The sequence below is a fragment of the Pseudophryne corroboree genome, chromosome 1 (assembly GCF_028390025.1).
Source record: "Pseudophryne corroboree isolate aPseCor3 chromosome 1, aPseCor3.hap2, whole genome shotgun sequence".
Lineage (NCBI taxonomy): Eukaryota > Metazoa > Chordata > Amphibia > Anura > Myobatrachidae > Pseudophryne > Pseudophryne corroboree.
This window is the reverse complement of record NC_086444.1, coordinates 748,300,057-748,588,414: the sequence shown is the minus strand read 5'-3', so window position 1 is coordinate 748,588,414 and position 288,358 is coordinate 748,300,057. Positions and strand designations below refer to the sequence as shown.

Below are 288,358 nucleotides of genomic sequence, written 5' to 3'. Positions count from 1 at the left end.
GACATGTTGCAACAGGGACCCTGTCTGATCCAAGACTTACCGCGGCTGCGTTGGACGGCATGGCGGTTGAACGCCGGATCCTAGCGGAAAAGGGCATTCCGGATGCAGTTATTCCTACGCTGATAAAGGCTAGGAAAGACGTGACAGCAAGACTTTTTCACTGTATATGGCGAAAATAGGTTGCTTGGTGTGTGGCCGGGAAGGCCCTACAGAGGAATTCCAGGGGGGTCGATTCCTGCACTTCCTACAGTCAGGAGTGACTATGGGCCTAAAATTAGGATCCATAAAGGCCAAGATTTCGGCCCTATCCCTTTTTCTCTCAAAAAGAACTGGCTTCACTGCCTGAAGTTCGGACGTTGTTACAGGGGTGCTGCATATTCAGCCCCTTTTGTGCCTCCAGTGGCACCTTGGGATCTTAACGTGTGTTGGATTTCTAAAATCCCACTGGTTTGAGCCACTTAAGACCGTGGAGCTAAAATATCTCACGTGGAAAGTGGTCATGCTTTTGGCCTTAGCTTGGACTAGGCGTGTGTCAGAATTGGCGGCTTTGTCATGTAAAAGCCCATATCTGATCTTCCATATGGAAAGGGCAGAATGGAGGACTCGTCCCCAATTTCTCCCTAAGGTGGTATCATCGTTTCATTTGAACCAACCTATTGTGGTGCCTGCGGCTACTAGGGACTTGGAGGATTCCAAGTTGCTGGACGTAGTCCGGGCCCAGAAACTTTATGTTTCCAGGACAGCTAGAGTCAGAAAAACTGACTCGCTATTTATCCTGCATGCACCCAACAAGCTGGGTGCTCCTGCTTCAAAGCAGACTATTGCTCGCTGGATCTGTAGCACGATTCAGCTTGCACATTCTGCGGCTGGACTGCCGCATCCTAAATCAGTAAAAGCCCATTCCACGAGGAAGGTGGGCTCTTCTTGGGCGGCTGCCCGAGGGGTCTCGGCTTTACAACTTTGCCGAGCTGCTACTTGGTCGGGTTCAAACACTTTTGCAAAATTCTACAAGTTTGATACCCTGGCTGAGGAGGACCTTGAGTTTGCTCATTCGGTGCTGCAGAGTCATCCGCACTCTCCCGCCCGTTTGGGAGCTTTGGTATAATCCCCATGGTCCTTACGGAGTACCCAGCATCCACTAGGACGTCAGAGAAAATAAGAATTTACTCACCGGTAATTCTATTTCTCGTAGTCCGTAGTGGATGCTGGGAGCCCGTCCCAAGTGCGGACTCTCTGCAATACATGTATATAGTTATTGCTTAACTAAAGGGTTATTGTATGAGCCATCTGTTGAGAGAGGCTCAGTTATTGTTCATACTGTTAACTGGGTATAGTTATCACGAGTTGTACGGTGTGATTGGTGTGGCTGGTATGAGTCTTACCCTGGATTCCAAATCCTTTCCTAGTAATGTCAGCTCTTCCGGGCACAGTTTCCCTAACTGAGGTCTGGAGGAGGGGCATAGAGGGAGGAGCCAGTGCACACCAGATATAGTACCTAATCTTTCTTTTAAGAGTGCCCAGTCTCCTGCGGAGCCCGTCTATACCCCATGGTCCTTACGGAGTACCCAGCATCCACTACGGACTACGAGAAATAGAATTACCGGTGAGTAAATTCTTATTTTTTTCGCTGTGCGCGCCGTTGCCCGGCGACGTCCAAAGAACCGCTGTCTCCCTGCTGGACTTTGTTAAAACTCTTGATATATTTGAATGTTTCTATCATGTCCCCCTGTCCCTTCTCTGCTCCAAACTATACATATAAAGAGCTTATAGTCTTTCCTGGTAAGTTTTGTGATGATGTATGCCATGAACCATTTTAGTTGCCCTTCTTTGTACAGTCTCCAATGTATTAATATCCTTCTAGAGATATGGCCTCCAGAACTGAACACAGTATTCTAGATGAGGCCATACCAATGACCTATACAGTGGCAGGGCTGTTTCTAGCCAATTTGGCTCCCAGTGCGAGATTTAGAGTAGAGATGCCCCCTCCCCCTCGACATTAAAAAATTTACCCCCCCCCCCATAGATATAAAAAACCCACAAATTTGCGCACTTCTGGTGAGGGGTCGTGGCCTCGCTAAAATGGGCGTGGGCTAGCTAAAATGGGCGTGGTCTCGTAGGAAAAGATTACCTTGCACCGCAGTTTTTGACCCTGCACCAACAGACCTCGGCCACCGCAGGGAAAATAAAATAAAAAATTCCACCATATTAAGCCAACAGTAATGCCCCTTGCACCATATTATGCCACACACCGCAATGCTGTAATACATTATGCCCTAATGTTAGGGGGGTGTAATGCTAGTTGCCAGGGGTGTGTAATAATGCCAGGGGTCAGGGGTGTGTACAGGCTTACAGCCCGCCAGCTGCTCTACTTCTCCACTGGCTCCCTGTCATAGTTCTCAGCTCAGGGGGCGGAGTTTCGCGAAATTACGCATTGCGTCGTGACGTAAATGCGTCATTCTGTGAAACACCAGCCCCCGAGCGAAGTCAGGGACATTGAAAAGTGCCGCGGGGGAGCTCCGCGCAGTCGCACGGCTCATCCACCGCTAGAAACGGCACTGCACAGTGGCATTATTACTTCTTTCTTTCTGCTTTTGATCCCTATGCAACAAAGCATCTGACTAGCCTTCCTCATTGCTTTGTTACATTGTTTACCTGTCTTTGAGTCACCTGAAATAGTGACTCCTAGATCCCTTTCATACTCAGTAGTTTCCAGTGCAGTGTCATTAATTCTTTATTTATTCTTTTGGGTTTCTGAGTGTAACCCTGATTTAGGGTTTAAACAACACTTATACTGAGGTAGTTATAATATGGTGATTAAAATGGAGTATAAGCATATATATTATTCATATAAAAGTTAATGGATGTTGTAATACTGTATGCATGTTTTGAGGCAAATAATACAGTTCACATATATGTAATTGTATGTACATTGATGTAAATGTAGTGGTGAATACAATTAAGGCTTATTTTATATTTTCACAGTGTATCTAAAGGGTTAATGTCCTTGTGCTCCTAACTGTCAATCACCTAGTGGTGTGATTGCCAGTGGGTGGGGCATCACCTCAGAGTGGGTCATGTGACTACTAGAGAGGGGTGGATAGGTGCGGTGAGTGTAGCTGGGGGAGAGACTGCATATCCCTTGGTGAGAGGACATAGTTTTTTGCTGCTCCGGCTGTCGCTCGCATTAGAGCTGAGTGGTATACATTGCGGCGGCCGGAGGGGGCTTAGTGTGTGTAGCCAGAACAGGGCTTCCTTACTGTAAAGGTGGTGACAGCAGCATTGAGACTCAGCGCTGTTCATAGAACCCGGCATCAGCGCTAGTCAACTCACCCAGCAGTATTGGAAGGGCGCACCTATGACAGGGAGACAGAGAGGGTTCCTTCCTACCTATTACCGGCACAGACTCTGACAGCCACAACAAAGAAGCCAGGACCAGCAGCAGAGGCTCCATTCTGTGTGGCTGTAAGTGTAAGGGAGGAGTCGGGGGAGCATCCTGCTGCAGCATCACTAGATCGTAGAAGTGTGAGTGCATAATCCAGCCATTTATATTACCCCTACACTAAGCACAGCAAGCCATAGGTGACTATGGTACATAGTCAATTTCATATTGGGACTAAGGACTCCAGGGCTAGGCCGCAATAATGGCTATTAAGCAGGAGGATAGTAATGGGTCACAGTAGTCAGAGTGACCTATAATGACAGTTCCATGTATGGCTTAATCATAGTGCTAAGGAGAAGGTAGAAAGCACTGGGTATATATATGTAACAGGAGGAGTGGAGTGAAACTTGAACTGTTTAACGCTTCATAAATAGTTTTAAAGCTCCTCCATATATCAGCATCACATCAGTCAAAGGAGAGCCAGAGACATTGTTCCGCAGCGCTAAATAGAAAGTAACACCCTAAAGCTGCCACCTAATGTTTGTATTTATGCCCCTGAATTAGCAGAATTAGAGTCAAGGACATTAAAGGTAGCCATACTACAGTGACATTGGATGGATGTTAAAGCCTCTTAGCCACAAAGGATTAGAATATCATCCCGATTCAAGGACTAGCTTGTGGCACTTTAATACAACTGTGTTATATGTATATTCGTGAACCCGTAAGAAGGACTGACACGTAAGAGACTATTAGTTTTAAAGTTAAAGGATTTGAGCTCGCTGTGACTACGATAAGAGAAACCATCTCTTGCAGATATATTTAATATAGACTCATCCTAAGAGACAACAATAATTTGAGGCATACAGGAATCGAAAAGCTATATATGCTCTGAAATATAGTAAACATCAGCTACATCAAATGGACACAAGGACGCAGCATAACAAAGGTTTATCATACCAGCTTCTTAGGAGTTTAGTTTAATACTGGACAACTACGGTAACATTTTTACTGAGGAAAAGATACAGATCCCTTGGTAATCAACTGTTGATGTTACTATCTATGAGCTAAACAGATACTTTCTGTTATCTGCCAAGGAGGAACTATAAGTAACCTTATAGGAGAAAGTAATCGCTACCATAAGTAGACTGAGCCAAACATCTTTCTCTTTAACTGAAGGGAGAACTGATAGTTGATACTAAAACATAGTGTCAGACATTCTGTATTAACTGCTGTTATTTTTAGGAAGTTTATGGGCCCTTATAGTGCACTATCATATTAAGAGTACCTGGGTCACTCTAACACCTAAGGGTGTCTTGAAAAGAAAAAGGATTTGTTGTATTGCATGCAGGTACTGTGTATAGGCCTAATTGACAGGGGGTTAGCATGGATTAATGACTTAAAGGGGAATGTGTAATTGATGAAATGTTAATGTATACTTAATTCATTTGGTACTGGTCATTAAAGTGTTATACTTGCCATGTGTGTCTAGTCCGTCTGGAAGTTGATCTGAAGATCCTGGAAGAAAGAGACAGGTATATTAGATAATATATCTATGATATAAGGGAATCATCAAGCAAGCCTTAACAGTAGTTAAATACTACACATAGCTTGAGTGGAGGCACAACCAGTGGCGTGCGGTGAGGTCAGAGGCTGGTGAGGCACCACAGCCATAATGTCCGCCGAATCCTGCCGATGACCGCTACCGCCGCCGAGCCAATGCCCACTACTGCCACTTAGCCGATGCCTGCTGCCACCGCCAATGGCTTACAAACTAGCCCACCATCAACTGACCCAGCCCTCCGCCACTAATTTGCACCTCAGTCCGATGCCCGCTGCCTGCCTGCTCATCATACTTGTGATATATTGTACATTTTTATAGAAAAAAATAAAAATTAGTGTTTGGGAAGGGAGTGGGAGGAGGACATGAATGCAATTTTGTTGTCCAGGGCTTCCATTAACTTAATGGAGAAGGATCTGAATGGGTTAAAAAATGTAAAAAAAAAAATGCGTGAGGTCCCCCTTCCTAAGTATAACCAGCCTTGGGCTCTTTGAGCCGGTCCTGGTTGTTTAAATACTGGGAAAAAATTGGACAGGGGTTCCCCATATTTAGACAACCAGCACCGGGCTCTTAGACCAGTCCTGGTTCCAAAAATACGGGGGACAAAAGATGTAGGGGTCCCCCGTATTTTTAAAACCAGCACCGGACTCCACTAGCCAGGGACATAATGCCACAGCCGGGGGACACATTTATGTAAGTCCCTGCGGCCGTGGCATTACCCCCCCAACTAGTCACCCCTGGCCGGGGTTCCCTGGAGGAGTGGGGACCCCTTAAATCAAGAGGTCCCCCCCCTCCAGGCACCCAAGGGCCAGGGGTGAAGCCCGAGGCTGTCCCCAGCACCCCTGGGCGGTGGGTGCCGGGCTGATAGCCATAAGTGTGTATAAAAAAGAATATTGTTTTTTGTTGTGGAACTACAAGGCCCAGCAAGCCTCCCCCGCTTGCTGGTACTTGGAGAACCTCAAGTGCCAGCATGCGGGGAAATAACGGGCCCGCTGGTACCTGTAGTTCTACAACAAAAAAAATACCCAAATAAAAACACAACACACACCGTGAAAGTAAAAATTTATTAAAACACACTTACCCACTCACACATACTTACCTACATCCCACGCCGGTCACGTCCACTTGTCCAGTAGAATCCAATAGGTGGTTCCTGTAAAAATGAGAGAGAGATCACTTACCTACATCCCACGCCGGTCACGTCCACTTGTCCAGTAGAATCCAAAAGGGGTACCTGTAAAAATGAAAATTATACTTACAAACAAAGTAATCCACAGGAGGAGAGAGAGAGAGAAATTAATGAATATTATGCCCTCGCTGACGCGGGAAGACGTTAGCACAGACAGGGGAGAGTGCTGCTGCTAACTGGGATGATGGCGCAGGCTCCCCCAATAGTTGTGAGCCTAGTAGCTGTACCCCTAGTAGCTTTGCCCCCTGTAGCAGTGCCCCCAGTAGCAGTGCCCCGAGTAGTTGTGACCCCTGTAGTTGTGCCCCCAGTCGCTGTGCCCCTTGTAGCTGTGCCCCTTGTGGCTGTGCCCCCCTGTTGCTGTGCCCCTTGTACTTGTGCCCCTTATAGCTGTGCCCCTTGTTGTTGTGCCCCTGTTGCTGTGCCCCTTGTTGTTGTGCCCCCAGTTGCTGTGCCCCTTGTTGATGTGCCCCCCAGTTGCTGTGCCCCTGTTGCTGTGCCCCTTGTTGTTGCGCCCCCCAGTTGCTGTGCCCCTTGTTGTTGCGCCCCCCAGTTGCTGTGCCCCTGTTGCTGTGCCCCTTGTTGTTGTGCCCCCCAGTTGCTGTGCCCCTTGTTGTTGCGCCCCTTGTTGTTGCGCCCCCCAGTTGCTGTGCCCTTTGCTGTGCCCCTTATAGTTGTGCCCCCAGTCACTGTGCCCCCAGTAGTTGTGACCCCAGTCGCTGTGCCCCTTGTAGCTTTGACCCTAGCTGTGCCCGAAGTAGTTGTGCCCCCTGTCGCTGTGCCCCCAGTCGCTTTGCCCCCAGTAGCTGTGACCCCTGTAATTGTGCCCCCAGTTGCTGTGCCCCTTGTAGTTGAGCCCCCCAATTGCTGTGCCCCTTGTAGTTGTGCCCCCCAGTTGCTGTGCCCCTTGTACTTGTGCCCCTTATAGCGGTGCCCCTTGTTGTTGTGCCCCCCAGTTGCTGTGCCCCTGTTGCTGTGCCCCTTGTTGTTGTGCCCCCCAGTTGCTGTGCCCCTGTTGCTGTGCTCCTTGTTGTTGTGCCCCCCAGTTGCTGTGCCCCTGTTGCTGTGCCCCTTGTTGATGCGCCCCCCAGTTGCTGTGCCCCTGTTGCTGTGCCCCTTGTTGTTGTGCCCCCAGTTGCTGTGCCCCCCAGTTGCTGTGTCCCTCTTGCTGTGCCCCTTGTTGTTGTGCCCCCCAGTTGCTGTGCCCCTGTTGCAGTGCCCCCCAGTTGCTGTGCCCCTTGTTGTTGTGCCCCCCAGTTGCTGTGCCCCTCTTGCTGTGCCCCAACACAAACACATAAAAAAAAACCACACACACACATACTTACCGCTCCTGCAGCGCTGTCCTCCGTCCGTCCGCCGCCGGCTCGTCTCTTCTGTACTATGGGAGAGACGTCATGACTCACGACGTCTCTCCCATAGTAGCGGCGCTGGCTGCAGCGGGTGCCCACACAGCCCACGGCGCCTGCTGCAGCCGGGAAGGGGGTGATTGGACAGCGGATCCAGCACTGGATCCGCTGGGCCAATCACATCTGGACACTGACAGGGGCGTGTATTCATCGCACGCCCCTGTCATTGCGGCACCAGTATAGGTGCCGCTTGTCCATTCATTTTCAATGGGCTTTTACAGCCCATTGCTGCGCCCCGCCCCCTGCCCGCCCCCCGCTGCCCGGAGTTTTAATGTTAGCAGCGGGAGGCACCTCTCCCGCTGCCTCCCACCCTCACAAGCAGCCACAGGGGGGGGGGGGGGGATTATTAAAATAAAGAAAAAAGATATTGATAACAGACTCTGTTATAAATATCTTCTTTTTATTATTTTAATCATTATGACAGGGGAGGCACTGCCTCCCCTGACTGCACGTCCCTGGGCACAACTATTAGGTAACCATCCCTTTATAGAATACATAGACAGCTCTCGTTCAAGGTATTGAGGGTAGGGTTACATGAGACCAAAGTGCATGATTTTGCATTGTAACACACACACACAGATGCATGAAGTGGGATCAGGGGTGGAACTCTGGGAGGCAGTGGAGTCGGCTGCCGCCGGGCTCCTGACCTCAAGGGGGCACATCTCCTCCACTGTCTCCCGCTGCCTGACCGCTCACTGCACTGCTGCTGCTGTCTGTGTGGTGAGGAGAGCGCAGCGTGCGCCTCCCCTGCCCCTCACTCTCCGGCGGCGGCGTGACGCTTCAATTCAGCGCCGGTCCATGAGCCAATCAGAGCTCACGGACCGGCAGCTAAGGCTGCCGGTCCGCGAGCTTTGATTGGCTCACGGACCGGCACCAAATTGAAGAGAGACACAGCCGCCGGAGAGTGAGGGGCAGGAGAGGCGCACGCTGCGCTCTCCTCCCCTCAAAGACAGCAGCAGCGCGGTGAGTAGCACGGGGCTAAGGGGGTCGTCATGTATATCTGGCACTGGGGACATTGCTGGCACTGTGGGGACATGTATACCTGGCACTTGGGGGCATATCTGGCACTGTGGGGACACTGGCATTGGAGGCATAGCTAGCATTGTGGGGGCATATATATCTGGCACTGGGGGGCATATCTGGTACTGTGGGGACACTGGCATTGGGGGCATAGCTGGCACTGTGGGGACATATATATCTGGCACTCGGGGGACATGTATATCTGGCACTGGGGACATTGCTGGCACTGTGGGGACATGTATACCTGGCACTGGGGTCACAGCTGGCACTGGGGAGAAATGTATATCTGGCACTGGGGGGCATATCTGGCACTGTGGGGACACTGGCATTGGGGGCATAGCTGGCACTGTGGGTCATATATGAATCTGGCACTGTGGGGACATATGTGTATGTGGCACTGTGGGGACATATGTTTCTGGCAGTGTGGAGGCACCCATTTTTTGACATTTTTATATGTATGTAGCACTGTACTGGGGCATTATATGTATTTGGCACTGTACAACATGACTAAAAACGGAGTTATGACACAAGGTCATACTCCTACAAACGTCATAACGAAAGGTGTGCACGCAAAATGGGATGTGGCTTTGTGAAAACTAGGCCACGCCCCTTTTTCCCACGCGCGCCTTCGACGCGCGCATGATACTGGCTCTTGCCCTTGACTACAGATCTTTTCTGGCTCTTTGCCTCTGACTGGTTGGCCACCCCTGTCCTAGTATATACAGAGAGCTGGCTGTGGCTACAGCTAGGGGGAGCTCCAGAACGCAGCTCCTGCCAGGCCCTTCCAGATGAGCTGGCCAAGTGATGCTCTCTGTTCTTCCGTTGGGCTGATAGCAGCAGGTAGGCACTGGCAGCACTTGCCTCAAGCTGCACTGTGGGGGTGTGTGTAGTTGGAAAGGGGAGGGGTGCTGGAGGGGTCTTTAATAAATGTTGGCAGCACTGTGTTTTATGTGTGCATGTTTAAGTGAGGTGTGTGTGTGTGTGTGTGTGTGTGTGTGTGTGTGTGTGTGTGTGTGTGTGTGTAACTGAAGGAAGCATGTGTTTGTTTTTGTGTGTGTGAGTGTGTGTTTTTAAGTGAAAGAGGCGTGTGTGCGTGTAAGCAGGGCCGGTGCAAGGTTTCCTGGCACCCTAGGCAAAACTTCTGCCCCTTCCCCCTACCCACCCTTCAGATGAAAGGCATGCTGCTCCCCCCCCCCTCTCCCCTACTCTGTTAAATGTCTGCTGTTCTATCCCCCCCCCCCCCAAATATGTGTGCATGCTGCTGCTCATCCCCCAGACTGTGTGTATGCCTGCTCCTTATCTTTTCCCCCCCACCCCCTCACCACACCGCTGCTCTTGCTCTCTTTCCTTATCAATGCAGAGTATGCACTGTGCAGCCACCTTACCTGCAGGCTGCAGTGCAGAGTTGGAACTGAGTAGTCTGTGAAAGAGCCTGGAATGAAGAGCAGTGCTGCATGTCACCCCCAGCCAGGACTCCAGGAGCTGTGAAAGTTACTGCCTGTGCCTGAAGGTGGCGCTGGAGGCTGCAATACGGGAGCTTAGCAGTCACAGCTACTGTAAGATACGCATTCTGGGGGATTGCAGTGGCTGTGAAAGGTAGGACTATGCTACCTTTTTTAGGCAGCTGTAGCAGGCCGCCCCCTCAGGTCCCAGCACCCCTAGGCAGCTGCCTAAAGCTGCCTAGTGAAAGCTCCGGCCCTGCGTGTAAGGGAGACGTGAGTATGTGTATGTGTGAGAGAGGCATATGTGTGTGTATGTGTGTATGTGTGTATGTGTGTATGTATAAGTGAAAGAGGCATGTTTGTGTGTTTAAGTGAAGGAAGCGTGTGTGTGAGTTTAAGTGAAGGAAGCATGTGTAAGTGAGAGGCGTTTGTGTAAGGGAGAGGCGTGTGTGTGAGAGGTGTGTGTGTAAGTGAGAGGCATGTGTGTAAGTGAGGATTGTGTGTGTTTAAGCGAAGGAGGTGTGTGTGTTTAAGTGAAGGAGGCATGTGTGTGTTTAAGCTAAGGAGGGAGTGTGTAAGTAAGAGGTGTGAGTGTAAGTGAGAGGTGTGTGTGTGTTTTTTATATATATATATATATATATATATATACACTGTATATCGGCACACCACTGCGCCAAACCATCTACACTGTGACACGCTGTTGGATGAGGGAGTACTGTAGGTGTGTATTAAGGTATGCTGGTGTCTATTTTATTGTGATGACTGACTTGGAGTGCCATCCACTTTGTATGTGTATCTATATTACTATTTGGAAAGGCACCTGAGCACGCTACTACTGTTCAACATGAGTGCCGGATAGCTACATATGAAGGGTGTGTGTGTATACAGTATGTAGGGGGCAGTGGCGTAAGTTCGCCCCAGTCGCCCGGAGGCATGATAAATGTTGGTGCCCCCCCTACATACTGTATACACACACACCCTTCATTCAGCCTAACACCCTCTCCCCGCAGCCTAAACCTAACCTGAACCCCCTTTTGTGCAGCCTAACCTTAAAACTCATCTCCACCTCCCCCCCCCCTCCCCCCGCAGCCTAACCCTCCCTGGGGGTACATTAACCCCTAAACCTAGACCCTCCTCCCTGCAGCCTAAACTTAACCCCCCTCCCTTCCCCCGGGTGCAGATTTATCCTATCCCTCCTCCCACAGCCTTAACCTAACCCACCCACCCCAGGTTGCAGCCTGCTCACCTCTCCAGCGTGGCGGTGGCTGGTCGTTCAGGATCCTGACTGTCGGTGTCGGGATTCCGACATCAGTCTAGAGACCCTATTCGGAATGCCGGTGTCAGCTTTCTGCCAATGGTATTCTGACTGGATCTCGTGTCAAGCATGTGAGTCATGACAGTAGATTAGAGTAATAGTTAGAAATAGTTAGAGACCCACATCCACATTTCTTGTTAACTAAGACTGGACATCACATTAGCAAAAGTGACAAAAGTAGAAATGTCAAGTCATCATATGAGCCATTTCCAGTGGTGCAAGTAGAAAAAATGTCTTACAGGTACTGTGTGCATGCACCAAAAAATGGGTGTGACCAAATGCCACATGGGGCGTGGCCAATGAAACGGGGGGTGTGATACACATATGGGGGGGGGGTCTAGATACACATATGACCCCAATAGTGCCAGAAACACAGTGCCAGATACACATTGCCCCACAGTGCCAGATACACATTGCCCCATAAGTGCCAGGTACACATTGCCCAACAGTGCCAGATACACATTACCCCACAGTGCCAGATACATAAAAGCCCCCAGAGTGCCAGATATACATTGCCTCACAGTACCAGATATACATTGCCTCACAGTGCCAGATACACATTGCCCCACAGTGCCAGATACACATTGCCCCACAGTGCCAGATACACAAATGCCCCCAGAGTGCCAGATACACAAATGCCCAGAGGCGTAACTAGGGTTTTTGGAGCCCGGGGCAAGATTACGAATAGCGCCCCCCCCCCCCCTCCCCCAAGAAAAAAGAAAGGCTAAAAAGTAACTGTGTGCACGCTGAAAAAGTGGTCATGGTCAAATACATGAAGGGGTGTGGCTACTGAAAATGGGCCGTGAAAACACATTCACCTACGCCAGTTAGAACACGTTATACACATTGCGCCAGGTAAAGTACGTTATACACATTGCACCAGGTAGAGCACGTTATACACATTGCACCAGGTAGAGCACGTTATACACACTGCACCAGGTAGAGCACGTTATACACAGTGCACCAGGTAGAGCACGTTATACACATTCACCTGCGCCAGTTAGAACACGTTATACACATTGCGCCAGTTAGAACACGTTACACACATTGTGCCAGGTAGAGCACGTTACACACATTGCACCAGGTAGAGCACGTTACACACATTGCACCAGTTAGAACACGTTATACACATTGCACCAGTTGGTGTTCTATACACATTGCGCCAGCTAGAGCAAGTTATGCTCGTTTTATATGGTAGCAGGGAGTAGGGACAGAGAGAGGCAGCATGGAGTAGGGACAGAGGCAGCAGGGAGAAGGGACATGGAGTAGGGACAGAGACAGCATGGAGTAGTGACAGAGGCAGCATGGAGTAGGAACAGGGGCAGAAGGGAGTAGGGACAGGGGCAGCAGGGAGTAGGGACAGAGGCAGCAGGGAGTAGGGACAGAGGCAGCAGGGAGTAGGGACAGAGGCAGCAGGGAGTAGGGACAGAGGCAGCAGGGAGTAGGGACATGGAGTAGGGACAGAAGCAGCATGGAGTAGGGACAGAAGCAGCATGGAGTAGGGACAGAGGCAGCAGGGAGTAGGGACAAAGGCAGCAGGGAGTAGGGACAGAGGCAGCAGGGAGTAGGGACAGAGGCAGCAGGGAGTAGGGACAGAGGCAGCAGGGAGTAGGGACAGAGGCAGCAGGGAGTAGGGACATGGAGTAGGGACAGAAGCAGCATGGAGTAGGGACAGAAGCAGCATGGAGTAGGGACAGAGGCAGCATGGAGTAGGGACAGAGGCAGCAGGGAGTAGGGAGTAGGGACAGAGGCAGCATGGAGTAGGGACAGAGGCAGCATGGTGTAGGGACAGAGGCAGCATTGTGTAGGGAAAGAGGCAGCAGGGAGTAGGGACAGAGGCAGCAGGGAGTAGGGACAGAGGCAGCAGGGAGTAGGGACATGGAGTAGAAACAGAGGCAGCTTTGTGTAGGGACAGAGGCAGCAGGGAGTAGGGACAGAGGCAGCATTGTGTAGGGACAGAGGCAGCTTTGTGTAGGGACAGAGGCAGCAGGGAGTAGGGACAGAGGCAGCAGGGAGTAGGGACAGAGGCAGCAGGGAGTAGGGACAGAGGCAGCAGGGAGTAGGGACAGAGCCAGCATGGTGTAGGGACAGAGGCAGCATGGTGTAGGGACAGAAGCAGCAGGGAGTAGGGACAGAGGCAACATGGTGTAGGGACAGAGGTAGCAGGGAGTAGGGACAGAGGCAGCATGGAGTAGGGACAGAGGCAGCAGGGAGTAGGGACGGAGGCAGCACAGAAGCAGCATGGTGTAGGGACAGAGGCAGCATGGAGTAGGGACAGAGCCAGCATGGAGTAGGGACAGAGCCAGCATGGTGTAGGGACAGAAGCAGCATGGAGTAGGTACATGGAGTAGGGACAGAGGCAGCAGGGAGTAGGGACAAAGGCAGCAGGGAGTAGGGACAGAGGCAGCAGGGAGTAGGGACAGAGGCAGCAGGGAGTAGGGACAGAGGCAGCAGGGAGTAGGGACAGAGGCAGCAGGGAGTAGGGACATGGAGTAGGGACAGAAGCAGCATGGAGTAGGGACAGAAGCAGCATGGAGTAGGGACAGAGGCAGCATGGAGTAGGGACAGAGGCAGCAGGGAGTAGGGAGTAGGGACAGAGGCAGCATGGAGTAGGGACAGAGGCAGCATGGTGTAGGGACAGAGGCAGCATTGTGTAGGGAAAGAGGCAGCAGGGAGTAGGGACAGAGGCAGCAGGGAGTAGGGACAGAGGCAGCAGGGAGTAGGGACATGGAGTAGGAACAGAGGCAGCTTTGTGTAGGGACAGAGGCAGCAGGGAGTAGGGACAGAGGCAGCATTGTGTAGGGACAGAGGCAGCTTTGTGTAGGGACAGAGGCAGCAGGGAGTAGGGACAGAGGCAGCAGGGAGTAGGGACAGAGGCAGCAGGGAGTAGGGACAGAGGCAGCAGGGAGTAGGGACAGAGCCAGCATGGTGTAGGGACAGAGGCAGCATGGTGTAGGGACAGAAGCAGCAGGGAGTAGGGACAGAGGCAACATGGTGTAGGGACAGAGGTAGCAGGGAGTAGGGACAGAGGCAGCATGGAGTAGGGACAGAGGCAGCAGGGAGTAGGGACGGAGGCAGCACAGAAGCAGCATGGTGTAGGGACAGAGGCAGCATGGAGTAGGGACAGAGCCAGCATGGAGTAGGGACAGAGCCAGCATGGTGTAGGGACAGAAGCAGCATGGAGTAGGTACATGGAGTAGGGACAGAAGCAGCATGGAGTAGGGACATGGAGTAGGGACAGAGGCAGCATGGAGTAGGGACATGGAGTAGGGACAGAGGTAGCATGGAGTAGGGACATGGAGTAGGGACAGAAGCAGCATGGAGTGGGGACAGAGGCAGCAGGGAGTAGGGACAGAGATGCAGGAGAGAGTGCAGCCTGGAACCCCCATTGGGAAGCACCACCGTACCAACACCCTCCATGGACCAGGCCCCCACCGCTGACCTGTAAGAAGAGATCCGGCGGCCGCCTGGGTGGGGAGGGAGAAGTCGAGAATCAGCGGGGAGAGCGGCGGCATCCAGCCTGGGGGACAGAGACCGAACTGCTCCGAGGTCAGTAGCGGAGTCGGTCGGGCGGGTGTCTAGTGGGCTGCCCGGGAGCAGCGGCTGACACACGCTACTTACAGCCATTATTCGTGTGGGGGGGTTCATGCAGAGCAGAGGATGAGTGGAGGGCGGGAGATCATACTCTTCATGGTCTCCGCCCCTTCCAAGTTCCTCCCTCTGTTGTTGACAGCAGCACAATGACGGCGGCGGTGGGCAGCGGGCGAGGTAACTATGGGGGGCCGAGCAGGTACGATGCCCTGGCCGACGGCGCCCCCTTCTGCTGGACCTCCCACGGCGCACAGGGCACGTGCCCTGCTCGACCCCCTTAGTTACGCCTCTGGGGTGGAGACAGGGAGAGGCTGGACAGGTAGGTACTCTCCAGGCTGCTCGGTGAGTACACTGAGCTCTGGAGCTGCCAAAGTCTGTGCCCTGTGTGCTGGGGGGGCAGAACAAGTAGTGGAGAGCGAGGGAGGGAGGCATGGGGGGGGGGGGGTTTGCAGAACAGGGAAAGCAGGACGGCGGGGCACAGGACAGGGAGGGCAAGGGCAGAATGGGGGTGGGGGGAAGAAGAGGAAGCCGAAGTGGGAAAGCAGAGGGGGGTAGGAGAGCAGGGTAAAGTGAGAGAGTAGAACAGAACAGGGAGAACAGAGTGGGGGACAGAATGGGAAGTGCTGAAAAGGTGTGGAGGCAGAATGGGGATTGTAGACCGGGGACAGAATGTGGAGAGCAGACTGGGAACAGGGGGGGTCATTCCGACCCGTTCGCAGGTAGCGGCTCTTTGCTGTGGTGCGAACGGGTCGGAACTGGGCATGCGCGGTGTGCGCAATGCACACGCACGTCGTTGCCCGGCGAGCGGCTACTACAAAGAAGAAAGTGATCGCTAGTGCGATCGAAATAAGATTGACAGCGGGGAGGCGTTCCAGGGCGGATGCTCACCGTTTTCCGGGTGTGGAGATCCGAACGCAGGCGTGTCCAGGCGCTTGGAGGGCGGATGTCTGACATCAATCCTGGAACCTTCGTCGCTGGATCCATCGCACAGGGTAAGTAGGTCTGACCCTTGTCTTGTTTTGCAGGAATCTTTTTTAGCATAGCAGGGTGGCGTCAAGTTGATCGCACCAGCAGCAAAAAGTTGCTACATGCGATCAACTTGGAATGACCACCAGGGAGTGCAGAATGAGGGTCGGAACAGATAGAGCAGAAACGGGTGTGGGCGGTAGACAGGGGCGGATTGGGAACAAAAAGCGGCCCTGGAAAAAATTTGTACTAGTGGCCCCCACATGGGCAGCACCAGAGGTGTAAGGTCTAGCCATGGGCCATGGCAGCAGCACCCTCACCCCAAGACTTTCCAGAGAGTGGGCATGTCCAACATCAAGGGGGAAGTTAAAAAGAAATAAAGTTAAATATTATGAGCACATTATATGATACACCTTTAGAATTTAGGAAACTATATAATTCTTTAGAAAGATATATGTTCTTGCTTATTACACCAACAGTATCTCAATCACTTTTCATTCAATCATATATGTCAGCCAAGCAGGCAGAGTATACACTAGATCAGGCATTCCCAACCACGGTCCTCAAGGCACACTAACAGTGCAGGTTTTAGTGATATCCAGGCTTCAGCACAGGTGACTTAATTAGTACCTCAGTTATTTTGATTTAACTATCTGTGCTGCAGCCTGGATATCACTAAAACCTGCACTGTTGGTGTACCTTGAGGACCGTGGTTGGGAATGCCTGCACTAGATCATCTGCAATCACAGGCTAAGTGGCAAAGTAATTTTCATATATGCAAATTATTTTGCAGCTTATTCATTATGTCTATAAATAGGACCATGTGTCCTCAAACAAAACAGGCCCCACGGGCGCATTGGCCCACCGGGAATCTTCCCTGTAAACCCTATGGCCAATCCGCCTCTGGCTGTAGAACAGGGAGCACAGAGATGGGGTGTTGATTTGAATAAGATGTGCAAAGTGGCGGGAGGGGGAGCAAGCTGGACAGGGAGAGCAAAGCAGGTGGGGGGGGGGGGGGGGGTGCAGGATAGGGAAACAGGGAGTGCAGAGGTGGGGTGGGGGCAGAACAGGGAGATCAGAGGCAGAATAGAAACCATGCACAGTGCCTTCCCCCCCTGCACCCCCAGCATGTAAAATACATATTGCACCCCCACTATAACCAGTCCCCCTGGCCTCCTACCCCATTTGTAGTCCGCCCCCAGCCACGGGTGAGTGCAAGGCCAGCACATTCCACAGGCAGTACAGCCGGGCCCTCCCCCACCTTGGGAAGTGCAAGCAGCTGCCGGGTGTCCTTGCAGGGAGCGCAGTTCGCAGTCAGGCCGGGCGGCGGCGCTAGCAGCAGGAGGACATGTAGCAGCATTGGGTGGGAATGGAGCTGCGAAGATGCAGCGTCTTGAGCTGTGAAAGGCTCCCATGCGCTTCTCCGAGACTGTGGGCAGCGGGGATTGCACACGCACCGAAGCACCAGCTGGGGGAGAACCTGAAGGACAGCAGCCTGGGGCATTAGCGCTGGTGGGGCTGAGGCAGGACAGGGGACTCGGAGGGCGGATCGGGCAGCAGAGAGGAGGAGGCGGAGCTGCTCACATAACTCATAGGTGTAACAGCAACTGCTGCCGGGGAAATTGAGGAGCTGGCCGGGACTCATTCTACACGGGGAGGTTACCGGAGCACCGGGGTGTGTGGGAGGAAGGAATGGCCTGGCTGGCCGAGTCACCAGGGTGCAGGTCTCCGGAGCAGCAACAGTAGTAGCGGGAGGGGCACTGTCGGTTACTACTACATTACACCCCATAGCCTTCCAATATTACCAGCGGGTAAGGGGCAGAGGCGTAACAAGGGTTACGCCTCTGCCCCCCCCAAAGATTCATAATATAAGCTATGTGCGCACGCCTAAAGCGCATGCGCAAAAAAGTGGGAATGGTCACACACCTGATGTGGCATGGTCACACACCAGAAGGGGCATGGCCACTGAAATTAGGGCTTGCCGCCATGACACGTCACAATGGAAACATTCTTTTCAATTGCACACTACCTGTATGATGGTTTCTCACAATATGAAACCTCTGGAGAAATGTATCCTCTGAGGCAGATGGCGTCTTCAGTCGGTATTCACTAGTCATGTAGGAGATCCCATTGTCCAGAAGATGCCTGTTTGTGTAGGAATATTAACAAGGTCAGCATCATGCAACAGTGGTTCCAACAGACTCACATTCTGCCCCCTGCATCTCTCAGCACACCATCACCTACCCCTGTGTCGTGTCTCAGCAACCATCAACTACCCCCGTGTCGTCTCTCAGCAAATATCACCTACCACTTGTGTCGTCTCTCAGCACACCATCACCTACCCCCTGTGTCGTCTCTCAGCACACCATCACCTACCCCCGTGTCATCTCTCAGCAACCATCACATACCACTTGTGTCGTCTCTCAGCACACCATCACCTACCCCCGTGTCATCTCTCAGCAACCATCACATACCACTTGTGTCGTCTCTCAGCACACCATCACCTACCCCTGTGTCGTCTCTCAGCAACCATCACCTACCACTTGTGTCGTCTCTCAGCACACCATCACCTACCCCCTGTGTCGTCACTCAGCACACCCTCACCTACCCCCTGTCGTCGTCACTCAGCACACCATCACCTACCCCCTGCCGTCACTCAGCACACCATCACCTACCCAGTGTCGTCACTCAGCACACCATCACCTACCCCCTGTGTCGTCATTCAGCACACCATCACCTACCCCGTGTCGTCACTCAGCACACCATCACCTACCCCCTGCCGTCACTCAGCACACCATCACCTACCCAGTGTCGTCACCAGAGCCGTCCCTGACCAATATGATGCCCTAGGCAAAATTTTGGCTGGTGTCCCCTAGCACCACCGCTAGTTCCGCCTCTGACCCTGCACCCCTTTCCCAGCACCATCACCCCCCACCCATAGCAGTCCTTATTTTTGTTTTCTTACCCCCTGTAATTTAACTAAGAACAGTGTGCACATTCGGCGCACAGCCCAAAAAGGTATCTGTTTTTGCTGGCAAGGGGCATGGCCACACAATAGTACCCCCAATTCAAATTATGTCTCACAGTAGTGGAACTTTATTCACAATTTATCATGCGATAGTGTCCCTTATTCACATTACATCACACCACAGAGTAGTACCACTTTACCTTAAATACGTTACTCCTCACAGTAGTGCTTCTCATTTACATAACATCATACTGAATTGCTCCTTATTCACATTACACCACACCATATTGCTCTTTATTCTCATTACACCACACCATATTGCTCTTCATTCACATTAGACCACACAGTAGTGCCCTTTCTATACGTTACACCACACAGTAGAGCACCTTATAGTCCAGGGACGTGCGGTGAGCTAAATAGTTCAGGAGGCACTGGCTAGCACCAGAGCCAGATTTACATGCAATATATGAGCCAAAACGTACATCTGGGCATTATGCATAGGTGCAGCAGTAGAAACTCCTGGAAATTTGGTGAGTTTTGATCAGAGATGAGCGGAAAAGTTAGCCAGGTGAGGCACTGACTCCAGAGTTTGGGCTATAAAAATTATTAGAATAATGCAAAGAAGATATTTCAAACATATTATTTGTATTTTTCATATATTTTATACAGTGAAACCTCTGACATAAATGTTAGTATGATAGAAGCGGCTCTGCCTCACCTGCCTCACCCAACCGCCTTATACACATAATGCCACACATTGGTAATGCATTTAAACACATAATACCACACAGTAATGCCCCTTACACATATGACACACATTATTAATGTCCTTAAAAACATAATGCGCCTTACACATTATGCCAACCCTTATTAATGCCCTTATACACATAATTTCCCTTACACATATGCCGCACATTATTAATGCACTTATACACATAATGACACACATAATGTCCCTTACACATATGCCGCACATTATTAGTGCCCTTATACACATAATGACACACAGTGCCCCTTACACATATGTTACACATTATTAATGCCCTTATACACATAATGACACATATAGTTCCTGGCGTGAGTCAATTGGCAGCTCTGCTAACGTCGGGTGCCTATTTTTTATGAAAATGCATTTTATTTGCATTGCTATGTGGATAGGATGCACAAGCAGCTTCTGCTGATTAAAATGATATGTGGCATGCCTATATACTGTGTGCAACTGTGGCTGTATCTGCATACGAAATGCTACACACAGAATATAGGCATGCCGCATATCATTTTAATCAGCAGAAGCTGCTTGTGCCCCTAGGCATGCCAGATGCCCTAGGCAATTGCCTAGTTTGCCTATGCCTATGGCCGGTTCTGGTCGTCACTCAGCACACCATCACCTACCCCCTGTGTCGTCATTCAGCACACCATCACCTACCCCGTGTCGTCACTCAGCACACCATCACCTACCCCCTGTGTCGTCACTCAGCACACCATCACCTACCCAGTGTCGTCACTCAGCACACCATCACCTACCCCGTGTCGTCACTCAGCACACCATCACCTACCCGGTGTCGTCACTCAGCACACCATCACCTACCCCCGGTGTCGTCACTCAGCACACCATCACCTACCCCCTGTGTTGTCACTCAGCACACCATCACCTACCCCCTGTGTTGTCACTCAGCACACCATCACCAACCCCATGTCGTCACTCAGCACACCATCACCTACCCCCTGTGTCGTCACTCAGCACACCATCGCCTACCCCGTGTTGTCACTCAGCACACCATCACCTACCCCGTATCGTCACTCAGCACACCATCACCTACCCCATGTTGTCACTCAGCACACCATCACCTACCCCGTGTCGTCACTCAGCACACCATCACCTACCCTGTGTTGTCACTCAGCACACCATCACCTACCCCCTGTGTCTTCACTCAGCACACCATCACCTACCCCTGTCGTCACTCAGCACACCATCACCTAACCCCTGTGTCTTCACTCAGCACACCATCACCTACCCGTGTCGTCACTCAGCACACCATCAGTGGGGGGCACAGGGAGCAGAGTTGGGGACACAGAGGGGGGATGAGGCCACAGAGGGGAGAGTGGGGGCCACAGTGGGGAGAATGGGGCCACAGTAGTGCAAGTGGGGCCAAAGGGGGGTGGGAGTGAGGCCACTGGGGCCACAGTAGGGCCACAGGGGGAGAGTTGGGGGCACAGGGAGCAGTGTGGGGTTACAGAGGGTAGACTGAGGCTGCAGGGGCTAGTGTAGGAGCCACAGTGCGGAGAGTGGGGCCACGGGGGGGGGGGAGGGAGAGTGAGACCACAGGGGGGAGAGTGGGGCCACAGAGGGGAGAGTGGGGGCCACAGTGGTGCAAGTGGGGCCAAAGGGGGGTGGGAGTGAGGCCACTGGGGCCACAGGGGGAGAGTTGGGGGCACAGGGAGCAGAGTGGGGTTACAGAGGGTAGAATGAGGCTGCAGGGGCTAGAGTAGGAGCCACAGTGGGGAGAGTGGGGTCATGGGGGGGGGGGGGGCGAGAGTGAGACCACAGGGGGGAGAGTGGGGCCACAGAGGGGAGAGTGGGGCCACAGAGGGGAGAGAAAGGGGCACAGGGAGCAGAGTGGGGCCAAGCTCAGGCACTCAACATGAACACTAGCTGTGCGCCGTGGGGAGCAGCATCAACATCCCTGCAGACAGGTCTCCGGAGCTCCGGAGCCAGAAGGATCACACAAGGGACCCAGCAGCCTCAGCAGCGCTATCACCAGGGGGGAGAGCCGGGAATCACTTCACGTGTAGCAGGGGAAGGAGGTTACACGTCGAGCGCGGAGGACAGGAAGAGCCGGGGACAGCTCCCCGCCTCGTCAGTGGCCGTTACCATGGTGATAGGCCGATGGTTGGCTGAGAGACAACAATTCTCAGCCAACCAGCGTCCGCCATACTTTCACCTCTGCTCACCCCCCCTCACCTTACCTAGTAATGGGAGCCGAGAGCCAGTGGGCTGAGGCGGCAGGCAGCGCAGCTGGCTGTGTAGACAGGGGAGCATGACACATCGCGGGTCATGCTCAGTGCTCTGGTGGTGCGCATGGGGCGAGCGGGGTGTGCAGGGGCCGGTGGCGCCCCCCTCTGCTAGGCCTGCCACGGCGCCCAGGGCACGCACCCTGCTCGCCCTGTGCTAGTTACGCCTCTGCAAATGCTCCCAGAGTGCCAGATATACATTGCCTCACAGTGCCAGATATACATTGCCTCACAGTGCCAGATACACATTGCCCCACAGTGCCAGGTACACATTGCCCCACAGTGCCAGGTACACATTGCCTCACAGTGCCAGTTACACATTGCCCCACAGTGCGACATACAGAAATGCCCCCAGAGTGCCAGATATACATTGCCCCACAGTGACAGATACACAAATGCCCCACAGAGCCATATATATATTTCCCCACAGTGCCAGATTTACAAATGCCCCCACAGTGCCAGATACGCAAATGCCCCACAGAGCCAGATACACAAATGCCCCACAGAGCCAGATATACATTGCCCCACAGTGCCAGATCCACAAATGCCCCACAGTGCCAGATATACAAATGCCCCCCACAGTGCTAAATATACATGTCCCCACAGTGCCAGATACACAAATGCCCCCACAATGCCAGATATACATTGCCCCAGAGTGCCCCCCCCCCCCCCCCCCCGCTGCCTCTGTCTGTTGCTGCTGTGTGAGGGGAGGAGTCTAGCATAGCGGCAACCTGCAGGGCCAGGGTCACTCAGGGGGAGCTGCATTAGGAGCACCGCACGTCAACCCCCAGGGTCCTGTGCGCACCCGCCGCCCCAGCCACGGGAGCGTGATTACATCACGATCACACTCACAGGGAGGCTCGGTGGCAGCGGTAACTGCACACAACTGCATCGGTAACGGGTGAGTGCAATGAGCGGCAGCCTGGCGGCGGTGGGTACGGTGTACCCACGGCTAAATTCTTAACGGTACGCCGTACCTGTGCATACCCGCCCACTTGCACCACTGGGGTCCATTTCAGAAGTGAAGTCAGCCTGCAGAGGAGAACCAAGAGCACACCAGACAACAGGACAGCAATCTAGAGGGGTCACACAAGAGGCAGTACCAGTGTTCAAGAGAAAAAATAGTAGAGTTTCAGTCAGTAGCAGTAATATAGAAGTAAGAGAAAGCCAGGAGCAAATGCACAGGTACAGAACATAGACAAGCCATGATTAATGTGGTACTGTCAGGGCCCCCATCAGAGGGGGACTGCCAGAACTTCTGTACCAGGCCCAGACAAAGAGTGGGCCCAGCAGCAGATTGTGGACCAGTAGCAACTTGTATTGACAGCGGTAGCATTTTGAATTTGGAGCCGACCGCGAGCCAATCGCCTTCCAGTTTCAGTACATGCCCTCGATTTCTAATACTTCTTTTCCTTTGAAGAAAGTTTCCCTTGTGCCACCCCTAACCATGTCTAGCAATACCTGTACCTCTCCCACCAAGGTTCAGCCCTTCCCAGACCAGCCTTTTGGATTTGTATGTGTGTATTTACAATAGCTTACTCTCCTATACTGTAATTCTTTATTTGTGTAGGTCTATATAATAAATGAGAGACTGACATACTATAATACCCACCCCCACAGCACAAACTCTGTCAATTTTGTTTAAAAAAAAAAAAAACTGGTTTATGCACCAATTGATGCCTCGCTCTCACTATGGGCGTGATGTATTAAAGTACACCTCTGCCCCTCGCCACCTACCGCAGTGATGTTGATAGCATATGTACTAACATATGCAATTAGCATCGCAATGCGGTGACGGAGGCCCCCCGCGATACCTGTGAGGGGTGTATGCGGGGGATCTCGGTCACCTCCCTGGAGTCTCCAGCTGTCCCAGGCACCTCCTACTCCCTGCAGCCGGGCAGCGTTAATAACAATATAGCAGAGGGGAGAGGCTGCCCGATAGGGGCAGGAGACGGCACAGACGAGGGCAGCAGCAGACGAGGGCAGCAGCAGACGAGGTAAGCATGAGACCGGCAGATGACAGATACCGGTGGGAGAGGGGGGAGGACTCGGCAGCTGTGCCCACGCCCCACACATCCTGCTGACGGCGACACCCGGCCCTGCACCCCCCGCTGCTCTGACACTTCCAATTACATCCAGCTTCCCTCCACACCGGTGTCCGCTCCACGCTCCCATACTCACAGCCCCCCTGCTCCACGGCGGTAAGAAGCCCATAGGCTTCTATAGGGTATCGCCATCTTTTGACCCTGTAACAAAGCAACCCAGTCCCGCCCACTTGTTGTTCCTGCGGGCAGCAGAGACTGGGGGAACTGCGTGCGACTGCCGAGACCTGGCCGCATTGAGTCAGGGCAGCTGAGACGCCGTCAGGTGGGACCACCCAGTGTGCCCCGGCCTCTGCCACCAGTAGCAGCACAACTCTCTGCGCACAGCGGCCTTGTTCGATCCTTCAGCCATGGAGGAGCTGCCGCCATGCCTGACTACCCCGGAGCCCAGACCAGGAACCGCAAGGATGCCCAACAGGTGAGGGGAGGGGAGAAGACGGAAGGTGATTGGCTTGCGTGGAGAGAGCAGCCAGAGTACTGTGCTGAGGAGAGCAAGCCAGGGCAGGAGAGACAGGGGACCCGTCCCGGGAGATGGAGGAGGAGGAGGGCTGGGTGGACGGAACTCTATCCTAAAGTGTGTGTACAGTGGCGTAAGTTCATCCCCATCGCCCGGAGGCAAGTCAGAGTTGACAGGGCAAGTATGGAGATGAAAGGGAAAGTCCAGTGAGGCCAGGAAAGACTACGACAGAGGTGACAGGGCCAGTACGGAACAGAGGGGCAGAAGAGATGGGTGACAGGACCAGGACAGAGGGGACAGGGAGAGTACAGAGATGACAGGGCCATGACAGAATATAGTGGACAGGAGAGAAGTGTGTCGGGGACAGGACAGAGGTGACAGGGCCAATACAGAGATGACAGAGACAGTCCAGTGGGGAAGAACAAAAATGACAGGACCAAGATAGAGACCCAAGATAGAGGTGATAGGAACAAGAGAGAGGGGATAGGACCAGGACATAGGTGACAGGGCCAGGACAGAGAGGACAGGGACAGGACAGGGGTTACATGGGCTGAACCAGGACAGATACCAGGACAGAACTGAAGGGATAGGAGAGAGGGTTAACAGGGCCAGGACAGAGTTGACAGGGACAGGGGTGGCAGGGACTGGACAGAGGGGACAGAACGGAAGGGTCAGCAGAGATAAATGACAGGGCCTGCAGCACAGAGGTGACAAGGACAGGACAGGGGTGACAGTGACAAGAAAGAGGGGAGGCAGGGCCAGCACAGAGGTGGCAGGGATGGGACAGTACAGGGGTAGGAAAGAGGGGTGACAGGGCCAGCACAGGTGTGACAGGGTCAGTACAGGGGTGACAGGGACTGTACAGAATGTTCAGCTGAAAGAGATGACAGGGCCGGTAAGAGGTGAGAAGGACAGGACAAGGGTGACAGGAGAAAGGGGAGACAGGGCCAGCACAGGAGTGACAGGGATAGGACAGGGGTGACAGGAATAAGACAGGGGTGACAGGGACAGGAGAGAGGGGTGACAGGGACAGCAAAGGGGTGACAGAGACAGGACAGGGATAGGACAGGACAGGGGTGACAGGGACAGGAGAGAGGGGTGACAGGGACAGCAAAGTGGTGACAGAGACAGGACAGGGATAGGACAGGACAGGGGTGACAGGGACAGGAGAGAGGGGAGACAGGGACAGCACAGGGGTGACAGGGATATGAAGAGGTGACAGGGATAGGACAGCACAGGGGTGACAGGGACAGGACAGGGGTGACAGGGATAGGACAGGGGTGACAGGGACAGGAGAGAGGGGAGGCAGGGAAAGCACAGGGGTGACAGGGATAGGACAGGGGTGACAGGGGCAGGAGAGAGGGGAGGCAGGGACAGCACAGGGGTGACAGGTATAGGACAGGGGTGACAGGGATAGGACAGGGGTGACAGGGACAGGAGAGAGGGGAGACAGGGACAGCACAGGGGTGACAGGGATAGGACAGGGGTGACAGGGATAGGACAGGACAGGGGTGACAGGGATGGGACAGGAGAGTGGGGAGACAGGGGTGACAGGGATAGAACAGGGGTGACAGGGACAGGAGAAAGAGGAGATAGGGACAGCACTGGTGACAGGGATAGGACAGGGGTGACAGGGATAGGACAGGGGTGACAGGGATAGGACAGGACAGGGGTGACAGGAATGGGACAGGAGAGAGGGGAGACAGGGACAGCACAGGGGTGACAGGGATAGGACAGGGGTGACAGGGATAGGACAGGGGTGACAGGGATGGGACAGGAGAGAGGGGAGACAGGGACAGCACAGGGGTGACAGGGATAGGACAGGGGTGACAGGGATAGGACAGGGGTGACAGGGACAGGAGAGAGGGGAGGCAGGGACAGCACAGGGGTGACAGGGATAGGACAGTGGTGACAGGGACAGGAGAGAGGGGAGGCAGGGACAGCACAGGGGTGACAGGGATAGGACAGGGATAGGACAGGGGTGACAGAGACAGGAGAGAGGGGAGGCAGAGACAGCACAGGGGTGACAGGGATAGGACAGGGGTGACAGGGATAGGACAGGGGTGACAGGGACAGGAGAGAGGGGAGGCAGGGACAGCACAGGGGTGACAGGGATAGGACAGGGGTGACAGGGACAGGAGAGAGGGGAGGCAGGGACAGCACAGGGGTGACAGGGATAGGACAGGGGTGACCGGGACAGGAGAGAGGGGAGGCAGGGACAGCACAGGGGTGACAGGGATAGGACAGGGGTAACAGGGATAGGACAGGACAGGGGTGACAGGGATGGGACAGGAGAGAGGGGAGACAGGGACCGGAGAGAGGGGAGACAGGGACAGCACAGGGGTGACAGGGATAGGACAGGGGTGACAGGGATAGGACAGGGGTGACAGGGATGGGACAGGAGAGAGGGGAGACAGGGACAGCACAGGGGTGACAGGGATAGGACAGGGGTGACAGGGATAGGACAGGGGTGACAGTGATGGGACAGGAGAGAGGGGAGACAGGGACAGCACAGGGGTGACAGGGATAGGACAGGGGTGACAGGGATAGGACAGGGGTGACAGGGACAGGAGAGAGGGGAGGCAAGGACAGCACAGGGGTGACGGATAGGACAGGGGTGACAGGGACAGGAGAGAGGGGAGGCAGGGACAGCACAGGGGTGACAGGGATAGGACAGGGGTGACAGGGACAGGAGAGAGGGGAGGCATGGACAGCACAGGGGTGACAGGGGTGACAGGGATAGGACAGGGGTGACAGGGACAGGAGAGAGGGGAGGCAGGGACAGCACAGGGGTGACAGGGATAGGACAGGGGTGACGGACAGGAGAGAGGGGAGGCAGGGATAGCACAGGGGTGACAGGGATAGGACAGGGGTGACAGGGACAGGAGAGAGGGGAGGCAGGGACAGCACAGGGGTGACAGGGATAGGACAGGGGTGACAGGGATGGGACAGGAGAGAGGGGAGACAGGGATAGGACAGGGGTGACAGGGATAGGACAGGGGTGACAGGGATAGGACAGGGGTGACAGGGACAGGAGAGAGGGGAGGCAGGGACAGCACAGGGGTGACAGGGATAGGACAGGGGTGACAGGGACAGGAGATAGGGGAGGCAGGGACAGCACAGGGGTGACAGGGATAGGACAGGGGTGACAGGGACAGGAGATAGGGGAGGCAGGGACAGCACAGGGGTGACAGGGATAGGACAGGGGTGACAGGGATAGGACAGGGGTGACAGGGACAGGAGAGAGGGGAGGCAGGGACAGCACAGGGGTGACAGGGATAGGACAGTGGTGACAGGGACAGGAGAGAGGGGAGGCAGGGACAGCACAGGGGTGACAGGGATAGGACAGGGATAGGACAGGGGTGACAGAGACAGGAGAGAGGGGAGGCAGAGACAGCACAGGGGTGACAGGGATAGGACAGGGGTGACAGGGATAGGACAGGGGTGACAGGGACAGGAGAGAGGGGAGGCCAGGACAGCACAGGGGTGACAGGGATAGGACAGGGGTGACAGGGACAGGAGAGAGGGGAGGCAGGGACAGCACAGGGGTGACAGGGATAGGACAGGGGTGACCGGGACAGGAGAGAGGGGAGGCAGGGACAGCACAGGGGTGACAGGGATAGGACAGGGGTAACAGGGATAGGACAGGACAGGGGTGACAGGGATGGGACAGGGGTGACAGGGATAGGACAGGGGTGACAGGGATAGGACAGGGGTGACAGGGACAGGAGAGAGGGGAGGCAGGGACAGCACAGGGGTGACAGGGATAGGACAGGACAGGGGTGACAGGGATGGGACAGGAGAGAGGGGAGACAGGGATAGGACAGGGGTGACAGGGATAGGACAGGGGTGACAGGGATAGGACAGGACAGGGGTGACAGGGATGGGACAGGAGAGAGGGGAGACAGGGACAGCACAGGGGTGACAGGGATAGGACAGGGGTGACAGGGATAGGACAGGACAGGGGTGACAGCGATGGGACAGGAGAGAGGGGAGACAGGGACAGCACAGGGGTGACAGGGATAGGGCAGGGGTGACAGGGATAGGACAGGGGTGACAGGGATGGGACAGGAGAGAGGGGAGGCAGGGACAGCACAGGGGTGACAGGGATAGGACAGGGATAGGACAGGGGTGACAGGGACAGGAGAGAGGGGAGGCAGGGACAGCACAGGGGTGACAGGGATAGGACAGGGGTGACAGGGATAGGACAGGGGTGACAGGTACAGGAGAGAGGGGAGGCAGGGACAGCACAGGGGTGACAGGGATAGGACAGGGGTGACAGGGATAGGACAGGGGTTACAGGGACAGGAGAGAGGGGAGGCAGGGACAGCACAGGGGTGACAGGGATAGGACAGGGGTGACAGGGATAAGACAGGGGTGACAGGGATGGGACAGGAGAGAGGGGAGACAGGGACAGCACAGGGGTGACAGGGATAGGACAGGGATAGGAAAGGGGTGACAGGGACAGGAGAGAGGGGAGGCAGGGACAGCACAGGGGTGACAGGGATAGGACAGGGGTGACAGGGACAGGAGAGGGGAGGCAGGGACAGCACAGGGGTGACAGGGATAGGACAGGGGTGACAGGGACAGGAGAGAGGGGAGGCAGGGACAGCACAGGGGTAGGACAGGGGTGACAGGGACAGGAGAGAGGGGAGGCAGGGACAGCACAGGGGTGACAGGGATAGGACAGGGGTGACAGGGACAGGAGAGAGGGGAGGCAGGGACAGCACAGGGGTGACAGGGATAGGACAGGGGTGACAGGGATAGGACAGGGGTGACAGGGACAGGAGAGAGGGGAGGCAGGGACAGCACAGGGGTGACAGGGATAGGACAGGGGTGACAGGGACAGGAGAGAGGGGAGGCAGGGACAGCACAGGGGTGACAGGGATAGGACAGGGGTGACAGGGACAGGAGAGAGGGGAGGCAGGGACAGCACAGGGGTGACAGGAATAGGACAGGGGTGACAGGGATAGGACAGGACAGGGGTGACAGGGATGGGACAGGAGAGAGGGGAGAAAGGGATAGGACAGGGGTGACAGGGATAGGACAGGGGTGACAGGGACAGGAGAAAGGGGAGAAAGGGACAGCACAGGTGACAGGGATAGGACAGGGGTGCCAGTGATAGAACAGGACAGGGGTGACAGGGATGGGACAGGAGAGAGGGGAGACAGGGACAGCACAGGGGTGACAGGGATAGGACAGGGGTGACAGGGATAGGACAGGGGTGACAGGGATGGGACAGTAGAGACGGGAGACAGGGACAGCACAGGGGTGACAGGGATAGGACAGGGGTGACAGGGACAGGAGAGAGGGGAGGCAGGGACAGCACAGGAGTGACAGGGATAGGACAGGGGTGACAGGGACAGGAGAGAGGGGAGGCAGGGACAGCACAGGGGTGACAGGAATAGGACAGGGGTGACAGGGACAGGAGAGAGGGGAGGCAGGGACAGCACAGGGGTGACAGGGATAGGACAGGGGTGACAGGGACAGGAGAGAGGGGAGGCAGGGACAGCACAGGGGTGACAGGGATAGGACAGGGGTGACAGGGATGGGACAGGAGAGAGGGGAGACAGGGACAGCACAGGGGTGACAGGGATAGGACAGGGATAGGACAGGGGTGACAGGGACAGGAGAGAGGGGAGGCAGGGACAGCACAGGGGTGACAGGGATAGGACAGGGGTGACAGGGACAGGAGAGAGGGGAGGCAGGGACAGCACAGGGGTGACAGGGATAGGACAGGGGTGACAGGGACAGGAGAGAGGGGAGGCAGGGACAGCACAGCGGTGACAGGGATAGGACAGGACAGGGGTGACAGGGATGGGACAGGAGAGAGGGGAGACAGGGATAGGACAGGGGTGACAGGGATAGGACAGGGGTGACAGGGACAGGAGAGAGGGGAGGCAGGGACAGCACAGGGGTGACAGGGATAGGACAGGGGTAACAGGGACAGGAGAGAGGGGAGGCAGGGACAGCACAGGGGTGACAGGGATAGGACAGGGGTGACAGGGATGGGACAGTAGAGAGGGGAGACAGGGACAGCACAGGGGTGACAGGGATAGGACAGGGGTGACAGGGATAGGACAGGGGTGACAGGGACAGGAGAGAGAGGAGGCAGCGACAGCACAGGGGTGACGGATAGGACAGGGGTGACAGGGACAGGAGAGAGGGGAGGCAGGGACAGCACTGGGGTGACAGGGATAGGACAGGGATAGGACAGGGGTGACAGGGACAGGAGAGAGGGGAGGCAGGGACAGCACAGGGGTGACAGGGATAGGACAGGGGTGACAGGGATAGGACAGGGGGGACAGGAGAGAGGGGAGGCAGGGACAGCACAGGGGTGACAGGGATAGGACAGGGGTGACAGGGATAGGACAGGGGTGACAGGGACAGGAGAGAGGGGAGGCAGGGATAGCACAGGGGTGACAGGGACAGGACAGGGGTGACAGGGACAGGAGAGAGGGGAGGCAGGGACAGCACAGGGGTGACAGGGATAGGACAGGGGTGACAGGGATGGGACAGGAGAGAGGGAGACAGGGATAGGACAGGGGTGACAGGGATAGGACAGGGGTGACAGGGATAGGACAGGGGTGACAGGGACAGGAGAGAGGGGAGGCAGGGACAGCACAGGGGTGACAGGGATAGGACAGGGGTGACAGGGACAGGAGATAGGGGAGGCAGGGACAGCACAGGGGTGACAGGGATAGGACAGGGGTGACAGGGACAGGAGATAGGGGAGGCAGGGACAGCACAGGGGTGACAGGGATAGGACAGGAGTGACAGGGATAGGACAGGGGTGACAGGGACAGGAGAGAGGGGAGGCAGGGACAGCACAGGGGTGACAGGGATGGGACAGGAGAGAGGGGAGACAGGGATAGGACAGGGGTGACAGGGATAGGACAGGGGTGACAGGGATAGGACAGGACAGGGGTGACAGGGATGGGACAGGAGAGAGGGGAGACAGGGACAGCACAGGGGTGACAGGGATAGGACAGGGGTGACAGGGATAGGACAGGACAGGGGTGACATCGATGGGACAGGAGAGAGGGGCGACAGGGACAGCACAGGGGTGACAGGGATAGGGCAGGGGTGACAGGGATAGGACAGGGGTGACAGGGATGGGACAGGAGAGAGGGAAGGCAGGGACAGCACAGGGGTGACAGGGATAGGACAGGGGTGACAGGGATAGGACAGGGGTGACAGGTACAGGAGAGAGGGGAGGCAGGAACAGCACAGGGGTGACAGGGATAGGACAGGGGTGACAGGGATAGGACAGGGGTTACAGGGACAGGAGAGAGGGGAGGCAGGGACAGCACAGGGGTGACAGGGATAGGACAGGGGTGACAGGGATAGGACAGGGGTGACAGGGATGGGACAGGAGAGAGGGGAGACAGGGACAGCACAGGGGTGACAGGGATAGGACAGGGATAGGAAAGGGGTGACAGGGACAGGAGAGAGGGGAGGCAGGGACAGCACAGGGGTGACAGGGATAGGACAGGGGTGACAGGGACAGGAGAGAGGGGAGGCAGGGACAGCACAGGGGTGACAGGGATAGGACAGGGGTGACAGGGACAGGAGAGAGGGGAGGCAGGGACAGCACAGGGGTGACAGGGATAGGACAGGGGTGACAGGGACAGGAGAGAGGGGAGGCAGGGACAGCACAGGGGTGACAGGGATAGGACAGGGGTGACAGGGACAGGAGAGAGGGGAGGCAGGGACAGCACAGGGGTGACAGGGAAAGGACAGGGGTGACAGGGACAGAAGAGAGGGGAGGCAGGGACAGCACAGGGGTGACAGGGATAGGACAGGGGTGACAGGGACAGGAGAGAGGGGAGGCAGGGACAGCACAGGGGTGACAGGGATAGGACAGGGGTGACAGGGACAGGAGAGAGGGGAGGCAGGGACAGCACAGCGGTGACAGGGATAGGACAGGACAGGGGTGACAGGGATGGGACAGGAGAGAGGGGAGACAGGGATATGACAGGGGTGACAGGGATAGGACAGGGGTGACAGGGACAGGAGAAAGGGGAGACAGGGACAGCACAGGTGACAGGGATAGGACAGGGGTGCCAGGGAAAGGACAGGACAGGGGTGACAGGGATGGGACAGGAGAGAGGGGAGACAGGGACAGCACAGGGGTGACAGGGATAGGACAGGGGTGACAGGGATAGGACATGGGTGACAGGGATGGGACAGTAGAGACGGGAGGCAGGGACAGCACAGGGGTGACAGGGATAGGACAGGGGTATCAGGGGTGACAGGGACAGGAGAGAGGGGAGGCAGGGACAGCACAGGAGTGACAGGGATAGGACAGGGGTGACAGGGACAGCACAGGGGTGACAGGAATAGGACAGGGGTGACAGGGACAGGAGAGAGGGGAGGCAGGGACAGCACAGGGGTGACAGGGATAGGACAGGGGTGACAGGGATAGGAGAGAGGGGAGGCAGGGACAGCACAGGGGTGACAGGGATAGGACAGGGGTGACAGGGATGGGACAGGAGAGAGGGGAGACAGGGACAGCACAGGGGTGACAGGGATAGGACAGGGGTGACAGGGACAGGAGAGAGGGGAGGCAGGGACAGCACAGGGGTGACAGGGATAGGACAGGGGTGACAGGGACAAGAGAGAGGGGAGGCAGGGACAGCACAGGGGTGACAGGGATAGGACAGGGGTGACAGGGACAGGAGAGAGGGGAGGCAGGGACAGCACATGGGTGACAGGGATAGGACAGGGGTGACAGGGACAGGAGAGAGGGGAGGCAGGGACAGCACAGGGGTGACAGGGATAGGACAGGGGTGACAGGGATTGGACAGGGGTGACAGGGACAAGAGAGAGGGGAGGCAGGGACAGCACAGGGGTGACAGGGATAGGACAGGGGTGACAGGGACAGGAGAGAGGGGAGGCAGGGACAGCACAGGGGTGACAGGGATAGGACAGGGGTGACAGGGACAGGAGAGAGGGAAGGCAGGGACAGCACAGCGGTGACAGGGATAGGACAGGACAGGGGTGACAGGGATGGGACAGGAGAGAGGGGAGACAGGGATAGGACAGGGGTGACAGGGACAGGAGAGAGGGGAGGCAGGGACAGCACAGGGGAGACAGGGATAGGACAGGGGTGACAGGGACAGGAGAGAGGGGAGGCAGGGACAGCACAGGGGTGACAGGGATAGGACAGGGGTGACAGGGACAGGAGAGAGGGGACGCAGGGACAGCACAGCGGTGACAGGGATAGGACAGGACAGGGGTGACAGGGATGGGACAGGAGAGAGGGGAGACAGGGATAGGACAGGGGTGACAGGGATAGGACAGGGGTGACAGGGATGGGACAGGAGAGACGGGAGACAGGGACAGCACAGGGGTGACAGGGATAGGACAGGGGTGACAGGGATAGGACAGGGGTGACAGGGGTGACAGGGACAGGAGAGAGGGGAGGCAGGGACAGCACAGGAGAGACAGGGATGTGACAGGGACAGGAGAGAGGGGAGGCAGGGACAGCACAGGGGTGACAGGAATAGGACAGGGGTGACAGGGATAGGACAGGGGTGACAGGGACAGGAGAGAGGGGAGGCAGGGACAGCACAGTGGTGACAGGGATAGGACAGGGGTGACAGGGACAGGAGAGAGGGGAGGCAGGGACAGCACAGGGGTGACAGCGATAGGACAGGGATAGGAGAGAGGAGAGGCAGGAACAGCACAGGGGTGACAGGGATAGGACAGGGGTGACAGGGATAGGACAGGGGTGACAGGGATAGGACAGGACAGGGGTGACAGGGATGGGACAGGAGAGAGGGGAGACAGGGATAGGACAGGGGTGACAGGGATAGGACAGGGGTGACAGGGACAGGAGAAAGGGGAGACAGGGACAGCACAGGTGACAGGGATAGGACAGGACAGGGGTGACAGGGATGGGACAGGAGAGAGGGGAGACAGGGACAGCACAGGGGTGACAGGGATAGGAAAGGACAGGGTTGGCAGGGATGGGACAGGAGAGAGGGGATACAGGGACAGCACAGGGGTGACAGGGATAGGACCGGACAGGGGTGACAGGGACAGGACAGGGGTTAAAGGGACAGGAGAGAGGGGAGACAGGGCCAGCACAGAGGTGGAGGGGATGGGGTGGGAATAGGGAAGGAGAGAGAGCCAAGCTTAGTCAAAAGGACCCTGTAAGTGGTGACAGCAGCAGGTGTTCTGTTACATTACTGTTAGGGTCTCCTGCCCTGTGCTGCCACGTCGTCATGGCAACCGGGAGACAAGTGCTAGCGGAGTAACCTGAGCGCAGCTGATACTCCGGTTCGGGTCTTTTGCTGTGCAGTGGTTATAGGCTCTGTGCATGGCAGGGGATCCGGTGCTGGTTTTTGTGCTCACAGTCTGTGAGGTCTGAGTGGGGCGTGGACAGCACCTGCTTTATAAGGCCTCTTTTCAGGGTAAGCAGATGCTGCTGAATCTTTGTTGGTTAGTCAGTTTCTGAAAGTTAGCTAGTACTGTGTAGCTTTGTATTTGTTTGTTGCTTACTGCAAATAGGCCTGGGGATTTGGTATTACACTCTGCCAATCCAGACCTAGCAGTAAGACTGGAGTCAATCGTTTAGCTTGCTGGGGTTCTGTTACTACTCTGTGAACTTAGCAAGTTTGCGGCTGTATTCTAAGACTTGCCTGTCTAATCCTGTCTCACTGTGCTAGGTGTCAGGGGTCAGTTTAGTGGCAGTAAACCGAACCTGTGCACTGCAAGTGAGAATTAGGATTGTGGAGAATCTCCTTGTGTCTATCATTCCATCTCTGACCAAGGAGTTTACTGCCACACCCGTTGGTAACCCTTTAGGGTTTTGCTGTTGCCCTTAGCAACAGCATTTCGGGTTTTCTATGTATTAAAACACAACATCTTGCTTTTCACATCTGAGCAGTTCTAATACAAGGGAGATACCCAGTTCCTTAGCCTCTGGGCTTCTCTGTTCACGTTGTGTGTATTTTGTTACCCTACCACCTTCTGTGTACGTTATGTCATATTCCCTAGTCTGTCTGTGAGTCCATTTGTTTTGCATAACAGTTCAAACACCAGTACATTCCTCCAGGCACTGGAGTGCATAACAGTCCTGACACCAGTACTTTCCTGCAGGCACTGGTGTGCATAACATATTCAGCAGCCCAATACTCCTGTTGAAATTTTGTGGGAATATGGAGCATACCCCTCAAAATACGTTGCAACAGGTGGTTGATCAGGTGCAGGTCCTGACTCAAAAATGTAATGATTTGTCCATTAAAATGCACACCTCCCAGGCTGCTGGCGGAGCTCCCGCAGCAGCAGCACCTGCAGGGGTTAAGGAGCCGAAAGTAAATCTCCCGGATCGTTTTTCTGGAGATCGCTCGCAGTTCTTTTGTTTCAAGGAGAGCTGCAAGCTATACTTCCGGCTTAGGCCTCAGTCTTCTGGGTCGGAGATTCAGCGGGTGGGCATAGTGATTTCCTTGCTACAAGGAGACCCACAGGTCTGGGCATATGGGTTGCAGCCTGACTGTCCGTCGCTTAAAAGTGTTGATGTTTTTTTTACGGCACTGGGCATGTTGTATGATGACCCTGACAAGACGGCCTCAGCCGAGGCTCAGATTTCGATCCTTAAGCAAGGGCGAAGGCCAGTTGAGGTTTACTGTACGGAGTTTCAGAGGTTGGCCCATGATACCCAGTGGAATGACCCAGCCCTGAGACACCAGTACCGAAGAGGTCTTTCTAACCAGATAAAGGACCAACTGGTACAACATCCCTTGCCTGATAGCTTGGATCAGCTCATGCAGTTATCCATCCGGGTGGATAGACGGCTGAGAGAGCGTAGGCTTGAAAGGGAGACTGAGATTTCCTTCCTTCCCAAGGGAACCTCAGACTCTGAGGAATTTTCCGAGGAGCCTATGCAGATTGGGGCTACCCGCCTCTCCTCGCGTGAGAAGATGCGGAGGAGACAGCAGGGGTTGTGTTTGTACTGTGGGAATAAAGGTCATGTGGTAGTATCATGCCCAGAAAAGCCGGAAAACTTCAGGGCCTGAGGGTGATGGGAAATATCCTGTCAGGCCAGAAGTCAGAATTTCCCAAGAAGACTTTTATCATTCCGGTGACCTTGAAGATCCTCGGTCAAACTGTCAAGACTGAGGCCTTTGTGGACAGTGGGGCCGAAGGGGTTTTTATGGACCGCCAATTCGCCCTGAAACACTCTGTTCCCTTAGTACCCTTGGCATCGGAAATTGAGATTTGTGGGTTAAACGGGGAACCATTATCCCAAGGTAAAATTACCTCTTGCACTAGCCAGATTTCTTTGTTTATTGGAGCCACACACTCTGAAAAATTGTCCTTTTATGTGACTGTCTGTACTTTTGCCCCATTGGTGTTGGGGTTACCCTGGTTAAGGGCCCACAATCCTCAATTTGACTGGGTCTCTGGGGAGATTCTTAGTTGGAGTACTGATTGTTTCAGGAGTTGCTTGAGCCTTCCAGTCAGGTTCTCGCAGCTAAGTTTGCCAGGATTGCCAGGGTGTTATGCAGATTTTGCGGACGTGTTCTCCAAAAAAGTTGCAGAGGTACTACCTCCCCATCGCTCCTATGACTGTGCCATTGATTTGTTGCCAAATGCTAAGCTTCCCAAGAGCAGGTTGTACTCCCTGTCACGTCCTGAGACTCAGGCTATGGCAGAGTACATTCAGGAGAACTTGGCTAAGGGATTTATCAGACCTTCACAGTCTCCAGTTGGGTCGGGGTTCTTCTTCGTGGGTAAAAAGGACGGTTCGTTGCGACCCTGCATCGACTTCAGGGAATTGAACCGTATCACGATTAAAAACTCATACCCACTGCCTCTCATTTCGGTCTTGTTTGACCAGCTTCGTACTGCCACCATTTTTTCTAAGATTGACCTACGCGGTGCGTACAATCTAATCCGAATAAGAGAGGGGGATGAATGGAAGACTGCCTTTAATACCCACTCGGGGCATTATGAATATTTGGTGATGCCTTTTGGGCTCTGTAATGCCCCGGCAGTCTTCCAGGATTTCATGAATGATGTGCTCAGGGAATATTTGGATAGATTCTTAGTTGTATACTTAGATGACATCCTAATCTTCTCCCATTCCCTGGAGGAACATCGGAAGCATGTACGCTTAGTCCTCCAGAAACTCAGAGACCACCGGCTTGGGGCGAAGCTGGAGAAGTGCGAATTTGAAGTTCAGCAAATCGCATTTCTAGGATATATTATCTCCCCAGAAGGTTTCCAAATGGAGGGTTCCAAGGTACAGGCAGTCCTGGATTGGGTGCAGCCCACTAGTTTGAAGGCGCTTCAGCGTTTCCTGGGCTTTGCGAATTTTTATAGACGATTTATCGCTGGATTTTCGTCTATAGTGGCGCCCTTGGTGGCACTCACTAAGAAAGGGGCGGATGTTGCTCACTGGTCTTGTGAGGCTAAAGCGGCTTTTGCCCGTCTCAAAAGGGCATTTGTTTCGGCCAAGGTGCTGCGACACCCAGATCTAGAGCGTCCTTTTGTGGTGGAGGTGGATGCCTCTGAGATGGGTATTGGGGCAGTGCTTTCTCAGATGGGAGTGTCAGATAATCGCCTTCATCCCTGTGCTTACTTTTCCCGTAAATTTTCGCCTGCCGAGATGAATTATGACGTGGGTAACCGGGAATTGTTGGCTATTAAGGATGCACTCGAGGAGTGGAGACACTGGCTTGAGGGGGCTAAGTTTGTGGTCTCAATTCTCACTGACCATAAGAATCTGGCATATTTAGAGTCAGCGAAGCGTCTCAATGCCAGGCAGGCACGATGGGCTTTGTTTTTTGCTCGCTTTAATTTTTTGATAACATATCGCCCTGGGTCAAAAAACATCAAGGCTGATGCGCTCTCGCGGAGTTTTGCTCCAATCCAGGAGACCACCGAGGAGCCGTTGCCCATTGTTTCCCCATCATGTATTAAAGTGGGCATTACCCAGGACCTCTTATCATTAGTCCTTAGAGCACAGGAGCAGGCTCCTCCAGACCTTCCGGTAGGTCTTTTGTTTGTGCCTCCTAGGTTAAGACAGCGAGTGTTCCTGGAATTCCATGCCAAGAAGTCTGCAGGTCACCCGGGTATTGCCAGAACTCGGGAGTTGCTATCTAGGGCGGTGTGGTGGCCCTCGGTGGCTAAGGATGTGGATCAGTGGGTTCGGGCATGTGACATCTGTGCCCGAAATAAGACTCCTAGAGGGGTTCCTGTTGGCCCACTACATCCACTCTCTATCCCATCTAAGCCATGGACCCACATTTCAATGGATTTTGTGGTGGACTTGCCCAAATCCTCGGGGATGACAGCCATCTGGGTTGTCGTTGACAGGTTTTCGAAGATGGCGCACTTCGTTCCACTGGTTGGGCTGCCATCGGCCAGACGCCTGTCTGAATTATTTATGCTGCATGTTGTGCGTCTCCACGGGTTGCCACTTGATGTGGTCTCTGACCGCGGATCCCAGTTTGTGGCCAAATTCTGGAGGGCATTTTGTTCCGATCTCCAGATTTCTGTCAGCTTGTCGTCGGGCTACCATTCGCAGTCTAATGGGCAGACTGAAAGGGTGAACCAGTCCTTGGAGCAGTTCCTCAGGTGTTATGTCTCCAAGTGTCAGACTGACTGGGTTGCTCATCTGTCCATGGCGGAGTTTGCCTATAACAACGCGGCTCACTCTGCTACAGGGATCTCTCCCTTCCTTTGTGTGTATGGGCATCATCCTAAGGCCAATTCTTTTGACCCCCTGGACTCCACGCCTGGTGGTTCCTCTGTGGTTTCGGTCCTTAGAGGTATTTGGCGGAAAGTGAAGAAAGCCCTTGTGTCTGTGTCATTAGTGACCAAAAGGGTTTTTGATAAGCGGAAAAGACCCTGCAGCTTCAAATTAGGAGACTTCGTCTGGTTGTCTACCAAGAATTTGAAGTTGAGACAGCCATCTCATAAGTTAGGCCCCCGGTTCATCGGCCCTTATAAGATCACCAGGGTTATCAATCCGGTGGCATTTCAGTTAGATCTGCCCCGTTCTTTGGGTATCAATAAAACATTTCATTGTTCCCTTTTAAAACGGGCGATTAGTAATCCTTCTTCCAGTGGAAGACCTTCCCCTCTTCTGATACGTGGCCAGAGGGAGTTTGTTGTTGAAAGGATTCTTGACTCCAAGGTGGTTCGGGGTCGGCTGTCATTTTTGGTGCACTGGAAGGGGTATGGCCCGGAGGAGCGGTCGTGGGTGCGCAGTTGTGATCTTCATGCCCCCAGACTGATACGCTCTTTCTTCTCGCAGTTCCCCGATAAACCCGGTGGTAGGGGTTCTTTGACCCCTCGTCAGAGGGGGGGTACTGTTAGGGTCTCCTGCCCTGTGCTGCCACGTCGTCATGGCAACCGGGAGACAAGTGCTAGCGGAGTAACCTGAGCGCAGCTGATACTCCGGTTCGGGTCTTTTGCTGTGCAGTGGTTATAGGCTCTGTGCATGGCAGGGGATCCGGTGCTGGTTTTTGTGCTCACAGTCTGTGAGGTCTGAGTGGGGCGTGGACAGCACCTGCTTTATAAGGCCTCTTTTCAGGGTAAGCAGATGCTGCTGAATCTTTGTTGGTTAGTCAGTTTCTGAAAGTTAGCCAGTACTGTGTAGCTTTGTATTTGTTTGTTGCTTACTGCAAATAGGCCTGGGGATTTGGTATTACACTCTGCCAATCCAGACCTAGCAGTAAGACTGGAGTCAATCGTTTAGCTTGCTGGGGTTCTGTTACTACTCTGTGAACTTAGCAAGTTTGCGGCTGTATTCTAAGACTTGCCTGTCTAATCCTGTCTCACTGTGCTAGGTGTCAGGGGTCAGTTTAGTGGCAGTAAACCGAACCTGTGCACTGCAAGTGAGAATTAGGATTGTGGAGAATCTCCTTGTGTCTATCATTCCATCTCTGACCAAGGAGTTTACTGCCACACCCGTTGGTAACCCTTTAGGGTTTTGCTGTTGCCCTTAGCAACAGCATTTCGGGTTTTCTATGTATTAAAACACAACATCTTGCTTTTCACATCTGAGCAGTTCTAATACAAGGGAGATACCCAGTTCCTTAGCCTCTGGGCTTCTCTGTTCACGTTGTGTGTATTTTGTTACCCTACCACCTTCTGTGTACGTTATGTCATATTCCCTAGTCTGTCTGTGAGTCCATTTGTTTTGCATAACAGTTCAAACACCAGTACATTCCTGCAGGCACTGGAGTGCATAACAGTTCTGACACCAGTACTTTCCTGCTGGCACTGGTGTGCATAACAATTACCTACTGTACATGAGTAACAGGACAGAGGACACTCAGCCACTTCCCAGCCACGCACCCCATCCCATACCTTTGCCTCTCCGCTCCCCGCGCTGGTCTTCTCTTGTTTCCGATTTGGTACAACAGCAGTAGTGGCCGGGAGGGGGCAGAGCGTGCAGGCGGCCACCGCTGGCCGCTGCCCGGCTCCCTGTATGTGCTGTGGCACTGGCAGTGTGTGAAGGGGCGGAGACAGCGTGTACAGCGCAGGGACTAGTAACAGGCTCCGCCGTACTATCATCACCCAGAACGGCTTCCCCGCTGTTCCCCACCGCTGGCAGTGATGCAGCCAGCGGTGGAGAAGAGCAAGGAAGCCGTACTGGGTGATGATAGTACGGCGGAGCCTGTTACTAGTCCCTGCGCTGTACGCGCTGCCTCCGCTGACGCAGCTGCCCTCCATCTGGCAGCTGCTGTATCTGCTATAGCTAAAAGGGCACGGAACGGCCGGAGAACAATGGATGAAGTGCCCCCTTCGGGGCTGAAGCCCGGCGGCAAAAGACTCCATTGTCTCCGGCAGTTCCGCCCCTGTGTGTGTATGTACTGTATGGAGCATCACTAGTGTCTGTATGTGCATGGAGTGTTACTAGGGGTTATGTGCTCTGTGTATCACTAGTGTGTGTGTGTGTGTGTGTGTGTGTGTGTGTGTGTGTGTGTGTGTTAGTAGTGTATGTATGGTATATAACTAGTGTGTGTGTGTGTGTCAGTAGTGTATGTAGGGTGTATCGCTAGTGTCTGTGTGTCAGTAGTGTATGTATGGTGTATCACTAGGTTCTGTGTGTGTTAGTGGTGTATGTATGGTGTATCACTAGGGCGTAGCGTACTACACTGGAAGGGGGAGGAGTACGGAATATAAAACGGCCCCTCCCATAGAAGAAGTCTAGATCCGCCCCTGGCTCAGATCTACACACTCAGCAAACTTGGTAGAAGAAGCTGTTACACTGGGCATGTGCAACAGCAACGCTCTTTCCCTAAAACTGCATGTTGTGGCGGAAGCTATAGTAATCTTAATGTGGTCATAATTTGATCTGCTGGTCAAGAGGAGGAGGAGAGGAAGGGTGTGGGGGGGGGTTCTTGGCAGGCGAAACCCCTCCCTGCATTTGCCTATGTATATTATGCTGGCTAGTGGGCCAAACAGTATGACAGCTAAGTGAAAACTTTATAGTAACACAATTTAACAGGTACTGTATAAGCGCTCAGTCAAGTCCCAAAACACAATACCAGTTGAAAATCTGATAATACTCAGGGGTCTATTCATAAAGCAGTGAAAAAGTGAGCCAGTAGAGAAGTTGCTCATGGCAACCAATCAGCATTACGTAACATTTATAATTTTCATACTATGAAATCATACAGAGCAGCTGATTTGTTGCCATGGGCAACTTCTCCACTGGCTCACTTTGACTGCTTCATGAATAGACCCCTCAGTCCAAAATCTTTTATATGCAGTTGTTAATTTTATGCCCCATAATAGTGCCTTAGTTCATTTTCTGAACCATAGTAGAGCTTTAGTTAATGGTATGCCCCATAGTAGTGCCCTAGTTTCTTTTATGACCCATAGTAGAGCCCTAGGTCACGTTATGTCACATTGTAGGGCTTCCAGTACACAACACCATGCAAGTTCACATTATGACATACAATGTCCCCAATTCATGTTAGGTCACATTACAATGTTCCCAGATCATATTAAGCCACACAATAGTGCCTCCACTTCATATTGTGCCACATTACAGTGTCCCATTTCATATTATACCACACTATAGTGCCTCCACTTCATATTGTGCCACATTAGTGTCCCATTTCATATTATGCCACACTATAGTGCCTTCACTTCATATTGTGCCACATTACAGTGCTCCCAGATCATATTAAGCCACACTATAGTGCCTCCACTTCATATTGTGCCACATTAGTGTCCCATTTAATATTATACCACACTATAGTGCCTCCACTTCATATTGTGCCACATTACAGTGTCCCATTTCATATTATACCACACTATAGGGCCTCCACTTCATATTGTGCCACATTAGTGTCCCATTTCATATTATACCACATTATAGTGCCTCCACTTCATATTGTGCCACATTACAGTGTCCCATTTCATATTATGCCACACTATAGTGCCTCCACTTCATATTGTGCCACATTACAGTGCTCCATTTCATAGTATGAAACATAATGTCCTCTAGTTGATTTCTCATACGTCCTAGAGGATGCTGGGGTCACTTCAAGAACCATGGGGTATACATCCGCAGGAGACATGGGCACTTTAAGACTTTCAAAGGGTGTGACCTGGCTCCTCCCTCTATGCCCTTCCTCCAGACTCCAGTTTAGAATTGGGCCCAGTGAGACTGGATGCACTCTGAGGAGCTCTACTGAGTTTCTCTGAAAAAGACTTATGTTAGGTTTTTTATTTTCAGGGAGAACTGCTGACAACAGTCTCCCTGCTTCGTGGGACTTAGGGGAGAGAAGTTAGACCTACTTCTGTGAGTTTAAAGGCCCTGCTTCTTGGCTACAGGATACCATTAGCTCCTGAGGGTCTGATCGCTAGGTACGCCTAGATGCTCGTTCCCAGAGCCGGCCGTCACCCCCCTTGCAGAGCCAGAAGTCAGAAGACAAGTGAGCAGAAGAAGCAAAGAAGAATTCAGTGACGGCTTCTGAGGTACCACACAGCGATCGCACGCTGCACGCCATGCTCCCACACACAGCGGCACTACAGGGTGCAGGGCGTGGGGGGGAGGGGGCGCTCTGGGCAGCATATAAATCCTCATTCTGACACTGGCATGAGGGGACATTTGTGCCAAGGCACTGTCCTAAACCCCGCCAGTATAAATATTTGTGGAAAATTGCGGGAAGGAAGCGCGCCATTACGGGGACGGAACTTCTTCCTCACAGCTCACACACACACACACACACACACACACACACACACACACACACACACACACACACACACACACTGCTGACAACTGCAGGGTGCAGAGGGGGCGCCCTGGGCAGCATAAAACTTGGTTTATGGCAAAAGGCTCATTGTCCTACCCCCGCCAGTATAATTAACTATTTAGTTAAGAGCGAGTGAAGCGCGGGGGCGGGGCTTCTGCCTCACTAAGCCAGCACACTAATCAGCGCCATTTTCTCCTCACAAGAGAAACGCTGGTCCTCCCTTCACTACTGATATGTATCAGGGTGCAAAAACAAGGGGGGAGGAGGTATATGGTGCTTGTGTTATAATAATAAAAGCACTGCAGGTCTGTTTTTCAATGATATGTTTCACAGATGTGTGTGCTTGGCGCTGGGGTGTGAGCTGTTTTTTTTTCCTCTCTGCGTCCATCTGACAGAGGTCTTTTCCCCATAAGTCCCAGTGTGTCTGTGAGTGTGTGTGGTACACGTGTGTGACATGTCTGAGGCAGGGAGTTCCTCCCTGGAGGAAGCCATTGTAGGGACACAGAGTTGTAAGGTGGTGGTGATACCGACACACCAAGAGTCTGCATGGGTGAAAGAAATACGTGGTAGTATGCATCATATCAATAGGTGATTTGATAAGGCTGTATCTATTACTGCATGCTGGATATGTGGAATTCTGTTCTTCCATCTGCAGGCGACCCTCCCTGTGTCACATAAAATAGGATTTTGGTACTTACCAGGTAAATCCTTTTCTTTGAATCCATAGGGGGCACTGGAGTACTCTTGGGACATGGACGGCTTCCATAGGAATAAGGCACTGAATAGTTAAATTTAGAACTATCCTCCCCTCCATATCCCAGAGTACCTCAGTGTTTTTTACTGAGCCGAACAGGAGCTATAGAGAGGTTGACAATGGAGAATTACATATAACATTATAACATAACGGACAACAATAAAGTTGACACATAACGTGACTGACAACTAAACAGCTGGCACTATAACCGCTAGAACTTGAAACTTTGAACCAGTCGGTGAGAATGTGTTACCATAAGATCCTCTGAACTTACCACAAACCAGGTAAAACTGCTCTGGGTGGGCGTCCAGTGCCCCCTACGGATTCAAAGAAAAGGATTTACCTGGTAAGTACCAAAATCCTATTTTCTTTTTCATCCACTAGGGGTCACTGGAGTACTCTTGGGACATACCAAAGTTTCCCCCGTGGGCGGGAGAGCTGTTTGGCACCTGTAACACTAGGCGGCCAAAGCTAGATGCTGATGCCGCAAACGTATCAAACTTATAAAAGCGCACAAACGTGTGCACTGATGACCATGTAGCTGCACGGCAAAGCTGCGTCGTAGAAGCCTCACGACCAGCTGCCCACGAAGTTCCCACAGAACGTGTGGAATGAGCTGTTACTGATGTAGGCGGCTGTAACCTAGCATGAAGGTAAGCCTGAAGAATGGTCAGTTTAATCCATCTGGATAAAGTCTGCTTAGAAGCTGGCCAACCCATCTTGGCAGCATCATAGAGACCAAACAACGTATCCGTCTTCCGAACTGCAGACGTTCGGGATACATAAACGCGTAATGCGCGTACCACATCCAAGGTTCCAGAATTTCCTGTCAACACTGGAACTACTATTGGTTGATTGATGTGAAATGATGACACTACCTTTGGTAAGAAAGTGGAATTCGTCCGAAGTTCCGCTCTGTCATCATGAAACACCAAATACGGTGGCTTGCATGACAAGGCACCCAAATCTGAAACACTCCTTGCCGAAGCCAAGGCTAGTAGAAAAATAGTTTTCCAAGTGAGAAACTTTATATCCACTTGTTGTAAGGGTTCAAAATATGAAGACTGTAAGAAATCTAAAACCAGATTCAAGTCCCATGGCGCTGTAGGTGGAATGAATGGAGGCTGTACTCTGAGGACTCCTGCAGAAAAGTGTGTACCGACGACAATAGAGCCAATCGTCTTTGAAAGTAAATTGACAACGCAGATATCTGCACCTTTAGTGTAGATAAACGCAGTCCTCCATCTAACCCTGTCTGTAGAAATAACAAAAGACGGGATAACTTGAAAGATGAAGTCGGAAACTTCCGATCTTCACACCAAGCTATATAGACACGCCAAATTCTGTAATAATGAGCTGCCGTAACCGGCTTCCTAGCTCGTAACATGGTTGGTATAACCGATTCTGGAATGCCCTCTCTTCTTAAGAGGGCGGTCTCAACAGCCACCCCGTCAAACGCAGCCGCGCTAAATCGGGGTAAAGGAACGGACCCTGTTGTAACAGGTCCGTACGTAGTGGGAGCGGCCAAGGATCGTCTGCGAGTAGTCCGCGGAGATCCGAGAACCAAGCTCTCTGAGGCCAATGAGGCGCCACTAGTATTACTGTGACGGACTCTCTTTTGATCCGTTTTAGCAACAGAGGGAGCAGCGGAAACGGTGGAAACAGATACACGAGGCTGTACGGCCACGCGATGGTGAGAGCATCCACCGCCACTGCCCTTGGATCTCGCGTTCTGGACACATACTGGGGCGTTTGGTGATTGTGGCGAGATGCCATCAGGTCCACTTGAGGGTAACCCCACCTCTGGACCAACATGTGAAACACCTCTGGATTTAATGCCCATTCTCCTGGATGAAAATCCCGACGGCTTAGATAATCCGCCTCCCAGTTGTCCACTCCCAGAATGAACACTGCCGACAATATCACTTGATGATGCTCGGCCCAATTGAGGATTCGAGCTACTTCCCGCATTGCCATGCGGCTTCTCGTTCCTCCTTGTTTGTTGATGTATGCGACCGCCGTCGCATTGTCTGACTGCACCTGAACAGTCTGATACCGAAGCATGTGCACTGCTTGTCGTAGCACATTGTAAATTGCCCGGAGTTCCAGGACATTTATAGACAGCAATCTTTCGTGATCCGCCCAGAGACCCTGGAGCTGACAATTTTGAACTACAGCTCCCCAACCTCTGAGACTCGCGTCCGTCATTAGAATTATTTAATTCCAGGCGCCGAACCATTTTCCTGCGGTTAGATTGTGTACTTTGAGCCACCAGAGTAGAGACACTCTGACCCGTGGCGACAACCTCACCCTGTGGTGAATCTGCAGATGTGAGCCCGACCACTGTGCGAGCACATCCAGTTGAAAAGGACGCGAGTGAAATCTCCCGAACTGAAGCGATTCGAAAGCCGCCACCATTGTGCCTAAGAGGCAAATGCACAAATGTACCGAGACTGTGCGTGGCTTGAGCACTAAATGTACCAGATGACGAATGACCTGTACTTTCTGTTCTGGTAGGTAAATTCTTTGATTTACCGTATCGAGAATCATACTTAGGAATTGAAGTCGTTGAGACGGAATCAGATGCGATTTCTTGAAGTTGACAATCCAACCGTGCTGAACCAGTACATTGTACGTTAGCAACGCATGTTGGAGGAGCATCTGGTGAGACGGAGCCTTGATGAGCAAATCGTCCAAGTACGGAACTATTATCACTCCCAGGGATCTGAGATGAGCTATCATCACAGACATCACCTTGGTGAATACCCGAGGCGCTGATGAGAGGCCAAACGGTAGAGCCTGAAACTGATAATGGTTCTGCCGTATTGCAAACCGCAAGAACCTCTGATGAGGTGGCCAAATCGGAATGTGTAAGTACGCATCCTTGAGATGCAGTGCAATCATGAATTCCTGTGGCTCTAAATCTGCAATTACTGACTGCAGAGATTCCATCTTGAATCTGTAGTAAGTGACGTACTGATTGAGACCCTTTAAGTTCAATATTGGTCTGACCGAGCCATCCGGCTTTGGTACCACAAACAGACTGGAATAATAACCCTGACCTTGTTGGTGTACAGGGACCGGAATCAAAACTGCTGCATCCAGCAGAGACTGAATGGCAATTTGCAGAACCGCCCTCTTGTTGTCCGACACAGGCAGTCCTGTCTTGAAAAACCGCAGTGGCGGGAGACATTCGACCTCTATTTTGTAACCTTTTAACACTAAATTGCGGATCCACCCATCTGTGGACGTCTGGAGCCACGCCAACTGGAACGTCTGACGGCGTGCTCCCACAATTGGAGATCCGAGATGGGCTGGGAGCCCGTCATGCCACTGGCTTGTCAGTGACCTTAGCGTCCTGACGACTGGTGTTGGTTTGTTGGAAACCACGTCCTCCTCTACCAGGCGTGGCTGTTCCTCTGCCACGCCCGCGAAAGGACTGAGGTCTAAAGGATTTGAACGCAGGTCCAGAGTATCTCTGTCTAGGTACTGTTGGAGGCAATGGTAAGAAAACAGACTTTCCTCCCGTGGCCTCAGAAATCCATTTGTCCAATTCAGGACCAAACAACTTCTCGCCACCGTAAGGTAACGCCTCTATACCTTTTTTGACCTCTGCCTCCGCTTGCCAAGACCGCAGCCAGAGTGCTCGTCGTGCTGTAACTAGCGAGGATGAAAGGTGAGAAGTGAGCTGACAGACATCAGTAGAAGCTGTACATAGATAATCAGCAGCTTCCCAGATTTGATCAGCGAGAAGTATAAGGTGATCGCCACTTAAGGCAGACTTGAGTTCTGTTATCCATACCATTAACGCCTTAGTTACCCAAATGCCAACCAACCCAGGTCTAAGCAACACTCCTGCTGCTGTATACATGGACTTTAGCATAGCTTCTATTTTACGGTCCGAAGGGTCTTTAATAGTGATGAGCGAGGTTCGGTTTTACTCGGTTTTACTCGGTTCTCAAAACGGCATCTTATTGGCTATCCAAAACACGTGACATCCGTGAGCCAATAATATGTCGTTTTGAGAACCGAGTAAAACCGAGTAAAACCGAGTAAAACCGAATCCGCTCATCACTAGTCTTTAAACGTAGTAGCAGTTGGTACTGGTATGGTTAATTTCTTTTTAAGTTTAGACACAGACGAATCCACCAATGGCGGATTCTCCCATGTAGCTGTCACAGACTCTGGAAACGGGTAACTAGACTTAAATCTGCTAGGTATAGAAAACCGTTTATCCAGATTCTTTCGTGTTTCTAGTAACATCTTATTAAGAGATTCCGAAAAAGGAAAACACATTGGAGTTCTCTGTCGTTTAGTAAAGACGACCTCATCATTTGTCAGAGGCTCCTCAGTTTCTGTAAACTTCAGAGACTGACGCACCGCTCTGATGAGATTATCAATGCCCGGGCTGTCAAAATCATCACTATCTGACTGCTGGTCTACTTCGCCCTCCTCACCGTCATGTTGCGCAAAGAGGTCTGGCATAGAATTGTCAGAATGCAACATAGCAGAAACTGGTAAATCATAAGACAAATGAAATTTCTCCCTTTTACCCAAAGTGGACTTGGACTTTTGGCAAGGCTGAGACCCCTCCGGTAGTTCTAGCGGTCTCACCCTAGACTCAGATCTTGCCGCTTCCCGCTCTTGTCGAGCAGCGGCCAATTCTGATTGCAATCCAGCCATAACCTGTGTTAGCATAGCCCATGGAGGGTCCGGGGATGAAACCGGCTTTGTAACCGGAGTCAAACTTGTATTCGTAGCTGAATCCACAAAACATACTGTACATGTGGTAGATCCATCCGGTAACACATTCTTACAGACATGGCAGTGAAACTGCTTTTTTGTTTTTGCTGGTGCCTTACTCATTATGCAGACAGACAACACAAAATACAAAGACAGACAACTTGCACGACTCAGTAAAATTGTACTAAGGTGTCTCTCTCTCTCTCTATATATATATATATATATATATATATATATTTATCTGGCCAAGTGCAGTGCACGCCAGTCTATATGAAATCTGATCCCAAATTCCCACTAACACCCCTGCGCCTTCTGCGGAGTAGAGATGTAGTACAGGAACGTCTGGAATCACAACAGGAAGAAACAGGAAGCATGGTTAAAATGGCCCCCCATGCTTACAGTATAAAACAAAGTGCAGATTATAACTTCCCAAACAGATATAATCAGTGAATATCCTGTTAAAAAAGGCTTAATAGCCTCTCTATCTAATAACCCATGCCGCGTTCTGCTGCTGCTATGGGCACACTCTCCCCCCTTGTGTGTGTGCCCCCCCCCCCCCCCGTACTCCGTGTACCGCTATCTATTACACGAAGCCGGGGATTACCTGCGGGGAGCTGAGGTAGAGGGAGCCGGGGAGCTGAGGTAGAGGGAGCCGGGGAGCGCACTGCATAGAGCCGTGGAGCGGCGGCTATGCATGGTGAATGCGGCCGGCGCGGCTCTGTGAGCGGCGGGAGGCAGCACAGCGGCGGTGACCAGGTAGCGGCGGCGGGCCATCACATAGCGGCGGTGTTCCTGGAAGCGGCAATGGGCGGCTACAAACAACAGTGTCCCCACACAGTGGGGCGGCAGCGTGAGCTGACCACCCCGTCCCCAACATACCTGGACGCCTTGTAGTGAGGGCTATGACGGGGCTTCTTCTGCAAGCTCCGTCCAGCTTCTCCTGCAGGTAGTCCTGCACGTGGCTGTGAGGGAGCTCATTTTAGAGAGGCCCGACACGCCAGTAGCTGCTTGTAAGCAGCTTCCACTATCCCGGACCCACGTCTATTGGAAGGGGGGAAGGGATGTGGAAAATGTTGTAAAAATAAAAAATAAAAATATTCAAAAAGTAGTGTGGATAACTCCACACAAGCCTTGTTGCTACTATGAGCACAGAAAAAACACTGAGGTACTCTGGGACTTGGAGGGGAGGAGAGTTCTAAATTTAACTATTCAGTGCCTTGTTCCTATGGAAGCCGTCCATATCCCAAGAGTACCCCAGTGACCCCTAGTGGATGAAAAAGAAAGTCCATTTACAAATGTTATGACTATTAATACCGAAACGGACTCTAAGTCCTGTGTCGACGATAGGGACTCCAGGGAAATAGATCTAATAAGAGTCCCTCCCACGAGCTTAATATATTCTTGACCGACAGTCACCCCCTGTGTTAGATTAGTGCACTGTCCAGGGTGACAAAGAAAGTAATTCTCCCTGCACCGGGCACGGCGTTACTAAAAGAGCCGACAGACCGAAAGGTGAAAACTACATTAAAATCCATTTATGTTGCAAATATTAACGCTACTCAGACACACTATTATTGCGCGTGGGTGAGTCGCGCTATTGACAAATGGTCTGAAAGCGTATCATCAAAAATTTACACTATTGATTAAGAGATACTTCTTAAGTTAGGGAATATCAAAGACACTACCGCATACATGCTAGAGGCAATGAAAGATATTGGACTCTTGAGTTCACAAGCCGCTACCAGGGCAGTATCGGCTCGGCGGCCGTTGTGGATTTGCCAGTGGGACGCGAATGCAGATTCCAAAAGAAATATGGAGGCTCTCCCATATAAAGGTGAGGCCTTATTTGGCGATGGACTAGATGCGTTAGTCTCGGCGGCTACTGCAGGTAAGTCGTCATTTTTGCCCTCTGCGCCTGCACTGGCAAAAAAGACATATCACTCTCTCATGCAGTCCTTTCGGCCCAATAAATACAAAAAAGCAAAAGGTTTCCCCTTTTTTGCAGGTAAGGGAAGGGGAAAGGGAAAGAAGTCCACAGTGGCTTCAGGTTCCCAGGAGCAGAAGTCTACCCCTACTTCTGCCAAATCTTCAGCATGACGCTGGGTCTCCCTTGCGGGAGGCCGCTCGGGTGGGGGCACGTCTCAAACTGTTCAGCCAAGGTTGGATTCTGTCTGGCCTGGATCCCTGGGTGTTGCAGACAGTGTCCCAGAGATACAAGCTGGAGTTTCAAGACGTTCCCCCATGCCGATTTTTCAAATTGACCTTGCCAGTTTCTCTTCCAGAAAGAGAAGCAGTAACAGCGGCAGAGGCAGAACTCTGGGAGGCAACGGAGTCATCTGCCGCCGGGCTCCTGCTCTGAAGGGGGGCACCTCTCCTCCTATTCTGTGACACCATTGAATTAAGTTAATTGATAGCTGTCACTGTCTTTTCAGTGGCCGACTTACTCACTGGTCCCTGCACCTTACATATCACACCCTCTTTATTATACTGAATATACATATTTTACAAGTGTCATACCCAGGATTAGAAACCACAACCTATTACACTGGAAGCAGACACCTTACTGATGAAGCTGTTTGCTCCTGTATAGAAAATATGAGAATTTTAACTATATGAAGCTACTTCTCTGACAATTACATGTGACTTCATATAGTTAGAATTCTCATGCTTCCTCTACAGGAGCAAATAACTCCATCAGTAAAGTGTCTGCTGTCAGTGTAACAGGTCATGGCTTCTAAACCTGGGTATGACTGCTAAGAATTGTGTGATTTAAAATAAAAGACAATTAAATGTATAAATACAGTATATACATTTTTTCCAGAACACAAACACACACACACACACACACACACACACACACACACACACACATCTTTATCTTAATATAGGAAATAGGGGGGCACCAATATTTATCTTGCCTCCGGGCAACTGGGACGAACTTACGCCACTGAACAGCGGCAATCCCAAAATATGTCGGGATCATGTCATAGTCATGGTACCTTTGTTTCAACAGGGGGAGGGTTTTTATTCAAGCCTTTTTGTAGTTCCAAAGCCAGACGGCTCGGTCAGACCGATCCTAAACCTAAAGAATCTGAATTTCTACTTGAAACGATTCAAGTTCAAAATGGAATCGCTGAGGGCAGTGATTTCCAGTCTGGAGGAGGGGGACTACATGGTGTCTGTAGACGTAAAGGATGCTTACCTGCATGTTCGCATTTATCCTTCTTACCAGGCTTATCTGAGATTCGCGGTTCAGGATTGTCATTAGCTGAGGGTTTTTCACCAAGGTGATGGCGGAGATGATGGTCCTCCTGCGTCAAGAAGGAGTCAATATAATTCCTTATCTAGACGATCTCCTGATAAAGGCAAGATCCAGGGAGCGGTTGGTACAAAAAATCGCGCTCTCCCTGTCCATACTCCAACAACACGGTTGGATCATACATTTTCGGGATGATTCTGGACAAGGAAGTTCAGGAAAAGGATCTGGCAATCCAGAAAATGGTAAAACTAGTTTTGAAACCATCAAGAGTGTCGATCCATCAGTGCAAATATGGTGGCGGCCTACGAGGCCGTACAGTTTGGCAGGTTCCATGCCAGGGTATTCCAGTGGGACCTGTTGGAAGAGTGGATCCCACCTACACATGCACCGGAAGATAGTCCTGTCGTCGAAAGCCAGGATTTCACTCCTGCGGTGGCTCCACAGCTCGCACCTACTAGAGGGACGCAGGTTCGGGATTCAGGACTGGGTCCTGGTACCCATGGATGCAAGGGGAGATGTCACTCAAGGGGAAAAGCTTCCAAGAAAAATGCTAAAGTCAGGAAGCCTGCCTTCACATGAACATGCTGGAATTGAGAGCCATTTACAACGGCCTTCAGCATGCGGTACATCTTCTTCAAGATCACCCTGTGCAGATCCAGATGGACAATGTAACAGCGAGGCGGAACGAAAAGCAGAGCGGAAATGGCAGAGGTGACAAAGATCCTCCTCTGCGCAGAAAAACATGTAAGGGCTCTGTCGGCAATTTTCATTCTGGGAGTGGACAACTGGGAAGCAGACTTCCTCAGCAGACACGATCTCCATCCGGGAGAGTGGGACCTCCACCAAGAAGTCTTCACAGAGGTGACAAGTCTTTGGGGAGTTCCTCAAGTAGACATGATGACTTCTCGTCTCAACGAGAAGCTTCAGAAATATTGTTCCAGACCCTCAGGCAATAGTAGTAGATGCTCTGGTGACCCAGTGGCTATTCCGGTCTGTGTATGTATTCCTTCCACTTCCACTGATCCCAAAAGTTCTCGGGATCATAAGAAGAACAAGGGTTCGGGCAATTTTCATTGCCCCAGACTGGCCGAGGAGAACTTGGTGCCCAGATCTTCAGGAGTTGCTCATTAAAAGATCCTGGGCCTCTTTATCTTCGCGAGGACCTACTACGGTAGGTGCCGTGCGTGTACCTAGACATACTGCGGCTACGTTTGACGGCATAACTGTTGAGCGCCGGATCCTAGCCCGAAAGGGTATTCCACACTCTTATTCAGGCCAGGAAAGGAGTAACGTCTAAACATTACCACCGTTTTGGAGAAAATATATGTCTTAGTGTGAATCCAAGAAAGTTTCAACGGAAGAGTTTCAGTTAAGGCGTTTTCTCCATTTCCTACAGGCTGGAGGGAATGCAGACTGAAGTTGGACTCTATTAAGGTCCAGATTTCAGCATTGGCAATTTTCTTTCTGAAACTATTAGCTTCCCTTCCGGAAGTTCAGTCTTGCGTGGAAGGCGTGTTGCACGTCCAACCTTCCTTTGTGCCTCCAGTGGCACCATGGGATCGTAATGTGGTGTTGCAGTTCCTTCAATCACGTGGGTTTGAACCTTTAAGAAGGTGAAGTTGCTTTTTTCACTAGCAAATTGGCCATCCTGTTGGCCTTGAGATCTGCAAGGTGGGTGTCTGAGTTAGTGGCCTTGTCTCAAAAGAGCCCTTATTGATCTTCCATGAAGATAGAACTGAATTGAGGACACGTCAGCGTTTTCTACCGAAGGTGGTTTCCTCTTTCTACAGGAACCGACCTATTGTGGCGCCTGTGGCTACTGACAACTTCGCTGAGTCAAAGTCTCTGGATGAGGTTGGAGCTTTGAAGATTGTCGCCTGAACGGCTCAGATTAGGAAAACAGTGGCTCTGTTTGTCCTGTATGCTCCCAACAAGGTTGGGTGTCCTGCTTCCAAGCAGACCATTGCGCGCTGGATCTGTGGTGAGATTCAGCATGCTCATTTCACGGCTGGATTGCTATTACCGAAATCGGTGAAGGCCCGTTCTACTAGAGAGCTGGGCTCGTCCTGGGCGGCTGCCCGGGGGATCTCGGCATTACAACTTTGCCGAGCAGATGTTTGGTCGGGTTCAAACACTTTTGCAATGTTTTACAATTTTGATACCCTGGCCGATGAGGACCTCATGTTTGGTCAATTGGTGCTGCGGAGTCATCCGCACTCTCCCGCCCGTTCTAGAGCTTTGGTTTAACCCCATGGTTCTTGAAGTGACCCCAGCATCCTCTAGGACGTATGAGAAAATAGGATTTTAATACCTACCAGTAAATCCTTCTCTCATAGTCCGTAGAGGATGCCGGGCGCCCGTCCCAGTGCGTACTGTATCTGCAGTTATTGGTTGTGGTTGCACATAGGTTGTGTTACGGTTTTTGTCAGCATATTGCTGCAAATTTCTTCATGCCATTGGCTTGTGTTCTGTTGAATGCCACGTTCTGCGGCATGCTTGCGGTGTGAGCTGGTAAGATGCTCACCGTGGTTTAACAATAAATCCTTTGCTCGAAATGTCCGTCTCCCTGGGCACAGTTCCTTAAACTGGAGTCTGGAGGAGGGGCATAGAGGGAGGAGCCAGGTCACATCCTTTGAAAGTCTTAAAGTGCCCATGTCTCCTGTGGATCCCGTCTATACCCCATGGTTCTTGAAGTGACCCCAGCATCCTCTACGGACTAAGAGAAAAGGATTTACCGGTAGGTATTAAAATCCTATTTTTATACCACAATACAATAAATAGGTCCAGGGTCACAACTAGATATATTGTAGGCCCTAAGGCAAAAGTTTGTAAGGGCCCCTATAGACCACCCAATGGTGAAAAATGTATGTAACATATGTGACAGGGAAGGTGGCCCCTCTCATCTCTGGGCCCCACAGCAGCTGCACTCCCTGCACCTATGGTAGCAACACCCTTGATTATAAATAAGAATACAAGGTCAAGAAATACATTATATGATAAGCAAAGTATAATAAAGCAGAAATGGCAATGCCCAGCATGTTCTAATGAACCAGTGACAACAGATATAAGGATTACACACACACACACACACACACACACACACACACACACCAGTGACAATGGCCCTCATTCCGAGTTGTTCGCTCGGTAAATTTCATCGCATCGCAGCGATTTTCCGCTTAGTGCGCATGCGCAATGTCCGCACTGCGACTGCGCCAAGTAAATTTGCTATGAAGTTAGGATTTTTACTCACGGCTTTTTCTTCGCTCAGGCGATCGTAGTGTGATTGACAGGAAATGGGTGTTTCTGGGCGGAAACAGGACGTTTTATGGGCGTGTGGGAAAAAACGCTACCGTTTCCGGAAAAAACGCAGGAGTGGCTGGAGAAACGGGGGAGTGTCTGGGCGAACGCTGGGTGTGTTTGTGACGTCAAACCAGGAACGACAAGCACTGAACTGATCGCAGATGCCGAGTAAGTCTGAAGCTACTCTGAAACTGCTAAGAAGTTTGTAATCGCAAAATTGCGAATACGTCGTTCGCAATTTTAAGGTGCTAAGATTCACTCCCAGTAGGCGGCGGCTTAGCGTGAGCAACTCTGCTAAAATCGCCTTGCGAGCGAACAACTCGGAATGACCTCCAATGTTTCAAGATCTACTGTAATAGGTAAGATCTAGCAAGACCTAAACTGGCAGTGATTTTCTCAAAAAAACATAATACTGTATGTAGTATGATATACTAAACCAAAAATAATCTCCAGTACAATACGTATATAATTACCATAAACAGGGCCGGATTAAGGCTGGTGGGGGCCCAGGGCAATGGAGGTTGTGGGGGCCCCCACTACTTACATTGCTGGCAAAGCCCAGCCCCCCCTCGGCTGCACACCTGCAAGGGACACCCACCCACTATACCCCTCCCCCCGCTGCTGCCCACCCACCCTCAAGAGACACTAACCCCAACCCCCCACCCCCGGGCAGGCTGCCCACCCACAAGAAACACTGTCCAACACCACCCTTTGGCTGCCGGTAAGGGACATCCACGCACATAGACGCACACATGGACACGCCGGGTTGTCCAGTCTGCGTCACTCACGGAGCTCCTGCTTCTCTGCTGTAGCAGGGACAGCGCGTCGGATCGAACAGTCCCTGTCTCGCGGGAATCCCCGTCATTATCCCGCGAGACTGACTGTGATTGGAGAAGCTCCTCGGCGGCCGCTGTTATTGAACAGCTAAGCCGTCAGAGGGAGACTCCTCCACTTGACAATGGACAGTGTGGGGTCCCCGGGATGGCCACCCCTGTCTCCCCTCTATTAATCTGGCCATGCCAATAAAGACATAATATACAGGTGAAAATGACCAGTAATATGCAAATGCCAGTAATAATATCCAGGAAAATATTATATTCCAGTTATAGAGACCCAAAATGTAATATGCCAGTTATATTACTACAAGAAGTAATATGACAAGTGTAACAGGGTCAGGGGAACAGGTACCATCTCCTGGGGTAGATGGCAGCGTGCAGCAGCTGAGAGATCACACAAGTCAGCTGGTGGGGTGGAACTGGCCTCAGCCAGTTTTATTGTGCAGAAAAACAGAAATAAACATAAAATAAAATACCTTGCCGGCTGGTACCAGCTGAACACATTATAAACCTAACTCACTAAACAAAACAAAAAATAGAAGAAGTTTACCAGGCGCAGCTCACGGATCTTCAAAAGCAGGTTTCTCTCACAGAGACTCCATAGCCTCTCCTTTTCCCAAGCAGCTTGATAGACAAAAAATTAGGCTGACAGCCTTTTTAACATACCCATATAGCCGAAAGCTCTAATTAGCCCAAAGCACCGAACTGGGCCTAAGGCTGCCCTCTCTTCTCACATACAACTTCAGAACCTTAATCTAGTTCTTACCAAAAGCTCTCAACAGAACCAACACAGAATTCCTGGGCTTTTAAAACACATTGGGGGTCTTTCCTACCCATTCGCTCGCAGCGGTTCTTTGCGTGATGTGAAAGGGTCAGAACTGCGGCTGTGCGGTACCCGCATTGCGCACGCGCATTGTTGCCCAGCGACAGCAGTCGCCGGGCAAAGACGCAAGGACCAAAAAAACGATTGCAGGCCCGATCGCAAGAAGGTTGACAATGGGAAGGAGGATCAGGGCATCTACTCACCGGTACCCGGGGGTGGTAAGGCGAACGCAGGCGTGTCCAGGCGTTTGGAGGGTGGATGTCTGACGTCACTGCCGGGACCTTCATCGCTGGATCCGTGGCACTGGGTAAGTGGGTGCAGGGCTGGTCTTGTTTTGCATGAAACTTTTTTTGCATAGCAGCCCTGCTATGCTAAAATACACTCCCCCATAGGCGGCGTCTAGTTGATTGCACGAGCAGCAAAAAGTTGCTACGTGCGATCAACTCGGAATGACCATCATAGGTAAGAAACCTGGGGCAAAAACTGTATACTTGCCTTCCACCACTATTCCAGTGATCTTGTCACACAAGATTATATAGATGATATAATATAATATGGCCTTGCAAGTTAATATAATATAATATGGCCTTGCAAGTAGTACTATACAGTGATAACACTCTACGATCTAATTTGCACCTGATAACACCCAGTAAATATCTATTCGTTTTCCCCGTAGGATATACTGTAATGTATCTACCAATAGCAGTAATTGCAGTGAGATGACCAAAAACAGTATGTCCATTAAGATATCTCTCTGGGAGGAGAGCGCAGATGGAAGGAAGAAAACAATATAGATTAATAATAAAAATAATATCACATGGCTGTTTTTGTGCATCTGAGCCCCAATGCACTTTGGGCCTAATGCAGAGATGGTTAAATGTGCAAATGCTAATCTCAACCTTCCTTTTGTGCTCCACCGTACAATGGAGTGTACAAGCACTGAGACGCCCACTTCCAGGCTCTGTAGTCTGCGCAACTACGATGATGATTGTAAACACTCCGACATCGACGCAACATTAGTGGTAGCCTAAGGTCTCCTCTAGCTACTCCCCTCAATTCCAAATAAACATAACCTCTGAAGCAGTGGATTTGTGATTGGGAACGCAGCAGCAGCGAATCCAGACACACCTGTGACATACCCATAACACACCCATGAAACGGCCCCTTTCAGCGCTCAGTTTAGCTCACCTCCAAGTCATCACCCTGAAATGCCCAGGGACCGCACACTCCTTCTCAAGGGTTCAGTATGATATCACGGCTGATGGGATGCCAGCTGTCAGGATCCCGAAAGTGGCATCCCGACAGCGAGTCCGCTTTTGGGCTCGCCACACTTCGGGCCCGGCTTCTATTCTCCCCCGGGTGGTGGTGTGGCATTTTACTGGCTGTGGGGATCCTGAACGCCGGGATCCCAACAGCCAGTATATTACCTACACCCCCTTCTCAAGTGTTAGCGATGTTGTATGCAATTGCTGATGCCATCAGACACTCGGGTTTGTGTGTGCGCAGTCAAAGTATCCATATCACTCAATTGCGGAAACATCAACACTGTATACATCTCCGAATCAGGCCTACGTTCTCTTGCTGGGCTTTAAGAACAAGTTCACCCTGAGAATGACATATGTTGCTACACTTCAGTTACAGAGGCTTTTGAGCAAAGATTAGAATAAACAGCAAATCCCAGTCATCCATTTCTGGATTAAAGACACACTGCCATAGAACATAATTATATTATCTATAATATAATTATAGCTTCAAGTGGATTTCTTCACTGCCTGGAACATTTGTTTATCACTGGTATGTTCATGTTTCTAATCCTGACAGCAATAACCAGCTTTACGCAACACACTGGAATGACGAACTCTGCTAAAAGTTCATGACCAACAGTAATAAGTGATCTATGCCCTTGCACTCGAGATAAAAACCATATATGTGCCATTGATGATGTTTGTATTGTACACAACAGCACTGAAAGACAAGGAAGTTATTTCCACATATACCAATCTAGGGCTTCTTCACAACAGGAGAATGCTGACAATCCTGCTTTCCTGACTAGTAATACTGCGTAATTGAGCCGTATGAAGGGTTGTTAGGGTAAGGATACACTGACATCCCATTAGGGTTTTTGGATACTGCAAGGGGCCAGCAAATACATGAGCAAAACAAGTATTAAACTAGAAATATTGTCCCTGTAAGAAACATAAAGAGTTATTGGGCAAATTCAAAATAAAGAGGCATTGCCCTATTATAAAGAATCATTGGCTCTGTTATAAATAGATAATTACTGCTTCCATAAGAAATAAAAAAATATTGCTGTGGTTATATGAAAGAAATTGCGTTGTATTTTTAACAAGCAATATTTTGAAATCAAACTTTTAGAAACAAGGGCGATGCAGAGCTGCAAGAGGTCTCCAACTCCAACTCAGTAGGCTTAACTGGGCTGGAAGTGAGTCTTCTTACAGGTTTAATTCAGGACTCAGGAGTGGGTGTCTAAACACAAATGTGCATCTTTTTTCACCAAAATTCAGACTTGTACAACTGTACACTGACAATGATGATGGCTAAGAGACAGCGACGGACTAGGGCCTCGTCTAGGCCCTGGCAGTTGTGAAGGCAGGCGCGCGTGTCCCAGGGGGCGCGCCGCACAACGTACAGGGGCGTTCTGCAAGTCATGGGGGCGTGGACTCGTGGCACGCCCCCATTACCATGGCGACGGTTGCTGGGGGGTCGGGATGCGCCGCGAGTCCGGGGGCATGGACTCGCGGCACTCCCCCATTTCCATGGAGACCATGGAACCAGAGAGCCGGAGGCTGCACTGCACGTGGCCGTCCCGGCTCTCTGAGCTACCGATTCGGCCCACCTGCCCTTCTGGCATATGCCAGAAGTGCCAGATGGCCAGTCCGGCCATGCTAAGAGACCCATTGCACGGATAGGGAGAAGCACGGATAGGAGACACTGCAGGACCCTTTTCGGGGCTTTCACATTATTAGGCCCCACCACCACCTCTGCAAAATGTTGCAATTTGCGGGGAGGAGGTAAAATGACACAGACTGCATCATTTAGCCCTCACCCCACCACATGGCACTGCAATTCTAGAGATTATCTCCCCATCCTGCCTACTTCACTAGGGGCCTTCAGAGTTGATAGCAGTAGCAAATTTGTTAGCAGTTGGGCAAAACCATGGGGCAGATGTATTAACCTGGAGAAGGCATAAGGAAGTGATAAACCAGTGATATGTGCAAGGTGATAAAGGCACCAGCCAATCAGCTCCAATATGTAAATTAACAGTTAGGATCTGATTGGCTGGTGCCTTAATCACCTTGCACATATCACTGGTTTATCACTTCCTTATGACTTCTCCAGGTTAATACATCTGCCCCCATGTGCACTACAGGGGGGGGGCAGATATAACATGTGCAGAGAGAGTTAGATTTGAGTGAGGTGTGTTCAAACTAAAATCTAAATTGCAGTGTAAAAATAAAGCAGCCAGTATTTACCCTGCACATAAACAATATAACCCACCCAAATCTAACTCTCTCTGCACGTTACATCTGCCCCACCTGCCGTGCACATGGTTTTTCCCATCTGCTAACAAATTTGCTGCTACGATCAGGTCTGAATTAGGCTCGAGACCCACTTACTCTTCAGGGAGTGCGGGATAGTAGGCCATTATGGGGGTTAGTTGGTCACAGTGTTCAGTTCGGGTAGGCAGGCAATGCCTTGCAATTGCATTCAACTCTGCATAACTTATATGAGGAACATCTGTATTTTTGTTGCCTAATTTATTTTCTGCAACTTTTTTTGTGAGTGTTCCTCAATGTGTACAAACACATGATATATCACTATTTATTAAGATTAGTGCATTAATACAAGTGTTTCTTTATTTACTAAACATTGGTAATTGCTACAAAATATATTTCTTTATGTACCAAACATTGTTTTATTGCTACAGGTTTGGCTACAAAGGGAACTGGTATGGCAGGTTGTTAATATAAAATGTATTTTATGCAGTACAAGACTAACCTAGGCTGTGTGGGTAGGAAAAAACAAGTGCAGCGACTGTGGGCCTAATTCAGAGTTGTATGTAACGTAATTGCAATTGTGATTTTTTTAGGCTACAGAATTATTACCAAGTAAAGCTGCCGCTCAGAAATGAAGAGACTCCCATCAGAGCGATCACAAACTCATTGCGTACACATTTGCAGCCTATACGTAATAAAGAGGAACATAGGCGCTCAAGTAGGTGTATGGCTATGCAGATTGGCCGCGGCAGTAGCGATGCAAGCTCCATGTTTCTGTGTGTACATGATCGCAACGGATCTCAGATCCACGCCCCAAAAATGGCCATGACACACCTGCGTTCTTACCGCCACTCCCTTTTACCTCCCACAAATGGCCACGTCCTGTCAATAACTCTGTGATTATGTCCTCACTGTGAGTACAAAAGAGACTTGACACGTGCGCAGTGTGATTGCAGCGCATGCAGTCTGCCGATAATCGCCCATTTGCAAAAACATTGGCATAGCGTGCAACTCTGAATCAGGCCCTATTTACCCCACATGCTAATATCTAACACTCACGTCTTCATTATTATTACTATGCTACAAATGTGTACATTAAAGAACAAATTGCAAAAAAGAATTCAAAACGAAGAAGTAAAAAAACACACACAGTGGATGATTTATTTATATAAGCCTCAGTGCTTTTATACTGGAAAAATGTCTGTGGCACATACAACTCAGTCATAATTGGAATAACTGTGGGCCCTATACAAGCAAATTCTGGACAGTGAGACCATGGGCCTAATTCAGAGTTGATCGCAGCAGCAAATTTGTTAGCAGTTGGGCAAAACCATGGGGGGTAATTCCAAGTTGATCGCAGCAGGATTTTTGATAGCAATTGGGCAAAACAATGTGCACTCCAGGGGAGGCAGATATAACGTGCAGAGAGAGTTAGATTTGGGTGGGTTATTTTATTTCTGTGCAGGGTAAATACTGGCTGCTTTATTTTTACACTGCAAATTAGATTGCAGATTGAACACACCCCACCCCAATCTAACTCTCTCTGCACATGTTATATCTGCCTCCCCTGCAGTGCACATGGTTTTGCCCAATTGCCATCAAAAATCCTGCTGCGATCAACTTGGAATTACCCCCCATGTGCACTGCCAGGGTGGGCAGATACAACATGTGCAGAGAGAATTAGATTTGGGTGGGGTGTGTTCAAACTGAAATCTAAATTGCAATGTAAAAATAAAGCAGCCAGTATTTACCCTGCACAGAAACAAAACAACTCATCCAAATCTAACTCTCTCTGCACATGTTATATCTGCCACACCTGCAGTGCAAATGGTTTTGCCCAACTGCTAACAATTTTGCTGCTGCGATCAACTCTGAATTACCTCCCATATCCCTTACAAAGTTGGATCTGACAAAACGCATTGGATGGTCCTTCAACTTTTCTGCTCTTCCTCATACTGTAGATCTGTTTCAGTCAGGAGTTCCCACTCTTCTGAAGTGTAATTTTGAATACAGATGAATTACATCTTCCAGAGGTTTTGTTGTAATTTTTTAAATGCTCTGATTACATTTTATTGAAGTACAGGTTTTTTTTTTTTTTGGAATATACGGGAAGCAGTCAGGATCCCGGCAGTCAGAATTCCAACGCTGGAATCCCAAGAATATTCTGAATGCCGACACTGGCATCCAGAATGGGTAATGGTTGCACCATCCTGGTTAGGCTACGGGGGAGGGTTAGATTTAGGCAGTGGGGAAGGGGGGTTAGTTTTAGTACCTCCGGGGGGTGGTTAGGCACTAAGGGGAAGGATTAGGCTGCGGGTAGGGAGGGTTGGGGTGGGGAAAACACCCCTAACTCACCCCTGTCTGCTTTTTAATCAGCGGGATCCCGGCATCGGTATTTCAAACACCAGGATACCATGTGCTGGGATTTCATACTGATGCCGAATATACTACAATCTGATTCTGTCTAGTGTATTCGGTGCTGGGCTATTGTTATAGATATACAAAAATGGGGAAAATTTGGTGTTTCAAAGCGGAGTGCAGCTCTATCTTAAAGCCTACCTGTAGGGTAAAGGCGTATGAAAAATAAAAGAAATGTAGATACAGCGCAAACTCCTATAGGGGTGAAATGAAATGTCTGAATTCAATGCGACGGAGATACTCTTCACAATTCAAATGTATATAGTTTAAGAGTAACCTAATAAAGGTCAAATGTCCATGATGAATGTTCTTTGTTTCAAAATAAGCCCAAGAATTCTTTCATATCCTCAAATAACAGACTGTAGAACTTCTCCTCCCTCTGTTCCACTTATCTCTGGGAATATGTATCTCAGATGGGAAAAAAACAGAAAGGGACCAAATAGTGAAATACAATTTCATTGAGGAAAAGATAAAAACACAACTCTAGCAGCGTACCTCAGGTGAAAGTTTATAATGCACACCAATTCTCACATGTAGTTTAGGATTCTTTTCTGGTACCTCCCGGGAACAGGAATCCACCCTCAGAGTCCTAGGTAGGCAGAAGTCAGTGTTCCTCACCAACGCGTTTCAGCTCCTTAGAGCCTTTATCAAGGTGTAGTGGGCTATGGTGTACTTGTTGCTATTTATTCTCCTTCCTATGACTCCATTGGTGGATCGGTTCCAGGAAGTGACAGTTACAATCAAATACATTTCAAAATATATTACATTTCATAAAAAATTGTTGCGTATAACTTTACATTGCATATTAATAAACCACATTTGTGTGCAAACCTGGTCAAGAACTGCAGGAAACGTTTGACCTCTGTAATTGCCAACCGAGGTTATATTACGAAGTACTGAGTTAAACTTTTTGATTGTCCAAATATTTATTTTCTGCAAAAAATATACAAATAAATTGTTTAAAAATCATACAATGTGATTTCCTGTTTTTTTTTTGTTTTTTTTCAGATTTGGTCTCTCACAGTTGAAGTGTACCTATGATGGAAATTACAGACCTCTCTCATCTCTTTAAGTGGGTCAACTTGCACAATCGGTGGCTGTCCAAATACTTTTTTGCCCCACTGTATTTGTCAGAAGCTGGTGAAAAATCATCATTTCGAATTAGTATGACCAAAAAAAAACATTTCAAGAATTTGATTTTTTTTTTAAATAGAAGAATACGATGCTAAACTTAAATGTGGATCAGTATATTTTGCAGACTGGTACTTTGTGGTTTAGAAAATTCTCTCTGTGCCCTCTCTTGTACTTTGCACAGGCAAAATTGCGGTAGTTAGCTTGCATCACATTAAATGTACAGTGTACAGTGTACAGTATTAATAGTTTCTGCACAAGCAGTGTGTCATGACATAACCCCGTCTACAAGAGTACAATTAGGGAAACATGTTTCTGCTACTGTAGCCTGATTGTCTAGCAGCAACAGACAGAAGCAACTAAAATATGTACTAAAAAATACAGCATCAAATTGATGTCTATTCCAGTATAAAGTCCACTCACATGTGATAATCATTCATTCCTGATTGCTTAATGGATTTTGGTACATCAAAACATTTTGTTATCCAGTGAAGACAAAAAATAAAAAGAGCCTTATGCATTTCACAGGAGAAACATAGTTGTTTCAGTCTGTGTTTGACTTGTAAAACCCTTTCATCTAAAATTGCATAATTAATGTACGGATGTTTACCTAAACAAGCAATTTTAACTTATAAATAATATAAATGTATAAAAAAACGAGATTTATGGTAAGAACTTACCGTTGTTAAATCTCTTTCTGCGAGGTACACTGGGCTCCACAAGGAATTACATTGGGGTGTAGAGTAGGATCTTGATCCGAGGCACCAACAGGCTCAAAGCTGTTGACTGTTCCCAAGATGCACAGCGCCGCCTCCTCTATAACCCCGCCTCCATGCCAGTGAGCTCAGTTTCGTTAACCAGCCCAATGCAGTAGCAGGTACCAGAGATGACAACCGATCGTAGCCAATCACACCACACACTGTGTCAACGGCTATGCCAATACCAACCCAAAAAAGCTAAGTGCGTCAGGGTGGGCACCTTGTGGAGCCCAGTGTACCTCGCAGAAAGAGATTTAACAGTAAGTTCTTACCATAAATCTCATTTTCTGCTGTGGGGTACACTGGGCTCCACAAGTAATTACATTGTGGATGTTTCAAAGCAGTTCCTCACGGGAGGGAACTCACTGTAGCGGGCACAAGAACCCGGCGTCCAAAGGAAGCATCCTGGGAAGCGGCGGTATCGAAGGCATAGAACCTTATAAACGTGTTCCCTGAGGACCACGTAGCTGCCTTGCACAATTGTTCAAGGGTCGCACCACGGTGGGCCACCCAGGAAAGTTTAACCGACCAAGTAGAATGGGCTTTGAAGGTAGCAGGAGCTGGACGACCAGCCTGTACATAAGCATGTGCAATCACCATTCTAATCCATCTGGCCAGAGTCTGCTTGGAAGCAGGCCAGCCACGTTTGTGAAAACCAAACAATACAAAAAGAGAATCAGATTTCCTTACGGAGGAAGTTCTCTTCACATAGATACGGAGAGCCCGTACCACATCCAAAGACCATTCTTTGGAAGACAACTCAGGATAATTAAAGGCCGGAACCACAATCTCCTGGTTAAGGTGGAAAGAAGACACCACCTTAGGCAAATAACCTGGCCGCAGTCTAAGAACCGCCCGGTCACGGTGAAAAATCAAATAGGGAGACTTGCAGGATAAGGCACCCAAGTCCGAGACCCTTCTAGCCGAAGCAATAGCCAGCAAGAATAGGACCTTAAGGGAAAGCCACTTAAGGTCAGCAGAGGCAAGAGGCTCAAACGGAGACACTTGCAAAGCCTCCAAAACCACCGATAAGTCCCAAGGGGCCACAGGTGGCACATAAGGAGGCTGAATCCTCAACACACCCTGAGTGAATGTATGGACATCAGGTAGGGTGGCAATCTTTCTCTGAAACCAAACAGACGAGGCAGAAATGTGAACCTTGAGGGAGACCAGACGTAGACCTAAGTCCAGGCCCTGTTGCAGGCAGGCCAACAGTTTGGCCGTGCTAAACTTGAAAACATCATGATTGTGAGACGCACACCAAGTAAAATAAGCATTCCAGACCCTATGGTAAATCCGAGCAGAAGCCGGCTTACGGGCCTTCAACATAGTTTGAACGACCGCCTCAGAAAAACCCTTGGCCCTCAGGACGGAAACTTCAAGAGCCATGCCGTCAAAGCCAGACGGGCCAAGTCCTGGTAAATACAAGGGCCCTGAATGAAGAGGTCTGGCCGTTGTGGAAGTAGAAGGGGACAATCTAGCGAGAGGCCCTGTAGATCGGAGAACCAGTGCCATCTGGGCCATGCTGGAGCGAGCAGAAGCAGGCTTCCTCCTTCTTGCTTGAACTTCCGTATTACTCTGGGCAGGAGTGACACCGGAGGGAACACATACGGCAGCCGAATGTTCCATGGGATTGACAGAGCATCCACGAACGCTGCTTGAGGATCCCATGTCCTTGCTCCGAAGACCGGAACCTTGTGATTGTGTCGAGATGCCATCAGATCCACATCTGGGAGGCCCCACTTTTCCACGAGAAGTTGAAACACCTCTGGATGTAAGCTCCATTCTCCGGCGTGCACGTCCTGATGACTGAGATAGTCCGCCTCCCAGTTCAGAACGCCCGGAATGAATACTGCTGATATGGCCGGCAGATGGCGCTCTGCCCACTGAAGAATCCTTGATACTTCCCTCATTGCCATGCAGCTTCGAGTGCCGCCCTGATTTATGTATGCCACAGTGGGGGCGTTGTCCGATTGCACCTGAACAGGTCTGTTTTGAATGAGATGCTGGCCCAGTGTCAACGCATTGAACACTGCCCGCAGTTCCAGAATATTTATCGGGAGTAGAGACTCCTTCTTGGTCCACCAACCCTGAAGAGATTGTTGTTCCAACACCGTGCCCCAACCCCTCAGACTGGCATCCGTTGTCAGGAGGACCCAGTCGGATACCCAGAACGGATGGCCCCTGCTCAATTGATGGTCCTGCAGCCACCAGCTCCGTGACAGGCGGACCTCTGGAGATAATGAGATCATGTGAGAACTTTTCCGGTGAAGCAGGCCGTCCCACTTGGTCAGAATTAACTTCTGCAGGGGGTAGAACGGAGCATACTCCACCATGTCGAAAGCCGACACCATGAGACCCAGCACTTGCACTGCCGAATGTATAGACACACGCGGAGGAGAATGGGCCGTGAGGACCCGTTTGGTTTCGGGACTAGAAACAGCGTGGAATAGTATCCTTTGCCTCTCTGAGCCAGAGGCACCTGTACCACCACTCCTGTGACCAGGAAGGAATGTGCCACTGAGTGCAACGTGTTTGCTTTTGCCGGATCCAGAGGCACATCTGTCAGGCAAAACCGCTGCGGGGGACGATTTTTGAAGGGTATGGCGTAATCTCGAGCGACGACTTCCCTCGCCCAGGCATTTGAAGTGGTCTTCAACCATTCCTGGGCAAAACCTAGAAGTCGGCACCCCACCTTGGGATCCCCCAGAGGGAGGCCCGCCCCGTCATGTGGCAGGCTTGTCCGTTTTGGAAGCTGGCTGATAGGCAGCCCAGGCACGCTTTGGTCTGGGCTTGTTTGGTCTGGAAGCACGAGCTTGCTTTGGGTATGCCTGACCTTTTGCTTTACCTGGAGTACGAAAGGGCCGAAGGAAAGTACTTTTAGCCTTCTGTGAGGAAAGAAGCCATACTAGGTAGGCAAGCTGTTTTAGCCATAGCCAGATAAGCCACAATCTTATTTAGGTCTTCTCCCAAGAGAATGTCTCCTTTGAAAGGAAGCACCTCCAGGGTTTTCTTGGAATCCAAATCCCCCCGACCAGGATCTCAACCAAATGATAAGTCTAGCCAAGAGGACGCAGTAGCAGCCTTGGCCGCGAGCACCCTGGCATCGGAGGCCGCCTCCTTAAGGTACAGAGAAGCCGTGGCAATATATGAGACATTGTCGAGCATGCTCAGACGCGTTGGCAGACAGTTCCGCCTCAAGTTCCTGAGCCCACGCCTCAACAGCTTCAGCAGCCCAAGTCGCTGCAATTGTTGGTCTATGCACAGCCCCCATTAGGGTATAAATTGCTTTTAAACAACTCTCCACACGTCTATCCATCGGTTCCTTCGGAGAGGTGACGGTAGTTACTGGCAGAGCAGAGGAAACAACCATACGCACCACATGAGAATCTACAGGCGGTGGGGTTTCACAGTTTTTACACACCTCTGCAGAGAGAGGATAGCGAGCCAACAGTCTCTTATTCGGTGTAAACTTTGTCCCCGGATTTTCCCAGGATTCCTGACGTATGTCAACCAGGTGTTTAGAGTAGGGTAAAACCTGTTTAACCACCTTCTTACGCTTAAGCCTATCCGGTTTCTTGGAGACAGTTTCAGGCTCAGAATCATCAGACACTTGAAGAATGAGCCGAATCGCCTCAATCAAATACGGGACATCCACGGATGACTTCCCTTCCCCATCTGAAACGTCAGCGTCAGCGGGGTCAGTATATGCACCGTCCTGCTCCGAGGATGTGTTGGTTAAAGCCGTGGATTGGGAGGAGGTAATGGCCCATTTAGAAGACGACTTAGTCTTAGGCAGACGAGAGTGAGACTTAGATTTAGTCATAGATCAGTTCAAATGCTGCAGCTGAGTGGAAAGCTGATCCGCCCATGGCGGGTTCACAGCAGGGACCATAAACTGCTGCAGTGGCACAGGTGGTCCCACAGGGGGCGTCAATTTAGTCACAAGCGTGCTTAGCAATGTGGAGAATGTAGCCCAAGGCGGATCCTGCGATACCCCAAGCGCTACTGACCTACTGGGGGGTAATGAACCCCCTGAACCTGAACTCTCAGCTGCTAAATTATCCTCCATTGCGTCAGCGGCCTCACTACCACACAGTGTGGGAGAGGCCCCAACGTCGTTGCCACGTGTAGCAGACATACTATGTTCACAATAATGGGCAACCCGGTACAAAGCGTAGCAGCACTATACCTAGCTAGAACTCTAAGACGGCACAGACCGGAGGTTCAATAGATATAGAATATATGGTGACTATAAATTACAAGCAAAAATACCCCGACAGTATATCTTGTGATACAATCCTACATTGAAAATAGAAAAACCTGAAACACTTGGCCCTCAGGTATAGCAATATAGGAATAGCACGCTGAGTGAAATACCCTGCAATAAGGCAACCACGCAGCAGCTACACGCAAACACACACTATATATATATATATATATATATATATATATAGTCACAAGTGTACCATGCAGAAATTATGTACCATAAACTGCACTGGACTAGCAATACAAAGAAATACTCAGTATAGCTATATGTGATAACAATAGATATAACAAACGCAGTAAGCACTGGATGTATATCACAGGGTGTTTGTACCACACAACCCTGAAGGTATGCACTATCTCTTAACTAACACAGTCCCAGTGACAGGTATAATACTCAAGTGTCCTGTAGGAAGCACAGCACTGGCAGTCAGGCGGTTCCACAGAGGAGGATTTGCTCCAGCAGTCCCAGGAACAGCAAGGCTCAAGCTGTAGTGGCCGCTGACCAGGAGTGAAGGAGGAGGCAGCTCCAGTGCGGGAACATTGTAGAAATGGCACCCTGAGGCTGAAGGAAGGGGCCTCAGGTCCGGCCTGCTCTCCCTGCTGGCATCCCCACCGGGTGTGCCGGCAGAACTTAAAACGGGGGAATTGTACTAAATCCCCCTGACCTGTGCCCAAAATAATACCCTGGTGGCTAGTGGAGCAAGCTGCCCAGTCATCAGTGCCCACGCCAGTGCGCGCATGTGGCCCGCCTCCTACGGTCGCGCTGGAACGCGGTAAAGTGCGACACAGGAGCCCCTTACCTCCCCCTTGTCTGCGGCTCCGCAATCCCGGAGACGGCGGCGTGTGTGTGACTCACAGTTAGGAAGAAGCCTTTGTCTCTGCTGCAGTGACCTGGCAACCCCGGCACGGGAGTATACAGCGCCGCTGGGGGTGATGGAGCTGCACGCTGAAGTCTCAGCGACTTTACCAGCAGCAGCCCTTGAAGTCTTCAAACAGATTCTTCTGTTCAGATCTGTAATATCACTTTGAAAAACGCTGCTTAAGGCAGCCACCTGTAACGTGTCTGCATACTGCAAGGCACCAACTTACAAACTGAGCTCACTGGCATGGAGGCGAGGTTATAGAGGAGGCTGCGCTGTGCATTTTGGGAACAGTCAAAAGCTTTGAACCTGTTGGTGCCTCGGATCAAGATCCTACTCTACACCCAGATGTAATTCCTTGTGGAGCCCAGTGTACCCTGCAGCAGAAAAAAGCATAATGTTTCTATAGAATAGCAGCTATACAAACAACAACTATGTTCTCTGTGGCTTGTACTTTCATGGTCCTCATGCTGTGCTGTCTTGACAAAAGTCCTTTTAGGATCAAAACGTCGACATGATCTATAATTAACCTGTGAGTACATTAAACTGCTGTTTGGCTTACATGCACAAGGCCCATGAGGACATATAGAACCTTTTATTGCAGAGAAACCGATTCTTGCATGTGTCTAGCACCTATCTGATTTTTTATTATGTATGCCTCCTACTAATATTTAATCAGGTCAGTCACAGTGGTCCCGAAACACTGATTATAGTAATAAGAGCAGGTAACTCACGTTGCTAATCTAAGTAAAAAGGCTATAAAGCAGAATCTGCAGATATCTCCTGCATTATTGACCATGCTGAAGCAAACCACACTATTCATACAATACATGGGGACATTGTAGTTGTGATATTTATCAAGCCCTATTGAACTGGACAGCAAATAGATATCCATTTGGATCCTTCCACCTCCTCTGGTCATTACACTTCATATGCAGTAGAGCATGCCTGGCCAAACTGGGGATTGCCAATTGTTGTGGAACTATAAATCCCAGTAAACTCTTCCAGTGATTAGCTGATGAAGCATGCTCAGACTTCTAGTTTCAAAGCTGGAGAGCCACAGGTTGGCCAGGACTGCAATAAAGCATAGTGCATACAAAGCACTAATTGGAACATACAGTAGTCTTACTGAGGAAATGTAGACACAACCGTACTGCAGCACTATATTAAAAAGAAACAGGAAACTGATGGGGTATACATAACTATTAGCCTTTATTTATGTGGCGCCACAAGGTTCCGCAGCGCCTGACAAAATACATAAATGAGCAAAACAAGAAAATAGCGACTAACAGTACAAGACAATGTAGTAGGACAAGTACATGGTATAAAAACAATGCTACATCAGGGGTAGGGAGGCCAATCCCGGGATCGGCGGGATCCCGGGATTTGGGCCCAAAAATGCCGTGATTTGAATCCCGGGATTGGAGCATCCAATCCCGGGATTCACGGGATTACACTGCGCATGTGCGGGAGGGAGTGTGTGTAAGTAATACTACTTACACTTAGGCGGGCGGCAGCCATGGACGAACGCTGAACGCGGCGGCACTTCAAATGTGGCGCCGGCCGCCAGCCAATCAGAGCTGGCGGACCGGCAGCCAATCAGGGAAGCTGCCGCGGCAGCCAATCAGGAGTGACTGCTGCGGCCGCTTCCCTGATTGGCTGCTGGTCCGCCAGCTCTGGTTGGCTGGCGGCCGGCGCTTCAATTGAAATGCCGCCGCGTTCAGTGTGTCTATGGCTGGCGCCCACCTAATAGTAAGTGGTACTTACACCCACCCTCCCTCGCCGCTACCAACCCTCCCCGCTACCTACTGTACATCCTCCCGCCCAGCTACCTACACCCTCCCGCCCAGCTACCTATACCCTCCCGCCCAGCTACCTATACCCTCCCGCCCAGCTACCTACACCTTCCGCACCACTACCTACACCCTACTGCCCAGCTACCTACAGCCTCCCTCCCTTCCCCGCCGCTACCTACCCTCCAGCGCTGCTCCCTACACCCTTCTTCACTGATCCCTACTGCAATCCCGGGATTGATCGTTTTTCAATCCCGAATCCCGGGATTGAAAAAACGGCCCGGGATTGGCCTCCCTAATCAAGGGGGCAGGGTTTCCCAAACTCAGTCCTCCAGGTACCCTAAGTCCTGGTGTTAAGAATATAAATTCTTGTGGTCTAACGGTGTAATCAAACTATTGAGATACTGATTTAGTCACCTGTGCTGTGGTGTACCTTGAGGACAGAGTTTGGGAAGCACTGAGCTAGGCACTTTCATTTTCCTTTTGGTGGTATCTTGTGATCCTAACTCAAAGGAAGACGTGGTATGCGCACTACACTGTATATGAAACTCATCACTGAAGGCACGTTTTCTTCCAACTTGTTACTAATTTTTATTAACTGCTGGAATAATAATAAGAATTAATGGGGAGTGTGTTTTTCAGAAGAGACATTTATTGGAAATTCCTTGTGTAATATTTATGTTATTTATGGTTATGATATAACTTAACAGTTAACAGTTATTGTGTCATCAGTGATCAGGACAACATGCAGCATGTCTACATGGATGATATGCCTACATGATGAACCATCAACAAACTATCCCCGGTGATCTGGTTTATTCTTACCTTCTCCCAGCAGCGGCTCCAATATCATCTTCTGGGTCTCAGACCTGTAATTCCGCAGTATTTCTTCCCCCTATCCCTAACCCTCCTCCTGGTGCCTAACCCTAACCCCCCCCACATAAACCTAACTCTTGCCATCCTGACTATGTTGACATTTCAGATGTTAACATTGTTAACTACTGTAGTTGGCAGTTTGAGGATGTCAACCTAATGACTGTCTGAACCATGTTGACATTACGAACATCGACATTTGACCATTCGACCGGATACCGCAATTTATAGAGGTGTAACGCTTATTACCACTGTTCACAAATATATGTATATATATTTGCAAATATTACAGGATACCTTTTCAAACTGGATCATTTGTATTTTAGGTGGCCTTGGATGTGGAATAGGGTAAAAAGATTGACCATGTTCTACAGGTAGCAAATGATGCAGCAACTGATCCTCACTTGCATACCAATATCCCCAATTTAATATCAACAAGATTGTGTACTGTAATGTCGGCATGTTATATTGCTCAGTAAAGTATGCTTTAAAGGTCACCATTCTCTCTTTATTCAGATTCAAAACTGGGGGAAGAGAATGAATTATTTGTCTAATTGTGAAATTCCACTTGCTTGACATGGATGAAAGCAAATGCCAGAAAACATGCTTAAGTGGGAGACTAATCCATTTAGCAGAAAAAAAAAAGGTTATTTGATGAAAATTAAAGATGGATTAAGGGAGACCATGGTGTGTTATTAGTGAGGAACAAAGCAATGTGACCTGTATTTTGTGCACAAGCAAGCACCCATTCATTATTCAAAACTGGCAGAAATATGTATTAAAGGGGTTCTTCACAGAATAGTATTTGTATATTACTTTTCATTTAGTAGTGTGTGCGGTGCAGATTTCATTCTGTTGAGACTGTTATGATGATGATTATTACTATTTATTTTTTATTTATATGGCACCACAAGGTTTCTATAGCACCTAACAAAGTACGTAAATACATGAGCAAACAAGAAAACAGCGACTTACAGTACAAGACAATGTAAGACAAGTGCATGGTATATAAACATTGCTGCATCAACCAACCTAATCATCAGGGTGGCAGAAACTGAGGGTTAGGTGCCATGGTAATGATAGTAATGTAAGGAATAGCACATGAGGGGAGGGGGCCCTGTGTGAAAGCCACCTCCTGAGAGCTTACATTCTAAAGGAGAGGGGCAGACAGACAGGGATGACAGAGGTGGGGTAGACAGTGAGCATGGGACAGAGAGTTGGATGAGAGACAGCTGGGTTTGGTGAAGAAGTGGGTCTTCAAAGAATGTTTAAAGTTTTGTAGAGAAGTGTAAAGTCTGATAGGGAGATGCAGAGAATTCCAGAGATTGGGAGCAGCACGTGAAAAATCTTAGTAACAGGAACGGGAGGAGGTAATCAGTTGGCAGGAGAGGTGGCATGCATTTGAGGAGCGAAGTGGGCAGGTGGGATCATAAAGGGAGATAAGGTCAGATATGTAAATGGGGATCAGGAACACCTAACAAAAAATTAGAGGAGCGGGTTTCGGTTTTACTTGGATTTACTCGGCATTTTATTGGCTCACGGATGTCACGTGTTGTGGATAGCCAATAAAATCCGGATAAAACCGAAATGGCGTTAATTCTGGTGTTAAATCCAAACCCGCTCATCTCTACAAAAAATAGACATCACTTGGAGGAACAACTGGGACAGTCTAAAGCTCAAAGCTTAGTCAGCGCTGTGCCTTTCCCTGCTTTACGTTTGGCAACCTTTAATTAAGAATGTTCTGCCATCTTGTATTTGCCATGCTATAAATATTACATATTCTTTTGACCAACAATTTAACTGTGCTTTTAAGATACAGTCACATCCTATGCGCACACACAATGCTTTACATATCTGGATTGGCTGCAAACATTATATACAGTACTGTATGGTATGGATGTTATGGAAAATAGAGACAACCTTATGGTGACAAAAAGGTTGGATGATGATAACTTATAAAAGGCAGGCTAACAATCTGTCAAAGAACAAGTCCCTCTATCAACAAGCTACAACCTGCAGACTAACACACAATAAATTAAATCACCAATTAAGGACTGTACCTAACATTAGCTGTAAAATTAGCTCATGCATATTAGAACATATATAATACATAATATCCACACTGAAATAGAGTTTAAGACATAGAGCATATCCTAAAAGCACTTGGAGTTGAAGTTAATTTGTGAAATCTCCAATTATGTTTATTACATTTTGCAGAAACTGGGGAAAATCCTAGAGATAACAAATCCTTGTTTGAAATGTGATAGTGTATAAATAAACCAAAAGACATTAATATGTTTTCAGTAAATATATTTATCACCTGCTACAAACTGGATTTACATGAAATCTATAGAGGAAGGAGATATTACACTTGTCAACAAGAATGAGGAATTTCAAGAATCCTTATAAACAAAGTGGACAAAATGACAAGTCTTCTTTACTTTCTATAGATAAGAGGATTTATTTCACATTGTCAGTATCCATAGATAAATCAGTATCTCAGTTATATGACATTACATTTATTGTGGCTATCACTTGGTAACTGGCATTGTAATTTTACAATAACCTTTGTAAATAAAAAAATAAAAAAACACCACCACAACTTGTTACTTTAATATGCTTCTCAAATATGTTTATTTTGTTTTACCTACTTTATTCCACTGCGGAACACTTTCATTCAAAGTGCCAGACGCAATGCTCTTCATCATGTCCAGCTATGGTGGTACCTGGTGGTGAGCGGTTGGCTGGGTCTTCTCAGGTGCCTGGAGGTCAGTGGCAAAAAGATAATTCCCCTGCAGACTCCTTGGCATCAGGCAAATGGAGGAGGAAGCCTTCAGGAAAGACATAATTTGCATCTGCACCAAGAACTAGTAGAAAAACGACCTTGTGGTGTTGAAGTGCATGCAATACATCCGTCACACATACAGACTGGAGACTACATCACATACAGGACACCTGACATATACACTGAGCAAAGGACTAGCCATACATCAAAAATACGTCACACACACACTGACCTGGCACTATCCATAAATTACACATGCATCTATCTCTAACACACACACTCTGACCTGGGACTGAGCACACATCCCACAAACATACATCAATCTAAGGTGCCCATACACTAGACAATATTATGAGCGATTTGGCCATTTCCGACGGTTGGGAACTAAAAATCGTTCACACTAGTGCAGATCGTTCAGTGTCTGTGAACGATAACGATCATGATACGCAGTCCCGCTGGTCAGAGCTTCTGATCTTCCCTGCTGCAGTAAGATCTGAAGCTATTGTTCACAAAAACATGCTACTGGATGTAGCCACTCCCAGATCTTAAAATATACATCTTATGTGTATTGTAATAATAAGAATTTACTTACCGATAATTCTATTTCTCGGAGTCCGTAGTGGATGCTGGGGTTCCTGAAAGGACCATGGGGAATAGCGGCTCCGCAGGAGACAGGGCACAAAAAGTAAAGCTTTCCGATCAGGTGGTGTGCACTGGCTCCTCCCCCTATGACCCTCCTCCAAGCCTCAGTTAGGTACTGTGCCCGGACGAGCGTACACAATAAGGGAGGAATTTTGAATCCCGGGTAAGACTCATACCAGCCACACCAATCACACCGTACAACTTGTGATCAAAACCCAGTTAACAGTATGATAACAGAGGAGCCTCTGAAAGATGGCTTCCTAAACAATAACCCGAATTAGTTAACAATAACTATGTACAATTATTGCAGATAATCCGCACTTGGGATGGGCGCCCAGCATCCACTACGGACTCCGAGAAATAGAATTATCGGTAAGTAAATTCTTATTTTCTCTATCGTCCTAGTGGATGCTGGGGTTCCTGAAAGGACCATGGGGATTATACCAAAGCTCCCAAACGGGCGGGAGAGTGCGGATGACTCTGCAGCACCGAATGAGAGAACTCCAGGTCCTCCTTAGCCAGAGTATCAAATTTGTAAAATTTTACAAACGTGTTCTCCCCTGACCACGTAGCTGCTCGGCAAAGTTGTAATGCCGAGACCCCTCGGGCAGCCGCCCAAGATGAGCCCACCTTCCTTGTGGAGTGGGCCTTAACAGATTTAGGCTGTGGCAGGCCTGCCACAGAATGTGCAAGTTGGATTGTGCTACAGATCCAACGAGCAATCGTCTGCTTAGACGCAGGAGCACCCATCTTGTTGGGTGCATACAATATAAACAACGAGTCAGATTTTCTGACTCCAGCTGTCCTTGCAATATATATTTTTAATGCTCTGACAACGTCCAGTAACTTGGAGTCCTCCAAGTCACTTGTAGCCGCAGGCACTACAATAGGCTGGTTCAGATGAAATGCTGACACCACCTTAGGGAGAAAATGCGGACGAGTCCGCAGTTCTGCCCTGTCCGAATGGAAAATCAGATATGGGCTTTTGTAAGATAAAGCTGCCAGTTCTGACACTCTCCTGGCCGAAGCCAGGGCTAGTAACATGGTCACTTTCCATGTGAGATATTTTAAATCCACCTTTTTTAGTGGTTCAAACCAATGAGATTTTAGAAATTCCAAAACCACATTGAGATCCCACGGTGCCACTGGAGGCACCACAGGAGGCTGTATATGCAGCACTCCCTTAACAAAAGTCTGGACTTCAGGAACTGAAGCCAATTCTTTTTGAAAGAAAATCGACAGGGCCGAAATTTGAACCTTAATAGATCCCAATTTGAGACCCATAGACAATCCTGATTGCAGGAAATGTAGGAATCGACCCAGTTGAAATTCCTCCGTCGGAGCACTCCGATCCTCGCACCACGCAACATATCTTCGCCAAATGCGGTGATAGTGTTGCACGGTTACTTCCTTCCTTGCTTTAATCAAAGTAGGAATGACTTCTTCCGGCATGCCTTTTTCCTTTAGGATCCGGCGTTCAACCGCCATGCCGTCAAACGCAGCCGCGGTAAGTCTTGAAACAGACAGGGACCCTGCTGAAGCAAGTCCCTCCTTAGAGGTAGAGGCCACGGATCTTCCGTGATCATCTCTTGAAGTTCCGGGTACCAAGTCCTTCTTGGCCAATCCGGAACCACTAGTATCGTTCTTACGCCTCTTTGCCGTATAATTCTCAATACTTTTGGTATGAGAGGCAGAGGAGGAAACACATACACCGACTGGTACACCCAAGGCGTTACCAGCGCGTCCACAGCTATTGCCTGCGGATCTCTTGACCTGGCGCAATACGTGTCCAGTTTTTTGTTGAGGCGAGACGCCATCATGTCCACCATTGGTCTTTCCCAACGGGTTACCAGCCTGTGGAAGACTTCTGGATGAAGTCCCCACTCTCCCGGGTGAAGGTCGTGTCTGCTGAGGAAGTCTGCTTCCCAGTTGTCCACTCCCGGGATGAACACTGCTGACAGTGCTATCACATGATTCTCTGCCCAGCGAAGAATCCTTGCAGCTTCTGCCATTGCACTCCTGCTTCTTGTGCCGCCCTGTCTGTTTACATGGGCGACTGCCGTGATGTTGTCCGACTGGATCAACACCGGTTTTCCTTGAAGCAGAGGTTCTGCCTGGCTTAGAGCATTGTAGATTGCTCTTAGTTCCAGAATGTTTATGTGAAGAGACGTTTCCAGGCTCGTCCACACTCCCTGGAAGTTTCTTCCTTGTGTGACTGCTCCCCAGCCTCTCAGGCTGGCGTCCGTGGTCACCAGGATCCAATCCTGTATGCCGAATCTGCGGCCCTCCAATAGATGAGCACTCTGCAACCACCACAGAAGAGATACCCTTGTCCTTGGAGACAGGGTTATCCGCTGGTGCATCTGAAGATGCGACCCTGACCATTTGTCCAACAGATCCCTCTGAAAAATTCGTGCATGGAATCTGCCGAATGGAATTGCTTCGTAAGAAGCCACCATTTTTCCCAGGACTCTTGTGCATTGATGTACAGACACCTTTCCTGGTTTTAGGAGGTTCCTGACAAGCTCGGATAACTCCTTGGCTTTTTCCTCCGGGAGAAAAACCTTTTTCTGAACCGTGTCCAGAATCATCCCTAGGAACAGCAGACGAGTTGTCGGCATTAACTGGGATTTTGGAATATTCAGAATCCAGCCGTGCTGTTTTAGCACTTCTTGAGACAGTGCTAATCCCATCTCTAGCTGTTCTCTGGACCTTGCCCTTATTAGGAGATCGTCCAAGTATGGGATAATTAATACGCCTTTTCTTCGAAGAAGAATCATCATCTCGGCCATTACCTTTGTAAAGACCCGAGGTGCCGTGGACAATCCGAACGGCAGCGTCTGAAACTGATAGTGACAGTTTTGTACAACGAACCTGAGGTACCCCTGGTGTGAGGGGTATATTGGAACGTGGAGGTACGCATCCTTGATGTCCAAGGACACCATAAAGTCCCCTTCTTCCAGGTTCGCTATCACTGCTCTGAGTGACTCCATTTTGAACTTGAACTTCTTTATGTACAGGTTCAAGGACTTCAGATTTAGAATAGGTCTTACCGAGCCGTCCGGCTTCGGTACCACAAATAGAGTGGAATAATACCCCTTTCCCTGTTGTAGAAGAGGTACCTTGACTATCACCTGCTGAGAGTACAGCTTGTGAATGGCTTCCAAAACCGTCTCCCTTTCGGAGGGGGACGTTGGTAAAGCAGACTTCAGGAAACGGCGAGGCGGATCTGTCTCTAGTTCCAACCTGTACCCCTGAGATATTATCTGCAGGATCCAGGGATCTACCTGCGAGTGAGCCCACTGCGCGCTGAAATTCTTGAGACGACCGTCCACCGCCCCCGAGTCCGCTTGAGAAGCCCCAGCGTCATGCTGAGGCTTTTGTAGAAGCGGGGGAGGGCTTCTGTTCCTGGGAAGGAGCTGCCTGTTGGTGTCTCTTCCCCCTTCCTCTGCCTCGTGGCAGATATGAATATCCCTTTGCTCTCTTGTTTTTAAAGGAACGAAAGGGCTGCGGTTGAAAAGTCGGTGTCTTTTTCTGTTGGGGAGTAGCTTGAGGTAAAAAGGTGGATTTCCCGGCTGTAGCCGTGGCCACCAAATCTGATAGACCGACTCCAAATAACTCCTCCCCTTTATACGGCAAAACTTCCATATGCCGTTTTGAGTCCGCATCGCCTGACCACTGTCGCGTCCATAAACTTCTTCTGGCCGAAATGGACATAGCACTTACCCGTGATGCCAGTGTGCAGATATCCCTCTGTGCATCACGCATATAAAGAAATGCATCCTTTATTTGCTCTAAAGACAGTAAAACATTGTCCCTATCCAGGGTATCAATATTTTCAATCAGGGACTCTGACCAAGCTACTCCAGCACTGCACATCCAGGCTGTCGCTATAGCTGGTCGTAGTATAACACCTGTATGTGTGTATATACTTTTTTGGATATTTTCCATCCTCCTATCTGCTGGATCTTTAAGTGCGGCCGTCTCAGGAGAGGGTAACGCCACTTGTTTAGATAAGCGTGTGAGCGCCTTGTCCACCCTAGGAGGTGTTTCCCAGCGCGCCCTAACCTCTGGCGGGAAAGGGTATAAAGCCAATAACTTCTTTGAAATTAGCATCTTTTTATCGGGGGCAACCCACGCTTCATCACATACATCATTTAGTTCTTCTGATTCAGGAAAAACTATAGGTAGTTTTTTCACACCCCACATAATACCCTGTTTAGTGGTACCTGTAGTATCAGCTAAATGTAACGCCTCCTTCATTGCCAAAATCATATAACGTGTGGCCCTACTGGAAAATACGGTTGATTCGTCACCGTCGCCACTGGAATCAGTGCCTGTGTCTGGGTCTGTGTCGACCGACTGAGGCAAAGGGCGTTTTACAGCCCCTGACGGTGTTTGAGGCGCCTGGACAGGCACTAACTGATTGTCCGGCCGTCTCATGTCGTCAAACGACTGCTTTAGCGTGTTGACACTATCCCGTAATTCCATAAATAAAGGCATCCATTCTGGTGTCGACCCCCTAGGAGGTGACATCCCCATATTTGGCAATTGCTCCGCCTCCACACCAATATCGTCCTCATACATGTCGACACACACGTACCGACACACAGCAGACACACAGGGAATGCTCTTAACGAAGACAGGACCCCACTAGCCCTTTGGGGAGACAGAGGGAGAGTTTGCCAGCACACACCAAAAGCGCTATATATGACAGGGATAGCCTTATAATAAGTGCTCCCTGTATAGCTGCTTTTATAATATAATTTTTGCCACTATTTTGCCCCCCCTCTCTTGTTTTACCCTGTTTCTGTAGTGCAGTGCAGGGGAGAGACCTGGGAGCCGTCCTGACCAGCGGAGCTGTGTAAGGAAAATGGCGCTGTGTGCTGAGGAGATAGGCCCCGCCCCTTTTTCGGCGGGCTCGTCTCCCGCTCTTTAGTGTATTCTGGCAGGGGTTAAATATCTCCATATAGCCCCCGGAAGCTATATGTGAGGTATTTTTTTAGCCAAATAGGTTTTCATTTGCCTCCCAGGGCGCTCCCCTCCCAGCGCCCTGCACCCTCAGTGACTGCCGTGTGAAGTGTGCTGAGAGGAAAATGGCGCACAGCTGCAGTGCTGTGCGCTACCTTTAGAAGACTGAGGAGTCTTCTGCCGCCGATTCTGGACCTCTTCATGTTTCAGCATCTGCAAGGGGGCCGGCGGCGAGGCTCCGGTGACCATCCAGGCTGTACCTGTGATCGTCCCTCTGGAGCTGATGTCCAGTAGCCAAGAAGCCAATCCATCCTGCACGCAGGTGAGTTCACTTCTTCTCCCCTAAGTCCCTCGTTGCAGTGATCCTGTTGCCAGCAGGACTCACTGTAAAATAAAAAACCTAAGCTAAACTTTCTCTAAGCAGCTCTTTAGGAGAGCCACCTAGATTGCACCCTTCTCGGCCGGGCACAAAAATCTAACTGAGGCTTGGAGGAGGGTCATAGGGGGAGGAGCCAGTGCACACCACCTGATCGGAAAGCTTTACTTTTTGTGCCCTGTCTCCTGCGGAGCCGCTATTCCCCATGGTCCTTTCAGGAACCCCAGCATCCACTAGGACGATAGAGAAATATTGTTTGCTCAGGACTGCCGGGGGGAGCTGCTGGGTGAGTTCAAGGGAAATAGTTAACGAGAATGCATCGTTACCAGGTCGTCTAGTGTATGAGCACTTTTACACAAACACTGACCTGTAACTATGCAACACACATATACTGTACACAGACATCCACAACCACACTTTTTGGTTTCATGTCCTGTGCCAGACAGAAGATTGGTGCCCCCCCCCCCCCCCCCCCCCCCTCGCACCTCCATTTTCCCAAATGGAGGGCGCATGCCTAGTGGGGAAGGGGCATGGCAAAATTGATCCCAGAGAAAGCCCATACTATGATGCCCCATAGATTTTGGGCACAAATTCTCTTTAAACCACATTCATGCACTGAACTTGAGAGCTTGTTGTTATTCAGTTATAACACCCTCTATGAAATAACACTTCATTTTGTTGCCATACAAAGGATTCAAATCTATAACCTGTTGCATTCTAGTTAAACACCCTACTTGTTAAGCTATTTCATCCTGCGTAAAAACTATGAGAATTATATGAAGCTACTTGTACATTGTACAATATAAGATTTTACTCACCGGTAAATCTATTTCTCGTAGTCCGTAGTGGATGCTGGGGACTCCGTAAGGACCATGGGGAATAGACGGGCTCCGCAGGAGACTGGGCACTCTAAGAAAGAATTAGGACTACTGGTGTGCACTGGCTCCTCCCTCTATGCCCCTCCTCCAGACCTCAGTTAAGGAAACTGTGCCCGGAAGAGCTGACATTACAAGGAAAGGATTTAGGAATCCAGGGTAAGACTCATACCAGCCACACCAATCACACCGTATAACTTGTTATAACATACCCAGTTAACAGTATGAACAACAACAGAGCATCAAACAAACGGATGCCAACACAACATAACCCTTTATTGAGCAATAACTATATACACTTATTGCAGAAGAAGTCCGCACTTGGGACGGGCGCCCAGCATCCACTACGGACTACGAGAAATAGATTTACCGGTGAGTAAAATCTTATTTTCTCTAAGGTCCTAGTGGATGCTGGGGACTCCGTAAGGACCATGCGGATTATACCAAAGCTCCCAAACGGGCAGGAGAGTGCGGATGACTCTGCAGCACCGAATGGGCAAACACAAGGTCCTCCTCAGCCAGGGTATCAAACTTGTAGAATTTTGCAAAAGTGTTTGAACCCGACCAAGTAGCTGCTCGGCAAAGCTGTAATGCCGAGACCCCTCGGGCAGCCGCCCAAGAAGAGTCCACTTTCCTTGTGGAATGGGCTTTTACGGATTTTGGATGCGGCAATCCAGCCGCAGAATGAGCCTGCTGAATCGTGTTACAGATCCAGCGAGCAATAGTTTGCTCTGAAGCAGGAGCACCCAGCTTGTTGGATGCATACAGGATAAACAGCGAGTCAGTTTTCCTGACTCCAGCCGTTCTGGCTACATAAATCTTCAAAGCCCTGACTACATCCTCCAAGTCACGAGTAGCCGCAGGCACCACAATAGGTTGGTTCAAATGAAAAGATGACGAGTCCGTAATTCTGCCCTGTCCATATGGAAAACCAGATAGGGGCTTTTACATGACAAAGCCGCCAATTCTGACACACGCCTAGCCGAAGCTAAGGCCAATAGCATGACCACTTTCCACGTGAGATACTTTAGCTCCACAGTCTTAAGTAGCTCAAACCAGTGAGATTTCAAGAAACTCAACACCACGTTAAGATCCCAAGGTGCCACTGGTGGCACAAAAGGGGGCTGAATATGCAGCACTCCCTATACAACGTCTGGACTTCAGGAAGAGAAGTCAGTTCTTTTTGAAAGAAAATGGATAGGGCCGAAACCTGGACCCTAATGGAACCCAATTTCAGGCCCAATGTCACTCCCGACTGTAGGAAGTGAAGGAAACGGCCCAGCTGGAATTCCTCCGTAGGGGCATTCCTGGCCTCACACCAAGCAACACTTTTTCCGCCATATACGGTGATAATGTTTAGCCTTCACCTCCTTCCTAGCCTTTATCAGTGTAGGAATAACCTCATCCGGAATGCCTTTTTCTGCCAGGATCCGGCGTTCAACCGCCATGCCAACAAACGCAGCCGCGGTAAGTCTTGGAACAGACAGGGCCCCTGCTGCAACAAGTCCTGTCTGAGAGGCAGAGGCTATAGGTCCTCTGTGAGCATTTCTTGCAGATCTGGATACCAAGTCCTTCTTGGCCAATCCGGAACAATGAGTATTGTTCTCACTCCTCCTTTTCCTATGATTCTCAGCACCTTTGTTACGAGAGGAAGAGGAGGAAACACATAAACCGACTTGAACACCCACTGTGTCACTAATGCGTATACAGCAATCGCCTGAGGGTCTCTTGACCTGGCGCAACATCTCTGTAGCTTTTTGTTGAGGCGGGATGCCATCATGTCCACCTGTGGCAGTTCCCACCGCCTTGCAATCTGCGTGAAGACTTCTTTATGAAGTCCCCACTCTCCCGTGTGGAGGTCGTGCCAGCTGAGGAAGTCTGCTTCCCAGTTGTCCACTCCCGGAATGAACACTGCTGACAGTGCTCTTACGTGACTCTCCGCCCAGCGAAGAATTCTGGTGGCTTCCGCCATCGCCACTCTGCTCCTTGTGCCGCCTTGGCGGTTCACATGAGCCACTGCTGTGATGTTGTCTGACTGAATCAGCACCGATTTGTCGCGAAGCAGGTTCTCCGCTTGACTTAGGGCGTTGCATATGGCCCTTAATTCCAGGATATTGATGTGAAGGCAAGTCTCCTGACTTGACCACCGCCCTTGGAAATTTCTTCCCTGTGTGACTGCCCCCCACCCTCGGAGGCTTGCATCCGTGGTCACCAGGACCCCGTCCTGAATGCCGAATCTGCGACCTTCAAGAAGGTGAGCACTCTGCAGCCACCACAGGAGAGACACCCTGGCCCTGGGGGATAGGGTGATTAACCGATGCATCTGAAGATGTGATCCGGACCACTTGTCCAGTACGTCCCATTGGAAGGTCCTCGCATGGAACCTGCCGAAGGGAATGGCCTCGTATGATGCCACCATCCTTCCCAGGACTCGAGTGCAGTGATGCACTGACACCTGTTTTGGTTTTAATAGATTTCTGACCAGTGTCACGAGCTCCTGAGCTCTCTCTATCGGGAGATAAACCCTTTTCTGGTCTGTGTCTAGGATCATGCCTAGAAGAGGCAGATGAGCTGTAGGAACGAACTGCGACTTTGGATTACATAGAATCCAGCCGTGTTGCCGTTACACTTCCAGAGAAAGTGATATGCTGTTCAGCAACTGCTCTCTTGATCTCGCTTTTATGAGGAGATCGACCAAGTACGTGATAATAGTGACACCTTGCTTCCGCAGGAGCACCATAATTTCCGCCATTACCTTGGTGAATATTCTCGGGGCCTTGGAGAGACCAACCGGCAACGTCTGAAATTGGTAATGACAATCCCGTACCGCAATTCTGAGGTACGCCTGATGAGGTGGATTTACCATAAAATCTCCCCCTTTTCAGGCTTGCAATGACTGCTTTAGCGATTCCATCTTGAACTTGAACCTTTTTAGGTATATGTTCAGGGATTTTAAATTCAATATGGGTCTGACCGAACTGTCTGGTTTCGGGACTACCACATGGTCGAATAATAACCCCCTCCTTGTCGAAGGAGGGGAACCTTGACCACCACCTGTTGAAGATACAATTTATGAATTGCAGTTAACCCTGTTTCCCTCTCGTGGGGGGAAGCCGGCAGGGCCGTCAGTGAGGAGGCATCTTCTCAAAGTCCAGCTTGTATCCCTGAGATACTATCTATTGCCCAGGGATCTAACAGGGAGTGAACCCACTTGTGGCTGAACTTACGAAAGCGTGCCCCCACCGGGCCTAGCTCCGCCTGTGGAGCCCCAGCGACATGCGGTGGATTTCCATAGAAGCCGGGGAGGACTTCTATTCCTGGGAACTAGCTGTGTTGTGCAGCTTCTTTCCTCTGGCAAGAAAGGACGCACCTCGGACTTTCTTGTTTCTTTGTTCGAAAAGCTGCATTTGATAATAACGTGCTTTCCTAGGCTGTGCAGGAATATAAGGCAAAATATCAGAATTACCAGCTATAGCCGTGGAGACCAGGTCCGAGAACACTTCTCCACACAATCCTCAGCCTTCCATATGCCACTTAAGTTGGCATCATCTGTCCATTACATATGCTACAGGACACGTCAAGCAGAAATCGATATAGCTTTGACTCTAGGACCCAGTATACTCATGTCTCTTTGGGCATGTTTGATTATATATATCTCTTAAGACAGCATCTTTAATATATATATATATATATATATATATATATATCTCTATATACATATATATATATATCTCTCTCTATATATATATATATATATATATATATATATACCTACTAGGGTCTCAATTTCTGCTGATAAGGTACTTGTCCACGCCGCCACAGCGCTATAAACCCATGCCGACACAATCGCCGGTCTGAGTAGTGTACCAGAATGTGCACGCTATCTGCAGGATCCCTCAGAATAGCTAGGGCTACCTTCTGGGCAAACGTGACACCTTAGGGGAAGATTCCCATCACATCCTGGCCCTAGTGGGGAAAGGATACTGTCTGAGAATTCTTTGTGGGAAGCTGCAGTCTCTTGTCTGGAGATTCCCGCTCTTTTTCCTCATGAGAGGAGGGAAATTTACCTCAGCTTTCTTCCCCTTAAACATGTGTACCCTTGTGTCAGGGACAAATGAGCCATCAGTGAGATGCAAATCATCTTTTATTACAATAATCATATATTGAATACTTTTCTGCCATTTTGGCTGTAACTTTGCATTATCGTAGTCGACACTGGAGTCAAACTCCGTGTCGATATCAGTGTTTATTATTTTGGATAGTGAGCATTGTGAGACTCTGAAGGTCACTGCGCCATAGGGACAGACATGGGTAGATTGTCTGTTCTCTAATCTTTTGTGCAATAAATTCACCTTAGCACTTACACATATCCAAACAGGTGTCGGCGTTGTCGACGGAGACACCCTCTCACACACATATTAGCTCCATCTCCTCCTTAGGGGAGCCTTTTACCTCAGACATGTCGACACACACGTACCGACACACCACACACACAGGGGATGCTCTATTTGAAGACAGTTCCCCCACAAGGCCCTTTGGAGAGACAGAGAGAGAGTATGCCAGCATACACCCCAGCGCTATATGACCCAGGAATCACACAGTAACTTAGTGTTAACCCAGTAGCTGCTGTATATATTGTTTTTACGCCAAATTTATGTGCCCCCCCTCTCTTTTTCACCCTCTTCTATCGTGCTTCTGCAGGGGAGAGCCTGGGGAGCTTCCTCTCAGCGGAGCTGTGGAGAGAAAATGGCGCTGGTGAGTGCTAAGGAAGAAGCCCCGTCCCCTCAGTGGCGGGCTTCTGTCCCGCGATTTTGTGTAAAAATAATGGCGGGGGCTCATGCATATATACAGTGCCCAGCTGTATATATGCCCTATTCTGCCAGGAGGTACTCAATTGCTGCCCAGGGCGCCCCCCCTGCGCCCTGCACCCTACAGTGACCGGAGTGTGTGGGTGTAATGTGGGAGCAATGGCGCACAGCTGCAGTGCTGTGCGCTACCTCATATGAAGACAGGAGTCTTCTGCCGCCGATTTTGACGTCTTCTTGCTTCACTCGCCGGCTTCTGTCTTCTGGCTCTGCGAGGGGGACGGCAGCGCGGCTCCGGGAACGGACGACCAAGGTTAAGTTCCTGTGCTCGATCCCTCTGGAGCTAATGGTGTCCAGTAGCCTAAGAAGCGCAACCTAGCCGCAGTTAGTAGGTTTGCTTCTCTCCCCTCAGTCCCACGTAGCAGAGAGTCTGTTGCCAGCAGAAGCTCTCTGAAAATAAAAAAACCTAACTAAAATACTTTCTTATTAGCAAGCTCAGGAGAGCTCACTAAAATGCACCCAGCTCCGTCCGGGCACAGATTCTAACTGAGGTCTGGAGGAGGGGCATAGAGGGAGGAGCCAGTGCACACCAGTAGTCCTAATTCTTTCTTAGAGTGCCCAGTCTCCTGCGGAGCCTGTCTATTCCCCATGGTCCTTACGGAGTCCCCAGCATCCACTAGGACGTTAGAGAAAAAATCAGTACTGCAATTGCGCAGAGCTATGTAGTGTGAAGCTAAACATCCAATCCCTTGCAGCTACACTCTACAGAGATCTGCTCAGCTGCAATGCTGATCATATTTTCACAAAGTAAGCTTCAAATAGTTAGAATTCTCTAACCTTTCTATGCAAGGGCAAATAGCTCAATGAAAAGAGCGTGACTGCAATGCCACAGGCAACGGGTTCAAGTCCGGGGTATGTCAGCATCTTGAATAATGAAGGACAGTATGACCTCTCAAGTTAAATTCGTGAATGTTGCATAGAGTTTGGGGTAGGAGACGGAATCGGTCAGGAGATGCTGGGTTTCAAAAAAAAAAGGGGGGGGGGGGGAAGGGCTGCAAGTGAAAGTAATTAAAACAAATAATTGACAGCGCCCCCGAACCTGCATCACCATGTGCAGTGGCACACTCCACACACACCTAGTTACAGCCCTGCATACAGTTGTCAGGAACACACACACTCACTGACCCGAGACTGTAGGTAAATCAGAAGCACATATGTACATCTGTCACACACATCCTGACCTGGGAATATCCAATACATCACTTATACATAAATCAGCCACAACATGCATAACCAAAGTGCTGTAGAGGCAGTAGGCCAAAACTTTGATTCTGACTCCTTCATGAATGGCAAATGTCTAGTAATGCAAGGAATTATCACCACCACCACCACCACATAAATTAACAGGAAAATAAACATACAATAGAAAACATGAACTATTATCCTCTAAAGGGGGTACACACGGAGCGATAATCTAAGCAATCTGACTAGATTGCTTAGATTTTCAGCAACATCGCTTCGTGTGTAGCCCCCTCAGCGATAGCGATGCGCGGCCCCGCACATCGCTATCGCTGCTGCTAGATTGGCCTGCATGCAGGCCAATCTAGCAGGTCTCTCACTTCACCCGCTGGGTGAAATGAGCGGCCCCCCCGTCTCCCCCCGCACGCTCAGCACAGATCGCGCTGTGCTGAGCGCCGGGAGAGATGTGTGCTGAGCGGTTCGCTCAGCACACATCTCTCCCAAATCGGGCCGTGAGTACTGGCCTTAAGGTGCAAAACCAAGCAGTTTATGTCTATTGCATTAACAAGTTAGTCCCGATTTTTCTAAGAGGAACCAACATTAGGATAGAACTTAGTACTCCAACCTTATAAGAAATGACCAAGGTAAGGCTAGTATGGAATAATGTCCTAATAAATGAAAGATACATCGTTTTCGATGTTCCGAATTCACATTATAAAAAATATATGAAGAAATGGTAATCAAAACAAGTCAATAAAGAAACACACAAGATGTTTTCCAGAATAAATATTTACTATAAAGGAAGCTTAACAAAGAAAATAAATCTTTGCATTACAGTCTCAAGTGACATTCTGCAGTAGGAAATAAACCACAGAAGGAACACTGAATTTTTTTTCTTTGTACTAGAGAACAAATAATATATATATATTTTTTTAATCTAAACCAAAGAAGCAAAAGTCATTATAAGAATGTGTCGGTATTTAACTAATACACTGGCAAAGCACCAAATATTAAAGCAGTGTGATCTCCAAAGACCCCCTAAAAGTTTACCCAGACAGTACTAACAAGCCCAATCAATTACTAATTTCCCAGATGTTGGTTTGCCTAGAAGTCATGCTGCAGCAAAAATATCTGTGTGAAAGGGATGTAGTTATGTGACCAGCAGTCAGGAGACTGCCGCTCACAATACCGACGGCTACATCTCGCAACCTCTAAATCCCGACAGTCGGCATGCCGACTAACAGGGACTATTCCCACTCGTGGGTGTCCACGAAACCCATATAGAGTGGGAATAGAACCTGTGGCAAGCGCACCGAGCCCGCAAGGGGCTTTGTTGCACTCGCGCTCCCACCCCCCCATCGGCATTCTGCAGCCAGGATCCCACAGTCGGTATGCTGACCACCAGGATCCCCAGCGCCGGTAAACCCTACCCAACCCGTGTGAAAGGATGGAATTCTTTTAGTGGCACATCTACAAGATACCAACATAGGGCCCGATAGAGGACAGTGCCTCCGAAATCCAAAACAATGCACTAATGTATTCTTTTTATTACAGGGCATGCTTTATCGACACTTTGCAAAAGTCAATTTCAAATTAACAATGGTGAAATATATATTGTTAAAGTTGTAAATGACATATAGATGATCATGTTTTGATTAGACAGCGGATACAATCAAGAGCATACCGAGGAGATCAAAGTAAACTGGAATAAAACATGAACACCCTGTATAATCCATTGTAAGGCAATAGAAGCGCAGCACGATTAGCGGCCAATGGTGTACAACACTATTGCACTGTTCATCTAATTTAAATGTACTCCTGATACACTCTGGTATGTATCCTTTTACTGTTCTTGTTTTGTTGGTTATGTTTATCCTAGTGCTGTCCTGCTAAACACAGGCCTAATATAAAACTTCAGACCCAACATAAACCTATTTTTTAACTTCTCCCTGCAATGGCTCCAGTCAAAACACTAAGATCTACATACTAGAAGCTCTAGTCTAGAAACATATGTAGACAAGCCTATACCTTTGTATATAATGGTAACTGTGAGAGATACCTATGGAAACAAGGTTTTCCAGTAACATGGTCGACAGTTACCTGTGAATATGAGTGAACTGCCAACATGCTCAGAACGCTAAACGTTAGGGGTAAAATTATGCACTAGTGGGAAAATAGGATTTTAATTACCTACTGATAAATCCTTTTCTCGTAGTCCGTAGAGGATACTTGGGTCCACATTAGTACCATGGGGTATAGACGGGTCCACTAGGAGCCATGGGCACTTTAAGAATTTCATAGTGTGGAATGGCTCCTCCCTCTATGCCCCTCCTACCAGACTCAGTCTAGGAAACTGTGCCCGAGGAGACATACATACTTTGAGAGAAGGATATAAAAGGATAGTGGTGAGATTCCGAACCAGCACATACAAACTAGAGGAAAGCCAAGCTAACCAAACTTTACCAGGAACAGCAACAGCTGAACCAACAATACTTAACCAAGTAACAGTGCAGGAAGAAACGAAGCGCTGGACGGGTGCCCAGTATCCTCTACGGACTACGAGAAAAGGATTTACCGGTAGGTAATTAAGATTCTATTTTCTCTTTTTTACGTCCTAGAGGATACTGGGGTCCACAATAATACCATGGGGATGTACCAAAGCTCCCAAACCAGGTGGGAGAGTGCTGAGGTTCCTGCAGAACTGATTGACCAAACTGAAGGTCCTCAGAGGCCAAAGTATCGAACTTGTAGAACTTCGCAAACGTGTTCAAACCTGACAAAGTAGCTGCTCGGCAAAGCTGAGACATCCCGGGCAGCCGACCTAGTAGAGTGGGCCTGTACAGACTTTGAACACGGGGTCCCTCGACCTGGAACAATACCGCTTGAGCTTCTTGTTGAGGCGAGAGGCCATCATGTCGATTTGTGGCATTCCCCACCTCCGGGTCAAGGCCCCACTCTCCCGGGTGGAGGTCATGTCTGCTGAGGAAGTTTGCTTCCCAGTTGTCTACTCCCGGAATGAAGATCGCTGACAACGCGAGAGCGTGTCTTTCTGCCCAGAGAAGAATCCTTGTTACCTCTGACATTGCTGCTCTGCTCTTCGTTCCGCCTTGTCGGTTTATGTACGTTACTGCCGTCACATTGTTCAACTGAACCTGAATGGCCTGATCTTGAAGATGATGAGATGCCTGTAGAAGGGCGTTGTATATGGCTCTTAGGTCCAGAACGTTGATCGGAAGAATGGCTCCCTGACTTGACCATTTTCCTTGGAACTGTTCCCCCTGGGTGACTGCTCCCCAACCTCTGAGGCTTGTGTCTGTGGTTAGCAGAATCCAATTTTGAATCCCGAACCTCCAGCCTTCAGTCAGATGAGAAGTCTGAAGCTATCACAGAAGAGAAATCCTGGCTTTTGGCAAGAGATGGATCCACTGGTGCATGTGAAGATGCGATCCGGACCATTTGTCCAACAGATCTAGCTGGAAGGGCCTTGTGTGGAACCTTCCGTACTGCAGCGCCTTGTAAGCGGCCATCATCTTTCCCAGAAGGCGAATGCATAGATGCACCGACATCCGGGTTTTCCTTAGAATATCCCACACCATCGACTGGATCACCAATGCCTTTTCCAACGGAAGGAATACCTTCTGTGCCTCCGTATCCAGTATCATCCCCAGGAATGGAGTCTCCGTGTTGGTTCCAGATGAGCTTTTGGTAGGTTCAGAATCCACCTGTGATCCTGGAGTAGAAGGGTTGAGAGGGCAACGCTGTCTAACAACCTCTCCCTGGAAGGTGCTTTTATCAGCAGATCGTCCAGATACGGAATTATGTTCACTCCCTGTTTGCGGAGGAGAAACATCATCTCTGCCATTACCTTGGTGAACACCATCGATGCCATGGAGAGGCCAAATGGCAGGGCCTGGAACTGGTAGTGACAGTCTTGTAATACAAACCTCAGATAAGCCTGATGAGGCGGCCAAATCGGAATATGAAGATATGATATCCAGAGACACCAAGAATTCCCCCTCTTCCAGACATGAAATCACCGCTCTCAGACACCATCCTGAACCCGTAGGTGTTCAACAACATGAGATTTAAAATGGGCCTAACCGAACCGTCCGGCTTTGGAACCACAAACTAGTTGGAATAATAACCCTGGCTTTGCAGCTGTAGTGGAACTGGAACAATGACCTGAGTCCATACCAGTTTTTGAATTGCTTCCTGTAAAGTCATATATGCTTCTTGAGAGGCTGGTAAGCCTGATTTGAAGAATCTGTGAGGTGGGAGTTCTTGAAACTCCAGTCTGTAGCACTGGATTATAAGATTTATATGCCCATCTGTGACTGAAGAATCTCAAACGGGCTCCCACCTGCCTGTCTTCCAGGCAGTGCGGTCCACAATCATGCTGAAGGCTTAGAGGAAGCAGAACCGGAGTTCTGTTCCTGTGAACCTGCAGTTGCTGTTTTTTTGGGTTTCCCTCTATTGCCTTTGAAGGCTGTAGAAGAACCCTTGGTCTTGTTCTTAATCTTCGCTGTCCGAAAGGACTGCAGAGTTGGAGCAGTGCAGGATTTTCTAGCCGGGGGAGCTGCGGAAGGAAGGTATGTAGACTTACCCGCCGTAGCCTTGGATATCCACGTATCCAGTTCATCTCCAAAAAGGGCTTCCCCTGTGAAAGGTAGGCTTTCCATGCCTTTCCTGGAATCCGCGCCCGCAGTCCACTGGCGTAGCCACAAGCCCCTGCGTGCCGATACTGCCATAGCAGTGGAGCGTGCATTGAGTAAACCAATTTCCTTTATGGCCTCCAACATAAAGTTAGCCGAATCCTGTATATGCTGAAGGAGTAAAATTATCTTTCCCCTGGATAAGGAATCTAACCCGTCAATTAGATTACCTGACCATTTTGCAACGGCCCTAGAGATCCACGCACAAGCTATAGTGGGTCTCTGGGCCACTCCCAAAGCTGTGTACAGGGATTTGAGAGTAGTCTCAATCTTGCGGTCTGCAGAATCCTTCAAGGAAGCTGCCCCAGGAACAGGTAAAACTATCTTACGTGACAGCCTAGAAACCGATGCATCAACTATCGGTGGGTTTTCCCATTTCTTTCTGTCATCCTGAGGAAACGGGAAGGATGCGAGTAGCCTTTTTGGGACCTGAAACTTCTTGTCAGGATTCACACAAGTTGCTTCAAATAGGGAATTTAATTCCTTAGATGCAGGGAAAGTAGCTGAGGATTTATTTTTTACATTAAAATAAGATTCCTCCTCGTCCTCTGACACCTTATCAGGAATGTGCAGGACATCTCTAATAGCTTCTATCAGGGCCTGTATCCACTGTGATAAAGCTGCACCCCCCCCTACCGAGTCCACTTCACCCTCCTCTGGATCTGATACATCATTATCATCGGTATCAGCCTGCATAATTTGGGCCAGAGTACGCTTCTATGGACAAATAGCAGGGGTCTGAGACGCTGGAATAACCATTGAATTTCTATTCATCGGGTCATCTACAGATTGCCTTAAATACTACGTCTCCTTTTCATTTTGGGATAATTTGTTTGAAATATTTGAAATCATCCCTTTTAATGAATCTAACCATACTGGTTCTGGTCCACTAGCCTGAAAATGTGTACTATCCTGGGTACACTGTAGAGATCCCCCAGTTTGAGAAAAGCAATCTGCTGTGCATGATACACACTCCTTTGACATGATAAATGTAAAAGAACACACACACACACACACACACACACACACACACACACACACAGTGAGGAATAGGTTAAAAGCACAGTTAACCCACACAGAGCCCTTCTAGGGAGAGACAGTATATTGGAGCCAGCCACACAGCGCCCCTATAGCTAAAATATAAAAACTTAGCTGGGTCGCAAACTAAGTACCCTAATAGGGCTTAGTACAACAAAATATTACCCCCCACCGCCACGCTATGACCCCCTGGTACCGCTGAGGTGCTCTGGAGTCCTTGTTGAGGAGCTGTGCTTCCCTGTCAGGCTGCCTGCGGAAGCTGTAGATGGGAAAATGGCGCTGGTGAGCTGCTGGGTCCGCTCATAGTGAAGGCCCCGCCCCCATAATGGTGCGCGGTATTCCCGGGTTTTATACTGGCTGAGGTGCACAATAAAGTCTACAGTGGGTTAAAACCCCTGTAAAGTATGCCAGTTTGTGGGTAATAGTAGTGGCTCCAGCCGCCCATCACAGCGGTCACGCCGTGCATCTGAAGCCTGGAGTGCAGCGTGCATGCAGCGCTGCGCTCCTACCCTTATGCCGCCATTACAGCCGGCGATCGACTTACCGGGACGCCGGCCACCTACTCACCACTTTTCAGTCTTCTGGCTCTGTTAGGGGTGGCGTCGGCGTGCTGCAGGTTTGTACGCTTGCCGTGGTGGGGCTTGCGAATAGGACCCCCAGGAGCTCAGTGTCCTGTCAGCAGCGAACGGGACCATTAATTTTAGGGGTATCCGTTTGACAGATAGACAGTGTCTAGTTAGACAGTCAATAGACACCATATGTTAGACAGAAATTAGGTCGACAGGGTCAAAAGGTCGATCTGAAAAAGGTCGACAGATCAAAAGGTCGACATAAAAATGGTCGACAAAAAAGATAGACAAAGGTTTTTTTTATGTAACATGTTTTTGGACTATTTCATACTTTCTCTATCCATGTCGGCATAGAGTTGGTTATAAACCTTGTGGCGAGCGCAGCGAGCCACCGTGCCCGAAGCATGGCGAGCGCAGCGAGCCGCGCGAGGGTATACCTTTATACAATTGGGGGTCCCAGATGACAACCACACAAACCACAAAAATGAAAAAAACATGGTGTCTACCTTTTTCATGTCGACCTTTTGACCCTGTTGACCTGTCGACCCTTTTCATGTCGACCTTTTTACCATGTCGACCTAATGTCTGTCTAACATATGGTGTCTATCTATTGACTATCTAACTAGACACTATCTATCTTTCATACCGGAACCAATTTTAGGGAGGTTGGGCAGTTTCCCCCACCTAAGTCCCACAAAGCAGGCAGTCTGGTGCCAACCAGACCTGCCTGAAAATAATAAAATAGAAAATAAATGCAGAAAACTCTTCAGGAGCTTCCATAAGCGTGACCAGCTCCACCGGGCACATTTTCTAAACTGAGTCTGGTAGGAGGAGCATAGAGGGAGGAGCCAGCCCACACCATCAAATTCTTTAAGTGCTCATGGCTCCAAATGGACCCGTCTATACCCCCATGGTACTAATGTGGACCCCAGAATCCTCTAGGATGTAAGAGAAAGTTAGGGTTTGGGATAGGGGGGAGAATACTCACAGGGTACGTCGCTGCACAGATATCACAGCCGGATCTGCTTCTCACATTACCGCCAAGACACAGAACACGACGCTGGACGCGTCGCTGTCACCGGGAGATGGTAAGACCTCACAAGCCCACCAGGGACCGTTTATAGACAGTTTAGTATGTCAACATATCATTCGTGCTAGGCATGTTGACATTCTCATGTAAACCTCATGCATGTTGACATGATAACTGCCGACCAAACATGCCACACTCGGAACAAAGTTTGAGAAATTCTGCTTAATTGTTCCTTCATGGACTGTGGTCTCATTGTTCTGGGAGGAGCAGAGTTCAAACCCAATACACAACTCATCCCTCCAATATAAACATGCAGTCATCTTGGCCCCTAAGTCAGCGGCTGAGATAGAGGCTTTCCTTCTTGGGTGGTATTATAGGAGTTACAGCTTTCACATTTCATTCCCAAAATGTGGAATGGTGCAGTTGATCTGGCACTGCAGTCATTGCAGAGAATCTGTGGGTATTGAAACAAATAAGAGAAGCATTCTAAGTTGCATTACATTACGACAAGCTTATCCTACAAATGTACATAATAAAAATATGTTTTTTGTTTTTTTTAAATTCATCAGTGGAAAAATAAAATCGATCTCAGAGACCGTAGAGTACAAAGTTACTGAATCATTACGACCACACTGATTTGATCTCCTGGACTAATGTTGTATGTGTAAGGTGTTACTGAGGTGAAAGGACTATGGGGTCTATGCTATGTACTAAGCCTTGGAAAGAGATAAAATACCAGCCAACCAGCTTCCAATGGTTATTTTTCAAACACGGCCTGTAACATGGCAGTTAAGAGCTGGTTGGTTGGTACTTTATATCTCTCCAAGACTTCGTACATAGGCCCCTCCTATGCTAGAATTAACTACGGCAAATATTATAGGATTTAACATGTAAAAATGACAAAAAGTAGTTTGTGTTCAAATGCCCTTTGGCAATCCCGGGACAACAGAACAGCTAGTCAGTTTGCATGCCATGTATTGTAGTCATGCCATCATTTAACTGAATCTTATATATTAATTAACCAGTTAGTACCGCTTTTTGTTTGGAATCATCACAGAACACTACACTGTACTGTACTGTACTGAATAAAGTGAGATATTGCTGGAATAGACAGGAAGATTGGGAAAATAGGATTTTAATACCTACCGGTAAATCCTTTTCTCTTAGTCCGTAGAGGATGCTGGGGACACCATAAGAACCATGGGGGTATAGACGGGATCCGCAGGAGACATGGGCACTTTAAGACATTGAATGGGTGTGAACTGGCTCCTCCCTCTATGCCCCTCCTCCAGACTCTAGTTATAGGAACTGTGCCCAGGGAGACTGACATTTCGAGGAAAGGAATTATTGTTAAACTAAGGTGAGATACATACCAGCTCACACCTCAACACGCCGTACAACATGGCATTTAACAAAACTCCAGTCAACGGCATGAACAACGTCAGCAACAGGCCGACTATAACATAACACAACCCGTGTGTAAACATAACTAATAACTGCAGATAGAGTCCGCACAGGGACGGGCGCCCAGCATCCTCTACGGACTAAGAGAAAAGGATTTACCGGTAGGTATTAAAATGCTATTTTCTCATACGTCCTAGAGGATGCTGGGGACACCATAAGAACCATGGGGTTTATACCAAGGATCTAGAACGGGCGGGAGAGTGCAGATGACTCGGCAGCACCGATTGACCAAACATGAGGTCCTCATCAGCCAGGGTATCAAACTTGTAAAATTTAGCAAAAGTGTTTGAACCCGACCAAGTAGCTGCTCGGCAGAGTTGTAATGCCAAGACACCCCGTGCAGCCGCCCAGGATGAGCCCACCTTTCTGGTAGTGTGGGCCTTCACTGATTTCGGTAACCGCAATCCAGCCGTAGAATGAGCATGCTGAATCGTATTACAGATCCAGCACGCAATAGTCTGCTTGGAAGCAGGCGTTCCAATCTTGTTGGCAGCATACAGACAGGCGTCAGTAGCCACTGGTACCACAATAGGCTGGTTCATGTGAAACGATGAAACCACCTTCGGCAGAAATTGTTGACGAGTCCTCAACTCCGCTCTATCTTCATGGAAGATTAAATAAGGACTCTTGTGAGACAAAGCCGCTAACTCAGACACCTGCCTTGCGGATGCTAAGGCCAATAGCATGACCACTTTCCAAGTGAGAAATTTCAATTGAACCTTCTGTAAAGGTTCAAACCAATGTGATTGAAGGAAATGCAACACCACGTTAAGATCCCATGGTGCCACTGGGGGCACAAATGGAGGTTGGACAAGCAAAACTCCTTTCATGAAAGTCTGAACTTCTGGAAGGGAGGCCAATTGTTTTTGAAAGAAAACCGATAAGGCCGAAATTTGTACTTTAATCGAGCCTAACGTTAGGCCCGCATCCACACCTGCTTGCAGGAAATGGAGAAAACGCACTAGCTGAAATTCTTCCGTAGAAGTCTTCTTGGATTCACACCAAGACACATATTTTCTCCAAATACGGTGATAATGTCTAGACGTAACTCCTTTTATAGCCTGAAGCAGTGTGGGAATAACTTCACTGGGAATACCCTTTCGGGCTAGGATCCGGCGTTCAACCGCCAAGTCGTCAAACGTAGCCGCGGTAAGTCGTGATACACGCACAGCCCCTGCTGTAACAGATCCTCTTGGAGAGGAAGAAGCCAGGGATCTCTTATGAGTAATTCCGGAAGATCTGGATACCAAGCCCTCCTTGGCCAGGAGGACCCATGGTGTTACCAGCGCGTCCACCGCTATTGCTTGAGGGTCCCTCGACCTGGAACAATATCTCTGAAGTTTCTTGTTGAGGCGAGACGCCATCATGTCTATTTGAGGAATTCCCCAAAGATTTGTCACTTCTGTGAAGACCTCTTGATGAAGACCCCACTCTCCTGGATGGAGATCGTGTCTGCTGAGGAAGTCTGCTTCCCAGTTGTCCACTCCTGGAATGAAGATCGCTGACAGAGCGCTTGTATGTCTTTCCGCCCAGCTGAGAACTTTTGTGGTCTCTGCCATTGCCACCCTGCTCTTTGTTCCGCCCTGGCGGTTTATGTGCGCTACTGCTGTTATATTGTCCGATTGTATTAGGACGGGCAGGTTGCGCAGAAGACGTTCCGCTTGAAGAAGGCCGTTGTAAATGGCCCTCAACTCCAGAACGTTTATGTGTAGACAAACTTCCTGGCTTGACCATTTTCCCTGGAAGGTTTCCCCCTGTGTGACTGCTCCCCAGCCTCGGAGACTCGCATCCGTGGTTACTAGGATCCAGTCCTGGATCCTGAACCTGCGTCCCTCTAGGATGTGAGAGCTGTGCAGCCACCACAGGAGTGAGATTCTGGTCTTGGAGGATAGGATTATTTTCCGGTGCATGTGCAGATGGGATCCAGACCACTTGTCCAATAGGTCCCACTGAAACACTCTGGCATGGAATCTGCCAAAATGAATGGCCTCGTAGGCTGCCACCATCTTCCCCAGCAACCGAGTGCATTGATGAATTGATACTCTCGCTGGTTTCAGAATTTGTTTGACCAAACTCTGAATTTCCAGAGCCTTCTCTTCTGGAAGAAAAACTCTCTGTAATTCCGTGTCCAGAACCATTCCCAAAAACAACAGTCGCTTCGTCCGATTCAACTGTGACTTCGGCAGGTTTAGGAGCCAACCATGTTGTTGCAGAACTGTCAGGGAGAGCGCAATGTCCTGCTCCAGCTTGTCTTTGGATCTCGCCTTTATAAGGAGATCGTCCAGGTAAGGGATAATTGTTACCTTGGTGAAAATCCTCGGAGCCGTGGACAGACCAAACAGCAACGTCTGAAATTGGTAATGACAATCCTGAATAGCAAACCTCAGGTAAGCCTGATGCGGAGGATATATGGGGACGTTTAAGTAGGCATCCTTTATGTCGACCGACACCATGAATTCCCCTTCCTCCAGACTGGAGATCACTGCTCGGTGAGATTCCATCTTGAATTTGAATTTTCTTAGGTAAAGATTGAGGGACTTTAGGTTCAGAATTGGTCTGACCGAGCCGTCCGGCTTCGGGACCACAAACAGGCTTGAATAAAAGCATTCTCCCTGTTGTGACAGGGGAACCCTAACAATGACTTGATTCAGAAACAACTTTTGTATTGCATTGCATACTACCTCCCTGTTCAGAAGAGAAGCTGGTAAGGCTGATTTGAAAAAACGTTGAGGGGGAACGTCTTGAAGCTCTGGGACATTATTTCTAAAATCCATGGGTCTAGGGCCGAACGAGTCCAGAATTGACTGAAGAGCTTGAGACGTGCCCCCACCGGTGCAGACTCCCGCAGAGGAGCCCCAGCGTCATTTGGTGGATTTGGCAGAAGCCGGGGAGGACTTCTGCTCCTGGGAACCTGACACAGTCGGAGATCTTTTACCTTTTCCTCTTCCTCTATTAGCAAGGAAGGAATAACCTCGGCCTTTTTTGTATTTATTTGGCCAAAAGGACTGCATCTGCAGGTGGTGAGCTTTCTTTTGTTGTGGAGGAACATAAGGCAAAAATTACGACTTACCCGCGGTAGCCGTAGATACCAAATCAGCGAGACCTTCACCAAACAATACACCACCTTTATACGGTAGAGACTCCATAGCTTTCTTAGAGTCAGCATCAGCATTCCATTGATGAATCCATAATGCTCTTCTAGCTGAGACTGCCATGGTATTGGCCCTTGAGCCCAAAAAGCCAATATCTCTTGCCGCTTCCTTTAGGTAGGCTGCAGCGTCCCTGATATAACCCAGCGTTAAAAGGATGTTATCCCTATCTAGGGTATCTATATCAGATGACAAGTTATCTGCCCACTTTTCGATAGCACTACTCACCCACGCAGATGCAATAGCTGGTCTGAGTAGTGTACCTGTGGTGACGTAAATGGATTTTAACGTATTTTCCTGTCTGCGATCCGCAGGATCCTTAAGGGCTGCCGTGTCAGGAGACGGCAAAGCCACCTTTTTAGACAACCGTGATAGCGCCTTGTCCACAATGGGAGGTGACTCCCACTTTTTTCTATCCCCAGAGGGGAACGGATACGCCATTTGAATCCTTTTGGGAATCAGAAACTTTTTGTCAGGATTTTCCCACATTTTTTCAAAAAGGGTATTCAGTTCATGAGAGGGAGTAAACGTTACCTCAGGTATCTTTCCCTTATACATACAGACCCTAGTATCAGGAACAGCAGGGTCCTCGGTAATATGCAACACGTCTTTTATTGCCACAATCATGTACTGAATGCTCTTTGCCAATTTTGGGTCTAATCTGGTATCACTATAGTCGACACTGGAGTCATTGTCCGTGTCGGTATCTGTGTCTGCCAACTGAGCAAATGAACGTTTATGTGACCCAGAGGGGGTCTGGACCTGTGATAACACATCCTCCACAGGTTTCTTCCATATCTGGTTCTGAGACTCAGATTTATCTAACCTCTTATTAATAAGAGCCACATTAGCATTCAAAGCATTCAACACATTTACCCAATCAGTCGGAAGTGCCAACAGGGTCACTCCCACAGCCGTTTCTTCCCCTGGGAAGAGCACTCCACCTCAGACATGCCGACACACGTGTACCGACACCCACAGAAACACTGGGCCAATAGGGGACAGACCCACAGTAAAGCCTGTCAGAGAAACACAGAGTGAGTTTGGCAGCTCACAACGCAGCGCTTATTCCGGTTCTGAAACTTTAATATAATGCCTCAGACCCGGCAGCGCTTTTATAATAACTTATTTTAGCACCAAATTTACAGTGTCCCCCTCCCCCCCCCCTCCCATTTTGCACCCTGTTACTTGTACAGCAGTGGTGAGGAAGGACCAGCGTCTCTGCAGCTCTGTGAAGAGAAAATGGCGCTGATGAGAGCTGTGAGGGCTAAGCCCCGCCCCCTTCATGGCGCGCTTCAGCCCGCTATTTTCCAAACTAATTATACTGGCGGGGGTAAGGATTTAGTGCCTAGGCACTCCAATCGCACTTTGCCAGTCCCAAAAGAGGTTTTTAATGCTGCCCAAGCCTTCCCCCCCCCCCCCGCGCACCCTGCACCCTGTAGTGCCGCTGTGTGTGGGAGCATGGCGCGCAGCGTGATCGTTGTGCGGTACCTCAGAAGCCGTCACTGAAGTCTTTTATCTTCTTCTACTCACCTGTCTTCAGACTTCTGGCTCTGCAAGGGGGGTGACGGCGGGCTCTGGGAATGAACCCATAGGCGTACCTAGTTTTCGAAACCCTCAGGAGCTAATGGTGTCCTGTAGCCAAGAAGCAGAGCTTTTAAACACACTAGAAGTAGGTCTGACTTCTCTCCCCTAAGTCCCACGATGCAGGGAGACTGTTGCCAGCAGTGCTCCCTGAACATAAAAAAACCTAACAAAGTATTTTCAGAGAAACTCAGTAGAGCTCCTCAGTGTGCATCCAGTCTGTCTGGGCCCAGATTCTAAACTGGAGTCTGGAGAAGGGGCATAGAGGGAGGAGCCAGTTCACACCCATTCAAAGTCTTAAAGTGCCCATGTCTCCTGCGGATCCCATCTATACCCCATGGTTCTTATGGTTTCCCCAGCATCCTCAAGGACATATGAGAAACAGATTTTTAACAAAATGTTGTAACAACAGGATTTTGATACCTACCGGTAAATCCTTTTCTCCTAGTCCGTAGAGGATGCTGGGGTCCACTTCATGACCATGGGGTATAGACGGTTCCGCTGGAGCCATGGGCACTCTTAAGACTTTTCAATGGGTGTGAACTGGCTCCTCCCTCTATGCCCCTCCTCCAGACCTCAGTTATAGGAACTGTGCCCAGGGAGACGGACATTTCGAGGAAAGGATTTACTTTAATACTAGTGGTGAGATACATACCAGCTCACACCTCAACCATGCCGCACACATGGCATTCATCATAACACACGCCAACAGGCATGAACCAACTGCAGCAACATGCTGAACCTAAGATAACACAACTTGTGTAACTCAAAAAACTAAACTGCAGGTAAAGTACGCACTGGGACGGGCGCCCAGCATCCTCTACGGACTAGAAAAGGATTTACCGGAAGGTATTAAAATCCTGTTTTCTCATACGTCCTAGAGGATGCTGGGGTCCACTTCATGACCATGGGGTTTATACCAAAGCTCCAGTACGGTCGGGAGAGTGCGGATGACCCTGCAGCACCGATTGACCAAACTTGAGGTCCTCATCGGCCAAGGTGTCAAACCTGTAGAATTTTGCAAATGTGTTTGACCCTGACCAAGTAGCTGTTCGGCAAAGTTGTAATGCTGAGACCCTCTGGGCAGCCGCCCAGGAGGAGCCCACCTTCCTAGTAGAATGGGCCTTCACCGACATCAGTAACAGCAATCCAGCTGTAGAATGAGCTTGCTGAATCATACCTCTGATCCAGTGCGCAATAGTCTTTTTGGAAGCAGGACACCCAATCTTGTTGGGAGCATACAGGACAAACAAAGCCTCCGTTTTCCGTATTCAAGCTGTTCTAGCGACATAAATCTTCAAAGCTCTAACCACATCTAGAGACTTTGACTCAGTGAACGTGTCAGTAGCTACTGGCACCACAATAGGTTGGTTTATGTGGAAAGACGAAACCACCTTTGGAAGAAAATGTTGACGAGTTCTCAACTCTGCCCTATCTTCATGGAAGATCAGGTAAGGGCTCTTGTGGGACAAGGCCCCCAATTCAGACACCCGCCTTGCGGATGCCAACGCCAAAAGCATCACCACTTTCCAAGTGAGAAACTTCAACTCTATTTCTTGTAGAGGCTCAAACCAACCCGATTGAAGGAACTGCAACACCACATTAAGGACCCATGGTGCCACTGGAGGCACAAATGGAGGCTGGATGTGCAGAACCCCTTTCACGAAGGTCTGAACCTCTGGAAGAGAGGCCAATTGTTTTTGAAAGAACACTGACAAGGACGAAATCTGGACCTTGATTGATCCCAATCGAAGGCCCGCCTCCACACCAGCCTGCAGAAAATGGAGAAAACGTGCCAACTCAAACTTTTCCGTAGGAGCCTTCTTGGATTCACACCAAGATACATATTTTCTCCAAATACGGTGGTAATGTTTCAACGTTACTCCTTTCCTGGCCTGAATAAGAGTGGGGATGACTTCATTGGGAATACCCTTTCGGGCTAGGATCCGGCGCTCAACAGCCCGCTGTCAAACGTAGCCGTGGTAAGTCGTGATACTCGCACGGCCCCTGCCGCAGCAGGTCCTCGCGAAGAGGAAGAGGCGAAGGATCTTCTATGAGCAAATCCTGAAGATCTGGGTACCAAGCCCTCCTTGGCCAGTCTGGGGCAATGAAGATTGCTTGAACCCTTGTTCTTCTTATGATCCTGAGCACTTTTGGGATCAGCAGAAGTGGAAGGAAGACATACACTGACTGGAAAACACACTGGGCCACTAGCGCATCCACCGCTATTGCTTGAGGGTCTCTCGACCTGGAACAATATCTCTGAAGCTTCTTGTTGAGACGAGATGCCATCATGTCTATTTGAGGAACTCCCCAAAGATTTGTCACCTCTGCGAAGACTTCTTGGTGGAGGCCCCACTCTCCTGGATGGAGATCGTGTCTGCTGAGGAAGTCGGCTTCCCAGTTGTCTACTCCCGGAATGAAAATCGCCGACAGAGCCTTTAGATGTCTTTCTGCTCAGAGGAGGATCTTCGTCACCTCGGCCATTGCCGCTCTGCTTTTCGTTCCGCCCTGCCTGTTTATGTACGCGACTGCTGTTACATTGTCCGACTGGATCTGCACGGGATGATCTTGAAGAAGATGTACCGCTTGTTGAAGGCCATTGTAAATGGCTCTCAATTCCAGCACGTTTATGTGAAGGCAGGCTTCCTGACTTGACCATTTTCCTTGGAAGCTTTCCCCCTGAGTGACAGCTCGCCAGGCTCAGAGACTTGCATCCGTGGTTACCAGGAGCCAGTCCTGAATCCCGAATCTGCGTCCCTCTAGTAGGTGAGAGCTGTGTAGCCACCACAGGAGTGAAATCCTGGCTTTTGACAACAGGATTATCTTTCGGTGCATGTGTAGGTGGTAACCCGACCACTTGTCCAACAGGTCCCACTGGAAAACTCTGGCATGGAGCCTGCCAAACTGTATGGCCTCGTAGGCCGCCACCATTTTCCCCAACAACCGAATGCACTGATGGATCGACAAACTTGTTGGTTTCAATATCTGTTGTACCATTTTCTGGATTTCCAGAGCCTTTTCCACGGGAAGAAAAACTCTCTGGACTTGTGTGTCCAGGATCATCCCGAGAAAAGACAATCTTGTCATCGGGGCCAATTGTGAATTTGGATAATTTATGATCCAACCGTGTTGTTGGAGTATAGACAGGGAGAGTGTGATGTTCTGTAACAACTGCTCCCTACATCTCGCCTTTATTAGGAGATCATCTAGATAAGGAATTATATTGACTCCTTTTTGACGCAGGAGAACCATCATCTCCGCCAGCACCTTGGTGAATACCGTCGGCGCCGTGTAGAGACCGAAAGGCAACGTCTGGAATTGGTAATGGCAATCCTGAACCGCAAGTCTCAGATAAGCCTGGTGAGGAGGATAAATGGGAACATGCAGGTAAGCATCCTTTATGTCTACTGACACCATGGAATCCCCCTCCTCCAGACTGGAAATCACTGCCCTCAGTGATTCCATTTTGAACTTGAATCGCTTCAAGTAGAGATTCAGATTTTTTAGGTTTAGGATCGGTCTGACCGAGCCGTCCGGCTTCGGAACTACAAAAAGGCTTGACTAAAACCCGTCCCCTTGTTGTGACAAAGGTACCAGGACTATGACCTGATTTTGACATCATTTTTGGATTGCCGCTGTTACTGCTTCTCTTTCTGGAAGAGAAGCTGGCAAGATCGATTTGAAAAATTGGCATGGGGGAACGTCTTGAAACTCCAGCTTGTACCCCTAGGACACTATTTGTAATACCCAGGGACTCAGGCCAGACAGAATCCAGTCTTGACTGAACGGTTTGAGACGTGCCCCCACCCGAGCGGCCTCCCGCAAGGGAGCCCCAGCGTCATGCTGAAGATTTGGCAGAAGTAGGGGTAGACTTCTGCTCCTGGGAACCTGAAGCCGCTGTGGACCTCTTTCCCTTTCCCCTACCTGCAAAGAAGGGGGAACCTCTCGCTTTTTTGTATTTATTGGGCCGCAAGGACTGCATGTTAGAGTGATAAGTCTTATTTGCAGGTGCAGGCGCAGAGGGCAAAAATGTCGACTTACCTTCGGTACCCACCGAGACTAACGCATCCAGTCCATCGCCAAGTAAGGCCTCACCTTTATATGGGAGAGCCTCCATATTTCTTTTGGCATCCGCTTTCCACTGGCGAATCCACAACGCCCTCCGAGCCGATACTGCCATGGTAGCGGCTTGTGAACTCAAGAGTCCAATATCTTTCATCGCTTCTAGCATGTATGCGGCAGCGTCTTTGATATTCCCTAACTTAAGGAGTATCTCATCTTTATCAATCGTGTCAATTTCTGATGACACGCTGTCTGACCATTTTTCAATAGCGCGGCTCACCCATGCGCAAGCAATTGTGGGCCTGAGCAGCGTACCATTGGCAACATAAATGGATTTCAATGTAGTTTCCATTTTCCGGTCAGCCGGCTCCTTTAGTGAAGCTGTGCCAGGTGCAGGGAGAATTACCTTCTTTGTCAACCTGGACAGTGCACTGTCTAACACAGGGGGTGACTCCCATTTTTTCCTGTCCTCTACCGGGAAAGGATAAGCCATTTGAATTCTCTTGGGAATACGAAATTTATTTTCGGGATTCACCCACATCCCTTCAAAGAGAGTATTAAGCTCGTGGGAAGGAGGGAAAGTGACCTTAGATTTCTTTTCTTTATAGAAATAAGCCTTCTCCTGAGGTACAGGAGTGGCTTCCGTGACTTCCAGAACTTCCCTTATAGCTACAATCATATATTGCATATTTTTTTACCAATTTATGATCTATTTCCCTGGAGTCACTATCGTCGACACAGGAATCAGTGTCCGTGTCGGTATCAGTATTCACAATATTCGCAAATGGTCTCTTATGTGACCCAGAGGGGTCGTCTGCGGACGGAAGAACAGAACCCTGAAAAATCACATCTTCCACAGTTTTTCTCCAGCATTCAGCATGAGATTCAGACTTATCTAATCTCCTATTGATATGATGCATACTATCACGTATTTCTTTCACCCATGCAGGCTCTTCGTGTGCCGGCAGCGCCACCACATTACAACTCTGTGTCCCTAAAATGGCTTCCTCCAGGGAAGAACTCCCTGACTCAGACATGTCACACACATATACAACACCCACACAGACACACTGGGACTTATAGGGGACAGACCCACAGTAAAAACTGTCAGAGGGACACAGTTTAGGAGCAGCCAGTTCACAACCCCAACGCCAGTATCTAATGCCTGTGAACACAGAATGCCCACTGACATGCAGCGCTTTTTACACAGTAAAACAAGTAAAAAAGCACCAAATTCGCTTGTCCCCCCCCCTGTTTTGCACCCTGATATTTGTAGTCAGAAGTGAAGGAGGACCAGCGATGTCTCTGCAGCCTGAGGAGAGAGAAAATGGTGCTACCTGAGGAAGAAGCTCCGCCCCCGCAATGTCGCGTTTTTACCTCAGAGACTTCGCATAATATTTATACTGGCGGGGGAAGGGCTGTGCCTGGGCATCTTATGCCCCCTTTTTGCCAGTTTATATAGGTATTTTTGATGCCCAGGGCACCCTGTGTTTGTGGGCAGCAATGGCGCGCTGCGCTCCCGCCAGCCGCGCGGTACCTCAGCCGTCACTTTACTTGATAGAAGATCTGTCTTCTTCTACTCACCTGTCTTCTGACTTCTGGCTCTGTGAGGGGGGTGACGGCGTGCTGTGGGAGTGAGCATCTAGACACGGCTAGCGTTCAGTTCCCTTCAGGAGCTAATGGTGTCCTGTCAGCCAGGAGCAGAGCCATGAAACTCTTCAGGAAGTTGGTTCCTACTTCTGCCCCCTCAGTCCCACGAAGCAGGGAGACTGTTGCCAGCAGTGAAAATAAAAAACCTAACATAAGTCTTTCAGAGAAACTCAGTAGAGCTCCCCTAGAGTGCATCCAGTCTGCCTGGGCACATTTCTAAAACTGAGGTCTGGAGGAGGGGCATAGAGGGTGGAGCCAGTTCACACCCATTGAAAAGTCTTACGAGTGCCAATGGCTCCTGTGGAACAGTCTTTACCCCATGGTCATGAAGTGGACCCCAGCATCCTCTAGGACGTATGAGAAAATAAATATACGTGTAATCTGTATGTATGCATGTATATGAAATATGTATACATTTTTATTTTCTATAGTTTCTCATTATCTTAAGATGTTACCCAAAATATATGGTGTGCATGTATATATGCTGTACATATACTTGCATTTTTGAGTGTGCGCAGATGATTTTTTTTAAACTACAACATATATAAGACTTATAACACTGACATATTTGAGACTTACATACTTATAATCTGTGCTTTCAGTTCCATTGTACAACTCTTCCCATATTCATCAGCCTCTCTGCCCCTTTCCCCCTTACAATGATCTCTTCCACCTACTGTACCATCATTATTCTCACTGCAAGCTTTTTTCCTCCTCATTTTATGCCTCACTCATCAACCCATTTTTTTAAATCCCTTTATCAGCAACCTGTTTTTCTTTAACTACCTTTCTATCATTCTGTTTAATTATTGCTGTGTGTTTACTGTAGAAGATGATGATAACACCTGTGTACAGAGCTCCATGTGATCAGAGAGAAACATCAGTTCCCCTCTGAGCAGTTCTGTATTTGGCACTCATTTGCAAGCATTCTGGGGGAGCAAAAGCGCAGAGCGCTACTTAAATCAGTTGTGTGCGTGTGTATAGATGGTAAAGTAACTGCAGTGCCTTGCATAACATCTTACTGTAAGTAATGCTCAAGCTTTACTTAAGAGGTAATAGACATTACTTGCTGTGACACATTTTCATTCAGCATGATATTGCCTTATCAGGTGGCTGATGCTTTCACCAGTCACAAATCTGTTTAGGGGATTCTTAAGGAATTTAAGTAACTTCTTAAAATATAGTGTCACTGGAGAACACACTGGGGGGTATTCAATTAAGTGCCGTTTTTTAGACTAGTCGAAAAAACGGCACTAATTTGACACTGTATTGAATTGCGCCTGTTTTTTAATCCATTTTTGGCCGTGCTGTTTTACTTTTTTGTTGATTCGGCATGGGCAAAAATTGCGCCAAAAACGGGAGAAAATACGTGTATCAACGGCGAATAAGCCGATACACATGGTTATCGTCAGTGCCTGATTTTTCAACCAGTCGAAAAAATGGCACAGGCACTGAATATGTTGAATGTAAATGCTACTGAAAAACGGACTAAAGTGCAGTTTTTTTTGACTGGTCGAAAAACCGGCACTAATTGAATACCCCCCAATACCAGCTTGGTTCTGAGAGAAGTTACAGTACTTGCAGTACTCTACATTGTTTTACTTCAAAGCTAGAATGTTCTATATATGCATGGCAGCTTCCCTTTGAATACACTGCAGTGTGCCATCTACCAGTCAGAGTACATGAGCTGTAGAAAACTGCTAGCAATTAACATGTCAAAGACATTTCCTCTCTTATTACTCATAAGATCTGTTACAAACATCAAGCCACAATCCAGCACTGGAGCATGGTGCGTCTGTTGCCACACTGGTGCTTTCATAAAACAGATTTTTTTTCTCTTAATACAAACACATTATGGAGTGACACTGGGATGGAGTGTGGATAAGTACACCTTTGCAGTACAGTGTCTGTCTAGTGAGTAAATGTTACTCATCTGAGTAAAGGCCTACTACATTCTATATCAGGGCTGGCCAAACCGGTCCTCGAGATCTACCAACAGTTCATGTTTTCCAGGCCTCCTGGAGACCTGTAGAATTGTCAGTTAGAGATGAATGCAGCACATCTTAATTAGTAATGACTACACCTGTGCACCAGCTAGGTGATCTGGAAAATGCGTACTGTTGGTAGATCTCGAGGACTGGTTTGGCCAGCCCTGTTCTATATGTTCCACATTGCAATAACAGTTTCATGACTGATGATACACTAAACATTGCTAGTGAAGTTTTGTCTTAATCCAGTTTAGAAGTTTCCTTCTACTGTATTTACAATTGATGTATGTTACATTTCACTGACTATTTGTAATGTTGGTCCAGGATTATGTGTGCTAGTACTATAGTTAGCCTTCACTATTCTGGCGGTATCGCAAGCTACCTTACTCCTTTCCAGCAAAACAGCAGGTACTTTGTTGCTGGGGTATTCAGTCTGATTAAGTTATTCAGTAATCTGGTGAGTAGCTGCACATTCTGGAAGCTTGTAGTAACATTCTAAATACATTCTTTGGTACTCTCGGGAATAGTCTTATGATGGATGCATGCTGATTGAGGATAGCTGCTTTAAATAGCAGTTACACAGAGATCACACAGAAAAACAGAGGGCAGGAGCCTTGTATGGAAATGAGCAAACCAAGCAAACATGGCTAGGATACTGGGAGCTACTCACACAAACAGTCATATTTTGGTATTCAGAGGGCATTGGAGTCTGAGCGACTTCTTCATCTAGCTGGCGCCAGTACCGTGACATATCCAGTGCAGAGCGCATGCATAACGGGCACCTGTATCCTCTGCAATAGAAGGAGGAAAAACAGAACAGCGGTGAACACTCATAATAGGCAATGTGAAATGTTTTCTCTACACCTAGTACAAAGTACAAATCACAATAGTATTTAATAAAAAATAAATAAAAAAAATCAACATTATCAAATAAATCTAGTTATTTTTAATACATAATTTTACAACTCTATGGGGGATATCCAATCACCTGCGGTACATTAGGGGGTTTTCTATACTGCACCAGGTGCCGGCTCCTGGCAGCTCCTGGTGCAGCGCTCAACCTCTGGCTCTCCCCGGGCACATGACCGCTCCAAGGGGTGGGGGAAAAGGGGTGATGCGGGTCACGGCACTGCCCTGGCTTCCCTGCCAGGGGTCACAGCACTGAGTACCGGCCGTGGCGCCCTCCCTGCAGTCCCAGCTTGCTGCTACTGCGGTGAGCATGGGACACTAAAGGTCGCCACGGTTATCAGGGATTTTGTTTCACCTGCAGAAACAAAAACTTAATCCCCGGAAGCAGCCCGGTTTCTCACAAAAACACACAGGTTTGACTGAACCTGTGTGTTTTCAGGAGGAAAGCTGTTTTTTTACTGTCGATCCTATTTGGATAATCTGTAAAAACACATAGGTGAAACATAGGAAAACGTCCAATGTTTTATCTCCTGCAATAGTATACTGCTCTATGCCTGATACACACTATGCGATATATCGTTCATACAGCTGACAAATGATATATCATTAGTGCATCAACGGGTATGTACATCGGATATGTCTGTGAACTACATTGTTAAGCAGCTGCAGGAACCGCTGACAATGACATCACAACTAGGCGGGCAAATTTAAACACCTGTCAAGTTGAGATGTCTGGCCGGACATAACAAGCGGCCACTTTGGTATGTGTGTGTGTATAGCTTACCAAATCGGTTGGCCGCTCAGGTGTGTACCCAGGATTAGCTTTTTTTCCCCACACACTACTTACATACTGAATTATAAGGTAGTACCGCTATTGTTTTTAAAGGTTCCTTTAGAAAAAACAACCATGTTTGTCTAAACAAAAACAGGTGGTACTTTTTCAGTTATGGGTGAAGCTTCAAGAGGTGAAACCATAATGCCAACCTTGTTCCCTTTACAAACCAAATCTAATATTGTTAACTCCTCACCACAAAAAAAACAAAAAAACAACACAATTTTAAAAAGTAAGAGAAATGATTTCAAGCGGTATAAATGAAATTCACTTTCAGTATAACAATTTTATAAAATACATAACTATAAATTTTGCTATTTTCAAATTTCTGAAAAAAAAAAGTTCTAGAAAAATCAGAAAGATCACTTTTTTTTTTAGAGCCAAAAACCAGCAATGCTAATTCAGCATCCTAATGAACATGTTCTGTTCTCTGCAAATTAAATTGTGCATAACAGGCAAGCCACATGAAGGTCAAGCCCAAATCAAAACCGAGGTCCGTAGAAATGATCATCTGAAATCCGATTATAAAAAATATGTGTCATGGCTTTGGTATGCAGAAATGGCCCAATTTATAATGAAGACATAAATGGCAGTGTGCGCTAGCTTGTTTACTGCTTACTCTGTGCAGTGTACAATATACTACGGTTTACTTGTAATCATACTGTCAGGAAGCACAAATTACATTTAGAGCTAGGCGTAAAACACTTACTGTTTTAGCATATCCTCATAACATGTACTGGTGGGAAGGAAAAAGACAACAAGAAATTAGGATTCACATTGTTCAAAGTATAACAATAAACATCTCAAAAGATGAAAAGACACAGAAATAGTGGAGTACTTTAATATGTACCAAGACTTGAAAAAATAAGGAGTACTTTAATATGTACCAAGACTTGAAAAAATAAGATTTTACTCACCGGTAAATCTATTTCTCGTAGTCCGTAGTGGATGCTGGGAACTCCGTAAGGACCATGGGGAATAGACGGGCTCCGCAGGAGACTGGGCACTCTAAAAGAAAGATTAGGTACTATCTGGTGTGCACTGGCTCCTCCCTCTATGCCCCTCCTCCAGACCTCAGTTAAGATACTGTGCCCGGAAGAGCTGACACAATAAGGAAGGATTTTGAATCCCGGGTAAGACTCATACCAGCCACACCAATCACACCGTATAACTCGTGATACTATACCCAGTTAACAGTATGAAATATAACTGAGCCTCTCAACAGATGGCTCAACAATAACCCTTTAGTTAGGCAATAACTATATACAAGTATTGCAGACAATCCGCACTTGGGATGGGCGCCCAGCATCCACTACGGACTACGAGAAATAGATTTACCGGTGAGTAAAATCTTATTTTCTCTGACGTCCTAGTGGATGCTGGGAACTCCGTAAGGACCATGGGGATTATACCAAAGCTCCCAAACGGGCGGGAGAGTGCGGATGACTCTGCAGCACCGAATGAGAAAACGCAAGGTCCTCCTCAGCCAGGGTATCAAATTTGTAGAATTTTGCAAACGTGTTTGCCCCTGACCAAGTTGCAGCTCGGCAAAGTTGTAAAGCCGAGACCCCTCGGGCAGCCGCCCAAGATGAGCCCACCTTCCTTGTGGAATGGGCTTTTACTGATTTAGGATGCGGCAATCCAGCCGCAGAATGCGCCAGCTGAATTGTGCTACAAATCCAGCGAACAATAGTCTGCTTAGAAGCAGGGGCACCTATTTTGTTGGGTGCATACAGGATAAAAAACGAGTCAGTTTTCCTGACTCCAGCTGTCCTGGAAATATAAATTTTTAAGGCCCTGACTACGTCCAGTAACTTGGAATCCTCCAAGTCCCTAGTAGCCGCAGGCACTACAATAGGTTGGTTCAAGTGAAAAGCTGATACCACCTTAGGGAGAAACTGTGGACGAGTCCTCAATTCTGCCCTATCCATATGGAAAATCAGATAAGGGCTTTTACATGACAAAGCCGCCAATTCTGACACACGCCTGGCCGAAGCCAAGGCCAATAACATGACCACTTTCCACGTGAGATATTTCAGAGCCACAGTTTTAAGTGGCTCAAACCAATGTGATTTCAGGAAACTCAACACCACGTTGAGATCCCACGGTGCCACAGGAGGCACAAAAGGGGGCTGAATATGTAGCACTCCCTTTACAAAAGTCTGAACTTCAGGCAGTGAAGCCAGTTCTTTCTGGAAGAAAATCGACAGAGCCGAAATCTGGACCTTAATGGAACCCAATTTTAGGCCCATAGTCACTGCCGACTGTAGGAAGTGCAGAAAACGATACCCAGCTGAAATTCCTCTGTTGGGGCCTTCCTGGCCTCACACCACGCAACATATTTTCGCCAAATACGGTGATAATGGTTTGCGGTTACTTCTTTCCTGGCTTTTATCAGCGTAGGAATGACTTCCTCCGGAATGCCCTTTTGCTTTAGGATCCGGAATTCAACCGCCATGCCGTCCAACGCAGCCGCGGTAAGTCTTGGAACAGACAGGGCCCCTGCTGTAGCAGATCCTGTCTGAGCGGTAGAGGCCATGGGTCCTCTGATATTATTTCTGTAAGTTCTGGGTACCAAGCTCTTCTTGGCCCATCCGGAACCACGAGTATCGTTCTTACTCCTCGTTTTCTTATTATTCTTAGTACCTTTGGTATGAGAGGCAGAGGAGGGAATACATAAACCGACTGGTACACCCACGGTGTCACTAGAGCGTCCACAGCTATTGCCTGAGGGTCCCTTGACCTGGCGCAATATCTAGTTTTTTGTTTAGGCGGGACGCCATCATGTCCACCTGTGGCCTTTCCCAACGGTTTACCAACAGTTGGAAGACTTCTGGATGAAGTCCCCACTCTCCCGGGTGTCGGTCGTGTCTGCTGAGGAAGTCTGCTTCCCAGTTGTCCACTCCCGGAATGAACACTGCTGACAGTGCTAAGACGTGATTTTCCGCCCATCGGAGAATCCTTGTGGCTTCTGCCATCGCCATCCTGCTTCTTGTGCCGCCCTGTCGGTTTACATGGGCGACTGCCGTGATGTTGTCTGATTGGATCAGTACCGGCTGGTTTTGAAGCAGAGGCCTTGCCAGACTTAGGGCATTGTAAATGGCCCTCAGTTCCAGAATATTTATGTGTAGGGACGACTCCTGACTTGACCAAAGTCCTTGGAAATTTCTTCCCTGTGTGACTGCCCCCCAGCCTCGAAGGCTGGCATCCGTGGTTACCAGGACCTAGTCCTGTATGCCGAATCTGCGGCCCTCTTGAAGATGAGCACTCTGCAGCCACCACAGTAGAGATACCCTGGTCCTTGGAGACAGGGTTATCAGCCGATGCATCTGAAGATGCGATCCCGACCACTTGTCCAAGAGGTCCCACTAAAAGGTTCTTGTATGGAACCTGCCGAATGGAATTTTGCTTCGTAAGAAGCTACCATTTTTCCCAGGACTCGTGTGCAGTGATGCACCGATACCTGTTTTGGTTTCAGGAGGTCTCTGACTAGAGAGGACAGCTCCTTGGCTTTCTCCTGCGGGAGAAACACTTTTTTCTGTTCTGTGTCCAGAACCATCCCCAGGAACAGTAGGTGTGTGGTAGGAACCAGCTGTGACTTTGGAATGTATAGAATCCATCCGTGCTGTTGTAGCACTTCCCGAGATAGTGCTACTCCGACCAACAACTGCTCCTTGGACCTCGCCTTTACAAGGAGATCGTCCAAGTACGGGATAATTAAAACTCCCTTTTTTCGAAGGAGTATCATCATTTCTGCCATTACCTTGGTAAAGACCCTCTGTGCCATGGACAGTCCAAACGGCAGTGTTTGGAATTGGTAATGGCAATCCTGTACCACAAATCTGAGGTACTCCTGGTGAGGATGGTAAATGGGGATATGTAGGTAAGCATCCTTGATGTCCAGGGATACCATGTAATCCCCCTCCTCCAGGCTTGCAATAACCGCCCTGAGCGATTCCATCTTGAACTTGAATTTTTTTATGTATGTGTTCAAGGATTTCAAATTTAAAATGGGTCTCACCGAACCGTCCGGTTTCGGTACCACAAACAGTGTGGAATAGTAACCCCGTCCTTGTTGAAGTAGGGGCACCTTGATTATCACCTGCTGGGAATACAGCTTGTGAATTGCCTCTAGCACAGCCTCCCTGCCTGAGGGAGTTGTCGGCAAGGCAGATTTGAGGAAACGGCGGGGGGGAGACGCCTCGAATTCCAGCTTGTACCCTGAGATACTACTTGAAGGATCCAGGGATCCACCTGTGAGCGAGCCCACTGATCGCTGAAATTTTTGAGGCGGCCCCCCACCGTACCTGGCTACGCCTGTGGAGCCCCCGCGTCATGCGGTGGACTCAGAGGAAGCGGGGGAAGAATTTTGATTCTGGGAACTGGCTGACTGGTGCAGCTTTTTCCCACTTCCCTCGTCTCTGTGCAGAAAGGAAGCGCCTTTGACCCGCTTGCTTTTCTGAAGCCGAAAGGACTGTACCTGATAATACAGTGCTTTTCTTAGGCTGTGAGGAAACCTGAGGTAAAAAAATTTCTTCCCAGCTGTTGCTGTGGATACGAGGTCCCAGAGACCATCCCCAAACAATTCCTCACCCTTATAAGGCTCTATGAGCCTTTTAAAGTCAGCATCACCTGTCCAGTGTCGGGTCTCTAATACCCTCCTGACAGAATGGACATTGCATTAATTCTGGATGCCAGCCGGCAAAATATCCCTCTGTGCATCCCTCATATATAAGACGACGTCTTATGTTCACAAAATAGTATCCCTGTTTGACAGGGTTACAGACCACGCTGCAGCAGCACTATCTGCAGGTCTCAGTCTAGTACCTGAGTGTGTAAATACAGACTTCAGGCTAGCCTCCTGCTATTTATCAGCAGGTACCTTCAAAGTGGCCGTATCCTAAGACGGCAGTGCCACCTTTTTTGACAAACGTGTGAGCGCCTTATCCACCCTAGGGGATATCTCCCAGCGTAACTTATCCTCTGGCGGGAAAGGGTACGCCATCAGTAACTTTTTAGAAATTACCAGTTTCTTATCGGGGGAACCCACGCTTTTTCACACTTCATTCACTCATTTGATGGGGGAACAAAACACTGCCTGCTTTTTCTCCCCACACATAAAACCCTTTTTTAGTGGTACTTGGGTTAATGTCAGAAATGTGTAACACATTTTTTATTGCCGGGATCATGTAACGGATGTTCCTAGTGGATTGTGTATATGTCTCAACCTCGTCGACACTGGAGTCAGACTCCGTGTCGACATCTGTGTCTGCCATCTGAGGGAGCGGGCGTTTTTGAGCCCCTGATGGCCTTTGAGACGCCTGGGGAGGCGCGGGCTGAGAAGCCGGCTGTCCCATAGCTGTTACGTCATCCAGCCTTTTATGTAAGGAGTTGACACTGTCGGTTAATACCGTCCACCTATCCATCCACTCTGGTGTCGGCCCACAGGGGGCGACATCCCATTTATCGGCATCAGCTCCGCCTCCACATAAGCCTCCTCATCAAACATGTCGACACAGCCGTACCGACATACCGCACACACACAGGGAATGCTCTGAGGACAGGACCCCACACAGCCCTTTGGGGAGACAGAGAGAGAGTATGCCAGCACACACCAGAGCGCTATATAATGTAGGGATAAACACTATCACTGAGTGAATTTTCCCCAATAGCTGCTTGTATAAACAATATTGCGCCTAAATTTAGTGCCCCCCCTCTCTTTTTAACCCTTTGAGCCTGAAAACTACAGGGGAGAGCCTGGGGAGCTGTCTTCCAGCTACACTGTGAAGAGAAAATGGCGCCAGTGTGCCGAGGGAGATAGCTCCGCCCCTTTTTCGCGGACTTTTCTCCCGCTTTTTTATGGATTCTGGCAGGGGTAATTATCACATAAATAGCCTCTGGGGCTATATATTTTGATTATTTTGCCAGCCAAGGTGTTTTTATTGCTGCTCAGGGCGCCCCTCCCCAGCGCCCTGCACCCTCAGTGACCGGAGTGTGAAGTGTGTATGAGGAGCAATGGCGCACAGCTGCAGTGCTGTGCGCTACCTTGGTGAAGACTGAAGTCTTCTGCCGCCGATTTTCCGGACCATCTTCATGCTTCTGGCTCTGTAAGGGGGACGGCGGCGCGGCTCCGCGAACGAACACCAAGGACGGGTCCTGCGGTCAATCCCTCTGGAGCTAATGGTGTCCAGTAGCCTAAGAAGCCCAAGCTAGCTGCAAGCAGGTAGGTTCGCTTCTTCTCCCCTTAGTCCCTCGTTGCAGTGAGCCTGTTGCCAGCAGGTCTCACTGTAAAATAAAAAACCTAACATATACTTTCTTTCTAGGAGCTCAGGAGAGCCCCTAGTGTGCACCCAGCTCGGCCGGGCACAGAAATCTAACTGAGGTCTGGAGGAGGGGCATAGAGGGAGGAGCCAGTGCACACCAGATAGTACCTAATCTTTCTTTTAGAGTGTCCAGTCTCCTGCGGAGCCCGTCTATTCCCCATGGTCCTTACGGAGTTCCCAGCATCCACTAGGACGTCAGAGAAACATAAGTTAAGTGCTGAAAATGACTGTTTAGGGCTGTATTCAATTCACAGAACACTAGAAATTTTTCATGCTTTTAAAAAACCAAACAAAGCCACATGCAAAATCTGTCTTGTGAACTGTCAAAGACAAGATTCTGCAATCATGACTCAGTCAGTTAAACGGTAAAGATACATGTTCTGTCACATGAACCCACCAGTGTGCCTGAGCATTCACAACAGGAAATCCTGATCTGTTATTGCACATTTCTCTGGCTTAAGAATACGGCAAATTTACGAGGAAGAGGTGGAAGTGGTCTCACTGCACATTGTCAGTAATGTATTGTGGTTGTAGCTACGGTCATATCCACACTATCAGTGATAGTAGTGGGAAATGGGTCTTATTCCTGACCACCAGTCTACTCAGAAGGTGTGACGGCTGTTAGGCAGGTCTGAATAGGTAACTTCACCATTTGTCGACTGGACAAACGTCTTGCCTGAGCTACCACAAAGAGATGAGTAGATGAGTGAAGCATAGTTCATATTTAGTCAGTATTGTGGGCACAATAAAAAGTCATCTTTATCCAAGAACTGCAAGGTGGTAACCAGGAAGAAAATGGGTAGGAGCTGCCACCACATGATGGGGGCAGGGAAAGATGGGGGGATTCGGGTCATGGCCCTGCACCTGAAGGAAGGAATAAAACCCATCTGTCAATTCAGTTAATGGGTTTTGGTTTTTTTGCTTGGGGGGGATGGGGGGGTGCAGATGGTCTGCCAACCCATCCAAGATTACATGATAAGCTTCTTATCCTAATTATCTCCTGGATAAATGTGGCTTGGCGAGCATGTTGGAATGATACAGATTCCATGTCGGGAGAAAACAAAGGTCAATAAGAATATTTGTGTACGAGGCAAGCCATGAAGCTAATCTCCAATCGTGTATAAAACACTATGATAATAATTAAGGTAGGTATTAAGAAAATGAAAAATTCAATGAAAAAAAGTCTGGTGAATGTAAAAACTAAACAAAGAGAGGCACCTCCTAGTGTAATTGTGTTATCACACCCAGTGATAAAACTGAAGACAGAGTCCTGGCAGTCTCCAAAGGCTATAATAATCATTGTCCCTGTAGCCAACAGATGTATTTATGGCAATTATTGTAAGATATAACAGTTTGTCAGGTAGCCCTTGGAAAGTTGCAGGTCACCGAAACAGCAGTCAGGTAGTGCTGACCACAATGATCAGATAAGTATTTTACTTGTCATTTTCTGTGTGACTGTGTTGGGGGTATATAAAATTACCAGTGAATTAACATCGGGTCCGAAAAATGGCTGTTTTTCAGACTTTTTTCTGATGTTTCACCGATTATTATTATTATTTTTTACAGGCTATCCAATATGGATCGCCTGTAAAAAAACAAACAAAAAGAAACAGCTCACCTCCCTAAAGCACACAGGTATAGTGACTGGGGGCGGGGGAGGATTCAGGTTGTGGCGCTGCCCCGGCTTCCCCGCCGGGGTTAAGCGCCAAGTGCCGGCTCCTGGGCTGCGGCACCCTCCCTGCATTCCCAGCCTGCCGCTGCTGCGGCGGGCAAGGGACACTGCAGGTCACCTGGTATTTCTGAGGCAGGCGATACCAAATCCCCTGAAACAGTTCCGTTTTCATGGGAAATTGGGGTGGTTTCTACCGGAAACACACAGGTTTCTCTATACCTGTGTGCTTTCAGGAGCGCTGCACCGGGAGCTGTCAGGAGCCAGCACCCGGTGCAGCATCAGGTAACCCCCGATAAGCTGCCGCTCGTTCGCCCTGGTAAATTACCGAGGCTAATTGGATATCCCCCAATGTATGATGGCGTGCTGGTTTCATAGTTATTTCTAACTGGTGACATTGCTTGATAGATATACAAACACTGTATTTACATACACGGTAATGAAAATTAAACACTTGGTAATGAAAATGATTCAAAAGTTTAACAGTTCCAAATACCAAAAAGCAAAAGAAAATAATTGCTGCTGTTCAGTTAGATAATACATGCAGATAAGCTCACTGAATATTTCTGCTACAATCACTGGGAAGCACTTCTAAACAATGTAATGACATGAAGCATTGTTAGCAGTGTAGAGAAATATAGGTAACATTTCAGTGTAATATATTATCATTTAGGCATGATTAGGTGAGATGAGGTGTGCGTGCAATTGGATCAATGGTGACTCGTGTTCCACTTGAGGCACAAGCAAATTCAGATAAAACACTTGTCTGATTGAGTCCTAAAGGAGAATTCAAGGACACTAGAACAAATAAATTGATTTTAAACAAGTCTCTCACCTGTGCAAGAGGTGTCCACAAGGGAGAACGCGTGCTCCCACCCTGGAAGTATGTATATCCTGTAACATAAATGCACAATCAGGAGTTAGGTTTATTTATTTTCCTATTTGTCAAACAAATAAAATAATAAATACATAATCAGATGCTAAAGATAAAGCATGTTTAGCTGGCCACACAAAACACAAAATTCACATGATCACAATTCAATATAGCCACACACGGTTAAGCAGCTAGAGCTCTTTGTAGTGCATTAGTGTCTGATACTAATCAAACTGCAATTACTGGATATGGGAGTCATAGCCAGCATTATTATCTTCTAGTAAACTTAACATTTTTCCCAGAAGATAAATAATAACATATCTAAGCTGAGCTTATTAAATATACATATTTATTAAATATAAAACCTGGATTTTCAATTCCTATATCTCGGCTGATATCCTATTAGCGGCGGTAATTTACCACTGCTAATAGGTTCGCCGGGAGCTATCCAATTACCCGCGATAACCGGAATAATGCGCAAAATGCAGCCCTCGGGAGCCGCGATAACACATGGGATCAGGAACTTATCTCAAATCCCACGTCTTACAGCACAACAGCGGGTCCTTTTTCGGACGATAAAAACAGCCTATAATTGGATAGACTGATAATCTCAGTGCTGATATATAGACCAGCGTGTGCTAGAGGCACCAGAGCAGAGAGCGACACTCCATGCAGGAAAGAGGAACTGGACGGGTTGTGACAGGTGCAGGGTGTGAGAATGTACACTAAAAAAACATTAAAAACCAATGTACAGTACAGTGTGATAAAAAAAAACCCTCACCTACTGTACCGCTGTCTTTGTCTATTAGAAATCTTAGAATATACACTTCAAATTTTTTCTAGTAAAAAAAAAAAAATAAGGATAACATTTTTAGTCAGAGAAACTGCATTTTATACTAACCGGTAAACACACTTACTGTTGAAAAAAAAAAAAAAATTTTTTTTTATAATAAGTGTGTGTGTGTGTGTGTGTGTGTGTGTGTGTGTGTGTGTGTGTGTGTGAGTGTGTGTGTGTGTGTGTATATTCTGTTTTCAGGTCGCAACAGTTATTATGTAAAGTATTAGTATTATTACCTACATTGATTTATTGGTATTTATAACTTCGCGCAGGAATCACCATGTCTGACAAGTTCTGATGTGGACTAATTTATGGGTGTCATTAAAGGGCACCCAGAAAAACATTCTAAGGAGAAAAGCGTGATCCCAACCCACCCCACAACTGGAGAAATTAAAGAAAATTTGCATTCAAAATCTATTTGTCTATAACAGTAGTTGATGTTTGCATTATCAATAAAATTTTATTTTATATACTCCCTGGTCATTTATTATTAAAATGTTAGCTCACAACCTACTGTGAGTAAAAGGATTGGACCATGGTGGATTGGTAAGCTGCGCTAACCTACTGGACAGATCCATTATAATATAGCTCCCCCCGGTGGTAAGGAACTGTCTGTTCACAAACAAATGAATTTCCGCAGCACAGTGCAATGGACCAGCAAAAAAGAAATGCATCCTACCTGATAATAGTAAATGCAGAGATCTCAATTACAAACATTTGCAAACATATGGTAAGCCACCAGCCACAGCAAAGCTTCTCTGACCTTGTGTCCTTCACTGCACGAAAATAGCACTTACTTTGGGTACAGTATTTCTAAATTGGAAGTCTTGCTGTGGCTGCGTGCGGCTACCAGATGTTTACAAATATATGCAACAGAAATCTCTGCATTACTATTATCATGCACTCTAGGATGTATGTCTCTATTGCTGGTCCACTGCGGTATGCTAGGGTAATTTCTTTGTTTTCGCTAGTCTAGATTAACCCCACTCTTACATGCACCTTTGATGGAGCAATAAATTGATTTGAACAACTCTCATTCTGTCTATTCGCAGCCCTTCTACTAAAAGCATGCTGCTCTAGATCACTATCTAGGGATTTAAGAGCTGCAGATATATTAATATTCTTTAAGTTCCGATATTGGCATTACAAGAGGACAGGCAGTTTAATAACATTTATTGCTTTCGCTTATCTCAGAGAAAGAGCAAGACACAGAGAAAAAAAATAGGACGTCAAATCGAAAGCAGAAAAAAACTTTCTGACAAGAACTTAGTGGGTCATGTGGGGTTGGAAAAGTAATCCTGTGTAAATTGTAGGTTTGCTTCTATTGGCATTTTTCAATCATTCCATTTGGCAGTCTGGCCAATGGTTTTTGTCTTCTACACTCACCTAAGCCAATAATCTTGCTATATTTCTGTAAACTAAAAATTCAGAGGAAGTTGAAATGGGAACATATTTGCAGCACAGAGCACAGTATAAATCTCTTTTTATTTCTCATTTCCAGTTATAGGTCCCTTGCCTATGCAGGAGTCATACTAAATAACGTATTAGCTACACAGCACAACACAAGAATATTAAAAATCCAGGTGAAGATAATGTTATTTATGGTATATTTCACCAGAATAGCACCCTGATGAATTTAAAATCAGAATTTGAAATGATAAAGTCAGTAATGAGGGTTTAAATTTATCATTGTACTCAAATGCCTTTTTTCCACAGGTTCATTGTTTGTGTGGCATTACCAATTAAAGTTATTTCTGAAACCACTGTAATTGTAATGTTTTTCTTTATAGTAGGGATTTTTTTTTAATTTTTTATACACACATAACCAAATTGGTCATCACTGAAAATGGGGTCATTCAGATCTGATCGCTGCTGTGAGTTTTCGAACTCCGATCCGAACTGCGCATGCGTGTGACCCGCAATGCACCGGCACATCGCACAACAGCGACAGGCTTCGGCACTAGCGACAGGATGGGGCAAAAAATCCAACCACACGGGCGTTCGCAAGGTGACTGACAGTAAGAGGACGTTTGTGGGAGGCAACTGACTGTTTTACAGGACTGTACAGAAAAACGCAGGCGGGATCAGGCGTTTTCAGGCAGGGGATCTGATATCAGCTCCAGCCCCGATCAGCAGGAAACAATCGCAGCGGCTGAGTAAGTCCTGGGCTGCGCAGAGACTACACAAAATGATATTTGTGCAGCTCTGCTACAACGCACACCTGCACAGACCTCGTACTCTCCCCCTGTAGGCGGCGACTATCTGATCGCAGGGCAGCAAAAAATAGGATTTTGGTACTTACCAGGTAAATCCTTTTCTTTGAATCCATAGGGGGCACTGGAGTACTCTTGGGATATGGACGGCTTTAGCAGAACAAGGCACTGAATATTTAAATTTAGTAACTCTCCTCCCCTCCATACTCCCAGAATACCTCAGTGTTTTTTACTGAGCCGAACAGGAACGATAGAGAGGATGACAATGGTGAATTACATATAACATTATAACATAACGGACAACAATAAAGTTGACACATAACGTTACTGACAACTAAACAGTTGACACCATAACCGATAGAACTTGAAAATTTGAACCAATCGGTGAGAATGTGTGACCAGAAGATCCACTGAACTTACCACAAACCAGGTAAAACTGCTCTGGGTGGGCGTCCAGTGCCCCCTATGGATTCAAAGAAAAGGATTTACCTGGTAAGTACCAAAATCCTATTTTCTTTTTCATCCACTAGGGGTCACTGGAGTACTCTTGGGACGTACCAAAGCTTCCCCCGTGGGCGGGAGAGCTGTTTGGCACCTGTAACACTAGGCGGCCAAAGCTAGATGCTGATGCCGCAAACGTATCAAACTTGTAAAAGCGCACAAACGTGTGCACTGATGACCATGTAGCTGCACGGCAAAGCTGCGTCGTAGAAGCCCCACGACCTGCTGCCAATGAAGTTCCCACAGAACGTGTGGAATGAGCTGTTACTGAACAGGCGGCTGTAGCCTACCATGAAGGTAAGCCTGACGTATGGTCTGCTTAGAAGCTGGCCAACTCATCTTGGCAGCATCATAGAGAACAAACAATGTATCCGTCTTACGAACTGTAGACGTTCGGGATACATAAACACGTAGTGCGCGTACCACATCCAAAGTTCCAGAATCCCCTGTTAACACAGGAACTACTATTGGTTGATTGATGTGAAAAGATGACACTATCTTTGGTAAGAAAGCGGGATTCGTCCGAAGTTCCGCTCTGTCATCATGAAACACCAAATACGGTGGCTTGCATGACAAGGCACCCAAATCTGAAACACGCCTTGCCGAAGCCAAGGCTAGGAGAAAAATTGTTTTCCAAGTGAGAAACTTTATATCCACTTGTTGTAAGGGTTCAAAATATGAAGACTGTAAGAAATCTAAAACCAGATTCAAGTCCCATGGCGCTGTAGGTGGAATGAATGGAGGCTGTACTCTGAGGACACCCTGCAGAAAGGTGTGTACAGACGGCAATAGAGCCAAACGTCTTCGAAAGTAAATTGACAAAGCAGAGACCTGCACCTTTAGTGTAGATAAACGCAGCCCTCCATCCAACCCCGTCTGTAGAAATAACAAAAGACGGGATAACTTGAAAGATGATGTCGGAAACTTCTGAGCTTCACACCAACCTATATAGGCCCACCAAATTCTGTAATAATGAGCTGCCGTAACTGGCTTCCTAGCACGTAACATGGTTGGTACAGGTTGAGTATCCCATATCCAAATATTCCAAAATACGGATTTTTTTGAGTGAGAGTGAGATAGTGAAACCTTTGTTTTTTGGTGATTCAATGTACACAAACTTTGTTTAATACACAAAGTTATTAAACATATTGTATTAAATGACCTTCAGGCTGTGTGTATGAGGTGTATATGAAGCATAAATGAATTGTGTGAATGTAGACAGACTTTGTTTAATGCAAAAAGTTATAAAAAATATTGGCTAAAATGAATTTCAGGCTGTGTGTATAAGGTGTATATGAATCATAAATGCATTCTGTGCTTAGACTTGGGTCCCATCGCCATGATATCTCATTATGGTATGCAATTATTCCAAAATACGGAAAAATCCGATATCCAAAATATCTCTGGTCCCAAGCATTTTATATAAGGGATACTCAACCTGTATAACCGATTCTGGAATGCCCTCTCTTCTTTAGAGGGCGGTCTCAACAGCCACCCCGTCAAACGCAGCCGCGCTAAATCGGGGTAAAGGAATGGACCCTGTTGTAACAGGTCCGGATGTAGCGGGAGCGGCCAAGGATCGTCTGGGAGTAGCCCGCGAAGATCCGAGAACCAAGCTCTCCGAGGCCAAAGAGGCGCCACTAGTATGACTGTGGCGGACTCTCGCTTGATCCGTTTTAGCAACAGAGGGAGCAGCGGAAACGGTGGAAACAGATACACTAGGCTGTACGGCCACGCGATTGTGAGAGCATCCACCGCCACTGCCTTTGGATCTCGCGTTCTGGACACATACTGGGGCGTTTGATGATTGTGGCGAGATGCCATCAGATCCACTTGTGGGTAACCCCACCTCTGGACCAACATGTGAAACACTTCTGGAATTAATGCCCATTCTCCTGGATGAAAATCTTAACGGCTGAGAAAATCCGCCTCCCAGTTGCCCACTCCCGGAATGAACACTGCCGACAATATCACTTAGTGATGCTCGGCCCAATTGAGGATTCGAGCTACTTCCCGCATGGCCATGCGGCTTCTCATTCCTTCTTGTTTGTTGATGTACGCAACTGCCGTCGCGTTGTCTGACTGCACCTGAACAGTCTGAGACCGGAGCATGCTTGTCGTAGCGCATTGTAAATTGCCCGGAGTTCCAGGACATTTATAGAGGCCAATCTTTCGTGATCCGCCCAGAGACCCTGGAGCTGACAATTTTGAACCACAGCTCCCCAACCTCTGAGACTCGCGTCCGTCGTTAGAATTATCCAATTCCAGACTCCGAACAGTTTCCCTGCGGTTAGATTGTGTACTTTTAGCCACCAGAGGAGAGATACTCTGGCCCGTGGAGACAACCTCACCCTCTGGTGAATCTGCAGATGCGAGCCCGACCACTGTGCGAGCACATCCAGTTGAAAAGGACGTGAGTGAAATCTTCCGAACTGAAGCGCTTCGAAAGCCGCCACCATTGTGCCTAACAGGCGAATGCACAAATGTACAGAGACTGTGCGTGGCTTGAGCACTAATTGTACCAGATGACAAATACTCCGTACTTTCTGTTCTGATAGGTAAATTCTTTGATCTACCGTATCGAGAATCATTCCTAGGAATTGAAGTTGTTGAGACGGAATCAGATGTGATTTCTTGAAGTTGACAATCCAACCGTGCTGAACTAGTACATTGTACGTCAGCAACGCATGTTGTAGGAGCATCTGTTGAGATGGAGCTTTGATGAGCAGATCGTCCAAGTACGGAACTATTATCACTCCCAGGGATCTGAGATGAGCTATCATCACAGACATCACTTTGGTGAATACCCGAGGCGTTGACGAGAGGCCAAACGGTAGAGCCTGAAACTGGTAATGGTTTTGCCGTATCGCAAAACGCAAGAACCTCTGATGAGGTGGCCAAATCGGAATGTGTAAGTACGCATCCTTGAGATCCAGCGCAATCATGAATTCCTGTGGCTCTAAACCTGCAATTACTGACCGCAGAGATTCCATCTTGAATCTGTAGTAAGTGACGTACTGATTGAGGCCCTTTAAGTTCAATATTGGCCTGACCGAGCCATCTGGCTTTGGTACCACAAACAGACTGGAATAATAACCCTGACCTTGTTGGTGTACAGGGACCGGAATCAAAACTGCTGAATCCAGCAGAGACTGAATGGCAATTTGCAGAACCGCCCTCTTGTCATCCGACACAGGCAGTCCTGTCTTGAAAAACCACAATGGCAGGAGACAGTCGAACTCTATCTTGTAACCTTTCAACACTAAATTGCGGATCCACCCATCTGTGGATGTCTGGAACCACGCCAAATGGAACGTCTGAAGGCGTGCCCCCACAACTGGAGATCCGAGATGGGCTGGGAGCCAGTCATGCCACTGGCTTGTCGGTGACCTTAGCGTCCTGACGACTGGTGTTGGTTTGATGAAAACCACGTCCTTGACCTCGTCTACCAGGCGTGGCTGTTTCTCTACCACGGCCTTGAAAGGGCTGAGGTCTAAAGGATCTGAACGCCGGCCCAGAGTATTTCCGTCTAGGTACCGTTGGAGGCAACGGTAGGAAAAGAGACTTCCCTCCCGTGGCCTCAGAAATCCATTTGTCCAATTCAGGACCAAACAACTTCTCGCCACCGTAAGGTAACACCTCTATACCTCTCTTAACCTCTGCTTCCGCTTGCCAAGACCGCAGCCAGAGTGCTCGTCGTGCCGTAACTAGCGACGATGAAAGGCGAGAAGTGAGCTGACAGACGTCAGTAGAAGCTGTACATAGATACTCAGCAGCTTCACAGATTTGATCAGCGAGAAGTATAAGGTGATCGTCCTGTAGGCCAGACTTGAGTTCTGTTATCCATACAATTAGCGCCTTAGTTACCCAAATGCCAACCAACCCAGGTCTAAGCAACACTCCTGCTGCTATATACATGGACTTTAGCATAGCTTCTATTTTACAGTCTGAAGGGTCTTTAAGCGTAGTAGCGGTTGGTACTGGTATGGTTAATTTTTTAATTGTATTGCTTTGTGATTGTAACCCCCTTTCAGTAATAATATGCTGTGGTGTCGGAACCCAGCATTTTAAATACAAATCTGGTGTCGTGTTTTCCTTTCCCTGCTAAGGTTTAAAGTGTATTACTATCGCATGCATATCTGTTAAGGGTTCACTGTGTAACTTTGGGTGTGTACGCGCTGTGTGTACTATGTACAGCCAGCGCGGCGTTTGTGCGCAAAGTCCGTACACGGTACGGGACTCTATACGCTAATGGTGTAATAAGTACGTAGATTGTGGATTAAGTATAGCGGCCGCAGCGGCTTCATTTAAAGTGTATGAAATGTCTTTTTAAAGTGTTGCTTTTAGTCCTGTATGTAAATCAGCATTTACAATTGGGAGCATCGTCCGATTTCCACATACTCACAGCCTAACAGGTCATAGCAGACTTAATCTATCAGCAAAGGGCAGAAAGAAAGTATCCTACGTAACCTTGTCGTGGTCGATGGATGCACTGAAAACCTTACTTGTGTGCTGATTAGATGACGTCTGCTCTATATGGTTTGCAGAGGTGCTGGTAGAACCCGTAATACAACAGGAAAAAAGCTATTTAAAAATCTGTGAATTTTTTTTTGCGTCCGTGGTCACCAGGATCCAGTCCTGAATTCCGAACCTGCGGCCTTCTAGGAGGTGAGCACTGTGCAGCCACCACAGGAGAGATACTCTGGCTCTGGAAGACAGGGTGATCCTTTGATGCATTTGTAAATGGGACCCGGACCATTTGTCCAGTAGATCCCATTGAAAGGTCATCGCATGGAACCTTCCGAAGGTGATGGCCTCGTACGATGCCACCATCTTCCCCAGGACACGCGTGCAGTGATGCACTGAAACCCTTTTTAGCTTTAATAGGTTCCTGACCAGGGCTATGAGCTCCTGAGCCTTTTCCATCGGAAGAAAAACCTTTTTCTGGTCTGTGTCTAGAATCAGGCCCAGAAAGGTCAGATGCGTTGTAGGGACTAGCTGGGACTTCGGTATATTGAGAATCCAGCCGTGCCTTTGCAACATTCTCACCGACAGCGACACGCTGTCCAGCAACTTCTCCCAAGATCTCGCCTTTATGAGGAGATCGTCCAAGTATGGGAAAATTGTGCCCCCTGCTTGCGCAGGAGCACCATCATTTCCGCCATTACCATGGTGAAAATTCTCGGGGCTGTGGAAAGCCCAAACGGCAACGTCTGAAATTGGTAATGACAGTCCTGTACTGAAAATTTCAGTAACGCCTGGTGAGGAGGGAAAATCGGAACATGAAGGTATGCATCCTTTATGTCCAGGGACACCATCCAATCCCCCCCCCCCCCCTCCAGGCTGGCGATGACCGCTCTGAGCGATTCCATCTTGAACTTGAACTTTTTCAAGTACAAGTTCAGGGATTTTAGATTCAAAATGGGCCTGACCGAACCGTCCGGTTTCGGGACCACAAACAGGGTTGAGTAATACCCCTTTCCTTGCTGGAGAAGAGGAACTTTGACTATCACCTGTTGAAGATACAATTTTTGAATAGCAGTCAACACTAACTCCCTCTCTGACGGGGAAGCTGGCAGAGCCGATTTGAAAAACCGGCGAGGAGGCACGTCTTCGAATTCCAGCCTGTATCCCTGAGAAACAATCTCTATAGCCCAGGGATCCACCTGTGAGTGAACCCAGACCTGGCTGAAAAATCGAAGACGTGCCCCCACTTGAGCCGACTCCCCCCGGGAAGCCCCAGCGTCATGCGGTGGACTTTGCAGATGTAGGGGAGGACTTCTGCTCCTGGGAACTAGCTGCATGCAGCTTTTTTCCCTTGCCTTTTCCTCTGGCAAGGAAGGACGATCCCCGTACCTTCTTGCTTTTATTGGAACGAAAGGACCGCATTTGATAATGAGGTGCCTTTTTAGTATGCTGCGGGGGGACATAAGGTAAGAAATTCGATTTACCGGCCGTAGCAGTAGAGACAAGGTCCGAGAGGCCTTCTCCAAACAACTCCTCCCCCTTGTAAGGCAACGACTCCATATGCCGCTTTGAGTCGGCATCCCCCGTCCACTGTCGGGTCCACAAGAGTCGCCTAGCAGAAATAGACATAGCATTTATTCTGGAGCTTAGTAAACAAATGTCTCTTTGAGCATCCCTCATATATAAAGCAGCATCTTTGATATGCTCTAGGGTCATTAGAATGGTATCCTTATCTAGGGTGTCAAGTTCCGTAGATAAGGAATCTGTCCATGCTGCGACAGCACTACCAACCCAGGCCGATGCCATAGCCGGTCTAACGATAGTACCGGAATGTGTGTAAATGTGCTTCATGGTAACCTCCTGCTTACGATCAGCAGGATCCTTGAGGGAAGCTGTATCCTGAGAAGGCAGTGCCACCTTCTTGGATAAGCGTGTCAGCGCCTTGTCTACCTTAGGCGAAGATTCCCATCGTATCCTGTCCTTTTGTGGAAAGGGATACGCCATAAGAATCCTTTTGGGAACTTGTAGTCTCCTATCTGGAGATTCCCAAGCCTTTTCGCACAAGTCGCTTAGCTCAAATGAGGACGGAAAAGTGACCTCAGGCTTTTTCCCTTTATACATGTGTACCCTCGTGTCAGGGACAGGGGGTTCCTCAGTGATATGCAAAACCTCTTTAATGGCCATAATCATGTAACGAATGCCTTTTGCCACCTTTGGTTGCAATTTTGCATCCTCATAGTCGACACTAGAGTCAGTATCTGTGTCAGTGATCTGGGATATGGTGCGTTTTTGAGACCCCGACGGTCCTGGTGCCACAGGGACAGGCATGGTCTGACTACCTGACTGATCCCTAGCTTCAGCCTTGTCTAACCAGTTATGCAGTAAATTTACATTTGCATTCAAGACATTCCACATATCCACCCAGTCCGGTGTCGGCATTGCCGACGGCGACCTGACAATCATGCACTCCCCCTCCTCCTTAGGTGAGCCTTCCTCGTCAAACATGTCGACACACACGTATCGACACTTCACACACACAGGGAATCTCTTTTTTGAAGACAGGTTCCCCCTGAGGCCCCTTGGAGAGACAGAGAGAGAGTATTCCAGCACACACACCAGCGCTATATGACCCAGGAGAAACACACAAAATGTTTACCCAGTAGCGCTGCTTAATGTGTAAACGCCAATAATGTGCCCCCCCCCTCTACTTTAAAACCCCCTTACACAGTGTGCCAAGCAGGGGAGAGTCCGGGGAGCTTCCTCTCAGCGGTGCTGTGGAGAGAAAATGGCGCTTGTGAGTGCTGAGGGAGAAGCCCCGCTCCCTCAGCGGCGGGCTTCTGTCCCGCTCAAACTTACTAAAAAATGGCGGGGGCTCTTTTATATACATGTACAGTGCCCACCTGTACATGTATATAGACTTTTGCCATATGAGAGGTGTTTTATTGCTGCCCAGGGCGCACCCCCTGCGCCCTGCACCCGTACAGTGACCGGAGTGTGTGAGGTGTATGGGAGCAATGACGCACAGCTGCGGTGCTGTGCGTTAGCTCTGTGAAGCACCGAAGGCTTCTGCCGCCTTAGACGTCTTCTGGCTTCGTTTCTTCTGGCTCTGTGAGAAGAACAGCGGCGCGGCTCTGCGGGTGAACGCCCAGGACGAACCTGTGTTCACTCCCTCTGGAGTTAATGGTGTCCAGTAGCCGAGGAAGCAGAGCCTATCATTTAAGTAAGTCTGCTCCTCTCTCCTCAGTCCCTCGATGCAGGGAGCCTGTTGCCAGCAGTGCTCCCTGAAAAAGAAAAAAAAATCCAAACAAAAATGCTTTCTAAGCAGGAAACTCAGGAGAGCTCCCTGCAGTGCACCCATTCTCCTCTGGGCACAGTCTAAAACTGAGGTCTGGAGGAGGGGCATAGAGGGAGGAGCCAGTGCACACCCAGAATCCAAAGTCTTTCTTAAAGTGCCCTATCTCCTGCGGAGCCCGTCTATTCCCCATGGTCCGAGTCCCCAGCATCCTCTAGGACGTTAGAGAAAATAAAATAAGTGTTTAAGGAAGTAAGTGTAAAGACACAAACTCAGTCTGGCCTGGTTGTAAAGGTTTATACAGAAAAAACTGGGTGTTGTGTTAAGTGAGCGATTATAGTTAGCATTGCTCACATTTATAGAAGTTGTGGGATTTTTTTACTGCAGACGCACGGTTTTGTTCATGTTTCTCGGACAAAGTACAGGACTGCGCACGCAGCGTAAGAGACACGCACGGTCGCGTGTTTACACGGGTTTACGCAAAGTGCGTAAGAAGTGCGGGCGATAAGTACAAATTACACAATAGTGTCGTTTAGTTCAAAGGTGGGACAGTAGCCATGCTACAATAGCACAAAACTACTGTTTCTAAAGCAGATTAGTATAAAACTTTTGTTTAAACTGTATTGCCTCTGGGGTAAAGCTGCCTATCTGAATTAATTAAAATTTTCGGTACAGAAAAAAACCCAACAAAGTGTATTTGAGTGAGCGAACGTAGGAGTGAGTGGATTTGAACCCCGGAAATCGGGTCCCGTGGTACACCAAGTAAGTGGAGGCTTGGTGGCGTGACTCACGTTAATATAGATTGAAATACAAAAATCGTGAGGAGATTTGCAGGAGCGTAATAGGGAATTGTGCATTGTGTAGTATTGAAGTAAAAAGGTTTTTCGTTACGCTCCGAGCTGAAGGTCACAGTTTGTACATCGACCCGTGGTTGTACGGCAGATAGGTAACAAGTACCTGTACGCTGTGCGATTGGACCGCGCGTTTGTGGGTGCGATATATAGCTCAACTTGATACCCCTTTTACAAGCTTTTTGTGTAAAATCGCAGTATCATTAGCGGTGCATAGAGCATACGCAAGCGTGATTTGTGTATAAGTGTATAGGGAGTTTTCGCTGGTCTCTCTCAGGAAAATCTCCAGCGGCAGATATTTACTGGAAAAGGTAAGTCACTCCTAACACTTCCAGTAAATAGAAACTAGATAGGGCCTCACTGGGTACGCGGTGGTCACTTGGAGCGAGTCGTGGTACTCAGTGGAGAAGGAGCGAGTGAAAGCACTAGGTGTCTTTCACCGTCTATCTGCGGTGTGCATTGGGGATTGCGTTTATTGGCAAAAAGTCTGCGATGGGATCCAATTGCACAAGCAGTGGGCATTTAGTAGCTAGGGTTCAGGCTGAAGAAGAGGGACCGAAAAGGTCAGAATTGCGACCGAGAGGGTCAGCAAGGTTTATTATGTGTGAAAAGTATGGTTCACACACGGAGGCTTTTTGCAAAGAATGGTTATGTATGACTGACAAAGATAGGGTACCATTCCCTAAGGTGGGCAGCCTTGAACCGGAGGTATTGCAGAACTTAAGGATAAGGCTATGTCTGATAAAATCCAGAAAACAAAGGATTAGACATACAGATTGTTTAAACTTATGGCAGCAAGAGGGAGATGTGCAAAGGGAATTAGCTCGCGCAGCAGGTTCCAAACCTAGAGGGAAAACAATGGCGACCGCACCACCACCACCATATATTGTTGGGGAGAAAGTGGCTACAAGCAATGGTGCATTGGTACAGGATAGGAATGTGATTGATAAATGTACTAACGGTAACCCTTGCTAGTTGTATCCCATTTTAAATTTTCCTCAGGATTGTGAGCAGGAAGATGATCCCAGCACGATATCGGCACTCTCTCTAGCAGCCACCATACAAGATACTCAAGTGGGCACGGCCCAACCATTAAGAGTTGTAGCAAGGCCCACTAGCGTAGGGATAAGTGAGGTCGTGTCAACAGGTAACCATACATTATGCAGAAACTATAGCTCCCACACTGTAGAATCAAACCAGAAGGATGTAATTGAATTAAATCCTGTCAGGGTAATTGCAGTCCCCAACGGGAAAACTGACAATCAGGGAGTAACTCTCATCAGGAACATTGCCATGCATTGTCCCTGGTCCCGCGCAGAGTTAAGGTCAATTATGTCTGAATTTCCCGATCCCAGGAAAGATCTAGTCGGATGCCAGAGATTCATCAGAGTTAGGTAACGCCCATCAGCCTACAAACAAAGATTGGCGAACAGTGCTACAAGTGTGTTTACCTTCAAATATTGACATCACAAAATTTATAGCAGACAGTAAGTTAGATGCAGAAGTACCTCTCACTGATGAATACAATCAGGAGAATGTACGGCAAATCAATCTGCAATTAGGAGTATATTTCTCTGACGTCCTAGTGGATGCTGGGAACTCCGTAAGGACCATGGGGAATAGACGGGCTCCGCAGGAGACTGGGCACTCTAAAAGAAAGATTAGGTCCTATCTGGTGTGCACTGGCTCCTCCCTCTATGCCCCTCCTCCAGACCTCCGTTAGAATCTGTGCCCGGCCAGAGCTGGGTGCTCCTAGTGGGCTCTCCTGAGCTTGCTAGAAAGAAAGTATTTGTTAGGTTTTTTATTTTCAGTGAGATCTGCTGGCAACAGACTACGTGGGACTGAGGGGAGAGAAGCAAACCTACCTGCTTGCAGCTAGCTTGTGCTTCTTAGGCTACTGGACACCATTAGCTCCAGAGGGTTCGAACACAGGGCCTGACCTCGATCGTCCGTTCCCGGAGCCGCGCCGCCGTCCCCCTTGCAGAGACAGAAGACAGAAGAGAAGCGATGAAATCGGCGGCAGAAGACTCCTGTCTTCATTAAGGTAGCGCACAGCACTGCAGCTGTGCGCCATTGCTCCCACAGCATACCACACACTCCGGTCACTGTAGGGTGCAGGGCGCTGGGGGGGCGCCCTGGGCAGCAATTATAATACCTTTTGGCATAAAATACACATAATACAGTCAGTTAACTGTATATATGTAAAACCCCCCGCCATTAAGTTACAGAAAACGCGGGACAGAAGCCTGCCGCTGAGGGGGCGGGGCCTTCTTCCTCAGCACACCAGCGCCATTTTCCCTTTACAGCTCCGCTGGAAGCAGCTCCCCAGGCTCTCCCCTGCAGTATCCTGATACAAGAAGGGTAAAAAAGAGAGGGGGGGCACATAAATTTAGGCGCAAATAAGATATTTAAGCAGCTATTGGGTAAATCACTTTTTATAGTGTGAATCCCTGTGTTATATAGCGCTGTGGTGTGTGCTGGCATACTCTCTCTCTCTGTCTCCCCAAAGGACTTTGTGGGGTCCTGTCCTCAGTCTGAGCATTCCCTGTGTGTGCGGTGTGTCGGTACGGCTGTGTCGACATGTTTGATGAGGAGGGTTACGTGGAGGCGGAGCAGGGGCAGATAAATGTGGTGTCGCCCCCGACGGGGGCCGACACCTGACTGGATGGATATGTGGAAGGTCTTAACCGACAGTGTCAACTCCTTACATAAAAGGTTCGATGACGCAGCAGCCTTGGGACAGGCGGGGTCTCAGCCCGCGCCTGCCCAGGCGACTCAGAAGCCGTCGGGGGCTCATAAACGCCCGCTAGCTCAGATGGTAGACACAGATGTCGACACGGAGTCTGACTCCAGTGTAGATGAGGATGAGACAAATGTACAGTCTACAAAGGCCATCCGATGCATGATTACTGCAATGAAAGATGTATTGCACATTTCTGACATTAACCCGGTTACCACCAAGAGGGGTATTATGTTTGGGGAGAAAAAGCAGCCAGTGACTTTTCCCCCATCTGATGAATTAAATGAATTGTGTGAAGAAGCGTGGAGTTCCCCTGATAAGAAACTAGTGATTTCTAAGAGGTTACTGATGGCGTACCCTTTCCCGCCAACGGATAGGTTACGTTGGGAAACATCCCCTAGGGTGGACAAGGCGCTCACACGCTTATCTAAAAGGGTGGCACTGCCGTCTCAGGATACGGCCGCCCTAAAGGAGCCTGCGGATAGAAAGCAGGAAGCTATACTGAAGTCTGTGTATACACACTCTGGTACTCTACTGAGACCTGCTATTGCTTCAGCATGGATGTGTAGTGCTGCAGCAGCATGGACTGATACCCTGTCAGACAACATTGATTCCCTCGACAGGGATACTGCTTTGCTAACCCTCCAACATATAAAAGACGTCGTCTTATATATGCGGGATGCCCAGAGGGACATTTGCCTGCTGGCATCTAGAATTAATGCAATGTCCATTTCTGCCAGGAGAGTATTATGGACTCGGCAGTGGACAGGTGATGCCGATTCTAAAAAACACATGAAGGTTTTGCCTTATAAGGGTGAGGAATTGTTTGGGGACGGTCTCTCGGACCTCGTATCCACAGCAACAGCTGGGAAGTCGACTTTTTTGCCTCAGGTTCCCTCACAGCCTAAGAAAGCGCCGTATTATCAAGTGCAGTCCTTTCGGCCTCAGAAAAGCAAGCGGGTCAGAGGAGCATCCTTTCTGGCCAGAGGCAAGGGTAGAGGAAAGAAGCTGCACCAGGCAGCCAGTTCCCAGGAACAAAAATCCTCCCCTGCTTCCACTAAGTCCACCGCATGACGTTGGGGCGCCACAGGCGGAGCCAGGTGCGGTGGGGGCGCGTCTCCGAAACTTCAGCAACCAGTGGGTTCGCTCACAAGTGGATCTATGGGCTGTACAAATTGTATCTCAGGGATACAAGCTGGAGTTCGAGGCGACTCCCCCTCGCCGTTACCTCAAATCTGCCTTGCCAGCTGCTCCCAGGGAAAGGGAGGTAGTACTGGCGGCAATTCACAAGCTGTACCTCCAGCAGGTGATAATCAAGGTCCCCCTCCTTCAACAGGGAAGGGGTTACTATTCCACAATGTTGTGGTACCGAAACCGGACGGTTCGGTGAGACCCATTCTGAATTTAAAGTCCTTGAACACTTATATAAAGAAATTCAAGTTCAAAATGGAATCGCTCAGAGCGGTCATTGCAAGCCTGGAAGAGGGGGATTTTATGGTGTCGCTGGACATCAAAGATGCTTACTTGCATGTCCCCATTTACCCACCTCACCAGGAGTACTTCAGATTTGTGGTACAGGACTGTCATTACCAATTCCAGACGTTGCCGTTTGGCCTGTCCACGGCACCGAGAATATTTACCAAGGTAATGGCCGAAATGATGATACTCCTTCGGAAGAAGGGAGTTATTATTCCGTACTTGGACGATCTCCTCATAAAGGCGAGGTCCAGAGAGCAGTTGTTGGTCAGCGTAGCACTCTCTCAGGAATTGTTGCAACAGCACGGCTGGATTCTGAATATCCCAAAGTCGCAGCTGATTCCTGCGACCCGTCTGCTTTTCCTGGGCATGATTCTGGACAAAGAACAGAAGAAGGTGTTTCTCCCGGTGGAGAAGGCCCAGGAATTGTCATCTCTGGTCAGGGACCTCCTGAAACCAAAACAGGTGTCGGTGCATCACTGCACGCGAGTCCTGGGAAAGATGGTGGCTTCTTACGAAGCAATTCCCTTCGGCAGGTTCCATGCAAGGATCTTTCAGTGGGATCTGCTGGACAAATGGTCCGGATCGCATCTTCAGATGCATCGGTTGATCACCCTGTCCCCAAGGGCCAGGGTGTCTCTGCTGTGGTGGCTGCAGAGTGCTCATCTTCTCGAGGGCCGCAGGTTCGGCATACAGGACTGGGTCCTGGTGACCACGGATGCAAGCCTCCGAGGATGGGGGGCAGTCACTCAGGGAAGAAACTTCCAAGGCCAGTGGTCAAGTCTGGAGACTTCACTGCACATAAATATACTGGAACTAAGGGCCATTTACAACGCCCTGAGGCAAGCAGAGCCCCTGCTTCAAAACCAACCAGTACTGATTCAGTCAGACAACATCACGGCGGTCGCCCATGTAAACCGCCAGGGCGGCACAAGAAGCAGGATGGCAATGGCAGAAGCCACAATGATTCTTCGATGGACGGAGAATCACGTGCTAGCACTGTCAGCAGTGTTCATTCCGGGAGTGGACAACTGGGAAGCAGACTTCCTCAGCAGGCACGACCTCCACCCGGGAGAGTGGGGACTTCATCTAGAAGTCTTCACACAGATTGTAAATCGCTGGGAACTGCCACAGGTGGACATGATGGCGTCCCGCCTCAACAAAAAGCTAAAAAAATATTGCGCCAGGTCAAGGGACCCTCAGGCGATAGCTGTGGACGCACTAATGACACCGTGGGTGTACCAGTCGGTTTATGTGTTCCCTCCTCTTCCTCTCATACCCAAGGTACTGAGGATAGTAAGAAAGAGAGGAGTAAGGACTATACTCATCGTTCCGGATTGGCCAAGAAGAACTTGGTACCCAGAACTACAAGAAATGATCTCAGAGGACCCATGGCCTCTGCCTCTCAGACAGGACCTGTTACAGCAGGGGCCCTGTCTGTTCCAAGACTTACCGCGGCTGCGTTTGACGGCATGGCGGTTGAACGCCGGATCCTAGCGGAAAAAGGCATTCCGGATGAAGTTATTCCTACGCTGATAAAGGCTAGGAAAGACGTGACAGCAAAACATTATCACCATATATGGCGAAAATATGTTGCTTGGTGTGAGGCCAGGAAGGCCCCTACAGAGGAATTCCAGCTGGGTCGATTCCTGCACTTCCTACAGTCAGGAGTGACTATGGGCCTAAAATTAGGATCCATAAAGGTCCAGATTTCGGCCCTATCTATTTTCTTTCAAAAAGAACTGGCTTCACTGCCTGAAGTTCAGACGTTTGTTAAGGGAGTGCTGCATATTCAGCCCCCTTTTGTGCCTCCAGTGGCACCTTGGGATCTTAACGTTGTGTTGGATTTCCTGAAATCACACTGGTTTGAGCCACTTAAGACCGTGGAGCTAAAGTATCTCACGTGGAAGGTGGTTATGCTGTTGGCCTTGGCTTCAGCTAGGCGTGTGTCAGAATTGGCGGCTTTGTCATGTAAAAGCCCGTATCTGATCTTCCATATGGACAGGGCAGAATTGAGGACTCGTCCCCAATTTCTCCCAAAGGTGGTATCAGCGTTTCATTTGAACCAACCTATTGTGGTGCCTGCGGCTACTCGGGACTTGGAGGCTTCCAAGTTGCTGGACGTAGTCCGGGCCCTGAAAATCTAGGTTCCAGGACGGCTAGAGTCAGAAAAACTGACTCGCTGTTTATCCTGCATGCACCCAACAAGCTGGGTGCTCCTGCTTCTAAGCAGACTATTGCTCGGTCCAGAATATTTATGTGTAGGGAAGTCTCCTGACTCGACCATTGTCCTTGGAAGTTTCTTCCCTGAGAGACTGCTCCCCAACCTCGGAGGCTTGCATCCGTGGTCACCAGGACCCAGTCCTGAATGCCGAATCTGCGCCCTCGAGAAGATGAGCACTCTGCAGCCACCACAGCAGAGACACCCTGGCCCTCTGAAGATGCGATCCTCACTTGTCTAACAGGTCCCACTGAAAGTTCCTTGCATGGAACCTGCCGAAGGGAATTGCTTCGTAAGAAGCTACCATCTTTCCCAGGACTCGCGTGCAATGATGCACCGACACCTATTTTGGTTTCAGGAGGTCTCTGACCAGAGATGACAACTCCTTGGCCTTCTCCTCCGGGAGAAACACCTTCTTCTGTTCTGTGTCCAGAAACATGCCCAATATCAGCAGACGCGTCGTAGGAACCAGCTGCGACTTTGGGATATTCAGAGTCACTTCCTGAGATAGTGCTACTCCAATCAACAACTGCTCCTTGGACCTCGCCTTTATAAGGAGATCGTCCAAGTACGGGATAATTATAACTCCCTTCTTTCGAAGGAGTATCACCATTTCGGCCATTACCTTGGTACACACCCTCGGTGCCGTGGATAGACCAAACGGCAACCTCAGGAATTGGTAATGGCAGTTCTGTACCACAAACCTGAGGTACTCCTGGTGAGGTGGGTAAATGGGGACATGTAGGTAAGCATCCTTGATGTCCAGTGACACCATAAAATCCCCCTCTTCCAGGCTTGCAATAACCGCCCTGAGCGATTCCAATTTGAACTTGAACTTCCTTATATAAGTGTTCAAGGATTTCAAATTTAGAATGGGTCTCACCGAACCGTCTGGTTTCGGTATCACAAACATTGTGGAATAGTAACCTCGTCCCTGTTGAAGGAGAGGAACTTTGATTATCACCTGCTGGAGGTACAGCTTGTGAATTGCCGCCAGTACTACCTCCCTTTCCTTGGGAGTAGCAGGCAAGGCTGATTTGAGGTAACGGCGAGGGGGAGACGTCTCGAACTCCAGCTTGTATCCCTGAGATACCTGTAGAACCCAGAGATCCACCTGTGCGCGAACCCACTGGTCGCTGAAGTTCCGGAGACGGGCCCCCACTGCACCTGGCTCCACCTGTGGAGCCCCAGCGTCATGCGGTGGACTTAGTGGAAGCAGGGGAGGATATTTGTTCCTGGGAACTGGCTGTCTCGTGCAGCTTTATCCCTCTACCCCTGCCTCTGGGGAGAAAGGACGCGCCTCTGACCCGCTTGCCTTTCTGAGGCCGAAAGGACTGTACTTGATAATACGGTGCTTTCTTAGGCTGTGAGGGAACCTGAGGTAAAAAGGTCGACTTCCCAGCTGTTGCTGTGGACACGAGGTCCGAGAGACCGTCCCCAAACAATTCCTCACCCTTATAAGGCAAAACTTCCATGTGCCTTTTAGAATCAGCATCACCTGTCCACTGCCGAGTACATAATACTCTCCTGGCAGAAATGGACATTGCATTAATTCTAGATGCCAGCCGGCAAATGTCCCTCTGTGCATCTCTCATATATAAGACAACGTCTTTAATATGCTCTATAGTTAGCAAAATAGTATCCCTGTCAAGGGAATCAATGTTATCTGACACGGAATCAGACCATGCTGCTGCAGCACTACACATCCATGCTGAAGCAATAGCAGGTCTCAGTATAGTACCTGAGTGTGTATACACAGACTTCAGGATAGCCTCCTGCTTTCTATCTGCAGGCTCCTTTAAGGCGGCCGTATCCTGAGACGGCAGTGCCATCTTTTTTGATACGCGTGTGAGCGCCTTGTCCACCCTAGGGGATGTCTCCCAGCGTAGCCTATCCGTTGGCGGGAAAGGGTACACCATTAGTAACCGTTTAGAAATCACTAGTTTCTTATCTGGGGAACACCACGCTTCTTCACACAATTCATTTAACTCATCAGATGGGGGAAAAGTCACTGGCTGCTTTTTCTCCCCAAACATAATACCCTTTTTTGTGGTAACCGGGTTAATGTCAGAAATGTGCAACACATTTTTCATTGCCATAATCATACATCGGATGGCCCTTGTGGATTGTACATTTGTCTCATCCTCGTCGACACTGGAGTCAGACTCTGTGTCGACATCTGTGTCTGCCATCTGAGGTAGCGGGCGTTTTTGAGCCCCTGATGGCCTCTGAGACGTTTGGACAGGCGCGGGCTGAGATGCCGGCTGTCCCAAAGCTGTTACATCATCGAACCTTTTATGCAAGAAGTTGACACTGTCGGTTAATACCTTCCACGTATCCATCCACTCTGGTGTCGGCCCCGCAGGGGGCGACACCACACTTATCGGCTCCTGCTCCGCCTCCACGTAAGCGTCCTCATCAAACATGTCGACACAGCCGTACCGACACACCGCACACACACACAGGGAATGCTCTGACTGAGGACAGGACCCCACAAAGTCCTTTGGGGAGACAGAGAGAGAGTATGCCAGCACACACCACAGCGCTATATAACCAGGGATTTACACTAAAGTGAGTGATTTTTCCCTATAGCAGCTTATTATACACAGTTTGCGCCTAAATTTAGTGCCCCCCCTCTCTTTTTTACCCTTGAAGCCTGGAAACTGCAGGGGAGAGCCTGGGGAGCTGCCTTCCAGCGGAGCTGTGAAGAGAAAATGGCGCCCGTGTGCTGAGGAAGATAGCCCCGCCCCTTTCTCGGCGGACTTCTCCCGCTTTTTTATATGCTTTATGGCGGGAGTTATGCACATATACAGTTTATTAGCTGTATTATGTGCTATTTAGCCATGTAAGGTACTCTAATTGCTGCCCAGGGCACCCCCTCCCCCCCAGCACCCTGCACCCATCAGTGACCGGAGTGTGTGGTGTGCAGAGGGAGCAATGGCGCACAGCTACAGTGCTGTGCGCTACCTTAATGAAGACCGGAGTCTTCAGCCGCCGATTTTCAACTTCTCTTCGTTCTTCTGGCTCTGCAAGGGGGACGGCGGCGCGGCTCCGGGACCGGACGACTGAGGACTGGGCCTGTGTTCGATCCCTCTGGAGCTAATGGTGTCCAGTAGCCTAAGAAGCCCAAGCTAGCTGCAAGCAGGTAGGTTCGCTTCTCTCCCCTCAGTCCCACGTAGCAGTGAGTCTGTTGCCAGCAGATCTCACTGAAAATAAAAAACCTAACAAATACTTTCTTTCTAGGAAGCTCAGGAGAGCCCCTAGAGTGCATCCAGTTCTGGCCGGGCACAGATTCTAACTGAGGTCTGGAGGAGGGGCATAGAGGGAGGAGCCAGTGCAGACCAGATATAGTACCTAATCTTTCTTTTAAGAGTGCCCAGTCTCCTGCGGAGCCCGTCTATTCCCCATGGTCCTTACGGAGTACCCAGCATCCACTAGGACGTCAGAGAAATTTATGTTTCCAGGATGGCTGAAGTCAGGAAAACTGACTCGCTCTTTATCCTGCATGCACCCAACAAGTTGGGTGCTCCTGTTTCAAAGCAAACTATTGCTCGCTGGATCTGTTGCACGATTCAGCTGGCACATTCTGCGACTGGACTGCCGCATCCTAAATCAGTAAAAGCCCATTCCACAAGGAAGGTGGGCTCTTCTTGGGCGGCTGCCCGAGGGGTCTCGGCTTTACAGCTTTGCCGAGCTGCTACTTGGTCGGGTTCAAACACATTTGCTAAATTCTACAAGTTTGATACCCTGGCTGAGGAGGACCTTGAGTTTGCTCATTCGGTGCTGCAGAGTCGTCCGCACTCTCCCGCCCGTTTGGGAGCTTTGGTATAATCCCCATGGTCCTTACGGAGTTCCCAGCATCCACTAGGACGTCAGAGAAAATAAGAATTTACTCACCGGTAATTCTATTTCTCGTAGTCCGTAGTGGATGCTGGGCGCCCGTCCCAAGTGCGGACTCTCTGCAATACATGTATATAGTTATTTCTTCACTAAAGGGTTATTGTTATGAGCCATCCGTACAAGGAGGCTCAGTTGTTGTTCATACTGTTAACTGGGTATGGTTATCACAAGTTGTACGGTGTGATTAGTGTGGCTGGTATGAGTCTTACCCTGGATTCCAAATCCTTTCCTTGTTGTGTCAGCTCTTCCGGGCACAGTTTCCCTAACTGAGGTCTGGAGGAGGGGCATAGAGGGAGGAGCCAGTGCACACCAGATAGTACCTAATCTTTCTTTTAGAGTGCCCAGTCTCCTGCGGAGCCCGTCTATTCCCCATGGTCCTTACGGAGTTCCCAGCATCCACTACGGACTACGAGAAATAGAATTACCGGTGAGTAAATTCTTATTTTCCCTACTGTTGTCAAATGGAATAAACTTTTCTTCATAAGACAAAAGGAAGGTGAAACGGCATCCGAATATTTCCATCGGGCACTGCAGGAAATGTCTAGATACACTGGGATCAAGGACATTAAAGATAATGCGCATCACAGGGAGGTAGCTGTTACTGTGTTAATGGACGGGTTAAAGGAGGCATTAAAAACAAGAGTACAAACCTCTCTACCTAACTGGAGAGGTATCTCGGTGGCTGCATAGAGAGAATCCGCTATCGAGCACGACCGGAACATCAGTAAACACAGAGAGGGGGATAAGCTGATGACAGTAAGTATAAATGCTCTTACAACAAAATCACGTCAGCCAAAACTCCAGACCCCTGATGGTAAGTCACGGTCAATAATATGCTTCTATTGTAAAAAGGAAGGACATTTTGCAAGGGACTGTAGGAATAAAGGTACACATAACATATACACCGACCCCCTAGACCAGAATACGAACCACACTACAACTCACATAATTGGGATCAGGGACTATATAGAAGAGATTATGAGCCACATAGAGGGGAAACAAGGAGGTACCCACCAAAGAGAGATTGGCAGACCTCTGAAAATTCTCAGCTACCCCCCTCACATATTGTAGCTGCCAATGCGCTGCGAGAGGGTACCCATACACAATAGGGGTTGGGCTACACCTGTAGTCTGCAGCCAGTGAAATTGATTGCTAGCCTTGGAAGCGAACCTGAGGTCACGGTTGATGTAGCTGGTGTACCATTACCATTTCTTGTAGATACAGGGGCGGCCAGGTCAGTGTTGAATTCCACGTCAGGTATAAAGACCACGGGAAAAATGATTTCGGCAATGGGAGTAACAGGAACGGTGCAACAATACCCTTTGAGTAGACCTGCAGAGATTACGATAGGGCCCTTGCAAACCAAACATTCTTTTCTGCTGGCTGCATCGGCTCCGACTAATCTACTTGGCAGAGATTTATTGTGTAAAATGCGGTGTGTCATATACTGTACTCCTGAGGGTGTCTTCTTGGATATACCTGAGAACCACGCTCAAGAAGTGCAAGATATATTAGACACCCCAAAAGGCTAATGTCGCATTCTACTGTTATAGACAAGTGTCCATCAAAGGTAGAGGAAATGATCTCACAAATACCGGGTTCCCTTTAGACCAAAGATAGACTAGACACTGGATTGATGGCGAATGTAGCTCCCGAAGTAGTACAAGTAAAACATGGTAGGATAGCTCCAAAAATCCCTCAGTGTCCTCTGAAGCCAGAGGTAGAATTAGGAGTGTACCCCGTCATAGAGCGGCTGCTACAGCAGGGCATCCTAGTCAGGACATCCAGCACCGCCAATAGCCCCATCTTCCCTGTGAAAAAAGTGGGGGGTGGGGTTACAGACTAGTGCAGGATCTAAGGGGGATAAACAAGATAGTTGAGAGCCAATTCCCCGTAGTGCCCAATCCAGCTATCATACTCATGCAAATTCCCTCTACTGCAGAATTCTTCACTGTCATTGACCTCTGTTCTGCTTTCTTTTCTGTCCCTCTTCACCCTGACAGCCAGTACCTTTTTGCCTTTACATACAGGGGAGTACAGTACACCTGGACTTGTCTCCCCCAAGGTTTCATTGACAGCCCAAGTATTTTCTCCCAGGCTTTGCATGACTGTTTACAATCCTTCCAACCTGAGAGTGGATCAGTACTAATACAGTATGTTGATGACTTATTGTTGTGTTCTGACTCACTCGAATCGTCCTTGAAAGACACGAAACAGCTTCTGTTTCATCTTTCCCAAACGGGACACAAGGTTTCAAAGGATAAGTTGCAGTTGTGCCTGACCAGGGTCAAATATTTGGGACATTGCTTGACTCAAGGACTGAGACACCTCACTGCTGATAGAATACAGGCGATTCGCAACATGACTCTGCCACAAACGCAGCAACAGATCCGCACTTTCCTTGGAATGTGTGGGTACTGTCGAAACTGGATTCCAGGGTTCTCTATACTGGCTTTAACTTTGCAAAAAATGGTCTCTTCGAACAAACCAGAACGGATCTCGCACACAGATGAGTCCGAACTGGCATTTGAGAGACTCAAACAGTGCCTATCACAGGCACCTGCATTAGGTATGCCAGATTATGAGAAGCCCTTTGAATTGTACGGTACAGAAAGTGCAGGGAGCGCGGCAGGCGTTTTAACTCAGAGACATGGTGATGCCAGCAGACCGGTAGCTTACTACAGTGCCCAGTTGGACACTGTAGCGCGGTCTCTCCCCACTTGCTTGCGAAGTGTTGCAGCGATAGCTTTGCTGGTAAGTAAAAGCGAGGACGTAGTGTTAGGACATGACCTGACCATTCATACACCTCATGCAGTATCAGCCTTACTAAACTCAGCCCAAACCAGACATGTCTCATCTGCTCGGTTTACAAAGTGGGAATTATCACTGATGGCCCCGGTAAACATCACCATTAAGAGATGCAGCTCACTAAATCCTGCAACTTACTTGCCAAGTGTGCCTGGACAGGCACAAAGGGTGAAGGATGAGAATGTTGGTGAAGGAGAATTTAGTGCAGACACTGATACGCATGATTGTATGGAATACCTGAATCAGACTTTCACTGCGAGACCTGACATCAGTGACAACCCACTGGAAGGAGTAGACTTTACCTTCTACACTGACGGTAGTTGCCACAGACAGACAGAATCGGGAGACTTGTGCACTGGATATGCAGTTGTAGATGACGAACGTATTATAGAAGCTGAACCCCTGGGCCCACCGCACTCAGCACAAGTTGCTGAGTTGGTCGCCCTAACCAGAGCATGTGAAATGGCCAAGGGTAAGTCAGCTAATATATACACAGATTCAAGGTATGCCTTTGGAGTGGTGCATGATTTCGGGGCCCTATGGCGCCGCAGAAATTTCATGACGGCAGCTGGCACACCTGTAGCGCATGCGTCCCACATCAGAAGGCTTTTGACAGCAATACAGGAACCAGAGTGGCTGTTATCAAGTGCTAAGCACACACTTACAACCAAGACCCAATTTCACTTGGTAACAGCCGTACAGATGAAACTGCTAAATCAGTAGCAAGCACCCCCATACAAACGAACATCACATCACTGATGACATTTAACACGATCAACACACAACAATTAATCAAAATGCAAAATTTGTGTTCCATACAGGAAAAGGCAGTCTGGAGGGCAAAGGGGTATGGCCAGGAATCCTCAGGACTGTGGACAGGTGGACAAGGTAAGCCGGTGACCACCAGAGCATATCTTCCAAGCCTAGCTGAGGCAGCACACGGTCTGACTCATCTGGGCAAAGAAGCCTTGTCGATCGGCCTGGGGGCTTAACCCTATATCTGCAGATATACGCAACTAAGATCTCCGTATTATCTGACTATTATGTAGTAATATTTTTCACTCTGTGTGCATTAGGGAACACAGTTTTTTCCTACACAGAATTACCCCTCCCTTTTAGCACCTGAGTGACATTACAATCTGATTGAGCAGCTTTCCATTTTGTGTATTGTATTTAGAGAGGCATAGATGGGTCAGCATTAGGAGGGATTGCTGACTCCCGAGTGCCATAGGGGAAGCCAGGGGTATACCCAGGTAAGCTGGCTCTCAGATGCTGTAGGAGCCATTACCATGTGGCTTTACACTGGGAATTTAACCCAGACATATTTGTAATTATTCATGGGGTGGGTGTGGGGTGCGGTGGCCCCTGTGTCGGTATGGCTGGGCTGCTTCAGGTCGGCACACCCTATCACTTTATTAACACTTATGATTTTCCCCATCACATTGTATATATTATTTTAATCACACCACTTACATAGCACTTCTGTGCTTCTTATTAACCCCTATTAATTTTCACCTGTGTGCTGACCTGGGGTGGCCGACCTGTGCTGACATCGTGGGGTCCTGCACCCCGGACCCATACCTAGTATTAGGGACCCCCAGTGACGGAGAAGCCTTGTCGATCGGCCTGGGGGCTTAACCCTATATCTGCAGATATACGCAACTAAGATCTCCGTATTATCTGACTATTATGTAGTAATATTTTTCACTCGGTGTGCATTAGGGAACACAGTTTTTTCCTACAAAGAGGGTATGTGCAAGCTGGTAAGAGCCTACTGGTGTGCGCCAGGATTCTCTTCTCATGCAGGTAAGAGAGCAATGACATGCTTTACTTGCTTGAGGAAGAATATTGGAAAGACAATACCAACAGAGCCATCCCATATCCCTCCTACAGATGGACCTTTTCAGGTAATACAAATCGACTTCATACAGTTACCACCCTGTAGGAATTTAAAATATGTGTTAGTTTGTATTGATGTATTTTCCAACTGGGTAGAAGCGTTCCCCGCTGCCACAAATACTGCTACGTTCACTGCAAAGAAAACTGTGCAGGAATTTGTGTGTAGATATGGTATCCCTAGAATAATTAAAAGTGACAGGGGTACCCATTTTACAGGTGAAGTCTTTCAGGTCATGTGCAAACTGATGGGAATTAATAGCAAGCTGCATACGTACCGTCCACAGGCAAGTGCAAAGGTAGAAAGAGTGAACAGCACTATTAAGAACAAGCTGAGCAAATTAATGGCTGAAACTGGATTGCTGTGGCCAGAAGCTTTGCCACTAGTGTTGTACAGCATCAGAACCACTCCCAGGTCTCCCCTTAACTTATCACCCTTTGAAATTCTTTTTGGTCGACAACCTCATGTAATGATAGACCCCCCAGGATGATTTGAAATGTAATAATGAAGTGACTGTGAAATATTTGGTTGGGATGAGCCAGCAGCTGAGAAATCAACAAAGAAATTTAAAGCTGGTGATCCCTGACCTACCGAACAGTAATTGTCATGACATTGAGCCTGGGGATTATGTAATGATTCTAAATTTCTTACGCTCAGGTTGCCTCATAGACAGGTGGGAAGGACCATACCAAGTCTTGTTAACCAGCACGACAGCATTGAAGGTCGCCAAAGAGAAACTTGTGTCCACTCGTCCCACTGCAAGAAGGTCGCTGACCCGGAGAGCACTCGTGACAAAGAGCAGAGTGTAAAGAATCTCATATCACTGGAGTGTCTGTTCCGGGAAAGTTGAGTGGCAGGACTGTTGAAGGGCATCTGAGCACAGAGAGTAACAAGATCTAGAACGGTTGTCGTACCATTTTTCTTTTTTCACATCCCTCTGCATTTTCCTTTCTTTTTCTCCTTCTTATTTTCCTCCTTTCCCCTAACGAAATGGATCGATCACAAGAGACTGCGTTTAGGGTTCTGTTAGTAATTCTGGTTTTGATCAGGACAGTTTGTTTTGGTGAGGGTCCCAGAGAGGTCGAGCAGGGATCTGGAATGGGTTCTGATGGCGAGTACGAAGTTGTAGGATCTCAGGAGCAGCACATCACTTTAGTAAAGGCTGGCATCAGTAAGCGCTCTGGTAGTCATGGAGCTCGGAGGAACTGTGAGGGGTTATTGTCTGATGAATATTGTATTTGTAGGAATTCTGAGAATATAGTAGAGGATGGGTGCATCCAGAGATGTCAGTCCAACCTTAATATCAACATGGACCGCCATCCGTTGAGTGATTACCACTCACTAGTGGGTAAGGTCTTAAACCAGACAGAATGCTGGGTGTGCTCACAAGTACCTTAAGGTCAGAGTAAGTCAGGATTAGTACCATACCATTTAGCAATAGATGAGGTACTCGAATTGCGGGGTGGGAGACCGGTGGACAAGAAATTCAATATCTCTAGGCCCCCTAGTTTAAAGCTCCACCAGTATCATGTAGACAGGTCCTTATTGTGTTTTAATATTTCCAATTACCGAAAACCGGGAAATTGGGAAGTGGCGTGGAATAACCAGACAATGACCTTTTCATACAGAGCTGATAGGATACCCATAGACTCTGAACTTGTATGCCAAATAGCCAACAGTGGGAGGTATTTTCGGTATAGGTATACTCGTGGAAGCAAGACCATGTGGGTTGGAAAAGTATCGCCAGGGTATTGTGCTCATATCATCCAGCCCGATACTTGTACTGAGCAGATGGGAGAACTTGGGATGGGTTTCTTTACTTGGAAAGTTTGTAATATGGTGAAGTTATATTTTGTCCCCTATGTTCTCCCAGATGATGCCTATTTCATATGTGGGAGGAAGGCGTACAAGTGGCTTGCCCCGAGCTCAGAGGGATTGTGTTATATTGGGATCGTACTACCAGAGGTCATGACCATAACCCATGATAAAATGAAAGACGTTCACCGCAGTGCTCAGGCTCCTTATAATTATACTCACTATGAGCACATCACCAAGAGACACCTCATAGATAGGGCAGAGCACGCAGCCTCTGATTTGATCCACGAATCCACTGGGATTCAGTTCCTTCTCGCATTAGACATTACCCATACTGCCAGAGGAACTATAAATTATAGGTATATCCATGCGCTAGCGAACTTGATAGATAATATCACTGAGATGTATGACGACACCTTCAGGTATACGGGGAGTTACAAGCTTACAAGAAGGAACTGATTCAGCACAGAATGGTTCTTAATTATGTCACAGCCGTGACAGGTGGGTACTGTGTTACTCTGGCAACTCAATATGGTATGAAGTGCTGTACTTATAATACGAACAGCACTGACGACCCAACGGAGATCATCGATCAAAAGATAGATGATATCTTGCAGTTGAAGTGGGAGTTCAGGAGGAAGCACAACCTTACCTTAGCGACTGTGAGTAATGAACTGACCGGCTGGGTCTCATGGTTGAACCCACGCAAATGGTTCTCAGGTTTAGGAGAGTGGGCTCAGAATGTCATTATGAGTGTTGGGAAGTTTCTCCTTTGTATCCTGGGAGTCGTCATAATTATTGGTTTGATATTTAGGTGTGTTCGAATTCTAACGCGGCGCAAGCACGGCCCAAATATGATGAGTTTAAGGAGCGAGGGCGCTGTTATAGCAGCAGATTTAATTTACGACCCATCCATAGAGACAGTGTTATGATAAGGATTGCAAATGAATTTCATGGCCTGTTTCTTTCACCCGTTTTTTTTTGTCTCCCCCTCTTCCCAGATACATCCATCCGGAAAAGACATCAGCCCTACCCAAAATGTTTATATGAATGTATTTTATATATGTGTCTTATCTTCATCTCTGCAACCTCCAATTAATGTCACACATAGTCGACAGGTGATATCCACATATACTAGCACTCACATATGTTTCCCCCTCCATGTATCATCAACTAAATGTGCACCCCATTTGTTGGAACAAGAAGCCGAAAAGAGCTCGGTAGTGTTTGTTGGCCCATTTACAGACCCTTAATACGGGATGAGAAGGATTTAATGTATACTTCGCAATACCTCGAAGCTTATGTATAACATATATGGCAGGATGATACATGCCCCCCCAGACATGGATTCATACATACATGCTTTTTACTATCCCACTAGGTCATATATTTCCCACCTACAACTCTCCCCCGACCATCCAAACTTCTGTAGATATTGTATAGATATTTTTCTGTTTATTGATTAGGTAGTGGCAGTTATTGGTGACTGCCAAAGGGTGGACTGTCGAAGTCGAAAAATATTGCAGTACAGACATCACGTACAAACTACACACACATTGCCTCGTGCGTGTACTTGTTCTGCCGTGCGTGCACATATTCGCAATTTGCGTATGGTTGCTCCCGCGGTCCTGCGCATTAGCGCGTGGTATCAGTATTTGCGGTAGGGTTTGTGGACACATGGAAAAGCTATCAAAACACATTACATATTTAATCCAAATAGTGCACAATGTACACATAGTCTCCCTGCATCACACCAGCAAGTTACAACAGTTTAAATGGTATCAGAACAAAGGGATTCACCTTTACAGGATAGGAGGGGACAGAACAAGGTTATAAGGTGGTGTTTGGTATCCAGTTGTAGGGTATTTTAAGGGTAATATTCCATTGTTGGTTTGCAGAAGATCGCACGTTCCTGCGAATAGTTATGTGCAGGAGCAGAATATAGATATAAACTGTATTTACTGTACATTAGGTATGTGGTGGGAACCCAGAGGAGACCACCCACAAGTGCATCTTGAACAGACATCGCCCACCTATTCAAACCAACCTATGACCTCTCCTGTACTGTAAATGACAATCCCTGTGTCCAATGGACAAAGAGATTACAGTATCCATTGTGTTAAATTTTGGAAGATTATATAAAAGGAGCTAGCTGCAGGCCTGGTCTCTCTCTCTCTCTCTCTCTCTCAAGACTCACAAAGTTATTTATCTAGATGATCGAGGACCAGACTGGGTAGCGCGGCGAAATTCAAACAAGTATGTACCATTGACTATAGCCATTATTCTATTGTATTGTATTGCTTTGTGATTGTAACCCCCTTTCAGTAATAATATGCTGTGGTGTCGGAACCTAGCAGTTTAAATACAAATCTGGTGTCGTGTTTTCCTTTCCCTGCTAAGGTTTAAAGTGTATTACTATCGCATGCATATCTGTTAAGGGTTCACTGTGTAACTTTGGGTGTGAATGCGCTGTGTGTACTTTGTACAGCCAGCGCGGCGTTTGTACGCAAAGTCCGTACACGGTACGGGACTCTGTACACTAATGGTGTAATAAGTACGTAGATTGTGGATTAAGTATAGCGGCCGCAGCGGCTTCATTTAAAGTGTATGAAATGTCTTTTTAAAGTGTTGCTTTTAGTCCTGTATGTAAATAAGCGTTTATAACAGGATCTTCCAAACTGAAATAGAAACAGGATTGAACAGGAAGCATGGTTAAAATGGCCACCATGCCATGCTTACACTAACAATCACAGTTCAGGTTAAACCCCATATGTAAAGTCTATAACCTGTAACCAACACGTTAAACAAAATCAACCCTGTTAACATAGGCTTAACAGCCTATGTAATTATACCACAACCCAGCAGCCTTTCCTATGTACAACAAACACCTTCCCCCCCCCCCCCCTTTGCAGCTGCGCTGCTGTGAGGAGACTCGTCCCCCCCTCCCCCCTTGTGCTCCGTGTACCGTTATTACAGTGAACCGGAGATCTGGTGCAGGGAGCCGGGGAGCGCGCTGTATAGCGGCGGGACGCGGCGGCTGTGGTCTTCCATCGGGGAGCGGTTGCCGGGGAGTGGGCGCCGGGAGCCGGAGCGTACGGCGCTGTGAGCGGCATGTGTATAGAGGCGGCGGGCGGCTCTGGCGGGATGCTGTGTTACACAAACCAGCGGCGGCGGGCGGCAGTTAGCAGCGCGCACAAACAATGTTCCCTACCTGAGGGGCTATGACGGGGCTTCTTCTGTAAGCTCCGTCCAGCCTTTCTGCAGAATGATCTGCTCTTGGCTGTGAGGGTGCTCTTTTAGTGAGGACCGACACGCCAGCAGCTGCTTGTAGCAGCTTCCACTATCCCGGACCCACGCCTTTTGGTAAGGGGGGAAGGGATGTGTAAATAAAGTTTAGAAAAAAATAAAATAAAAAATAAAATAAGTATATGTGCTGCAGAGCTAGCACTCGTGCTTGTCACTGCTGTGAGCACAGAAAAAACACTGAGGTACTCTGGGAATATGGAGGGGAGGAGTGTTACTAAATTTAAATATTCAGTGCCTTGTTCTGCTAAAGCCGTCCATATCCCAAGAGTACTCCAGTGACCCCTAGTGGATGAAAAAGAAAACGCAGCCCAGCGATCAGATCTGATTGACTCCCTAAGATGGATGTCGATGCACAGCAAGCTACAACGATTAAAAGAAAATGTAAACAATGCTACCATAACTTCCAATTTTTATTTTGTATTCCCTTCCAGATAAAGATGTTCCCATAGGTTACAGGCTTTTGTATCTTCAAGCATGAGGCCCATCCACTCCACAGTCAAATTTTGTATTCCTCAAAGCTGCATATTGTAATTCAAAGATGTAGAGATCTGTGAGGATTCAACGCACCCCCACAAAAACTATAACGTCATCTCAGAAACACACACACACACACACACACACACACACACACACACACACGATAGTGCTAAACCCCCAAAGCAATAGACAGGGGTATAGTAAGTGGCATACCAAACAATTGGCGAAGACTCATCAAACAAGATCAGTAGATTGGACAAAAACGTGATTGCCTCACATAACTAGAGGACAGCAGAAGCCACGCTGCCTGGGGAGCGGTTAGGTAACTTAAAATGGTTCAGACCATAGCCTAGTCAAAAAACCATGAGGCTGTACATACGAGTACAGGTTCCAGCATCTGCAGTAGTGAGCTGGACACAAGTTACAGACCAGCACCAACTGTAAAATCCCCACAGACCCTGGAGGGGGAGAAGTGCAAATGAAGTGGCTAAATGCTAAGGGGGACTATCTAGACAAGGGTACTGTTTAGTGATGTGCACCGGACATTTTTCGGGTTTTGTGTTTTGGTTTTGGATTCAGTTCCGCGGCCGTGTTTAGGATTCGGACGCGTTTTGGCAAAACCTCCCTGAAAATTTTTCGCCGGATTGGGTGTGTTTTCAATTCGTTTTTTTTTTACAAAAAACCCTAAAAAGCAGTTTAAATCATAGAATTTGGGGGTAATTTTGATCCCATAGTATTATTAACCTCAATAACCATAATTTACACTCATTTTCAGTCTATTCTGAACACCTCACAATATTATTTTTAGTCCTAAAATTTGCACCGAGGTCGCTGGATGACTAAGCTAAGCGACCCGAGTGGCCGACACAAACACCTGGCCCATCTAGGAGTGGCACTGCAGTGTCAGACAGGATGGCACTTCAAAAAAATAGTCCTCAAACAGCACATGCTGCAAAGAAAAAAAGAGGCGCAATGAGGTAGCTGTGTGACTAAGCTAAGCAACCCAAGTGGCCGACACAAACACCTGGCCCATCTAGGACTGGCACTGCAGTGTCAGACAGGATGGCAGATTTAAAAAATAGTCCCCAAACAGCACATGATGCAAAGAAAAAAAGATACCAGCTTGCGGGGGAGGCTTGCTGGGACTTGTAGTACTACTGGAAAAAAACAATATTCTTTCAATTTTCTCAAGGCTATCAGCCCCCCATCCGCAGCCCTTGGATGGGGGGGGGGGGGGGGGGGGGGGGACAGCCTCGGGCTTCACCCCTGGCCCTTGGGTGGCTGGGGGGGGGGGGGGACACCCCTTGATTGAAGGGGTCCCCACTCCCCCAGGGTACCCCAGCCAGGGGTGACTAGTTGGATATTTAATGCCACGGACGCAGGGCGCTGTATAAAATTGACCCCCGGCTGTGGCATTATCTGTCCAGCTAGTGGAGCCCGATGCTGGTGTAAAAAATACGGGGGACCCCTACTCTTTTTGTCCCCCGTATTTTTTGCACCAAGCGCAGAGCCTGGTGCTGGTTTAAAAATACGGGGGATCCCCTGTCATTTTTCTCCCCGGATTTTTAGAACCAGGACCGGCTCGAAGAGCCCGAGGCTGGTTATGCTTTGGAGGGGGGACCCCACGCAATTTTTTTTCGGGTTTTTTACCGTTTTTTTAAAAATCGGATCAAAATCCGTCAAATCGTCCGTTTTTCGACAGCGGGACTGTCGAATCCGTTTTTTATTGAATATGTTGAATTCCGGCACCCACTTGCCGGAATTCGACGGTCGAATTAAAAAACGGGCGAAAAATTGCCGCGATTCGCCGCTAATTGCATATACCCCTATACCTCATCGTACTAGTTTCCCCAATATCCCTTATGGATGCTAGAGAAACATCCAATATTGTATGTCTATATGACAGCAATAAAAGCACTTGTATGAAGCTGGACAATACAGTCATGTTTGGAAATAGATGCGGATCTTCATCTGTATTCAGAGAAGGGACAATTTATGTGGGGATGCAGTTAAAAAGCTGGCTGTCGGGATCCCAATGTTCAAGATACTGACGCCGAAATCCCGAAAGCCAGAATGCTGGCACACCAGTGCTACTCCCACTCGTGGGAATAGATCCTAACGTGTGACTCTTAGCGCTCGACCCGCTGCCGGCAATCTGGTGGGCAGGATGCCACTGTCAGGATATTGACAGCCGACATCCCGCCCGCCGGGATAACGTATGTAACCCTTCATGTGACTGCACAAGCCCTTATACATCCACTTGATCAATTCGTGGTGGGAGAAAACAGACTGAAATCATACAACCCACTTTATGTGTGTGCACTTTCATTAATATCAATTTTAACACTACACCTAGAAGGTGCCTTTCAAAATTCCTATACTCATATGCTAGATACAATACCTGCCAGAAGTACAATTAGGTGCTATGAGGATTGGTTGCCGCCAACAAGAAAAGTGAAGGTGTTTTAATCTCATCACCTAGAATATTTTCCACTTTATATTATACTGTATGTTATATAGTAGATGAGCTCCATTTTCAACACTGAACGTCATTGATATTCATACATATATACATATGCATGTATATATGTATGTATATCCTTAATGAACAACTTTAAATTAATGTTGTTGGTTTTTTTGCCTTTGACCTGGCAAAGCAATAGTTGGCAGAAAAAAACCTTCTGGAGTCTATACTTAATAACTTTAGCGCTGTGCCATTTATCATGCTTCTATTGAAAAATCTGTACAGTATAAGAGTAGTTATGGTAGACTTACCATTGTTAAATCTCTTTCTGTGAAGTACATTGGGTTCCACAGGGAAACATCGGGGGGTGTAGAGTGGATCTTGATCCAGAGGCACCAACAGGTAAAGCTTTAGCTGTCCCAGGAGGCATAGGGGCTCCGTTTTGATAAACAGTCCAATGCAGGAGCAGGCAAGAGAGAAGGCAGATGTTAGTCACATAAGAACACATTCTCACGACAGGAGAAGGTACGAGTGGCCAATGCCATACAAACCCAAAGAAGCTAGGTACGTCAGGGTGGGCGCCCTGTGGAACCCAATGTACTTCGCAGAAAGAGCGTTAACAATGGTAAGTCTACCATAATGCTCCTTTTCTGCAGCAGGGTACATTGGTTTCCACGGGGAAACACTGGGGGTGTCCTAAAGCAGTTCCTCAAAGCAGGGGACGCGACTTAGCGGATGCGAGAATCCGGCGTCCAAAGGAGGCATCCTGGGAGGCGACGGTATTAAAGGCATAGAACCTAAGAAATGTTTTCACTTAGGACAGGGGTGGGGAACCTCCGGCCCGCGGGCTGTATAAGGCCCGCGAAGCCGTTTGGTCCGGCCCACCCGCTCCTCTCAGTGAGACACGCCGCCGCACAGCCCGGCGGCAGCGTGTCTCAGCTGGCACCACATGGAGGAGAGCGCGGCTATTGTCGGGCGGCGGCTTGTAGGACTAGAAACCAGCCGCCGGTTCGTGAGCCAGTCAGAGCTCGCGGACCGGCAGCCAATCAGGAGCCGCGGCTGCCGGTCCGCAAGCTCTGATTGGCTCTCGAACCGGCGGCTGGTTTCAAGTCTTACCCGCCGCCGCCCAACATAGTCGCGCTCTCCTCCGTGTGTCCCCGCCGAAAGGAGCGGTAAGCGGGACGGGGGTCATCTGAATACCTGGCACTGTGGGGGTCATCTGTATACCTGGCACTGTGAGGGGCATTTGTATACCTGGCACTGTGGGGGGAATCTGTATACCTGGCACTGTGAGGGGCATTTGTATACCTGGCACTGTGGGGACATCTGTATACCTGGCACTGTGAGGGGCATTTGTATACCTGGCACTGTGGGGGCATCTGTATACCTGCCACTGTGAGGGGCAGTTGTATACCTGGCACTGTGGGGACATCTGTATACCTGGCACTGTGAGTGGCATTTGTATACCTGGCACTGTGGGGACATCTGTATACCTGGCACTGTATGGGGCATTTGTATACCTGGCACTTTGGGGGCATTTGTATACCTGGCACTGTGGGGGCATTTGTATACATGGCACTGTGAGGGGCATTTGTATACCTGGCACTGTGGGGGCATTTGTATACCTGGCACTGAGAGGGGCATTTGTATACCTGGCACTGTGAGGGGCATTTGTATACCTGGCACTGTGAGGGGCATTTGTATACCTGGCACTGTGTGGGCATTTGTATACCTGGCACAGAGGGGACATTTGTAAACCTGGCACTGTGAGGGGCATTTGTATACCTGGCACTGTGAGGGGCATTTGTATACCTGGCACTGTGGGGGCATCTGTATACCTGGCACTGTGAGGGGCATCTGTATACCTGGCACTGTGAGGGGCATTTGTATACCTGGCACTGTGAGGGGCATTTGTATACCTGGCACTGTGGGGGCATCTGTATACCTGGCACTGTGAGGGGCATTTGTATACCTGGCACTGTGGGGGCAATTGTGGATCTGGCACTGAACTATTGGGGGCATGTGTGTATCACGTCCCATTTTAACTGGCCACACCCATTTTTTTGGCGCGTGCGGGGGCAGACTTGTATGGCCCCCGAAGGATTTTATAAATATCCAAATGGCCCTCGGTAGAAAAAAGGTTCCCCACCCCTGACTTAGGACCACGTAGCCACCTTGCAGAACTGTTCTGCGGACACACCACGGCGAGCCGCCCAAGAAGGTCCAACAGACAGAGTAGAATGGGCCTTATTCGCAGCTGGAGCTGGGAATCCAGCCTGTGCATAAGCATGTGCAATCACCATTCTAATCCATCTGGCCAAGGTTTGCTTGTTCGCACGCCAGCCACGTTTGTGGAAACCAAACTGGACAAAGAGGGCATCCGACCGCCTAACAGAGGCAGTCCTCTCCACATAGACACGGAGATCCCTTACCACATACAAAGAACGTTCTTTGGTTGACAAGTCCAAAGAGATAAAGGCCAGAACCACAATCTCTTGGTTAAGATGAAATGATGACACCACCTTAAGTAAATAATCTGGTCTAGTTTGTAGAACTTCCCAGTCACGATGGAAAATCAGAAAAGGGTGGACGACAGGACTAAGCGCATAAGTCCAACACCCGTTTTGAAGAGGCAATAGCCAGCAAGAACAGGACCTTGGCCATGAGCCATTTAAGATCCACCGATTCAAGAGGTTCAAAGGGAAACTCTTGTAGGGCTTTCAGCACAACAGGCAGATCCCATGGAGCCACAGGGGGAACATAGGGAGGCTGAATAAGTAGAACCCCCTGAGTGATTGTATGAAGGTGAAGGTATAGAAGCAATCTTGTGCTGAACCAACACCGACAAGGCAGATATGTGAACCTTGAGGGAGGCCAGACGAAGACCTAAGTCCAAGCCTCTTTGCAGAAAAGCCAGAATTCTGGAAGGTTTAAATCTACCAGCATCATAATTCTTATCAGCACACCAGGTGAAATAAGAATGCCAAACCCTGTAATAAATCCGGGCACAGGCCGGTTTGCGGGCTTTCAGCATACTTTGAATAACTGCCTCAGTAAATCCTTTGGCCCTAAGGAGTGATGTTTCAAGAGCCACACCGCCAAAGCCAGTCTGGCAAGGTGCGGGTAGAGACAAGGGCCTCTACAAGGAGGTCTTGATGCTGAGGGAGTAGAGGGGGATGATCTGTCGACAGACCCTGCAGGTCTGAGAACCAATGTCGTCTGGGCCACGATGGAGCGACTAGAATTAGCATTCCTCCTTCTTGCCTGAACTTCCGCAGTACCTTGGGCAGGAGTGACACCAGAGGAAATATGTAAGGCAGCCGAAAGTTCCACGGAACTGCCAGTGTGTCCACGAACGCTGCTTGAGGATCCCTGGTCCGTGATCCAAAGACTGGAACCTTGTGATTGTGTCGAGACAACATGAGGTCTACGTCTGGTAGGCCCCACCTGTCCACCAGGAGTTGAAAGACTTCTGGATGAAGGTTCCACTCTCCGGAGTGAACATCCTGGCAACTGAGGAAGTCCGATTCCCAGTTTAGGACACCTGGATGAACACTGCCGATATGGGTGACAGATGGCGTTCTGCCCAACAAATGATTTTTGACACTTCCATCATTGCCATGCGACTTCGAGTGCCGCCTTGATGGTTTATGTATGCCACCGTGGTGGCGTCTGACTGTACCTGAACAGGCCTGTTCCGTACCAGTGGCAGGCCAAGAACACTGCCCTCAGCTCCAAAATGTTGATAGGGGGGAGGGATTCCTCCTTGGTCCAACGACCCAGAAATGAGTGTTGCTCCAACACTTCTCCCCATCCCCGCAGACTGCACAACTGCTCATCCTGGATACACCAGCACAGCGACAGCCAAACCTCCGGAGTCAACGAGACCATCTGGTATCTGATCCGATGAGGTAGGCCGTCCTATTTGGAGAGGATCAACCGTTGCAAAAGACGAGAATGAAATTGAGCGTACTCCATCATGTCAAAGGATGACACCATCAGGCCAAGGACTTGCATTGCAGACTGTATCGACACTCCGGGGCGACGAATTAAGTGTCTTATCCTGTCCTGAAGCTTCAGGACTTTGTCTGGAGACAGGAACAGTCTAGGACTGTGTGTGTCCAAGAGTGCCCAAAGGTGCACCATGCTCTTAGCTGGGACCTGCTGGGACTTCTTCCAATCTATTAGCCACCCATGGGCTTGCAGGAATTTCACTGTCAGTTGCAGATGACTGAGGATGACTTCTTGAGAATTTGCTAGAATCAGCAGTTCGTCCAAGTAAGGGAGGATTGTAATTCCCTGGCGACGGAGGTGGGCCGTCATCACGGCCATGACCTTGGTGAAGATCCGAGGAGCCGTAGCCAGACCAAATGGCAGAGCCTGGAATTTGTTAGTGAAGGTTGCCAATAGCAAACCGCAGGAACTGCTGATGCGATATGGCAAAATATGCAGACATGCATCCTGTATATCCAGGGATACCATATAGTCTCCGGGTTCCATAGCCAGCACAATTGAGCGCAGTGTTTCCATATGAAACTTGGACACTCTCATAAACTTGTTCAGAGATTTTAGGTTGAGTATAGGCCGGAAAGACCGACTGGGTTTCAGGACCAGAAACAGGGTCGAGTAATAAGCTATGCCCCGGCACTGGCACAACCACTCCTGTACTCATGAGGAACCCTACAACCGTTTGCACAGCCTGCGCTTTCAACGGATTCGAAGGGAAAGCCGTACTGCAGAACTGGTGAGGGGGGGACGCCTCTTGAAGGAGACAGCATACCCGTGAGAGACAACTTCCAGTACCCATGCGTCTGAAGTGGCCATGAGCCAGACCTGGGTTAACTGTAGAAGTCGGCCAACCACCCTGGGGTCCCCCAGGGAGAGGCCCACCCTGTCATGCAACAGGCTTGTCATGTTATGCAGCAGGCTGACGGGCGGCCCAAGACTGTTTCGCCTTGGGCTTGGTGGTTTTTGGAGCACGAGATTGTCTTGGGCATCTCTGACCTTTTACTTTCCCTTGAGGCCGAAAGGAGTGAAAAGTGGTACCATTTGCCTTCTGTGCAAAAGGATTAGTAGTTGGGAGAAAAGCTGTCTTAGCAGCTGCCAGATCAGACACAATTTTATTTAGGTCTTCCCCAAACAAAATATCCCCAGTGGAGGGGAGTACCTCCAAAGTCTTTTTGGAGTCCAGGTCCACTTTCCACGACCTCAACCACATTATGCGGCACACCTGGACAGGCGCAGCTGATGCCTTGGCTGCCAATACTCCCGCCTCAGAGGACGCCTCTTGAATGTAATAAGAGGTAGTGGTAATGTGAGACAGGTATTGTCTGGCATTGTCAGAAATATCCTCGGGCAGCTCCTCCTCTAACGCCTGAACACATGCCTCAATACCTTTAGCGGCCCAAGAGGTAGCTATAGTGAGTCTATGAATAGACCCTGTAAGGGAATATACAGATTTTAGGCACTCTTCAACACGCTTATCTGTCGGCTCCCTCAGTGAGGTGACAGTGGTTACAGGCAGAGTGGATGACACCACAGATTAACCATGGGCACAATTTGTGGGGGTAATGGCACTGGTGGCCCCATAGGCGCTCCACTAGAGTACCCAGCGGAGTAGTGAAGGCTGCCTATGGAGGCTCCTGACTAATGACAGGGGCTGCGGACTGACTGGGAGGTGCATGACAAGCAGTACAGAGATCATCAAACAACACTTCCCCCTCTGATAAATTCTTGGAGCATGCTCTGCATGGCGCAGGAGCTTCCACAGATTTACTGCCCTTTCTGTTAGACATTATATATGCAACAAATGGGCTAACACAGTCCAATTATAAAGCCAGACAAAAGCAAAAAACTGTGGAATAAAACAGGGTATAACGTGGCTGTAACACAGTGGAAATATACTTATATCGATATATAGATAAACACTGTGTATAACTATATTGTAAGACCCAAACGCACCTAGCCCAGGGTACAGAATATAGTGACAGTTATATCTGGGAAACACAAAGTAAAACTACACAGCAGATACAGGCACACAGTCACATGCAATGCAGAAATTATTAGGACAATAAAGCTGCACTGGACTTATATACAGTATATATATATATATATATATATATATATAGCTATCTATCTAATCTATAATATATATATCTATATATCACAGCGCGGTAATAGACCGGAGTATGTAGCAGAATACACGTACAATATACTCTGTAATGTACACCTTTTCCCAACTAACGCTGTCTCTAAGACATATAGGATACTCAAATCAATGTAAAGTCTCAGCACTGTACACAGGCAGCTTTATATGGGAGACCTTGCCCAGCAATCCTGGAGACATGCTGCAGCCATGCTGTTAAGATGGCACCCACAGTCTTTTTGAGGGAGAGAGAGTGAGGCAGCTCCAGGGCAGGAAATCTGCAAGAAGATGGTGCCCTGGGTCGGGGGAGGGGCTACAGGTCAAGCACCGCCTCCCCTATGCTTTACTTTTACCACAGGTACTGTGGAGCCTTACTAAACAGGTGGTAATACACCTGACCTGTGGTCCAATTGCCCTGGTGGTCTAGTGGGGTACCTGCCCAGTGACAGTGTCCACGCCTGCGCCGCGGACGGAACGCAATTTAATGGCGGGTCCCGCCTAGGAGACCCCTTGTAGCAGTCACGTGATCCAGGAGAGCAGTCTGTGACCGTGACTAAGTCGGGACGCCTCTGCCGCAGGTACCTGGGAACCAGGCCAACGGGAGTGTACAGCGCTGCTTGGGAGGTAATGGAGCTGCAGCGCTGATTGTCATTCTGAAATACAGCTCTGCCAGCCCAGTCAGAAAAGTGAAAAGTCTTCTTTTGTTTAAAAGCTTTCAGGGCTGCTCAGTGCAGCCCCACTGTTCAGTGACCTGCTACTCCAGGCACCAACTCAAAACGGAGCTCTCAGTGCCTTCAGGCAGGGTTATGGAGGAGGCCCCTATGCATCCTGGGACAGCTAAAGTTTTATCTGTTGGTGCCTCTGGATCCACTCTACACCCCGATGTTTCCCTGTGAAAACCAATGTACCCTGGCAGAAATATTAGTATATGTTTGGCAACATAAAAACAAGAATGGACAACACACTAATACAGTATTCCCTCTATGCAAATTCTTACCTCCAGACATATAGGACAGTCCTGTCGCGACACATTTTCAATGCACTAAAAAAGAAAAAAAAAAAGAATAACTTAATTCAATTGTTATATGTGGGACACAAAACAATGGGATATTCCAAAGCTATTCTAAAGGAGTTAAAGAATGCCTAAAAACGTAAAAGCCACCTGAAACTCCTGCCAAAGACAGTGACCTCCAAAAAGACAATGACATCCAACTTGTAAAAATAGTAAAAGGTATACAAGGATGAGCAGGCAGCTGATCTAGGGGCCTTGCACACTGAAGCCCTGTGCTGCATCGCCTAATAGGGAACAACAACCCTTGTGAAATACGAGTCCCCTGTAGTCTTAGATATTTCACTTGTACTGACCTTAAAAAATATGAAGCTATAAAAGGTGCACTAGCAAACAGTGAACCACATTGCAGCCTTCTTTGCATTTTGAGGAAAAAAACAACAAGATGACACCACCAATTCTTGGATCATAATACCAAGGATCCCACCTTTGGATGGAAAAAGGGTAATGTTCAAAGTACTGCCTTGTGGTATTCTATGGAGACTGATGAAAAAAAGACAACAAAAAGGTAGGAGAAAGAATCTTCTAAGTGAGGAAGTAAAGGGACACATGGCAGAGGGTCTCATATAGGACCATGGAAAACTAAAGGGAGACCGAATGTCATCTATACTTTGCAAGAAAACCTTCATTAATTGAATGAGAGCCGGTAGACGCTGACAATGCACTGCAAGGGCAGATCTCTTCATCTTGAGATATATCAAAGCCAATACTCATTCAAGAATCTCATCTAGGAACAGAAGACAACAAAAAAACTGGAAAACATGTAGGGGATGGTTTTTATACTTTGAGAATCACATGATTTTGTTAATGCAGCTTTTACTATTAGGAAACAAGTCTTAAAGAGCTACAATGATCAAGGAATCTGGGAAATAAGGGCTGGTCGAAGAGGCAGATGCTTCGGCTACTTGTGAGGCATAATATAGGTCCATTATAACTGTACCTACACCTGCCTTTTCTTACACTTAGAATTAGAGGAGTTGAGGGAATGCAGTAGATGAAATGAAAGCACCACATAACACCCAGTGCAGCTAAAATGTTAAACAGTTATTGAGATGATAATGGCAGCAGTAATCCTCTTAGATACGCGTACAATTTGGTGGTATTACATGAAGGGTGGTAGAACATTTCGCACATTTAGACCTTTTGACAAATTTGTACAAGAAAAATTACTTGGGAATCAACAAGCGAAAATAGGATTTTAATTACCTAACGGTAAATCCTTTTCTCGTAGTCTGTAGGGGATACTGGGAATCCATTTAGTACCATGTGGTATAGACGGGTCCACTAGAAGCTAAGGGCACATTAAGAAATTGATAGTGTGCGCTGGCTCCTCCTTCTATGCCCCTCCTACCAGACTCAGTCTATTGAACTGTGCCCGAGGAAAAGGACATACTTTGAGAGAAGGATAGTTAAACAAAGTGGTGAGATTACAAACCAGCACACACAAAACAAGAGGAAAGCCATGATAACCAAACCTGAAACAGGAACAGCAACAGCTGAACCAAACAAGGATACTTAACCAAGTAATCGTGCAGGAAGAACGAAGCATCGAGCGGGCGCCCGGTATCCCCTACGGACTACGAGAAAAGGATTTACCGGTAGGTAATTAAAATCCTATTTTCTTTTACGTCCTAGGGGATACTGGGAATCCATTTAGTACTATGGAGAAGTACCAAAGCTCCGAAATCGGGTGAGAGACTGCTGAGGTTCCTGCAGAACTGATTGACCAAACTGAAGGTCCTCAGAGGCCAAATTATCGAACTTGTAAAACTTACCAAACGTGTTCGAACCTGACCAAGCAGCTGCTCAGCAGAGCTGTAAAGCAGAGACACCCCGGGCAGCCGCCCAAGAAGAACCCACCGACCTAGTAGAGTGGGCCTGTACAGATTTTGGAACTGGCAAGCCTGCCGTGGAATAAGCAGGCTGTATAGTGAGCCTGATCCAGCGTGCAATTGACTGCTTTGAAGCAGGGCACCCAATTTTATTGGGATCAGATAGAACGAACAGTGAGTCTGATTTCCCGTGACAAGCTGTTCTCTTTACATACACCTTCAAAGCCCTCAGAACATCCGAAGACTTTGAAGTAGCAGAGGTGTCCGTAACAACTGGAACTACAATAGGTTGGTTGATGTGAAACGCAGACACCACCTTAGGAAGAAATTGCAGACGAGTTCTGAGTTCAGCTCTGTCCTCATGGAAAATAAAGTAGGGGCTCTTCTGAGACAACGACCCTAGCTCCGACACACGTCTTGCTGAAGTCAATGCCAACAGTGTGATGGTCTTCCATGTTAGGTACTTTACGTCCACCTCCTGCAACGGTTCAAACCAGTCCGATTGGAGGAACTGCAGCACCAAATTGAGATCCCAAGGTGCCGTGGGAGGCACAAAGGGAGGTTGGATGTGCAGAACACCTTTCAAGAACGTCTGGACCTCAGGGAGAGAAGCCAATTGTTTCTGAAAGAAAATAGACAAGGCCGAAATCTGGACTTTTATGGAGACTAGGCGTAGGCCCACATCCACTTCCGACTGCAGAAAAAACAGGAAACGTCCCAGATGAAATTCCACCAAGAGACATTTTTCTTCCAGATCTTTCTGGCTTGGATCATAGTCGGATGACCTGGTCAGGAATCCCTCTTTTGGCTAGGATCAGCCGTTTAACTTCCATGCCGTTAAACGTAGCCGTGGTAAGTATTGATAGACGAATAGGCCCTGTTGCAGAAGATCCTCGCGAAGAGGTAGAGGACACAGATCTTCGAGCAGCATCTCGAGGAGATCAGCATACCAGGCCCTACGTGGCCAGTCCGGAGCAATGAGGATTGCTTGAACCTTTTCTCTTTTTATTCTTTTTAGAATTCTTGGGATCAGAGAAAGTGGAGGAAACAAGTATACCAGCTGGTAGACCCACGAAGTTGTTAGAGCGTCTACCGCCACTGCTTGTGGGCCTCTCGACCTGGAACAATACCGCTTGAGCTTCTTGTTGAGTCGAGACGCCATCATGTCGATTTGTGGATATCCCCACCGACGTGTCAACCACCGGAACACCTCCGGGTGAATGCCCCAATCCCCCGGGAGCAGGTTGTGTCTGCTGAGGAAGTCTGCTTCCCAGTTGTCTACTCCTGGAATGAAGACCGCCGACAACTCCACAGCATGTTTTTCTGCCCAGAGGAGAATTCTTGACACCTCTGACATTGCTGTTCTGCATTTTGTTCCACCCTGTCGGTTAACGTACGTTACCGCCGTCACATTGTCCAACTGGACTTGAATGGCCTGATTCCGAAGTAGAGAGGAGGCCTGCAGAAGGGTATTGTAGATAGCCCTGAGGTCCAGGATGTTTATTGGAAGGACGACTTCCTGACTTGACCATCATCCCTGAAACTGCACCCCCTGGGTGACTGCTCCCCAACCTCTGAGGCTTGCGTCTGTGGTTAGCAGAATCCAATTATGAACCTCCGACCCTCGACGAGGTGAGAAGTCTGTAGCCACCACAGAAGGGAGATCCTGGCTCTTGGCGACAGACAGATCCTCTGGTGCATGTGAAGATGCGATCTGGACCATTTGTTCAATAGATCTACTTTTCCAAGGGAAGGAACACTCTCTGAAACTCTGTGTCGAGTATTATTCCCAGGAAAGGAAGCCTCTGTGTCGGGTCCAGGTGAGATTTTCGTAGGTTCAGAATCCACCCAGGATCCAAGAGTAGTTTGGTTGAGAGGCTAGTGCTGTCCAACAACCGCTCCCTGGACAGTGCCTTTATCAGAAGATCGTCCAGGTACGGAATTATGTTCACTACCTGTTTGCGGAGTAGAAACATCATCTCTGCCATAACTTTGGTGAACACACTCAGTGCAGTGGAGAGACCAAATGGCAGGGCCTGGAACTGGTAGAGACAGTCCTGCAGTGCAAATCGTACATAAGCCTGATGATGCGGCCAGATCGGAATGTGAAGGTACGCATCCTTGATATCCAGAGACACTAGGAATTCCCCCTTCTCCAGACCCGAGATCACCGCTTTCAGAGACTCCATCTTGAATTTGAACACTCGTAAGTACGGATTCAACGACTTGAGATTCAGAATCGGCCTCACTGAACAGTCCGGTTTTGGTACTACAAACAAGTTTGAATAGTACCCCTTGTTTTGCAGATTAGGTGGAACTGGAACAATGATCTGGGTCTGTACCAGTTTTTGAATGGCGTTCTGTAATGTGAAACTGGTAAGCCTGATTTGAAGAATCTGTGAGGTGGGAGCTCCTGGAACTGTAGTCTGTAGCCCTGGGAAATAAGATCTATGACCTAGGGATCCTGGCATGATGCTGTCCAGATGTGACTGAAGAATTTTAGCCAGGCTCCCACCTGCCAGTCTTCCAGGCATCTTGGTCCACCGTCATGCTGAAGGTTTTGAGGAAGCAGAGCTTGAGCCCTGTTCCTGTGAACCGGCAGTTGCTGGTTTTTGCGTGGTTTACCTCTAGCGCCTCTGTTGGCAGTAGAACAACCCCTGGGCTTGCAGCTAAACTTGGCAGTCCGAAAGGACAGTAAATTGGGTCCTGAGTTGGCCTTCCTAGCTCGGGGAGCTGCAGAAGGAAGGTATGCGGACTTACCCACAGTAGCTTTAGAGATCCATTTGTCTAGTTCATCTCCAAATAAGGCCTCTACTGTGAAAGGCAGGCCTTCCAAGCCTTTCCTGGAGTCCGCATCCGCTGTCCACTGGCGTAGCCATAGACCCCTGCATGCAGTCCCTGCCATAGCTGTAGCGCGTGCATTAAGCAAGCATATTTCTTTTATGGCTTCCACCATAAAGTTTGCAGAGTCCTGTATATGTTGCAGGAGCAAATCAATCTCCCTTTGAGGTAAGGTATCTAACCCTTTAATTAGGTTACCTGACTATTTAGCAATGGCTCACGTAATCCACCCACATGCTATAGTGGGTCTCTGGGCCACCCCCGCAGCTGTATATAAAGATTTGAGCGTAGTCTCAATCTTGCGGTCAGCCACGTCTTTCAGGGAGGCTGCACCCGGGACAGGCAATACAATTTTCCGTGAGAGCCTGGATACGGATACATCCACTATTGGTGGATTTTTCCATTTTTTCCTATCCTAAAAGGAGAGGATGATAATAACCGTTTAGGGATTTGATATTTCCTATCAGGATTAACCCATGGTTCTTCAAACAGAGTATTTAATTCCTTTGACACAGGAAAAGTGGCTGAGGATTTCTTTTTTATATTAAAATAAGATTCCTCACTCTCCTCTGTCACCCTATCAGGGATATTCAGAACTTCTCTGATAGCTTCTATAAGTGCCTCTATTCCCAGTGACAGAGTACCCTCCCACACCTCTGAGTCCACCTCACCCTCCCTCCATGTCTGACCCTTCATCATCCGAGTCAGACTGCAGGATATGGGCCAAAGTGCGTTTTTCCGGACATATGGCAGGTGACTGAGACGCTGGTTTGGGTACAGAGTCTCTTTTCATAAACTCAGTCATAGATTGTCTTAAGTATTGCGTCTCTTTCTCATTTCAAGATAACTTAGTAGAGATTGAGGAAATCATTCCCCTAATGGAGTCCAGCCATGCTGGTTCTGCCCCGCTAGCCTGGGAAGGGACACTACATTGACTACACACTAGTGAACCCCTTGGGGAAGAGGAACACTGTGCTTTACATAAAACACACTCTTTGCCTGACATACTGTATAGTGACAGCAAACAAACACACAGGAAAAAGTTAAATGCACAAGTAACCCACAAAGAGCCCATCCAGGGAGACACGCTAACCAGGACGCCGGCTTAGTACTCACCACTCTTCATTCTTCTGGCTCTGTTGGGGTGGCAGCGTGCTGCGGGAATGTACACACGCTGTGGTGGGGCTTGCAAATAGTTCCTTCAGGAGCTAGTGTCCTGTCAGCGGGGAACGGGACGTCCCCATTAACCCTGAGAGAGGTTAGGCATTGGGCTTCCTCCCCCCCCTCCAATCCCACAAAGCAGGCAGGCTGGTGCCATCCAGTCCTGCCTGAAAATAACACACTCAGAAAATAAATGCAGAAAACTCTTCAGGAGCTTCCATAGACGTGACCGACTCCTCCGGGCACATTTTCTAAACTGTGTCTGGTAGGAGTGGCATAGACGGAGGAGCCAGTGCACACTATCAATTTCTTAAAGTGCCCATGGCTCCTAGTGAACCCATCTATACCCCATGGTACTAAATGGATTCCCAGTATCCCCTAGGACGTAAGAGAAAACAGTGATAACATGAAGCACTGTACACATTTCGGCAGCACATATACAGTACCATCTACTAGACTAAGTTCCAGGAAACTAAACCAATGCGCAATAAAAAAGAAAGAATATGAAAAGCAGCAATTCACCAAGATGAAGTGTTCCAAGGAGTTTAAGAGCCATTGCAAAGTGATGGGTGCTATTGTACTACTGGCTAGCTTCTGGGACTGCTTGAGTGACAAACTGGAGAATGTGAACAGATTTTCATTGGCCTGGATGTCTGATACTCACATTACGTTAAGCATTTCCTTACTGCATAAAGAAAATGAAGGGTACTGGAAAAATCAGAAGTGAAAATAGTTCTAAGGAGGAGTTGCCAGTTATTTTTTATCCAGTGGCCTGTCTCTTATGTGTTCTATAATTCAAAGCCTGGGTTCTCATACTGCAGACACAGCCAGTCTTCATGAAGTCATAAACCAATACAGGTTGAGTATCCCTTATCCAAAATGCTTGGGACCAGAGGTATTTTGGATATCGGATTTTTCCGTATTTTGGAATAATTGCATACCATAATGAGATATCATGGTGATGGGACCTAAATCTAAGCACAGAATGCATTTATGTTACATATACACCTTATACACACAGCCTGAAGTTAATTTTAGCCAATATTTTTAAGAACTTTGTGCATTAAACAGAGTGTGTGTACATTCACACAATTCTTTTATGTTTCATATACACCTTATACACACAGCCTGAAGGTCATTTAATACAATATTTTTTATAACTTTGTGTATTACACAAAGTTTGTTTACATTGAGCCATCAAAAAACAAAGGTTTCACAATCTCACTCAAAAAAGTGCGTATTTCGGAATATTTGGATATGGGATACTCAACCTGTAATGAAAAGACAAAGTATTTTGGCCACAAGGAATTTTGTCAAAGTAATATTGGAAAACCCTCCATAAATGAACTGGAGTTTTGTAATATTTTGTATTTGCCCCAAAACAACTTTCAAAGTTATATTTGAAGGTGCATACAGACTATGCGATATAATATCGCTTATTTTCCCCATTCTGAGCAATATTGACTAAAATATCACAGTGTGTATGCTGCAAACGATGGCCAATGCACGTTCCCAGAGGTCATTAATGACCCCCTCTGTCAGCCGTACATGCAGGTCAATTTGGGCTATGTCGGCCAAAACGGAGTGTACAGGCTGGCCGTGGCATGAGGTCACTGAGCGATACCGTTTGCGGTAATGCTCAGTGTGTATGCACGATGTCGGGAGGCCTGGGAATACACTATGTGATATCGCTCATGGAGCGTATCGCACAGTGTGTACCCACCACTGAACATATTTTTAGTGCATAAACAATTACACAAAACAACCTAAACATGTGCAAAACAGAGATTCCTTATTTATGATTGTTGTGTGCAACACAGGCAACAATAATTGTAAAATCATATCAACTATGATCTCATTTGTAGTATGTGTTTCTTAATAGTGCTCTACTCTTCAGAGTGTCAGTGAAACAGACCAGGGGACCAAATACTGCTAACCGTGGGAATTTGTCAAAATGTCATAGTAGGTTTATTTCTATGTACATTTCCCTATTTTCTAGCATGTTCAAAGTTTTTCTTTTTTATTAATTCTAAATATACCTTAGAAAGTTAGTAGTTGGGGGAACATAAACGGCTTCATCTGTAGAAATCATTAAACGTAGTACTGTACATGTATTGCCCATTTCCCCAACCAAAAACTGCAATTTTTATTTAAAAGCATAAAAAACACGTGGCTGTTTACTTTATCTGGATACAGATGGAGCTTTGGTTGTAATATGAAATTTCCCATAAATTTAATCCATGCACCTTGAACTATACTTAAAAAAAATATAGGAGTATGATTTGGATGTAGCAAAGCTACACATTTTAACATGCTACATGGAGTAGTAATAAAGATGTATAGCAGTACAATATGCTATTAAGTGCTTATGGCACATTTGAATATCGTAATTACTATGGCTAAAGTTGATTACCATATATTTTATATATATATATATATATATATATATATATATATATATATATATATATATATATATATATATATATATATATATATCCAGACTTTTGCCCCGGCACTCCTCCTAGTAACTGGCTGAGGTGCACTTACTTGTGGACATGCTAGTCCACCCACATGTAGTAAAAAGAAACAGGTGGCACTCACAGACTTGCAAACGATGTTGAACAAACTCCACGCCGTGAAGTGTTTATTGGAAACAACAGGTGACGTTTCGGGGACACATCCCCTTCCTCAGACCACAAAACGTGATAGTTTGCCCATGCGGGCTCTACTATGTAGGCAAAACTGAATGCCAATTGAAAGTACGGTTAACTCAACACAGGTCAGCCATTCGTGCAGCCCTGATTACGGGGGCCAGCGAGCAGCCGGTGGCAAGACACTTTGCCACACATAAACACAGTTTGGCCAGTTTGAGATATAGAGCTATTGACCATGTGCCAGCATCTGCACGGGGGGGCGATAGAGGGAGAAAGTTACTCCAACTTGAATCCAAATGGATTTTTCGCCTTGATTGTTTGGCCCCTAGGGGGCTAAATGAGTCCCTGGGCCTCATTAACTTTTTATAAATTAGTCTCCGCTATTGTCACTACCGCCCATAAACGCCTTATCATTAGCCAGATGTTCACAAACCACATATGTAATGGTTTGTAATATGCACATTTTGCTCTTTAACCCCTGACAGACATCATAGGCTAGGGTTCAGGTGTGGGGTTATACCGGGTAAGGGATGGTGCCCTCATCACCCACTCACCCTTTGGTTGATTTGCCTCTCAGATTTAATGGCCTTCAGAGATAATGATACAAAACAGAATCTTTCTATACAGTAGTAGGTCTAAACACCATTGCTATCACGATTAGGCTGTTTCCAGGGTGGCAGCACACACAGGCTGTTTTTAACGTTTTTAAGCTATTACATGTTGTATTGTTGTTTTGCACAAAAGTCATGATCAGTTTAGCAGGCGCACTCTAGCTCAGGTGAGCGCTATATTTATGTGTGTGCCAGTTCAGTAGATTTTATAGTGTCACTAATGTATTTTGTTGTTGTTTTCAGGGCTCCCAGCGCGTCGCCATAGGAACCGGCTGACCTGATTGCGTCACTTCCGGCCGGGCCGCGTTGCCGAAACCGGAAGTGCGGGATGTGTGACGCCGGGGCACTCCGTGGTCCACGCAGCTGAGAGTCATGATTGTGGGGGTAAGTGGGGTTTTATCATGTTATATATTCACTGTGTATACACTGTTTTGTGGTCTGAGGAAGGGGATGTGTCCCCGAAACGTCACATGTTGTTTCCAATAAACACTTCACGGCGTGGAGTTTGTTCAACATCGTTTGCAAGTCTGTGAGTGCCACCTGTTTCTTTTTACTATATATATATATATATATATATATATATATATATATTTTTTTTTTATTTTTTATTTTTTTTATATTAACACACAAATCCCAAGTGCGCTGTATTGTTTGTGTTTACATAGATTCTTCCAGGGAAACCCAATTGGATGTACTCTGTACACTGGAGAATATTAATTCCTGGGGTCCTAGAACAGATAACCCCTCACCAGAAAATCACCCAAACAAGAGACCCAAGGCCAATTAGTAAAAACATTGGTTTAATATTACAAATTAAACACATATACGTTTAATAAGATTTCTTTACAGACAGTTTTACAGTGTTTGTACAAAGAATTTATAAAAGATGAAAGCCAGTGAGAAATATCCAGTGTATGATGATGACTTAGACACTCCCTCACCTTATCAAGGTGTGAGCTCGAAAGGGAGTGTCTTCATAGACTGGGTTAATAGCTCATGACTGACAGACCCAATGCGTTTCGTCTATACGACTTCATCAGGGGTAACAGTATTAAAAGTAGGAACAGAAAAATATTTAAGTCTGTGTATAAAAGGTCATACGATAGCCTTGAGAATTAAAAAAATAGCTTGCATTCAAGCTCGTCTCAGAAGTGGTAACACCCACTCCCTTTCGAGCTCACACCTTGTTAAAGTGAGGGAGTGTCTAAGTCATCAGCATACCCTGGATATTTCTCACTGACTTTTATAAATTCTTTGTACAAACATTGTAAAACTGTCTGTAAAGAAATCTTACTAAACAAATGTGTTTAAGAATCTATGCAAATACAATCAATACTGCGCGCTTGGGAATTGTGTTTTTATTCTATGTGTAATTGAGATTCTCCAACAGAGATTTCTCCCGCAGTGCTGCTTTTATCTAGGCGCAATATAAGGATACTATTGTGTTGTTTTATATATATATATATATATATATATATATATATATATATATATATATATATATTGTCAAAGTCGAAAAATATTGAAGAACACACAGCACATATAAACTGCACACACATGCCCACTGCGCGTGCACTTGTTCTGCCGTGAGTGCACATATCCGCAATTTGCGTATGGTCGCTCCCGCGTGACCTGCGCATCGGCGCGTGGTATGGGTATTTACGGCAGAGTTTGTGTACGCGTGGAGAGCCATCAAAACACATTACATATTTAATCCAAATAGTGCACAATGTACACATAGTCTCCTTGCACCACATCAGAAAGTTATAGCTGTTTAAATGGTTGCAGAACAAAAGGGATTCACCTTTACAGGATAAGAGGGGACAGACTAAGGTTATAAGGTGGTATTTGGTATCCAGCTGTAGGGTATTTTAAGGGAAACATTCCGGTGTTGGTCTGCGGAAGATCGCATGTTCCTGCGGATAGTTATGTGCAGAAGCAGAATATAGATATAAACTGTATTTACTGTATATTATGTATGCGTCGGGAATCCAGAGGAGACCACCCACAAGAGCAGTTGAGAAAGACATCGCCTACCTTTTCAAATCAACCTATGACCTCTCCTGTACTGTAAAGGTGCATCCCTGTGTCCAATGGACAAAGGGATTACAGTATCCATTGTATTGCTTTTGGAAGACTTGTATAAATAAAGCCTGCTGCAGAGCGGCCAGTGACAAGACTCACAACGTTATCTATTTGATTACGGAGGACTGGACCAGGAAGCGCACGCGAATATTCTCACGTATGTACATTGACTGTAGCCATTATTCTGTTATATATATTGTTTGTATTGTAGTGTATAATTTGTATTGTAAACCCCCTTTCAGAAATAATCCACTGTGGTGTCGGAACCCAGCGGTTAATCACAATTGGTGTTGTGTGCTCATTGCCCTGCTAAGGTTTAAAGTGTATTATTATTGTTATTATCGCATTGCTACAGAAGGTTTTAAGTGTATCTCTGGGTGTGTACGCGCTGAGAATACTTTGTACCGTCAGCGCGGCGTGTGTACGCAAAGTCCGTACACTGTACGGGACTCTGTCCGCAAATAGCGTTAAAGGTGCGTAGAGTGTGAACTAAGTATAGCGGCCGCAGCGGCTAAAGGTTTAAAGTGTATTGACGGTGTGTTTAAGGTATAGCTTTTATTCCTGTAAAGATAATCGACATTATCAATTGGGGGCATCGTACTATTTTCCACATTTTTACTGCTTAACAGGTCACAAGCAGACATAATCTATCAGCATAAGGGTGGACGGGGGATCCTACGTATCCTTTTCTTGGTCGGTGGATATACTGAAAGCCCTACTTAATTGCTGATTAGATGGTGTCTGCTCTGTATGGTTTGTAGAAATGCTGGTAAGAACTCGTAAGGTAAGCAGGTAAAAAGTTATTTGAAATCTGTGAATTTATTTTTGGCGCCAAATGCGTACACAACAAAAGCGTACACCCATACCCTGTGCATACTCTCCCACATTGTTGCCATAACATTCAGATTACTAGATTCGTAATATAAACAAAGGAAGTAAGTGTAAAATACAAACGCAGTCTGGCCTAGTTATAAAGGTTTATACAGAAAAGAAACTGTGTGGCGTGTTAAGTGAGCAATTATAGTTAATATTGCTCACATTTATAGAAATTGTATGATTTGTGCTATTGCGGACGTACGGTTTTGTACACGTGTCTCAGACAAGGTACAGAACTGCACACGCGGCGTAAGCACGGTCGCGTGTTTATGCAAATTGCGTAAGAATACGGTCGCTAAGTACAAATTACACAATAGTTCGTTTAGTTTAAAAGTGAGACAGTAGCCACGCTACAATAACACAAGATTGCCCAGCTTCCAAAGTTTAGTATAAAACCCTTATTTACTGTATTGCCTCTGGGAGTAAAGTTGCTTGTCTGAATGATAATTTTCTGTACAGAAAAATAAAATACATTTGAGTGAGCGAGTGCAGGAGTGAGTGGATACTGAACCCAAGAACTAAGTGAACAAGGTGGACTAAAGTGGTCTAAGTGTGCACACTGGGTTAGTAGAGATCCGGTGGCGTAGGGTTCGCAATCCTGCGTTATTAGGAGTGGACTAAAGTGGTCTTAGTGGACTAAGTGGTATCCCATACAACTCTGAGGTGGTCTACTAAGTGGTCTACAACAATCGTAGGGCATATAGATAACTAGTATCTATAGGCTGTGCTATTGCATCACACGTCCGTTTGTTCTGCACAGAGCAACGTGATATTATTGTATCATCTGTGGAAGAGCATACGCAGACGTGATTGTATAGACAAAGGGGTTTTTCTTTGATAATTTCGGGAAATCTCCCTGGTGGGCTTCACTGGAAAGGGTGAAAAATAGTTATCTAATTTCTCTGTTTTTCACCCTACAAACAATTCCAGTGAAAGAAACCAAAAAGGAAATTTTCACTGCCTCTCTCAGTAAAATATTCCAAACAGAACTTCCACCGAAAGAAATTACGGTGTAAGGTCTGATAGGAGCCCTAAGCTGGGTACATTGCCTTCGCTATCAACAGTGTATGGTAGTACTGGCCAGCGTGGGCGCGAGCGAGTTGAAGGCGCTCAGGTATACTTCCACCGTCTACTTATATTGAGTATTTTGGTGTTTGTGGGAATTTTTTAAAAGGTATTAGAAGAGACCCACAAATATGGGAGCCAGTTGCTCAAGTAAGAGACGTTTAGACAGGGTTCAGGCAGAATCGTGGCCAAAAGGCTCCGCAAGGTTAATCATGTGTGAAAAATATGGTTCACACACAGAAGGTTTATGCAATGAGTGGATATGTATGAACAATGATAGGGTACCATTACCTAGAGTGGGCAGCTTTGAACCAGAGGTATTACAGAACTTAAGGTTAAGGATTTGTCTGATAAGATCAAAGAAACAAAGGATTAAACATACAGACTGTTTAAATTTATGGCAACAGGAGGGGGATATGCAAAAGGAATTAGCTCGCGCAGTAGGTTCCAAGCCTAGCGGGAAAACAATGGCGACGGCACCACCACCATATATTGTAGGGGAGAAAATGGCTACAGGCAATGATACATTGGTACAGAATAAGAGTGTAATTGCTAAATGTACTAACCCTAACCCTTGCCAGTTGTATTTTCCCCAGGACTGCGAACAAGAAGATGAGCCCAGCACGATATCGGCACTCTCTCTAGCAGCCACCATACAAGACACTCAGGTGGGCACGGCCCAACCAACAAGAGCAGTAGTCAGGCCCCCTAGCGGAGGGATAAGTGAGGTCGTGTCCACAGGTAAGTACGGTACCGTACATTATGCAGAAACCATAGCACCCCACATTGTAGAATCAAACCAGAAGGATGTAATTGAATTAAATCCTGTCAGGGTGATTGCAGTCCCCAATGGGAAGACTGACGCTCAGGGAGTCACTCCCATCAGGAACATTGCCATGCATTGTCCCTGGTCCCGGACAGAATTGAGGTCAATTATGTCAGTTTCCCGATCCCAGATAGGATCTAGTCGCATGCCAGAGGTTCATTAAAGTTAGGTAACGCCACCGAACCCACAAACAAAGATTGGCGAACAGTGCTACGGATATGTTTACCCTCCAATATTGACCCCACGAAGTTCATAACTGATTGCAATTTAGACGAAGAAGTACCTATCACTGATGAGTACACTCAGGAGAAGGTACGACAAATCAATCTGCAATTAGGAATATATTTCCCTACTGTTGTCAAATGGAATAAAATCTTTTCCATAAGACAAAAGGAAGGTGAAACGGCATCCGAATATTTCCATCGAGCACTGCAGGAAATGACTAGATACACTGGGGTTGAGGATATTAAGGACAATGCACATCATAGGGAGGTTGCTGTTTCAGTATTAATGGACAGGTTGAAGGAGGCACTTAGAACAAGGGTACAGACCTCTCTACCAAACTGGAGAGGTATCTCAGTGGCTGCATTGAGAGAGTCCACTGTCGAGCATGATAGGAACATCATTAAACACAGGGAGTCACAGGGGGAAAAACTGATGACGGTAAGTAAACAGGCCCTTATGGCAAAGCACCATCAGCCAAAAACCCGAGCCCCTGCTGTTTGGGACAGACCTAGAATATGCTACATTTGTAGGAAGGAAGGGCATTTTGCCAAAGACTGTAGGAGTAGTAGAGCGCATAGCCAAGATAGAACCATAGACAGTGAATACAAACCACACTACTACTCACATAATTGGGATCAGGGACCACATAGGAGAAGTTACGAGCCACATGCAGGGGAGACAAGGAGGTACCCCCCAAGGAGAGATGGGCAGACCTCCGGAAATTCTCAGCTACCTCCCCCACATATCGTAGCTGCCAACGCGCTGCGGGAGGGTATCATCACACCATAGGGGTTGGGCCACACCTGTAGTCTGAAGCCAGTGAAGTTGATTGCTAGCCTTGGTAGTGAACCTGAGGTCACGGTTGATGTAGCTGGTGTACCATTACCTTTTCTTGTAGATACAGGGGCGGCCAGGTCAGTGTTAAATTCAACTGTAGGTATGAAAACCACGGCTAAAACAATTTCGTCAATGGGAGTAACAGGAATAGTGCAACACTACCCTTTGAGTAGACCTGCAGAGATTACGATAGGGCCCTTGCAAACCAAGCATTCCATTTTGCTGGCTGCAGCGGCTCCGACTAACCTGCTTGGAAGAGATTTATTGTGTAAAATGCGGTGTGTCATATACTGTACTACTGAGGGTGTCTTCTTGGATATACCGGAGAATCACGTTCAGGAAGTGCAAGATATATTAGACACCCCTCAAAGGCTAATGTTGCATTGTACTGTTATAGACAAGTGTCCATCAAAGGTAGAGGAAATGATCTCACAAATACCGGGTTCCCTTTGGACCAAAGATGGACAAGACACTGGATTGATGGCGAATGTAGCTCCGGTAGTAGTGCAAGTAAAATACGGTAGGATAGCTCCAAAAATCCCTCAGTATCCTCTGAAACCAGAGGTAGAATTAGGAGTGTACCCCGTCATAGAGCGATTGCTACAACAGGGCATACTAGTCAGGACGTCCAGCACTGCCAATAGTCCAATCTTCCCTGTGAAAAAGAGTGGGGGGAGGGTTTACAGGCTAGTGCAGGATCTAAGGGGGATAAACAAGATAGTTGAGAGCCAATTCACCGTAGTGCCCAATCCAGCTGTCATCCTCTTGCAAATTCCCCCTACTGCAAAACTTTTCACTGTCATTGACCTCTGTTCTGCCTTCTTTTCTGTCCCTCTGCACCCTGACAGCCAATACCTCTTTGCATTTCCATACAGGGGAGTACAGTACACCTGGACTCATCTCCCCCAAGGTTTCATTGACAGCCCAAGTATTTTCTCCCATGCTTTGCATGACTGTTTACAATCCTTTCAACCTGAGAGCGGGTCAGTATTAATACAGTATGTCGATGACTTATTGCTGTGTTCTGATTCACTCGAATCGTCCTTGAAAGACACGAAACAGCTTCTGTTTCACCTTTCTAATACGGGACACAAGGTTTCAAAGGATAAGTTGCAGCTGTGCCAGACCAGGGTAAAATATTTGGGACATTGCTTGACTCAAGGACTTAGACATCTCACCGCTGATAGAATACAGGCGATTCGCGACATGACCCTGCCACAAACCCAGCAACAGATCCGCACTTTCCTTGGAATGTGTGGGTACTGCCGAAACTGGATCCCAGGATTCTCCATACTGGCTTTACCTTTGCAAGAAATGGTCTCCTCGAACAAACCAGATCGGATCTCGCACACAGATGAGTCCGAATTGGCCTTTGAGAGACTCAAACTGTGCCTATCACAGGCACCTGCATTAGGTATGCCAGATTATGGGAAGCCATTTGAATTATACGGTACAGAAAGTGCAGGGTGCGCAGCAGGAGTTTTAACCCAGAGACAAGGTGATGCAAGCAGGCCGGTAGCTTATTACAGTGCAGTTGGACACCGTAGCACGGTCTCTCCCTACATGCTTGCGAAGTGTTGCAGCGATAGCTTTGCTAGTAAGTAAAAGCGAAGACGTAGTGTTAGGACACAACCTGACCATCCATACACCTCATGCAGTATCAGCCTTACTGAACTCCGCCCAAACCAGACATGTCTCATCGGCACGGTTTACAATGTGGGAATTAGCACTAATGGCCCCTATAAACATCACCATAAAGAGACGCAGCGCACTAAATCCAGCAACTTATCTGCCAAGTATGCCTGGACAGGCACAAACGGTGGAGGATGAGAATGATGGTGAAGGAGGATTTAGTACAGATACTGATACGCATGATTGTATGGAATACCTGAATCAGACTTTCACTGCAAGACCTGACATCAGTGACAACCCACTGGAAGGCGTAGATTTTACTTTTTACACTGACGGTAGTTGCCACAGACAGACGGACTCGGGAGACCTGTGTACTGGATACGCAGTCGTAGATGACAGAGGTATCATAGAAGCTGAACCCCTGGGCCCACCGCACTCAGCACAAGTTGCTGAGCTGGTCGCCCTAACCAGAGCAAGTGAATTGGCCAAGGGTAAGTCAGCCAATATATACACAAATTCTAGGTAAGCCTTTGGAGTAGTGCATGATTTTGGGGCCCTATGGCACCTCAGAAATTTCATGACGGCAGCTGGCACACCTGTAGCGCATGCATCCCACATAAAAAGGATTCTAACAGCGATACAAGAACCAGACAGAGTGGCTGTTATCAAGTGCAAAGCACACACTTACAACCAAGACCCAATCTCACTTGGTAACAGCCGGGCAGACGAAGCTGCTAAATCAGCAGCCAGCACCCCCATACAAACGAACATCACATCACTGATGACATTCAACACAATCAACACACAAAAATTAATTGAAATGCAAAATGTGTGTTCTCCACAGGAAAAGGTGGTCTGGAGGTCAAAGGGGTATGGCCAGGAGTCCTCAGGACTCTGGACAGGTGGACACGGTAAGCCAGTGGCCCCCAGAGCATATCTTCCAAGCTTAGCTGAGGCGGCACACAGTCTCACTCATCTGGGTAAAGAGGGTATGTGTAAGCTGGTGAGAGCCTACTGGTGTGCGCCAGGATTCTCTTCTCATGCGGGTAATAGAGCAATGACATGTCTTACTTGCTTGAGGAAGAATATTGGAAAGTCAATACCAACAGAACCATCCCATATCCCTCCGACAGACGGCCCTTTTCAGGTAATACAAATTGACTTCATACAGTTACCACCCTGTAGGAATTTAAAATATGTGTTAGTCTGTATTGATGTATTTTCAAATTGGGTAGAAGCGTTCCCTGCTGCCACAAATACTGCTACGTTCACTGCAAAGAAAATTGTGCAGGAATTTGTGTGTAGATATGGTATCCCTAGAATAATTGAAAGCGATAGGGGTACCTATTTTACAGGTGAAGTCTTTCAGGTAATGTGCAAACTAATGGGAATTAACAGCAAGCTGCATACTCTGTACCGACCACAGGCGAGTGCGAAGGTGGAGAGAATGAACAGCACTATTAAGAACAAGCTTAGCAAAGTGATGGCTGAGACTGGATTGTTGTGGCCAGAAGCTTTGCCACTTGTATTGTATAGCATCAGAACCACTCCCAGGCCCCCCCTTAACCTATCACCCTTTGAGATTCTTTTTGGCCGACAACCCCATGTAATGATAGACCCCCAGGATGATTTGAAATGCAATAACGAAGTGACTGTAAAATATTTGGTTAGGATGAGCCAGCAGCTGAGGAATCAAAATAGAAATCTAAAGCTGGTGATTCCTGACCTACCGAACAGTGATTGTCATGACATTGAACCTGGGGATTATGTAATGATTCGAAATTTTCTACGCTCAGGTTGCCTCATTGACAGGTGGGAAGGACCGTACCAAGTCTTGCTAACCAGCACGACAGCATTAAAGGTTGCCGAAAGAGAGACTTGGGTCCACTCGTCCCACTGTAAGAAGGTCGCTGACCCAGAGAGAACCCGTGACAAAGAGCAGAGTGTAGAGAACATCGTATCACTGGAATGTCTGTTCCGGGAAGGTTGAGAGGCAGTACTGTTGAGACGGCACCTGAGCGCGGAGAACAACAAGACCAGAGGCGGTTGTCGCACCAGTTTTATTTTGTTTTTTTCCATTCCCCACTACCCTCCTTCTCTTCTTCTTTTTCTCCCCCCCTTCTTGTTTCCTTTCTCTTCCCTTAACAAGATGGACTTACCCCAAGAGACTGCGTTCCGGGTTTTCCTGTTAATCCTGTTGTTGACCAAGACAGTCTGTTTCGGTGAGGGTCCCAGAGAGGTCGAGAAAGGATCTGGAATGGGTTCTGATGGCGGGATGCATTTGTAGAATCTCAAGAGCAACACATCACTCAAGCAAAGGCGAGTATCAGAAAGCGATCTGGTAGTCAGGGAGCTCGGAGGCACTGTACAGGGGTTATTGGCTGAGGAAAATTGCAGTTGTAGGAATTGTGAGAACATAGTCGAGGATGGATGCATCCAGAGATGTCAGTCCAGCCTTAATATCAACATGGACCGTCATCCATTGAGTGATTACCACTCACTAGTGGGTAAGGTCTTAAACCAGACAGAATGCTGGGTGTGCTCACAAGTACCTCAAGGTCAGAGCAAGTCAGGATTAGTACCGTACCCTTTAGCAATAGATGAGGTACTCGAATTATGGGGTGGGAGACCGGTGGACAAGAAATTCAATATTTCTAGGCCCCCTAGTTTGAAGCTCCACCAGTATCATGCAGATAGATCCTTATTATGTTTCAATATTTCCAATTACCGAAAACCGGGAAATTGGGAGGTGACATGGAATAACCAGACAGACAATGGCCTTCTCGCACAGAGCTGATAGGATACCCATAGACTCTGAACTTGTACGCCAAATAGCCAATAGTGGAAGGTATTTTCGGTATAGGTATACTCGAGGAAGCAAGACCATGTGGGTTGGAGAAGTATCACCAGGGTACTGTGCTCATATCATCCAGCCTGATACTTGTACTGAGCAGATGGGAGAACTAGGGATGAGGGTTTTCACTTGGAAAGTTTGTAATATGGTAATGTCATATTCTGTCCCCTATATTCTCCCCGATGATGCCTATTTCATATGTGGGAGGAAGGCGTATAAGTGGCTTGCCCCGAACTCAGAGGGATTGTGTTATGTTGGAAGAGTGTTGCCAGAGGTCATGACCATAACCCATGATAAGATGAAAGATGTTTACCGCAGTGCTCAGGCTCCTTATACTCATACTCGCTATGAACACATCGTCAAGAGACACCTCATAGAGAAGACAGAGCACGTAGCCTCTGAGTTGATCCACGAATCCACCAGGATTCAATTCCTTCTCGCATTAGACATCACCCGTACTGCCAGAGGAATTATAAATTATAGGTATATCCATGCGCTAGCGAACTTGATAGATAATATCACTGAGATGTATGACGACACCTTCAGGTATACGGGAAGGGAGTTACAAGCTTACAAGACGGAACTGATCCAGCACAGGATGGTCCTTAATTATATCACAGCCGTGACGGGTGGGTACTGTGTCACTTTGGCAACTCAGTATGGTGTGAAGTGCTGTACGTATATTACAAACAGCACTGACGACCCCACAGAGATTATCGATCAAAAGATGGATGATATATTGCAGTTGAAGTGGGAGTTCCGGAGAAGACACAACCTTACCCTGACCGCTGTGGGTAATGAGCTGACCGGCTGGGTCTCATGGTTGAACCCACGAAATAGGTTCCAGGATTAGGAGAGTGGGCTCAAAATGTTATTATGAGTGTAGGAAAGTTTCTCCTTTGTATCCTTTGAGTCGTCATAATTATTGGCTTGATATTTAGGTGTGTTCGAATTCAGACGCGGCGCAAGCACGGCACAAGTTTGATGAGTTTAAGGAGCGAGGGCATTGTTATAGCAGCAGATTTAATTTACGACCCATCCATAGAGACAGTGTTATGATAAGGATTGCAAATTAATTCCATGGCCTGTTTCTTTCACCCGTTTTTCCTTTGTCTCCCCCTCTGCCCAGATACACCCATCCGGAAAAGACATTAGCCCTACCCAAGAATGTTTATGAAAATGTTATGTGAATGTATTTTAGATATGTGTCTTATTTTCATCTCTACAACCTTCAGTTAATGACACACATAGTCGACAGGTGATATCCACATATACTAGCACTCACATATGTTCCCCCTCCATGTATCATCAACTAAATGTGCACCCCATTTGTTGGAACAAGAAGCCGAAAAGAGCTCGGTAGTGTTTGTTGGCCCATTTACTGACCCTTAATACGGGATAAGAAGGATTTAATGTATACTTCGCAATACCTCGAAGCTTATCTAAAACATATACGGCACGATGATACATGCCCCTCAGACATGGATTCATACATACATGCTTTTTACTATCCCACTAGGTCATACATTTCCTGCCTACAACTCTCCTCCGACCATCCAATCGTCTGTAGATATTGTATTGATATTTTTCTGTTTAGTGATTAGATAGTGGCAGTTATTGGTGACTGCCAAAGGGTGGACTGTCAAAGTTGAAAAATATTGAAGAACACACAGCACATATAAACTGCACACATATGCCCAATGCGCGTGCACTTGTTCTGCCGTGAGTGCACATATCCGCAATTTGCGTATGGTCGCTCCCGCGTGACCTGCGCATCGGCGCGTGGTATGGGTATTTACGGCAGAGTTTATGTACGTGTGGAGAGCCATCAAAACACATTACATATTTAATCCAAATAGTGCACAATGTACACATAGTCTCCTTGCACCACATCAGAAAGTTATAGCTGTTTAAATGGTTGCAGAACAAAGGGATTCACCTTTACAGGATAAGAGGGGACAGGACAAGGTTATAAGGTGGTGTTTGGTATCCAGCTGTAGGGTATTTTAAGGGAAACATTCCGGTGTTGGTCTGCGGAAGATCGCATGTTCCTGCGGATAGTTATGTGCAGAAGCAGAATATAGATATAAACTGTATTTACTGTATTATGTATGCGGCAGGAATCCAGAGGAGACCACCCACAAGAGCAGTTGAGAAAGACATCGCCTACCTTTTCAAATCAACCTATGACCTCTCCTGTACTGTAAAGGTGCATCCCTGTGTCCAATGGACAAAGGGATTACAGTATCCATTGTATTGCTTTTGGAAGACTTGTATAAATAAAGCCTGCTGCAGAGCGGCCAGTGACAAGACTCACAACGTTATCTATTTGATTACGGAGGACTGGACCAGGAAGCGCACGCGAATATTCTCACGTATGTACATTGACTGTAGCCATTATTCTGTTATATATATTGTTTGTATTGTAGTGTATAATTTGTATTGTAAACCCCCTTTCAGAAATAATCCACTGTGGTGTCGGAACCCAGCGGTTAATCACAATTGGTGTTGTGTGCTCATTGCCCTGCTAAGGTTTAAAGTGTATTATTATTGTTATTATTGCATTGCATAGCTATAGAAGGTTTTAAGTGTATCTCTGGGTGTGTACGCGCTGAGAATACTTTGTACCGTCAGCGCGGCGTGTGTACGCAAAGTCCGTACACTGTACGGGACTCTGTCCGCAAATAGCGTAAAAGGTGCGTAGAGTGTGAACTAAGTATAGCGGCCGCAGCGGCTAAAGGTTTAAAGTGTATTGACGGTGTGTTTAAGGTATAGCTTTTATTCCTGTAAAGATAATCGACATTATCAAAATATATATATATATATATATATATATATATATATAAAATGTGACAAGGAACGCACTCACCGGGCTTCTTCAATAGTGAAAATGAGATTTCTTTAATTCAGCTCACATAGTTTACAGGGTCAGGGTCAACGTTTCGGTCCTCTATGGAACCTTTGTCAAGTTCAAAATGTTAGGCTGCCATCTCCCTTGCACACATCCTGCCTGTGGAGCCATAAGTACCCTAAGGGACAGCCCACCAATTAATTCCTAGCCAATAGGGAGCTTGTATCTATTATTTGCAGCAAAATACTAGTGTGATGTCCACCAAAAAGCCAAGACCAGTGTGTATAGGTTAATAACTACAAGCAGCAAAAAGAAATGAAAAAGGCAATAATGAAATAACCATACAGAAGAAAAATGGAAGAAGTTCCCGGCGGTGGAACGCACGCCAGCGCAGTGGAACGCATCACGCTTCTTGTCTCAGAAAGCGCACTTCCGGTCGCGCGTCATCTGACATAGCACGCATGATCCCGCGTCTCTTAGCAACCAGCCCGGCATGTATCACTAGGACGCAATGCCTGATCTGGCGCAATGGACAGGGGATAGGTGTAGCAGTGGGTAATATTGCAGAATTTACATCATTACAACATGTCAGGGCTGGCGCTGTCAAGATAACACCTTACCCAGAAAAGTTAGTGAATATACACACTGACATGCATAGCTGCCATCAAGTCATCAAAAATAGTAATACAGTATATCGTACAGCTAAAAATAAGTGTATAACTACGGGATAAAAAATGCAATGGATATATCGGTAGTTATATAGGCTTCCCACTGTATTTATAGCTCCTTAATTCCAAAACATTGCAAGAACACCAATGCAGAAAAGAAATCCTTAGTCAAGCGAGTACATATAAACTACACACAGACGAGTCCTCGTGTTCAAAGGTATATAAACACAAAGATTCACTTATCATAAGACAAAAAATTAAATACTAAATATTAAAGCCTGTGGGTCAAGGGGTGCCATGTAGCCATGGCCAGCAGGCTCAACGGTACCAGAACACCCCAGCACTGTCAGGATAATGGAAAAATAGAAAAAAATGGAGTAAAAAATTTTTGAAAATGGACGTAGATCTATATGAACATATGGAGCGGATTCTGTTCATTGAGTCCTTTAGGGGACACTGTCCCGAGAAAGTGGATCCAGTAGGCTTCTCTCTTTAATAGGAGCTTGCCCCTATCGCCACCCCGGGGTAATGGTGGAACCCAGTCAATCATCATGCATCTTAAAGTTGAAAGTTGATGTTGAAGTTGCAAGAAGTGTGCCGCGACAGGTTTGTCGGTTTTGCCGATTGAGTATGCCAAATGAATTGAGGATCGGTGTTGGTTCATTCTCTCACGGAACGGTCTGATAATCTTACCGACATACATCTTCCCACAGGGACAAGTCAGAAAATAGATGACGTGATCCATCATACATGTCAGGTGGTGTCGGAGTGTTATCTTCGTGCCATAAAGCGGATGGCTGAAGAACTGCCCACTAGTCATGGTTTTGCAAGTGGTACATTGCAAGCACCTGTAGCAGCCATATCGTTTATTCAGCCATTGGTCCTTATTGGACACAGCGGGTTTCATTGTTGGTCTGAGGAGCATATCCTTCAAATTGCTCCCACGCTGTATACTTAATAGGGGTGGCGCCGAACCGATTGTCTTGAATTTGGGATCACTTTTAATGATATGCCAGTTCTTCTTTACCGATTTTTGCACAATTGGTAATCTAGTGTTGCAACTAGTTTTGAAGATTATGCGTTCGGACCCAGTGGCTCTGTGAGCAGTGGTATCCCCTGTATTATGCAGTCTATGAGCTTTAACCAGACAGTCAGAGATAACTTTCTTTTTATAACCGCGTTCCACTAATTGGTGGGCTGTCCCTTAGGGTATTTATGGCTCCACAGGCAGGATGTGTGCAGGGGAGATGGCAGCCTAAAATTTTGATCTTGACAAAGGTTCATAGAGGACCGAAACGTTGACCCTGACCCTGTAAACTTTGTGAGCTGAATTAAAGAAATCTCATTTTCACTATTGAAGAAGCCTGGTTCCTTGTCACTTTTTCTATGCTTGAGACAGCTTCTGGAAGGGACTGATCTCTGGCTATTGCACCCCAGCAGTTGTGACAGTTCAGTATGCGAGTGCAACGTCTCTGGATCTAATATATATATATATATATGTATGTATATATATATATATTTTTTTTTTTGTCAAAGTCAAAAATATTACATACACACAACATACAAACTCCAAACAGATGGGTCTCTGTGCGTGCGCATACACACAGCGTGCACAGCGATATATGGTAGCATAGATATGGTTTCATACAACACATAAATTAAACATGTCAAGCACCAGACATTATAATGTATTTATATAAGAGAATTATAACATCATATACATATGTATTATTGGAACGGAACAAGTTAAACATGTCATGCTTGGTATCAAAATGATCAGGAGAATGTGTGTGTTAATTTGATAGCTATGAGTAGATTGTAGCTCATTGCAACGATTAGTTATGATTAAATGTATGAATATGAAGCCACAATTCTAAAGTGAACAAAGGATTTCCTGAAAGACAGCATGTGTGCAGAAAGAAACCAGTGGCTAACCCCTATAATTGCATCATCAAATTAGACGTTGCTTGCATATGAACTGACAAATAACACATCATGAATGAGAGATCTCCCTCCCCTGGACCAATAACAGAAGACTCAGTTCCAGACATGTACCTCCCCCAATACACAGTATATAGGCATTTCCCTTCACCCAGGAAGCTCTGTTTTGTTGCTGTTGGTGCAGATTCAAAGATGGAGAGGACTGTGCATTGAGCAAATAGGGTGAAGTATGCTGGCTGTAACGGATCCTTATGTAACTACAACTGCTTCTTATGCAATTGTAACTCTGTAACTATATATATATATATATATATATATATATATATATATATATATATATATATATATATGCATGCATGTGTGTTATAACTGAATGATATATTGTACATAAGTTACACTGTATGCATACCCTTTTAATATCAAATATATACATCTCTGATCGTTGGACCTCAGCCTACAATGTGTGCTTGTACTTGCTTTCTCTTAAGGGATGTAGTGTTTGCGACGTACAGCGCACTTTTATTGTATATGGTACTAAGATGCGCCATGCGTCCGCAGCACACACATATACACCCAGTATATACATACACATGAACACATACAATACAGTCTGAAAAAGATAAAGCAAATATTGGTCTCTTGCCTTATGGTTTCCTCTGAAGCTTAATGGCAGGCATAAATTACATTTTGTACAATGTTCAAACTGTTCCCTTGGACCAATTCTAAAAATAAAAAAAATATGAAAAATTTAATGATCTGAAATGACCAAACATAAAATATTTAGGTTTAAAAGGATATTAAAGTGCATTGAAATTATTTTAAAGAGGACCCATCATGCAGGTTTGAAAAATGAAGCATTATAGTAAAGCCTGAGAAACTGTAATATGCAATTATTAACACACATATGAGAAAAAAACAATTAGCCGTGCAACTTACGCAGACTATTAGCTACTGTGTTAAGTGCCCAGGGCTATACAATTACTGCCTGTGGCAAGCCCCCGAGGGTACACTTACAGCAGATTCCTGCTTTCATTTCAGGAGGGTGTGAAAAGAAATCTGCATTAAGGGCACCCTTGTGGGCATGCCGTGAGTTTAATGCACACAGTAACTACATAGCTCCGGGCACTTGTCCCAGAATTTATGCCTTACTGCATGTTAGCAGTGGGGCTTACAGCTAATTGAATGGTTCTGGGAACTTTATCCAGAAGCTAAAAGCTTGCGGTAGGTCCCACAGCTAATTTAATTCTACCCTTATTATAGTACTTAACAGAACATATTTTGAAACACTTTTTTTTTTTCTTTTTTTTTTCCTTAAGTAGAATACAGATTGACTTTTTGTAATAGCTAACCTATCTGCTGAAGAAATCACATAAATCTATCTGCAGTTAATGCTCTAACAAGTCTAAAGGTGGGTACACACTCGATATATTGCGGGTCCGTCGGCCAGTTTGTACGGCCGATACATCTGTGAACTCCGTCGTTCACAGACGTATCGCGTCGGCCCCACAGCACAGCCGACGGACAATATATCTACCGATATATTGGCGCGTCGCTGTGTGTGTACTGGTGGTCGGCCGACCGCCCGTACACATGCTGCTGCTGTGGCTGGCGGTGATTGACAGCTGAACTGGGCGGGCGTGTGTACACGCCCGCCCAGTTCATGACGTAATTTCCCGACGGATCGGCCAGTGTGTATGCTCAACACACTGCCCGATCCGTCCATAGATATATCTGGCGATCAATTGATCGGCAGATATATCTTCCAGTGTGTGCCCACCTTTACAGTTTGTGATGAGACAAAATACCAACCAATCAGCTTCTGCCAGTTTACAGGCAGTATTTTAAAAATGACAGGAGCAGATTGATTGGTACTTTATTTCTCTCCACTTGATCGTTCTCCAAGCTTTGAAACATATGCCCCTATGTCACAAACTGTCAGTATAATGCACAGTGTACATTATACTGCCGGGTGTGATATGCGATGCCAGCGTTCACATCACTGAACGTGGCATCCCGACAGGGGACAGGGTAGTTCATTTGTCGTCACTCCGGGCATCCCGGAGATGCGGCTATCCCTGGAGACCAGTGTGAGTGCACCTAATGTCACAGTGCAGCACCCAGCTCCTGTCACTGATGGGGAGTCTGCACTTTGGTGTCACCCCATGGCAGGTGACACCTGGGTGTGGCCCGCATCCCCATTGTGACCCAACTGTAAATAGAGCATGTAGTCCTAAAGTCGACAATCAGAATGCGACATGTTCTGAATACGGACATGGTCAGAATGTCAACAAACGCTTTTAGGATTAGGCTGCTTGTTAGGGTTAGATGACAAGCCAATGCTAAATTACACTGTTGACATACCAACTGTGGATATTCTGGCAATGTCGACATTATATCCATGTCAACATTCAAAACATGCTTCCAGTCTCAATATCTACTTTACATACCACACCGTAAATAGAATGGTTGCTAAAGTCACCTGCATTTTAGCATGGATCTATTAGTTATTGGTTTTGTATGTTTTGTTGACAATCACAAAGTCATTATAAAAACACCACGATTTCAACAGGTACAGCCTAAAGCCAACACTAAATTTTCTATTGACGACATTTTAATTGTTTTGACATGCCGGGTTTCGACCTTTTGACTGTCAACGTGACTACATCCAATTAGTAATGCCTTGCATGGAAGGTATAATAGTATGTAGCAATGTCACAAGGTGATCACAAACAACTGCCATTTATAGATGGGAAAGGAGGTCAAATCAGAATCAGCTTTATTGGCCAGGTATACTTGCGCATACTAGGGATTTGTTTTCAGTTTACAGTGCAGCAGACACGGAGGGAACAGAGTGTTCATTACGTGCAGAAGAATAGAATAGAGCGACTGGGCGGTCTACCAGGGGGTTGGTTGGTCAGGAGTTCAACAGGTGGACTGCTTGAGGAAAGAAGCTTTGAGGCTTCTGCTGGATCTGGTAGGAATGGCCCTGTATCGTCTGGTTGAGCGTACCATGGCCAGGCTGAAGTGGGTCCTTAACTATCCCAGTCACCCGTTTTGGGCTCTAGACAGATACAGATCATGGACAGGGGGAAGGTCCGCTCCAATGACTTCTCTGCAGACCAGACCACTTTTTGGAGCATGCGTTTATCTCTCACGCTGGCAGAACTGTACCAGATGATTATCGTGGAGCACATACAGATTCCACAATTGCGGAGCAGAAGAGGAGCATGAGCTTCTGTGGGATGTTGAACTTCTTAAGTTGCCTTAGAAAGAACAGCCTCTGCTGCACCTTTCCGATGATGGCCTCAGCACTGAGCCCCCATTTGAGGTCTCGGGAGATTGTGGTCCCCAGGAACTTGAAGGAGTCCACTAGTGACACCACACTGTCGGCTATGATTAGTGGGGGAACGCCAACTGGCTTCTTCCTAAAGTCCACTACCATTTTGCCAGTTTTAAGTGGTTTGAGCTCAAGGTTGTTGTAGCTACACCACTGGGCCAGCCGGTCCACTACCCGTCTGTACGCCAATTCGTCCCCATCCTTTATGAGCCCGATGACGGTGATCTTAACTGACAGACTCAGAGGAGCAGTCGTTGGTATACAGAGAGAAGAGCAGGGGTGAGAGGTGACAGCTCTGAGGGGCCCCAGCACTGATGGACCGTGCTTGGGAGGAGAATTCTCCCACTTTGACCACCTATTTTCAATCTGTCAGGAAGTCTACAAACCAGGGACAGGTAGCTTCCGGGACCCCTTCGCGTAGAAGTTTGGGGTAGAGGATGCTGGGGACGATTGTATTGAAGGCAGAGCTGAAGTCGACAAACAGGACCCTTGCATAGGTATCGGGCGTGTCCAGATGCCGCAGAATGTAGTGCAGGCCCAGGTTGACAGCATCCTCAACGCACCGATTCGCTCGATAGGTGAACTGAAGGGGGTCTACTTGTGGGCCGGTCACAACTTTTAGGTGGTTCAATACCAGGCGCCCGAACACTTTCATGACCACAGACGTCAGTGCTATCGGTCTGTAGTCATTCAGGCTTGTGATGGTAGGTTTCTTTGGGACCGGGACAATTGTGGAGGATGTGAGGCAGGAGGGAACTCTGTGCAGCTCTAGCAATTTGCTGAATATCCTGGAGAATATGGGGGCAAGCTGACCAGCGCATGATCTCAGGGCGGATGGTGACACCCTCTCAGGACCCGGTGCCTTCCTGGGATTTACCCTTCCAATGTTACACAATAATTGGGATTAAGCGAACCTAAAAGTTTGTGGCTTAATCAATGGATCAATAACAGGAACCAACAAGAAAGCATAGAAGATTGTAGCTGTATTATTTGATTATAGTTCATTAATGAAATGTAATTATACCTAAATGGAATAATGTTTCCACATTTACTACTAGTTATTACCTCACACTACTGTTACATGTGCAAGAGAACATTATTTAGGCATTACCTGCATATACCACACCCATCACAGTGATACTGCTTCTTGTCCTTGTCATACAGATGGCATATATTGCAGAAATAGTCTCCAAAAATGTGGTTGCAATGCTCACACGCCTGCTGCGCCTACAAACAAACACTGATTATGACAAAGCATCAATGTTTCCAATAAAAGTATAATACATGTTGAGTATCCCATATCCAAATATTCCGAATTACGGAATTTTTGGAGTGAGAGTGAACTAGTGAAACCTTTGTTTTCTGACGGCTCAATGTACACAAACTTTGTTTAATACAGAGAGTTATTAAAAATATTGTATTAAATGACCTTCAGGCTGTGTATATAAGGTGTATATGAAACATAAATGAATTGTTTATGTACACACACTTTGTTTAATGCACAAAGTTATTAAAAATATTGGCTAAAATTACCTTCAGGCTGTGTGTATAAGGTGTATATGAAACATAAATGCATTCTGTGGTTAGACTTGGGTCCCATCACCATGGTATATCATTATGGTATGCAATTATTCCAAAATACGGAAAAATCCGATATCCAAAATACTTCTGGTCCCAAGCATTTTGGATAAAGGATACTCAACCTGTATTATTAATAAGGTTACCAAAGATTAACTATTTAAATATTTTCTTTTTTTCACAGAACAAGTGCTGTGGAGATACCGTCCATTAGATAAATAACCTTAATGTTAATAACACATATTAAACACACTTGGATCACTATTAGTAGTATACCTTCACTAACAGGTGTTAAACATTTATATGAGCTCAAATACTAGGTGACAGGCCCCATGCAACTCTGCTAGCATCGGGCATCTTTTTTGGAAAAAATGTATCTTGGGGCCTGATTCACTACCATTTGTAAATGGGAGATTGCACGCAGTGAGCAATTAACGGCAGACTATGCATGTGCTGCAAACGCATTGCCTGTGCTTGAAAGCCAAAATATGATCGCCTTGCGTACGCAGCCTAATTGTAAAGAGTACGCATTTTGATTGTCAGGAAATGACCGTTTGTAGGTGGTAACATGGCGTTTGTGGGGAGTGGTTGGGAAAACGAAGATGTGTCATGGCCGTTTTCAGGGAGTGTATCTGACGTTATCTGCGAACGCTGTGTTCAAAAACATGGCACCTGGTGAGACTGCATATTCGTTGATTTTAGTATGCTGAAGTCAGCCGCAAATGACGATGGTGTTCATTTTTTGCATGGGCATTGCGAATCTGCTAATGCACACGCAGATTTGAAAAAGCATTGATGGGTGTCTTCTATCCTTTCTGGGCTGCTCTTCACATGTGAATTTTAGCAATAGCAGATATGTGAACATTGGCCCTCATTCCGAGTTGATCGGTCGCAAGGCGAATTTAGCAGAGTTACACATGCTAAGCCGCCGCCTACTGGGAGTGAATCTTAGCTTCTTAAAATTGCGACCGATGTATTCGCAATATTGCGATTACTAACTACTTAGCAGTTTCAGAGTAACTCCAGACTTACTCTGCCTGTGCGATCAGTTCAGTGCTTGTCGTTCCTGGTTGACGTCACAAACACACCCAGCGTTCGCCCAGGCACTCCCACCGTTTCTCCGGCCACTCCTGCGTTTTTTCCGGAAACGGTAGCGTTTTCAGCCACACGCCCCTGAAACGCCGTGTTTCCGCCCAGTAACACCCATTTCCTGTCAATCACATTACGATCGCCGGAGCGAAGAAAAAGCCGTGAGTAAAAATACTTTCTTCATAGTAAAGTTACTTGGCGCAGTCGCAGTGCGAACTTTGCGCATGCGTACTAAGCGGATTTTCACTGCGATGCGATGAAAAAGAACGAGCGAACAACTCGGAATGAGGGCCATTGCTATCTTAGCCTCAACAATGATCCATAATGAATTAGGTCTTTAGACACAAAGCGTTTCAGCTAGGAAGCACCAGGAGACCATGCCGATTAATTTATGTGATACTTGTATATCTGTGTGTGATTGAGGCTGTATATGAAGCACAACAGAACTTGGTATGGAAAAAAGCCATGGCCTCTGAATGGGTATGGGTCGTTGGGTAGACACAACTTAGGTCGACAGTCATTAGGTCGACCATGGAAGGCTGACATGCATTAGGTCGACAACGACAATAGGTCGACATGGTCATTAGGTCAAAAGGTCAACATTGTTTTTCTTTTTTACTTTTTTTGGCGTCATTTTCTTCATAAAGTGACGGGGAACCCCAATTAGTGCACCGTGTCCCCTCGCATGGCTCGTGCTTCGGGCAGGTTACCGTTCCAATCGTAGTCCATGTGGATTGTTAAGTATGAAAAAATCCAAAAAAATGGCAAAAAATGTATTTTTTTAAAAACTCATGTCGACCTAATGACTATGTTGACCTAATGCATGTCGACCTTTAGTGGTCAACCTAAGCTGTGTCGACCTAACGACCGTATCCCCTCTCCATTGCAGCACTTCATATGCAGATTCAGAGACTCCGTCACAAACGGATCTACACGTGTCATATATCAAATTAATCACCACAGTCTCCTGGTACGTCCTACTTGCACCATTGTTACGTCTAAGATGCATTTTGGTAGAAAAAAAAAAGCAGAGTCTCACTGGACCTGGCGTGCCAAGATGAGCTGTTTGGTGCGACTGCAGCAAAGATGTATAAGGACACATCTGTAGCTCAAGTAGTAGCGTTTTGGTCAGTGTTGTGTTCTTGTGCACGAAAATGGTCAACCAACAAACACAAAATTTAAATCTTAAGATGCTTCAATTGACAGTATAAAGGAATCTGAAAACAATAAACCCCTAGCCACACCTCACATTTGGAATCCTCTCTAACATGTATGGTGCCAATTTGTTTAGTAGACTCTTACTTGATGCCGCTACCTCCCAATCTCTCCCAGGCTTGGCTTTGCCTCTTCCTTGGCCTTATTCTAAGCCCCCTATCCAAGCTATCTGCAAGTCCAGCCACCTTCAAGGCACAGCTCCAGACACCAACAAGTGTCTACTGTGTTGCCTAAGCCCCACTTAGGGACATATCCAAAGAGCTGCAGGGTTTACTGCAATAGGAAAGCTCTGGGTTTAACCACGGCGCTATCCAATTATTCTAAAATAAACCCGCATGTAATGCACGGAAACCCTGTGTGAACGGATGGAATCTACGGGTTTCCCTGTGTGTTAAATCCCAGAGAATGCATTTACTGCAGAAGTTTCCTCACTGATTGCGAGGCTGCCTGGAAAAATCCTTTTTTACACACAGGGACAGATGTGTACAAATACCCATGAGTCTGGGGCTATACGAGCTGCAATGGGGCAAGTTTTGCATGCCGACATTTCTATGCCACTGCAAGGGCAAATTGCCTCCATCGCTCCTAATTGAACTGACCCCAATGTACAGTATCTCTGAAGTGTAACAAATACGCACATTTTTATGGTGACATTAATTATGACCCAATATTAATCCAGGAAGCATTGGATTTTTCTGTACCCTGAAACAGCATTCAGCTTTGCAGCTGACTGTTACACCGCATATCAGGGTTGTTGAAAGACCATAATTTAGTGGATATATCAAAATGAAAGCCTTAATAACAAATGAAATAAACTTTTCCTGATTCATCACAAGAAGAAGATTAGGGAGGTAGTTACATTTCTGACAAATAGCAATGCAGACAATCAGTTTGCAGGCAGCGCAATGTCCAGGACACTATGCCGACATGGTACTTACAGATGGCGCTTCCGTTATCTTTGCTGGCTGAGGAACACACATGCACTCCCGGCATGACTAGGCGATCCATCCGCCTAGTCACGCCGGGAGTGCAGAGCCGCTTCCCATTGCACGTGCCCGTCCAGACGGAGACGCTCACAGTGACTAGGTGCGCCCAGGCGGGCGTGCCTAGTCACAGATGGAGCCACGATTAGTGTGGCTCCATCTGTATGTTAGTTAAAGCATTGTAACTGTGTCGGCAGCATAAGTTTAAACATTAAACATCACACTGCCCACAACCTGATTTTGTATATTGTGATTTTCGGCAAAGCATTCCCATCTTGAAAATGAAACGTAAAAAAATAAGAATTTACTTACCGATAATTCTATTTCTCATAGTCCGTAGTGGATGCTGGGAACTCCGTAAGGACCATGGGGAATAGCGGCTCCGCAGGAGACTGGGCACAAAAGTAAAAGCTTTTAGGTCACCTGGTGTGCACTGGCTCCTCCCCCCATGACCCTCCTCCAAGCCTCAGTTAGGATACTGTGCCCGGACGAGCGTACATAATAAGGAAGGATCTTGAATCCCGGGTAAGACTCATACCAGCCACACCAATCACACCGTACAACTTGTGATCTGAACCCAGTTAACAGTATGATAAACGTAGGAGCCTCTGAAAAGATGGCTCACAACAATAAACAACCCGATTTTTGTAACAATAACTATATACAAGTATTGCAGACAATCCGCACTTGGGATGGGCGCCCAGCATCCACTACGGACTATGAGAAATAGAATTATCGGTAAGTAAATTCTTATTTTCTCTGACGTCCTAGTGGATGCTGGGAACTCCGTAAGGACCATGGGGATTATACCAAAGCTCCCAAACGGGCGGGAGAGTGCGGATGACTCTGCAGCACCGAATGAGAGAACTCCAGGTCCTCCTCAGCCAGGGTATCGAATTTGAAAAATTTAGCAAACGTGTTTGCCCCTGACCAAGTAGCTGCTCGGCAAAGTTGTAAAGCCGAGACCCCTCGGGCAGCCGCCCAAGATGAGCCCACTTTCCTTGTGGAATGGGCTTTTACAGATTTTGGCTGTGGCAGGCCTGCCACAGAATGTGCAAGCTGAATTGTACTACAAATCCAACGAGCAATCGTCTGCTTAGAAGCAGGAGCACCCAGCTTGTTGGGTGCATACAGGATAAACAGCGATTCAGATTTTCTGACTCCAGCTGTCCTGGAAACATATATTTTCAGGGCCCTGACTACGTCCAGCAACTTGGAGTCCTCCAAGTCCCTAGTAGCCGCAGGTACCACAATAGGCTGGTTCATGTGAAACGCTGAAACCACCTTAGGGAGAAATTGAGGGCGAGTCCTCAGTTCTGCCCTGTCTGAATGAAAAATTAGGTAAGGGCTTTAATATGATAAAGCCGCCAATTCAGAGACACGCCTGGCTGAAGCCAGGGCTAACAGCATGACCACTTTCCATGTGAGATATTTCAATTCCACAGTGGTGAGTGGTTCAAACCAATGTGATTTTAGGAGACTCAACACTACATTGAGATCCCAAGGTGCCACTGGAGGCACAAAAGGAGGCTGTATATGCAGTACCCCTTTGACAAACGTCTGAACTTCAGGCACTGAAGCCAGTTCTTTTTGGAAGAAGATTGACAGGGCCGAAATTTGAACCTTAATGGACCCTAATTTTAGGCCCATAGATAGTCCTGTTTGCAGGAAATGCAGGAAACGACCCAGTTGAAATTCCTCTGTAGGGGCCTTCTTGGCCTCACACCACGCAACATATTTCCGCCAAATGCGGTGATAATGTTTTGCGGTTACATCCTTTCTGGCCTTGACCAGGGTAGGGATGACTTCATCTGGAATGCCTTTTTCCTTCAGGATCCGGCGTTCAACCTCCATGCCGTCAAACGCAGCCGCGGTAAGTCTTGGAACAGACAAGGTCCCTGCTGGAGCAGGTCCTTTCTGAGAGGTAGAGGCCACGGGTCCTCCGTGAGCATCTCTTTAAGTTCCGGGTACCAAGTCCTTCTTGGCCAATCCGGAGCCACGAGTATAGTTCTTACTCCTCTCCTTCTTATGATTCTCAGTACTTTGGGTATGAGAGGCAGAGGAGGGAACACATACACTGACTGGTACACCCCACGGTGTTACCAGAGCGTCCACCGCTATTGCCTGAGGGTCCCTTGACCTGGCGCAATATCTGTCTAGTTTCTTGTTGAGACGAGACGCCATCATGTCCACCTTTGGTTTTTCCCAACGGTTTACAATCACGTGGAAGACTTCTGGGTGAAGTCCCCACTCTCCCGGGTGGAGGTCGTGTCTGCTGAGGAAGTCTGCTTCCCAGTTGTCCACTCCCGGAATGAACACCGCTGACAGTGTTGTCACATGATTTTCCGCCCAGCGAAGAATTCTTGCAGCTTCTGCCATTGCCCTCCTGCTTCTTGTGCCGCCCTGTCTGTTTACGTGGGCGACTGCCGTGATGTTGTCCGATTGGATCAAAACCGACTGACCCTGAAGCAGAGGCCTTGCTTGACTTAGGGCATTGTAAATTGCCCTTAGTTCCAGGATATTTATGTGAAGAGACGTTTCCATGCTTGACCACAAGCCCTGGAAGTTTCTTCCCTGTGTGACTGCTCCCCAGCCTCTCAGGCTGGCATCCGTGGTCACCAGAATCCAGTCCTGAATGCCGAATCTGCGGCCCTCTAGAAGATGAGCACTCTGCAACCACCACAGGAGAGACACCCTTGTCCTTGGAGATAGGGTTATCCGCTGATGCATCTGAAGATGCGATCCGGACCATTTGTCCAGCAGATCCCACTGAAACGTTCTTGCATGGAATCTTCCGAATGGAATCGCTTCGTAAGAAGCCACCATCTTTCCCAGGACCCTTGTGCATTGATGCACTGACACTTGTCCTGGTTTCAGGAGGTTCCTGACTAGCTCGGATAACTCCCTGGCCTTCTCCTCCGGGAGAAACACCTTTTTCTGGACTGTGTCCAGAATCATCCCTAGGAACAGCAGACGTGTTGTTGGAATCAGCTGCGATTTTGGAATATTTAGAATCCACCCGTGCTGACGTAGCACCACCTGAGATAGTGCTACTCCGACCTCTAACTGTTCCCTGGACCTTGCCCTTATCAGGAGATCGTCCAAGTAAGGGATAATTAAGACGCCTTTTCTTCGAAGAAGAATCATCATTTCGGCCATTACCTTGGTAAAGACCCGTGGTGCCGTGGACAACCCAAACGGCAGCGTCTGAAACTGATAATGACAGTTCTGTACCACAAACCTGAGGTACCCTTGGTGAGAAGGGTAGATTGGGACATGGAGATAAGCATCTTTGATGTCCAGAGACACCATATAGTCCCCTTCTTCCAGGTTCGCTATCACTGCTCTGAGTGATTCAATCTTGAATTTGAACCTTTTTATGTAAGTGTTCAATGATTTCAGATTTAAAAATCGGTCTCACCGAGCCGTCCGGCTTCGGTACCACAAACAGCGTGGAATAATACCCCTTTCCCTGTTGTAGGAGGGGTACCTTGATTATCACCTGCTGGGAATACAGCTTGTGAATAGCTTCCAATACTGCCTCCCTGTCGGAGGGAGACGTTGGTAGAGCAGACTTCAGGAACCGGCAAGGGGGAGACGTCTCGAATTCCAGTTTGTACCCCTGTGATACTACCTGCAGGATCCAGGGGTCCACTTGCGAGTGAGCCCACTGCGCGTTGAAATTTTTGAGACGGGCCCCCACCGTGCCTGAGTCCGCTTGTAAAGCCCCAGCGTCATGCTGAAGACTTGGCAGAAGCGGGGGAGGGCTTCTGATCCTGGGAAGAGGCTGCTTGCTGCAGTCTTTTTCCCCTTCCTCTGCCCCGGGGCAGAAATGAGTGGCCTTTTGCCCGCTTGCCCTTATGGGGACGAAAGGACTGAGTTTGAAAAGATGGTGTCTTTTTCTGCTGAGAGGTGACCTGGGGTAAAAAGGTGGATTTCCCAGCCGTCGCCGTGGCCACCAGGTCTGATAGACCGACCCCAAATAACTCCTCCCCTTTATACGGCAAAACTTCCATATGCCGTTTTGAATCCGCATCACCTGACCACTGTCGTGTCCAGAAACTTCTTCTGGCAGAAATGGACAACGCACTTACTCTTGATGCCAGGGTGCAAATATCCCTCTGTGCATCTCGCATATATAGTAATGCATCCTTTAAATGCTCTATAGTCAATAATATACTGTCCCTATCCAGGGTATCAATATTTTCAGTCAGGGAATCCGACCAAGCCACTCCAGCACTGCACATCCAGGCTGAGGCGATTGCTGGTCGTAGTATAACACCAGTATGTGTGTATATACCTTTTAGGATATTTTCCAGCTTTCTATCAGCTGGTTCCTTGAGGGCGGCCGTATCAGGAGACGGTAACGCCACTTGTTTTGATAAGCGTGTGAGCGCCTTATCTACCCTAGGGGGTGTTTCCCAACGCGCCCTAACCTCTGGCGGGAAAGGGTATAATGCCAATAATTTATTAGAAATCAGCAGTTTTTTATCGGGGGAAACCCACGCTTTGTCACACCCCTCATTTAATTCATCTGATTCAGGAAAAACTATGGGTAGTTTTTTCACACCCCACATAATACCCTTTTTTGTGGTACTTGTAGTATCAGAAATGTTCAAAGCCTCCTTCATTGCCGTGATCATGTAACGTGTGGCCCTACTGGACATTACGTTTGTCTCGTCACCGTCGACACTGGAGTCAGTATCCGTGTCTGGGTCTGTGTCGACCATCTGAGGTAACGGGCGCTTTAGAGCCCCTGACTGTGTTTGAGACGCCTGGACAGGCACTAACTGATTTGCCGGCTGTCTCATGTCGTCAACAGTTTTTTGCAAAGTGCTGACACTGTCACGTAATTCCTTCCATACGACCATCCAGTCAGGTGTCGACTCCCTAGGGGGTGACATCACTATTACAGGCAATTGCTCCGCCTCCACATCATTTTCCTCCTCATACATGTCGACACAATCGTACCGACACACAGCACACACACAGGGAATGCTCTGATAGAGGACAGGACCCCACGAGCCCTTTGGGGAGACAGAGGGAGAGTTTGCCAGCACACACCAGAGCGCTATATATATGCAGGGATAACCTTATATAAGTGTTTCTCCCTTCTATAGCTGCTGTATATGTATTTTCTGCCAATTAGTGCCCCCCCTCTCTTGTTTTACCCTGATTCTGTAGCAGGACTGCAGGGGAGAGTCAGGGAGCCTTCCTTCCAGCGGAACTGTGAGGGAAAATGGCGCTTGTGTGCTGAGGAGATAGGCTCCGCCCCCTTCACAGCGGCCTTTTCTCCCGCTTTTTTTAGGAAAACTGGCAGGGGTGAAATGCATCCATATAGCCCAGGAGCTATATGTGATGTATTTCTTTAGCCATATAAGGTTTAAGCATGTTTTATTGCGTCTCAGGGCGCTCCCCCCCAGCGCCCTGCACCCTCAGTGACCGGAGTGTGAAGTGTGCTGAGAGCAATGGCGCACAGCTGCAGTGCTGTGCGCTACCTTATTGAAGACAGGAACGTCTTCTGCCGCCGATTTTTCCGGACCTCTTCGCTCTTCTGGCTCTGTAAGGGGGCCGGCGGCGCGGCTCCGGGACCCATCCAGGCTGAACCTGTGATCGTCCCTCTGGAGCTAATGTCCAGTAGCCAAGAAGCCCAATCCACTCTGCAGTCAGGTGAGTTCGCTTCTTCTCCCCTTAGTCCCACGATGCAGTGAGCCTGTTGCCAGCAGGTCTCACTGAAAATAAAAAACCTATTTAAAACTTTTACTCTAAGCAGCTCTGGAGAGCTACCTAGCATGCACCCTTCTCGGCCGGGCACAAAAATCTAACTGAGGCTTGGAGGAGGGTCATGGGGGGAGGAGCCAGTGCACACCAGGTGACCTAAAAGCTTTTACTTTTGTGCCCAGTCTCCTGCGGAGCCGCTATTCCCCATGGTCCTTACGGAGTTCCCAGCATCCACTAGGACGTCAGAGAAAAGTCCATTTTAAGTGATGAATTTTCCGGTATACATTTTGACTAATTATTAATATGCTGCGCAAAACAATCACAAAAGCATTAAACAAACCTGAAAAAAAAAAAAAAAGTACCTTTTGAATAAGCTTGCACTTCATACACTGGACTTGTGTGACCTTGAAACGGTCCATTTTGTGTGCCTCTTTGTTGTCATGGCAAAGGCGGCAGATGTAAAACTTACCACAGCACGGAGCCTGAAGGACACAAAAACAAATGAGTTTAGAACCTACAGTATAGTCTTATAACATCAGGTCATATGCCACCAGCTTCCATGATACATATTGTATAAGCCTGCAGCTTTTTTGTTTAAAAAGAAAAAAATAAAATAAATAACATATTACTGTATAGGTGCATACACACTCGGCGAGAAAAAGAACAACGTTGCTCATTTTCAGTCTGTCTGAGCAACATCGTTCACTTTCTTGGCAAGTGTGTATGCCGGCGACGACGAGCGATGCGCGGCGCCGCGGGTTGTTAACAACCCTCGCTGTTGGCCGTGCATGCAGCTCAATTTGGACTGTCGTCCAAGAGCTGCATTCACGGCCTGGCCACGACGTGACGTCACATAGCGGCATGGTTGTCATATCACTCAGTGTATATGCCCTGCCCCCGACCACCCCGGCCCGGGAGGGGAAACACTAGGTGTCGTCGCTCATAGAGCACGTTATTAGTTTTTTTTTTATCTTTAAACGATAAAGCAACAGGCATATGCAGTACAAAATGTTACAAGAAAATGAATACAGCAGCATAATGGTGGGTCAGAGTCGGGCATTGAAACACATGCTAGTTAAACCATGAACAATCACTTGTACTTTGTCATTGCTTTTAAGCGTGAATGAAGGGATTTAATTAACGTGCTTTAAAACCTCCCAAAACATAATGTGCTAAATTATGTACTTAGTGTGTGTTCCCACTGAACTGCAATTTGTATGTGAAAGGAGCATTAAATTCAGTATCGCTGTATACAACCATATATTCATATGTTAGATACGGTAGATAGATAGATAAATATATCCAGTACAGTACCTATTTTAATACTGTGCAAAAATTTTAGGCAGGTGAGGGAAATAATGCTTTCAAACATAGAAGTGTTAACAGTTTATTTTTAGCAATGAATAAAATGCAAAGTGAATGAACAGAAATCTAAATATAATCAATATTTGGTGTGACCACCCTTTGCCTTCAAAACAGAATTACCCCCCACCCCCAATGTAAGTAAATCGCCACCAAAGCAATTATTCCCCACCCACATAGTACATTCTCCACCCCTACATGCAGAGTGCAATGGTTTGTGTAAGAGGGTACTGATAATCAGTCCTGCTCAGAGGCAGAACTATCAGCAGCTGCATTGCACTTGGCCCCTGGGGGCTAAGGGGCCCACTGCTGATCAGACCAGCAATGAGTTATCCCCTAGCACCCCCACACACCATTTTGAGCTATGTCGGATGATTGGCCCAGCACAGAGAGCAGGGTGGGCCCCACTGCCTGGGGGACTTGCCCCTTAGCAAAGGTATTCAGGGCTGACCTTGTGTGTGTCGGACTGATAGAGGAGACCTGCCACCTATCAGCACTAATGATCTCAGCCACTTACTGCCTCTAATTAACAGACAGCTGTACATTATTTCCATAGTTGCCTACCCTCCCTCATTCTGCAGGAGACTCCCTGAAATAGCAGCAATCTCCCTCACTCCCTGAATATTCCAGCAATCTCTCTCATTGTACCTTACCCCCATTATGTAGCGGTTACATTCTTGGGGGGAACAATAAATCAGAGATATATCCATTCAAATGGGATCATCAGTGCATTTACCTGTATTGGTTGTAAGGCATAATGATCCCTATGGCTACATGCATTTTAAATAAGGTTTTTCATGGCCACTTGCAGTATATGTGAATACAGTATACTAACTTTGGGGCTCATTTACATTTGGATGTAAGCAATTTTCATGACAGCCTCTCAGACGTAGCAGTACATGTCCACGCTGATAGGTGTTACTTTCACAATCTCCCTGAAATGTTTTTTCAAAAGTAGGCAAGTGTGATTATTTCTGATTCACTGCTGTCTGTAAATTAAAAGCAGCTCACAGCCATGTAACTGGCACTGTCAAACTGAGGAAAGCACAAGGGGTGGGGGCCTCTGTCAGGGCCAGAGTAGAGGCCACTGTGTTCCTGCCCCCACCAGGGTACATGCACCCTTTCCTCCACACCGTGCAGGACACTGTGCTTGTACCAGTCACCCACTGCCTCCCCCTGCATTCTGCTGTCATCCTCTGCCTCCCCTTGTTTCCGTTGTCACCCTCTTCCTCCCCCTGCCTTATGCTGTCACCCTCTGCCTCTCCTTGCCACCCATGGGATATTGTGAACTTGGGTTGGGGTGGGGGAGGGGGCCCAAATTATATTTTTGCACTTGGGCCCACCACTTACAAGTTCCGCCACTGGTCCTGTTCAGAGATTAGCCAAACAGTACTCAGGGGAAACTAAGTTTCCCTCCTAGTTTTCACTCTAGGGCAGAGGTTCTCAAACTCGGTCCTCGTGGGCCTACCCAGCAGGTGCACAGGTGTATTAATTGCTCACTGACACATTTTAAAAAGGTCCACAGGTGGAGCTAATTATTTCACTTGCGATTCTGTGAGGAGACCTGCAAAACATGCACCGTGTGGGCCCACGAGGACCAAGTTTGAGAACCTCTGCTCTAGGGTAAAACGCAGGGTAGAGCGCCGGAGAGTAAAGAGGGCAATTTTGCGTGTGCCAAAGGGGGCGTGTCAGCTCAGGGAGGGGCAGTGGTTTCATGACACGCCATCTGTTCATCACTTTAGTGGGCAAATCCAGCACTTATGGAGATGCTGGGCTGCCACCAAGCCCTATCCACACTGTGAAGAGATGCCACACGATGTTTAACCGTAACATTCCCCTCCCCCACGGGACACTGTGGTAGGCTATTTCAGGGTGCATTTTAGCACTTTAAAACCAGGCATGGCACAGCACCACAATGAAACAACCTAGTGCAAATACTAACTCCACGCAGTTTTGTCCGCAGCACATGAGCTCTATATTGCTGTTCGCACAACATTCTGGGACGTGATTATGGCAATTATTTCGGTGGTCACAGTTTACTACATCACTTCCTGGGGGGCCAAATAGCCATAGAAAAACTGTTCTGCACATGTGCAGGATGGATTTCCTTACTGAAGTCCGTGGGCATGCAGTGGGGCAGCACAGCTGCATGGGATGCGAGCCTGTCAGCTAAAACCCAGCTGGCTGGCGACTACACCAGTTATGTGGTTACTGCACATGTATGATTTTTTTGGGCTCATGCATATGCAATGCAGTGGAAACGTCAAGTAGTATTGCCGTAGGATTTCGTAGGTAGCCTAACACTGACTTTAGAAGGTAAACCTACGTCACCAGTGATGGTTTTCACACCACATCTCCCAGCAGTTCAACTTTCATGCGGAGCCACAACTCTGTACTTATGAATCTGTCAGCAAAGAAGGAAGGAGCGGGCGTTAGAGATGCCTGTAGTCACTGGGGGGCTATTCAACTGCTGTGCATCGTTCATTTTCCAGTGCACCCTATAGGGGTTGCCAGGCAAAATGAGGAATGATCCATCAGAATTCCGACTGCACATCACCCACAATTGAATTGTCTCCATTGTGTGCAGTTAGTTGATACAGTCAACCAATATGTTGGCTAATATCTCGCTCCCACTCCAAGAGAGGTGAGCAAGAGGCGGTGTTCGGGGAATGGGGATGCTATACCGGATGATGGGATGCCGGCTGTCAGCGAGTCCCCTCGTGGGCTTGCCACGCTTCGGGCCTGTTGGCGAGCTGTGCTCACCACAGGTTCTACTCACACTCAGTTGGTGACGTGGACCCACCAACCAAGTGGGAATTAAGGGTGGGTGTTGGCATTACGACCGCCGGTAATATGTCAGCTGTCGGGATTCCGACGTGCGGTACCTGAACGCCGGGATCCTGACAGCCGGCATTATAACTGCATCCTGGTATGGAGATTAATATCCTTCTATATGAACTGTTCTCCAGTGGTCACATGATGGAAAGAACTACTAAATTTAGTTTGGTAGGGGAAGACTATTAAGCCAGATTAGAAACTCTTATAAAACACTTTACAGTAAAATAAATAAAACATGTCAATATTTCAGTGACATCCCGTGCTAATACAGGTTGAGTATCCCATATCCAAATATTCCGAAATACGGAATATTCCGAAATACGGACTTTTTTGAGTGAGAATGAGATAGTGAAACCTTTGTTTTTTGATGACTCAATGTACACAAACTTTGTTTAATACACAAAGTTATTAAAAATATTGTATTAAATGACCTTCAGGCTGTGTGTATAAGGTGTATATGAAACAAATGCATTCTGTGCTTAGATTTAGGTCCCACCACCATGATATCTCATTATGGTATGCAATTATTCCAAAATACAGAAAAAAACGATATCCAAAATACCTCTGGTCCCAAGCATTTTGGATAAGGGATACTCATCCTGTAATAGGAATTTCCATAGAGCAAACAATTTGATATCACCAGGTACTTTCGGAGTACTTAAACCCCAACACCTGTAAAGTAGGTAGCACATGTGTTATATACTTTGACATATGTATTCCTCTAAATATAATACTGTATTAATGTTTTTAAAAACACAAAAAGTGGCATTACCAGGAGGTGACATCTACTGCATATAACAGGTCCAAAACAAATCAGATATTTGTAACTTGAGGACAGTACTAATTGCCCATTGTATGCCTGCTACTGTAATGCTGTAATAATCTGGTTTATATTCCCAGATGACATACCCTCCAACATTTTAAACATAAAAACCGGTACAATTTCGGAAAGGACCGTGGCTATATTTTCAATGTAAATTAGGAGAGTCAAAAAATAAGATTTTAAACCGACCGGTAAATCTTTTTCACGTAGTCCGTAGAGGATGCTGGGACTCCGTAAGGACCATGGGATAGACGGGCTCCGCAGGAGACATGGGCACTTTAAGAAAGACTTTGGATCTGGGTGTGCACTGGCTCCTCCCTCTATGCCCCTCATCCAGACCTCAGTTAGAGAAACTGTGCCCAGAGGAGACGGACAGTACGAGGAAAGGATTTTAGTTAATCTAAGGGCAAGATTCATACCAGCCACACCAATCACACCGTATAACCTGTGATATACAATCTAGTTAACAGTATGAACAACAACATATCATCGGTCCATAACCGACGAAACTATAACATAACCCTTATGAAAGCAATAACTATATACAAGTCTTGCAAAAATAGTCCGCACTTGGGACGGGCGCCCAGCATCCTCTACGGACTACGAGAAAAAGATTTACCGGTAGGTTTAAAATCTTATTTTCTCTAACGTCCTAGAGGACGCTGGGACTCCGTAAGGACCATGGGGATTATACCAAAGCTCCCAAACGGGCGGGAGAGTGCGGATGACTCTGCAGCACCGATTGAGCAAACAGGAGGTCCTCCTCAGCCAGGGTATCACATTTATAGAACTTTGCAAAGGTGTTTGACCCCGATCAAGTAGCAGCTCGGCACAGCTGTAGTGCCGAGACCCCTCGGGCAGCCGCCCAAGACGAGCCCACCTTCCTAGTGGAATGGGCCTTAACCGATTTTGGTAACGGCAATCCTGCCGTAGAATGCGCCTGCTGAATCGTGTTACAGATCCAGCGAGCAATAGTCTGCTTTGAAGCAGGGCCGCCAACCTTGTTGGCTGCATATAGGACAAACAGTGCTTCTGTTTTTCTGATCCTAGCCGTTCTGGCCACGTAAATCTTCAAAGCCCTGACCACATCAAGGGACTCAGAATCCTCCAAGTCCCGTGTAGCCATAGGCACGACAATAGGTTGGTTCATATGAAAGGATGAGACCACCTTAGGTAGGAATTGAGGACGGGTCCGCAATTCCGCTCTATCCATATGGAAAACCAGAAAGGGGCTTTTATGTGATAAAGCCGCCAATTCTGAAACTCGCCTAGCCGAAGCCAAGGCTAACAACATGACCACATTCCAAGTGAGATATTTCAACTCCACTGTTTGAAGTGGTTCAAACTAATGTGACTTAAGAAAACTTAACACCACGTTAAGGTCCCAAGGCGCCACCTGAGGCACAAAAGGAGGCTGAATATACAGTACTCCCTTCACAAAAGTCTGTACTTCAGGCAGAGAGGCCAATTCCTTTTGAAAGAAAATGGATAAGGCCGAAATCTGAACTTTAATGGAGCCTAACTTTAGGCCCAAATTCACTCCAGTCTGTAGGAAGTGAAGAAAACGGCCTAGATGGAATTCTTCCGTAGGAGCATTCCTGGCATCGCACCAAGAAACATATTTCCTCATCCGGAATACCTTTTTCCGCTAGGATCCGGCGTTCAACCGCCATGCCATCAAACGCAGCCGCGGTAAGTCTTGGAACAGACAGGGACCCTGCTGCAACAGGTCCTGTCTTAGAGGAAGAGGCCACGGATCTTCTGTGAGCATTTCCTGCAGATCCGGATACCAGGTCCTTCGTGGCCAATCCGGAACAATGAGTATTGTTCTCACTCCTCTTTTTCTTATTATTCTCAACACCTTGGGTATGAGAGGAAGAGGAGGAAATACATAGACCGACTGGAACACCCACGGTGTCACTAGGGCGTCCACAGCTACCGCCTGAGGATCTCTTGACCTGGCGCAATACCTTTGTAGCTTTTTGTTGAGACGGGACGCCATCATGTCTATTTGGGGCAATCCCCACCGACTTGCAATCTGTGCGAAAACTTCCTGATGAAGTCCCCACTCTCCTGGATGCAGGTCGTGTCGGCTAAGGAAGTCTGCTTCCCAGTTGTCCACTCCCGGAATGAACACTGCTGACAGTGCACTTACATGATTCTCCGCCCAGCGAAGAATTCTGGTGGCTTCCGCCATCGCCACTCTGCTCCTTGTGCCGCCTTGGCGGTTTACATGAGCTACTGCGGTGACGTTGTCCGACTGAATCAGCACCGGTCGGTAAGTAAGGTCTCCGTTTGACGTAGGGCGTTGAATATGGCCCTCAGTTCCAGGATGTTGATGTGAAGTCAAGTCTCTTGACTTGACCAAAGGCCTTGGAAATTTCTTCCCTGTGTGACTGCTCCCCAACCGCGGAGGCTCGCGTCCGTGGTCACCAGGATCCAATCCTGAATGCCGAACCTGCGGCCCTCTAGAAGGTGAGCACTCTGCAGCCACCACAGGAGAGAAACCCTGGCCCTGGGGGACAGGGTGATCCGCTGATGCATGTGCAGATGTGACCCGGACCAATGTCCAATAGGTCCCACTGGAAAGTCCTTGCATGGAACCTGCCGAAGGGAATGGCTTCATATGTCGCCACCATTTTTCCCAGGACTTGAGTGCAATGATGCACTGACACTTGTTTCGGCTTCAACAGGTTCTTGACTAGAGTCCTGAGTTCCTGCGCTTTTTCTTCCGGAAGAAAAACCCTTTTCTGGTCTGTGTCCAGAATCATGCCCAAGAAGGACAAGCGAGTCGTAGGATCCAGCTGCGACTTTGGAATATTGAGAATCCAGCCGTGTCGCTGTAACACCTTCAGTGAAAGGGATACGCTGTTCTGCTACTTCTCCCGTGATCTCGCTTTTATGAGGAGATCGTCCAAGTACGGGATAATTGTGACACCCTGCTTTCGCAGGAGCATCATCATTTCCGCCATTACCTTGGTGAAAATTCTCGGGGCCGTGGAAAGCCCAAACGGCAACGTCTGAAATTGGTAATGACAATCAATCTTGTATCGCAAATCTCAGGTACGCCTGATGAGGAGGATATATGGGAACATGCAGGTATGCATCCTTTATGTCCAGCGATACCATAAAATCCCCCCCTTCCAGGCTGACGATGACCGCTCTGAGCGATTCCATCTTGAACTTGAACCGTTTTAAGTAAAGGTTCAGGGATTTTAAATTCAAAATGGGTCTGACCGAACCGTCCGGTTTCGGAACCACAAACAGGGTTGAGTAGTACCCCTTCCCTCTCTGAAGCAGGGGAACCTCGGCCACCACTTGTTGAAGTCACAATTTTTGAATCGCCTGTAACACTATCTCCCTTTCCAGGGGAGAAGTTGGTAGCGCCGATTTGAAAAACCGGTGAGGAGGCACCTCTTCGAATTCCAGCCTGTATCCCTGGGAAACAATTTCCATTGCCCAGGGATCCACCTGTGATTGAACCCAGATGTGGCTGAAAAGTCGAAGACGTGCCCCCACTGGAGCGCACTCCCTCAGGGGAGCCCCAGCGTCATGCGGTGGATTTTGCAGAGGCCGGGGAGGACTTCTGTTCCTGGGAACTAGCTGTGTTGTGCAGCTTTTTTCCTCTGCCCTTACCCCTGGCAAGAAAGGACGATCCACATACTCTTTTGCTTTTATTTGAACGAAAGGACTGCATTTGATAATGAGGCGCTTTCTTAGATTGTGAGGGAACATAAGGCAAAAAATTCGATTTACCTGCCGTAGCTATGGAGACGAGGTCCGAGAGGCCCTCTCCAAACAATTCCTCACCCTTGCACGGCAAAAACTCCATATGCCTCTTTGAGTCGGCATCCCCCGTCCACTGTCGGGTCCATAAGACTTGCCTAGCAGAAATGGACATAGCGTTTATTCTGGAACCCAGTAAACTAATGTCTCTTTGAGCATCCCTCATATATAAGACAGCATCTTTTATATGTCCTAGGGTCATTAAAATGGTATCCTTATCAAGGGTCTCAATATCCGCTGATAAAGAATCTGTCCATGCTGCTACAGCACTACAAACCCAGGCCAACGCAATTGCCGGCCTGAGCAACGTACCAGCATGAGTGTAAATAGACTTCAAGGTAACCTCCTGCTTGCGGTCAGCAGGATCCTTGAGGGTAGCCGTATCTTGGGACGGGAGCGCTATCTTATTTGATAAGTGTGTCAAAGCTTTGTCTACCCTAGGGGAGGATTCCCACCGTATTCTGTCCTGTTACGGGAAAGGATACGCTGTTAGAATCCTTTTGGGAATCTGCAGTTTTTTGTCTGGAGTTTCCCACGCTTTTTCGCATAATTAGTTCAGCTCATGTGAGGAGGGAAAGGTGACCTCAGGTTTCTTTCCCTTATACATGTGTACCCTCGTGTCAGGGACAGGGGGTTCCTCAGTAATATGCAAAACATCTTTAATTGCGATAATCATATATCGAATACATTTAGCCACCCGTGGCTGCAATTTTGCATCATCGTAGTCGACACTGGAGTCTGAATCCGTGTCGGTATCTGTGTCAACTATTTGGGATAGTGGGCGCTTCTGAGACCCCGAAGGTCCCGGCGACATAGGGACAGACATGGGTTGACTCCCTGACTGTACCCTAGCTTCAGCTTTGTCTAATCTTTTGTGCAATAAATTAACATTAGCACTTAAAACATTCCACATATCCATCCAGTCAGGTGTCGGCGCTGCCGACGGAGACCTAATATTCATACACTCCCCCTCCTCCTTAGGTGAGCCTTCAACCTCAGACATGTCGACACACGCGTACCGACACACCACACACACACAGGGAAGCTCTTTTCTGAAGACAGGTTCCCCACCAGGCCCTTTGGAGAGACAGAGAGAGAGTATGCCAGCACACACCCCAGCGCTATATGACCCAGGAAAAAACACAATGTTTACCCTGTAGCGCTTATGTATAATGTATATGCGCCAATTATGTGCCCCCCCTCTACTTTAAAACCCTCTTTCACCGTGTGTCAAGCAGGGGAGAGTCCGGGGAGCTTCCGCTCAGCGGTGCTGTGGAGAAAAAAATGGCGCTGGTGAATGCTGAGGGAGAAGCCCCGCCCCCTCGGCGGCGGGCTTCTGTCCCGCTCAAATTTACTAATAACATGGCGGGGGCTCTTTTTATACATGTACAGTGCCCAGCTGTACATGTATATATGTGTATTTGCCACCTGAGGTGTTTATTGCTGCCCAGGGCGCCCCCCCTGCGCCCTGCACCCTTACAGTGACCGAAGTGTGTGAGGTGAATGGGAGCAATGGCGCACCGCTTCACTGCTGTGCGTTACCTCTTATGAAGATCATGTCTTCTGCCGCCTCTGAAGTCTTTTCCTCACATACTCACCCGGTTTCTTTCTTCCGGCTCTGCGAGGAGGACGGCGGCGCGGCTCTGGGACGGACGGCGAGGGTGAGACCTGCGTACCGATCCCTCTGGAGCTAATGGTGTCCAGTAGCCTAAGAAACAGAGCCCTGAAACTCAGAGAAGTGAGTCTGTTTCTCTCTCCTCAGTCCCTCGATGCAGGGAGTCTGTTGCCAGCAGGCTCCCTGAAAATAAAAAACCTAACTAAAATACTTTCTTTTACAGGAAACTCAGGAGAGCTCCCTGTAAGCACCCAGTCTCCACTGGGCACAGTACCAAACTGAGGTCTGGAGGAGGGGCATAGAGGCAGGAGCCAGTGCACACCCAGATCCAAAGTCTTTCTTAAAGTGCCCATGTCTCCTGCGGAGCCCGTCTATCCCATGGTCCTTACGGAGTCCCAGCATCCTCTAGGACGTTAGAGAAATCGGAACAAAGCCCTTTTTGGCAGGTAAAGACCCAAAACAAAACAAAAAACAAAAAAAAAAGGTACAGTTGGAGGGTATGAGATGACTGCTGTGAGCTTAGGTCTCAAGAAGTGTGTTAATGGCTACATAGAAGACCTGTGTGAAATATGTATAGCTGTGTACAGATTAGGCGATATGTCGTCCGATTCGGAGGATAGGACCGATATATTGTTCACATCGGCGCATGTTGGGCAGTGTGTATGCCCAATACGCGTGCCCCCGCTGTTGTTAGCAAAGTCTTCTGATCGGCCCTGCTGCATCATGTCTAAAATGTATTTATGCCCTCCTCCGGGGTGTAGTACAGCTGACCGGCGGTCTCCTGATCTCCGGTCAGCTTACCGACACCGGGATCCCGGCAGCATACCGACGCCGGGATCCCGGCGGGGAGGGGCGAGTGCAGCAAGCCCTTTGCGGGCTCGCTGCGCTCGCCACGCTGCGGGCTCGGTGGCGACCTGCGGTCGCCACGGGTTCTATTCCCACTCTATGGGTGTCGTGGACACCCACGAGTGGAAATAGTCCCTGTTGGTCGGCATGCCGACCATCGGGACAGTGACCCATCGGGCTGGTGGAGGAGGTCGTGTGACTGTCGGTCAGCTGACCGGCGGTCACATGAATACCACCCCTCCTCCGTGATCAGCACCATGCACCTAGAGTGCACACTGTAACTGTTGCTACGGTTTACATAGTTACAGTATAAACATGAACAGATAAACTGACATTCTACTGCTGCTCTGTTACACAGTAATGAACCTCGCACTTCAATACAGATCGCTTAAACTCATCCTACATCATTAGGACTGTGGGCCTGATTCAGAGATGGACGCAATGTCGATTTATTGCCACTGCACAAGAGCATAAGTCGCACCACGTATGTGCTGCGGCGATCCTGCGACAGTGGTTGCAGTGTGGATTTATTTTCAAAATGACTGACTGTAAGGGAGCATCTGTGTGAGGTAAGGGGAAGTGGCGATTCAAACGCAGGCATGCTGTAACAATTTCTGGGGCATGTTGCAGTTTACAAATGCAACCCACGTACACAATTCCAATGCCTCTGGTAGCTTACTTATTGCGGCCATTCTAATTGACCATAGGGTTACTGAGATGATAGATGTTCACCCGATGTGCGTCTGATGGCTGCATCTTTGTAGACAAGCGGCGGAGCAGAGGGGAGAATTTGGGCGTCTCTATACAACTCCCAGCAGCTACAAAGTTAGCATATATCTTGCACAGCCGCTGCATACAAATTTGCAGCTGCAAATACATTTGCGTACCTCTCTGAGTCCGGCTTGGTTCCCTGACGACATCGCTTATAATGGGCGTAGTACGTCAAGCGTGCATTCACACTGCGCATGTCCAGAACAGGGTATGCACATATATGCATCTTTGCAGAAATACGTGATTCTTCCACTTACACCTACATGCGTTCAGATGGATGAAGTGGGGTTATTTAATGTAAGCTACAGTATGTACAATAAGAGCATGGTTAAATCACTGTAAACACATGCAAATCTGGAAAAAGATACCTTCACACCTGGGAAAGTCATTATTTGCGGCTGATCAGGGGCAAACAGCATATGATGACAACACTAGTGAACTGCTTGTGACTGGAGCCAGTTTCAGCATGCTCAGCCAACAATGGTGCTTTCTAGGGTGCACAGACATGGTTTATGCTCTTCTGTATTGCTAAATTGACATGGAGAGTTATTAATTTATGTTTTAAGGAAATTAATTGCACATAAAATATATGTCTGACAATATAAGCATAAGTGGGATGTATTCACCCCAGAATACACTTATAGGGGCATATTTAATGCTCGGTGCTGCCTGATTCACTTACTGTAGATGCGGGTACCTCGCACGCCAATTACCAGAGGCAGGATTTTCCTTGCAGCCTCAGGAGCTGTGAGGAATAATCTGCATTATAATGTCGATGACATTTTAACGTCTGGGGAAACCCATTGTTTCCACATTTTACACGTAATCAATGGGTTAGCACATATTAACCCAGTGATTACCACACAAATAATAAGATTTTACTTACCGGTAAATTTATTTCTCGTAGTCCGTAGTGGATGCTGGGGACTCCGTAAGGACCATGGGGAATAGACGGGCTCCGCAGGAGACATGGGCACTTTAAGAAAGAATTTAGATTCTGTGGTGCTCTGGCTCCTCCCTCTATGTCCCTCCTCCAGACCTCAGTTAGAGAAACTGTGCCCGGAAGAGCTGACAGTACAAGGAAAGGATTTTGGTAATCCAGGGCAAGATACATACCAGCCACACCAATCACACCGTATAACTTGTGATAAACTTACCCAGTCAACAGTATGAACAACAACAGAACATCAGTTCAACCCTGATGCAACTATAACATAACCCTTATTGCAGCAATAACTATATACAAGTATTGCAGAAGAAGTCCGCACTTGGAACGGGCGCCCAGCATCCACTACGGACTACGAGAAATAGATTTACCGGTAAGTAAAATCTTATTTTCTCTAACGTCCTAGTGGATGCTGGGGACTCTGTAAGGACCATGGGGATTATACCAAAGCTCCCAAACGGGCGGGAGAATGCGGATGACTCTGCAGCACCGATTGAGCAAACACAAGGTCCTCCTCAGCCAGGGTATCAAATTTATAGAACTTTACAAAAGTGTTTGAACCTGACCAAGTAGCCGCTCGGCACAGCTGTAATGCCGAGACCCCTCGGGCAGCCGCCCAAGAAAAGCCCACCTTCCTAGTGGAATGGGCCTTAACTGATTTTGGCAGCGGCAATCCAGCCGCAGAGTGAGCCTGCTGAATCGTGTTACAGATCCAGCGAGCAATAGTTTGCTTTGAAGCAGGCGCACCAAGCTTGTTGGAAGCATACAGGATAAACAAAGACTCTGTTTTCCTGACCCTAGCCATTCTGGCTACATAAATCTTCAAAGCCCTGACCACATCAACCAACTCGGAATCCTCCAAGTCAGTAGTAGCCACAGGCACCACAATAGGTTGGTTTACATGAAAAGATGAAACCCCTTTCGGCAGGAATTGTGGACGGGACCTCAATTCTGCTCTATCCGCATGGAAAACCAGATAGGGGCTTTTATGTGACAAAGCCGCCAATTCTGACATACGCCTAGCCGAAGCCAAGGCTAGTAGCATGATGAGATATTTAAATTACACCGTTTTTAGTGGTTCAAACCAGTAGGATTTCAGGAAACTCAACACCACGTTAAGATCCCAAGGTGCCACTGGAGGCACAAAAGGGGGCTGAATATGCAGCACTCACTTTACAAACGTCTGAACTTCAGGTAGAGAAGTCAACTCCTTTTGAAAGAAAATGGATAGGACCGAAATTTGGACCTTCATGGAACCCAATTTTAGGCCCAAATTCACTCCTGACTGTAGGAAGTGAAGGAAACGGCCCAGCTGGAATTCCTCCGTAGGGGCATTCCTGGCCTCATACTAATCAACATATTTTCGCCATATACGGTGATAATGTTGAGCTGCCTTTCTCTGCTAGGATCCGGCGTTCAACCGCCATGCCATCAAACGCAGCCGCGGTAAGTCTTGGAACAGACAGGGCCCCTGTTGCAACAAGTCCTGTCTTAGGGAAAAAGGCCACGGGTCCTCTGTGAGCATTTCTTGCAGATCTGGATACCAAGTCCTTCGTGGCCAATCCGGAACAATGAGTATTGTTCTCACTCCTCTTTTCCTTATGATTCTCAGCACCTTGGGTATGAGAGGAAGAGGAGGAAATACAGAGACCGACTGGAACACCCACGGTGTCACTAGGGCGTCTACAGCTATCGCCTGAGGGTCTCTTGACCTGGCGCAATACCTCTGTAGTTTTTTGTTGAGGCGGGATGCCAACATGTCCCCTTGTGGCAGTTTCCACCGACTCGCAATCCGTGCGAAGACTTCCTGATGAAGTTCCCACTCTCCCGGGTGGAGGTCGTGTCTGCTGAGGAAGTCTGCTTCCCAGTTGTCCACTCCCGGGATGAACACTGCTGACAGTGCGCTTACGTGATTTTCCGCCCAGCGAAGAATTCTGGTGGCTTCTGCCATCGCTACCCTGCTCCTTGTGCCGCCTTGTCGGTTTACATGAGCCACTGCGGTGATGGTGTCTGACTGAATCAGAACTGGTCGGTCGCGAAGCAGGGTATCCGCTTGACGTAGGGCGTTGTATACGGCCCTTAGTTCCAGGATGTTGATGTGAAGGCAAGTCTCCTGACTTGACCACAGACCTTGGAAATTTCTTCCCTGTGTGACTGCTCCCCACCCTCGGAGGCTTGCATCCGTGGTCACCAGGACCCAGTCCTGAATGCCGAATCTGCGGCCCTTGAGAAGGTGAGCACTCTGCAGCCACCACAGGAGAGACACCCTGGCCCTGGGGGATACGGTGATTTACCGATGCATCTGAAGATGTGATCCAGACCACTTGTCCAGTAATTCCCATTGAAAGGTTCTCGCTCTAGAATCATGCCTAGGAAAGGCAGACGATCCGTAGGAACCAACTGCGACTTTGGAATATTTAGAATCCAGCCGTGTTGCCGTTACACTTCCAGAGAAAGTGCTACGCTGATCAGCAACTGCTCTTTTGATCCCGCTTTTATGAGGAGATCGTCCAAGTATGGGATAATTGCGACCCCTTGCTTCCGCAGGAGTACCATCATTTCCGCCATTACCTTGGTAAATATTCTCGGTGCCGTGGAGAGACCAAACGGCAACGTCTGAAATTGGTAATGACAATCCTGTACCACAAATCTGAGGTACACCTAATGAGGTGGATAAATGGGGACATGAAGGTATGCATCCTTTATGTCCAGAGACACCATAAAATCCCCCCCTTCCAGGCTTGCGACGACCGCTCTCAGCGATTCCATCTTGAACTTGAACCTTTTCAGGTATATGTTCAGGGATTTAAAATTCAATATGGGTCTGACCGAACCGTCCGGTTTCGGGACTACAACATGGTCGAATAATAACCCCCTCCTTGTTGAAGGAGGGGAACCTTGACCACCACCTGTTGAAGATACAATTTGTGAATTGCAGTTAACACTATTTCCCTCTCGTGGGGGGAAGCCGGCAGGGCCGTCGGTGAGGGGGCATCTCCTCGAAGTCCAGCTTGTATCCCTGAGACACAATATCTACTGCCCAGGGATCCAACCGGGAGTGAACCCACTTGTGGCTGATATTTCGTAGACGTGCCCCCACCGGGCCTAGCTCCGCCTGTGGAGCCCCAGCGACATGCGGTGGATTTTGTAGAGGCCGGGGAGGACTTCTGTTCCTGGGAACTAGCTGTGTTGTGCAGCTTCTTTCCTCTGCCCCTGCCAAGAAAGGACGCACCTCGGACTTTCTTGTTTCTTTGTGATCGAAAGGCTGCATTTGATAATGTCGTGCTTTCCTAGGCAGTGCGGGAATATAAGGCAAAAGATCAGAATTACCAGCCATAGCTGTGGAGACCAGGTCCGAGATCCCTTCTCCACACAATCCTCAGCCTTGTAAGGTAAACCTTCCATATGCCTCTTCAGTCGGCATCCCCTGTCCATTGCATGTTCCACAGGACACGTCAAGCAGAAATCGACATAGCGTTGACTCTAGAACCCAGTAGACTAATGTCTCTTTGGGCATGTTTTATATATATATATATATATATATATATATATATATATATATTTCTAAGACAGCATCTTTAATATATATATCTATATATACACATATATATATATTCATACAAGGGTCTCAATCTCTGCTGATAAGGTATCTGTCCACGCTGCTACAGCGCTATAAACCCATGCCGACACAATCGCCGGTCTGAGTAGTGTACCAGAATGTGCATGCTATCTGCAGGATCCCTGAGGATAGCTGTTAAGTCAGCGCTACCTTTTGGGCAAACGTGACACCCTAGGGGAAGATTCCCATCGTATCCTGGCCCTAGTAGGTAAAGGATACTCCCTGAGAATTTTTTGTGGGAAACTGCAGTCTCTTGTCTGGAGATTCCCGCTCTTTTTCATCATGAGAGGAGGGAAATTTACCTCAGCTTTCTTCCCCTTAAACATGTGTACCCTTGTCTCAGGGACAGATGAGTCATCAGTGATATGCAAAACATTTTTTATTACAATAATCATATATTGAATACTTTCCTGCCATTTTGGCTGTAACTTTGCATTATCGTAGTAGACACTGGAGTCAGACTCCGTGTCGATATCAGTGTCTATTATTTTGGATAGTGAGCATTGAGAGACTCTGAAGGTCTCTGCGACATAGGGACAGACATGGGTAGATTCCCTGTCTGTTCTCTAATCTTTTGTGCAATAAATTTACCTTAGCACTTAATTACACATACGGTATCCAAACAGGTGTCGGCGTTGTCGACGGAGACACCACTCACACACACATTTGCTCCATCTCCTCCTTAGGGGAGCCTTTTACCTCAGACATGTCGACACACACGTACCGACACTCCACACACTCAGGGAATGCTCATCTGAAGACAATTCCCTTACAAGGCCCTTTGGAGAGACAGAGAGAGAGTATGCCAGCACACACCCCAGCGCTATAAACCCAGGAATAACACAGTAACTTAATGTTAACCCAGTAGCTGCTGTTTATATTGATTTTTGCGCCTAATTATGTGCCCCCCCCCCCCTCTTTTTACCCTCTTCTACCGTGTATCTGCAGGGGAGAGGCTGGGGAGCTTCCTCTCAGCGGTGCTGTGGAGAAAAAACATGGCGCTGGTGAGTGCTGAGGAAGAAGCCCCGCCCCCTCGACGGCGGGCTTCTGTCCCGCTTAAATAATTTTTCTTGGCGGGGGCTCATACATATATACAGTGCCCAACTGTATATATGTGTACTTTTGCCAAAAGAGGTCCATATCCTGCCCAGGGCGCCCCCCCTGCGCCCTGCACCCTTACAGTGACCAGAGTATGTGAGGTGTGTGGGAGCAATGGCGCACAGCTGCAGTGCTGTGCGTTACCTCAGTGAAGAACGGAGTCTTTTGCCGCCGATTTCGAAGTCTTCTTGCTTCTCATACTCACCCGGCTTCTGTCTTACGGCTCTGCGAGGGGGACGGCGGCGCGGCTCTGGGATCGGACGACAAGGGTGAGATCCTGTGTACGATCCCTCTGGATCTAATGGTGTCCAGTAGCCTAAGAAGCAGGACCTAGCTTCAGAGAGTAGGGCTGCTTCTCTCCCCTCTGTCCCACGATGCAGGGAGTCTGTTGCCAGCAGAGCTCCCTGAAAATAAAAAACCTAACAAAATACTTTCTTACAGCAAGCTCAGGAGAGCTCACTGAACAGCACCCAGCTCGTCCGGGCACAGATTCAAACTGAGGTCTGGAGGAGGGACATAGAGGGAGGAGCCACAGAGCACACCAGAATCTAAATTCTTTCTTAAAGTGCCCATGTCTCCTGCGGAGCCCGTCTATTCCCCATGGTCCTAACGGAGTCCCCAGCATCCACTAGGACGTTAGAGAAAATAAGAATTTACTTACCGATAATTCTATTTCTCATAGTCCGTAGTGGATGCTGGGGACTCCGAAAGGACCATGGGGAATAGCGGCTCCGCAGGAGACTGGGCACAAAAGTAAAAAGCTTTAGGACTACCTGGTGTGCACTGGCTCCTCCCCCTATGACCCTCCTCCAAGCCTCAGTTAGGATACTGTGCCCGGACGAGCGTACACAATAAGGAAGGATTTTGAATCCCGGGTAAGACTCATACCAGCCACACCAATCACACCGTACAACTTGTGATCTGAACCCAGTTAACAGCATGATAACAGAAGGAGCCTCCGAAAAGATGGCTCACAATAACAATAACCCGATTTTTGTGACAATAACTATGTACAAGTAATGCAGACAATCCGCACTTGGGATGGGCGCCCAGCATCCACTACGGACTATGAGAAATAGAATTATCGGTAAGTAAATTCTTATTTTCTCTAACGTCCTAGTGGATGCTGGGGACTCCAAAAGGACCATGGGGATTATACCAAAGCTCCCAAACGGGCGGGAGAGTGCGGATGACTCTGCAGCACCGAATGAGAGAACTCCAGGTCCTCCTCAGCCAGGGTATCAAATTTGTAGAATTTAGCAAACGTGTTTGCCCCTGACCAAGTAGCTGCTCGGCAAAGTTGTAAAGCCGAGACCCCTCGGGCAGCCGCCCAAGATGAGCCCACTTTCCGTGTGGAATGGGCTTTTACAGATTTTGGCTGTGGCAGGCCTGCCACAGAATGTGCAAGCTGAATTGTACTACAAATCCAACGAGCAATCGTCTGCTTAGAAGCAGGAGCACCCAGCTTGTTGGGTGCATACAGGATAAACAGCGAATCAGATTTTCTGACTCCAGCCGTCCTGGAAACATATATTTTCAGGGCCCTGACTACGTCCAGCAACTTGGAATCCTCCAAGTCCCTAGTAGCCGCAGGCACCACAATAGGCTGGTTTAAGTGAAAAGCTGAAACCACCTTAGGGAGAAATTGAGGACGAGTCCTCAATTCTGCCCTGTCCGTATGAAAAATTAGGTAAGGGCTTTTATAGGATAAAGCCGCCAATTCTGAGACACGCCTGGCTGAAGCCAGGGCCAACAGCATTACCACTTTCCATGTGAGATATTTTAAGTCCACAGTGGTGAGTGGTTCAAACCAATGTGAATTTAGGAATCCCAAAACTACATTGAGATCCCAAGGTGCCACTGGAGGCACAAAAGGAGGCTGTATATGCAGTACTCCCTTGACAAACGTCTGAACTTCAGGAACAGAAGCCAGTTCTTTTTGGAAGAATATTGACAGGGCCGAAATTTGAACCTTAATGGACCCCAATTTGAGGCCCTTAGACAGTCCTGTTTGCAGGAAATGCAGGAAACGACCCATTTGAAATTCCTCTGTAGGGGCCTTCCTGGCCTCGCACCACGCAACATATTTACGCCAAATACGGTGATAATGTTGTACGGTTACATCCTTCCTGGCTTTGATCAGGGTAGGGATGACTTCATCCGGAATGCCTTTTTCCTTCAGGATCCGGCGTTCAACCGCCATGCCGTCAAACGCAGCCGCGGTAAGTCTTGGAACAGACATGGTCCCTGCTGGAGCAGGTCCTTTCTTAGAGGTAGAGGCCACGGGTCTTCCGTGAGCATCTCTTGAATTTCCGGGTACCAAGTCCTTCTTGGCCAATCCGGAGCCACGAGTATAGTCTTTACTCCTCTCCTTCTTATGATTCTCAGTACTTTTGGTATGAGAGGAAGAGGAGGGAACACATACACTGACTGGTACACCCACGGTGTTACCAGAGCGTCCACAGCTATTGCCTGAGGGTCCCTTGACCTGGCGCAATATCTGTCCATTTTTTTGTTGAGGCGGGACGCCATCATGTTCACCTTTGGTTTTTCCCAACGGTTCACAATCATGTGGAAGACTTCTGGGTGAAGTCCCCACTCCCCCGGGTGAAGATCGTGTCTGCTGAGGAAGTCTGCTTCCCAGTTGTCCACTCCCGGAATGAACACTGCTGACAGTGCTATCACATGATTCTCCGCCCAGCGAAGAATCCTTGCCACTTCCATCATTGCCCTCCTGCTTCTTGTGCCGCCCTGTCTGTTTACGTGGGCGACTGCCGTGATGTTGTCCGACTGGATCAACACCGGCTGACCCTGAAGCAGAGGTCTTGCCTGACTTAGGGCATTGTAAATGGCCCTTAGTTCCAGGATATTTATGTGAAGTGACGTTTCCATGCTTGACCACAAGCCCTGGAAATTTCTTCCCTGTGTGACTGCTCCCCAGCCTCTCAGGCTGGCATCCGTGGTCACCAGGACCCAATCCTGAATGCCGAATCTGCGGCCCTCTAGGAGATGAGCACTCTGTAACCACCACAGGAGAGACACCCTTGTCCTTGGAGACAGGGTTATCCGCTGATGCATTTGAAGATGCGATCCGGACCATTTGTCCAGCAGATCCCACTGAAAAGTTCTTGCGTGGAATCTGCCGAATGGAATCGCTTCGTAAGAAGCCACCATCTTTCCCAGGACCCTTGTGCATTGATGTACTGACACTTGGCCTGGTCTTAGGAGGTTCCTGACTAGGTCGGATAACTCCTTGGCCTTCTCCTCCGGGAGAAACACCTTTTTCTGTACTGTGTCCAGAATCATCCCTAGGAACAGCAGACGTGTCGTCGGAATCAGCTGCGATTTTGGAATATTTAGAATCCATCCGTGCTGTCGTAGTACTACTTGAGATAGTGCTACTCCGACCTCTAACTGTTCTCTGGACCTTGCCCTTATCAGGAGAACGTCCAAGTAAGGGATAATTAAGACGCCTTTTCTTCGAAGAAGAATCATCATTTCGGCCATTACCTTGGTAAAGACCCGGGGTGCCGTGGACAATCCAAACGGCAGCGTCTGAAACTGATAGTGACAGTTCTGTACCACAAACCTGAGGTACCCTTGGTGAGAAGGGCAAATTGGGACATGGAGGTAAGCATCCTTGATGTCCAGAGACACCATATAGTCCCCTTCTTCCAGGTTCGCTATCACTGCTCTGAGTGACTCCATCTTGAACTTGAACCTTTTTATGTAAGTGTTCAAGGATTTCAGATTTAAAATGGGTCTCACCGAGCCGTCCGGCTTCGGTACCACAAACAGCGTGGAATAATACCCCTTTCCCTGTTGTAGGAGGGGTACCTTGATTATCACCTGCTGGGAATACAGCTTGTGAATGGCTTCCAATACCGCCTCCCTGTCGGGGGGAGACGTTGGTAAAGCAGACTTCAGGAACCGGCGAGGGGGAGACGTCTCGAATTCCAATTTGTACCCCTGAGATACTACCTGCAGGATCCAGGGGTCCACTTGCGAGTGAGCCCACTGCGCGCTGAAATTCTTGAGACGGGCCCCCACCGTGCCTGAGTCCGCTTGTAAGGCCCCAGCGTCATGCTGAGGACTTGGCAGAAGCGGGGGAGGGCTTCTGTTCGTGGGAAGAGGCTGTCTGCTGCAGTCTTTTTCCCCTTCCTCTGCCCCGGGGCAGATATGAGTGGCCTTTTGCCCGCTTGCCCTTATGGGGACGAAAGGACTGAGCCTGAAAAGACGGTATCTTTTTCTGCTGCGAGGTGACTTGGGGTAAAAAGGTGGATTTTCCAGCCGTCGCCGTGGCCACCAGGTCCGATAGACCGACCCCAAATAACTCCTCCCCTTTATACGGCAATACTTCCATATGCCGTTTGGAATCCGCATCCCCTGACCACTGTCGCGTCCATAATCCTCTTCTGGCAGAAATGGACATCGCACTTACTCTTGATGCCAGAGTGCAAATATCCCTCTGTGCATCTCGTATATATAGAAATGCATCCTTTAAATGCTCTATAGTCAATAATATATTGTCCCTGTCCAGGGTATCAATATTTTCAGTCAGGGAATCCGACCAAGCCACCCCAGCACTGCACATCCAGGCTGAGGCGATTGCTGGTCGCAGTATAATACCAGTATGTGTGTATATACTTTTAAGGATATTTTCCAGCTTCCTATCAGCTGGTTCCTTGAGGGCGGCCGTATCAGGGGACGGTAACGCCACTTGTTTTGATAAGCGTGTGAGCGCCTTATCTACGCTAGGGGGTGTTTCCCAACGCGCCCTAACCTCTGGCGGGAAAGGGTATAATGCCAATAACTTTTTAGAAATTAGCAGTTTTTTATCGGGGGAAACCCACGCTTCATCACACACCTCATTTAATTCATCTGATTCGGGAAAAACTACGGGTAGTTTTTTCACACCCCACATAATACCCTTTTTTGTGGTACTTGTAGTATCAGAAATGTTCAAAACCTCCTTCATTGCCGTGATCATGTAACGTGTGGCCCAACTGGAAAATACGTTTGTTTCCTCACCGTCGACACTGGAGTCAGTGTCCGTGTCAGTGTCTGTATCGACCTGAGGTAACGGGCGTTTTAGAGCCCCTGACGGTGTTTGAGACGCCTGTACAGGTATTAACTGATTTGCCGGCTGTCTCATGTCGTCAACAGTCTTTTGTAAAGTGCTGACACTATCACGTAATTCTTTCCATAAGACCATCCAGTCAGGTGTCGACTCCCTAGGGGGTGACATCACTAACACAGGCAATTGCTCCGCCTCCACACCATTTTCCTCCTCATACATGTCGACACAACGTACCGACACACAGCACACACACAGGGAATGCTCTGATAGAGGACAGGACCCCACTAGCCCTTTGGGGAGACAGAGGGAGAGTTTGCCAGCACACACCAGAGCGCTATATATATACAGGGATAACCTTATATAAGTGTTTTCTCTAACGTCCTAAGTGGATGCTGGGGACTCCGTAAGGACCATGGGGAATAGCGGCTCCGCAGGAGACTGGGCACATCTAAAGAAAGCTTTAGGACTATCTGGTGTGCACTGGCTCCTCCCCCTATGACCCTCCTCCAAGCCTCAGTTAGATCTCTGTGCCCGAACGAGAAGGGTGCACACTAGGGGCTCTCCTGAGCTTCTTAGTGAAAGTTTTAGATTAGGTTTTTTATTTTCAGTGAGACCTGCTGGCAACAGGCTCACTGCATCGAGGGACTAAGGGGAGAAGAAGCGAACTCACCTGCGTGCAGAGTGGATTGGGCTTCTTAGGCTACTGGACATTAGCTCCAGAGGGACGATCACAGGCCCAGCTTGGATGGGTCCCAGAGCCGCGCCGCCGGCCCCCTTACAGAGCCAGAAGGCAGAAGAGGTCCGGAAAATCGGCGGCAGAAGACGTCCTGTCTTCAACAAGGTAGCGCACAGCACTGCAGCTGTGCGCCATTGCTCTCAGCACACTTCACACTTCGGTCACTGAGGGTGCAGGGCGCTGGGGGGGGCGCCCTGAGACGCAATAAAAACACCTTGGATGGCAAAAGAAATGCATCACATATAGCTCCTGGGCTATATGGATGCATTTAACCCCTGCCAGAATACATAGAAAAACGGGTGATAAGGCCGCCGATAAGGGGGCGGAGCCTATCTCCTCAGCACACTGGCGCCATTTTCCCTCACAGCTCCGTTGGAGGGAAGCTCCCTGGCTCTCCCCTGCAGTCACTACACTACAGAAAGGGTTAAAAAAGAGAGGGGGGCACTAATTAGGCGCAGTATTAACTATACAGCAGCTATAAGGGGAAAAACACTTATATAAGGTTATCCCTGTATATATATAGCGCTCTGGTGTGTGCTGGCAAACTCTCCCTCTGTCTCCCCAAAGGGCTAGTGGGGTCCTGTCCTCTATCAGAGCATTCCCTGTATGTGTGCTGTATGTCGGTACTTTTGTGTCGACATGTATGAGGAGAAAAATGATGTGGAGACGGAGCAGATTGCCTGTAATAGTGATGTCACCCCCTATGGGGTCGACACCTGAGTGGATGAACTGTTGGAAGGAATTACGTGACAGTGTCAGCTCTGTATAAAAGACAGTGGTTGACATGAGACAGCCGGCTACTCAGCTTGTGCCTGTCCAGACGTCTCATAGGCCGTCAGGGGCTCTAAAGCGCCCGTTACCTCAGATGGCAGATATAGACGCCGACACGGATACGGACTCCAGTGTCGATGGTGAAGAGACAAATGTGACTTCCAGTAGGGCCACACGTTACATGATTGAGGCAATGAAAAATGTTTTACACATTTCTGATAATACGAGTACCACCAAAAAGGGGTATTATGTTCGGTGAGGAAAAACTACCTGTAGTTTTCCTGAATCTGAGAAATTAAATGAGGTGTGTGATGATGCGTGGGTTTCCCCCGATAACAACTGATAATTTCTAAAATGTTGTTATTGGCATTATATCCTTTCCCGCCAGAGGTTAGGGTGCGTTGGGAAACGCCCCCTAGGGTGGATAAAGCGCTCACACGCTTGTAAGGGCTCTACCTTCGCCTGAGATGGCCGCCCTTAAGGATCCTGCTGATAGAAAGCAGGAGGGTATCCTAAAAGGTATTTACACACATACTGGTGTTATACTGCGACCAGCAATCGCCTCAGCCTGGATGTGCAGTGCTGGGTTGGCGTGGTCGGATTCCCTGACTGAAAATATTGATACCCTAGATAGGGACAGTATTTTTGCCTATAGAGTATTTAAAAGATGCATTTCTATATATGCGTGATGCACAGCGGAATATTTGCCGACTGGCATCAAGTCTAAGTGCGTTGTCCATTTCTACCAGTAGAGGGTTATGGACACGTCAGTGGTCAGGTGATGCGTATTCCAAACGGCATTTGGAAGTATTGCTTTATTAAGGGGAGGAGTTATTTGGGGTCGGTCTTTCAGACCTGGTGGCCACGGCAACAGCTGGGAATTCCACGTTTGTACCCCAGGTCGCCTCTCAACATGAGAAGACGCCGTATTATCAGGCGCAGTCTTTTCGTAGACAAGCGGGCAAAAGGTTCCTCATTTCTGCCCCGTGACAGAGGGAGAGGAAAAAGGCTGCAGAAATCAGCCAGTTCCCAGGAACAGAAACCCTCTCCCGCCTCTGCCAAGCCCTCAGTATACGCTGGGGCTTTACAAGCAGAATCAGGCACGGTGGGGGCCCGTCTCAATGAATTTCAGCGCGCAGTGGGCTCACTCGCAAGTAGACCCCTGGATCCTTCAGGTGATATCTCAGGGGTACAAATTAGAATTCGAGACGTCTCCCCCTCGCCGTTTCCTAAAGTCGGCTTTACCGATGTCTCCTTCTGACAGGGAGACAGTTTTGGAAGCCATTCACAAGCTGTATTCCCAGCAGGTGATAATCAAGATACCCCTCCTGCAACAGGGAACGGGGTATTATTCCACACTGTTGTGGTACCGAAGCCGGACGGCTCGGTGAGACCGATTCTAAATCTAAAATCTTTGAACACTTACATAAAGAGGTTCAAATTCAAGATTGAGTCACTCAGAGCAGTGATTGCGAACCTGGAAGAAGGGGACTACATGATGTCTCGGGACATCAAGGATGCTTACCTTCATGTAAAAATTTACCCTTCTCACCAAGGGTACCTCAGGTTTATGGTACAGAACTGTCACTATCAGTTCAGACGCTGCCGTATGGATGGTCCACGGCACCCCGGGTCTTTACCAAGGTAATGGCCGAAATGATGATATTCCTTCGAAGGAAGGGAATTTTAGTTATCCCTTACTTGGACAATTCCCTGATAAGGGTAAGATCCAGGGAACAGTTGGAGGTCGGTGTAGCACTATCTCAGGTAGTGTTGCGGCAGCACGATTGGATTCTCAATATTCCAAAATCGCACCTGGTTCCGACGACGTGTCTTCTGTTCCTAGGGATGATCCTGGACACAGTCCAGAAAAAGGTGTTTCTCCCGGAGGAAAAAGCCAGGGAGTTATCCGAGCTAGTCAGGAACCTCCTAAAACCGAGCCAAGTCTCAGTGCATCAATGCACAAGGGTTCTGGGTAAAATGGTGGCTTCCTACGAAGCAATCCCATTCGGCAGATTCCACGCAAGAACTTTCCAGTGGGACCTGCTGGACAAATGGTCCGGGTCGCATCTTCAGATGCATTAGCGGATAACCCTGTCACCAAGGACAAGGGTGTCCCTCATGTGGTGGTTGCAGAGTGCTCATCTTCTAGAGGGCCGCAGATTAGGCATTCAGGACTGGGTCCTGGTGACCACGGATGCCAGCCTGCGAGGCTGGGGAGCAGTCACACAGGGAAGGAATATCCAGGGCTTATGGTCAAGCCTGGAGACATCACTTCACATAAATATCCTGAAGCTAAGGGACATTTACAATGCTCTAAGCTTAGCAAGACCTCTGCTTCAAGGTCAGCCGGTGTTGATCCAGTCGGACAACATCACGGCAGTCACCCACGTAAACAGACAGGGTGGCACAAGAAGCAGGAGGGCAATGGCAGAAGCTGCAAGGATTCTTCGCTGGGCGGAAAATCATGTGATAGCACTGTCAGCAGTATTCATTCCGGGAGTGGACAACTGGGAAGCAGACTTCCTCAGCACGACCTCCACCCGGGAGAGTGGGGACTTCACCCAGAAGTCTTCCACATGATTAAAAACTCGACAGGTATTGCGCCAGGTCCAGGGACCCTCAGGCAATAAGCTGTAGACGCTCTGGTAACACCGTGGGTGTACCAGTCAGGGTATGTGTTCCCTCCTCTGCCTCTCATACCCAAGGTACTGAGATTGATAAGATGGAGAGGAGTAAGCACTATATTCGTGGTTCCGGATTGGCCAAGAAGGACTTGGTAACCGGAACTTCAAGAGATGCTCACGGAGGATCCGTGGCCTCTACCTCTAAGAAGGGACCTGCTCCAGCAAGGACCCTGTCTGTTCCAAGACTAACCGCGGCTGCGTTTGACGGCATGGCGGTTGAACGCCGGATCCTGAAGAAAAAAAGGCATTCCGGATGAAGTCATCCCTATCCTGATCAAAGCCAGGAAGGATGTAACCGCAAAAACATTATCACCGCAATTGGCGAAAATATGTTGCGTGGTGCGAGGCCAGTAAGGCCCGACGGAGGAAATTCAACTGGGTCGATTCCTACATTTCCTGCAAACAGGAGTGTCTATGGGCCTGAAATTGGGGTCCATTAAGGTTCAAATTTCGGCCCTGTCAATTTTCTTCCAAAAAGAACTGGCTTCTGTTCCTGAAGTTCAGACGTTTGTAAAAGGGGTACTGCATATACAGCCTCCTTTTGTGCCTCCAGTGGCACTTGGGATCTCAATGTAGTTTGGGTTCCAAAAGTCACATTGGTTTGAACCACTTAAATCTGTGGAGCTAAAATATCTCACATGAAAAGTGGTCATGCTGTTGGCCCTGGCCTGGGCCAGGCGCGTGTCAGAATTGGCGGCTTTATCCTGAAAAAGCCCTTATCTGATTTTCCATTCGGACAGGGCGGAATTGAGGACTCGTCCTCAGTTTCTCCCCAAGGTGGTTTCAGCGTTTCACCTGAACCAACCTATTTGTGGTGCCTGCGGCTACTAGGGACTTGGAGGCCTCCAAGTTGCTAGACGTTGTCAGGGCCCTGAAAATATATGTTTCCAGGACGGCTGGAGTCAGGAAATCTGACTCGCTGTTTATCCTGTATGCACCCAACAAGCTGGGTGCTCCTGCTTCTAAGCAGACTATTGCTCGTTGGATTTGTAGTACAATTCAGCTTGCACATTCTGTGGCAGGCCTGCCACAGCCAAAAATCTGTAAATGCCCACTCCACAAGGAAGGTGGGCTCATCTTGGTGCTGTGCGCTACCTTAGTGAAGACAGGACGTCTTCTGCCGCCGATTTTCCGGACCTCTTCAGTCTTCTGGCTCTGTAAGGGGGACGGCGGCGCGGCTCCGGGACCCATCCATGGCTGGGCCTGTGATCGTCCCTCTGGAGCTAATGTCCAGTAGCCTAAGAAGCCCAATCCACTCTGCACGCAGGTGAGTTCGCTTCTTCTCCCCTTAGTCCCTCGATGCAGTGAGCCTGTTGCCAGCAGGTCTCACTGAAAATAAAAAAACCTATTTAAACTTTTACTCTAAGCAGCTCAGGAGAGCCACCTAGATTGCACCCTTCTCGTTCGGGCACAAAATCTTAACTGAGGCTTGGAGGAGGGTCATAGGGGGAAGAGCCAGTGCACACCAGGTAGTCCTAAAGCTTTTTACTTTTGTGCCCAGTCTCCTGCGGAGCCGCTATTCCCCATGGTCCTTTCGGAGTCCCCAGCATCCACTAGGACGTTAGAGAAAAAAGGCTAATTAATTGAATAGCTTTTCTCTGCGCTGCGTGATCAATTAGCTGTGGAGTAAACCCAGCAGATAATTGAATATGCTCTATAAAGCCTCAATCACTCCACTCCTGGTCTCATTTCTGTTTACACTCACTCCTGTCCTCTCTGCTCCTCCACTGTCCTTGCTTCCAAGATTTCTCCTGTGCTGACCCTGCACTCTGAAACTCACTTCATCAATCAGACTTCCTGCTAGCTTTCATGACTTCAAATGATTCATCAAGACTCATTACTTCATACAAGCCTGTCAGCCAACAAAAAACTTAGCACCACTGACCACCCCCTATCCTCTTGTCCCTGCTCATCTTCCTGGTTACTCCCCTCCCTAGGGAGGGCTATCGACCATCGATGTTCTTGAATCATCGATGGTTGGGCCCAAGTATGCAATAGTTTTGCCATCGATGGTGGAAGTTCAAATGGTTTCAAGCTATCGATGGTGGGAGCCGATGGCAATTTTTTTTTATTATACAGGTACACCACCGATTTTCCGGCATCCTCGGTTCCAGTGCCGTGCCGGATTATCGATTTTGCCGGATTAATGGTGGAAACTAATTTTGCACCTTCAGAACATTTCTAAAGCGATAAATAGTAAAATATATGCTACAGTATAATATGCGTTACTTGCTGTGACCTTGGACGCCATAACAGCCCCACTGATGCTTGCTGTGTCACCTGCAGTGCCCTCAGAAGCTGTACTCACTGACACTTGTGCGCGCTGTGTCTTCCGCCCATGTGCGGTACTTGCTGTGACCTTGGACGCCATAACAGCCCCACTGATGCTTGCTGTGTCACCTGCAGTGTCCGTGGAAGCGGTACCCACTGACACTTGCGCGTATTGCGTGTTACGCCCATGCGCAGAAAATGTTCCGGATTAAAGGATGTCCCTAACCCCCTTTAATCCGGACAAATCAAAATTGTCCGGATTAAAAGAGGTTCCGGATCATCGGTTGCCGGAAAATCGGTGGTGTACTGCCATTAAACATCAAGGCAGCATACAGACTTTTGGGCAAGTTATGTCAATTAATAATCAGAAAAACTCTGTGTGTGTTGAGTCGAGTAACTGCAGTTGCTGTTATGCAAGCTGTCAGTCAGAGCTGAAAAGAGTAGACCCGCCCTGTCTGTCTCTTCCCGCCCACTATATCCCTCTTGAAGTTCACAGGCAGGCACGAAGGCTACTTGTACTTGCATTGTATCTTGTCCTGCATAAAATGTAATGTGTGGGGGCATGTGTGGTCTCAGTGGCAGCATTTAGTTTAGGTGGGACTTCGAGACTCGTTATTGACAACTGACACTGACTAGTTGACACATTGACACTGTCTATGCTCTGAGCCACCCGACCCACCTCGGTCAGCTGCTGTCCCGGTGGTGGGGTGGTTATTGGTGGTGGTGCTGCTACGATGACGAGTCTGCACTGCAATCATGCAATGAAGGGTGAGAGTGGGTCACGACAGACTCAGAGTTCTATGTATGGTACATCAATGTGTCTCCATCAGAGGTGCCATTTTGTTATAGCTACTGACATAACCCTTGCATTCGTTTTTATCTCCAGTTAAATGGCGCAGACCTAAATTTCTGTGCCCAAAATGAAATACAGTGAGAGAGACTAAGAAGGAGGTTACTACCAAAACCCAAAAAACTAGAAACTACAATCCCCATGATACTTTGCAACTTATTCTGTCTGAAACCACCAGGCACTGAAGAGAAGAACATACAATGTTCATGTGTATTTGCTGTTTGCTGCTAACTAAAAGATGGGGTAACATGGAACAGAGCTTTGCCAACTGGTATGTAATAAATGTATGGTTTATTTGCTTGCTAGCTATGTCTGCCCCGCTGTTGTACAGTAATCTGCTGCCGACGCACATGGTGCGCATGTGCAAGCATAGGCACAACATCCATTGCAACAGTACAGTGCACACACTACAATTGGCTGCTAGGGGAGCCGAAGTTTTGCCCGGTGCTGACTTTTTCCAGCAAAGGGGGTAATTCAGAGTTGATCGCAACAGCAAATTTGTTAGCAGTTGGCCAAAACCATGTGCACTGCAGGGGCGACGGATGGAACATGTGAAGAGAGAGTTAGATTTGGGTGGGTTATTTTGTTTCTGTGCAAGGTAAATACTGGCTGCTTTATTTTTACACTGCAATTTAGATTTCAGTTTGAACACACCCCACCCAAATCTAACTCTCTCTGCACATGTTATATCTGCCCCCCCCCCCCCTGCAGTGCACATGGTTTTGCCCAACTGCTAACAAATTTGCTGTTGCGATCAACTCTGAATTAGGCCCAAAGTCTGTACTGCGCATTTGCAGCTATTCGATAGCCTGAACCATCAATGGTAGATGGTAGAATATTTTCTAACCATCAACAGTTCCTGCTAAAATATGCATCGATGGCAACCATCGATGGAAGATGTACCGATGCCCATCCCTACCCCTCCCTCTTAGACAGTAATCCTTCTTAGCCCTCTTCTTTGCTCCCTCTATTTAGCACTATCCACTACAGTGCTTTTGTTCATTCTGGAGTTATTTAGTTATAAATGCTACGATTGTTTTGTATATTTATATAAATAGTGGCTTTACTTTTTCTGTAAATTGCTCTATTATCCATACATTATTATTTCACATAAACCAAAGGGGGTAATCGTCCTCAAAACTCTTGGCCTCCTATCAACTAAAAGGAACATTAGTCCCAGATGGCTTTCGACATCTCCACATGCTATTAATCCAGGCTCCAGTATCATCCAGGTCTCACCTGACTGCTAATGACCCCCGTGGTTGTTTTTTTTAATCAACAATTTTTTAATTTGGGCTACTTTCAATGTTTGCACAAAAACACATAGGGTCAATTCAAATGGGGGGTTTTCGCGGCCGCCACAAGAGGGCGCCCAGCGGCAGCAATTACATTTTTCTGCCGTTCGGGCGCCCAGCGGCCGCGGAAGACATTTTCTCTCACAGCCAAGAAAAAATGTGTCCAAACCCGGCACTTTGGGCGTCCAAACAGGCATTTGGATGCCCAAAGCAGGAGTTTAGATGGGTTAAGCCATTTTACGTGGCTAAATACTGTCTGATTGCGAGCGACATGCGCAATGTGCATGGGAGGCCAAATGACAAATAAATAGTGACAACTGACAGTACCGTTTAGACAGGATTTTTAGATGCCCAAAACAATTGAATTCCCCCCTGTACAGAATCTGTGAAAAGTCATAGACCAATGTGTTTTCACATCCATGTCTTAGGCCAAATTCCTCTGTCTGGCATGCAATTTGTTTGTAATCACATTTATTCTTTCTTATTTTCACTAGTTCTAGTCATCCTATATAATAAATAACTAACGCTGCTCCTTACCTCTATGGGGGAATTCAAGTATTTTGCACGTTTGGGCGCGGACATTACTGTTATGTTGTTCCGTTTTAATGGGCTGGTAACTAGTCCTTATACAACCTAGGGTGCCCCTGTCTCTTTCCTACTGTGTGATGTTACAGTAATGCTCTGTACTTACATTACAGTTTACCGTCATGTATAGTACTCATGCTCTGTAATTCTGTTATTTCTATATTTACCCATTGTACAGTGTGGTGGACACTTATAAATAAAAGATTCAGTAAGAATAATAATAATACATACAATTTGAGAGGGCAGTTACAGTACTGGGTAGTAGTGATGGCCATCGACCATCGATGATTCAAAATCATCGATGGTCTATGACCAATGTCGAATGCTTTTACCATCGATGGGGGAGAACCAGATGGTTTCCCACCATCGATGGTTCAGTGCTACCGAATATTTTTTTTATTTTTATCCCTCAAAGCGTCAGGGTACGGAGCTTAGCCCCGCCCCCTGAAACATGTGAAGCCATGCCCCCAGGCTCTGATTGGCCCGCATTTCATTGTACTAAAATGCAGGGGTGACCATCGATGGTGGATCCCTTCCAGATGGTTTTACACCATCGAGGTTATCCATCAATGGTGACCATCGATGGATAACCCACCGATGGCCATCCCTACTGGGTAGTAACTTGCTCTTTAAATCAAAACAATTAAACTTGTACAATAACTGTATTTACTGCAATAGAACAGCATTGACAGGAAAATGGAAACAAAATACCTGAACACAGCAACCTTAAGTGGTGCCAAATAGTAGAGATTTTCTAACAATTTAATAGCTGGATTTTCCCATTCTGGTGCAAATCTAACTGATGCAGTACGTGTCACTGAAGAAATGACAAACATTGCAAACATGCTTTCTACACTAACATACAGCAACCCGGAAAGGCAACCTTGGAGCGTCTTGAGTCCCAGCATACATTAAATATCAGTAACTGCACCATTTTCTATTTTGTTTATCAATACTGAATTAAAATAAGGACAATATATTCCATTATTAAATGCTTTGTTTATAGAACTTCAAAAAAATGGACAGTGACTGTTAGAAATTGTTTTCACATGCTAGTTGCCTGAAAATGCAATGTATAATGTGTAAATATGCATTTAAAAGCATTACCATGGGTATCGAGAGGCGTGCATATCCTTGGTAAATTTAAAATTGTTTGCAAGGTACGCATAATTTTTTGTCCAATTGGATATGTCCCAAAGAACTACTTTATACATTATGAATATGCAAATAATATATGCACCACAGGGTGCAGCTGTGAAGGTATCCAGGCGATAGGTCAACAGTCAATAAGTTTACCATTCAAGAGGTAGACAGGTACAAATGGTCGATATGAGTTTTTTGGAATTTTTTGCAACGTTTTCATACTTTACCTTCCACGTTGCCAACAATTGGGAACGGTAACCTGTGCTGGGCACAGTAGAGCGAGGCACCTTGCCCAAAGCGTGATGAGCCATGTGGTACACTAATTGGGGTTCCACGTGAAGGTAAAATCTGACACCAAAACACATGAAAAAAACTCATGTCGACCTTTTCATGGGTCGACAATTTCCGAGCAGCCATTCTGACCATGTCGTCCTTATGCATGTCGACCATTTCATGTCGACTTAGGGGTATATTCAATTCCTGTTGGAAACTGCCATCTTGCCGGAAAGACAGCAGTTTCCGACTGTTTTTTACGTCAGAAGGGGTTACAACCTATTCAATAGGTTTGTTTTTTTTCCGACAAGTCGGGAATTCCCAACTTGTCAGAATCCACATATTTTGACAGAAGTGCGGCCAAACTCGACAGGTTTTAGCCCCGTTTCCAACAATGTCGATCCGACGTTAAAAAAAGTAGGGTTGCCATTGTCGAAGTGGCCAAAACCTGTCAAGTTTGGCCGAGTCATTGAATACTGAACTGTCGGATCGTCGGAAAGTATCCCACAGGAATTGAATATACGCCTTAAACACTGACGACTTTTTGATGGTCTACCTACCTACAGGTATTATACTATATCCAAATGTGATATACATCTAATAAAATAGATTTACTGTGACTGTAAAAACAGCTTTACTGTGAAATATAGCTAGAGGTAATATATACATTTTAACAATCTTATTTCATTAATCAAAAAAACTTTCCTTCAGTGACCAGAGTGCCACATACTGTGCAGGCAGCTGCTGCTCAGTATACACAACAATCCATAACGATAGCAGCATAGAGGTGAGAGGCTGCGGAGACAGGGACAGCTACTGTAGCTAGCAGCCTAGCACAGTGCAGGTAACACACACACATCCAATACAAGCGTCTCTCTCTCTCTCCCCGGTCACCGGTGTATCCCAGACTGCAGTATCTCCCAGTACCGACCCCCGCGCGCCCCTCACCCTCAGCTCACAGCCCCGCGTGTAGTGCTCGCAGCCCACCGGCACCTCCATGTCCCCGGAGACGGAGTCTGCAGCAGCCATGTGTGACCCGAGGAAGCGGAAACACCGGGCCGGGGAGGAGACTGCGAGGCAGGGAGGGCTGTGTCACAGATAGTCGTCATGCAGGACTGTGTTACTTTTACGCTCACTGGCACTATATGCACCAATATTACACTCGCTCTCTCTGCATGCTGCAATGTATATTCACTGTCTCTGCAACAATGTTATAATCACTGTTTATTAGTGTAACAGTATTATAGTTATATAGTATGTCTCTGTCTGCATGTCAGTTTTACTGTTCTGATCAGTGGCGTAAGTTCGCCCCAGTCGCCCGGAGGCATGATAAATGTTGGTGCCCCCCCTACATACTGTATATACACACACCCTTCATATATAGCTATCCGGTACTCATGTTGAACAGTAGTAGCGTGCTCAGGTGCCTTTCCAAATAGTAATATAGATACACATACAAAGTGGACGGCACTCCAAGTCAGTCATCACAACAAAATAGACACCAGCATACCTTTATAGCACACCTACAGTACTCCCTCACCCGCCAGCGTGTCACAGTGTAGATGCTTTGGCGCAGTGGTGTGCCAATACACAGTATATATATATATATATATATATATATATATATAAAAAACACACAAACGCCTCTTTCACTTAAACACACACATGCCTCTCGCTTACACTCACACCTCTTACTTACACACTCCCTTCTTAGCTTAAACACACACCTCCTTCACACAATCCTAACTTACACACACGCCTCTCACTTACACACACACCTCTCACACACACGCCACTCACTTACACAAACGCCTCTCACTTACACATGCTTCCTTCACTTAAACTCACACACACACGCTTCCTTCACTTAAACACACAAACATGCCTCTTTCACTTATACATACACATATACACACACATATGCCTCTCTCACACATACACACAGGGCCGGTTCAAGGGCGCAGAGCGCCCCGGGCAGGAAAGGGGCGTGGCCTAATACAGGGGGCGTGGTGAGTCACGCCCCCTGTACATTGAAAGCGCCGCTTGAATGCTGAGCGGTGCGCGATGACGTCATCGCGCACCGCACAGCAAAAGGTCCTCTCCACGAAGAGAAACTAGACGCTATGCGTCTAGTTCCCTTCGTGGAGAGGACCTTTGCTGTGCGGTGCGCGATGACGTCATCGCGCACCGCTCAGCAGTTACTCTCCACGAAGGGAAACTAGACGCATAGCGTCTAGTTCCCTTCACAGGAGGCGCCGAGGACGGGGACGGCAGCGGGCAGCGGAGGCGGACGGGGGACACAGCGGGCAGCAGTGGCGGATCTTGCCACGGTGCAGCGCCCTCCGGATGGCGCCAGCGCCCTCCGGAAGGCGGCGCCCCGGGCAAAAGTCCTGCTTGCCCGTGGCAAGAACCGCCACTGCATACACATACACACGCATACACACGTCTCCCTTACACGCACACACGCCTCTTTCACTTAAAAACACACACTTACACAAACAAAAACAAACACATGCTTCCTTCAGTTACACACACACACACACACACACACACACACCTCACTTAAACATGCACACATAAAACACAGTGCTGCCAACATTTATTAAAGACCCCTCCAGCACCCCTCCCCTTTCCAACTACACACACCCCCACAGTGCAGCTTGAGGCAAGTGCTGCCAGTGCCTACCTGCTGCTATCAGCCCAACGGAAGAACAGAGAGCATCACTTGGCCACCTCATCTGGAAGGGCCTGGCAGGAGCTGCGTTCTGGAGCTCCCCCTAGCTGTAGCCACAGCCAGCTCTCTGTATATGCTAGACAGGGGTGGCCAACCAGTCAGAGGCAAAGAGCCAGAATAGATCTGTAGTTAAGGGCAAGAGCCAGTATCATGTGCGCGTCTAAGGCGCGCATGTAAAAAATGGGGGTGTGGCCTAGTTTTCACAAAGCCACACCCCATTTTGCGCACACCTTTCGTTATGACGTTTGTAGGAGTATGACCTTGTGTCATAACTCCGTTTTTAGCCATGTTGTACAGTGCCAAATACATATAATGCCCCAGTACAGTGCTATATACATATAAAAATGTCAAAAAATGGGTGCCTCCACACTGCCAGAAACATATGTCCCCACAGTGCCACATACACATATGTCCCCACAGTGCCAGATTCATATATGCCCCACAGTGCCAGATACATATATGCCTCACAGTGCCAGATATACATGTCCCCCCAGTGCCAGATATACATGTCCCCCCAGTGCCAGATTTACATTTCCTCCCAGTGCCAGATATGCCCCCAGTGCCAGATATATATGTCCCCACAGTGCCAGCTATGCCCCTAGTGCCATATATATATGTCCCCAAAGTGCCAGCTATGCCCCCAAAGCAGTGTCCCCAGTGTGCCAGATATGCCCCCAGTGCCAGATATACATGTCCCCACACAGTGCCAGCTCTGCCCCAGTGCACGATATACATATCCCCACACAGTGGCAGCTCTGCCCCCAGTGCAAGATATACATGTCCCCCCAGTGCCAGATATGCCCCCATGCCAGATATGCCCCCAGTTCCAGATATATGCCCCCACAGTGCCAGCTATGCCCCTAGTGCCAGATATATATGTCCCCAAAGTGCCAGGTCTGCCCCCAGTGCCAGATATATATGTTCCCACAGTGCCAGCTATGCCCGTAGTGCCATATATATATGTCCCCACAGTGCCAGCTATGCCCCCAATGCCAGTGTCCCCAGTGCCAGATATGCCCCCAGTGCCAGATATACATGTCCCCCAAGTGCCAGATATATATGTCCCACAGTGCCAGCTATGCCCCCAATGCCAGTGTCCCCACAGTGCCAGATATGCCCCCCAGTGCCAGATATACATGTCTCCCCAGTTCCAGCTATGACCCTAGTGCCAGGTATACATGTCCCCACAGTGCTAGCAATGCCCCCAGTGACAGATATATATGTCCCCACAGTGCCAGCTATGCCCCCAATGCCAGTGTCCCCACAGTACCAGATATGCCCCCAATTGCCAGATATATATGTCCCCACAGTGCCAGCTATGCCCCCAATGCCAGTGTCCCCACAGTGCCAGATATGCCCCCCAGTGCCAGGTATACATGTCCCCACAGTGCCAGCAATGTCCCCAGTGCCAGATATACATGACGACCCCCTTAGCCAGCGTGCACATCTCCTGCCCCTCACTCTGCGGCGGCTGTGTCTCTCTTCAATTGGGAGCCTGTCCGTGAGCCAATCAAAGCTCGCGGACCGGCAGCCTTAGATGCCGGTCCGCGAGCTCTGATTAACTCACGGACCGGCACTGAATTGAAGCGTGACGCCGCCGCCGGAGAGTGAGGGGCAGGCGCACGCTGCGCTCTCCTCCCCTCACAGACAGCAGCAGTGCGGTGAGCGGTCAGGCAGCGGGAGACAGTGGAGGAGATGTGCCCCCTTGAGGTCAGGAGCCCAGCGGCAGCCGACTCCACTGCCTCGCAGAGTTCCGCCCCTGGTTCTGATCTACATGTGTGTGTAGTTTGGGAATAAAGGCAACAAGTGATCTATGCCTGAGTTACTACTGGTAATAGCCACAGCCAGTACTCAGAGCACGTGCAATAACACTAACCCCATAACCTCCAACATTTTAAACATAAAAATCGGTACAAATTCGGAAAGGGGGCGTGGTCACGGGTATCTGGGCGTGGTCACGCCCATTTTCCTATACTTTCAGTGGAGGTTTGGAGAGTAAAAAATCGGTACAGACCATAAAAAAAAGGTACTGTACCTGCCAAAAAGGTACACATGTTATTGGGGGTAATTCAGTCCTGATTGCTGTTGTGCGATTTCGCAAGTCGGCCGATTATCGATCGACTGCGCATGTGTACGGATCGTAGTGCGCACAAGCAAGGTCAAACTGTGAAAGAAAACAGCGTCTTTTTTGGTCGCTAGGCGAATGCAGGTTGATTGACAGTAAGTAGATGTTTTGGGGGTGGTAACTGCCCATTTTCTTGGAGTGTCAGGAAAAACGCAGGCGTTCCCTAGAATTTTAATGTTTCTGTAAACAAGCATGTAATGTTATGCATTTGCGAATGTTTCCGTTAAGCATTTTATATGATTTATATTTCTCTGACGTCCTAGTGGATGCTGGGGACTCCGTAAGGACCATGGGGAATAGACGGGCTCCGCAGGAGACTGGGCACTCTATAGAAAGATTTAGGACTATCTGGTGTGCACTGGCTCCTCCCCCCATGACCCTCCTCCAAGCCTCAGTTAGATTTCTGTGCCCGGCTGAGCTGGATGCACACTAGGGGCTCTCCTGAGCTCCTAGCAGAAAGTATAGTTTAGGTTTTTTATTTTCAGTGAGACCTGCTGGCAACAGGCTCACTGCAACGAGGGACTAAGGGGAGAAGAAGCGAACCTACCTAAGTGGTGGTAGCTTGGGCTTCTTAGGCTACTGGACACCATTAGCTCCAGAGGGATCGAACACAGGACCCGACCTCGTCGTCCGTTCCCGGAGCCGCGCCGCCGTCCCCCCTTACAGAGCCAGAAACAAGAAGGTGGTCCGGAAAATCGGCGGCTGAAGACTTCTGTCTTCTCCAAGGTAGCGCACAGCACTGCAGCTGTGCGCCATTGCTCCTCATGCACACCACACACTGCGGTCGCTGATGGGTGCAGGGCGCTGGGGGGGGGGGCGCCCTGAGCAGCAATAATAACACCTTGGCTGGCAAAACTAACACCATATATAGCCCCAGAGGCTATATAGGTGTATATTAACCCCTGCCAGAAACGATAAAATAGCGGGAGAAAGCCAGCCGAAAAAGGGGCGGAGCCAACTCCCTCAGCACACTGGCGCCATTATTCCCTCACAGTTCCGCTGGAAGGAAGCTCCCTGGCTCTCCCCTGCAGTCCTGCACTACAGAAAGGGTAAAAAAGAGAGGGGGGGCACAATTTAGGCGCAGTATATATATATATATATAGGCAGCTATAGGGGAAAACACTCTGTATAGTGATATCCCTGTGTTATATAGCGCCCTGGTGTGTGCTGGCATACTCTCCCTCTGTCTCCCCAAAGGGCTTTGTGGGGTCCTGTCCTCTGTAAGAGCATTCCCTGTGTGTCTGCTGTGTGTCGGTACTGCTGTGTCGACATGTATGATGAGGATAATGATGTGGAGGCGGAGCAAATGCCTGTGAATGTGATGTCACCCCCTGCGGGGTCGACACCAGTGTGGATGGACTTATGGAAGGAATTACGTGACAGTGTCAGCTCCTTACATAAAAGGTTTGACGACATAGGACAGCCGGCTACTCAGCTTGTGCCTGTCCAAGCGTCTCAAATGTCATCAGGGGCTGTAAAACGCCCGCTACCTCAGATGACAGATACAGATGTCGACACGGATACCGACTCCAGTGTCGACGATGATGAGACGAGTGTACCCTCCAATAGATCCACCCGTTATATGATTGAGGCTATGAAAAATGTATTACACATTTCTGATGATACCCCAGGTACCACAAAAAAGGGTATTATGTTTGGTGAGAAAAAACTACCAGTAGTTTTTCCTGCATCTGACGAACTAAATGAGGTGTGTGAGCAGTGGCGTAACTACTGCCCCCGCAGCCCTCGCGGTGGCTTGGGGGCGAGGGACTGCGGGGGCGCCATTGATTTAGTGCAGACTGACATGCGGACGAGCGTCCGCATGTCAGTCTGCGGTCTCGTTCCCTCCCCTGCTGTTAGGAGGGACACGGAGGGCACAGCGCACGCCTCCCTGTGTCCCTCCTGGGCCTCCGGCGGCCGCGGGTCTCATAAAGGAAGTGCCGTTCGTGAGCACTTCCTTTATTAGAGTGACCCGCGGCCGCCGGAGACCCAGGAGGGACACAGGGAGGCGTGCGCTGTGCCCTCCGTGTCCCTCCTAACAGCAGGGGAGCGGGGGAGCGGCGGTGGCGGCGGAGGAAGCGGGGGGGTGGGGGGAAGGGGACGCACTGAGGGGGCATATCTGGCACTGGGGGCAAATTTGGCAGGGAGGGGGGGTTAATATCTGGCACTGGGGACATATATGGCACTGGGGGGAATATCTGGCACTGGGGACATATGTGGCAGGGGGGGGGGAAATATCTGGCACTGGGGGCATATATGGCACTGGGGGGGGATATGTGGCACTGGGGGCATATATGGCACTGGGGGGGGGATATGTGGCACTGGGGGGGAATATCTGGCACTGGGGGGGAATATCTGGCACTGGGGGCATATGTGGCACTGGGGGCATATATAGCACTGGGGGGGGAATATCTGGCACTGGGGGCATATGTGGTACTGTGGGGGAATATCTGGCACTGGGGGCATATGTGGCACTGGGGGGGGTATATGTGTACCTGGCACATGTGGGGGGGCTATATTTGGCACTGGGGGCATGTGAGTACCTGGCACCGTGGGGGAATATCTGGCACTGGGGACATATGTGGCACTGGGAGCACAGCCCTAGCAACAAGGACTACCTCCTAGCAACGAGCATGACACCCAGTGCATGAAACCCCTGGCAACGAGCATGACACCCAGTGCATGAAACCCCTGGCAACGAGCATGTCACCCAGTGCATGAAACCCCTGGCAACGAGCATGACACCCAGTGCATGAAACCCCTGGCAACGAGCATGACACCCTGAGCATGAAAACCCCTGGCACCGTGCATGGAACCAAGAGCATGAAACCCCTGGCAACGAGCATGACACCCAGTGCATGAAACCCCTGACAACGAGCAGGTAATTGAAAAGTAATTAGAAGCCTTACTGTAGGACTTAATGTGTAATGGGCATTACGGTGTGTGGCATAATGTATCACGGACATTGCGGTGTGTGTCATAATGTGTCACAGGCATTACGGTGTATGGTATACTATATCGCGGGCATTGTGATATGTGGTATAATGTCTCAGGGTCATTGCAGTGTGTGGCATAATGTATCACGGACATTGCGGTGTGTGTCATAATGTGTCAGGCATTACGGTGTGTGGTATACTATATCACGGGCATTGTGGTATGTGGTATAATGTCTCAGGGTCATTGCAGTGTGGCATAATATATAACGGGCATTGCGGTGTGTGGCATAGGGTATAACGGGCATTGCGATATGTGTCACAGGCATTACGGTGTATGGTATATTATATCACGGGCATTGTGGTATAATGTCTCAAGGTCATTGCAGTGTGTGGCATAATGTGTCACATGCATTGTATGTGCTATAATGTATCGGGCATTGCAGTGTGTGGTATAATGTATCACGGACATTGCAGTGTGTGTCATAATGTGTCACAGACATTGTATGTGCTATAATGTATCAGGGGCAGTGCAGTGTGTAGCATAATGTATAACGGGCATTGCGATTCCTGTCATAATGTGTCACAGGCATTATAGTGTGTGGCATAATGTGTCGGGGGCATTATGGTGTGTGCATATTGTGTCATGTGCATTATTGTGTGCGGCATAATGTCTAAGGGCCATTGCAGTATGTGGAATAATGTATACTGGGCATTACTATAAGGAGGAAAAATGACAAATAATGTAAGGGGCATGAATCAGGATTATTTCTCTGACGTCCTAGTGGATGCTGGGAACTCCGTAAGGACCATGGGGAATAGCGGCTCCGCAGGAGACTGGGCACAACTAAAGAAAGCTTTAGGTCACCTGGTGTGCACTGGCTCCTCCCACTATGACCCTCCTCCAAGCCTCAGTTATATTTTGTGCCCGGCCGAGGTTGGATGCACACTAGGGGCTCTCCTGAGCTTCTAGAAAGAAAGTATAGAATTAGGTTTTTTATTTTCAGTGAGACCTGCTGGCAACAGGCTCACTGCAGCGAGGGACTAAGGGGAGAAGAAGCGAACCTGCCTCAGTGGCGTAACTACTGCCCCCGCAGTCCTCGCGGTGGCTTGGGGACGAGGGGCTGCGGGGGCGCCACTGATTACAGCAGACTGACATGCGGACGAGCGCCCGCATGTCAGACTGCTTTCTCCTTCCCGCCGCCGCTTGTTGGAGGGACACGGACGGCACAGCGTGTGCCTCTCCTGTGTCCCTCCTGCATCATCTCCGGCGGCCGCGGGTCTAATAGGGGGAAGTGCCGTCCGTGAGCTCTAATTGGCTCACGGACGGCACTTCCCCCTATTAGACCCGCGGCCGCCGGAGATGATGCAGCAGGAGGGACACAGGAGAGGCGATCTGTGCCCTCCGTGTCCCTCCAATAAGCGGCAGCGGCGACGGCGGCACTGGGAGGAATATCTGGCACTGGGGGGGGGGGGGTCTGGCACTGGGGCATATATGGCACTGGGGGGGAGATGTCTGGCACTAGGGGGGATATCTGGCACTGGGGCATATATGGCACTGGGGGGGGGATGTCTGGCACTGGGGGGGATATCTGGCACTGGGGGGGGGTGTCTGGCACTGGGGCATATATGGCACTGGGGGGGGATGTCTGGCACTGGGGGGGATATCTGGCACTGGGGGGGGGGGGATGTCTGGCACTGGGGCATATATGGCACTGGGGGGGAGATGTCTGGCACTAGGGGGGATATCTGGCACTGGGGCATATATGGCACTGGGGGGGGGGGATATCTGGCACCGGGGGGGGGGGGATGTCTGGCACTGGGGGGGATATCTGGCACTGGGGGGGGGGGTCTGGCACTGGGGCATATATGGCACTGGGGGGGATGTCTGGCACTGGGGCATATATGGCACTGGGGGGGGATGTCTAGCACTGGGGGGGATATCTGGCACTGGGGGGGGGGATGTCTGGCACTGGGGCATATATGGCACTGGGGGGGGATGTCTGGCACTGGGGGGGGATGTCTGGCACTAGGGGGGATATCTGGCACTGGGGGAATATCTGGCACTGGGGGCATATGTGGCACTGGGGGGGAATATATGGCACTGGCGGCATATCTGGCACGGGGGGAATATCTGGCACTGGGGGCATATGTGGCACTGGGGGGGAATATCTGGCACTGGGGGCATATGTGGCACTGGGGGGGGGGGGTATATGTGTACCTGGCACATGGGGGGGGCTATATTTGGCACCGGGGGCATGTGAGTACCTGGCACCGTGGGGGAATATCTGGCACTGGGGTCATATGTGGCACTGGGAGCACAGCCCTAGCAACAAGGACTACCTCCTAGCAACGAGCATGACACCCAGTGCATGAAACACCTGACAACGAGCATGACACCCAGTGCATGAAACACCTGGCAACGAGCATGACACCCAGTGCATGAAACCCCTGACAACGAGAAGGTAATTGAAAAGTAATTAGAAGCCTTACTGTAGGACTTAATGTGTAATGGGCATTACGGTGTGTGGCATAATGTATCACGGACATTGCGGTGTGTGTCATAATGTGTCACAGGCATTACGGTGTATGGTATACTATATCGCGGGCATTGTGATATGTGGTATAATGTCTCAGGGTCATTGCAGTGTGTGGCATAATGTATCACGGACATTGCGGTGTGTGTCATAATGTGTCAGGCATTACGGTGTGTGGTATACTATATCACGGGCATTGTGGTATGTGGTATAATGTCTCAGGGTCATTGCAGTGTGTGGCATAGGGTATAACGGGCAGGGCATTGCGGTATGTGTCACAGGCATTACGGTGTATGGTATACTATATCACGGGCATTGTGGTATAATTTCTCAAGGTCATTGCGGTGTGTGTCATAATGTGTCACAGGCATTGTATGTGCTATAATGTATCAGGGGCATTGCAGTGTATAGCATAATGTATAACGGGCATTGCGATTCCTGTCATAATGTGTCGGGGGCATTACGGTGTGTGGCATAATGTGTCACAGGCATTACGGTGTGTGGCATAATGTGTCACAGGCATTACGGTGTGTGGCATAATGTGTCGGGGGCACTATGGTGTGTGGCATAATGTGTCATGTGCATTATTGTGTGTGGAATAATGTCTAAGGGCCATTGCAGTATGTGGCATAATGTATACTGGGCATTACTATAAGGAGGAAAAATGACAAATAATGTAAGGGGCATGAATCAGGATTATTTTTCTTTCCTGTGGTGGCTAACGTCTGGGCGTGCAGGTTGCAAAACTGGGGTATAAGGTAGTCTTTTCCTGCAATACCACGCCCCTTTATGAAAAACCACGCCCATTCCAACAAAACCACGCCCTTTTTTTGCAGCGCGCGCCGACGGCGCGCGCATATTTATCCCTTTCTTGCTCCCAATTATGCGGTGGGGGGGGGGGGGGGGGGGGGCGCCAAAGAATTTTTTGGCTTGGGGGAGAAAAATTTCTAGTTACGCCACTGACCTGCCTGCTTGCAGCCAGCTTGGGCTTCTTAGGCTACTGGACACCATTAGCTCCAGAGGGATCGACCGCAGGCCCAGCCTTGGTGTTCGGTCCCGGAGCCGCGCCGCCGTCCCCCTTACAGAGCCAGAAGCAAGAAGAGGTCCGGAAAATCGTCGGCAGAAGACATCAGTCTTCACCAAGGTAGCGCACAGCACTGCAGCTGTGCGCCATTGCTCCTCATACACACTTCACACTCCGGTCACTGAGGGTGCAGGGCGCTTGGGGGGGGCGCCCTGAGCAGCAATAAAAACACCAGTGACGAAACACCTTGGCTGGCAAAAATACCACAATATATAGCCCCAGAGGCTATATATGTGGTAAATACCCCTGCCAGAATCCAGAAAAAAGCGGGAGAAAAGTCTGCGAAAAAGGGGCGGAGCTATCTCCCTCAGACACACTGGCGCCATTTTCTCTTCACAGTGCAGCTGGAAGAAAGCTCCCCAGGCTCTCCCCTGTAGTTTTCAGGCTCAAAGGGTTAAAAAGAGAGGGGGGGGCACTAAATTTAGGCGCAATATTATATATACAAGCAGCTATTGGGGAAATTTCACTCAGTTATAGTGTTAATCCCCACATTATATAGCGCTCTGGTGTGTGCTGGCATACTCTCTCTCTGTCTCCCCAAAGGGCTTTGTGGGGTCCTGTCCTCAGTCAGAGCATTCCCTGTGTGTGTGCGGTGTGTCGGTACGGCTGTGTCGACATGTTTAATGAAGAGGCTTATATGGTGACGGAGCAGATGCCGATAAATGTGATGTCGCCCCCTGTGGGGCCGACACCAGGGTGGATGGTTAGGTGAAAGGTATTAACCGACAGTGTCAACTCCTTACATAAAAGGGTGGATGACGTAACAGCTGTGGGACAGCCGGCTTCTCAGTCCGCGCCTGCCCAGGCGTCTCAAAGGCCATCAGGGGCTCAAAAACGCCCGCTCACTCAGATGGCAGACACAGATGTCGACACGGAGTCTGACTCCAGTGTCGACAAGGTTGAGACATATACACAATCCACTAGGAACATCCGTGACTTGATCCCGGCAATAAAAAAAATGTGTTACACATTTCTGACATTAACCCTCTAAAAATGGGTTTTTATGTTGGGGAGAAAAAGCAGGCAGTGTTTTGTTCCACCATCAGATGAATGAATGAAGTGTGTGAAAAGCGTGGGTTCCCCCCGATAAGAAACTGGTAATTTCTAAAAAGTTACTGATGGCGTACCCTTTCCCGCCAGAGGATAAGTTACGCTGGGAGATATCCCCTAGGGTGGATAAGGCGCTCACACGGTTGTCAAAAAAGGTGGCACTGCCGTTTTAGGAACGGCCACTTTGAAGGTACCTGTTGATAAAAAGCAGGAGGCTATCCTGAAGTCTGTATTTACACACTCAGGTACTAGACTGAGACCTGCAGATCGTGCTGCTGCAGCGTGGTCGGTGACCCTATCAAACATGAGAACATATTAAAGACGTCGTCTTATATATGAGGGATGCACAGAGGGATATTTTGCCGGCTGGCATCCAAAATGAATGTAATGTCCATTCTGTCAGGAGGGTATTAGAGACCTGTCACTGGACAGGTGATGCTGACTTTAAAAGGCGCATAGAGATTCTGCCTTATAAGGGTGAGGAATTATTTGGGGATGGTCTCTGGGACCTCGTATCCACAGCAACAGCTGGGAAGAAATATTTTTACCTCAGGTTTCCTCACAGACTAGGAAAGCACTGTATTATCAGGTACAGTCCTTTCGGCTTCAGAAAAGCAAGCGGATCAAAGGCGCTTCCTTTCTGTACAGAGACATGGGAAGAGGGAAAAAGCTGCACCAGTCAGCCTGTTCCCTGAATCAAAATTCTTCTCTCGCTTCCTCTGAGTCCACAGCATGACGCGGGGGCTCCACAGGTGTAGCCAGGTACGGTGGGGGGCCGTCTCAAAAATTTCAGCGATCAGTGGGCTCGCTCACAGGTGGATCCCTGTTTCATTCAAGTAGTATTTCAGGGGTACAAGCTGGAATTCGAGATGTCCCCCCCCCCGCCGTTTCCTCAAATATGCCTTGCCGACAACTCCCTCAGGCAGGGAGGCTGCGCTAGAGGCAATTAATAAGCTGTATTCCCAGCAGGTAATACTCAAGGTGCCCCTACTTCAACAAGGACGGGGTTACTATTCCACACGGTTTGGGGTACCGAAACCGCATGGTTCGGTGTGACCCATTTTATATTTAAAATCCTTGAACACATACATAAAAAAATTCAAGTTCAAGATGGAATCGCTCAGGGCGGTTATTGCAAGCCTGGACGAGGGGGATTACATGGGATCCCGGGACATCAAGGATGCTTACCTGCATGTCCCCATTTACCATCCTCGCCAGGAGTACCTCAGATTTGTGGTACAGGATTACCATTACTAAGTCCAGACACTGCCGTTTGGACTGTACATGGCACCGAGGGTGTTTACCAAGGTAATGGCCGAAATGAGGATACTCCTTCAAAAAAAGGGAGTTTTAATTATCCCGTACTTGGACAATCTCCTTATAAGGGCAAGGTCCAAGGAGCAGTTGCTAGTCGGGGTAGCACTATTTTGGAAAGTGCTACAACAGCACGGTTGGATTCTAAACAGTCCAAAGGCACAGCTGGTTCCTACGACACGTCTACTGTTCCTGGGGATGGTTCTGGACACAGAACAGAAATAAGTGTTTCTCCCGGAGGAGAAAGCCAAGGAGCTGTCATCTCTAGTCAGAGACCTCCTGAAGCCAAAACAGGTATCGGTGCATCATTGCACGCGAGTCTTGGGAAAAATGGTAGCTTCCTACGAAGCAATGCCATTCCGCAGGTTCCATGCAAGAACTTTTCAGTGGGACCTGTTGGACAAGTGGTCCGGATCACATCTTCAGATGCATCGGCTGATAACCCTGTCTTCAAGGACCAGGGTATCTCTACTGTGGTGGCTGCAGAGTGCCCATCTTCAAGAGGGCCGCAGGTTCGGCATACAGGACTAGGTCCTAGTGACCATGGATGCCAGCCTTTGAGGCTGGGGGGCAGTCACAAAGGGAAGAAATTTCCAAAGACTGTGGTCAAATCAGGAGATTTCTCTTCACATAAATATCCTGGAACTGAGGGCCATTTACAATGCCCTGAGTCAGGCAAGGCCTCTGCTTCAAAACCAGCCGGTACTGATCCAATCAGACAACATCACGGCAGTCGCCCATGTAAACCAACGGGGCGGCACAAGAAGCAGGATGGCGATGGCAGAAGCCACAAGGATTCTCCGATGGGCGGAAAATCATGTGTTAGCACTGTCAGCAGTGTTCATTCCCGGAGTGGACGACTGGGAAGCAGATCTTCTCAGCAGACACGACCTCCACCCGGGAGAGTGGGGATTTCATCCAGAAGTCTTCCAAATGCTGGTCAACCGGTGGGAAAAACCACAGGTAGACATGATGGCGTCCCGCCTCAACAAGAAGTTGAAAAGATATTGCGCCCGGTCAAGAGACCCTCAGGCGATAGCGGTGGACGCTCTAGTGACACCATGGGTGTACCAGTCGGTTTATGTGTTTCCTCCTCTACCTCTCATACCCAAGGTATTGAGAATAATAAGAAGGCGAGGAGTGAAAACCATACTCGTGGTTCCGGATTGGCCAAGAAGAGCTTGGTACCCGGAACTTCAAGAGATGCTTACAGAGGACCCTTGGCCTCTGCCGCTCAGACAAGACCTGCTGCAGCAGGGACCCTGTCTGTTCCAAGACTTACCGCGGCTGCGTTTGACGGCATGGCGGTTGAACACCGGATCCTGAAGGAAAAGGGTATTCCGGAGGAAGTCATCCCTACCCTGATCAAAGCCAGGAAGGATGTCACCGCAAGACATTATCACCGCATTTGGCGAAAATATGTTGCTTGGTGTGAGGCCATGAAGGCCCCGACGGAGGAATTTCAACTGGGTCGATTCCTGCACTTCCTGCAAGCAGGGGTGACGTTGGGCCTCAAATTGGGGTCCATAAAGGTCCAGATTTCGGCTCTGTCGATTTTCTTCCAAAAAGAACTGGCTTCACTGCCCGAAGTTCAGACTTTTGTCAAAGGAGTACTGCATATTCAGCCTCCTTTTGTGCCCCCAGTGGCACCTTGGGATCTCAATGTGGTTTTGGCATTCCTGAAATCACATTGGTTCGAACCACTTAAGACTGTGGATTTAAAATATCTCACGTGGAAAGTGGTCATGCTGTTGGCCCTGGCGTCGGCCAGGCGGGTTTCAGAATTGGCGGCTTTGTCTTGTAAAAGCCCTTATCTGATTTTCCATATGGATAGGGCAGAATTGAGGACTCGTCCTCAGTTTCTCCCAAAGGTGGTCTCAGCTTTTCACTTGAACCAACCTATTGTGGTGCCTGCGGCTACTAGGGACTTGGAGGATTCCAAGTTGCTGGACGTAGTCAGGGCCCTAAAAATTTATATTTCCAGGATGGCTGGAGTCAGAAAGACTGACTCGCTGTTTATCCTGTATGCACCCACCAAGCTGGGTGCTCCTGCTTCTAAGCAGTCTATTGCGCGCTGGATTTGTAGCACTATTCAGCTGGCGCATTCTGCGGTAGACTTACCGCAGCCTAAATCTGTAAAAGCCCATTCCACACGGAAGGTGGGCTCATCTTGGGCGGCTGCCCGAGGGGTCTCGGCTTTACAACTTTGCCGAGCAGCTACTTGGTCAGGGGCAAACACGTTTGCAAAATTCTACAAATTTGATACCCTGGCTGAGGAGGACCTGGAATTCTCTCATTCGGTGCTGCAGAGTCATCCGCACTCTCCCGCCCGTTTGGGAGCTTTGGTATAATCCCCATGGTCCTTACGGAGTCCCCAGCATCCACTAGGACGTCAGAGAAAATAAGAATTTACTCACCGGTAATTCTATTTCTCGTAGTCCGTAGTGGATGCTGGGCGCCCATCCCAAGTGCGGATTGTCTGCAATACCTGTACATAGTTATTGTTACAAATATCGGGTTTTGTTGTGAGCCATCTCTTCAGAGGCTCCATTTGTTATCATACTGTTGACCGGGGTTCCTATCACGTGTTACATGGTGTGATTGGTGTGGCTGGTATGAGTCTTACCCGGGATTCAAAAATCCTTCCTTATTGTGTCAGCTCTTCCGGGCACAGTTCCTAACTGAGGCTTGGAGGAGGGTCATGGGGGGAGGAGCCAGTGCACACCAGATAGTCCTAAATCTTTCTATAGAGTGCCCAGTCTCCTGCGGAGCCCGTCTATTCCCCATGGTCCTTACGGAGTCCCCAGCATCCACTACGGACTACGAGAAATAGAATTACCAGTGAGTAAATTCTTATTTTTGTCTATCTCTGCCTCGCTTCATTCTATTCCCTCCACTCCTCGAGCCTCTTCACCTGGGCCCCATCCCTTCAATTGAAACTGCCCTCACTGAGGCCACCAATGACCTTCTCACCACCAACTTCAAGGGCATCTTCTCTCTCCTCATACTTCTCGATTTGTTGCTGTCTTCGACACAGTCAACCTCCTTTCCATGCTCTCCACTCCAATGGCCTCCGTGACAATGTCCTATCATGGTTTAACTTCTACCCCACCAACTGATCCTTTTCTGTCTCTACCTCTGTCTCCACATCCCCCTAACTTCCTCTACCTAACAGTCGGTACTTGGCTTCCTTTTTTCTCCCTCTACACCTTCTTCTTTTGAAAACTCAGCTCCTTTAGCCTTCATTACCATCTATAAGCTGATGACATCCAGATCTACCTCGCCTCCACTGACCTCTTTCCCTCCATCATCTCATTCATCTCCAACTGTCTACCTTCTTCACTTGGATGTCCCATCACTTTTTAAATCTTAGCTTGGCCAAGACTGAACTTTTTGTTATCTCCCCTACAAGGATCCTTGCATCTCCCCTCCTCCTTTCTCTCTGTTGATAACACTGCCCAACAAAAAAAGAAAAATATTGGCCCTCATTCCGAGTTGATCGCTAGCTGCCGTTGTTCGCAGCGTAGCGATCAGGCTAAAAATCTGCATTTCTGCGCATGCTTATGGGCCACAGTACGCATGTGCGAAGTACTTTCACACAAAACTATGCATTTTTACACAAGGTCGAGCGACTGTTTTCAGCCGCTTGGCTGATCGGTGAGTGATTGACAGGAAAGGGGAGTTTCTGGGAGGTAACTGACGGTTTTCCGGGAGTGTGCTAAAAAACGCAGGCGTGTCAGAAGATAACGCAGGCATGCCTTGGGAAACGGGGGAGTGGCGGGCCGAACGCAGGGCGTGTTTGTGACGTCAAAACAGGAACTAAGCTGTCTGCAGTGATCGCAAGGTAGGAGTAGGTTTGGAGCTGCTCAGAAACTGCATGAAAATTTTTTCGAGCAGTTCTGCTAACCTTTCGTTCGCACTTCTGCTAAGCTAAGATACACTCCAAGAGGGAGGAGGCTTAGTGTTTGCACTGCTGCTAAAAGCAGCTAGCAAGCGATCAACTCGGAATGAGGGCCATTGTTTGGTGCCTGGAATCTTAGGATTGATTTTGGTTATATGGGCTAATTTTGGTTTGGTGGGCTAATTCCAAATACAAAAACAGTTTTTCTCTGACAGCTATACCTTTTGCGCATGCCCAGGCCGCGGCACATTGCAATCTGGGCGATCTTCAGTCAGAGCACGACGTCATTCATCCTGGTTGTCAGAAACTTTCTGGGTAACCACAAAGCTCAAAGGTATGCTGAGATAGTAAACAACATGCTCATTAATTTCAAAGACCTTGGATGTAATATGAGCATGAAAGTTCATTACTTACACAGCCCCTTGGACCGTTTCCCAGAAAATTTGGGTGATATGAGTGAAAAGCAAGATGAAAGATTTCACCAGGTCATTAAAACAATGGAAGATCGCTACCAGGGAAGATGGGATATACATATGATGGCATATTACAGCTGGAATTTACAAAGAGACTGTCCGAACAAAGTCCACTCCAGAATGTCCCACAAGAGAAGCTTCCTAAACTAATTTTCTTTCATTTATGGTTTAATTTTATTGTTTTGAAGGAAAAGTGTTATTTCAGTCACTATAGCGTTACTGTAATGTTAGTATGTTTTATTGATGTCACTAAAATAGTCTAGAAAATATTTTAAGACTATGTTTTTAACATTTTGTGTTTTATTATGTGAACCATAGGCCTAATATGAAATAGGATAACACAAATCAGACAATGTTTATATCTCAAAAATTAGAGCTGATAGGCAAAAATGAAATCAGCACACCAAATATACAGTATATAAAATCAGTAAAAAAATCCTATGCACCAAAACACGTATTGGGCTGTGTAATATTATCCTGTGGCATCACTATGGGGATGCGGCCCGCACCCGTGTATCACACGCTGAGGGGCGACACCAAAATACCAGATCCTCAGTGATAGGAGCTGAGTGCTGCACTGTATATTACATGCAGTACTCTGCTCCTGTCACAGTATAGGAGTTGGCACTGCATATAGACAGTCTCTGAGTGCAGCTCAGCATCTCTGGGACCCTTGGAGTGATGAAAACATGTATTGAGCCATGAGGCCACGCCCCCTTTTTGGCAGGGATGTCCACCGCTTCTGTTGTGATAATGCATAGTGACACCCCTGATATCACCCAGTCTTTTTCCCTGACTGAAAAGTTGGATACACACTAGATCAGTGGTTCTCAAACTCTCCCCAGGACCCCACAGTTCACATTTTCCAGGTTACCTGTGGATATTTGAAATGTGACAGTTGGTCATACACCTGTGCCCAGGTAGATGACATGTTTGGGGTCCTGACTCCTGAGGACCGAGTTTGAGAACTTCTGCACTAGATAATATAGTGGGTGATTTGTTGTTTTGAGACGAATTGCAATAACAAATCGTCCAGTGTGTACACACAATTGCACTCTCCCATGCAGAATTCCTTAAGGGCTAAAACACACTACACGGTTGTTGCCGGCCGGGAAAAAGCCGGACGGCTTTTTCCCGTGCCGGCATTGTAGTTAACAGTGTGAGGGGTAGGGTCCCTTCACACTGCACGGCCCCGGCCCGGCTGCCGGGTTGCAGCCGGGTCTCACCACTGGAAGGTCCGGCGGCCGGGCGGCCGCCGGGCCGTCCTTGGAGCCAGTGAACCGTGTGTGTGAAGGGGAGCTTTCACACACAACGGTTTCTTCTGCAGCCGTGTCTGATGCTGCGCATGCGCACAGCATCACACACGGCTCAAAGCCGTCCTGTGTGACAGACACTGCCGGTTTCTCCCGGATGGCAAAAAGCCGGACAAACTTTGTCCGGCTTTTTGCCATCCGGGGAAAACCGGCTAGTGTGTTACAGCCCTAAGTCTTCTGATCTGCCTGCAGTGCAGTCAGATCAGAAGATATCTTTAATGACAGCATGTTCCTGGATGTGGCCACTAAACCATATGTTGTGTGGTTGCACAATATATCGTTCACTGTGTACGGCCGACAAATATTGTTCCATTGGTCATGTAGTCGGCCACGATCCAGGATAGTGTAGTGTGTACCCAGCTTAAGAGCTGCTGTGCATGTACATTCTTACAGTCTATGAACACTTGATAAGGTAATTGTCTGTATGTCTGTGTCATCGAAGTGAAAATCTTTTTTTATAAAAAAAAAACCAACAGTCCCTGCAGTGACTTTCTTGCATATCTCCATGATAAAATCAGGTGGCCCTCCCAGCACCCTGGAGGAATAGGCAAATCTTCAGATTCTTGCAGCCCCCCTCTTTGTGAGTGAAGTGGGTGGTCCGGACAGCCGATGAGGTGATTCTCGCTGAATTGCGTCATCATAGCCATGCCCCCTGCCGTATAATGCCCGTAATATTGCCATTATATGGCAAGGGGCAAGGCTATGATGACATCATTGCAACTGCCACACCCCTGTACAGCTATATTTACATATCCCTCTCCCCGCCCCCTGTGATGCGTAATTAGCCTGCCTTGATCCCCTTCTATGCCGGCCTGGCTGCTCTCTTCCGGAGAGAGCAGACAGGAAGTCGGCAACTACGCATTTAGTGCACAGCCCCATTGAAATTAATGGGTCATTGAAGTACCTAGGCCACTAGCACAGAACAATGCTGTTGTACCTTCTCTTGTTTACCCCTAATGGTTATTTACATAGTTAGTGCTCTCCCTCTTTTTTCAATGTTAGGTGTACAACCCCATTGAAAGTAATAGGTTCATGAAGAGACTAGGCCTTTGGCACAGCACAGTGTTGTTGTAAAGGTATCCGTTAAGATGGTCGACCATGTTATGGTCGACAGTCATTAGGTCGACCACTATTGGTCGACATTGACATGGTCGACATGGACACATGGTCGACACGTGAAAATGGTCGACACATGAAAGGTCGACGCATGAAAAGGTCGACATGAGTTTTTTAACATTTTTTTCTTTTGGGGAACTTTTCCATACTTTACGATCCACGTGGACTACGATTGGAACGGTAATCTGTGCCGAGCGAAGCGGTAGCGGAGCGAAGGCACCATGCGAGGGGACGCGGTGCACTAATTGGGGTTCCCAGTCACATTACGCAAAAAACAACACAAAAAAGTAAAAAAATTCATGTCGACCTTTTCATGTGTCGACCTTTCATGTGTCGACCATTTTCATGTGTCGACCATGTGTCCATGTCAACCATGTCAATGTCGACCAATAGTGGTCGACCTAATGACTGTCGACCATAACATGGTCGACCATTCATACCGAAACCTGTTGTAACACCTAGGGGGACATTCAAATGTTTGAAAAGTCGGTTGGGTGTCTGTTTTTCTGGTCTATTAGATAGGAAAAAACAAACACCCAACTGACTTTTCAAACATTTGAATCCCCCCTAGTGTTTATGTGCACAGTGCGCTACCTCTTTTTATGTGTGGTGATGTTCTTTAAAAGCACAGAAGTAAATCAAGTATCAAAAAATAAATACATTTACAAACATGGTTACGGACATGTAAAATAAAATGGGCATGTTTTTACATGCCTTGCTCTTGCATTAAAAATTAAAGACCAAGGGGTAAATTTACTAAGATGGGAGTTCTATTTAAGATGGGATGTTGCCCATAGCAACCAATCAGATTCCACTTCTCATTTATCTAGCACCTTCTAGAACACAGGTTCTCAAACTCGGTCCTCAGGACTCCGCACAGTGCATGTTTTGCAGGTCTCCTCACAGAATCACAAGTGAAATAATTAGCTCCACCTGTGGATCTTTTAAAATGGGTCAGTGAGTAATTAATACACCTGTGCACTTGCTGGGTTACCTGCAAATCATGCACTGTGTGGGGTCCTGAGGACCGAGTTTGAGAACCCCTGTTCTAGAAGATAATACCTGGAATCTGATTGGTTGCTATGGGCAACATCCCATCTTAAATAGAACTCCCATCTTAGTAAATTTACCCCCAAGCATTTAAACACTACTGAGTGAGTGCCCTCGTGTCATCCAGATTGCAACATCAGAGATTGTAAGCTTGCGAGCAGGGTCTTCCTACCTCTATTTCTGTCTGTCTGTTATTACTCAGTTTTGTTCTATTACTGTTGTTCCAATTGTAAAGCACAATGTAATGGGAAGCGGTTAAAATACCACTAGTCGGGATCCCGGCAGTCACAATGGCGACGCCAGAATCCCAACTAGTGGTGAAATCCCACTGCCGGAATACCGGCGCCACACGCTATTCCTGCGAGCCTCCGTGCCTGCAGCGTGGTGAGTGCAGCAAACCCGTAAAGGGCTTCCTAGCGTTCGCCCCATTGCCGGCATACTGATGGCTGGGATGCTGCTGTCAGTATACTGATGGCCGGCATGTCGGCCAATGGTTATTCCTACTGATCCCAACACAATATGCTGTGCTATATAAGACACTGTTAATAAATAAAGTCCATGATTGAATTAATGAACATGCTTATAATATGCACATTTGATGATTTGTGCCAGTACAGTTTAGGGTTTATGGGCCTGATTCTTGTTTGTAAGTAAAGCGAAAAAGCAAGTAACTGAGCAAAACCATGTTGCACTGCAGGTGGGGCTGATGTAATTGTGCAGAGAGATTTACATTTGGATGGTGTCCTCAAACTGAAGTCCAAAATAAAGCTGTCCAGTATTTGTGGGCTACATGCAAAAGCAGACAGAAATTACCCTGCATATAACCCACCCAAGTCTAAATGTTACTGTACATCTGCCCCACCTGCAGTGCAACATGGTTTTGCCCAATTGCCTGCTTTTTTGCTGCGCTTACTTACCCTATGTACTAAGCTTTGGAGAGAGATAAAGGGGGTCATTCCGAGTTGATTGTAGCTGTGCTAAATTTAGCACAGCTGCGATCTTCTTCCCTGACATGCGGGGGGATGCCCAGCACAGGGCTAGCCCACCCCGCATGTCAATCCGGCCCTCCTCACAGAAGTGCAAAGGCATGGCACAGCAGCAATGCCTTTGCACTTCAAGGGTAGCTCCCAGCCAGCACGCTACTCATCGCTCCCCGGCCCGCAGCGGCTGCGTGTGACATCATGCAGCCGCTGCGCCCCCCCCGTTCGGTCCGGCCACGCCGGACCAAACCCACGAAACGGCGGCCAAACGCCGCTGTTCCGCACCCTCCCACCCAGCGATCGCCTCTGCCTGTCAATCAGGCAGAGGTGCTCGTATCCCTGCTGTAGCCTTCGGCCATCTGGCATGCGCCGGTGCACTAGGGCGCCGATGCACGCGCAGTAGGTATCCGTTCACTTTGCTGCGTTAAAACGCAGCGAGCGAACAGGTCAGAATGACTACACAAACAACTTTTAAAGTACTCCAGCACCAGTCTTAATATATTCTTCCGTCTATATTGAATATTGTGGTGTTCTCTGCTTAGCTCAAGAAATATATTTATTGGTCTTTGACCTCATTAGTATTTTCTATTAGCAGGTGCTCTCCAAATGCTTATGGGTTCCAGACCCATATTCAAATACCAAAACCAGAAAGAGAAAAAATAAGCATTTTTACTGGACGTGCTCAACCACTATTATTTAATTTGAAAGTTAAAATAACTATTCTGTATTCGATATACAATAAAATAATCAAGGGAATTGGTGAAATATTAAAATATAGTGTGCATAAGAAAAACAAAATGTGATATTAAAACTACTTATTCCGATCAGTGATCCGTCAAAGTGAAAATCACAATAAAAGGCTAATTTGCCTATAAATAATTCTGTGTTTGTGTCTTATTTATGCTGTCCTATATTTAGCTCTCATTGCAGGCTTGCAGTATAAGTTAATACCTTCCTATACTGAAAGGATAAAACTGCAACACTTGCAGAATGTTTCGGTAAACTGTAACTGTTTCTATTGTTGCCAATGGTGATTCTACAATGTATCACTCTTTATTCTCCATGCAGAGGGGGATGATTCATACATTAACTGCCTGTATATGTCACACCTTTACTGATAGTTTATATTTAGGGATGAATTTCCCACTGTAATTATTATTAAGTGTGTTTGATTTATATTTTAGGCAGTCCCCTCTCCCATAATTCTGCTGATACCGTAGTAGATTTATCTACCATAAAATCCAACTCAGTGTATTGGGCAAAATGACATAACACCGCTAATTAATTGCACATATCCAACACCATGTCACATTCATGTAGATATTTTTTATTACTGTTTGGAAGTGCAATATAGCGGATGATCTATTATTACTCAGCTATCATTGAGTATACCACTGTCACAGTACTCAGGCACCTCTAATGCACAATTGTTTATTAACCCTTGTATCAGTGCTCAATACTGCAGGTGCAGATAGGAGGGCGGCAGCACGCTTTCAGTTCGGCTGTCTTAATGCCGCTAACTCGTTTCTGTGCCTCGTGTGTGTGTGTGGTCTGACGCTGGGATTCCCTCGCTCTCTCCCTATTCTCTCCGGGATCCGGTCTGAAGATCGACAGTGTCTAGGTCGACAATGTTTAGGTCGACCACTATAGGTCGACAGTCACTAGGTCAACATGGATGGAAGGTCGACAGGGTTTCTAGGTCGACATGTGCTAGGTCGACAGGTCTAAAGGTCGACATGAGTTTTTCACATTTTTTTTCTTTTTTTGAATTTTTTCATACTTAACGATCCACGTGGACTACGATTGGAACGGTAAAGTGTGCCGAGCGAAGCGGTAGCGGAGCGAAGGCACCATGCCCAAAGCATGGCGAGCGAAGCGAGCCATGCGAGGGGACGCGGTGCACTAATTTGGGATCCCGGTCACTCTACGAAGAAAACGGAAAGAAAAAAAAACCTCATGTCGACCTTTAGACCTGTCGACCTAGCACATGTTGACCTAGAAACCCTGTCGACCTTCCATCCATGTCGACCTAGTGACTGTCGACCTATAGTGGTCGACCTAAACATTGTCGACCTAGACACTGTCGATTTGATGAACCACACCCATTCTCTCCATCTCACGGCTTCCACATGTGAAGCCGCTGCCGGCAGCAGAGATCGTAGCGGAAAGCTCTCACTGCGGCTGGGTGCAGCTATGCTAGTTTGGACATTAGTATGAGTTGACACATTTAACACATTTACCCACTTTAAATTTCTATACACTGATCGGAAGCAGCGTTACGGGCTGGGTTTAAAAAATTACAGGGGCTGATTGGTTGGTACTTCTCTCTCCATGGCCTAGTACATTGACCCCTTCTGAAGAACTCCACAGTTAGCCTGCCATGTGGGTGATTTATTTACTGTACAGTGCATTTACCATTATAATTGTAAAAAATGCCCCCTGTGCCAATCTGTACTCCCTTTCAATAAGAAGAGACCCTTTAAAGTATGCTAATTGTTGGACTCGGATTCGAAATTATACTTTCTCCCAGGACAGCATGTATCATGCATTGCATATTGCATATGACACATCCCACCAACTTATCGCATGCATAGTGGCGTTTATTAAATGCGATTAAAAATGCAAAGGCCAGCTCTTTCCTTTGCTTTTCACTTTCCAGTGCCTGGTGCATACCGGCACATCACAGCCCCAGAGCACTCTTTGGAAACTGCAGTGCTGGCGGTCCTCATATCTGATGTGGACCACTTTTATCCATATGGGTATTGTGCAAAACTCTGAAAATGGCAGTTTTCTGAGCTGTGACCACATTTTTAGAGTTGATAACCCTGACTAGTAACACGTGAGGATTACCTATTATGTACAGTCTGTATTATCAGACCATATTAGACTAGTCTAATTACAGATATCCCAAGTATAGAGTACATCTCAGTTAGCTCCAGAAATGCATTCCCACTACAGTGGTAGTGCAGTGTTTCCCTCACACTGTCAACCCACCAGGTTCACATAGGCTTTAGTTACGCACCTAATATATTCTGTAAGATATTGCAAATCACTCACTATGTGATAAAGAATTTTCATAACATTGTGTTACATTCCTAATAAAGCTGTGGAAATAGGCGGAGATGGTCAACAGCAAGTAATAAAATGGAATAAAGATGTACACTATGTGCTCATAATAGAATAGTGAATTAGAGTAGGTAACATTGACAGCAGAGACTGAGAACATTGACCAACAACATACTTACAGATATTAATAATTTTGAAGACATTACTACTGTATATCCGAACTGAGAATCATTATTAGAGGCAATATAGGGAAGCAACCTTACCTGCCCTAATATTCATGGAATAATATTACTGCTGTTAGCAGTTGTTTAGTGAATAGGTGGGGATTTGTGAGAGGGACATACTAGCCAGTAGTGTCACAATATCTATTATTCAAGAGAGCTAACTAAAGTGTGATGAGTCTGTTCAGCCCATTTATGAACCAATCCACTGGTTAGAATTGCTACATAGAATACTGCATGCATTGAACTCAGAATTGACTGTATATCAATAAGAACACCACACGATACAGTTGGTATTCAGGGACAATACACATTCTGACAAAACAAGAAATATTAACAACAATTTATTTTGTGGCAGCACCCCCAGGTCCCTAAGTTACAGAACAAATAATGGGGTTTTCGAGTTGATGCTACATAATTTAACACTAGTGCAGTAAATTTCCCATTTCCCTTTCCCCTGAAAAAAATTGTAGTCACGTTGGTGTTTGTTCTCATTTCACTTTGTATATGAGTTGGGCAGCATTGATAATCTGGCCAATATTAAGTTGTGGCATACTTGCTAACTCTCCCTGATTGTCAGAGACTCCCTGAGATAGTAGCAATCTCCCTGATTCCCGGAAGAGTCTAGCAATCTCCCTGATTGCACCTTATGGGCCCTACACACTTGCAATCCGCCGCCAAGCTGCCCGACGGCAAATACGGGTGACGGGCGACCCGGCGGCGGCAGTGACGGGGGGAGTGAAGTTTCGTCACTCCCCACCTGTCACCCGGCTCCATAGCAATGCAGGCCAATATGGACGAGATCGTCCATATTGGCCTGCATGCACAAGCGACGGGGCAGCAGCAGCGATGAACGGGCGCAGTGCCGCGCATCGTTCATCGCTGGTGCCTCCACATTGCATGATATGAATGGTATCTTGTTCATTAATGAACGAGATCGTTCACATCTTTCAGTTTTATCGCCCAGTGTGTAGGGCGTATAATTCCCATCAGGGCCGCTATCAGAAATTGTGGTGCCCGGGACTGACAAAATAGGCAGGGCCTCCACCCCCCAAAAAGGTGGCTGGAGCTGTGGATAATGTGGGTGGAGCTGCAGCAGGGGCGGGGCAACAATCTGTGCGCAAATGAGACCGCAACTGAAAATTATTATATGAGTAAATGTTTTTCGTAATAGAAGTGAAGTTGGAAGCTTAATATAGCAGAACAAGTGCTTTCCGAGTGGTTTGTAACTGCAATAAAATCTTCATGAGAATGTCATATTTTTTATTTTTGTGGTGTTATACAATAAGTGTCATTTTAATAAAAAAGCCCTTTGATTGCAGTATGATAACCCTTATCGAAGATGGCCATTACTGCCTCAGAAGTATCCAGTTTGATCCTGTTTTCTGTTTGGGCCTATAAATAACCAGTTTCTTGTTGCAGAATTTAATGAGTATTTTGATTGCTCAGTTTCTGCTACCTGAACAGTTTTCACCAGGTTTACTTCTGACCAGCTACTTGTGTGCCAAACCAGATTACTACTAACCAGCTGCTGGTTTGCCAACCTGGCTTACCAATGATTAGCTGCTTGAGAGCTGTACCAACTTAATACTGACTAACCGCTTTGACCTATTATGCACTACATAGGTTACAATGCACGGATATATGATTACACTTTAGTTAGAAACCGACGCCAGAATCCCGACACTGGTCAGAAGTCCGGTGGTGGAACTTCTACATAGATCAAAATGCTGGCGACGGCTTCCCGACTTCCAGCATCCCGATTGTAAGTACTGTATGCCGGGCCAGGTTAGGGTCAGGTTGTGGTGGTGATGGGGAGGTAAGGTTTAGGCTATGGGGGAACAAGTATGGTTAGGCTGTGGAGCGGGGGGGGGGGGGTGAGATTAGGGTTAGGCTGCAAGGGGGGGGGGGTTAGGGTTAGGCAACATCGGGGAGGGCTAGGATGTGGAGGTGGGGGAGGATGGTTAGAGTCAGGCTGCCGGGGATGGGGGGGGGGGGGGGGGGGGGAGGTTAGTGTTAGTTACCAAACAGGTGTCTGGATGCTGTGCACGTCGGAATGCCACTGTCAGTGTTCTGAGCTCCGGCATCCCAAGCGCTGGTATCCCGATACCAGCCCATGAAATACAATATATGAACAACAACATACACACTGAGTCAAAAAATCCACTGATTGTTCATTACACCCATCAAAGTAAATGCAAGGTGGCCATCTTGACTGCACTATAAAGGTTACATTGGGTCATTCGATTTACAGGTTGTTTATCCTACCCACAAAAGTACTAGGTGAGGCAGCTATCTTGGGTGCACTAAACAGGATACAGTGGGTATGATAAGCAATATAGGGACATTTATTTGTGACAGGTAGCGGTGATTACTTTATTCCTTGTTCATAAATTGTGTTCAGTAGGAATGTATCAATAATACATTTAATTACATATTTATGGTATTTTTCAAATATAAAAAATTAGATTTGTCTATTACTCATAAACTATACATCTTGTTTTGACTTGGCACCACACCTTTGGCTTAACAAAAGCTGCACAAGATCAGTATGGGCAGTGCCCATTTTTTTTTACCATTGTTTTGGAAGGAAGAGTGACATGGTTTTGGCAATGTTTAGCAAGTGCAGAGGAAAGATTGCACTGAATCACAGCACAATATTAGAGCCCTGCTAAAAATGAATCACGCACCATTGCATTATAACCTACTGTGCATAGCTAGCACCCAAGCTCATTAGGTGTGACATGCATGCATGCGTACTACAGCGACTGGGATAAGAAGGTAAGTATAATGGAATGGGAGGGCATTCGTCCGATGCAGAGGCCATTTATTTACTAGTTATTCATTGATTCCTGCAAAAATGAAAACCAAAAAACATGAAACGGCTTCAGATCAGCTGCGTTTTAAGCAGTTATCAAATGAATTATAAATAATGCAGACTTTCTACTACTGCATACAGAATGTCTGTTCTGTAAAACAGTAACCTGACTTAATATCTTACTTGATTTAATTGAAAAAAGGTTGATCAATTATAGCGTATGATCACAGCCAGAAAGTTTGTTATACAAACCTGTTGCTAGCTGTACCCAACCATAACATTCCATACATTCAGTGATTTATAGCAGTATACAACAGAGAACCTATTATTGAAATTCTTTTAGGACAATTGCAATTCAATTCCAATGTCTCATTACACCCCCCCCAGCCCCCCCCCCCCCCCCCCCCCCCCCTTCCACGGCAGGTATAAATAACAGACAGTGATAAATTAAGGCTTTGGGGGGGAACCCAGGGCACGTAAGGCTGGGGGGGGGGGGGGGGGGGGGGCTATAAAGCACATCTGCAATGCAGGGATTGGGTTCTTGTGAACAAACCATTTGGCATGTACATGAAAAGGTGTTGTTGTCGTCACACACCACGACCCCATTTCATGTTACACATGGTACGTGTACATTGCTTCCCCAGCTCCTGGACTTCCCTCTGCCTCGCGTGTATTTGAGGTGAGAGCGTTCCCTCCTTACCTTTACTCCACGTGGTCTGGAACACCACCAGGAACGTGCAGTGAGGTTAATGGCTCAGGAGGCTCTTGATAGTACCAGAGACAGAGTTACACACAATAGATGAGCCCAAGGGTGCATGTGGGCATTATACACAGGTGCAGTAAGCAGCCCTTGTCAGTGTCCCCCCCCCCCCCCCTTACTCATCCCTGTTTTACATTCTTTATGATTAGGTAATAACTTAATAAGTCTTAACTGGGTAATTGCCACTATAGTGTAATAGTATACACGTTACGCCACAGTACTAACCCATATACACATTCCGCCAAAGTAGTACCCCTTATACACATTACACCACAGTAGTACACCTATTCAGTTGCTCCCATAGTAAGCCAGTGACTAGCCATTAACACGCTTTATCAGTGCCTCAGACTTACTTCAACTTTTTTTAACATTACTAAGCTAAAATTAAATGTTTTACTAGTGAAACTTTCCTTTTTTTTAAGCTATTATATATATAGGATATCAATATATCACTTAATATAGGTTCAGTATGATTTGCCGATATACGGGATCCTGGCTGTCAGAATCCCGACAGTCCCCCATTAAGCGCCCTAACCCTCACCTTTTCCCTACCCTAACCCCCCTTGTGGATGCCTAACCCTAACTCTTTCCGCTTGGTGCCTAACCCTCCCTTCCCTGCTGCCTAAGCATAACCCTCCCAGCTAGGTGCCTAACCCTAATCTCCCCTGCTAAGTGACTAACCCTCCCTGACCTGGTACCTAGTCCCTAACCTTCCCATCCCTAAACCCTAACCCCCTTCTGATGGCTAAACCTAACTGCCCCCGTGCTCAGCTGGACGAGATCGCGTCCTGCTGAAAGAAGGATCGGGATTTCGTGTTTCGGTATTTAGACGCCGGGATCCCGAGTCCTGTCTGGATTTCGACACCAGTGTTGCTGCTGCAGGCGGGATTCCGGTGTTGGTATTTAGAGCGCTGTGATCCCATGTATCGGTATCCTGACTGCATCCCCATTAATATAACTAATCAGTGGTGTGACTTTAACACTCATATGTGTCAAAAAAGCAAACCTGGAGTAATTTAGAGTGCACAGTAGTCTTGTGTAGTCAGTAGTCTTGTCTTTGCCAGGAAACATAACAGCAAGCAGTGACACTTTGAGGTATGACCCCTTTGATAAGCTCAATCAAGTGATGCCTGTATCTATAACTATATTTCTCTTACGTCCTAGAGGATGCTGGGAACTCCGTAAGGACCATGGGGTATAGACGGGCTCCGCAGGAGACATGGGCACTCTAAGACCTTTTAATGGGCGTGAGCTGGCTCCTCCCTCTATGCCCCTCCTCCAGACCTCAGTTAGATTCTGTGCCCAGAGGAGACTGGTCACAAACTAGCGGAGCTCTACTGAGTTTCTCTAGTAAAGACTTTTGTTAGGTTTTTTATTTTCAGGGAGCACTGCTGGAAACAGGCTCCCTGCTTCGTGGGACTGAGGGGAGAGAAGCAGACCTACTTTACTGATAGGCTCTGCTTCTTAGGCTACTGGACACCATTAGCTCCAGAGGGTCGGAACACAGGTGTCGTCCTCGCTGTTCGTCCAGAGCCGCTCCGCCGTCCTCCTCGCAGAGCCGTAAGATAGAAGCCGGGTGAGTATAGGAAGCAAGAAGACTTCAAAGGCGGCAGAAGACTTCAGATCTTCGTGAGGTACTACGTAGCGGTCGCGTTGCGCGCCATTGCTTCCACGCACACAATGGCACAGCAAGGGTGCAGGGTGCAGGGGGGGCGCCCTGGGCAGCAATTTTTACCTCATATATAGACTGGCACGAGTATAGATTCTGCTGAGGCAGTATATAAAGCCCCGCCAGTATAAAGAAACAGCGGGACCAAAGCCCGCCATCGAGGGGGCAGAGCTTGTTCCCTCAGCTCTAACCAGCGCCATTTTCTCCACAGCTTGCTGCAGAGAAGCTGCTCCCGGACTCTTCCCTGCTGTACACAAGTAACAGGGTGCAAAACGAGGGGGGGGCACATTAATTTGGTGCAAAATTTATTATTATAAAAGCGCTTACTAGTCTGAGACTTTGTTTCAGAACCACAGGGCGCTGGGTGTGAGCTGGCATACTTTCTCTCTGTCTCTCCAAAGGGCCTTATTGTGGGTCTGTATCCATATCCATATATCCCAGTGTGTGTGGGGTGTCAGTACGTGTGTGTCGACATGTCTGAAGCGGAAGGCTCTTCTAGGGAGGATGCAGAGCAGATGGTAGTATTGTCTCTGGAGGCACCGCCGACGGCTAATTGGGTTGATATGTGGAATGTTTTGAATGCGAATGTGGCTTTATTACATAAGAGATTGGACAAAGCAGAGTCACTCCATGGCTCTTACTGTGTCACAAGATCCTTCAGGGTCCCAAAAACGTCCCTTTACCCAGATAGCAGACACTGATACCGATACGGATTCCGACACCAGTGTCGACTATGATGATGCAAAGTTGCACCCAAGGGTGGCAAAGAGTATTCAATACAAGATTATTGCGATAAACGATGTATTACATATCACAGAGGACCCGTCTGTCCCAGACACACGGGTCTGTATGTTTAAGGAGAAGAAACCTGAGGTAACATTTCCCCCATCACACGAGCTGAACGCTTTATTTGAAAAGGCTTGGGAAACTCCAGACAAGAGGCTACAGATTCCCAAGAGAATTATAATGGCGTATCCTTTCCCCTCACAGCACAGGTTACGGTGGGAATCCTCACCCACGGTGGACAAGGGCCTTACGCGCTTGTCCAAAAAGGTGGCCCTACCGTCCCCGGACACGGCGACCTTAAAAGATCCTGCGGATCGCAGGCAGGAAACTACCTTAAAATCAATTTATGCGACTACGGAAGCCCTGCTCAGACCGGCGGTAACGTCGGCATGGGTGGGGAGCGCAATTGCAGCATGGGCAGATAACTTGTCATCTGATATGGACACCCTCGATAAAGACAGTGTTTTGTTGACATTAGGTCACATAAAGGATGCAGCGTTATATATGAGGGAGGCTGCGAGAGATATTGGGCTCTTGGGTTCAAGAGCAAATGCCATGGCAATTTCAGCTAGGAGGTCACTGTGGACCCACCAATGGACTGGGGATGCTGACTCCAAGAGACTTATGGAGGCTTTATCTTACAAGGGTGAAGTTCTGTTTGGGGAAGGCCTTGCGGACCTGGTTTCCACAGCTACCGCGGGTAAGTCTTCTTTTCTGCCTTACATTCCCCCACAGCAAAAGAAAACACCTCAATACCAGATGCAGTCCTTTCGGTCTCATAAATTCAGAAAGTGGCGCGGTTCATCCTTCCTCGCCAGAGGTAGAGGTAGGGGGAAAAGAACACCAGCTTCGGCTAGTTCCCAGGAACAAAAGTCCTCCCCGACCTCTACCAAATCCACCGCACGACGCTGGGGCCCCGCTGCGGGAGTCCGCACCGGTGGGGGCACGTCTTCAGCTCTTCAGCCAGGTCTGGGTTCATTCGGACTTGGATCCTTGGGTGATAGGAATTGTGTCCCAAGGCTACAAACTGGAGTTCGAAGAGGTGCCTCCACGCCGATTTTTCAAATCAGCCTTGCCAGCTTATCTCCCAGAGAGAGCAATAGTTTTGGCGGCTATACAAAAGCTGTGTCAACAGCAAGTGATTACCCAGGTTCCCCAGTTGCAACAGGGAAAGGGGTTCTATTCAACCCTATTTGTGGTCCCGAAGCCGGACGGTTCGGTCAGACCGATTCTGAACCTAAAATCCCTAAATCTATATTTGAAGAGATTCAAATTCAAAATGGAATCTCTCCGGGCAGTGATCTCAAGCCTGGAAGGGGGGTATTTTATGGTGTCACTAGACATAAAGGATGCATACCTTCATGTCCCCATATATCCTCCTCATCAGGCGCTCCTGAGATTCGCTGTACAGGATTGTCATTACCAGTTTCAGACGTTGCCGTTTGGGCTTTCTACGGCCCCGAGAATTTTCAACAAGGTAATGGCAGAAATTATGGTACTTCTGCGCAAGCAGGGTGTCAAAATTGTCCCGTACTTGGACGATCTCCTGATAAAAGCGAGATCAAGAGAACAATTACTGAAGAGCGTGGCTCTCTCTCTGAGGGTGCTACAACAACACGGCTGGCTTCTAAATTTGCCAAAGTCGCAGTTGGTCCCGACAACTCGGCTGTCGTTTTTGGGCGTGATTCTGGACACGGAACGGCAGAGGGTTTTTCTCCCAGTGGAAAAAGCTCTGGAACTCCAGAACATGGTCAGGGTTCTATACATCCACAATTGGTGAAACTAAGTGGCGCCACCTTATCACACCAGAAATAAAAAATTGCTTACACAATAGATTTAAAGAGATGGATTCCTGCTGCAAATCACTTAGCAATATGCTAAAAGAAATGAAAAAAAATACAACACATAGTGTAACCCATTTAAACAAAAGGGTGTTGGGAATTTCTCAATGGTACCACTCACAAATTATAGCTGGTAAATTTGCATGTAGAGAATGGAGTTTCCTCTGGTTGGTTGTATCCCATAGCAACCGTTCCCATAGAAGCATGAAATAGAGAATGATAATAGTGCAATATCGTCTGTGTGTTTGGTTAAAAATGAATTTATTACACAACACACTTACAAACAAGGATTAAAAAGCCAGCATTTAGTGGAAAACGTCCAGAGAGCCACAATGAACAGTGTGGAGATATAGTCACCAAGAGTCCCGGTTACTGATGGTGTCCCAAAGACTGCCGAGTGGTTCTTCCGTGCCTTCTGTAAATGCTGAGCGAATCTGTCCCCCAGGCTTGAGCGCTTTCGGACCAGTTGTCCTTCTTCAGAAGCATGAGGGATCGTCCAGATTATTAGCCTTAAATAGCACACTTAAAGATGATAAATGCAAACAGCTGCTGCGTTTGCTGACATCCGTCCGGTGGTCACATACGCGTCACCGGAAGTGACGTTTGCGTTTCAATCCGCGATCCCGGAAGTACCGCTCCCGGAAGTAACGTATGCGTGTCAAAGTCAGCATAGTGTGCGTTCCATTCCCCGTTTTCAGTAGGTATAATCATCATTAGGTTTACAAGTCCAAATCTCGGAAATAGGAAAGTGCAGATTACATTCTTATATATCAACAATTTTATATATAGATTAAAATATGTTTATATCTAAAAAATATATATATATAAAAAATATATAAAGAAACAAAGAACTTGGAATGGATTTAAAAAGGAGTGAGGTAGATTTCACAACAAAGTTGCTAGATAAATTTCAGGGAGATTCTAATATATAATATGAGGAAAAATTATTGGAAAAAAAATAAAATTAAATTAATTGATTAAAAAAGATTAAAAAATTCAATTCATTTAAAAAATTAATTATTATAAAAACCACTTCATTCGAAATCTCCATTGAGGCCTGAAGGTATTAGAGTTTTTAATTTATATATCCACTTCATCTCACTTTTGGATAAGGTGACTTCAGTTTCTTTATTGCGTGGGGTAGGCTTAACTGTCTGAATGCCCCAAAAGGATTTAAAGTGACAAGGTTTGCATGAATGCTTAATCTTAAAGTGCTTTGAGACAGTGTGGGTTTCTAAACCTTTTTTCACATTGTAAATATGTTCAGATAACCTTGTTTTAAGATTCCTTGTGGTCTTTCCAATATAAATTAGACCACAGTCGCACTCCAGGGCGTATATAACATTCCTTGAATTACAAGTAATGAAGTCTTTTATGGGGTACGTAATGCCCCCTACTGTAAATTCTTTAACCTTACTCATCCCCTTTGTGCATTTGCACATGGCACATAAGCCACATCTATAGAAACCTTGGCTTCTGATACTGCTTCTTATAGGGGCCTCCATTGAACTTCGAACAAGACTATCTTTAATGGATTTAGATCTTCTATAAATGAAGCGTGGCTTTGCCGGTAATAACGGCCCTAAAATCGGATCTTTTATTAATACCTTCCAATGTTTCTTCACAATCCATTCAATTTCTTTGTATTGAGAATTAAAATTTGAAATAAAAGACCATTGTGATACATTATCCTTAGAGCTCTTACCCTTACTCCTACTTAGTAAGTCTTCCCTATTCGTAGCTTTAACTCTTTCCTATGCTTTAGTTAAATCATCCAAATTGTATCCCTTCTCAACAAACCGGTCGCATAATTCCCTAGTCTGTGTTTCGCAGATGGCCGGGTCAGTACAGTTACGTTTAACTCTTAGGAATTGACTGTACGGTATCCCGTCTAACCAATGTTCGTGATGTTGGCTCGTTTTCTCAATAAAACTATTTGAATCCGTAGGTTTACGGTAAAGTTTAGTATTAAGTATGCCTTCTTTTATGTAAATGCATAAATCAAGGTAGGTAATTTCTTCCTGACTGATAGTACTAGTGAGTTTAATGTTAAATTGGTTATTATTGAGTTTTTCTATAAAAGCGTCCAACTCATATAGACTTCTGTCCCACACAAACAATAAATCATCGATGTATCGACGCCATAGCACCAGGCCCGCCCCAAGCTCATCTCCATGCCACACTACTTGATCTTCCAGTAGGCCATGAAGAGATTTGCATAGCTAGGGGCGAACCTGGTGCCCATGGCCGTCCCCACCCGCTGAAGGTAATAATTACCATTGAAAATGAAATAGTTATTTTTCAATATAAATCTGATACCATCTATAATGAATGACTTTAAATCTGCTGAGTAATCAGAAAATGCCAGGAAATAGGATACTGCCTCTACACCTTTGTCTTCTTCTATGATTGTATATAACGTGGAGACATCAGAACTCACAAGTGTATATCCATCTTTCCATTCTAACTCATCTAGTACGGTTAGAAGTTGTCCTGTATCCTTCAAATAGGACTTAGTTTGTCTCACCAAGGGTTGTAGGTAAAAATCGATTACCATTGAAAGATTTGAGGTAACACTGTTAGTCCCAGATACTATTGGCCTACCCGGAGGATGAACCGGGTCCTTATGGACCTTCGGTAGGCAATAGATAGTGGGAATAGTGGGGTGTGTAATGTTAATGAATTCAAATTCCTCTTTAGTCAGGACCCCTTTTGATAGTGCTTCTGTGGTCCACTTACATAAAGCTTCACTGATTTTTAGAGTTGGATCTGACTTCATTTTAAGATAAGTATTCCCATCTCCAAGTTGGCGGTCTATCTCTGCTACATAGTCGGCCTTGTCCATCAGGACAAGGCAGCCCCCCTTATCGGCTGGTTTTATGATAATACTTTCATCCTTTCTTAGAGATTTTAAAGCTGACCATTCTTTTCTAGTCAGATTGCATTTCTTGCGTTTTTTGCGTAGTGTCTGCTCAACTTCATCTAAGACTAATTTATTAAAGCAGTCTAGGAAGCTGCCCTTAGCAAATGAGGGATAAAATGAAGATTTAGGTTTAAATTTGGGAGTGGAGGACACTTCTGTATCTCCCATAGTATCTCCATTTTTTGCAAAAAACCTTTTCAATGTCAATTTACGTATAAATTTCTGCAAATCGACATAGAAATCAAAAGGCTCCAAATGGCTAGTGGGGGCAAATTTAAGACCTCTCATTAATACTTTTTCTTCTTCCTTAGTCAGAATTTTTTTACTTAGATTGAAGATCTAAGTTAAATCTGCTTTGGTCTTTTTAACCTTATCTTTATTTATGCAAAATTTCTTTTTTATTCCCCCCCTTTTACCCCTTTTCTTCTTCTTTGGTTTATTTTTTGGGGGTTCCGAAGGGATAACTGATGCTAAAACATCCTTCGTTGGGGCGGGTCTCTGTCTAAAAAACGATTTCTATATTGATTTTGTTCCCTCTGATCCCATCTCCTATAAGGAGTATCTGTCCTATTAAAATGATCCTCATCTCTACCTTTATGTGTAAATCCTTCATTCCTCATATTATCTCTCCTAAAATCTCTCCTACTATTATTAAAATGATTGTGTGTTTCTTTTCGCCATGTTCTGTTGGTATTGAGTAGTTTTCTCCCTTTATATCTAACTTCCTGCCACTCATTTTGTCTGTCAGGTATACGATCTCTGAGATTAGTCTTTTTAGGTCTGTCTAATCTAGGACTTCTTTTAACAGGAGTATTAATTGGATTAATTACTAAGGGAGTATCGGATTGATTTTTATCCCTGAGATACTTCTTTTTCTTTCTTTCCCTAATTTCCCTTGTTTCCTTATTTAATTTACGTACAATTTCTATCTCAGCTTCTTTTACATCTTCAAGATCTAATAGAGGTTCTAATGTAGTGTGTAAGCCAGAGATTTCATTATTCAAGATTTGTAAATCTTTTTTCCTCTCTTTTAATATAAGATCTATTAGTCTATAAGAACAATTGTCTAAAATAGAATCCCACTCTTGCCTGAAATCATCACTTTTAACATTAAAGGTGGGATTTTTGTTTATTTTTAAACCTTTAGGTATTAGTTTATCTATTTGATACCTTTCAAGTGTATTGATCTCCCACCACAGGCGATTCTCTTTAATAAGAGCTATATCCAAATTATACAAAATTGAGGATAAATCCTCATCTTGTACATTGGTGTCTGAACCTTCATTAGAAAATAATTCATCAAAAATTCCTCTTCTATTTTCCCTAAATGTGAACATATTAGCAGCAAATGATAGATCAGGTGAAAAAGGTTACAAATGAAATAAATTGAAAAGATCCTATTTGCGCTTATACTTAGGTGTCAGCCCTTAATTACACAGAAAAACCTTCACCGTGGTTTTTAAAGAAGAACCATACATCCACAATTGGTGAAACTAAGTGGCGCCACCTTATCACACCAGAAATAAAAAATTGCTTACACAATAGATTTAAAGAGATGGATTCCTGCTGCAAATCACTTAGCAATATGCTAAAAGAAATGAAAAAAAAATACAACACATAGTGTAACCCATTTAAACAAAAGGGTGTTGGGAATTTCTCAATGGTACCACTCACAAATTATAGCTGGTAAATTTGCATGTAGAGAATGGAGTTTCCTCTGGTTGGTTGTATCCCATAGCAACCGTTCCCATAGAAGCATGAAATAGAGAATGATAATAGTGCAATATCGTCTGTGTGTTTGGTTAAAAATGAATTTATTACACAACACACTTACAAACAAGGATTAAAAAGCCAGCATTTAGTGGAAAACGTCCAGAGAGCCACAATGAACAGTGTGGAGATATAGTCACCAAGAGTCCCGGTTACTGATGGTGTCCCAAAGACTGCCGAGTGGTTCTTCCGTGCCTTCTGTAAATGCTGAGCGAATCTGTCCCCCAGGCTTGAGCGCTTTCGGACCAGTTGTCCTTCTTCAGAAGCATGAGGGATCGTCCAGATTATTAGCCTTAAATAGCACACTTAAAGATGATAAATGCAAACAGCTGCTGCGTTTGCTGACATCCGTCCGGTGGTCACATACGCGTCACCGGAAGTGACGTTTGCGTTTCAATCCGCGATCCCGGAAGTACCGCTCCCGGAAGTAACGTATGCGTGTCAAAGTCAGCATAGTGTGCGTTCCATTCCCCGTTTTCAGTAGGTATAATCATCATTAGGTTTACAAGTCCAAATCTCGGAAATAGGAAAGTGCAGATTACATTCTTATATATCAACAATTTTATATATAGATTAAAATATGTTTATATCTAAAAAATATATATATATAAAAAATATATAAAGAGACAAACTAAGTCCTATTTGAAGGATACAGGACAACTTCTAACCGTACTAGATGAGTTAGAATGGAAAGATGGATATACACTTGTGAGTTCTGATGTCTCCACGTTATATACAATCATAGAAGAAGACAAAGGTGTAGAGGCAGTATCCTATTTCCTGGCATTTTCTGATTACTCAGCAGATTTAAAGTCATTCATTATAGATGGTATCAGATTTATATTGAAAAATAACTATTTCATTTTCAATGGTAATTATTACCTTCAGCGGGTGGGGACGGCCATGGGCACCAGGTTCGCCCCTAGCTATGCAAATCTCTTCATGGCCTACTGGGAAGATCAAGTAGTGTGGCATGGAGATGAGCTTGGGGCGGGCCTGGTGCTGTGGCATCGATACATCGATGATTTATTGTTTGTGTGGGACAGAAGTCTATATGAGTTGGACGCTTTTATAGAAAAACTCAATAATAACCAATTTAACATTAAACTCACTAGTACTATCAGTCAGGAAGAAATTACCTACCTTGATTTATGCATTTACATAAAAGAAGGCATACTTAATACTAAACTTTACCGTAAACCTACGGATTCAAATAGTTTTATTGAGAAAACGAGCCAACATCACGAACATTGGTTAGACGGGATACCGTACAGTCAATTCCTAAGAGTTAAACGTAACTGTACTGACCCGGCCATCTGCGAAACACAGACTAGGGAATTATGCGACCGGTTTGTTGAGAAGGGATACAATTTGGATGATTTAACTAAAGCAGAAGAAAGAGTTAAAGCTACGAATAGGGAAGACTTACTAAGTAGGAGTAAGGGTAAGAGCTCTAAGGATAATGTATCACAATGGTCTTTTATTTCAAATTTTAATTCTCAATACAAAGAAATTGAATGGATTGTGAAGAAACATTGGAAGGTATTAATAAAAGATCCGATTTTAGGGCCGTTATTACCGGCAAAGCCACGCTTCATTTATAGAAGATCTAAATCCATTAAAGATAGTCTTGTTCGAAGTTCAATGGAGGCCCCTATAAGAAGCAGTATCAGAAGCCAAGGTTTCTATAGATGTGGCTTATGTGCCATGTGCAAATGCACAAAGGGGATGAGTAAGGTTAAAGAATTTACAGTAGGGGGCATTACGTACCCCATAAAAGACTTCATTACTTGTAATTCAAGGAATGTTATATACGCCCTGGAGTGCGACTGTGGTCTAATTTATATTGGAAAGACCACAAGGAATCTTAAAACAAGGTTATCTGAACATATTTACAATGTGAAAAAAGGTTTAGAAACCCACACTGTCTCAAAGCACTTTAAGATTAAGCATTCATGCAAACCTTGTCACTTTAAATCCTTTTGGGGCATTCAGACAGTTAAGCCTACCCCACGCAATAAAGAAACTGAAGTCACCTTATCCAAAAGTGAGATGAAGTGGATATATAAATTAAAAACTCTAATACCTTCAGGCCTCAATGGAGATTTCGAATGAAGTGGTTTTTCTAATAATTAATTTTTTTAATGAATTGAATTTTTTAATCTTTTTTAATCAATTAATTTAATTTTATTTTTTTTTCCAATAATTTTTCCTCATATTATATATTAGAATCTCCCTGATATTTATCTAGCAACTTTGTTGTGAAATCTACCTCACTCCTTTTTAAATCCATTCCAAGTTCTCTGTTTCTTTATATATTTTTTATATATATATATTTTTTAGATATAAACATATTTTAATCTATATATAAAATTGTTGATATATAAGAATGTAATCTGCACTTTCCTATTTCCGAGATTTGGACTTGTAAACCTAATGATGATTATACCTACTGAAAACGGGGAATGGAACGCACACTATGCTGACTTTGACACGCATACGTTACTTCCGGGAGCGGTACTTCCGGGATCGCGGATTGAAACGCAAACGTCACTTCCGGTGACGCGTATGTGACCACCGGACGGATGTCAGCAAACGCAGCAGCTGTTTGCATTTATCATCTTTAAGTGTGCTATTTAAGGCTAATAATCTGGACGATCCCTCATGCTTCTGAAGAAGGACAACTGGTCCGAAAGCGCTCAAGCCTGGGGGACAGATTCGCTCAGCATTTACAGAAGGCACGGAAGAACCACTCGGCAGTCTTTGGGACACCATCAGTAACCGGGACTCTTGGTGACTATATCTCCACACTGTTCATTGTGGCTCTCTGGACGTTTTCCACTAAATGCTGGCTTTTTAATCCTTGTTTGTAAGTGTGTTGTGTAATAAATTCATTTTTAACCAAACACACAGACGATATTGCACTATTATCATTCTCTATTTCATGCTTCTATGGGAACGGTTGCTATGGGATACAACCAACCAGAGGAAACTCCATTCTCTACATGCAAATTTACCAGCTATAATTTGTGAGTGGTACCATTGAGAAATTCCCAACACCCTTTTGTTTAAATGGGTTACACTATGTGTTGTATTTTTTTTTTTCATTTCTTTTAGCATATTGCTAAGTGATTTGCAGCAGGAATCCATCTCTTTAAATCTATTGTGTAAGCAATTTTTTATTTCTGGTGTGATAAGGTGGCGCCACTTAGTTTCACCAATTGTGGATGTATGGTTCTTCTTTAAAAACCACGGTGAAGGTTTTTCTGTGTAATTAAGGGCTGACACCTAAGTATAAGCGCAAATAGGATCTTTTCAATTTGTTTCATGGTCAGGGTTCTGCTGAAACCAAAAAGAGTGTCGATTCATCAATGCACTCGAGTGTTGGGAAAGATGGTGGCGGCCTACGTGACCACGGACGCGAGCCTCCGGGGTTGGGGAGCAGTCACACAGGGAAAAAACTTTCAGGGAATATGGTCAAGCCAGGAGGCTTGTCTGCACATAAACGTGCTGGAATTAAGGGCCATATACAACAGCCTGAGACAGTCACATACAACGGCCTGAGACAGGCCATATACAATCTCCTTCGCAATCTACCCGTTCTGATCTAGTCAGACAATATCACAGCCGTGGTGCATGTAAACCGCCAGGGCTGAACAAGGAGCAGAGCAGCAATGGCGGAGGCCACCAGGATTCTTCGCTGGGCGGAAAATCATGTAAGCGCTCTATCCGCGGTATTCATTCCGGGAGTGGACAACTGGGAAGCAGACTTCCTCAGCAGACACGATCTCCATCCAGGAGAGTGGGGACTTCATCAAGAGGTCTTTGCCGAAGTGAGAAGTTGTTGGGGACTCCCTCAAATAGACATGATGGCGTCACGCCTCAACAAGAATCTTCGGACATATTGTTCCAGGGCAAGGGACCCCCAGGCAATAGCAGTGGACGCGCTAGTAACACTGTGGGTGTGTCAAGCGGTCTATGTGTTCCCTCCGCTTCCGCTCATCTCAAAAATATTGAGAATCATAAGAAGAACAAAAGTTCAGACGATACTCATTGTCCCAGATTGGCCTCGAAGGGCCTGGTATCCAGATCTTCAGGAAAAGATCACAGAAGATCCTTGGCCGCTTCCTCGCAGAGAGGACCTGTTACAACAGGGGCCGTGTGTGTTCCAAGACTTACCGCGATTACGTTTGACGGCATGGCGGTTGAACACCAGATCCTAGCTAGGAAAGGTATTCCAGGGGAAGTCATCCCTACTCTACTTAAAGCTAGGAAGGAAGTAATGGTGAAGCACTATTACCGTATCTGGAGGAAGTATGTGTCTTGGTGTGAATCCAAGAATGCTCCTACGGAAGAATTCCAGCTGGGTCGTTTTCTCCATTTTCTACAGTCAGGAGTGGATATAGGCCTAAAGTTAGGTTCCATTAAGGTGCAGATTTCGGCCTTATCAATATTCTTTCAGAAGGAATTGGCCTCTCTTCCAGAAATACAGACTTTTGTGAAAGGAGTACTGCACATCCAACCTCCTTTTGTGCCCCCTGTGGCACCGTGGGACCTGAACGTGGTGTTGCAGTTCCTTAAATCACATTGGTTTGAACCACTTCAAACTGTTGAGTTAAAATTTCTCACGTGGAAAGTGGTCATGTTATTGGCCTTGGCATCTGCAAGGCGGGTGTCAGAATTGGCGGCTTTGTCCCACAAGAGCCCCTATCTGTTTTCCATGTGGATAGAGCGGAATTGAGAACTCGTCCACAATTTCTACCTAAGGTGGTTTTGTCGTTTCACATGAACCAACCTATTGTAGTGCCGGTGGCTACGGATGTCTTGGAGGAGTCCAAGTCCCTTGATGTAGTCAGGGCTTTAAAAATCTATGTAGCCAGAACGGCTCGTATTAGGAAAACAGAGGCTCTGTTTGTCCTATATGCGGCCAACAAGGTTGGCGCTCCTGCTTCCAAGCAGACTATTGCACGCTGGTCTGTAACACGATTCAGCAGGCTCATTCTACAGCAGAATTGCCGTTACCAAAATCGGTGAAGGCCCATTCCACTAGGAAGGTGGGCTCTTCTTGGGCGGCTGCCCGAGGTGTCTCGGCATTACAGCTTTGCCGAGCAGCTACTTGGTCGGGATCAAACACTTTTGCAAAATTCTATAAGTTTGATACCCTGGCTGATGAGGACCTCCTGTTTGCTCAATCGGTGCTGCAGAGTCATCCGCACTCTCCCGCCCGGTCTGGAGCTTTGGTATAAACCCCATGGTCCTTACGGAGTACCCAGCATCCTCTAGGACGTAAGAGAAAATAAGATTTTAAACCTACCAGTAAATCTTTTTCTCCTAGTCCGTAGAGGATGCTGGGCGCCCGTCCCAGTGCGGAATAAATCTGCAGTACTTGTACATAGTTACTGCTGTAGTTACATGAGAGTTGTGTACTGTTGAGATCAGACTGTTGCTGATTTCTGTTGTTCATGCTGTTAACTGGTTTAATTATATACCATGTTATACGGTGTGTTTGTGGTGTGGGCTGGTATGTATCTCACCCTTAATTAACAAAATCCTTTTCCTCGAAAAATGTCCGTCTCCTCTGGGCACAGTTCTATAACTGAGGTCTGGAAGAGGGGCATAGAGGGAGGAGCCAGCTCACGCCCATTAAAAGGTCTTAGAGTGCCCATGTCTCCTGCGGAGCCCGTCTAGACCCCATGGTCCTTACGGAGTCCCCAGCATCCTCTACGGACTAGGAGAAAAAGATTTACCGGTAGGTTTAAAATCTTATTATTTAGGCTGGAAAATGGCTACCTACGCAAAACGAAAAATTATTATTCTCAACTTATCTCCATATGAAATTCTAAAAGAAGAAAATGTACAAGATGTAGACAGATGAACACAATTAGGAACATGGCTGTCAGAACACAGAAAGCAGTATGTATACACAGCATACTTGACTACTTTTGAAAAAGCATTTTAGGGAGATGTGAAAGTAACACCTATCAGTGCGGGCATGTACTGCTACATCTGAGAGGCGTGTCATAAAAATGACTTACATCCAAATGTAAATGAGCCCCAAAGTTAGTAAGATCTACTTGTTGGAGACCAGACTCTTATATTTTACAGAATTTGTACTAGAGATGAGCGAGTTCGGTTCTCAGAGAACCTTACCCTACCGGACTTTGCCTACGCAGCAAAACGTCATCATCCCGCTGTCGGATTCTCGCGGGATTTGGACTCCATATAAGGAGCCGCGTGTCGCTGCCATTTTCACTCCAGTCTCGGAGAGTGTATTGAGAGGACGTGTCCTCAGTGTTCAGTGTCTGTGTGGGGGCGGGAAAGTGGGGTGGCGAGTCTTGTGCTGTGTTGTGCTGTCCAGTGTAGTCAGTGTATTGTGCTGCATCAGTCCAGCCAGTCACAGTGTTGGTGTCCTCTGCTGCCATATATCCAGTGTAGCTGTATAAAGTGGTGCTGTGTTGTGCTGTCCAGTCCAGTGTATTCAGTGTATTGTGCTGCATCAGTCCAGCCAGTCACAGTGTTGGTGTCCTCTGCTGCCATATATCCAGTGTAGCTGTATAAAGTGGTGCTGTGTTGTGCTGTCCAGTCCAGTGTATTCAGTGTATTGTGCTGCATCAGTCCAGCCAGTCACAGTGTTGGTGTCCTCTGCTGCCATATATCCAGTGTAGCTGTATAAAGTGGTGCTGTGTTGTGCTGTCCAGTCCAGTGTAGTCAGTGTATTGTGCTGCATCAGGCCAGCTAGTCACAGTGTTGGTGTCCTCTGCTGCCATATAGCCAGTGTAGCTGTATAAAGTGGTGCTGTGTTGTGCTGTCCAGTCCAGTGTATTCAGTGTATTGTGCTGCATCAGTCCAGCTAGTCACAGTGTTGGTGTCCTCTGCTGCCATATATCCAGTGTAGCTGTATAAAGTGGTGTTGTGTTGTGCTGCATCAGACCAGTGGTAGTGTCCTGTCCATCAGTCATTCCATTGACGATATACGCTGCTGCTATATGTCCACTGCTGCCGTATAATAATAATAATAACAACAACAACAACAACAACAAGTCCCTTACAGTGTTGCTGTGTTGTCCTGCATCAGACCAGTGGTAGTGTTCTGTCCATCAGTCATTCCAGTGACGAGGCAGTCACAGTGGTATACGCTGCTGCTTATATGTCCACTGCTGCCGTATAATAATAATAATAACAACAACAACAAGTCCCTTACAGTGTTCCTGTGTTGTGCTGCATCAGACCAATGGTAGTGTCCTGTCCATCAGTCATTTCAGTCATTCCTGTGCCGCATATTGTCTTATATAACTCCCAAAAAATAATGGAGAACAAAAATTTGTAGGATAAAATACGGAAAGACCAAGAACCACTTCCTCCTAGTGCTGAAGCTGCTGCCACTAGCCATGACATAGACGATGAAATGCCATCAACGTCGTCTGCAAAGGCCGATGCCCAATGTGATAGTAGAGGGCATGTAAAATCCAAAAAGCCAAAGTTTAGTAAAATGACCCAAAAAAAGAAATTTAAATGGTCTGAGGAGAAACGTAAACTTGCCAATATGCCATTTACGACACGGAGTGGCAAGGAACGGCTGAGGCCCTGGCCTATGTTCATAACTAGTGGTTTAGCTTCACATGACGATGGAAGCCCTCATAACTGAGACCTTGACACTGATGTTGGTGTTAGACGTGCGCCCAGTATCCGCCATTAATGCAGTGGGATTTAGACAATTGATGGAGGTATTGTGTCCCCGGTACCAAATCCCATCTGGATTCCACTTCACTAGGCAGGCGATAGCGAGATTTTGACATTTAATTCCAGTGATTTGGACATATAGTTACAGTGATTTTGCCAATTCCAGTGATTTGGACGTATAATTATTAATTACAGTGATCTTGCCAATTAATTCCAGTGATTTGGACGTATAATTCCAGTGATTTTGCCATTTAATTCCAGTGATTTATACTTATTAATTCCAGTGATTTGGACGTATAATTCCAGTTGGAATTGTTTGTGTCGCTTGGCTTAGTCATACAGCTACCTCATTGCACCTCTTCGACATCTTTGAATGAGGTGCTCTTTGGGGCCTAGTTTTTGAAAAGTGCCATCCTGTGTGACACTGCCGTATGAGTCCAGGGGTACTGCTGTATTAGTCCTGGGCAGGGCCGGACTGGCCATCTGGCACTTCTGGCAAATGCCAGAAGGGCCGATGGCCACGTGGGCCGGTCCAGCCGAGCAGCAGTTTGCTTCCGAGCCGACTTGTGTCACTGAGACACGCTGCCGCTCAGTCCGGCGGCAGCGTGTTTCAGCTGTCAGGAGCTCAGAGCGTGCCAGCGTGGCTATGTCTGGCGGCGTGTAGCGGACTTCAAACCAGCCGCTGGTTCGTGAGCCAATCAGAGCTCGCGGACCGGCAGCCAATCAGGAGCCGCCGCTGCCGGTCAGCGAGCTCTGATTGGCTCACGAACCGGCGGCTGGTTTGAAGTCCACTACACGCCGCCAGACATAGCCGCGCTGGCGCGCTCTGAGCTTCTGACACCCTCACATCACAGCCGAAGGAGCAGCAGCAGCGGTAAGCAGCTGCAACAGTGTGGAGGCAATTGTATACCTGGCACTGTGGGGGCAATTGGCTGGCACTGTGGGGGCAATTGTTTACCTGGCACTGTGGGGGCATTTGTATACCTGGCACTGTGTGGGCATTTGTATACCTGTCAGGTATACAATTGCCCCCACAGAGCCAGATCCACAATTGCCCCCACAGTGTCAGGTATTACCTTTCACTGTGGGGGCAATTGTGGATCTGTCACTGTGGGGGCATTTGTATACCTGGCACTGTGGGGGCATTTGTGGACCTGGCACTGTGGGGCATTTGTGAATCTGGCACTGTGGGATAATTTGTGGATCTGGCACTGTGGGGGCATTTGTATACCTGGCACTGTGGGGCATTTGTATACCTGGCACTGTGGGGCATTTGTGGATCTGGCACTGTGGGGCATTTGTGGATCTGGCACTGTGGGGGCATTTGTATACCTGGCACTGTGGGGCATTTGTGGATCTGGCACTGTGGGGCATTTGTGGATCTGGCACTGTGGGGCATTTGTGGATCTGGCACTGTGGGGGCATTTGTGGATCTGGCACTGTGGGGGCATTTGTATACCTGGCACTGTGGGGCATTTGTATACCTGGCACTGTGGGGCATTTGTGGATCTGGCACTGTGGGGGCATTTGTATACCTGGCACTGTGGGGGCATTTGTATACCTGTCAGGTATACAATTGCCCCCACAGAGCCAGATCCACAATTGCCCCCCACAGTGTCAGGTATTACCTTTCACTGTGGGGCATTTGTATACCTGGCACTGTGGGGCATTTGTGGATCTGGCACTGTGGGGGCATTTGTATACCTGGCACTGTGGGGGCATTTGTATACCTGGCACTGTGGGGGCAATTGTGGATCTGGCACTGCACTATTGGGGGCATATGTCTGTGCATCACGTCCCATATTAATTGGCCACACCCATATTTTTGGCGCGTGCGCACACAGTACCTCTATGGGACACTCTCTGTCTGATTGGTCGCCGCTTAGCCCCGCCGGGAGTGCACACAGACACTCTCATTCTAGTGAATGGGACGCGTGCATGTCCACGCCCCTTTTCTGGAGCACACGTGCTTAGTTACAACCTTTATTTTTCCATACCCCCACTTCAACATTTCCACTTCAACCAATGGTTGTGTGTATTTTAATACAGAATGATGTACACTTGTATGTTGCTATAATATTAATTATATTTGTAAGAGCATAGACTAAGAAGTAGGAGGAGTCGGGAATAATAAGGGGAGGAGTCAGATGCTGACACCGAGGTGGGCCTGTGTGCTTCAAAAATGCCAGGGCCTATTTTTGGTCCCAGTCCAGCCCTAGTCCTGGCGTACTGCCATATAAGTCCACCAATTGCAGAATTTTTTAAAAGTTACTGGAGCGTGCTGGAGATGCTGTCAGTGGACCGAACAATTGCGGCCCACTCTCGACATTCAGACACTGCGTGGCACTACTAGATGGGCCAGGTGGTTGTGTCGCTTAGCTTAGTCATACAGCAACCTCGGTGCACCTTTTTTTCTTCTTTGCATCATGTGCTGTTAGGGGCCTTTTTTTATATCTGCCCTCCTGTCTGCCACTGTAGTGCCACTCCTAGATGGGCCAGGTGTTTGTGCCGCACACTTCTGTTTCTTAGCTTAGTAATACAGCCACTTCGATGCAACTTTTAGGCCTAAAAACAATATTGTGAGGTGTGAGGTGTTCAGAATAGACTGTAAATGAGTGGAAATGACTGTTATTAAGGTTAATAATACCGTAGGAGAAAAATTACCCCCAAATTCGGTGATTTTAGCTGTTTTTATGTTTTTTTTCAAAAATCATCCAGATCCAAAACCAAGACACGAAAGGGTGGTTCTGTCAAAACCAAACCAAAACCAAAACACTAAAGTGGAATTAGAACCAAAACCAAAACACAAAACACGAAAAGTGCCAGCCACACATCTCTAATTTGTACGTGTATTATGTTTTACAAGAGGTACCATATACTGTAAGTGGCCACGAGAAACTTTTTTTAAAATGCATGTAGCCATAGGGATCATTGTGTCTTATAATCAATGCAGGGAAATGGCGCTGATGTTCCCATTTGAATGTATGTATCTGTAATTTATTTCCAACCCCCCCCCCAAGAATGTAACAGCTGCACAATGGGGTTAAGGTGCAATCAGGGAGATTGCCAGACTATTCAGGGAGTCAAGGAGATTGCTTCTCTTTCAGGGAGTCTCCTACAGAATGAGGGAGCATAGGCAAGTATGTTCATACCAACAGAATAATGGCCCTCATTCCGAGTTGATCGCTAGCTGCCGTTGTTCGCAGCGCAGCGGTCAGGCTAAAAATCGGCACTTCTGCGCATGCGTACGGGCCGCAGTACGCACGCGCGAAGTACTTTCACACAAAACTATGCAGTTTTACACAAGGACGAGCGACGCTTTTCTGTAGCTCTGCTGATCGGTGAGTGATTGACAGGAAGTGGGTGTTTCTGGGTGGTAACTGACCGTTTTCCGGGAGTGTGCTAAAAAACGCAGGCGTGTCAGGTAAAAACGCAGGAGTGCCTGGGGAAACGGGGGAGTGGCTGGCCGAACGCAGGGCGTGTTTGTGACGTCAAAGCAGGAACTAAACTGACTGAAGTGATCGCAAGGTAGGAGTAGGTCTGGAGCTGCTCAGAAACTGCATGAAAAATTTCACGAGCAGTTCTGCTAACCTTTCGTTCGCACTTCTGCTAAGCCAAAATACACTCCCAGAGGGCGACGGCTTAGCGTTTGCACTGCTGCTAAAAGGAGCTAGCGAGCGATCAACTCGGAATGAGGGCCAATGTGCAAAAAGGCGGCAAACTACATGTACAATAGGTATCACTTCCTATAGCAACAATATTAACACAAGGTCCCAAAGGTCAAAGCACAACAGAAAAACAAAACACATTACACTGTTCAACACTTAAGTCACGTAATCGGTCAGGCAGAGATGTACCTCTCTGCCGGTAACCTCAGGGTACCATATGTAAAACATGGCACTGGTGCTCCCGAACAGTGCATCTCATGTGGAACGCAAAACTGGATATTGCAGCTACAGTAGCTCCTCCTGTGGAATGCAACAACTTCTAATGCAGCTACCAGAGAGCAAGCAACATCAGTGCACATTTGCAGACTAGTCGGGGCCATATGGTAGTTCTTCTGATGTGAAGTTTTGAATGACCAGCTAAACTACAGGAATAATTAATTAAACTCTGAATACCCCAGGAGTTAAAGGGAATGTCTCATATCAGCACATACCTAGGCATACAATGCTAGCAAACTCAATGTGATATTAGAATATTACTAGAGATGTGCAGAGGACCATTTTTGCTGGATTTGGATTTGTCCCTGATTCGTCATCTGGCTTTGTATTTGGTTTTTGCCAAACCGGCGTGAATGGTTTTGTTTTTTTGTATTAAAAAATTGACAAACAAAACTTCTCTGACATGCGGGGGACGCCCAGCACAGGGCTAGTCAGGAACCGCAGGAGGCTCGCAGCCATTTTTGTGATCGCATCGGCTGCGTTTGATGTCACGCAGCCCCCCTGACTACGCCCCCTGCTTCTCTGTTGCTCCCCCCTATTTGAAGCCTCGTCCCCTCAACAACCCGTCTCCGCCTTGGAAATGGAGCATTGCCACCCCCCCCCCCCCCCCCGCACCGTGACCAACTCTGCCTTTAGTCCGCCCCGCATGTCAATCGCTTGCAGGAGGAGCATCACCATTTTTGTGATCGCCGGGCCACCCCGACTATGCCCCCTGTATCTCTGTTGCAGCCTCCATTTTAAAGCCTCGTCCCCGCCAGAGCCGGCCATAGGCATAGGCAAACTAGGCAATTGCCTAGGGCATTTGATATGCCTAGGGGCATCAGCAGCTTCTGCTGATTAAAATGATATGCAGCATGCCTATGTTCTGTGTGTACAGTCTCACACAGTATATAGGCATGCTGCATATAATTTTAATCAGCAGAAGCTGCTTGTTCATCCTAGACACATAGCAATGCAAATAAGATGCATTTTCATTTTTTTTAAAAAGGTGTGCCCGACGTGAGCATTGAGGCAAGATTTATGAGGACACATCTGTATCCAAGTAGAGGCACGGGTCACAGTGTTAGTGGCAGTGTGAGTGCTGTGTGCATGTGAGTGGTTTGGTTGTGCAGTAGTGTTCAGAATATGTGTAAGGAGCATTATGTGTGTCACGTAAAAATGCATTAATAATGTGCAACATATGTTTAAGGGGCACTATGTGTGTCATTATATGTATAAGGGCATTAATAATGTGCGGCATATGTGTAACAGGTTACTACTGTATTTGTGTCATTATGTGTATAGGGGCACTAATAATGTGTAGAGGGCACTATGTGTCATTATGTGTATAAGGGCATTAATAATGTGCTGCATATGTGTAAGGGACATTGGGGGTAATTCCAAGTTGATCGCAGCAGGAATTTTGTTAGCAGTTGGGCAAAACCATGTGCACTGCAGGGGAGGCAGATTTAACATGTGCAGAGAGAGTTAGATTTGGGTGTGGTGTGTTCAATCTGCAATCTAATTTGCAGTGTAAAAATAAAGCAGCCAGTATTTACCCTGCACAGAAATAAAATAACCCACCCAAATCTAACTCTTTCTGCACATGTTATATCTGCCTCCCCTGCAGTGCACATGGTTTTGCCCAACTGCTAACAAAATTCCTGCTGCGATCAACTTGGAATTACCCCTATTATGTGTAAAAGGGCATTAATAAAGGTTGTCATAATGTGTAAGGCGCATTATGTTTAATTATGTTTAGGACATTAATAAGGTGTCTCATATGTGTAAGGGGCATTACTGTGTGGAATTATGTGTATAAATGCATTACTAATGTGTGGCATTATGTGTATAAGGTGCTCTACTATGTGGCATTGCGTATAGAAAGGGCACTACTGTGTCGTCTAATGTGAATAAAGAGCAATAGGGTGTGGTGTAATGTGAATAAGGAGCAATTCAGTGTGATGTAATGTGAATAAGGGGCTCTACTGTGAGGAGTAACGTTTATAAGGTAAAGTGATACTAATGTGGGATGTAATATGAATTATGGACACTATCGCATGATCAAATGTGAATAAAGTTGCAGTACTGTGTGGCGTAATTGGAATTGGGGTTACTATTGTGTGGCCATGCCCCATGCCAGCAAAAACACACACATTTTTGGGCTGTGCACCAAATGTGCAAACTGTTCCTATTTAAAATATAGGGGGTCCAAACACCAAAATAAGGACTGCTACGGGTGAGGGGTGATGGTGCTGGAAAAGAGGTGCAAGGTCAGAGGCGGAACCAGCGGTAGTGCTAGGGGGCACAAGCCAAAATCTTGCCTAGGGCATCATATTGGTTAGGGCCAGCTCTGGTCCCTGCAACAACCCGTTTCTGCCTTGGAAATGGAGCGTTGTCACCCCCCTGCCCCTCGACTGTCTCTGTCTCATTAACAAGCAGAGGCAATCGCATTTTTTGCGGGGTGCCGCAGAAAATGCAGGTGTATGCGCAGGACGGGCCCTGCGCACGAGCCCGCATCCTCTTCGCAAATTCGCCGCTGGATCGCTTATTGCGATTGCGATCCAACCTGAATCAGGCCCTATGTGTACAATATAAAATATACATCACAATATTAGATGCCACTAAGCGAGCAAAACTGCGGGCAAATGGTAGTAGTAAAAATTTTTCTCATGTAATAGTTTTAAATAATAAGTGAAATCACATTTCCCTTAGGTCAGTCATGTAAAAGACAAGGGCCTCAAACCAGAAATAACCAGTCTTAGCCGGTCTGGTGGGGTGTGTGAGGTCATGCAGTGATGTCATAATGGCAACTGTCTATATCAGGTCTGTGCTGTTGCTGTCTCTTGCATATGCTTTCAGAGGCCTGGCACAGCATAGCACACTGGTAGAAGGTTAGTGACTGGACAAAGATAAGAGCAGCTTAGTTCGAATTGTCGGCAGACTTTTTGCATGACTATTATAATATATGACTTACGACCTTGGGGATAGCATAGTATTGGAT

At 47.7% G+C, this 288,358-nt stretch overlaps 1 protein-coding gene across 3 annotated transcripts; it reads right to left on the bottom strand.

Annotated features, from left to right (window-relative positions):
* Positions 1-89,442: 89,442 nt before the first annotated feature.
* On the bottom strand, positions 89,443-236,388 carry RCHY1 (ring finger and CHY zinc finger domain containing 1). Of its 3 annotated transcripts, none has more exons than XM_063916761.1 (9): positions 236,236-236,388; positions 202,255-202,374; positions 192,418-192,533; positions 188,613-188,691; positions 162,936-162,980; positions 120,489-120,547; positions 112,371-112,397; positions 110,591-110,711; positions 89,443-96,474 (listed from the first exon to the last, which is right to left on the bottom strand). In XM_063916761.1, exons 1-9 carry the CDS (start codon positions 236,314-236,316, stop codon positions 96,349-96,351), a joined length of 774 nt encoding a protein of 257 aa, XP_063772831.1. In that variant the 5' UTR covers positions 236,317-236,388; the 3' UTR covers positions 89,443-96,348. The 3 variants fall into 3 exon arrangements, with proteins under 3 accessions (XP_063772831.1, XP_063772840.1, XP_063772851.1); XM_063916770.1 differs by having other exon boundaries at positions 236,281-236,388; XM_063916781.1 differs by lacking the exon at positions 162,936-162,980.
* Between the last annotated feature and the right edge of the window lie 51,970 nt (positions 236,389-288,358).

Excerpts from the sequence above, each read along its gene's own strand:
- RCHY1 (XM_063916761.1), bottom strand. The coding sequence starts at position 236,316 with ATGGCTGCTGCAGACTCCGTCTCCGGGGACATGGAGGTGCCGGTGGGC. Across the intron at positions 110,712-112,370 it reads TATGAGGATATGCTAAAACA|AGGATACAGGTGCCCGTTAT; the intron begins GTAAGTGTTTTA and ends CTTCTATTGCAG. Across the intron at positions 96,475-110,590 it reads ACCAAAATATGACTGTTTGT|ATTCTCTGCAATGACTGCAG; the intron begins GTGAGTAGCTCC and ends CAATACCCACAG.